Source organism: Rana temporaria, chromosome 1 (assembly GCF_905171775.1).
Source record: "Rana temporaria chromosome 1, aRanTem1.1, whole genome shotgun sequence".
NCBI lineage: Eukaryota > Metazoa > Chordata > Amphibia > Anura > Ranidae > Rana > Rana temporaria.
Window position 1 is genome coordinate 288351003 of NC_053489.1, and position 288358 is coordinate 288639360.

At 42.3% G+C, this 288358-nt stretch overlaps 3 protein-coding genes across 4 annotated transcripts; 1 reads left to right on the forward strand and 2 right to left on the reverse strand.

Moving 5' to 3' along the window:
* The first annotated feature begins 6177 nt into the window (after positions 1–6177).
* Positions 6178–9231, forward strand: TMEM252 (transmembrane protein 252). The gene is made up of 2 exons (XM_040356951.1): positions 6178–6493; positions 8142–9231. The coding sequence occupies exons 1-2, from the start codon at positions 6219–6221 to the stop codon at positions 8416–8418; spliced, it is 552 nt and encodes a 183-aa protein (XP_040212885.1). The 5' UTR covers positions 6178–6218; the 3' UTR covers positions 8419–9231.
* Positions 9232–12336: 3105 nt separating this feature from the next.
* Positions 12337–175832, reverse strand: PGM5 (phosphoglucomutase 5). 2 transcript variants are annotated; one of them, XM_040356962.1, is made up of 11 exons: positions 175124–175827; positions 143137–143299; positions 140531–140677; positions 139635–139760; positions 134333–134523; positions 132360–132514; positions 82344–82459; positions 69897–70032; positions 61350–61533; positions 31113–31247; positions 12337–13265 (listed from the first exon to the last, which is right to left on the reverse strand). In XM_040356962.1, the coding sequence occupies exons 1-11, from the start codon at positions 175379–175381 to the stop codon at positions 13176–13178; spliced, it is 1701 nt and encodes a 566-aa protein (XP_040212896.1). In that variant the 5' UTR covers positions 175382–175827; the 3' UTR covers positions 12337–13175. The 2 variants fall into 2 exon arrangements, with proteins under 2 accessions (XP_040212896.1, XP_040212902.1); XM_040356968.1 differs by lacking the exon at positions 61350–61533 and having other exon boundaries at positions 175124–175832.
* A 104208-nt stretch (positions 175833–280040) lies between these two features.
* LOC120924926 (forkhead box protein D5-A-like) lies at positions 280041–282454 on the reverse strand. The gene has a single exon (XM_040335883.1). It carries the CDS (start codon positions 281481–281483, stop codon positions 280452–280454), a length of 1032 nt encoding a protein of 343 aa, XP_040191817.1. The 5' UTR covers positions 281484–282454; the 3' UTR covers positions 280041–280451.
* Between the last annotated feature and the right edge of the window lie 5904 nt (positions 282455–288358).

Sequence of the window (288358 nt, forward strand, 5' to 3'; positions counted from 1 at the left end):
CACTGACTTCTTGGATTATTTCATCACTATATTTTTGGACTCCTTCAAACCTCTTGGCTTGCTCACATTCCATCTGTTTTATTACCATGGAGATATTCATGTCATTTTAACAGTCACTTATTATTTTTGTATTTCACAAGTATTGGTGTTTCTGTTATCACATTTAAATAGCGCGACTCCTTTGTTTACTATGTTTGTTTTGTGCTGTATGGCACACTTGAGACGCAGCTGATGTATGCACTATAGGTTGGGTGTGCGCAATATTTTTATTTTTGTTATAACCTTAAGTATACATATACAAAAAGGAACCAACCCCGTAATAAAAATGAAGGACCTAATCCACAAAAGGGATACGCCGTCGTATCCCTGTTTCTATCTATGGAACTGATCCACAGAATCATTTTTAAAAAGATAGACAGAAGATCCGACATGTGTAAGGGACTTACACTGTCGGATCTTAGGATGCAGTACCGCAGCCGCCGCTGGGGGCATTTCTCGTCGAAATGCTGCTTCGGGTATGCAAATTAGCACTTACGGAGATCCACAAAGCTTTTAAGCTTTGTTTTTTCTCCGTAAGTATTAGTTTGCCGTCGCAATATTAGGGCTGCTTTTACAAGGCCTAAACTGTTTACACCTTGTAAAAGTAGACCCTTCTATCCCGCGTCGCTGTCATTTTTTTTTTTAATTTTTTATTTTCCCGCCGCAACTCGTTTTTTTTTTTTTTATGCCCATCGCGATTCTCAAAACCCGGCGCAACGTAAAACCACGCAAAGCACGTCGGGAAAATGATGTCGGGAGCATGTGCAGTATGTCCCGCGCGGGAGCGCGCCTAATTTAAATGGGACTCGCCCCATTAAATTAGGAACGCCTTGCGCCGGACGGATTTAAGTTACACCGCTCAAAATTTCTAGGTAAGTGCTTTGTGGATCGGGCACTTAGGTAGAGATTTTGCGGCGGTGTAACTTAAATGGCAAAAGTTACGTTGCGCCGGGTTTTTGTGGATTAGGCCCGAAGTTTCTGAGTGGAAAAAAATGACTTAACTGACAAGTTTGTGGCTTGGTCTATAAAAAAATCTAAACTTTATTAAATGTAGAAGTACAAAAATTGCAATTCTGCAAGGTATCAAAAACACCTTAAAACAACAAAATAGTATACTCAATATACACAACCATGTTTCAAAAAGTATTAATATTGCTGATGGTACTGCATAAATCAGGTTAACATTCTAACAAAGGTCTGCACAACACAAGTTATATTCCAGATATTAAGAAAGAAAAATTCACAATGCAAATAATAGCCATTCATAAGCATGGAAAATAAAATAAAAACAGGTTTTTGCATGCAAAAATTGAATAATTAGAGTCAGCTTCAGCTAATTTACAATGATAAGAAAATTTGCACTTTGTAAAGTGAAGTTTTACTTAGCTCAGTGAATAAGATGATGTTGTGCAGACTTTAATCATCTAGTCATGCGTAAGCAAAAATCCTCTTCTTTTAAATTTCCCTGACCTTGATTGGTTATTCTTTACAAAGTGAATTTACATTCATTTTACAACATACAATTTACAACGATTTACATTGGCAAATTATTTATTAAATAACATTGCCTACAATTCCTGTTCATCCACATTTTTAAGGCAAGAAGGATAGACTTGCAACTCATGCACACTCTAATAACAGTCAGTATGGCGTGTCAGATGTAATTCTCAATACGTTATAGTCAGACCTATTAGCAGGCATGAGAAGGTGCACATTATTTACAGTAATTATCAGAACATAAAATGAAAGCTTTACACGGGAGTAGTCATTCAACAAAGAATGACTTCCAGTGTTTGTATTTTTTTAAAACCATAACCTTTGTCATATACATTAACTGCTATACTGTATAGAAGGTTTATGACCATGTACCAATGTACTGTAGAGCAGTTTCCTTTCCTGCTTACGCAATTTATGGAACATTCTAACACAACGGAGTGATGACTGAGCGTTTTGCACTGTCAAAGAGTAACTGTGATTATCATAATCTCATCTTTACAGACAAAAACAGGGTCAAATGAATCTAGCATAATCTTCTTGTTTGCAATAACAGATCATGTTAGAAAGACCTTGTGCTTTGTAGTAAATAGTTGTATATGCTTGTGCGAATATTTTTTTTTACATTAAACTCTTTTTTTCAGCTTGTATCAATAACAGTGCGTAAAATTTAAAGGTCCTCCCCAGTTAAAATTTCATTGTGAACTTCAGGATGCTTAAAGTGTTTAGAAACAATGGCCCATATTCTCAGTGAAGTTACGATGGAGTAACTCAGGATACTCCATCGTAACTCCCTTTTTTGGCCCGTGTATCTATGCTCCTGATTCTTAGAATCATTTTTGCATAGATACACTTAAGATCCGCCATCTGTAAGTCACTTACACTGGCGGATTTTAAATGCAATGACGCCGGCCGCCGCTAGATGGCATTTAAGTGAAGGAGTCATTTGCGTATGCAAATGATCCTTCTACGCCGATTCCCGAACGAGTTTGTGTCGCGTAACCGTCGCTAACGTCGTTTGCGTAAGCGGAAACTTACTCCTGCTATATGAGGGGTAAGTTTCCGCAAGTCTCGCGTAGGCCATGTTACGGATGGCGTCGGGTCCCCGTCGTGTTTTCCGGGTACGTCGTTTACGTAAGTCGTTCTTGAATACGACTTTACGTCAATGACGCACACGTCGGCGTCATTGACATTTTCCGCCGAGAACTGGAGCATGCGCACTGGGCTTTTTGAAGCCCGGCGCATGCCCAGTTCTTTCGCATCGGGGGCGCGCTTCATTTGAATAGAAGCCGCCCCCTTGGAGATCCGCCAGGCTACGCCGGGACACTTACACTCCGCTGTCCCAACTTATGGAGCAAGTGTTTGAGGAATACAACACCTGCTCCTGTAAGTTGGAACAGCGGAGTGTAAGTGCCTTAAGCGCAGCTGGCGGAAATTTACTCAGAATATGGGCCAATATTTTTTTTTTTAGGGGGGGGGGGTAACAAGCATGTTATACTTACCTGCTCTGTGCAATGATATTGTACAGAGCGGCCCCAAACCTCCTCATGTTGGGTCCCCCGCAGTGTACCACCAGGGCCGATCCACCCTATAGGCTCACTATGCAAGCCGCTTAGGGCCACGCAAAGCTGCGGAGGGCCCCCCCCAAATTGCTAGAGGCCCCACCTGGTGAGAAGTCATTTTCAGCCCCTCACCCTGCTTCTCAACTTGCTGGCTGCATGGGAGAAGAGGTAAGAAGTCAGCACCCCCCGCTTCTCAGTTTAATGTAAGATGTCATTTCCGACAGCAGAACACCCCCGTCGGCAGTGACATGTCATTTTTGGCAGCCCCCCCGCTTCTCAACTTTAATGTGACATGTCATTTTGCTTAGGGCCCCAGGGAGGTCAGGATCGGCACTGTGTACCACCATAACAAACTGCTTCCTATGGGGCGCACCTGCGGGCTGTGTGAGTTAGCCCTACTCCCTACTCTTTGCTCACAGGATTTTATTGACAACAGCAGGAGACAATGGCATGCGCTGCTGCCTTTGTGAGCAGAAAGAGGGAGCCTCTGTCGATAGGCACAGCGCTGGATTGAGATCGGGATAAGGTAAGTATAAGGGGGGTGAGGGGGCAATACAATTACTGGGATTCCTATTTACGCTACGCCTCCGCAACTTAGACGGGAAAGTGCAGTATTCTCAAAGCACTTGCTCCGTAAGTTGCAGCGGCGTAGCGTAAATAGGCCGGTGTAAGCCCGCCTAATTCAATTGTGGAACAGGGGGGCGTGTTTTATGTAAATAACTTGTGACCCCGACGTGATTGACGTTTTTCACGAACGGCGCATGCGCCGTCCGTGGAATATCCCAGTGTGCATTGCTCCAAAGTACGCCGCAAGGACGTATTGGTTTCGACGTGAACGTAAATTACGTCCAGCCCCATTCACGGACGACTTACGCAAACGATGTAAAATATTCAAAATTCGACGCGGGAACGACGTCCATACTTAACATTGGTACGCCGCATGTACGCCTCATATAGCAGGGGTAACTTTACGCCGGGAAAAGCCTAACGTAAATGGCGTATCTGTACTGCGTCGGCCGGGTGTACTGTACGTTCGTGAATTTGCGTATCTAGCTGATTTACATATTTCTAGGCGTAAATCAGCGTACACGCCCCTAGCGGCCAACGTAAATATGCAGTTAAGATCCGATGGCGTAAGAGACTTACGCCGGTCGGATCTAATACAAATCTATGCGTAACTGATTCTATGAATCAGGCGCATAGATACGACGGCTCAGACTCAGAGATACAACTGCGTATCTGGAGATACGCCGTCGTATCTCCTTTGAGAATCTGGGCCTTAGTACTTAAAGATACACTACCACCCCCTGTCCTTATATAGTTATGGTCTATTGTTAGCCTAGATAAATCAGAAGAATACTTATTTTTTTGCTTGATACCCCAACAGTTAGCACTCCCCAGCTAGCACAGCCGCAGAATATGGGCAGGTCCCCAATGTCCCCATGTACTTTGCAGTCTTGCTGGTCCTGCATTGTACTTGAAGGTGTTGGGGAGGAAGCACAACCATCGCTTTTGGTGGTGGATTTGTGGGACCAATCATCCATCCTGGAGCTGGTATTCAGACATAGCTGCATTACATTAGTCTATTCTGGTCCCATTTGTGTTGCCCTGTACACACGATCGGTTCATCCGATGGATTTTTTCATCAGATATCCGATGAAGCTGACTTTCATCAGTCTTGCCTACACACCATCAGTTAAAAAAACGATTGTGTCTGTTGGATCAAAAAAAACAAAAACAAAAAAAAAAAGATTGTGTCAGAACGCGGTGACGTAAAACACAATGACGTGCTGAGAAAAATGAAGTTCAATGCTTCCGAGCATGCGTGGACTTGATTCTGAGCATGCGTTGATTTTTAACCGATGGATTTCCCCACAGACGATCGTTTTTTTCTATCGTTTTATTAACCATCAGATAATTTTAAAACAAGTTCCTATTTTTTTCACTGATGGATAAAAAAACGATGGGGCCCACACACGATCGGTTCGTCTGATGAAAACGACCGTTTTCACCAGACGAACCGATCGTGTGTACGCGGCATCAGTAATCTATGGCTCCTGAGTCCTGATATGCGCCTGCATGTCATGTAGGGACACACACTAAAGGTTCCTTAGTACTTGCACAGATTTGATGGGAAAGCTCAAATTGAGAAGTTGTTCACCTTAAAAAAATGTATTCCTACTGCCTATCTACAGAACCTCTATGGAGCAGTGTCTCTTTGTTGATGCAGTGGATTTCCAAGAATTTGAGGTAAATAAACATTAAGGAAAAGTGAACATACTGTTTATAGCACAGCTGCTTTGTTTGCTGGGTGGTGTAGTTCGTGACTATTTTCATTTTTTGCCTGAAACTGCTCTATACATTGACCTTTTCTTATCTATTTTTTTATGATCTGTAACCATAAATACATACTGTTAGATAAGTATGCAGATCAACAATAAACAGTACTAAATAAGCGATTACATATATTCACATTACTTAATCAGTTCCGTCCAATCTGATAGCAGGTTATGCACCACCTAAACTCCCTTGCTAAATCCTTCAAGGATTTATTAGATGCATTTATGCAAATTATTATATAAATTATAATTATATGAATTATTATATAAATTATAAGGAAATGATGGGCAATTACCCACAGCAACCAGAAATTGACAATTGACAGCATTCACAAACCATTCATGGAGAAGGGCAATTTACTGTTTTTGCTGGTAGACTTTGCTATCAATTAAAAACAATTATGTGGGGTTACCTTTACTTACTAGACCTTTGTTTTCAAGCTGCCTATAGGATAAAAAACAAATAGCCTTACGGATTTGTAAACCAAATGGGTTAGTATAGTTGTGTTGCAGATTCAAAGTGTATGTTTATTCCAATTGAAATGCAAGTATGCTTGTGTCACTCTTCAAAACAAGTGCTTGTGTAATAGTTTAACACTGCTGGTAAATATGTTTTAGTGGTGTAGCCTCAGGAAGTATAACTTGGAATACCGCTTTCCCATGGTTAATGAATATCACACGTATGGCTTTCTTCAATCATTATCCAAAGGGCAGGTCTCCTTGTGCTATATAAAACTGCTGGATGAGAGGGAGCAGTAGACGCTTTCAGTATCCAATCACGAAGATGAAAACAAACGTGTACACAATACTCCGATTCTTGCTCCTTGTGTTGGGCTTCTGTCTTGTCTGCCTTGGAGCTTTTTTTGTATCCTCTAGCTACTCATGTAACTGTAGACATGAAACAGTTGTGGCATACACGCTCATGCCATTGGGCTTTTTGCTTCTTCTGATTGGGATTTTTTGGAGCACATATCATGAGGCCAACCACAAGAGTCTCTTCCAAAACATGATCAGACGAATTCATAGCCAGCAGGAAGTACATATTGAAACAGTAGACAGGTATAGTATTTAGTTTCACTTTTAAATCTAAATTTTTATGTCACCGGAGATTTTTTTTTTGCAATAGATAGCATATATTTAATGTAATGCATACATTTAAAAAATAGAAAATAAAACATTGAGGACATAGGGGTGGATTAAAGGTGAATATCTGTGCACTTTGCAAGAGTAGTTTCACCAGAGCTTATCAAATGAGCAGATGCTTTGCTTACTTCCATCATCCAATCGTGTGCAAGCAAAAAAATAGATTTTATTTTTTATTTTATTTTTCTTGCACGTGATTAGGTATTTTTTGCAAAGAGAAGCTTTACTTCATTTAATAAGCTCTGGAGCAACTGCCCTTGCACTTTTTAAATCAACCCAATAGTCCACCGCATTGTCAAAATAATGCATAGACCAAAAACAGCATTACGTAATTTATTTCTTTGCACCTGGAAGACTTAGTGGTGACTAAACTGGGGTGTGTTTTGGGTAATACCTAAAACATATGCCCCTACTTCTTTTGCTCTTCATATTTCGGCAGGATAATATTTATTTACAGTACCCAACTGAATGCAAAAGATAAAACTGAAATCACCAGATCTGTTTGAATATACCTGTACATATATGTTACTACAATTCTACTTGCACCAATGAACCACATTTTTTACCATGGGTCTGATGATTTTTATCAAAATGTATCAATGGTAATGCCTTAGCAAAATGAATAAATTGCACAATGTTTAATTTATGGAACTGTGAATGGATAATGTACAGTATGAACAGATTAGACTTGGATTGGACAAAGCTGTTGTAACTTAATCCAGTGATTCTTTGATCTACATCAGTCAAACAGTTGCATAGTAGCAGACTAGGATGTCAAGGCAAGCCGAAAAGTGATATTTTAAAGAGTTGCTTCCAATCACTGCAGTCTGTAATTGGAACATTGCTATATATGAGGCATGTGTCGTGAGCTCAAGTTTGCAGTTAGCACTATAAATGTTGATTATGTTATTAAGTAGGGCGGGCATTAAAGTGAACCTTTTAGGGTGGCTTTAATTTGCAAACTCCTGAAAGCAATGCTAGCCCATTAGATGCTGCAGAGGTGTGCTGTGCTGTGGAAATAGCATTACTGAAGCCTCGTACACACGACCAAGTTTCTCTGCAAAAAACAGCAAGAAACTTGCTGTTTTGTTTTTTTTGCCGAGGAAACCGGCCGTGTGTACATTTTTCGACGAGGAAACTGTCGAGGAACTCATCGAGCCAAAAAGAGAGCATGTTCTCGTTTTCCTCGACGGGAATGGAGAAAATTGGCTCGCCGAGTTCCTCGACAGCCTAACAAGGAACTCGACGAGCAAGACGATGTGTTTCGCCCGTCGAGTTCCTTGGTCATGTGTACGAGGCTTCAAAGGAGTTAATCAGTTGTGTGATAGGAACCAGAAATTTAACTAGTAACAACCAGACAGATTCCATATAATATATGCTGCTCAAATGTGTGAAATGCTTTGCTGGAATGAGGTAAAAAATAAGAGCTTCTTTTATTATTCTTCTCCTGCTAATTTTTTGTGATATATTCATGTACCAGTTTTAAATTTACTGATTTTATAAACCTATTTGTTTTACTTTTTATGAGTTTGTGTCACCAACTTGGCTTACTTTTGTTTTTCAGGCCAGATTTCTACCCACCATCATATGAAACAGCTCTTCATCATACTGTCCTGCATCCCAATGCAAGTTGTCATATCTATGTGGGTGAGCAAGGATTCAACATACCTCCTCCTCTGTACACGGAGACCACCATGGATGTTGTAGATGAAACCTTTCTGTGTGAAGACTCCCCACCCTCATATGAGATGTCAGTGCAGACACGTGCCCCTGATGCTGAAGTAAACACTGAGCGTGTACCAGAGACTGAAAATATCACTAGTTTGGAGACAAATGACTGAGTCGGAATATATGAAAGAGTGAAAGTGATTGATTTTGACTATGTACAATGGTACGAGTCAGCAATTATAGCAAGGCATTACAGAATGCATGAATCCAGAAGGTGAAGCTTGTGCTGGCAGTTTTCTATAGCTGTAGAGTGAGCTGTACTACAAGTTTGCAGAGAGTTCATTGAGTAACACCAATGGGAGCTAACACAGTCATCCACATACAGTACCATCCTCTGTAAAGCAGATTTTTACATATGTATCTGCATAGTTTATAGTTGGGTGGAATATCCACATATAGGCATATATTGTGTGATATACTGTATATTGCATGGTCTACTGGTCTGGACTGGAAATAGTCTGTGCTAATGTCCAGAGGGATAGGCAATGGGTATTTTGTTTGAAAAAGATATAGAAGCAATTTAAGTGCTGTGGTTTACCTGTATGTATTTTGTCATGGCCGTACAAGCAGGACTGCAAATGGTGTGCATTAGATCAATGCAAAGATGTCTACATTATATACATGTGTTTTTATGGCATGGCTGTAACAATAATGGAAGCACTATGCTTTATCTAATTCTGACAAACATTTTAAGACTATACACATGAGACAAGGTGTTTTTTGACAGTATTACATTTATTTTTCTTGTATCCCCAGTGCAACACAATACTTGGTATTTAATACTGTGTACTGTCATCCAACCAATGTGAAATTCTTGTGTGCTGCATGTTACATTGTTTACTTGTATGTTTTGACTGTCTTTTTTGTTGATATATGTATTATTTTATAAGGCATGTTTGGTAGAATAAATATTAAACTAAAGATTATTCAGTATCTTTCATTTATTTAAAAGATGGGTTATTACAAAGATCAATTGATAACACAAGACTGTTACTATCATGAAGTTCAAGCATATTTGCTCATTAGACAAATATTAGACTATAAAAAAAAGGCTTTACTCTCTCATTTACACTGCCGTATCCACGGTGGATCGATTTTTATAGGGAATTTGACAGGCAGTGAGGGAGCGTTATGTAACCTTTTCACTGCCTGTTTTAACTCCCAAAAAACTGCACCACTGCCTGGCCACATTCAGTTCAGTACTGTCTGCCAAACACGACAGAGGAGACGTCCATAAATGTAGTAGAGGGTTTACTACAGATATATTTATTATTGGTAAAACCTGAATATACATTTTTTTTATATTTATAGAATTCATATGGTTGATACATTTCTATGTAACTGTGCTGTTTTAGGTTCAGTGAACCCAAAAATGATGTTTCTGATTAAAGTGGTGCCTAATGGCATGATTCTGCACCTGGCATTCTATATGTCTTGGATACTCAAAGGCCTCGTACACACAACCGTTTTCCTTGGCAAAATCCATCAAGAAAAATGCTGGCAGAGCATTTTTGCCAAGAAAAACGGTCGTGTCTATGTTTTTCGTCGAGAAAACTGTTGTGGATCTCGACGAGAAAAAAAGAGAATGTGCTCTCTTTTTTCTCATCGAGCTGGTTTACGACGAGAAACACGTTCGTGTGTATGCTTAGAAACCTGCGCATGCTCAGAATGAAGTATGAGACGAGAGTGCACCTTCAATAAAAGTAGCGTTCGTAATGGATATAGCACATTCGTCACGCTGTAACAGACTGAAAAGCGCAAATCGTTTACACGCAGTAACATGAGATTAGCAAAAGCAGCCCCAAGGGTGGCGCCAGTGGAATCAAACTTCCCCTTTATAGTGCCATCAGACGTGTTGTAGGTCACCGCGTTTGAGAACGACAAGATTTTGTCTTGACAGTGTGTATGCAAGGAAAGCTTGACAAGATTCTCGTCAAGCCTTACAAGAACCTCGTCGAGGACAACAACGTTTCTTTTACGACGAGATTCTCGGTCGTGTGTACGAGGCCAAACAGTGTGATCTCATCGCCGCAATTCCTGCCTCTGACATCCACTCAGTGACATTTGACCTCATCCTTCCATTTTGCTTTTAAATGTCCTTATTTCTTTTGATAAATCCTCACTTCCTGTTCTTCTGTCTGTAACTACACACAGTAATGTGAGGCTTTCTCCCTGGTGTGGAGAAAGTCTCTCGAGAGGGGCGAGCAGGAGTGTCAGGACGCCCACTAACACACAGCTCCTTTCTCTATCTGCAAAGTAGAGAGTGCCCTGACACTCTTGCTCACCCCCTCAAGAGGCTTTCTCCACACCAGGGAGAAAGCCTTGCATTACTGTGTGGAGTTAAAGACAGAAGAACAGGAAGTGAGAATTTCTCAGAAGAAATAAAAACATTTAAAAGCAAAATCGAAGGATGAGGTAAGTGAAGGAAGACTGCACTAAGGTAAAGGAAGCTATTTAGGGAAAAAAATGTTTTCTTTCCCAGAGGAGATCTTTATTGATCTGGTCAGATGCCTAAACCTTGTTGTTTGCCCTGGGTATCCAGCTCTCAACTTTCTGACACCCTCTGTCCCACACTTCGTATGTTAAAATGCCTCCTCCACATTCAGAACATACCTCCTTACTTCACCCTAGGCACCTGGCAGGTCAATGTCACTTTCCCATCACCTGTTGCCTGCTTAAGAAACAGAGATACACATTCTGGAGAAAAGGCAGTCAATACAGGATGAGTGCACATACAGTGCATGACAAGAGGGGGCTGTAATGAGCTTATGTGAACTCACAGTGGATCTTCACCATGTGCCCAATTTTAATTTAAACCCCTACTTAACAGGTGGTGTGTTCTGCGAAATTCAGATACTCACCCACCCAGTGGATCCAGCATCTTTTGCTGAGATCCTCTTGTCTTCTGCCACCAAACGGGTCCCACGCTGCCATGTTCTGTAAGGGGGGGTGGGACCAAGCATTTTGGGCTATTTGTGTAGTAGAGGGGTGGAAAGGAGGGAACTTTGTTTAGAGGGTGAAGATTAACTTAAATAAACAAAGCAACAGACTTCCCTGTGTACATGTTGTCCCCTCCCCACCTTCCCAGTTCCACTTTTGGATTTCCAACACAAGGGAAAAATATTGCACTCGCCTCGCCTCTTTTCTGCTTCCCAGGGCACTAGCCCATTGGTGACAATATCTCATATATGACCCTGCACACAACTAGGGTGGTCACATCTACAACTCTATAGCAGAGATATAAAACAGCTACAAATCTCTCTAGATTTTTTTTCTATGGCAGTTTCTATCATGCTACAGAGTTGTTGCTATAGCTGGCTATAACACTTGTCTATAAAGCTCAGAAGTTTTAGCATGTATTGGTCAACAGTAACGTGGATAACGTGAGTGACTGCTAAACCTGAGAGGTCCATTGCTTGGTGAATTAGTTACATTTTGCTGAATTGACTGGAATTGACTGGAATTGACTACAAATCTATTTTCAGGCCTCGTAAACACGACCGAGTTTCTCTGCAAAAACCAGCAAGAAACTTGCTGGGATTTTTTTTTGACGAGGAAACCGGTCGTGTGTACATTTTTCGACGAGGAAACTGTCGAGGATCCCGTCGAGCCAAAAGGAGAGCATCGACAGCCTAACAAGGAACTCTTCGAGGAAAACGATGTGTTTCGCCTGTCGAGTTCCTCTGTCGTGTGTACGAGGCTTCACAAGCAACAAAAAAGCACAAGTAATTACATCATTATTCGTATGATATGGTCTTCATAATTTCATGTAGAAAAACACACGATTGTCATTCGTTGTAAGGAATTGTTTAGAAGATGCTGATTATCATTAGTGGTGACCATCAACTGAAGTTCACACCCTAAACCACTAAACCAAGTTTGTCAAGTCAGCTGGGTGGGGAATCGGCAGAGTCATTCATAGCTTGAATTTCAGCTGAGTCACAGGAATCAGGATGAAAAGCGAGCCATGTATGGCCAGCTTTTCTTGTACTAAGAAACTGCTGGGTAATAGGAATACAAGCCACGCTAGACAATTTCAAACATCATACTTTATTCAGATGATCAAATTAAAGTCCACCACCATTGAATGCTTTTTCTATATATATACAGCACACTACCATCCACTTGAGAAAGTATTGTTGGCAGGCAGAATTCTATTAGCTTTACAGATATGAACAGGTGCCTTTGTGCCTCTGAAGTTTCAAAGTGTCTTCATTTTTTTTGGTTTGGAAGAAAGAGGAATTGATCAGTTTAAAAAATAGTAAACACAGAGATTTATCACAGTGATACAAACATTAAATACAGTAATGTGCATATTTGTGGTGTGTATTTATTTCTCAGTCAATGGCTAGCGTGTCACAAAAAGTGTCATGTTTGTGTAAAGTTCAAAATGCTGATTCTGCATTGATCTTTCTTCATCAAAAGTGAAAAAGTGACTTAAACATTACAAGACCAATGGCTTCACGCAGTACTGATAAATGAATGTGTTCACCTTTATGTTAGCCACAATTGAACCCCATGTATTAAAAGTGTATGTGAGCACTGAGCAGTATGTTCATGCCAATGGGAACCAGTAGCATTTTCCTTTCCCCTGCTACTCTTCCTAAAAAAAAAAAAAACACAGCTCAAATTTGATTGGATGTTTGAATAACACTGACACTTCTTTATAAACAAGGCTCATTATTTCATGACTAAAGGGTACATGATTGCTTTTTACATAGTGTCTATGAGGAACATGAACCATTATTATAAATTCTTCTGGGACTAAACATTTACTGAAAAATATTGTAGGTTATGTAACAAAACAGTATTAATCTCTCCCAATCACACACACTTGTCTTTGGCCCTGGGTGATTTTTGTAGGAAGTGTTCAAGTGATAACAGTAGGTCCTTTTCGGCCAGTCCTCTCATGAATCTGGGAAAGCTTCAAAGCAATAGCTATAAGAGGACCCAGGACAGCCTATGGAAAGAAAAGATTAATGGTAATATTATCATGTTACACATGCATTGTTGTTTCTTTGTTTTTAATATTTTTGTCCCTGCCTTGCTCTTAGTTAGGAGATGCTCTGTATAGTTAGTCCCACCTCCTTCAGTGTGCCTGTAGCTTCTATTCTGAACACATGTATATTACTGGAGCTGGCACATGATTTGTTCACCTATCCAATGTTTACCTGTCAAGATCTGCACAAGTTTTCGATTAAAGCTTTCTACGATCTGCAAGATGTAGTTTGGATTGAGTCACTGTCCGTCAACTCCGCTGAGACTGTAAGTTATAGCTATCTCGCCACAACTGGATAAGTTATAGAGACCATTCATTTCTAAGACTGGGGAGGCAAAACAAATATTGGCACATCTATACCATAACTATCTACTGCTTCTTCATGTGTACCCACCAACTAAAAGTGAGCATGTGCTTTGCTGATGCCTTACCAACTGTACATATTTACCTTCTCTTTGCTTGCCTGTTTAGTCTTAATGATTGAAGAGAGTCCTGTCCAGTGGCAGCTGCTTCATACTGGGCACTGGGGAGCTGCCCCCTAATCTATGCGCACGGGCCCCTATTCTACATGCGGGGCACCGGACGCATGGATTCCAATGTTTTTCTTTTTTTGAAGCACATGATTAGAGCCTGAGGCTATAATTGGCTTCAAAAAGGGTGGGCTCAGGGCGCAGAGCACTGCACCCCAAGTTAACCCACTTGTGTGACAATAGCAAAATAATATTCGCTATTGTCTTCCTGCTTCTCCTCTCGGAACAATCAGGAATCTGGAGGAGCGCGATTGGTCGAGAGGATTAGCTATTGTATTGGCCAGTACCAGGGGCAAAGGGGATGTACAAGGAGATCTGGAAGATGGTCACCGTCATCGGCTTTGTATCCGTCATCTGCTCTGCATCGCTGCCAAGAGCCTGACCGCGTTTGCCACCCCTGGAGGGGGGGGGGTTGTTTGGTTTGCTGCCCCCCCCCCGCCACTGGTACTGTCTATAGTCAAATCTAGGAGCATACAAAAGGCTAAGGACCCTGTTACCTTACCTATGTTTCGGCACTGTTTGCCTGAGCAGCCAATAACCAGCAGCACCTTGAAGGAAAGGGAGTGAGTCACATGCTGCCCCTTACCTTGAGGTACTGGGTATTTTTTTTGTTACTCCTGAAGTATGATTGACAGAACAGAAAGGTTCACAGGGAAGATAAGTATATGCCATTAAAATGGACTTGGCTATGACTATTCTATCCAAAAGTAAAATAAATACTGCAGTCATTACAAAGCCAACAATTCATGTTCATTCCACACAATAACATCTTGATAACATCAAACAAACAAATAACTGAGATGTAAGCAAGCAATTTAATCCTCGTGTCCTTTTGGGATGGACAGAAACAAACTACTGAAAGAAAATCTCACAACGGTGTTATTTAAGAAGCCAGTGAGTGCTCCTTCTAACTAAAGCTGAACAACTGAACAAGCCAAATTTGATGAATAATTGCAGGTATCGATTCAAAACATCCTACTTGCTGACAGTTCTAATACAAAAAAATTATTTGAGTAAGGAATGGCCTTTTAACGCGCAGGCTGCCATGCAGACAGTTATTGAAATGTATTCACACATACTGTACATTACCAACAATTTGAACACAAGGTTTAATTTTTAATTATTGGCTTCTGTATATCTCCAATATCTCAGTATGGTTTATTTATGAATGTCATTAGGATTTTTTTTCTGGGTAGCTTTTTTTTCTCTGTACTTATGCAACACTTTTTTTTTTAAATTGAATTAGAGTTCCTCCTTACAAAGCTTATAACATTTGGCCTTTATACAAAGGATAATATCATATGTTGGTTACTTCTGCTGATGGGGGACAAAGCCGATGGATTAGGGAGCACCTGTTTGTAACATGGGCAGAGAGGCACACGTGGTGGCATGACTGGCAAGAGGCAAAATGTATTTTGTTGGTTGTCAAGCTGAAAGGTGTAGTCTCAAAAAACAGAAAAAAATATTAAAACAAGTACACTTTGGTCCTAAAAATGGCATAGCTGCAAAAAAGCATTGGGATATCCATCTCTCTTGCTACCTGCATGATTCAACGTAACACCACTCCACTGCAGAGTAATCCCTGGGTAAAGTCTCTTCCAAAACTGACACTTCCAGGAGTGTCAAAATGTTGTGTTCCCTGTGGCACTGAATGGTTCCTTCCATTCGCAGCTTTATATGGGATGTTTAGATACTCTTGCTTATTATTGCTGACACACATGTATATAGAATATAACGTCCTGCTATGCTTGGCCCACAGCTATCACATGGTACCTGGGCCAATCACAGTACCCTGTACCATGTGATTAGCTGTAGTCAACCACAGGTTCCAAGCTGTTATGAATGAAAGCCATGCATGATAGCTAAAACGATTGAAACAGTGGGAGCATGTAAGCAGCGAATCTTAGCAGTAAATCAAATTTAAAACTATAGGTGGAAAATTATTATGCTAAATTCTGGCCATTATCAAAGCTAATATGCAAGCTATTATTAAAAAAAGGGCATGGAAGCTGGGTAGTGCCATAAAGGCCATTTAGCAAAGCAAAAAAAAAAAAGCAGCATGAGGCATGGATGTTCCAATGGCTGGAGCTTACTGCAAAGTTGGTTTCAGCAATGAGGAAAGGGTAGATGAAGAGATGGCAGATCATCCATTGGTGTCACCAATTCGAGAGGAGAACAATTCTGGGGGTTGGGCAGAACAGCATTGTGTCCAGGGGCAGAAGTATTTTGCAGAGGACTGAGCTCTGCAGTATGGGACTTTTTTTTAACATATCTGCCGCCGACAGCACTTTTGTGATCTGCAGTTTTTGCCTCCATTGTTTCAACTATAGTAAAAGTACCAGCCGTTTGGGAACCGCATGCAAGAGGAAACTTATGACTCGTGGCAGCACTCTGTGACAGCTGAGCCTCAATGAGGCAAGTATGCTGCACAAGGCCTACATTCCTCGTTTTTTCTTACTCTCTGAATTCAGCTTGCCTCCACTACATTCTTCTGCTGCATCTGCTGCAACATCTTCAGCCTTTTGTGACACGGAGGGAAGTCTTACAAGGGGCTTTGGAGACTTAGGATATGCCATGTAAAGAAAGAAAGGGGGTCATGGGGTCCTGTTAAGGGTAGTTAAGACTTCTCCAACACCCACCCTACTGTCTCCAGCAGCATCTTTCCAAGGCAAGTGTCTCTTCTGTAGCTGCTGGAACAAAAAAAAATGTCTCAAATCACCTTTTTTTCTCAGGGTCCTAACACCAGTGGGTCAAATCGGGCTTTGCAGCTCCGCCCATTCTATCTCAGAATCAGGCCCCTTCTGTGAGTTTTTGGCCTTTGCTACATTACAGTGACAGGTACGTGTGGGCAGGGCTGACTCGCCTGGTACACAAGGCCTTTCACTCTCTCTCTCACTGTTCTTCCTCCTGACTCTCCGGTGTATGTGCTCCCTAATGCCCAGGACCAGGCAAGGCTATGTTCATGTGGCATCAGCATTTTGGTGGCATTCTGATGTGGAAGCGAGCTGTACACCCCTGTGTCCCTGTATCATAATCCTAAGCTGTCATACAGGTGCCTCCTGGTCCCACATTACATACACCTGCTTAAGATGCCTTTTGAAGGAGACACCACAGAGCAGTGTTCCATCCCACCTGTCCAGCTTTGCAACCTATATCCAACCTATCTACCCAACTGGGTTCCACTGGGCACCAGCACAGACCCCATGCGTGTGCATGACCCCATGCGGCTAGGTAAGTAGGGTCTCCTCCACTTGAGTCCAGTCCTGACTGCTGGATCCTGACCATTGAAACAGAAGGCTTCTGTTGAACAGACAGTGGTACACCTGTCGGATATTTTTTTTTCCGGTTAATGCATACTGGGCTTAAGCCCATTGTCAGTATGGCTGATATGATATCTCTCTTCTATAATGAGCTGACTAATTTATCTAAAAAAAACTTTATTGACCCTTATAGGCCAGCTAAACTAAGCTCAGAGGCCAGGCAGTGTATTATGGTTACAAAGAATTCTTGCATTCATTTGCAGGTACTGTGAACCTTGAACCCATGGTAGCAACAAGCCCAAATTCCAACCGCATTGAGCCTAATAAAGCATAGCTTTTATCTTCAATGCATACATTGTTTGCATTCACTTTTACCACAAGCAGCCTTCAAAGAAAATTGGATTAGGGTTTTTTTTTTTGCATTTTCATTGCAATTAAAGTGATTCTTAACCTTTAACTTTTCAAGGGTTATACTTACTGCTCCTTGCAATGTTTTTGTACACAGCAGCCCCAATCCTCCTGTTCTGGGGCCCCCCAATGGCGCTCCTGTAAACTCCTGCCTTCTGAGTAACTCCTCTAGCAAGCCACTTGCATGTGCTCACTCCAGAGCCATGCTGCCTACATCCATAGACACAGACAGCAGGACTTTGCCCCTCCCCCTTGTCAAGGGATTTGATCGACAGCAGCATGAGCCAATGCCTCCCGCTGCTATTAATATGTCCTGTGAGAAGGAAGAGAGAGAGAGAGAGAGAGAGGGGGGAGAGATGCACTACTCTCATGCACAGCACTCAGGTAATTATAATGCTGGCCATACACTCCACGAAAAATCGTCCGAACGAACTTTCGAAAAACAAAAGTTCGTGAGTGAGTGCAAACGATAGTAATGACCAATAAATCGTTCAGTGGACATAAAAAAAAAATGTTTTTTTTTTACATATACCTAGTGCAGAAAGTTCGGACGGGAAACACATTAACCTTCCGATTTATCGTTCGTTCGGCAGAAAATTTCCAAACTTGTCCTTCGTTTTTTTGGCTCAAAAACATTCAAACGATTATCGATTTTGTGCCCATTAACTGTTCGAAAAACGAAAGATCTTTCTTAACGACCAAATGTCGGACAAATTTTCGTATAGTGTATGGCCAGCATTAGGAAGTTGGCTGGGATTCTGGATATAGAGTTTTTTTTACCTTAATGCAAAATATGCATTAAGGTAAAAAAACTTAAAGCGGGGGTTCCGCGGTCCGTTGTGTTTTTTTTTTTCATGTTAATTTAAATGTTTTAATGTAGGCAAGCTTGTACTCACGTCTTTAAGCTTCCTACTCCTCCACAGTCTGAATCGGCAGCTACAAATAATTTATAAAAATTCCTGCAGGCATTTTTCATTTTGCTTGTGGGCAGCGTGAAGCCCACAAGCAAATACTTCCTGGAAGTGAGTAAAATCTCGCGAGATTTCGTCGTTGGGCAGTGTGATTTGTCTTCTGGGAAGCATGACACTGTGCTCCCAGGAGACATTGCGAACTAGTCCCAGCAAAGACACGCCCACTCCCGCGGGAGGCATACCCGGAAGTGTCTGCAATCAACTGCAGATGAAAGGTATTTAAATGTAAGAACAAAAAATGGATAGCGAAATGTCTATGTAGTTAATGAGCTGCTCTGGATAAGCTGAAGTTGAGATATAGGGTGAACCTCCGCTTTAAGGCTTTAGAACCACTTTAAGCAAATGTCTAAATGGTATTTGGACTGCAATGTATAAAACTGTTACAGACTCTAACAAGTAGGAAAACATACTAAAATTTAATTTTTTTTCTCTAATCTTTTAATCAGCATTCACAATCCACATCCCTTCAATAAAGGCTTTTAGCAATCCCATAATAAGATATAACAACATGAGACAGCTGTATCCTCTGCCGGATATTAAAGGACATTTAGTTTACCTGCCAACACTCATGATACTAGGCTTACCATTGTTGTAAGTCAGACAAGAGTGTAATTATATGTCTCAATGATGACATTTATTTCTGCTTAAAGTCTTTATCTGTTCTTATACTGCAGATGAGTTCAGACCTTGGTATATGACTCAATAATCCACATTTTGGCAAGTCTTTTATTCCACATTCATTTTGTAGGGCAACAGTATGTACTTATTGCTTTTATGAATACAGAATGTGTAATTAAAATATAATTGTCTCCAATGTTGTCAGCAACAGTATCTTGTTTTTGCACTTTTGCCTGTATTTCTGTAATATTTCACCCACCTCCAATTACATGTCTACAGAAGACTGATAATTCTAATTGCAAGATAGGGTTATTGTCTATGTATTTAGAGAGATTCCTACTCTTGGCACCAAATCACGCCAAATTAGTACATCATTTGACTTCAATTGTACAGGGGCGATGCCTGTAGCTGCAGACATCACCCCGGTACGGTTGATGATCCTCTCTCTTGTAAAAGCAATTGGAGCGGCTAACTAACTGCTCAATTGCTACAGCAGAGGCTACCCCCCTGCCACCGCTTTCCGTGACACTCTCGGCTCTCCCATCCTACCGGGAGACCTGAGCTACCAACTGGCACGTCAGCCGACTACTCAGTGACCCATACAAAGACGGGATTGGCTTTGAATCAGTTTCCGCTATAGTAACGTGGAGGCGATGACATGACATCACTTACAGTTTACCCAGATGTTAATGGCGCCTTTTTTTTTTAAATCGAAAGTATTCAAAAACACAGATCTTAGTGTTTTGAATGCTTTCAAGGGCAGAGGAGGTATTTAGGGTCTTATAGACGCCAGATCCCTTCATAAAAAGTGCCTGTCACATGCCTGACAGCAATAAAAGTGATAAAAAAAATGTGTAAAAATAAAAAATGAATAGTTAAAGTGGAGTTCCACCCGTTTTTTTTTTGCAAAAAAAAAAAAAATGATAAAAAATAATTTATACTCACCAAAAAGGGCTGTTTCTATGCGGAAGTAGCTGTTCTGCCTCTTCCTCCACCGCAGTCCTCTTCTTCTTCGTCCTCCGTCGCCGTGTCTTCTGGTCAATGGGGCGCGCTGCCTTCTGGGAACTGTCTGTGGGAACTGTGTGTATCCCAGGAGGCAGCCGCCCAATCACAAAGCGTTGTGCGAGTCGCGCATGCGCAGTAGGAAACGGGCAGTGAAGTCGTAAGGCTTCACTGCCTGTTTCCCTTAGTCAGGATGGAGGCGCCAGGACCGAGTGATCGCAGGTGCCTAGGACAGGTAAGTGTCCTTATTAAAAGTCAGCAGCTACACTGTTAGTAGCTGCTGACTTAAAAAAAAAAAAAATTGCGGGTGGAAAAAAATGCAAAAAAGTGCACCCATCTCACATGCTAGTGCGCAAAGGTGAAACGGGGCGTTGGTCCTGCCCACACGCAAACAGCGATTTTCCCACACATGTGAGGTATCACCACAAACGGTAGATCATGGGCAGTAATTCTAGCACTAGACCTCCTCTGTAAATCTAAAGTGGTAACCTGTAAAGGCTTTTAAAGTGCCGCCTATAAGTAGTGAAATGTATGCCGTTTGTCGCCAAGCATGACATGCTTGGTATCTGTTTACTCGGCGTAACATCATCTTTTATATTTAAAAAAAATAAATAAATTGGGTTATGTATTGTGTTTATTTGCATTAAAATTCAAAAAAGTGTATTTTTTCCCACATTGCCTTTAAAAAACCACTGCGCAAATACAGTGTAACATAAAAAATTGCAAAAGCACCAATTTATTTTGTAAAGCCTCTGCTTTAAAAAAAATACTGTATATTATGTTTGGGGTTTCTAAGTCATTTTCTAACAAAAAAATAAATAAAAAATTGTTACATGTAAACAAAAAGTGACAGAAAAGGCCCAGTCTTCAAGTGGCTAGTCTAGAACTTCTGTGTTGTAATACTGAATCCAGTGTGCCTCCACCAAAGAAGTAATAATGCCGCTTACCGGACCCCTAGAGCCCAATTCTATGGAAGTCTAATGCCCCGTACACACCATCACTTTATGTGATGAAAAAAAATGACGTTTTTAAAAACGTCACTTTAATTGACCGTGTGTGGGGGAAAACGTCGTTTTATGTCTTCTAAAAAACGACCAAAAAAAATTGAAGCATGCTTCAATTTTATGTGTCGTTTTTCAAAACGTCAACTTTTACTTCACAGAAATTGACCATGTGTAGCATGTTTAAAACGACGTTTTTTCACCCGCGCATGCCCAGAAGCTACTTATGAAGCGAGCTTCAATGGAAAAACGTGGTGGAACGTAACCTCACTTTGCTAGAACATTGTGAGAAAAACGATGGTGTGTAGGCAACTTCGTCTTTGAAAATTGAAGTTTCAAAAACGTAATTTTTTACTTCACAGAAAATGTCGTTTTTTTTCATCACATAAAGTGATGGTGTGTACGGGGCATAAGCAAGCTCAGCATTCTCCAGCCAACTCCAGGTGGACAAATGCAACACCTCCTCAGACAATGGTTTCCAGCATCAACAGAATCAGCAGCACTCAGTAAAGAAAGCACATAAAAAAAACTCCTTTAAATCACTGATCCCTTAAAAACAATCATTTTTTTGCATTGATATATGTCCCCCAGGGCAGTACCTGGGCCCCATACTCTTTTTTATGGCCAGTAACTTGCATATAAGCCTTCAAAATGATTTTTCCAGTTTGGATCCCATAGACTTCAATGGGTTTCAGAGTTTGACGCGGCTGCCCCCTATTCATGTGTCCGACCCCTTTCAGGGCACATGAATTACAGTGGCCAGTTTTTTTTAAGCACCTGATTAGAGCCAGATGCTCTAATAGGCTTCAAAATAGGGTGGGCTCCGGTCGCAGAGGATGCGACTGGAGCCCATCCAGGTGTGTCGCTGTTACAACACTGATCCTCCTCCCGGCTAATCGGGAAGCAGGTATGAAACCCGTTTCCCGATTGGCCAAAATGTCATGGGGCCTAGCGGCGGGAAGACCAGAGAGGACACCAGAGCAGCTTTCCCCGAGCCTGCCACACTTAAGGACAGGGCAGGAAGATGGCCCCATCAGCTCCAACCGCTGCTCTCACCGCCTGCATCCAGGGTAAGGACAGCAGGTGGTGGGGGTAGGGGCAGTTGTGCTAGTGCCACTCCACTGCCACCCCCCTAAAAAAAGAAAGGACCCAGCCGCCACTGGATACAGTCATAAAAGCATGTAAAAGACTGCATTTGGGATATGCTTCCCTAATTCACTAGGAATATATTGCCCCTTTAAATTTGAGAAACATTCCCGTTTACGGTTAGATGAAGTTAACCACCATAATAGGAAAATCTGTTCCCCTTAATCAGGGAAAATACAAGTTGTATGTTGGGAAAGATGTATATACTTACCTGATTTAAGGGTACCCCAGTCCAATTACGTTATTGGGTCCCAGCACCGGCTTCAGTGTAGAGGAGGGACAGTGACAACAGATGCCACATAGTAAGTCTAAGGGTGGCATCACTTCCCAGGCTCTGCAGTCATTGTCGTTGTTTTCTCCTTTTCACTAAAGTTGGTCGCTGGGAAGATCATGTGACCAGACCGGAGTTTTGTTAGATTGGGTAAATGTGCAGATCTTTCCTTTACAGGGTAGTTAGAATAGGGTTTAGAATGAGAGTGGGAACAGGTTTAAGCTTAGTTAGCTTTTTGACCAAAGGCTAAGTTTACTGTATCAACTGCCTCCCTGAAAAGCAATCAGCTGTAGATCGCTTTTCAGAGGGCAGTAGAGTAGTGGTTTGCAGCCATTCAGGAGGCAATACTACTGCTTGCTGAATGCTTTTTTTTTTTTTGCTGAACAGGAACTTTCAACGAGATTACAGCACCATAACTGTGAGCTGGTCCAGGCTCTGAAAAGATCCCGACCATATGGTCGGGATACACCCAGAAGCCTGGACCGAAACCTGGCTCAGCCTCTCAGGGAGCCGGACCCAGCCCCTCCCGCCCCCTATATAGCCCAGTGCTCCAGTGAAAGTTGGTGGGGCAGAGTAGAGAGTCAGTGATTGATAGTCATGGCTCTCTGCTCAGAGCAAAGGGGGAGAACCGAGCGTTTACCGGCTCTTGAACGCTCAGTTCTCACTACAGAGCCGGTGGGGACAGATGCAGCAACAAACTGAGGCTGCATCCACCTAAGTGAGTATAAATGTTTTTTTTTTTTTTGGTTAAGTGATTGTAAAATCATTTTTTTTTATTTAAAATCAACAAACATGTGTATACTTACCTGCTCTGTGCAGGGGTTTTGCACAGAGCAGCCCGAATCCTCCTGTTCGGTGGTCTTGGCCCCTCTCTCCTGTTGCATGGCCCCACATCAAGCAGGCTGCTATGGGGGCACCCGACCTGAGCCACAGCTCCCTATGTCCAATCAGACATGGAGCTGTAGCCTGGCCCTGCCCCTCTCTCTCCTGGTTGTCTGACTGACTTTGATTGACAGCAGCAGGAGCCAATGGCGTCTCAGCCAATGAGAAGGGGAGTCCCGGGAAGCCGAGACACTTCTGCAACATCACTGGATCTAGAGGGACCTCAGGTAAGTATTAGGGGGGCTGATGGGGGTTGCTGCACATAGAATGCATTAAGAAAAGAAAAAAACTTCTGCGTTTACAATCACTTTAAGTCCATACTTCTCTTTTAAATGCAGTACAGTTTACATAGACTTCAATGACAATAAAAATTGCGATAAACGTTTGCAATATTGGTATTTACTGACGCATGTAAGAGTGTAGTGAACATTCAGCCTTTCATAATTTGGCATTTTCAAGGATAGAAGTACATTGATGAAAAGTGCAGAGTATTTGCCCTTTATGTAGACAGAAATAGTGAAGGTGCTAAAAAAAGCAATTAACCAGTAGTCAGTCTTCAGTCATAACATGTAGCAGCAAATCAGGACTCTGATTGGATGTTTCAGACAACACCTACATGTTTTCCTCCCTCTACTTGCTATCAAAATGTGGGTATGGTTCATTAGTATGCTGAGAAGACGACGTCATATTTGTTGTTCACACAAGACACCACTATGAATTAATGTATTCATTGCACTGCTGCCGTGTTTCATAAGGTTATTTTTGTAACAAGAATTAAGATTTTACTGTTCCCACAGAAGGTCATACATCCCAGTTTCATGACTTCTAGAAATCATTGACTGAACAGGGCAGCTGGTAATAAATAACTCTATTTTCCTGATGTCTCCGTAAGTGGCGTCAGCTCGAACAATTACTCAAGGATGTTCCAGTGTCTGTATTGTGTTGATGTACAAACAATCTTCATGTGTTCACAGTTTCTTAGACTGTGCTCGCTTTACAGGTGGGAACATTCTGTCATGTCACATGTTCTTATCAAGTTGTGGCGTTGTTTTGTAGATGTATTAGCAGGTATGCATGAACATCATTAGAGTTTCAGCCAATTTTGGGCTCTTAAACCAGAACTTAAAGTGGTTGTTAAGCCACTATAGTATAAGCATGCTGGGCACAGGGACACATTATGTTATTTAACAGATGGGATGGCTTGCCTATACTATAGATATGGTAGCAGAAGGAGGGGAGGATTGTGGAGTGGGTCGGGGCTGACAGGCAGGAAGGGGAGGGAGGAGAAGGACACCGGAGAGCAGGGAGGAGAGCTGCGGATGATGGAGGCACGTAAACTGACCATGGTGTCAGGGTTCAGCAGCCATGATAAACCATCATTTGTCTATAGGCTGGGCAGGAACTGGTTAAAGGAGAGTTCAAAAGACATTTTTCAGTACTCAGGGATTCTCACCCATTACATATGCACTCACCAGAGCACAGTGGATCTAAAATAATAATAATCATGAAGTGCAAGTAGATTAGCCATGAACTGTCTCAGGCTGTAAACTTCTCTGATCTTACCCTGTATCACAGTGCTGCAAGGCATTGTTGCAATAGGACCAATGATAATTGAAGGTGTCAGTTCTGTTATGCTGATCTGGTTTAAAAAACAGAGATACTCCATTCTGTTCCGGATGAAGTTTGCCATAACAGTTTACACTCGTTGGCCCGGATTCACAAAGCACTTACGGCGACGTATCTGGATATATGCCGCGTAAGTGTAACTATGTGCCGTTGTATCTGTGCTCCGTGCCCATAGAACTAGATACGCCTGAAAATAGGCTTCTTCCGACCAACGTAACTTTCCTACGCCGGCGTATCTTGGGCGCATATTTACGCTGGATGCAAGTGGTACTCCCATTGATTTCCTAATCACCTATGCCAGGGGTAATGAACTAAAATTCAAGGAGGTCCGGTCACTAAATTTTTTTTACGGCCGAGGTCCGAATCACAAGTCTGCGCTATTAACGATTGTACATGTCTTTCTTCCCTTTTTTGGCGTAAGCCGCACTCTCTGGTGCTTTTCTTATGGTTTCCTCCACACGCTCTGATAATACTCTGTGAATGTAAATGTCCCCAATAGTGTTTCCCCTTACATCAAATACCCCTACCAGAATAATCATTACATTGGGTGTCCCCATCAAAACACCCCCATAAATCAGTCGCCACCGTCAGGGTACCCCCTTATATCAGGTATTTCCATCAGGTTTCTTCATCAGACGGCTCCCCTACATCTGGTGTCTCCCATCAGTGTGCCCCCTTACATCATTTGTCCCCATCAGAGTGTCCCCTTACAGTCGGTGCCATCATCAGAGTGCCCCTTTACATCAGGTGTCCCCATCCGATTGTTCCTTTACATTAGGTGTGCCCATCAGAGTGCCCCTTTACATCAGGGGTCGCCATCAGAGTGGCACTTTACATTGGGGTCCCCATCAGAGTGTCCCTTTATATCAGGTGTCCCCATCACAGTGCCCCCTTACATCAGGTGTCCCCATCACAGTGCCCCCTTACATCAGGTGTCCCCATCAGAGTGTCCCTTTACATCAGGTGTCCCCATCACAGCGCACTTTAAATCAGGTGTCCCCATCACAGAGCTCCTTTACATCAGGTGTCCCTATTACAGTGCCCCTTTACATCAGGTATTCCCGTCAGTGTGCCTCCTTATATCAGATGTCCCCATCAGAGTCCCCTTAACATAAAATAAGAGTCACGCTAATGGGCACATTTTATATTAAGGGGCACTCTGATGGGCACAACAAATACAACCTCCATCTACCCCCCCCTAAATCACAAACCTAATACCCACATAATACCGCCACAATCACCTAACTTCACTCTAAAACCCATTTCCATCGATGCCACTGAAAATATCATCAGGACTCTGCGAAATAGCACAGCGCCCAATGATATCATCCCCACCAAACTGCTGAAAGAATGTGCCGATATTTTGGCTCCAGCTATCATGCAGCTCATAAACCAGTCATTCAAGGAGGGCGTGGTGCCACCCTTGCTGAAACATTACTGTTTCAACCACCGGAATTTTTTTTAGTAGTAAGGCTCGAGAAAGCAACTCTGTTTTTTTTTTTGTTCCAGATGTAATGTAATGAGGAAATACAAAGGAGAAAATATGGGATTTATGCTATTCTAAGGGTGATTTTATATCAAAATAACTTGCCACAAACGACAAAGGTGTGTTTGGCATGCAGTTTCTTGACAGGCAGTCCCACCCATCAAACTCTACATGCTGGGTAAAATTGCCACAGAGCAAAATTAAGCATTAATTTGTGGCCAAAGCAATGTATATTCACCCCTCTGTCCACCATGTAAATTTGGAGGTAGACGAAAAAACACAAATAAACTGCCAGTCTTTTCCATCTATCCATGGCCAGTGTGAATAAAGCCTCTAATGCCGCGTACACACCATCACTTTATGTGATGAAAAAAAACGACACTTTCTGTGAAGTAAAAAATGACGTTTTTGAAACTTCAATTTTCAAAGACGAAGTTGCCTACACACCATCGTTTTCTCACAATGATCTTGCAAAGTGAGGTTACGTTCCACCACGTTTTACCATTGAAGCTTGCTTCATAAGTAGCTTCTGGGCATGCGTGGATGAAAAAACGTCTTAGAAAACGACGTTTTTTGCTACACACGGTCAATTTCTGTGAAGTAAAAAGTGCACTTTTGAAAAACGACACATAAAATTGAAGCATGCTTCAATTTTTTTTGGTCGTTTTTTAGAAGACATAAAACAACGTTTTCCCCCACACACAGTCAATTAAAGTGACGTTTTTAAAAACGTCATTTTTTTTCATCACATAAAGTGATGGTGTGTACGCGGCATAAGAGCTGGGAGTAACGTGACTGTCTTGAAAGTTGTGTTGCGCCTAGCACGCTCAACTTTGAGTATTTCCAGGTTCAGAGAACCATCAATTCCTGGCTACTCTGGCTAGTCTGTGCTTGATAAGCTTCAACAGAGTACATAAGTGACATTAGCGGTCTAATGGCACACCTGATGTTCCATTAAAGCAGTGTTTCTCAATTCCAGTCCTCAGGCCCCGCCAACAGGTCAGGTTTTCAGGATTTCCCTCAGATGAAAAGGCTGTGGTGATTACTAAGGCAGTGAAACTGATCAAATCACCTGTGCAAAATAATGGAAATCCTGAAAACCTGACCTGTTGGGGGGGCCTGAGGACTGGAATTGAGAAACACTGCATTAAAGGGAGCCTGTCACCTGCTATTATGCAGAGGGCAGAGGTGACATTATGAGTCTAATAGCACCCCTGATGTCTCGTTAAAAGGAACCAGTCACCTGATATCTGCTATTACATGGTATAAAGTACAAACATTTAAAAAAATTTAAATTTTTTTTTTTTTTTTAAATCTTGTTAATCTATCTGCCCCTATATACATGAACATACAAACAAACGCTTGTGTCAGGTTTTCACTCGTACATAAATGATGATGTCACCGATATTAGGTAGCATTGAACACACCAGAGTGAAAGTAATATTTCCAGGGCCAGTGTTCAATGTTAACTCTTTACCGATGAGCAGTAATATACATTTTGGGTTTCAAAGTTGTTCACTATTTCCCAGGCATGCACAATTTTAAGCCTTGACATATTTGGTATCTATTTACTCAACAATACCTCATCTTTTATATGTTACAAAAAATATATTTATATATTTTTTTTTTTTTTATCAATAAATTTTTATTGGGTTTATCAATTTACAACACTTGAGATAGTTGCAATAATATACAACTTGAGTAGTATAATCACCATGTACAGGCAAACATTTAACAGAAAAAGAATACGGTACTCAGCGACCTAGGCCAGTCTACCCCAATTGGGTACAAACTGTAGGACTGGGAAGTCACCAAGATGATCAGTGGTACACCTATACAGCTAAAGTAAAGACAAATAAAGGAGGGGGGGAAGGGATGGAGAAAACTGAAATAAAGGCTGCCGTTAGTCATTATCTATACCAAAGATTCAGTATTTTTACTGTTATTCTTCAGACTATAGGAAGATTATTAAAGTAAGGAATCTTTTAAATATTTGGAAGCTTTCGGGTGGGTTAACCACATTTTCCATTTTCTACGATAGGGGATTATAGAATCATTCTTATAGGCTAATAATAGTTCTAATTGAGCTTGGGTGTTTAATCTGGTGATGACCATTGGTAGGTTTGGGGCGTCTGCGGATTTCCATAGAGAGGCCACTGTAATTCTTGAGGCTATCAAAATATGTAAGACAATAGTCCTATACAAAGTGGGGTATTTGTCTAGATCTATACCTAATAATGCGTTAGTAGGAGTAAGCTTGGTAAGGTTGCCCGTAAGATTGGCGATAAAGGATGAGATAGAGTTCCAAAAACTTTTTAGAGTCTTGCAACTCCAAAGCGTGTGCAGGAGGTTTCCCGTTTGCTCGTTACATTTCCAACAGATGTCGGATGCTGTTGGATAAATTTTGGATAACTTGTATGGTGTTAAGTACCATCTATTAATTATTTTTGGGCATTATCCCAGTGTTCAATGCAAGAGGATGACTTACTTATTGTTTGAAATGCTTTAATCCACTGAGTCGGGGAAAAAATTTGGTCCAGATCCTTTTCCCACTTCAGCATATTTGTGTTTTTGATAAAGAGTTGGGAGGATAACACATCGTAGAAGAAAGATATACCTTTCTTTTTATCATTTTTCTGAGGAGAGAGGAACTCCCAAAGGTTCATAGGGATTTCGATCAAATTACTGGGAGAGAAATCTTTCAGTCGGGCACACTTACCAATCTTAGGCCCCATACACACGATAGAATCCATCCGCAGATAAATCCCAGCAAATGGGTTTCTGCGGATAGATCCTATGGTGTGTACACGCCAGCGGATCTGTTTCCGCGGAGAAATCTCCTCTGGGATGGATTCCAGCAGATCGGATATTTGCTGACATGCACAACAAATCCATCTGCTGGAATCCATTCCAACGGATGGATCCGCTCGTCTGTACAGACTTACCGGATCCATCCGTCCAAAGGGATTCCCCGCACGCGTCGTAATGATTTGACGCATGCGTGGAATTCCTTATATGACAGCGTCGCGCCGTCGCCGCGTCATAATAGCGGCGACGGCGCGACACGTCATCGCCAGAGGATTTCAGCACGGATTTCAATGCGATGGTGTGTACACGCCATCGCATAGAAATCTTCTGAAATCCTCGAGAGGATTTATCCGCGGATACGGTCCGCTGGACCGTATCTGCGGATAAATCCTCTCGTGTGTATGGGGCCTAATTCTCGATGATGTTCTTAACATTAGGGGGTAGGTTCTGGTATAGATTATATCCATTACTGATCCACTCGTTTACTGAGAATCTGATTCTGCAATAATTAATGACTTCTGTGGGAAGATGTAATTTAGCCTTTTTCTCTACATGTCTGGTTTTTGAGAGAATGTGTTTCCAAGCGAATAAAGTAGTTTTAATGCTTATTAGGTTGGGGATTGTTATCTTGGGGATAATGGCGCTAGCTATTGCGAGAGAAGGGAGGTCAAAATTGTGTGTGGCTAGACGTTCAATGTTTACCCATAATTTGTCATTTGTTGGGTTAAACCAATGTTTCATCTGATCTAAGATAGAAGCAAAATAATAATTTCTAATGTCTGGGAGGCCCATTCCACCGGAATTTTTTTTAGTAGTAAGGATCGAGAAAGCAACTCTGGTTTTTTTTTTGTTCCAGATAAATTGTCTAAGTTTGCTGTCTAGTTGTTTAAAGAACTTAGCAGGAATTGGTATGGGGAGGCATCTAAAGAGATATAGAATTTTAGGTAGAGTTTGCATCTTGAAAGCGGCTATTTTACCAACCCAGGATAAGTTGGTTTTTTGAATATGTGATAAGTCACGGGATATTTGGCCTAAAAGTGTGGGGAAATTGGCATCATACATTTTTGTTGGAGGAAATGTGAGTTGGATCCCTAGGTATGTTATCGATTTGTTGTCCCAATTGTATTTATGTGTTGTGCGTAGAGAGTTGATTGTCGAGTCTGGTATGTTCATAGGGAGGATAAAGCATTTTTCCTGATTGATTTTATAGTATGAGACATCTTTGAATTTTTCTAGTATTGCGTGTATTGTAGGCAGAGATATATCAGGTTCTGTCAGTGTCAATATGATATCGTCTGCGAATAGTCCTAGTTTGTGCACGTCTTGGCCAATCGTAACACCTCTGACGTTCGGGGATGATCGAATGTATTCTGCTTAGGGGTTCTATAGCTAAGGCAAAAATTATAGGGGATAGGGGGCAGCCCTGTCTGGTTCCGTTAGTTAATGGGAAGTTTATAGATAAGATACCTGAAGTGTAGACCTTTGCGTTGGGCTATATTTATATTTTGTCTGTGGGTGCTAAAATTATTTGAGTGTATTTTTTTTACTGGAAATAAATATTGCCACCATTTTATTCTACAGTGTCTTTGCTTTAAAAAATATATAATGTTTTTAGGTTTTAGGTAATCATCAGGTCTAAAATGTACATTATAGCATGTGTGCAAAAAGATGAAAAAATGGCTCTTGCAATGAAGGGTTGAAACCATACCTACTAAGTTTGCCCAATCAGCTATTTTTTGCAAATAAACAAAGAATATATGTTACAGTCTGATACAAAAGTAAAAACAATTGCCATTTACCTGTGGCTCCCTATTGTGCCTGCCTGGATCTTTCTCAAAGCTTTCAGCATAAATTCGCAGAGTGGTTCCCACATAGCCTGAGGCACTGAGTCTAAATATAATCCTTGATGCATCTGCAAATATAATTCTGAGTCCCTAGAAAGCAAGAGCACAGTATACATTACATTAGGTAGAATGATATTTGCTACCCATTGAGGTGTTGTAGTAGTACAATGTGCTTGGTAACAGGTAACGTTTATTTATTTGAATAAATAAAAAGTTATACATTTTCTAGATTTCAACCAATAACATCCAGTGGCCGAAACGTGTTGGAAAGAGTCTATTAACGCTGCCGGTGAAGCTGGCCATGCATGGCCATTTCCCCCATCTACAAATTTAAGGCGAATGGGAGAATCCTGCCCATTGTGCTATTGTATTCTGACAGTGGGGAGACTCCCCTGCTGACAGAATACACAGATAAGCACTGCAGCCATTGGCTTTCATCTGACAGGGTGGTTGAACAGAAGTCAATTGATAGATAGAGATAGAGGAGACACCCTATTGCAGGAACAATTTTTACTGGTGAAAATAAAGGGAAAAAAATGAAAACAAAAAACAAAACAACAAACAAATGTAGCCATGACAATAAACTGGTATACTCCAATATATAAATGTTTTGTTTTTTGGTTTAGATATGCTTTAACCACTTGCCGACCAGCCGCCATCATTTCGCTGTAGCTCTAAATCTTTAAGAGCCAATAGCAGGTGCTCGCCCACTGCACAACAGGGGACACAATGCGCATGGCTGGGGGCCGCAATGCCCGCCGGCCAAGCGGGATTGCGGACTCCAGAGCCAGAACGGGGATGTGATTGTGTAAACACACAAATCCCCATTCTGTCCGGAGATGAGAGTCACATCCCCATACAGTTAGAATACACCTAGCAGGGAACACAGATAACCCCTTGATCACCCCCTAGTGTTAACCCCTTCCCTACCAGTAACATTTACACAGTAATCAGTGCATTTTTATAGCAATGATCGCTGTATACATGTCAATAGTCCCACAAATGTGTCAAAAGTGTCCGATTCGTCTGCCACAATGTCACAGTCACGATAAAAATCGCAGCTCGTCGCCATTACTAGTAAAAAAAAGAAATAAAAGTGCCATAAATCTATTCCCTATTTTGTAGATGCTATAGCTTTTGCACAAACCACTCAATATACACTTATTGTGTTTTTTTTTTTTACCAAAAATATGTAGAAGAATATATATCGGCCTAAACGGAGGAAGAAATTTGTTTTTTCATATTTTTTGGGGGGATATTTATTATAACAAAAAGTAAAACATATAGCTTTTTTTTTTAAATTGTCAAAGATTGCTCTATTTGTGGGAAAAAAAATTACGTACATTTTGTTTGGGTACAGCGTCTCAGGACTGCACAATTGTCAGTTAAAGCGACGCCGTGCCGTATAGCAAAAAATAGCCTGATCATTAAGGGGGAAATTCTTCCGGTCCTTAAGTGGTTAAGCACTAGTTTATTGCCATAGCTATACATGAGAATTTTATTTCTGGCACAGGCAGTTCAAACTAACAAACACTAGATGGCAATGCATCATTTTGTAATAGACAAACACAGACACACTTGCTGGAAAGGAAAGTGAACACTAATTCTGAGTACGTAGAGTTACAGCACCCTACATTATACAAATGATATACCATAATTTGCAGCAAGAACGTGTCACTAAATTGAGGATGTGGTAATGGAAATATGGGAGTTTCTTCTTTTTAAATGTGCAGGCTCCAGGGCCTCCCTATCCTGGTTCCACAACCGTGGGAGTCACTGACTTGGAAAAAGCCTTCAGATGTTCAGACTTCACTGACTGCATTCCTGTTCCTACTCAGTACTCCAGTAGGTAGTAAAGCCAGGATCAAGATGACAGCCCTGCAGCCTGTACTATTAAAACCAATTTAGGAAAAACACCTCCCAAAAACAACTCATCAACGTTTAACGTAAACCAATCACAAACATAGGTTTTAAAACAACATATAATGAAAAATTTATAAACAGACATTTTTTTGTGAGATACAGGGAACATGCAAATACAAAAAGATGAGGTAGAATTGGATTTTGTTAGCCCACAACAGAAAATTAGAGGCTGATTAATCAACAGTGTTTTTCTGTACTTGCAGGGTCTTCAAGGGAATAAAACATGGAAAAAAATACATGGCCTAAAGAGATGTACTGCATGCATTTTTCTTAATGAAGACTACCTCCACACAGACTCCCCCCCCCCCAATCATAAATGCTGCCGCCAGACTTATCCAACTTACCAACCGCTCAGTGTCTACCACCCCTCTCCGCCAATCCCTACACTGGCCTCCAATCGCCCAGCGAACCAAATTCAAAATACTAACAACATACAAAACCAAACACAATTCTGTCTTTAGCTGCAACACTAATCTTGTCTGAAAATATCTCCCAAACCGCCCCTTATGCTCCTCCGAAGACCTCCTGCTTTATTGTCTCCTCTTTCGACGCTCATCTCCAGGACTTCTCCAGAACCTCTCCCATCCTCTGGAACTCTCTACCTCAATCTTCCTGGCTATCTCCTACTCTGGCTACCTTTAGGTGATCCCTGAAAACAAATCTCTTCAGGGAAGCCCATAAAGCCTACCACCAACAACTGAACTTTTAATTCTTCATCAGCTCCTCCTTTACAGTTATTACTTTTGTGCCACTTGGCCCACCTTATTAGATTGTAAGCTCTTATGAGCAGGGCCCTGGGCTCTCTTTTGTATTTTATTGTATTGTAACTATACTGTCTCACTTTATATTAAAAAGTGCTGCACAAACTGTAGATGCTATATATAAATCTTATATAGTATTAATCCTTTTTCCACAAACATACACTTTAAAGTGGAGGTTCACCCGAAAAGTTAATTTTTAACATTAGATTGAGGCTCATTTTGTCAAGGGGAATCGGTAGTTTTTTTAAAATCTAAGCAGTACTTACCGTTTTAGAGAGCGATCTTCTCCGCCGCTTCCGGGTATGGGCTGCGGGACTGGGCGTTCCTATTTTATTGACAGTCTTCCGACAGGCTTCCGACGGTCGCATACATCGCGTCACGATTTTCCAAAAGTAGCCGAACGTCGGTGCGCAGGCGCCGTATAGAGCCGCACCGACATTCGGCTTCTTTCGGCTACTCGTGTCGCGATGTATGAGACCGTCAGAAGCCTGTCGGAAGACTGTCAATTAAAATAGGAACGCTCAGTCCCGAAGACCCTTACCCGGAAGCGGCGGAGAAGATCGCTCTCTAAAACGGTAAGTACTGCTTAGATTTTAAAAAAACTACCCGATTCCCCTTGACAAAATGAGCATTAATCTAAGGTTTTGAAGTAATAAAACTGCCAAAACAAACAAACAAAAATGTTTGCACAAAAAAAACTTGAGCCATTTCCAATGCATATATGTCCTCCTGGGACACCACAGCTTTTATTTTTTTTATTTAATGCCTTGGCATCTGCGCCTCCCAACCCTTTAAGAGATTTTAGGTGCCAGGAGGCGGGTTGGGGTCTATGATCATGTGACCGGCATGACTGGCTGTCACGCTGGTCACATAATTGGAAAGTTCCCAATCGCAAGCAGAAATCAGGAGCTTTCCGATAGGTGACTGGTGACTGTGTCGGGGGTGCGCTCTCGGCACAGCTGTGTTTGAAATATGGTATGCAAATATGCAGCCACTCATAAACAAGGCCACCCCCTGAGAGGATGCATATTTGTGTGCCGTCGGCGACAAGAGGTTAATAAAGAGTTTCAATTCTTAAAGCAGTTGTGAACTGTACATTTTTGCCCCCATGCAGGTTTATGCCATAAGGGGCTAGTAAGCACTGCTGCATAGTGTTACTCTTGTGTGCCCCTATATTTCGAACTGCTACGTAGTGTTGCTCTTGTGCACCCCTGTATTTTCAGCTGCTGCATAGTGTTACTCTTACACTGTATCTCCAACTGCTATAAAGGGGGGAATTCACTAAAACTGTGTGCACTCAGAATCTGGTGCAGCTGTGCAGATAGCCAATCAACTTCTAACTTCAGCTTGTTTAATTAATCTTTGACAATGAGGCCGGGTTCACACTGGTATGACACGACTGTTGTGTGACTGTCATCCTACTTTGCCCTGCTACATCAGTCCTACAGCGGTCCTACATCCATCCGACTTGCATGAACAGGATAAGATTTTGCTCCGACTTTGAGATAGTCCGACTCAAAACCATCCCAGTGTGACATAAATTTCCTTTACTGCTGCTGTATTCTTCATGTCAGAGGTCACAAGTCAGATTGTTTGGAAGAGGATCTGACTTTGATCCGATTTCAATGATCAAAGTAGTGCAGGAACCTTTTCTAAAGTCAGACTGACTTGTGTCGGACTAGTTAAGATGGGTCTCATAGGGAACCATTGATTTGTACATGTCATGTGACATGTGTCCCCAAAGTCGGAGCATAGGTTGTACCAGTGAGAACCAGGCCTCAAACTCAGGGTACAATGCAGGTACTGCACAGATTCAGGTGAATCTGGATTCCTCAGAAATCAGTACTGAAGGTTTGAAGGTTGTTTAAAACAAATACCAATAAGTGGGCCGTGGCCATTTCAAATCCAAAAGTAAAGTGTGTGTGTTTTTTTTATTTAATAATAAAATTGTTTATAGGGGTATAAGTTCAGCCTACGGTCCCATGGTCATTACCTACCATGTGTTTTTGCATGAGGGTACTGGGTCTGATGATAGCCGCTTTCAAAGTGGTACCATATGTTAAGTTTCACTCCAAGAAGTTGCAGTCTGTCAGTGTGGGATAAATAGGTACACTCCCTAGATTGCCCAGTAAGGCTATTACCCCAGGCCAATTGGTGGATTCTCAGCTTGAAACTGGAGCAAGTCAGCCAGTCTATTGGATTCTAAATATGGATGCCAGTCTGATGGGCTAGGGTGCAGTTTAGAGGTCCCTGTTGATTTAGGGTATGTGCTAGGCAAGGGGGGCTCAGCTTCCAATCAACAGGCAGTTAGCTAACCCTTTCAGGTCATTCTGTTAGGATCCAATTGGACAATGCACCCCCCGTAGAATGCTGCAATCTTCAGCGAGGTACCAGTAGTCATGTGCCGAACAGCAAGACATTACACATTCTTTCTTTGGTGAAATGGTATGTTCTGGCACTCTCAGCAGTACACATTGAGAATTGGAAGGCAGAATTTTTAAGTCACCAGCAGCAAGGAAATGGTTCTTACACCCAGCACAAGTGATCCAATGGATTTTGCTGGGGGGCACTAGTAACCGCATGGGATTAGTAGTGTTTAATATACGTCTTCCCTCCAATTAGGTTACTGCTGTCATTACTGAGCTTACCAATCTGGTACTTGGACATAACCATATCAGTGGCAGAGCTCCATGGTCTCCTCTATCATTACCAGGCCTACTTTTACAGGGTCCCATATTTCATTCTACTTTACAGTCACTTTGATGGCCTGACTGTTGAGGCCAGGAAGTTGTCTTCTTGCAGGGTTTACCATCACCCATGGAAACCATATTTTGTATGGTGTGATTAGAAATGATTACATTCTAGAAAATATGCAGTGTTTCTCAAATCAGGACTGAATCATTCTTTGGCTCTGAGTACTATTAGAGGCCAGATTTTGGTTTTAGCTATACTTTTTTAGAATCCTTTGGCTTTGCATTTTCTGGTAAAGACATTTAGGCAGGGGGTGGGGAACTTGGCGTATTCTTGGCGTATTCTGTATGTAAACCTTTTGCACCATGGGATCTGAAACTAGTGTTGTCAGCTCTCCAACAATCTCCTTTTAACCTTTGGGTAGCATCTCTCTCTCTGATCCTACCAGGATTGTGGTCAGACATTTTTTTTGGCCTGAAGAGTATCGATATTGGCAGCTATGTCTTCTAAAGTGGCATTCTTGATTCTACACAAAGATAATGTTTTCCTAAGGTCTAGGCAGTATTTTTTGCCTAAGGTTCTTTTGTCATTTTATAGTAATCAAGATATTGTCTTATTTTCTTTTTGTCCTCACCCTAAACAACCAAAAGAAATGTCTTTATATTGTTTAGCCGTAGTTCGAGCTATAAAGGCATATCTCTCAGCAACTGTCTCTTGGGGTTGTACTCACTGTTTAAGTTACCAGATGGGTCGTGAAAGGCTCAAGCAGCCTTTTGCTCTACTATTGTTAGATGGATCAAACAGGTTATTATTTAAATTTTAAACCTTCAAGGGGAAGTTAATCCTTTTCCAATAAAAGCGCATTCTACAAGGGGCATAGGTCCTTTTTGGGTGTTTCAACATAAGAGTAGCCCCCTTTTCACTTTGCATGTCAGTGTCCATTCACCTGAAGGTGGCAGTATATAATCCAAAAGTAATGATTAGAAAGCCCCATGTCCTGCGATGTATTTTAAGAAAAGGATTTTATAGGTAAGTCAAAAATCTTTTGTTTTGTTCTGCTCTGTCCTGTAAAGTATACTAAGACAAGAAGAAATATGAGAATATAATTTTCTCCTTATCTACAGTAAGTACTTATTATATTAATTAGCTGTTCAGATAACAGGAATGCTATGCTTAAAATGGGAGTGAGTGTATTTAAACACAATAGTTTAAATCCTAGCAACAATGGGAGTGATGAGTTTCCACATCCTGATGTGCCAAGGAAAACAGTTACAGCTAGAAAGGGATAGACATTCTTTTTAAGAGATTTTTGATTAATTTTTTTTATTGTAAACAGGCTAAGAAGGCCTTTACATTAATAATTGATCCCCCATTGTTAGCATTAAAGTGATCACAAACAGTTAAAGGAACTCGGTATAAGATTAAGAATGCCCACCCCAGGTCCCCTTACCTTATTACCAGGAGACACTCTGCTCACTGCACACTAAACTACTGTATAGGTATAGAAACTTTGTGTGCTAAACCTACCTTCCAGCCAGGGATCCCTTTCAGTTTAAAGAACTTAAACATATAAAAGAAGCCCTTTTAAAATTTTCTGCGGCCTGCAATGGTTATTTCTCAAGTTATTGTAAGGATGAAGCAGCTGTCCAGCATCCCATTTTTCCAAGAGAGGGAGCACTGACCTATTCTATCGGGCTACACATGAACAGGATGACATTACCTCTCATGGCACTAGGAGCATTGGCCCCAATGGGGACTACCTTCTTTAAAATGAAAGGGAGCGCTGGCTGAACGATAGGTGAAAGATAGGTGCTATACTTATAGCATAGTGTGCTCTATGGAAAAGAAAAACGTATACTTTAAATATACCATTTATAATATAGCTTCATCAAAACAACATATATGTCTATTTGGTTTTCTCTAGAACAAAAAGTCATATTCTAAGTAGAAGAGCCTGTCCCCTGCCAGCAGGTTGTAGAAAAGCACCCTTGTTGTCTGTGTGGAAGCAAAGGTTTCTCTGTAGAGGTTCAATATGCCCCCTGCTGAGTCAGATCTTTATAGATTCAAACTGAATGTTCAGTTGAACTTAAAGAAACCCTCTTTCTAATGACCAGCGGGGATGGCCTGTCTCCAAGGATGATATTGCAGGTCAAGTGAATGGCATATTTGCCTTTCGCATAGTTGGAATGGTTGATTTGTGGCACGTCTCCAAACCTGCCATATGCCCTTAAGGTGAACCTGTTATCTATTCTGAAACTTAACACGCAACATCATATGATCTATCTCTATCTACCATAAAGTAAACTTGTTATAATAGAACCTGAGATTATTAGTTGTCATAACTGGAATATATAGGCAGCTCAGTGGTATCAGAAAAAAGTCAGAGGTTAGTATCTTTATACTTTGTACCCATGGGCCAGAATCTCGTCAGGAAAAAAACGTTGTTTTTCCTGACGAGATTCTTGGCAAGAATCTCTTGTCACCCGAGTGTACAGACACTCCATTCAAAAGAACCGGGGTTCTTTTGAATGGCAAGAATGCAGTGACGTCATTGCGTACGACGAGCATGCGCTCGTCACATTCGATGCCGTCGCCGCCATCTTGCTGCACCCTACCTATGCCTAGGAAGCTATCGCGCATGTGCCAAAGTAATTTTGAGCATGTGCAGGTTTCCACGGCAACTGGTAAGTTTACACACTCTTGTGTTTCTCGGCTTGAAAACACTGCCGAGAATCACAACGAGAAAATAGAGAGCAGGTTCTCTATTTTTCTCGTCGAGATTTTGGGCAGTTTTCTTGACGAGAAACCTGAAAGCCTCGTACACACGCACGGTATACTCGGCAAGAAAGCTCTGCCAGCAGTTTTCTTGCTGGTTTTTGCAAAGTAAACCGAGCGTGTGTACAAGGCTTAAGTCCAAGTTAGTGACTTACAGTATTGAAACCAGAGGGTTAGCATTACAGCCTGGAAACCAATATTTTCATAAGGAAAGATAAACAAGTGATGGTAGCCTCCATTGTGTCTCCCATATCAGGTTTCCTCTTTTGCAGGGAATTATAGCTAATTAAAGCTAACGACATATTCAGGTACTTATGCAAAAAAATAATTCTTTACCTGCCTGGACATCAGTTTAAATCACAAAGTTATGAAAAAATTCACACACATGAAAAAGAATCTCATTTCTTTGTAGCACCATCCTAGCGTAGGATGCTAGGTACATTTCGTTTTGGGTTCTGTAATCAAGGGAGCAGTGATTGTTGGTCTTGATTTGTCCTGGGTTTCACAGACTGGGAATTTGATTCCTTCCCCCTGTGTCTAGAAGAAGCTTCCAGAACTTAGGGCGGGAGATTCAACTAGCCAGCTTGAATATTTATCCTTCGTCAGCCAATCCCTGGAGAAGAGTGTTCAGTAGGGTATTGGAAAGGTGATAAATAGTCTAAAGCACTAGAAAGCTGGGTTCCTTCACTCAAGGAGGGTTCCAGAGCTTGAGGGTCTGCTGCCCATAGGCAGTCCATGGACTGTGTAGCTGTTCTAGAGGTCTCAGCTGTGTCAGGGCTGAGGGTCTGGATGGATCTTCTTAGAAGCTAATGGCAGGACCTCACCACAAAGGTTTTGGTCTGGAGAAGGACTATTTTACTCACTGGACCGAGTCCAGGGGAAGCTGGAAGGTCGCAGCTGTCCTGAGGACTTGTGAGTAAAGACCTTCAATTAATCCCTGAGACTTGCAGTGTTCTGGAAATCAAACTGATTACCAGTAGTTGTGCAATGGAGCATCTGGATGTAGCTAGATGTCAAAAAGACTCACCTTATGGTCCCCAGCTGTGAGACCTTATAATGTTCAGAAAGTTGCCAAATTTTCTACAGCTGTGAGGCCGTAGACTGTTCAGTATTCATAGTTACTTAAAGAGAAGACAGTCCTCTCAATGTTACTTAGCGTTTTGGGTATCCTGTGCCCTAACCCCTCTCCTGTTAAACTTTCTCTAAGCAACAAATCCCTAAAAAAAGGCTGTTACTGAAGCTTGTGTAAATGGACTGGGTATTGTGGTGATGGGCAGCCTCTGTACTTTAAGTGAAGAACCAGTTATTACCAGTAGCACTTTTGGGTGTAGCGCTAAATTTTTTTCAAATTCCCCAGCACATAAATGGATGTTTTGAAGTGAGCGCATTTTCATTTCACCTCATTTCAAACGAGTTTTTTTTTATTGTATTTTTTGGTGTATTACATATTTCTTTTGTGCTAAAATTGAAGTGTATGGCCTGCCATTGCTTTAACAGTGGTCTATACTTTATTAGCAGAGACATCACTAAGAAGATATGAGCATTTTATAACAGGCATGACCTTTTTGACAAGTAATGTATTTATAGTGTTGCCCACACACAGACCAGCTCTTTACCAAAGGGATGTGACATCCGATATTTTGCTACAGGACTTGAAAGCTTACAAAGACCACAACTTAGTATACATGAAGCAGACACCTAAAGGCCTGTTAGATTCTACTGCTAAACACAGACCAGAATGGCAATCAGAAACCGTTTAAAAATTGTAGGTAATAAATAAGCACCACTTGTTTTCTAGGAGCAATTTTAGAAACAGTTAAAGTGATACTAAACACACACTGTTTAATTTACATTATCCTTTCTATTTCTGTAGGTGGATGATGGCACTGTAATCATTTTAATTAAAAGTACATTTTTCCTAATATATATTTAGCTGTCACATGACCCAGATCTTTCCCAGCCTGTCTGAAGGAAAACATAGGCAGGAGAAGCTTCCAGTCCTCTGCTGCTGGTAACATGTTAAAAAAAAATCTCCTTTGGAATACAGATTAACCACTTTCCGACCGCCGCACGACTATGTACGCCGAAAAACATGGCGCGGGCAGGCAGATTGGCGTACAGGTACGTCCCTTTAAATTTGTCGCCTGTGATCGTGAACAGTCATCAGTGCGTGTCACGTGAAGCCACGTCCCCTAACAGTAAGAATCACTCGCTAGGGAACACTTAACCCCTGCAGCATCACCTAGTGGTTAACCCCTTCACTGCAAGTGTCATTGCACTGATCGCTGTAAATATGATAAAGGTCCCAAAATGGTGTCAAAAGTGTCCGATATGCCTGCCAAAATGTCGCAGTCACGATAAAAATCGCTGATCGCTGCCATAACTAGTAAAAAAAAAAAAAAAAAAAAAAATGCAATAAAACTTAAAACAGTCCCCTATTTTGTAGAAGCTATAACTTTTGTTTGGGAGCCACGTCGCACGGCCGCAAAATTGTCAGTTAAAGCGACGCAGTGCCGAATCGCAAAAAGTGGCCTGGTCTTTGAGCACCAAAATTGTCCGGGGCTGAAGCGGTTAAAAATAAATAAATAATATCAATAAATTCAATTTAGAATACAAACATATATTTTAAAATAAATCTTTATTATTTTATGGAAATAACATGGTTTGGGCGAATTTCTGACAGTCACGCCCCTCTAACCTGTCTCTTAGAATAAGAAGGAGGTGAAGCCTCCATTAATCTACCTGTAATATCCCACCCTCATTGTCTTTAGGTGGTTAGTGGACATGGAGAGGGAGGGAGGGAGTGGGCTGTCATTTACCACTGTGTATACACCCACGGTGTATAGTGATGTGATAGGAAGGAAATGGCCAGCGTAGAAACTCACTAAAATCTGAGCATGTGTAGAGTTGCCACTACAGCTGCAGAAACCCTAGCTGAAATGGGGACATGAACAGACAGAGAGGGAGACAGAGAACAGCAGGATCAACCAGATTTATTTTTGCAGAATACCGAAAACGAATCTGATAGTGACTGAGTGAGTATGAACAGCATGTAATACACCATTTATTGATAGTTTTTTTTTTATGATGTGGGTTTAATGACACTTTAAGACCTATCTGGACTGCAGCTGAGGGTCATGCTGGAGTGCTGAAACTTTGCCTCTGAGCAGGAGCTTCCTGGAAACAAAGATTGGTCACTGCTGCTGTTTCTCCTTGTGCAAAGTGGCTGATTTGTATCTGACTCCTCCTCTGATATTCTGTAGACAGCCTGTAGTGGGTGGGCCTGTTGGGTTCCTCCCACAGAGATCTGCTCACTTTACAGGCTATATACAGTACAGTGATGACTTTTATATAATAATAACTGGGTTCGCAAAGGCATTTGATGCACTCAAAGTGGATTTATATTCTTTGTGGCTTTTAGTAAATAATTTAAATAAAAGTATGGTGCCCTGGTTCAGCTTTAAGCCAGAGCCATGGCAGAACTCTAGGGGGCTTAATTTACTAAGATAAGTAGACTGTACATTTTGCAAGGGAATTATCACTTTGCAAGGGAATTTCCCTTAGCTGATTGAATGTGGCGTAAATTCACTTTGCAGAGAAAACTCAAATGTATTTTTGCTTCCACATAATTGTATAAGAAAGGAAAATTTCTTTGCTAAGTGAAAATTACACCCTGTTCACCATCAACTCAATTTACAAATTAGTCAGTAGGGTTGATTCAGTAAAGGAGAAAAAAGTTCATTTAATGCCATGAAGCTCTATGCACTTTAAATACATTTACTTGTTGTAAGTGACTTGAAATGTATAGCAGTTGGCACCAGGCTATCCAAGGTCCTGCTCTGCTACTTCTTAGCATAGCGTAACATAGCATGCAAGGAGCAAATGGAGATCCCTTGCCACCCCTGACCTTAAACTTCAGGTCTGTGGTTCAATGCAGGAAGGCATTGTGGCCTAGGACTGAGGATCTCTATGGTGAGCTAAACCATCTTGGTGCGTCTTACGAAAAGATGTCTAAAACCTGTTAACTAATGTTCTGCACTGACTTGGAACTACCTGTACTGTCATAATGTGTTTCATGCTACAAGTTTTCTGCACTGCAAGACTCTGTCAGTAATCTGGATGTGATGTATTGCTGTGCTGAAGATGTGTATAACAAGGGTTGAACCGATTAAGTAACATGTTAAAATGCTATTGGAGTGGAGATTTCTTTATTTCGAGTGATTGGCCTCAGGCCAGGAATGTAGAGTGTGGCCTCTGGCAGGGAGAATGGGGACATAAGGTGACTTTCATCAGTCTTGCCTACACACCATCAGTTAACAAACCGATCGTGTCAGAACACGGTGATGTAAAACACAACGTCGTGCTGAGAAAAATGAAGTTCAATGCTTCCGAGCATGCGTCGACTTGATTCTGAGCATGCATGGATTTTTAACCGATGGATGTGCCCACAGACGATCATTTTTTTCTATCGTTTTTTTAACCATCAGATAATTTTAAAACAAGTTCCTAGTTTTTTCACCGATGGATAAAAAAACGATGGGGCCCACACGCGATCGGTTCGTCTGATGAAAACGGTCGATCAGACCGTTTTCATCAGACGAGCCGATCGTGTGTACGCGGCATTATTCTTTGCTCCAAGATGCATGGTGCTGTACTGGGGTGACCTGTTCCCATACTCCACTCTCATAGGGCCCCACCCACATCTGGCATAAATAGGGGCACAACTTTCACCCACTATACATCATTATAGGTGGGCAAAACTAAAAGAGGCAGGAACACCTACCAGCATACAGGGGAAAAACAACTTGATCAGATGAATGAAGTAATCTACACTCTACAGAAATAAGGCAACATTTTTCTTCTCTAGTTTATTAACCCTCTATAAATCAATATCACAGTGCAACTAGCATATTTGTTAAGAGATATCAATAATAACAGACCATTTACTGCTCTTATTACTAATTTCCTTTGAAAAAGCTAATAGTTAGAATTTAAATATGAAGACTGAAATATGTGTCCCTCTTTCCTCCTCATTTGTTCCTCATTTTAATCAGATCTATATAGTTGTATATAAAATGCATGTTTTATCTTTTAAAAAGTGTTTCCCAGTGCTAAACCTTTCATTACATTTCCAAATTGATGCATTTGTACATTTCAAAAAACAGTTTAAAGGAATAGTATTGGTAAAAAAAAGCACTCGTGGGTTTAACTAATAATTATTTTGGTATATTTATCCTTTATGCCTATATACTTTTGCAAATAGTTGTCCCTCATTCCCATCTCAAAAATCTGGGAGGTATGGTAAAATTATTGCTCACATATGCACATCATGGGCGTGATTGGCTAAAGTCAATAAACATGAGCAGGGATAAATCCCTTTGGTATACTTGTATTGAAGGCTCACATAAATGTATGAATGAACTCACATTTTTGTAAATATTTTATTCTATCTTTTCATGTGACAACACTGAAGAAATTACACTTTATTGCAATGACCAAAGAAGTTGAGTGCACATGCTCAGCGTCATATCCAGATATTGTATTTGGGAAAAAGATGTATGAGTGCTGCCAGCATTGCTGCAGAGGTTGAAGGGGTGGGGGTCAGTCTGTCAGTGCTCAGACCATATGCTGCACATTGCATCAAATTGGTCTGCATGGCTGTCGTCCCAGAAGGAAGCCTATTCTAAAGATGGTCCACAAGAAAGCCTGCAAACAGCTTGCTTAAGACAAGCAGACTAAGGACATGGATTATTGGAACCATGTCCTGTGGTCTGATGAGACCAAGATAAACGTATTTGGCTCAGATGGTGTCAAGTGTGTGTGACGGCAACCAGATGAGGAGTACAAAGACAAGTGTGTCTTGCCTGCAGTCAAGAATGGTGGTTGGAGTGTCATGGACTGGGGCTGCATGGGTGCTGTTGGCACTCAGGGAGCTACAGTTCATTGAAGGAACCTTGAATGCCAACATGTACTGTGCCATACTGAAGCAGAGCATGATCCTCTCCCTTCGGAGACTGGGTCACAGTGCAGTATTCCAACATAATGACCCCAAACACACCTCCAGGACGACCACTGCCTTGCTAAAGAAGGGGAAAAGGTGATGAACTTGCCAAGCATGTCTCCAGACCTAAACCCTATTGAGCATCTGTGGGGCATCCTTAAATGGAAGAAGGAGGAGAGCAAGGTCTCTAACATCCACCAGCTCTGTGATGTCATCATGGAGGAGTGGAAGAGGACTCCAGTGGCAACCTGTGAATCTCTGGTGAACTCCATGCCCAAGAGGGTTAAGGCAGTGCTGGAAAATGATGGTGGCCACAAAAAATATTAACACTTTGGGCCCAATTTGGAAATTTTTAATAAGGGTGTACTTACATGAAAAGATAGAATACAATATTTACAAAAATTTGAGGGGTGTACCCATTTTTGTGAGATACTGTACATGCTTATATCAATCATGATCCCTGAAACGATCCAGCCAATGTTTAATGTAAATGGTGTGGTCCTGGTTTGCAGTGTGTTTTGAACATAAATATAATGTTGCTTTTGTGCCTACTGCCCAGATAAAGGTTTGTAAGCATCAACATTTTACCTGAAAATGTTTTTAAAAAAAAGTAGTTGGCTCACTAAGCACCAAAAAGACCCATTTGTTGCCCTATCAAACAAAAAAAAACAAAAATGAAGTGCATGTGTGATAGACGTGAAACTAAAATGAATATTTTTGTGTTATGATTAGAACCACTGAAATGGAGTGTATATTTTCCTTGAAATGATTCTTCAGATTTTGTCAGATATGTTCTTAAAGTATATTTTAACTTGGATGGACATACAGAGAGAGCTGTTGAAATCAAAAAGCCACTCCATCCACTCACTCACTCTGTGTCCCCCCTCCCTCCTGGATTCCTCAGTTGTAACAGGAAAAGCCTTCCCATCCCCCACATCCTGTCTTTTACAGACCCCAGAAGGAGCCTGTGTGACTTTTGGAAGAACATGAAATGGACTTGTGAGGAGAAACCACCCTTCTATATGAATTGACCAATAAAAGACTCACAAGGGTGATGGGGAGGGATTGATGGGTGTGTATTTTGTGACATCATGAAGTCAATAAATCTAAGAGGAGAAGGCCGCCTCCCTCTCTCCTTTTTCATTCTTTTACTACATTCTCTGTGTGTGCATCTGTCTGTTCTGCTCTTCTCTCATCTTCCTGCTGTGCACTTCAGCTCCAGACCACAAGAATCTGTGTGTGTGTGTGTGTTCGTTTGTCTTTGCTTATTTCCACAGATTATACCAGTGAATCATTACAAATCTAAATCAATTGACGCGCCAACGTGGTTTTTGGACTTCAAGGACAGACTTTGTGGACGCACAAGAAACTGGCTGAGAATTGAGGGACCGTCTACCATTGAAAGGGGCGTCATGAACCCCTAAACACGGTAAGTGCGAGTTTTTTTTGGCTCCCTTACACCGTGTTACAGGCTAGACGGCCTCTATTCCTATCTAGTTTGTCTGCAAATTCCGAGCCTTTGAAACAGACGGTATAATTCTGGTCCAGAAGCGAACCCCGGCTTGTGCTGATTCACTGCTATTAATTTTTTTGGTTCTTGCCTGTTTGTATGCTGTGTATGGTTCTGTAAGGGTGTGAGCTGTTTGTGTGGTTCTGTACTGTAAGGGGTGTGTGAAATCGGCCTACTAAGTTAGGTACTAGCCGTGCATCGTCTCGGATTAAGCCGATGTGATAAAGGTGGTGTGCACGGGGAGTGCATGCTGGCTTGGCTGAGTCTGGGCAGCTCTAAGGAAGTTAGCTGCGATATATGGGCTTTTGTTATATTTAGGCTTGTGATAAATATTTCAAAACCCCTTTTAGATAAATTGGGGTATTATTTGAGTATGTCTGTGGTGAGATATTGAGTCAGCTTTTCCACATTTTGTCCTTGCTTTGAATAACGCGGGGGTTTTGTTTACTGAACTTCCCTGTGCTAGGAAAGGTGGGGGCTGAGCTGGAGGAGGTCGTTTTTGTGTGGCTTCTGCTAGCTGGCTATCTGTGTATATTTTTGTGTCTTAAATTGCTTTTTCCCTTACACTTCTGCCTTTTGTCAACAGCTACATACTAATTAAGGGTTTTCTAACCAGCATACTTAACTCTTTCGTCTCTGGCTTTCTGCTAATGTGTGCCTGAAACCTTTTGCCTTTTGTCACAGCTGCATACTAATTAAGGGTTTTCTAACCAGCATACTTAACTCTTTCGTCTCTGGCTTTCTGCTAATGTGTGCCTAAAAATTTCTGCCTTTTGTCAAGGCTGGACAGCAACTAACTCTAGGGTTTTTATAAACTATTATCTTTATCCCTTTGCTGTCTAACCAGAAAACCATTTTCATTTTTGTGCGTTCCATTTCTTAGTTAATTTTATATATATATATATGCTTATGGGGTTTTTGCTGGAAAGCACTGTGTTGGTACAGGAATAGAACGAACCCTTTCCTTGCCAGTCTGAAAGGACCGCATGGTTAAGCAATTACTTGTTTCTGATAAGTATAGATATATCTGGATTTCTTGTCATATATATATCAACTGCTGTTGACATTGATTTCTGTTTTTAATATCTGGCTGAAGGTTGAATTTTTTTTATTTTCTTCTCTCCTTGCTTTGTCTTTACTTTTTCCTTGATTCCTGATTTCCCCCCCCCTCTGCCATCTTCTTCTTAGCTCCTCCCTTTCTTCTCCAAATCCTTGCCGCTCTTTTTTTTCATAGCTCCTCCCCCCTCTGCCATCTTTTTCTTAGCTCCTCCCTTTCTTCTCCAAATCCTTGCCGCTTTTTTTTCATAGCTCCTCCCCCCTCTGCCATCTTTTTCATAGCTCCTCTCTTTCTTCTCCCTTTTTCATAGCCCTTCCTTCCTTCCTTCTTTCTCTCTCTCTCTCTCTCTCTCTCTCTCTTCTGTTGTAGCTTGCCTTGCCAACCCTTTCCATTGCTGGTTACTACGTAGCCCCTCTAACTTCCTCTCCCTCTATGTAGCATGCCAATTGTACTGACTGTGCAAGAATTGATTTGATTGTGTCTAATGGTACATTGTGTCTGTAATTGATTGTGCTTCCATTCTGTGTGCTCTAAAACTTCTGGTGTCTACCTTTATATCCTGCACTTTTCGTTTGGGTTCTCAACTCTGTTCTGGAATCGAACTCTTTCTTTCTTATTTCTTTCTCCTTTCTTCAACCCTTTTTTTCTTCTTCCCATTGAAATTCATTGATCCCTTTTCCCAATTCCTTGTTGGCAAGTGGTGAATGAATTCTTCTTATTATTATTATTTTTGCTGTTTTTTTTTATATTTCTGGGATGCCTCCCTGATATAATATATACTCCTGCCCCCTCCCTGGTGGGGGGATAGAACTGGGTGTGTGAGGAATGTGGGCGGTCCAGACCCCTGCATCCTGCCCGCCCTGAGCTCTGCCACATTTGCAAGTTGGAGGATAGCCCCCTCTTCCCCCCCCCCCAGGGACGACAACCTAGGAGACAGTTTTTTTTGTAACACAGAGTTTTTTTAACAAAAGGTTGACTTGGGATATTGCACTGTCTATGTCTGTTAGAGTCTACGATTTCAGTTGCTTTGTCGCAATTAATAAACGGTAATCAGTAAATAATGGGATATTTCTCCTGAGGTTTAAAAAATATGGAACAGACATCTGATGCACATAATAAGCAATTGTTAAGTCTTTATTTTACAGTTAAAATCTTCTACAGAGAATTAATTTAGGTGAATTATTTCGTCCCGTTTTTTTATCCTTTTAATCGGATAGATTGAATGCGTGTTCTGTGGGGACCTGTCCCATCTGGGTTGCCCACTTACACTTACACTGACGATGCCATGCACTGTATTTTGACTTGATACATAGAGGGCTTTTTGCCAGTTTGGTTGTTGTAATGTGATACCCAGGGCCTGTTATTGTCTTACTTTCCCTCATGTTCTGCCCACGATGCCTGCTGGAAGCATGGGCCCCGCCCGACTGCTTGAGGCCGTGCCCCTTCCTTCCCCTTACGTTCTGCCCAACTGTATGCCCGGCTGGAGGAAGCATGGGCCTGCCTGGATGCTCTTCCCTACTGAAGGCTTTGCCTCGTTCTGAACGCATATGGTGTCGCCTCCTGCCCGCTGCCCATACTGGATTCTGTGCCCTCCGGCCCACGGGCCTTCTTCTTCATGCCCTCCTTAGTCTGTCCAGGGGGGGGTAACTACAATGCCACTTCGCTGGACAGACACGTAAGGGAGGAGAATGATGTAGATGGGAGTGGCAGACCTACCTGAAGGTAGAATCCGCTCATATTCTGTCCTGTGTGCCCCGACCTCAATGCCTTGACCTCATGGGGTGCCCAAAAGCAGTAGAGAGAGTGTGTAAATCCTGGCGTTCATGACTACAGAAGCTGTGTTCACAAGTCACAAATGAGGGATGAGGAGATTCTGGGTATCACATTGGAACAGTAGAACATTTTACATAGTACATTTAAATGGTTTTATTCCACATGCTGTGCCATGCCATCCTCAGGGTTAAGTGGGTAAGTGGCCCCAAGGGGGGAGCATTCAATACATTATCCCTTTCTGAAATCTTGTTTGAGACAGTCTCTAGATTAGATTGTTATGAGCTATGATTATGTGACCGCTTTTGAAAATAGGTAACTAATATTCGTGTACGAGTTTTTTCTCGCATTCCTGATGTAGGTACCGATAATTACCAATATCCCCTGGGTGATGATTAAGAGGTTCCTTCGAAAATATTCTCTGGAAGATGAGTGATATTATGGATTGTGCCGCCCAAATCTGAATGAAATTATATATCTTTTTTCAAATACATGGGATTGTGACCACTGGGGTTTGTGGGTTGGAATATCTCAAAGGGGGGTCCCGGTTACATGGGGTAATTAGTTAAATAATGTCAGAGTGTAAAGAAGTTCTCTAATGAGATAATTAAGTTTAATTCTGCCTGTAAATGTTTATGAATATGTTTACCCCAACAACTGAAAATGTATTATGACATGTCAAAACATGCATGGGATTAGAACAAAGGTTTAATGGGAAAATTGTTGATTGAGATTGTGTGAAGAATTGTATACAATTCAGTAAATGGTAAACAACATGGTATTTTATGTTTAACTGAAATCCTACAGATCTGGTTGTAAGAATTAATAAGTTGAGGTTTGAGCAATGTTTACAACAGATTCTAAACTTGGGTTTGGTTTATTATAAGGTTCCCCAGAGAAAAATATTAAAATATGAAAGTTATGTTCAATCTAAAAAACTTTATAAAAAATATTATTATAAAAATTGTAAAAAATAAAATTAAAAAATAAACAAGTGTTAAAAGTTATTATAAAATGACATTTCTGATAAAATATAGATTGTGAGTAATTATGAGTGACTTTATCAGTAGAAAACAATGGTCGGTTCATGCGCAGGGACTGGTCAGTGGATTTCATGAGATTTGTCCTCTAAGCGATCTTTTGTCGCTATTGGAAGTTAAGGAATGTCATGTTATAATGTGGTGTACATGATTTTTGGCAGATGTACAAACCAAATATGTTTTAAAATTTTTGAAAAAGAGTTAAAAATGAGAAAAACGATGCAATTCGATTGGATTGTATATGGTCTAAAACTTGTACAATCTGCTCCAAGCATGGGGGGGGGACAGATGTTTTCCCTTAGAGGTCATTAACAGCAGATCAGGTTACAGGCTGTGGTGGTTTACAGGAGTGAGTGCTAGCTTGAAATCCGACTCCCAGTGTAAACATCCTCAACTTTGCCTAGTTTGAAGGGAAAAATAAATAAATATCAGAGTTTATGTTAAGTAAACTATGGAAGCGTATTATGAGGGTAAATCTTTCTTTAATAATAAAAGGTAATTTGTACACAATCATTAGAAGATCTGAAAGAAAGCCCTTATTAATAAAGTATTATTTTTCTCTTTCTTTTCCTTTCTTTCTTTTTCTCTCTCTCTCTCTTTCTTTTGCTCTCTCTTTCTTTCTTTCTTTCTTTCTTTCTTTCTCTCTCATTCTTTCTTTCTCTCATATGTTACTAAACTGTGGGTTTTTGCACCATTTGGTTTGAATGATACCTTACTTTGAGGGTGTCATTTTAAAGAGAATGATAATGGTGTTAATCTGCATAGCTTAAGAAAGTCAGTTAAAATAGTTTAAAAATAAAAATACAATGTGGATAGATGATGCAGATGATGATGATTTATGGATTAAAATGTCACTTTCTAGGCTTCAGATTGACGAATGTATTAATGGAAGGATAATTGATCTCTTATATTTGGATCCATGTAGGGGAACAATGAAACTTCTGTATGTTCGTTTATGCTGAAGGCTGCTATGTTTGTTTAAACAGACATGCGACAAGAATATTCATGCTGCATGATCAGTCCTGAAAACTAGTGTAATGTAATAAATAAAGTTTCTTTAGGAAATAAAATATTTAGGACAGAGCCCAATATAAAATTAAAATGCTAATGAAGGGAAATATAGTAATTTGGTGGGAACGGATGCTTTTCTGAAATTTAACTTAGTAATGTAAATGTAGATTGGATAAATTATGGTTGCAATGGTCAATAGAGGTTTGTTAATTGTAAACAAGGATGCATTCCAGTATATTACTGAACACCTAGAGGCTACTTCACAAATGACTTTGTATAAAATTATGGCCTTATACATGATACTAGTAAACAAAGGGGGGTGCATTTAGAATTTCACCTGCGGACAATATTTTGGGTGATAACACATTTGTGCTCAGGTATAGCAATTTTGTTTCTGTTTATATTGGTTATGATAATGTTTTGTTATATTGACCATGTCCTCCATTACTGTCCTTGTCTGTTAAGAAATAACAAAGAGAATGAACTGATGAAATATTCATTTCAAGGGGGGGCTGTGATAGACGTGAAACTAAAATGAATATTTTTGTGTTATGATTAGAACCACTGAAATGGAGTGTATATTTTCCTTGAAATGATTCTTCAGATTTTGTCAGATATGTTCTTAAAGTATATTTTAACTTGGATGGACATACAGAGAGAGCTGTTGAAATCAAAAAGCCACTCCATCCACTCACTCACTCTGTGTCCCCCCTCCCTCCTGGATTCCTCAGTTGTAACAGGAAAAGCCTTCCCATCCCCCACATCCTGTCTTTTACAGACCCCAGAAGGAGCCTGTGTGACTTTTGGAAGAACATGAAATGGACTTGTGAGGAGAAACCACCCTTCTATATGAATTGACCAATAAAAGACTCACAAGGGTGATGGGAAGGGATTGATGGGTGTGTATTTTGTGACATCATGAAGTCAATAAATCTAAGAGGAGAAGGCCGCCTCCCTCTCTCCTTTTTCATTCTTTTACTACATTCTCTGTGTGTGCATCTGTCTGTTCTGCTCTTCTCTCATCTTCCTGCTGTGCACTTCAGCTCCAGACCACAAGAAGCTGTGTGTGTGTGTGTGTGTGTGTGTGTGTGTGTTCGTTTGTCTTTGCTTATTTCCACAGATTATACCAGTGAATCATTACAAATCTAAATCACATGTGCAAGTGTTTATGACTGGAAACCTAGGCAGAGGCAACAGTGTATGAAATGATGTACACGCATTGACCGTGACTACAACGTAGTCAGTTCATGTGTACCATGATATCCAGAGTACAGTGTGTACTTTGTTTTCTTTTACATTTAGGCCCCATTCACACTTAGGAATGTGGTCATTTTTGATTACTCCCAGTGGGGAGGTGACAGCACCTCTCATGTAACAACTCATGCAAAAATGTACCTGCGGATGATCAGCCCCGGATGCTGAGTACCATGAGGACCGTGGGTTCAGGAGATACACCTTAAAATAATTTAACATGGCTTCTTGGACATATTTCCCTTAACCTGTTCCTTGCCCCTTGCTGCCAATTCCCTGTTACTATTAGTAAGGTAAAATATATTTAGCATCCTCCTAGATAGGTGCTAGGATTAGTTAGATTTAATGCTGGCTCACTGTGTTCAGCGGAGCTATATTTCTATTTGCTAGGTAAATTTGGCTTGTCTCACTGTAACCCGTGTGGCTGTAATTGCTTTGTTAGGTAAATTTAATTGTGCTCACTGTAATCAGTGCAGCTGCATTTGATTAAATGGGTCTGCTCAGTGTTTCAACTGCTTGAGTGTTTCCCTGGTTTTCCAGAGAAATGGGGAACTCTCTGGAACATGGGTGTGAAGCAATGTAAATTGCAGCATGACTATTTATACAGCCCTGGCCAATCCCAGAGAGGATGCCCTCTAAGGCTGCTGGGAGTCTGTGTAAATACTCTGAGACACAGAGCAGACAGGTCCTTTCTTTCAGGAGATGAACACAGCCTGCTGCCCTCCAGGGAAAGGCTGCCATGTGCTTGCTGTTCGTGAGGCCTCGGGTGGGTAACCTGGGGGCCTGGATGCTGAAGCTACAAAGAACCGACTGAGGTGCTGTCTTCTGAGGATCTAGTCTGGTATCACAGGAGAAAGGTGTCACACAGATGTTGGAAGGAGGCAACCGACTTTCCCTGGACATTTGTGAGTACAGACTGCTGTGAGAGATCTTGGAGACTTTTGGGCTGCTGCCACCCCACTTGTGCTAAAGAGTCAGCTGTGTATTTTACCAAAGGGGACATTGGCTTATGTCTATCTTAGTGTAGCGCAACCCCCTGAGAGCCGCTGGAAGATGACTGACCCCAAAGGTTGCCCTGACCTTGCAAGCCTCTCAATACCCTGGGTTTGGACATATTTCAAAGTGATAATGCAATTACACAGACACCCGACTGGGGCAAAGTAAACACATATTTTGACTTAAGTTTCTTGAAGCAAACAAGAACAAAAGGCAGATTGGGCATGGCAGATATATTTTGGTGTTAAACTCTTTCTTTTGGTAAATATGAAAAGGGTATACAATGCAAAGAAAATCACAATAAGTCCAACAGTATTAACCAGTAGGTCCTGAGCAAACCTTTGATCCTAGGTATAAAAAGAAAGATTGACCTATTAGGTCAAACTGCTCCCTTCAAATCCTGATGCCACTGGCCTAACACATTTGTGGCACAATTAATAAACAACAAGTTACAAGTAATGCAATAATTCATCTCCGAGTAAAGTTCCCCTTATAGCGGACCTTCAGTCATTTTTCTGTTCTATGAAATCTTCTGCTCTTGTTATTTTAACTTTGCAAAGTAAAACATTTTTTTTTCTGACAGCAAATACCTCATACAGCCCACTTCCTGTTTCTTGTCTGGTAAAAAGCCTAGGCTTATGACATCATGCACAGCTCTCATTCTCACTCTTGTGAGAGTTTTCCAGGAAGGGAAGGGGATGAGTCATAAGGGGGGCAATGAAAGCTGCAGAGCTGGGGGTGTGCCTCTATGTGTGTGTGTAAATCCAGGAAGTGAACAGGCAGCAAATTTAACTGCCCACAATTAAAATATCTGCAGCCAGACTCAGTGAAGGAGATTTCTGCAGAATATTTGGCAAGTACAGAATCACAGTATATATAAAATAATATGCAAAGTGGCTGGAGGGAAGCTTCAGAATGGCAAAGATGTTTTTTATTACAAATTATGTGAGCAAGATATCTTTAACGTGTGCAGATATTGTGCACAGAGTCCTTTTAAGTGGGGGAGGAGTCCTTGTGATGTAGGTATTCAGTGTCTTCACCTAGCTCAACAAGTGCCCAGAAGGATTGCTGTGCAATGGCGACCAGCAACAGAAAATAGCATGTGCAAAGTTTATCAGTTTAGAAGCTTTAATGTAAAATAAAATGGGATAAAGGTGTCTGCATGCAATGTCTTTGTTTTTGTAGGGTGTACACAAGGTGGGCTTCCACCAGCTCACCAATCCTAATAATCACTTGGTTCTCAGTCTGAGCCTCAGTTCACACATCAAAATCACAATCTGTTCATGCGAACCAATTGTGCAGTGTATATTAAGTTACCGACACCCCGCTATTGGTTTGCAAAACGCAGCGCAACTTGCAGAATCGAATCACATACAAATCCATAGCTCAAATTGCACTTTTTTTTTTTTTTACAATTAATTATTGTAAACCCAGGCTTAGAGCTGGGGGGGGACAGATGCAGCATCAGACCGATGCTGCATCCACCTAGGTTTGTATGATTCTTTCAAAAAAATTAAAAATTCCCGAACTTATCTTGTAATATATGGAAATAAATTAGTGCTGCATCATGATGGCTGATCCATAGATTTGTATATTAGTATTAACTAACAAATCTAACTCTTTTATTCAACAGGAAATGGCTTATTTTTTTTTAACTTTCTGTTATATCTAAGTAGTTAAAACATTGTGGATGTTAATAGCAGTCACCACACCCTCTAGCGTGCTAGGTTTGGGACTCTGTATGCAGTCCTGAATAACTGTTTTCCAACTTTACATTCTTCTCATATCTTTTAACAGAAGGGGGGCTTTGGTTACTGCTAGGCACACATTCAATGTTTTCCCAGTAAAAAAATCTGTTCATTTCTCAAGGGATACTGTGGAAAATGGTATCTCCATTATCAACTTCCTGAATAAAGCTTTCCCTACTTATGTTTGTAAATGGGCAATTTTGTCTATTTGATTTTAATAGAAGTTAGTGCTAATATTGTATTGTATTTTATAAAGGGGTACAATTTCCAAATAAACTGTTTTAGATGTTTGAAGCCCGGAATGGTTAGGATGACTTCTTGGAAGTAGAGATGTGCATTGCTGAGTGCCTGATAGTCCTGGCACCTGGCGTATGTAGCAGGTGATTATATAAAGGGTAATTGGCCCTGAACGAATGAGCCCCTTGTTGGCGTCCTGGTGCACGATTCCCGGGGTATTTTGGTTGGGCGGAAGTAACGTGATGATGCGATATTACCTCGACGTTTCGGATAACATAGAAGCCATCATCAGGAAGTAGTCGGAAGTAGCCGGGAATCGTGCACCAGGACGCCAACAAGGGGCTCATCCATTCAGGGCCGATTACCCTTTATATAATCGCCTGCTACATACGCCGGATGCCAGGACTATCAGGCACTCAGCAATGCACATCTCTACTTCCAAGAAGTAACCATTCCGGGTATCCCCACATACGCATAAGACCATACTAGAGATAGGTGGTCCATATCCAGTAGTGAGTGTACAATTATGTGGAGCACCCAGTCTGAGCACCAATCTGTAGGAGACATCTTTTGAGCACTGAGCACCATATGGGATTACCTGATGTCATTATTTTAATGATGCATTTTCATTAATATATATATATTTTTTTTGTCCAATGATTTGTCCACTACTTATATCTAACTATTTCTAGCGCAATTTTTTGTTTTCTTATACATGTTCTGATCTTGCCATATTAGTGTTAACGTATCTAAAAAAAATGTCTTTGGATTTATTTTACTCTCCTTCACTAATGGCGGTGATCTGCAATTTTTTTGCGGGACTGTGACATTTTGGCGGACAGAACGGACACTTTTGATACTTTTTTGGGACCATTGACATTTATACAGTGATCAGTGCTATAAATAGCCACTGATTACTGTGTAAATGTCACTGGCAGGGAAGGAGTTAACACTAGGAGGCGATCAAGGGGTTAAATGTGTTCCCTAGATGTGTTCTAGGGAGGATGGGCTGCCAGGGACATGACAGAGATCACTGTTACCGATCACTGGGAATAGTAGATATCTGTCATGTCATCTGTCAGAACGGGAAATAGCCTTTTTCACAAAGGCAGTTCCCTGTTCTGCTGAAGGATATCGAGTCCGCCCAAACCACAAAGCTACGACGATTTGTGCAGGAGAGCTGACCTGCCGCCGGATAACGATGGTGTCTGGTAAGCAAGCGGTATAATACTATATTGGTACATAGGGGAGCTGGAATTTAGAAGAAAAAAGGTAAACTAAGGTTAACTTAGCCTTTAAGCAGAGGGGAGAGCAGGAAACCTCACATTGTAGCCAAATACCTCTGACTTTTATCATCAGACAGTATTCAGCGCCTAATCATATACAGGGATGAATGTACTGTTAGAGCGGGTTCACACTGGGGCGACTCGTCAGGCGACTCAGCCGCCTGACAAGTCGCGTCCCATTCTATTTAATAGAACCGTTCTAATAGGAGCGACGCAAGTCGCTCCGACTTAGAAAAAGGTTCTTGTACGACTTTGGGGGCGACTTGGGGCGACTTGCATTGACTTCTATACGTCATTTTGCAAGTCGCCTCTGAAGTCGTGTTCAGGACGCCTTGCCGAGTCGCCCCCAAAGTCGTGCCGCCCCAGTGTGAACCGGCTCTAACTGCAAAAGTAATATAAGTTGATTATAAACAGTCAGATTTTAGGTCTAAATACCGTTAGGGTGTAACGGATCGTCACCGATCCGTGATCCGAACGGGCCACCCCGTTCGGATCGGCACACCCCGCGATCCGCGGAGCGCTCCGGAGCCTAGGCCTAGGAAAGTCCCCAGCTTCGGCCTAGCTCCGGAGCGGCGGCCAGTCTGCTTGCCAGAGCCCAGCGTGACACGCCTCCCCGGGGAGGCGTGTCACGCTGTGCACTGGGCTCTAGCAAGCTGAATGGGAATGTTAGCAGTGAAGCACTGGTGTGAGAGGAGGGGGGGGAAAGGGGGAAAAAAGAGCACAATAGCAATTCACAGGGGTGGATTAAAGAGGAAGCAGGTGAGGCTGTTTGGGACTTAAAGTACAATCTTGATGTTTTTACAGCAAAAAAAAAAAAATATATATATATATATATATATATATATATATATTTTGCTGTAAAAACTTTAAGATTGTACTTTAAGTGCCAAACAGCCTCACCTGCTTCCTCTTTAATCCACCCCTGTGAATTGCTATTGTGCTCTTTTTTCGGATCAGCAAAAAAAAAAAAAAAAAAAAAGGTTCCTTTTTTTAATTGGTCCAAAAAAAAAAATATATTATTTTATTATATATATATATATATATATATATATATATATATATATATATATATATATATATACTTTTTTTTTTTTTGGACCAATGAAAAAACGGACCCTTTTTTTTTTTTTTGCTGATCCGAAAATGATCCGATCCGTGACTCCTGATCCGAGGATCGATCCGATCCGTGAGTTTTTTGATCCGTTGCACCCCTATGTACAACACAAAACAGTTACTTGTGTTGTGATACCGTAACACATGGTAAAATGTATGTTCTACTGTAACCTACCAATGTGAAGGGGGCCACAATTAACCACTTGCCTACCGCTCCATAGTAGATTTACTGCTACAGGGCGGACATGCTGTGCAAAATCACATACATATATGTAATTCTGCACTTTGGGTTTTGGGCGCGAGTGCGCGCTGCCAGCGGCTCGCTCCCGCTTTGATTTTACACCCGATGTCTGCCGGCACCCACTGATCATTTGGTATACTGACGGATCGGAAGTCTACCTATGTAAACAAGGCAGACTGTCATTTTCTTTCAGTACAGAAGGCATGGATTCTGTGTTCCTGTAAAGTGGAAACACCGATCTATGTCTTCCAGTGCTTCCACTAACAAAAGCACCTCCCCACTCCACTGAAACATTAGCTAGGCACAGAGTTAACCCTTTGATCACCCCTGATGATAACCTCTTCCCCACCAGTGTCATTAGTACAGTGACAGTGCATATTTTTTTAGCACTGATTAATGTAATAATGTCACTGGTCCCCAAAAAAGTAACAAAAGTGTTAGTTAGGTGTCCAATTTGTCTGCCACAATATCACAGTCCTGCTATAAATCACAGATCACTGCCATTACTAGTAAAAATAAAAAAATGATATAAAATAAATAAAAATATCCCATAGTTTGTAGACGCTATAACTTTTTGCGCAAACCAATCAATATACACTTATTACAAAAAATATGTAACAGAATACGTATTGGTTTAAATTGATGAAGAAATTCAATTTTTTTTTATTATTCGATGTGTTTTAGAGCAAAAAGTAAAAAATATTGTTTTTAAAATTGTCAGTCGTTCTTTGTTTATAGCGTAAAAAAAATTAAAACACAGAGGTGATCAAATACCACCAAAAGAAAGCTCTATTTGTGGGAAAAAAGGACATAAATTGTCAGTTAAAATAATGCAGTGCTGTATGACCTGGTCAGGAAGGAAGGTAAATCTTCCGGGGGTGAAGTGGTTAAATGCTCCACTCTTGTACTTTATAGACCAGTTTTTCATAAGTTTTGTAATATTCCTCGGCCATAATCAACAGGAAAACTTGTTTGGTAATTTTGCAGATATGTACAGTAATATGTACATACAGTGGGTATAGACATGTTGGTGTTATATCTTTCACTTGGATGTTATAAGCTGTACTGAGTAAATAAAGCTGGATAAAACAAAACCCATGTCTGTCTTCATTTCAGGCTGCAAAGCAAAATGTTATTCTTCTAAAGGGGTCATTCTTTTCTATACCCACTGTATCTATATCTATATAGATATCTATATATATCTATAGATATCTATCTATATCTGCACTTTTCTCCTCTGCGGAGCTGCTGACAGAGCACAGCTGTGTTGTTAGGCCAGAAGCCTAGGCCTAAATCCACCGAGAGACCAGCCGTCTGGAAGGAAACAAGACCCCAGCATCCAGCCCGTGTACCCAGGGATCGTAGAGGCAATCCAGCTGTCAACTGAACCAGTGGAGCACCCTCGTCCGGGATCCTTGTGCTGCGGAGCGGTGATATACCAGCGACCCCGATCGGCCTGCCGGGTGAGAGAGCACTTGCTCAACTCCTGACTCTCCGTTTACACAGACACCTAAAGCCACCTCACAGACCGGAGACACGCTTTCGGCCTCCAATCGAAAACTCAGAGGCCCAGTTAACTGTTTTGAAGTGTTCATGGTAGTGACTGACACTGACGAGTGTTAGTTCACCAACGTTGCTGTCCCAGACATTCTGTTTTTTAAGTTCCCTCATTGATTGCCACCTTGGATTACAATTTCTCACGTGCACCAACCGGCTGCGACGCGGACATTAACTGTTCTGCAGAACTGCCCGCTAGAGGGCACTCACGAGTATAGACTATCTACCTTGGTTTAAATGAGTGGTACCATTTATTGGTTAAGTCTTTCTTACTATCATTAATTGCTGATTCCTGCAAGGGCATTTGCGGATCATAGTGAGTCATTGCTTACCTTTGTGTTCATGATTCAAACCTATGCTTGTTCCCTTAAGTTTCCATAAAGTAAACTTTCCCTTTTCATATAAATATATATTCACTGTGTGGAGTGTATTTTCTTGCCTGGAGGAACCATCCTTAACAGCAGGTAATTCTATCGTTATACTGTTACTGCTATTGTGACCCCAGCCTAACAGAGGTTACAATATTTCAACCACCAGGTTTCTGATGTGTCAAGGGAGGGTCGAGCTAGTTAATAGGGGTGAGCTGAGCAAACAGAGAGTAGATCCCAAAACAATCAGCGGCTCCTTCGGGGGTAGCGCTACATATATATATATATATATATATATATATATATATATATATACACACAGTGGTACCTTGGATTGCGAGTAATGCGGTTAATGAGCGTTTTGCAATACGAGCTTAAAAATCGTAACTCGGTTTGCGAGTGTTGTCTTGCAAAATGAACATGATTCAGGCCAAAGCGGTGTGCAGTACCGCATTTGGCCTGAGGTGGGGGGCGCCAGAGCCAAACTGCGTCGATCGCAGCCAATGGCCGTCATTAGGAAATGCTCGGAAAGGCCCAAGGACAGCTCGGCTGACCTGGGCAAACCTCGGGAATGGTGTCCTCGGGCCTTTCCGGCCGTTTCTGAGTCTCTCCGGCACCCCCCACCTCTGGCCGCATGCGGTATTGCATTCCATTGAAGTCAATGCGGAACAAATTATTTTCGTTTCCATTGACTTCATGCCAGTACTTTGGATTATGAGCATTCTCCTGGAACGGATTATGCTCGTAATCCGAGGTTTCATTGTGTGTGTGTATATATATATATATAAATATATATTTTTTTTTAATATAAAAAAAAACACGTATTAATGTTTGTATGTTAAAGAATTGGACCCACCTGTTTCTTTGCTACAGTTCCATCCACTGGGTCCACATATTCAAAGCTGTCAGTTTTCTCTACACTGTACACATTGCTCCCCACAGCAAACTGCTGACTGGCAAAAGACTTCTCTGTTATTGTGTTCTCCATGTCCTTCATGATAAAAAATGCTGTTCTGGGTTCTAGACCATCATAGTCAAATCTGTTACAGTATAAAAGGTCTATCAATATACATTATAGGGAAAATACCATTAGCATTTTAGATTTGTCATTATTCATGATACTGCATATCACATTTGGTCTCATGAATCAAAGAAAACTATTTGTGCTTCCCAGTGCATTAGATTGCAGTTCTCCTGTTCACATTTTCCACATTTCAATGTTTATGAGGACGGGTTTAGCAGGGGGTCTGGTGCGCCCCTGTTCACCATTTCAGGGGCAAATCAGGTCTGAATTGCATGAATTTGGACCTGAAATGGAGCCAAAGATGCACCGCGCCGTGGCCACCCCAAAAGTGTGAGAACTGGCTTCATTGCAAGCCGGGTACACTCTCATGTCATGCAAATTGGATGGGGGGGAACCAGTGTGAACTCGGCCTTAATCATATGAACACTTCAGATCCAATCTTAAATGAGGCTATATTGTATTATTGTTAAAAGGCAAAAAGAAATGTGCACAGATAAAAACAGTTGACATACATGTAATATATTGTTTTATCTACCAAAGTTTTTGTTATGCATTTCAGCCAGTTGTAATATGCAATCATCATTTCTAGACAGTATAGCCCAGTGATGGCGAACCTTGGCACCCCAGATGTTTTGGAACTACATTTCCCATGATGCTCAACTACACTGCAGAGTACATGAGCATCATGGGAAAAACATCCAAAACATCTGGAGTGCCAAGGTTCGCCATCACTGGTATAGCCAATCCAAGGCCACCACTGCAATAGTAACTTGGTCAAGAACACACGACATGCTTGCTGACTGTACAGCATAACAGCAGGAGATTATTGGGAGAATACCAATGCCCTCTTTGCACTCTTTTTTTGTCAGCATGTTGCCTAAAAGCATATGTGAACTGTAGAAGAGCTACTTGTGCTGCCCCCCCCCCCTTCTTCAAGTCTAATTATAAAGCTCATAACAATAAAAGCAGTGCAGCGCAACCTCATACGCTGGCTTGCAACCATTATTTACTGTTACAAATTTTTCAGCGCTGAATTATTTTTCCTATTTACTAACTATAAAGCTCAATACACCATTAAGGTACATACACTAGTTATGAATTGTAATTGCAGCTGTGCGACTGCCTTTCCATACCCAGCAGCTTCGGAAGATCTCCTTATCCCATTGGGTTGTAGCACCTTACCATCACTTTATTTTACATACACTAGTTACATTTGAAACATTTGTACATACAGAATCTACTAGAACATATTCTATTTAGGGTCAGAACCTTGTCAGTTTATTTTTTGCCATCTGTGTCCCATTGGAGAGATTTCCTCTACTTCCTGTCCCTTAACCAAAGCAGGCAGTAAGAGGAAATCCCATCAAAATAAAGGGAATCCCTTGGGGACCCCTAGGTCACCAGAACTAGGGTCCCCATTGCAAGATTTCCCCTCTATTATTTTTCTGGGGTCAACCCAGAATGTGGGATCTTCATATACTTTCACTTTCAATGATAATGGTAAATATGACAAATAGAGAGGGTTAATCTCTCCAATGGGGACACAGACAGCAATACAAACTGACAACCATTCTTTATGAAATTATTGGGTATTCCTATATAAACTTTTTTTCAAAAATGTGCATCTGGCCTTAATTTAAGGTCCATCTCATTTGTGAGTCTTTCTGAAGATGGTGGTGGTGGATAACACATTTGGAGCACATTTGATGCAGAGTTCAGGACACATGCAATGCTTTTGATATGTGGTTATAGGCTTGTTCACACATTATTGCTGCTCCTTGGAAAAGTGATGGGGAGATCTCTCTATGGGGAGATCGAATGAAAACAAACAGCCTGTCCGTTTTCATTCAATCCCATCCTATCCGACCTGCTGGCGCCACCCGTCTGTCTTCAGTGGATTTTGTTCGATCGGATGTCAGCGGACACATATCCGCTAACATCAGCCTCCCCATAGAGGACAATGGCTGGCCCGATCAGGTCCGCCTGAAAACCAGACAGACCCAATCAGTCCAATCGTGTGAAAGAGGCCTTACACAGAGAAAATGTGGACTTGGCAACATTGTATTTATTATTTGTAGTATATATTTGAATTTTAGCATGTGGATATAATAATTTATTAATTTAATCACAGCTGCTTTTGACATCATAAGGGTGGTTTATAATAAGTTTTGATTTGTTACATAGTGCAGTTGTGGTGATTCTATTACTCCCACTATCCACCCCTCTGCTCTATACTATAGTAGCAGGCAGGCCCACTAAGGCCAGGCCTTGGGGCGGCAGGGCTCCAAGGGGCGGCAGTGGCATGTAGTCCCCCGACGCCCGGAACAAACAGTTAAGGGCGGTAAGTTATGGGGGAATCCGCTCGCTCGTTAACAAGTGATTGCGGCGATGTCGCCGAAATCACTTGTTAAACATGTGCTCCCGTCTGTCCCCCCACCCCACATACCTCTCTCTGCTGGCTCTGTCTTCGGGACTCTGTCTTCCCTCTGGCCACCGAGTCTGTCTCCTGTCCCTGCTGCCGATGTACACAGTGAGAGGGGAGAGCTGTGCTCTTCCCATCTCAGCTGTGACAGGAGTTCTAGCACAGTGCTAGGACTCCTGTTTTGGAGGTGACAGGGTCAATAAAGAGAACATGTCACCTCCAATTGCTATCACACAGGAAATAATTTTCTCCTGTGTGATAGCAAAAAAGTTAAGTGAATTTTTTTTATAATAAATAAATAAATAAATAAGAAATAATAATTAAATTAATAAAATAAAAAAGTAAAGAATAAGAAAAATAATAAGAAAATGATACAAAAATTTCAAAAAGCAAGCGACAAGCTACAAATAAATAAAAATAGAAAAAGTGATAAAAAAGTAAAAAAACAAACAAACCATATTTGAACTAACCGTGCCGCACATTCTCCATTGATTTGGGGGGGTTTGGTTGGTGAGGAGGGGTGCATTGTGTAACCTGGCCTTGGGGCTGCAGGGAGAGCAAATCTGGCCCTGGTAGCAGGGACCCAGTTTCAGTGACTACCTCCATGAATTGGTTTCTCACAAGGTTGAAATTTAAATTGGTTCCTTCTACCAGGTTGAAAAAAACTTCTTCAGCAGCTTTGGGAGGGCAAACCCCTCCTCCATGGAGGGGGGCTTTAGGGGCTGGGTCACACTGGTGCGGATTTACACTGCTTTAGACTAGTAGAGTACCCAAACTGCACCTTGCTCTACCACCGTACAAAGGGTGAGCACGATCATCGGATCCAGCACCATATCTTCATATAGTGGGGTCTGGGTACAGTCCCCAAGCCTGCTGCTGAGGGACACCAATCCAGAAGCTTCAGAAGGTAGCTGGATGGCTGTAGGTACAACTGGGTTGTATCAACTGGGTAACATTAGTATTGATTCAGTAGACAGAGGTCATCCACCATCTAAAGACGCTATAAAGAAACCTGAGAATTGCTGGGAGTGGTAGGGTTTATATGGGTTGTCCCACAATTCTGTTTGCCAGTTGGCTGTAAATAATCCTGGGTTTATGGGTAAAAGAGTACTTTTACGATTAAGAACATATTTTACTTTGCACATTACTTTAGATAATTACCTAAAACAATTATCTAAACAATACAATCTCCCTGTCATTGATAGGCAAATGCAGATGACATTAATGCTAGGCATATTTTAGAAATCAATCACTGCATAGGGGCTCAATCACACAAAATGCATATAGTATAAAATAAAAATATATATGTGTGGCCACCATTATTTTCCAGCACTGCCTTAACCCTCTTGGGCATGGATTTCCCCAGAGCTTCACAGGTTGCCACTGGATTCCTCTTCCACTTCTCCATGATGACATCACAGAGCTGGTGGATGTTAGAGATCTTGCGCTCTTCCACCTTCCATTTCAGGATGCCCCACAGATAGGTTTAGGTCTGGAGACATGCTTCATCACCTTTACCCTCAGCTTCTTTAGCAAGGCAGTGGTCATCTTGGAGGTGTGCTTGGGGTCTTTATCATGTTGGAATTTTGCCCTGGTGCCTAGTCTCTGAAGGGATGGGATCATGATCTGCTTCAGTATGTCACAGTACATGTTGGCATACACTGTAACCTCAATGAACTGTAGCTCCCCAGCACGTATGCAGCCCCAGGCTGTAGGCAAGACACATTTGTCTTTGTACTCTTCACCTGGTTGCCGCTACATACACTTGACACCATCTGAACTAAATAAGTTTATCTTGGTCTCAGCAGACCAAAGTACATGTTTCCAGTAATCCATGTCCTTAGTCTTCTTGTCTTCAGTAAACTGCAGGCTTTCTTGTGCATCATATTTAGAAGAGGTTTCCTTCTGGGACAACAGCCATGCAGACCAATTTGATGCAGTGTGCGACATATGGTCTGAGCACTGACAGACTGACCTCCAACCCATTCAACTTGTGCAGCAATGCTGGCAGCACTCATATGTCTATTTTCGAAAGACAACCTCTGGATATGTAGCTAAACACGTGCACTCAACTTCTTTGGTCGACCATGGCGAGGCCTGTTCTGAGTGGAACCTGTCCTATTAAACTGCTGTATGGTCTTGGCCACCATGCTGCAGCTCAGTTTCAGGGTCTTGGCAATCTTCTTATTGCCTAGGAGATCTTTATGTAGAGCAAAAATAATTTTTTTTGATCCTCAGAGAGTTCTTTGCCATGAGGTGCCATGTTGAACTTCCAGTGTCCAGTATGAGAGAGTAAGAGAGTGAGAGAGATAACGTCAAATTTAACACACCTGCTCCCCATTCACAGAGAATGAGACCTTGTAACACTAACGAGTCACATGACACTGGGAAGGCAAAAAGGCTAATTGGGCCCAATTTGGACATTTGCACTTAGGGGTGTACTCACTTTTTTTGCCAGTGGTTTAGACATTAATGGCTGTGTGTTGAGTTATTTTGAGGGGACAGAAAATGTACACTTTTATACAAGCTGTACACTCACTACTTTACATTGTAGCAAAGTGTAATTTCTTCAGTGTTGTCACATGAAAAAGATGTAATAAAATATTTATAAAAATGTGAGGGGTGTACTCAGTTTTGTGAGATACTGTGTGTGTGTGTATGTATATATATATATATATATATATATATATATATATATATATATATATATATATATATATATATATAATTATCCAATGCACATAGCTGTGTCTACATGCGAAAACATGCACCATGTTTCGTCACTCACAAAAAAGTAAGGCACAGCTCCACCCTGAACCGCACATATCTGCACATTTTTTGCTTGTACGTACAGTAACATATGAAACTGCTGGTAACCGCGCACACACACACATACATGCATAAGATATTAAAAGCATTGTATGCTTTTAAACACGAGCACTTAAGGCATGTCGTTTATCCAGGATATTCTGCTAGCTCTGCCAACATGAACCCGCATTCCATGCAGAAAATACACATAGTCCCGTGTGATTGAAGCCTTAGGCATTGTCAGGTACATAATGTCAATGTAACAAACAGTTTAACACAGTAACATTCAGCACCTTCCATAAATAGATCTGACCTGGAACATAATTCTCTTAAGAGCTAAAAGCTACAAAACATCCCTGTAATTTTGTCTTGTATTATAAAAACATCTGACTTTTGATACTATGTCAGCTGTAAAACCAATTTATGGTGAAACACCACTTTATTAGTGCTTTAGTTTACAAGAACAGTATTGCCAAATGTATTGTTAGATACAGAGCTTTTTTTCTCAGAAAATAGGTACAGGAACTCAACCACGACCCTGTTCATATTTCACAAACAGTAGGAGGGTCTTAAAGGGGCATTAAATACCATAACTGCATTACATACAGAATGCAGAGTTCAGGGGGGTTACACACAGAGTGCAGAGCTGTCACTTGTAAACACAGAAACCAGACTTCTGTGTTTACAAGTAATTGTGGTGAGCGGGCACCAAAGGGTCTGAGCAAGAGGTGGTGGAAACGAGTTCCCCCAAGTTCCCCCTGAAAAAAAGCCCTGGTTAGATATAATAGTTCTCATGGCTCTACTTATATAATACCACTGGCATATTATAGTGAATCATATTATAGTTATCATTATATTATATTATAATTTGACAAAAAATGTATACACGTGCAATTCCTATATATGAGAGTGGTGCAGCTTTTATCTATAGAGTTTCTTTTGAGAGGTGTTATATTAATAAGGCTCCAATGTTCAGAACACTTTACAGTCTGCAAAGCAACACCTTAGTTTACCCATTGTAGAGATGTCTGGACTGCTGCAGTGACAACTTTTAAGGATCTGTTATGTCTGTCATCACAGAGGGTTGCTATATAAGCTTGTAGCAGCTGCCATGCACAGGTCACACTCAGGGATTTTTTGTCACACTCAGGGATTTTCTTTAGCTCTAACTAAAGTTGAATACAGGGACCTAACAATCTAAAAGCAAAAAAACAAAAAAGGTGGCTGATGAACAGAAATAGATTTTCCAAAAAGTGCTGTTGAATTAAAAGTCAGTAGAAAGATCACAGAACATTTCTTTTGACCAAATGCTATAGCCTTATCAATGTCAAATTCATTCTCGATTATTAAATAATAATTAAAAAAAGCTGTCAGGACTTATACACTGTAATTTTAAAATATCATAATGAATGGGTAGGAATATAAACATATTAGATGAATTGTCTCTTGTGCATTCTAAGGCATTCAACACCTCTTGAAATAAATGAAAGTGGATAAATCATATGGACCATTCAATGAATTGCTGCTTCAACGCATTCCAGGAGCTGCAGAAGAATTACCGTATTTATCGCGGTATAACGCGCTCTGGCGTATACCGCGCATCCCCAAAGTGGCCCCCAATCCTGTGGGAAAAAAAGTTTTTTTGTTTTTTTGTACTTACAGTTTTGGTGTCTTGCGCGGCGTCCATCTGCGGCCTCGTCGGGTCCGGCGTCCTTCTGCGGCTTCGGGTGTCCTCTTCGGCGGGTCCGGCGTCCGTCTTCGGCGGGTCGGGCGTCCATCTTCGGCAGGTCGGGCGTCCTTCTGCGGCGTCCTCCCGCTTGTTTCCCGCCACGACTTTGAATACTGCGCCCGCATATAGCGAGCGCAGTACACTCGTGAATCTTCGGGCAGGCTCGGGCGCCTCTCGCACTGACGTCCTGTACGCTCAGGACGTCAGTACGAGAGGCGCCGAGACTACCCGAAGATTCACGAGTGTACTGCGCTCGCTATATGCGGGCGCAGTATTCAAACTCGTGGCGGGAAAGCGGGTATCGGCGTATATCGCGCACCCACGATTTTGCCCTGATTTTCAGGGCAAAATAGTGCGCGGTATACGCTGATAAATACGGTAAGCCCTGTACACGCGATCGATCCTTTGTCCGACCAAAATAACTTTGGAATTCCAAAGGAATTCCATTGGAGTAAAAGAGAACATGTTCTCTATCTATCTAAACTCGATGGAATTCATCGTAATTTCCGATGGAATTACTCCGATGGGGCATACACACGGTCGGAATTTCAAATGAAAAAAGTTTGTCTGACTTTTTCCATCGGAAATTCCGATTGTGTGTACGGGGCTTTATAGTTGAATTAAAGGGATTAGCGATCACATACTGTATTCATGTTTGCCCATTGGTTTCACTGTAGTACAGTTTCCAAAACTAAATTAAAATGTGGTCAACTTTTTTTCTGGATATACTGAGCAATATGAAATGGTTATGGTATAACTATTATGACTGTGGAATAAGTAGCACACCGGTAAAACTGGTCTGCATACCAGTCTTAGTCTGATATAATGCTGTACATTAAAGTGAAAACAGGAGATAAATATTAGCGAATAATCAACATCAAAATTGTTGCCTTTCTATACACTGTATTCTCTATATTCTCAGGGCCTAATAATAGACAGAGCGATTCTTAGGTTGGAAAGGAATATGAATATGGGGTTGATTTTCCAAGGTAAATAAGCTGTTCACTTTGTAAGGGAATGTGCCCAAGAATTAGTGAATGTAGTGAAGTTTTTCTTTGCAAAGAACACCAAATCGAGCAAAGTAAAAAAAAAAACAAAAAAAACATTTTTGTTGGTTGGATGATGGCAGTTAGCGGAGACATTAGTATATAAACCCCCTCTTTTTTTTTATAGTGAACAATTATTCTTTCTATATTTTCACATTCATCTCTGTTTTTTTTTTCATTTGTTTTGGGGGGTAAGGGAGTGGTGGGAGGCGGGGGTTTGGAGAAGATTGCTAGATAAAAGGTTCTATTTTTGTCAAAATTCTGAAATATTCATATTAAAGTCCTATTTTTGTCAAAATTCTGAAATATTCATATTAAGAAAAACTTTTTTTTTTTTTTTTTTTACTAGGGGTACAATGAAGCAAATTTTTTACCTGCAGTAATAATGGCGCCCAAACTTTGTCCAGTGTTCTTTTACAATTTCTTCCACACCTTGTTTTCGAGCTGCCATAATCGAGAGCCATACTAATACAGCCCAGAGTCCATCCTTTTCTCGAAGGTGATCCGAACCTGAATGAGAAAAAAAAAACATGACAAACCCATTGTAATGGGAGTCACTTTTGGGCACAGATTGAGCCAGAAAATAATGGAAATGCAGAATATGTCTTGGACTGCAGCCCACCCTGTCTGTCTGTTGTGATGTAAATGAATCTAGGATGGCTTCTAAGGATCTTTCATTGTGGCTTGTGCTAAATGACCCTGTATTGTGTGAAGGAGTCCTGTGATAATGTGTATTGCAAGTTAACAGACAGCCTAAAGGTCAGGTGTATGAGTCATCAGCTGTAGTTAATTAGCTCATGTAAATTAGGTCAGGAGCCGGAGTCAGGATGTCTGTTAAAAGATGTATTGAGAAGGATGTGTATTGGGGCTCATTAGGTAAACATTGTGTGATGTTGTGGGTGGAGTTGTGTCATTGTTCATTTGGTTACTGCAGTATTCTTTTTGTGTATATAAGAGCCTTCTTTCTCAATAAAGATGGTCATTCCTGTTGAACCTCAAACTGAGCTGTGTGTCTCATTAATGGGGGAATTATTAAGGGTTGTGTTCACCGGATTGTGGCGTGTCGGTAGCTGCCTTGTGTTCAGGAATGGAATATCCTAAACGGCTTTAACCCCTTTCCCATTTGGGGTGCCGTTACAATTGTTGGCAAGCAGTGGTATGATTCCCACCGCCAGAAGAACAGCTACAAGAGGACACAGGACAATGGAGGCACAGTAGGAACAGCTAAAGCTCTCTTCCCTCAAGGACTTATACTGGAGAACCGGAGCAGAGTGGCCAACACCCGTAAGAAGAGGGACATTATCGCAGAACGATTTGAAATGGATAGAGCTGAAAGACCCAACATAACGGAAAGGCCCAGCGTAACAGACAGGACACCCGAGGAGGCAAGTTTTGATCGGGCTGTCAAACTAAGACTGGCACATTATGGTCCTAACCCTCCACCGGAGATCATAGACCGAGTTATAGCGGCTGTGGATGCAAATTGGCTACAGAAAAGAGGTTCTGCAGCAGCAGAAGTCACAGCAGAACCAACTGAAAGGAGAAAGATACATTTTGCTGCTTTTAAAAATGTAATTGAAACTGAAGGGGAGATTGATGGGTACCTTGCCGATTTTGAACGGCAATGTGCCCTACACCGGGTGCCCATAGAGGAATGGGTTGCCATTTTGTCTGGGAAATTGTCCGGCCGGGCCAGTGCTTCACGGCCATCCCAGACGAGGATATTATGAACTATGGACTGGTAAAAGAAGCACTTTTGGCCAGGTATGCCGTCACACCGGAGGCGGTTCCGAGTGACGAGCAAGCAGACTGGAGACTAATATACCGAGTGGGCATGGTGCCTACACCGCACGGCATCTCACTGGGTCGATGGATGCCAAGCAGAATCCGGGGAAAAGAGCTGCTGCAGGTGTTCCTGCTGGAGCACCTCTTTGACAAACTGTCCCTGGAAGTCAGAGAGTGGGTCCGGGACAGAAAACCTTTCTCCTTGTCTGAAGCAGCTCGCCTGGTGGACGAATACACAGACGCCCGCAAACTGGATAACCCTATGGTCAAGACAACAGCTTGGGTGGAGTATCGATCAGCGGCACACCCTCCGGCTATCACCTACCAACCATAGTCGTACCGTCCTACAGCACCACCTCCAGCGGCCCCTTATTCTCAGCAGCCCAGGTTCAACTCCCAGGGCTACTCACAACCCATCAGGTGTTTTGGGTGTAAACAACTAGGGCACACAAAGCTAGACTGTCTGTTGAATTCAGCCAGGCAGTCACAGTCATGGAGACAGCCAGCAAGGGGGAACCCCCGCACATCCATGCCTGCGGCTCACTGCGTTGAGGAGGAAGAACATTGGGGTGTCCTGCATGAGGCAGATCCAATACAAGCAGCTAACCAGGACAACAGGCAGCAACACAGGAAGACTATCTGGGTCAATGGAAAGGTAGCCAATGGGCTATGTGATACTGGCGCCACCATGACCCTACTACAGAAGAGCCTTATCCCAGAGAGCCAACACACAGGAGACACTGTAGCCGTAAGAGTAGCGGGAGGCACCGTCTTCCGGCTAGTCGTTGCCCGTGTTCACCTGGATTGGGGGGTTGGTTCGGGACATGTGAATGTGGGGGTGATAAAGGATTTGCCAGCCGATGTACTACTGGGGAATGATTTGGCCCCCCTCGTTTCTGCTTATGCCCCGATGGGCCCCGCTGAAGCCAACCCAGTGACTACCTGTGCCCAGACCCGTGCTGCTGGAACCAACCCGCTTGCTGCTGAGACCCGGGTAAGACTATCTTCCCCGACATGTACCTTAGATCAGGCACAATATCACAGTCTAAAATTGGAATGTGACAAGTTGGCCAGTGAGAAATCGGAGATGTAACGACACTACGTCATGTATTATGAGATGTCCCGTGGCTTGAACATTGAAATGCACAAACAGGCTGAAATTGTCAAAAGGTTAAATGGAATTTGGGAGCCATTGAGAGAGCAAAGCAAGTGACTGTTTCAGAACTGAATTCCATCATTCACCCTGCAACCTTACAACTTCACCATCAGCTACCGACCTTGTAAGCAAAATGGCAATGCTGATGGGTTGTCCAAGCATTAGAGGAATGGAACTATGGACTAACTTCGGAGTCAACCCGTCTCGGGTCTCCTCCTGTGTTAGTATCCTGCCGAAAGGGGAGAGATGTAACAGGAGTCACTTTTGGGCACAGATTGAGCCAGAAAATAATGGACATGCAGAATATGTCTTGGACTGCAGCTCGCCTGTCTGTCCGTGGTGATGTAAATGAATCTAGGATGGCTTCTAAGGATCTTTCATTGTGGCTTGTGCTAATTGACCCTGTAATGTGTGAAGGAGTCCTGTGATAATGTGTATTGCAAGTTAACAGACAGCCTAGAGGTCAGGTGTATAAGTCATCAGCTGTAGTTAATTAGCTCATGTAAATTAGGTCAGGAGCCGGAGTCAGGATGTCTGTTAAAAGATGTATATAGAAGGATGTGTATTGGGGCTCATTGGGTAAACATTGTGTGATGTTCTGGGTGGAGTTGGGTCATTGTTCATTTGGTTACTGCAGTATTCTTTTTGTGTATATAAGAGCCTGCTTTCTCAATAAAGATTGTCATTCCTGTTGAACCTCAAACAGAGCTGTGTGTCTCGTTAATGGGGGAATTCTTAAGGGTCGTGTTCGCCGGATTGTGGGGTGTCGGTAGCTGCCTTGTGTTCGGGAATGGAATATCCTAAACGGCTTTAACCCCTTTCCCATTTGGGGTGCCGTTACACCCATTTATGACACACCCCGGCAGGGGTACTAACCCTCCCCCACCACATCCAAACCTAAAAAAAGTTTGGCCTTGGCATATACTTTACACAGTTAGGAAGAGTTATCACAATAACTAATCTTCTAGTGGCAAAAGCAAAAAATCCACCCTAACACTTATATTCCTGCATCTACAGACATCCATAATCTAACACTAACCTAGCTAGCCTTATACCTTACCTTTTTTGAAGCTGATTGCCAAGACCCTCAAACTGAGCTGCAGCACGGTGGACAAGACCATATAGTGGTTTAACAGGACAGGTTCCTATCAGAACAAGCTTTGCCATGGTCGACCAAAGAAGTTAAGTGCACGTGCTTAGCGTCATATCCAGAGGTTGTCTTTGGTAAATAGACATATGAGTGCTGCCAGCCTTGTTGCAGAGGTTGAAGGGGTGGAGGGTCAGCCTGCCAGTGCTCAGACCATAAGCCGCACATTACATCAAATTGGTCTGCATGGCTGTCTTTCCAGAAGGAAGCTTCTTCTAAAGATGATGCACAAGAAAGCTCACAAACAGTTTGCTGAAGACAAGCAGACTATAGACACAGATTACTGGAATCATGTCCTGTGGTCTGAAGAGACCAAGATTAACTTATTTGCTTTAGATTGAGTCAAGCGTGTGTGGCGGAAACCAGGTGAGGAGTACAAAGAAAAGTGTGCTTTGTCTACAGTCAAGCATGGTGGTGGGAGTGTCATGGTCTGGGGCTGCATGAGTGCTAATGAGTCGCTGTAACGGTGATCCGTTAGAATTAGTAATGGAAGTGACGTTCCATCGCCATGATCTTACTACACCCCGACACTCACCCACAGAAAGGATAGAGTGGGAAGGGGGCAAGCGGACATCTTGTTACACCCACCGTAATTTTGCATTTTACACACATTTTTAACAGAAAACTGAGGTTATATAGTAAAACATAGCACTTAGAACTCCGTCTGACTGTTTAGATGTTGAATTGTAAAAGCAGCGGCAAGCCTGCTGATCTCATAGGTTTGCTAATCTGACAGAAGTTTGCTGCTTTTAAAATTCAACATCTATACATTCAGACAAAGTTCTAAGTACTGTGTTTCACTATATAACCTCACTTTACTGTTAAAAATAAGTGTACAATGCAAAACTCTGGTGGGTGTAACAATATGCCTGCTTGCCCCCTTCTCACTGTATCCTTACTGTGGACGAGTGCGGTGTGCATTAAGATGGCCACGACGAAACGTCACTTCCGTTACATATTCTGACGGGTTGCCTAACCTGAAGAAACACAGGCACTGGGGAGCGACAATTCATTGAGGGAACCATGAATTCCAACATGTACTGTGTCAGGTCACCTGAGGCCAAGTGACAGGTGCACCAATAAGGTAGTGGACCCTATGGCTGACTGCAGCGGGTGGAATACCAACATGGATCCCACTGGGAGCTAGAGCATAGGATTCCCCAGGGCTCGGAGTCTAAGAGCCAGCAGGTGTTTACCAGAGCCTCTAGTGGTGAGGATGGACTGCGCTGCAACTGGCTCCAGACCGCAGCCCCGTGGGGTCACCCAGCTCACGCTCATAGAAGGCTACTGAAGAACAGAGAAGAAGCAGCAGTCCAGGACAACAAGGTATAGTCAGGAGATAAGCCAAAGGTCGGGGCAACTAGCAGACAAGGAAAGACAGAGAACACGCCAAAGGTCAGGGTATCAAGCAGGCAGGGATAGTCAAAGAACAAGCCAAGATCGGTAAACAGAAATAGACGTAGAGCACATGGCAAGAAGCACACAGGAACCCAAACACACAATATTGCTCGGCAAGGCAGGCTTGGAGAACACAGTTAAATAGTGGTTCCTGTTGAGGCTAGGGTGGAGTAACACTGAGGGAAGATTACTAAACCATGCAGGTGTGAGAGTACAGGCCCTAAGGCTGATACACAGACCAGAGGTAAGCAGACAGACAGGGCATGAAAGTATTACTGCAGATTAATGACATACTGTGACATACTGAAGCGGAGCAGGGCAGTATTCCAACATGATAACGACCCCAAACACACCTCCAAGACAACCACTGCCTTGCTGAAGGAGCTGAGGGTAAAGGTGATGGACTAGCCAAGCATGTATCCAGACCTAAACCCTATTGAGCATCTGTGGGGCATCCTCAAATGGAAGGTGGAGGAGCGCAAGGTCTCTAACATCCACCAGCTCTGTCATGTCATCATGGAGGAGTGGAAGAAGACTCCAGTGGGAACCTGTGAAGCTCTGGTGAACTCCATGCCCATGAGGGTTAAGGCAGTGCTGGAAAATAGCTATTTTCCCCTCTGTTTGCTGAGTGTATGCTGTGCATTTTTTCCATTAACCTCCCTGGCGGTCTTCCCGTGTCTGACACGGGGTTAGATTTTCCTGCTACGATCGGTAACCCCGTGTCAGCCACGGGCTTGCCTCGCTAGATCCACAGGCACAAGTTACTTACCTTGTCCCTGGATCCAGCGATGCCACCGCGCTGTGTGAGCGAGCGGGACCTCGCTCGATTCACACAGTGCCTCCGTGTGACGCCGATCTCCGTTCCCTGCGACGTTACGACGCACGGGGACGGAGAACGGCGCCAAATTCAAAAAAGTAAACAAACACCTTACATACAGTATACTGTAATCTTATAGATTACAGTACTGTATGTAAAAAAAACACACCCCCCCTGTCCCTAGTGGTCTGTCCTGTGTCATGCATGTCATTTTATATAATAAAAACGTTTCTTTCTCCCTGCAAACTGTAGATTGTCCATAGCAACCAAAAGTGTCCCTTTATGTCAAAAATAGTTTTAGATCAGCTAAAAAACAGCGATAATAAATTATAATCACTTGCAGAATTGTGCGATAGCGATTTGTGGGGAAATTTGTCATAAAAAAAAAAAAATAATGACAGCAACAATTCTGCAACTGAGCAAATTTCAGTGATTTTGATTTGATTACATTATTGAATAATTTTTATTATAATTATATTATTATTTGTTATAATTATTTATAATTATTTATTATATTATAATTTATAATTTTGTTTTTAAAAAAATGTCATACCCGGGATGCCTATTAGAAGCTTGTTTGGTCAGATTTAAGTGAGTTATTTCTAAAAATTACAGACCTACAATATAAAACGCCAAATTTCCTTGCAAATAATGGTACCGCTTTTAGCATGTTTTTTCTGACAGAATCATACCGCCAGGGAGGTTAATAAAGAGCACGTCTTTTTTCAAGACTTTTTGGAGTGCGGCTGTCCATCTTTTTCTCTATCCGCAGTGCTGGAAAATAATGGTGGCCACACAAAATATTGACACTTTGGGCCCAATTTGGAATTTTTCACTTGTACTTACTTTTGTTGCCAGTGGTTTAGACATTAATGGCTGTGTGTTGAGTTATTTTGAGGGGAAAGCAAATTTACACTGTTATACAAGCTGTACACTCACTACTTTACATTGTAGCAACGTGTTGTTACATAAAAAGATATAATAAAATATTTACAAAAATGTGAGGGGTGTATTCACTTTTGTGAGATACTGTTTATATGGCAGGTCTTGTGATCTCTCTCTTTACATGGCTTAACGTGGTCCTAGAGGACATCCTGCATGTTGATGGGGGAAGCGGTGTCAAGATCGAGACCCAGGAGCAGGATCTTGCTGAAGAAAGCTAAGATGGAGGCTGAGTTTTCCACAGGAGCCTGGTGTCTCTTGGATTCATGGAAGCCTAGGAAATTTTACAGAGGGCATAGGAACCAGCACTGAGAGAGAGTCTGTTACCAGCTTAAGAAGTTATCTAAAGTGTTGCCGGTGTTCCGTACAGAATCGGTGACCCATCCGATTAGGTACTGTAACTAAAGTGATATTCCATCAGCTGCACATGCGTTCCACCGCTACCAGGTTTGCAGAACACCTGCAATCAGAAGAAGGCCATCAGTGGACATCTTACTACACCGAGCTACGTCTTGAATCTCACAGTAATTTTAGCAATACAGTGAGCGTATATATAAAAAAAAAATAGTCTGTTGACATCTGTGATGCTGTTTTCATGTCACATTTTAAAGGAAACAAAGGAGGTGGTGGAGGTCATGTTGGCACTGCTCAGCGCTAAACTTTTAGCCTTTCAAAATTAAACATCCAAACAGCATCACAGATGTCAATATACTATATTTGTTTATATATGCTTACTTTATTGCTAAAATTACTGGGAAATTCAAGGTGTAGCTGGGTGTAGTAAGATGTCTGCTGTCTTCTTCTGACTGCAGGTGTTCTGTCAGATTAGCAAACCTGGTAGAAAACCTGGCAGCTGACAGAACGTCACTTCCATTAATCTGACGGGTCGCTGATTCTGACGGAACACTGGATTGACATTGTGTAGCTCTAAATGGATCTGGAGAAGTCTGTAAGCATTACTCTGGGTATCTGGTAATACAACTTCTAAAAAAGTAATAAAGTGACTGATGCCCAATGTTCTTTCAGTCCCCAATTTTAGCTATGGACTAAGCCCTGGGCTAAAAAGCTGGCCCTACCTATCTCTGGATGTACTCCACCTGCTCCTGGACAGGGGCGTCCCTAGGGGGGGGCCAGAGGGGGCCCTGACCCCCCCAACATCATGCTGTGCCCCACCATGTGCCCCCCCCAAAAAAAAAAAATTTTTTTTTTTTTTTTTTTTTTTTGCAATTTTTGTATTTTGCTCCCCGAGAGGGAGAGCGTCCCCAGTCAGCTCTGCGGGGGATTCCTCCCCCTCCCTCTGCTCGCCATCACTGCATAATGCGAGCGCTCACACAACCAGATATTCTAGCCTGGACCGTGTTTAAGTGTGTGCACTGCAGACTGCAGTACACTGTAATCACTGAACTACATTATCTCCATCCCTTCTCTCTCCCCCCATCTGTCTCCTTCCCCCTCTCCTGTTCTTTCAAAACATTCACAATTTACTTTCACTTTCAGTTAGGCAGATAATATACGGTGCAAATTTCTTTCCTGCATCCACAGATTGCAGGAAATAAACTTGCATGATTCCCCCATCAACACAGACACTGCTGACGGGAATATCCCTCCTGCCCAGCAATTGTATTCTCCCGACAAACAGTGATTATCACCAGTGGCTATACAGCAACCACTAGTGATAATTATAAGAGAATCTGCTCATTAATGGTTCAAATCTCAGCCAGTTTCTGCTGAACCAGCTGAGATTTAAACTGTCTATGGCTGGTCTTAGCTCTTAGGCAGCCCATACATTGATTAGCACTGTGGAGTGTCGGCTTCCTGGCGTGATCGGGCATGTGGGATTTCAAACACACCCGAGCCCATCTCTATTGGTTGTAGACAGTTGAGCTCCCTGCAGGTTGCTTAGCAGCAGTGGACCCTTCTCTGACATGCTGATCGGGATGCAATCCAGGTGATGCTCTTAGTCAAATCCTAGTCATAATATTCAGTGATTGTATTGATAAAAGCCCACACTTTACAGGCATAGAGCCCACATGGCTGCTGATCATACGGTTGATTATATTTATGTGGTTGTACTCTTGAAGCTAATAAATACTGTGTTTATTAGATCTGACTGGGAGCATCACCTGGATCACATGCCGATCAGCATGTCAACAGAGAAGGTTATACAGCATTACTGCTGCTAGGTGACCAGCTGGGGGCTCGGCTCTCTATAACCAATAGTGCCAGCCTTCCCCTGCATGCACCCATAATGTCACCAGCACTAGGTCCTAATAGACTGCCGCTGCTGCCAAGGAGACAGACGCCAGACCAGCGCTGTAAATAGCAGGGACAGGACAGCTGGGGATCCCCACTGTGGCAGAACACCAGGGCCCGGTGGCAAGACAACCTTTGCAACAATGATAGTTCTCCCACTGCTTTGGACCCTTATATTTTCTTGGTGTGCTGGTGACATATATCTCTTGTTTTCTGCCACCCTGGGGGGCTCCAGTATAGTAGGAAGGGAGCTCACTGCAGAACATATGAAAGGGCCCATAGTGGGATCGTATTAAAGGGCCCCAGGATATATATATATATATATATATATATAATTGCATTTTATAGTTGGCCCCCCTACTTTTGTCCCTGTCCCCCCATGTGCCCCCCTAAATATGAAAGCTGGAGACGCCACTGCTCCTGGAGTATACATACCATATATATACATACCGTATGAAAATACAGTATGCTTTTATCTTTAGGCTTCATTTCCATGGACGTTTTCACAGCCACTTTCTTTAGCCTTTTTTACAGCTTAAAAAACGCCTGTCCATGTTATTTTTTTTTGGAGCTCAAAAACGCCGGGGTAGCGTTTTTGAGCGTTTTTGCGTGTTTTTGAGCGTTTTTTAACGTCTGGCGTTTTTACAGCTCTACTCTGGAGCTTCAGAACACACTGGTCCTGGTTTTTTTTTTGCAGCTTAAAAACGGCTCAGCCATCTACAGCTCAAAAACATCATGGTGGGCATGAGGCCATAGACTAACATGGAGAGCTGTTTTTAAGCTGCAAAAAATGCTCAGAAAAGTGGCTGTAGAAACGTCCATGGAAATGAAGCCTTAATGTTTCTTCTTTCCTGACCAGCACAAAAAAAGCTCTTTCTCTTATATTATTGAATGTGTGCATTCAATGTATTCAAATAATGTCTGGAACTTGTCTGGAATGCTCTGAAACAATTGTATGGGATGAGCACATTGTAGATGATATCATTAATGCTCCCAGACCTTTCTCTGCTCTAAAGTTGGCACTATGCATCACAAATAGCACATCTCAGACATTCTCCATGTGCTTCTACAGAAATGGAAGAGTATCTGAAAATATGAATTCAGCTCCAAGACACGCTGCCAAAATGCTGTTCTGGGAAATTCAGTTTCAAGCCTATCTGGCCTTTTATAGCAGAAGAATTGCTTTTATTTACAGGCCAAAGCAAAAATGTGATGCTGTAAAAAACGGTCTTGTTCTGTAGGCATGCAGCTGGTTTAGATAAGTTCTCAGAATAAAGTGAAAGTTTTGTTTGTATACACATAGATATGCATATCTAATATACTCACAAAGCAATTTGCATTTACTTTATAAGGACATTAATGATAGCCTGGATTATAATGACTTCAATGTTTTCCATCTGAACATAATTTGATCTAACACATGGCTTTGTTTACACTGATTGCTTACATTGGCATTTGATCCCACTTACCTCATGAGAAAAATGAGACTCGTGTTCATTAAAAAAAAAACAAAAAAAAAAACTACCACATTAAGCCTGTTTTGTTGGTACATTGTTTTAAGACTAAAGAATGCTGTAGAACTTTCATATATATCCCTTTCCCTAATTTATTGGCACAGTCTTCCTCCACCAAGGGCGGGGCTTAGTAGATTGTATTTTGTTTATCATGACTAGGCAGGGTGTGGAATTAAATCTCATATTTTCCTATAAATTTGGGAAAATGTTTGGAATTATTGTTTCACTGACTAAACACAGACTTGGGTTCGAAAAATTGCTTTTAAAATAAGAATACTTTAGATTTTGCTTCTCATTATTATAAGGCCTTTAACGGACATAATCAAAATTGTGTCAGATAATATGTCCAAACACTCCAAGTAGATCTTAATCTTAGAAAAAAGAAGTAGGAAAGTCCAACATTTTGTAATCATTTATGAGAGTGGTACATCAATTTTAGATGTATATATTTTCTGATTCATATAGAATGTTCAAGCAAAGAAGTCAGTAGTACATGATTGAAGCAAGACAAGATTGAAGCAGACCAAAATGCATCTTGGGATGAACAACTTAGGGCCTTGGGCCTCTATGAAAGAATAGAATATACCCAGTAAAACTAAGATTGCCTGAAAGAATCTGATTTGTCTTTAAATGCAGCATTTAAATGCGCATTATGTAATTTACAACAGCAAAAAAGTGGACCAGGGTAGGGGGGAAGGTGTGTTTTCATGTGCACGGAATTCAGGCTTTAGGAATATGCACCAAAAGAGATTTGTTGTATCTAGCTTCTGGTATTGGGGTGAGGTGAAGAAAGCATACTGCAGGGTTTAAACCAAGGCCAATGTCTTGGTTTAAAGCTTATGCATTATTTAAGAGTACCTCTGGCCCCACTTTATTTCTAATACCTATCCGTGGCACTGTGAAAGATATGGGGGAGAACCAACAGGGCTTTGTATCGCTTTATGAGTTTAAAATGTATTTCTTTATATGTTTGCCTATGGAGGCGCCATTTGAAAAATGTATATTATGGTCAATCTACTTTGGGGTGAAGAAGATGTTATAGTTTACTAAAAACAATTAGTGGGGTGTAGAGGGAGTTCTCTTGAGTGGGTCCAGTTTCAAACAGTTCTCCCCAAAGGGGTAAGAGACTGAGTGAAAGTCATGTGTTTGAAGTCAATGGAGAAAATTCTGTACTGTGCTTGAAGAAGAGGTGAAACTGTGCGCATTAAAACAATTATGCCTTAACCATAGTTCAAAGGTTTTCTCGTGGTCACTGGGTGTCACTGGGTGACATTTGATGGGATTAGTGTGAAATCTGTGAAATCCACTTGCAGGAAATATTGTAAAACACCTTCACAAGGCATTTACCAGTAGGTGATTCAGTAAAGTGGAGAGTGCTGATTCTCCATGCCCAGGGTGCACCTAGTAGAGGGAATGGTGCCACCTCTTACCGCCCCCCCCACATCCTTGCTGCCCTAAAACCTAAACCACTGCTCAAAACACTATGATACTTGCCTTTCCACAACTCTGGGTTCCCCTACAGGTTTTTATATCAAGACAGAAGGGTGACAGGGAGCGTGACTGATTGTCCCTCACCGTCTAAGGAGTCGATATACAGATCTATCTGCCTGCAGATATGGCCTTTTGCCACAGCTCTGTTGCTGCAGCACTAGAATCCTGAGGAGGTTCAAAACTGTTCATAGTTAATGTAACAAGGATGTTGTATGGCAATGGCAATTTAAAAATAGATTTGGTAATGTTGCTTATGTTTATAATATTTGTAGTCACAAATGGCATGCTGCTTAGCTTCTCTAAAATAAAATACTTTACCTGTGCCAAAACTCTCTTCTCCACAAAGTGAACACCGCCCAGTGTCCATTAAATTTGCAAAATATTTCCAGCCGGTTGGCGTTTCATACACTGGGACTTTCATTAGTTTTGCAACTCTGTAACAGAAAGTCAGATAATCAATGAATATGTTTAGAAAATATAATTATAAACTTATGTTTGGTGCGATAATTTATTTGTATTACTTAATGGTCCAGGCTTCAGATCCACAGAGAACTGCTTTTACCATTTTAATATACGTAGTAAACAAATAGAAGTACCGTAGCTCCCAGAAGAGGATGATTGATCCCTGCAGATCATAATTGGTGTGAATTTTCCTTATTAGTGCTGTTTATAAATATCTTTGCTTTAAAATGTTCTATAAAATTTTAAAATCATCAATTTAAGAAACATTTGAATACAACAGGTTCTTTTAAGACTTGGGTGCCCTTTCCCTTACTGGAAGTCCAGAGCTGGGGATTACTATCTATTATTCACCAAGTACACTGTTGTGCAGTAAACCTAAAACCTATTTATGTTTTTACATTAATTTTACTGCAGCTTTGAAATGCATGTTAAAATAAAGTCATGTTTATAAGTTTTTTGGTTTTAATTTTCTACCTTATGTTGGACTTTTGCGGCATTTCCTTGCATTAAAAGATTTCTGGTTTTGCGTATATAAAACCTATTGCATATGCGTGCTAAAAAAAAATCATTCATAAAATTCCAATGGATGGATAGACAGATAAATGAAATAGGTACAGTATATGAAAGTAAACCACAATCAGCATATATGGCTGCTGTGGCTCTATATAAAAAGGAGCCTAATACTACAGCTGTCCCTGCTCTTTCCAACCACTTGCCTTCCCTACTATTTCTCCCTGGGAATAATACATGTAACAACAGAAAAAAGACCATTGGAAACATCTTAAAAAATAAAAATAATATATCTGAACAATTTAATAAATTTGCCTCCGAAATATCATAAGGGATGTTGTGCTTAGATTCTAACACGTTCACACTGTAGTGTGAGCAACTATATATACCTGGTGGTTAATTTCTCCTGTCTGCCTGCCTGCCTCTGGAAAAAAATTCCAGAAATAGAATAGGAGGGTTAACCACTGGGATATGAATATTTATTTGACCCCAGCCAATCCCTGGGAAGTAGGCCCAGAAGGTGTGGCTGGGTAGAAGATAAACGTTTAGGAGAGTTTGTTCAGCTCTCACTGTCCTTGGACCTCTGCTCCCTGGAAGGCTGCCTGTATTACTAAAGAGCTTTTGTTAGCAGGCTTCAGCATGTGCTTGGCTGAAGACATAGATGGTGTGATTTTGTTTCCTTAACCAGAGGCCTTGTTCCTCTCATCTGAGCTTCCAGGTGGGCAAAGTCTCTGGTTATTTGGCATTACAGCTAATAAAGAAAAGTAATAGAGATTAAAAAACAAGCATACACCTAATGCTTAATGAAGAAGTAAGGGCAAAGCTTTTTTGGCCCTACATCTCCCATGAATCACAGAAGTGCAGTTCGTTCTGTCCATTTTTAGTTAACAGCAGGCTAAAGTCAGCCGGTCCAGGTGCTGGATTGATCCCAAATTTACACTGGGGATACACCTAGAAGCCTGTACCAGCAGCTGGCTCAGAGCGCTGAAGGGGCAGAGCAGAGAGCTGTGACTGACAATCACTGCTCTCTGCTCAGATCAAAGAGAAGAACTGAGCGATCAGCATTCACCAAGGTGAGTATATATTACATTTTTTTGTGTAAACCCGAACTTCTCTTTAATTTTAGTAACATGTGAAACAAAAAAATACTACATTATAGATAACAAATAATATATATATATAAATTATTCCTAATAGAAAGATACCTTTAAAAGTATGTCTATGCAATGCTAATACCTTTACACAAGCCCTGTATTTGCACCTGTTGTCTATGCAGACACTATATATGTTTGTATTTTCTTGGAAATTCAATAAGCACTATTTAATCAAATTATTGGTGATATACTTTATCTCTGTTGTGGATTAGTAAAAGCTAAAGTCAACCTTGCCAACTATTTTGAATCCCTTGGGGCATTTCCATTATTTTGATGTCCCTCAGGCTGCGCTGCAGGATCTAGGACACTTTCTAGGGTGGTAGCAAAGTGCTGAGTGCTTGAACGCTCTGCACACCAGTACCTGGATCTGCAAATTATGCTGGTACTGTCGGCCAAAGTAAAATCCTGTTTCACAGTGAGAGTACATTTCCAATTGGAGGGAAGAAGAGAGAAAAAACAGTGACACAGGAACGTGTAATGAGGTAAGTAACCACTGAACTCCAGGGAAAACATAGGCTTTATTCTTGCTTCCATTGGCACTAACAAAAAGTTTTGTTTTTTTTAGCTCTAACAGATATACTGACACCAGTCAGTGATATGAGGTTTATTTTCCTTACCCTGATAACAAATTTCGATTTATTTTAACTTTCACTGACATTAACAATAAGGGGCTTATTTCATCTCATTACCATGAATTAAATGGGGCTTTTTTCTTTCCGCTGATAATAAAGATGGGGCTTGTTTTAACATTCTCCAACATCAATGATAAGGGGTTTATTTTATGCCCCTGATACCAATGGTGTGTGTTTTCTTTTCCTTTCGCTGACAGGGCTTATTTTAACATTTACTGACACCAATGAAGCTTTTTTTATTTTGAACCCCTTAAGGTGTTCCTCCCAATTATTTTCAAACGTCTGAAACTATGTAAAACAATTTGAGGATTTGAGAAAGGGGCATGCCCCAAAACATGTCATCCTGGTAAACGGCTTAGGCCCCGTACACACGACAGAGGAACTCGACGTGCTTGGCACGTCGAGTTCCTCGTCGAGTTTTGGGATGAAGCCGCCGAGGAGCTCGGCGGGCCGGCTTCTCCCATAGAAGAACGAGGACAACGAGAAAATAGAGAACATGTTCTCTATTTTCTCGTCGAGTTCCTCGGCGGCTCCATCGAGCCAAAACTGTACAGACGACAGAGTTTCTCGGCAGAATCCGGGTTTTGACCGAGTTTCTCGGTGAATTCTGCCGAGAAACTCTGTCGTGTGTACGAGGCCTGAGTGTACTGTTCCTTCAGTTTGGTCAGTGGCTGAGGACTTCTGGGTTTTTGGTGACATCACTTCCTGGAGCTTCCCTATTGTGGGTGGCAGCCATCTATCTCCCTGTCCTTGAGGGATTTTTGCTTGGAGATCAGCACACAACATCCACTCTCAGCCTGATAACTTACTTCAATAAACTTGGCATTGTTTTTTGTGGAACTTCCTTTAGCCCAAGACTATGCATAAGCTATTGCATTTCCCATATATACAACAGTTTTCTGGGCTTTTTACACTGGATCGTCTGTTTAGTGTTCTTTCTTGCCATTCCTCTGTTCTACTACTATAGTGGCCTCTTTCAAGGCTGCCCGAAGCAACCCATGCACCTGGCTTTACACCTGGCTGTGGTTACAGTTTACATGCTTGTCTTGGGCTTCAGCGTACAGGCTTTCTTTGTATTTATTTTAGGCTTGAATAAAACATGAAGTTGTTTTTAAAAAAAAATTACAGACATTCCTAAGATCTGAACCTTTTTACGGTGATAAATTAAGTGTTATTATCACATGTGATACTGCAGCTTCATGCCCCATGTGTTGAGGGACCTTGGCCAAACTGTTTACTCCTCTGGACAAAGTAATGGGTTTCTGCTAAGAAGATGGATAAGAAAAGGCTAGTGCATAAAAATAATGGAAACCTAGCTAATGCGAATATACAGCATTATGAATGAATGTGATTTTGAGTTCTCTAGAGATTTACATCTGGATACACCATTTGTTTTGCCAGCGGCTTTCACATGCTGGGATAACAATTACACATTCAGCAGAGCTAATCTTTTTCTTCCAATAGTTCTCTGACAAACAAGAAATCATTTGGTGGCATTTTCTGTTTTGATTAAGCTTGGCTTGTACAAGTAAGGACAGTTGTACTTTGCTATACCTTTTTGAAATATCATGTTATTTTACCAGCACGTCGCACACCATGAACCTTATTCAAGCAAGAATATTACAATAAATAAAGCCACATGTGGAAATAAAAGATGATTTCCTCTCATTTTAAAACTTCCTTCCCATTTGCTGGTCTGTTTCACTCAGATTAAGTACAAGATCTTTGATGAATAAATAAAACCATGTATGAGTAATTGAAAGCACTTAGATACACTTACTGGTTTAATGACTTTGAGGAAACCTTGACATAACTTTTTTTTTTTTTTTAAGAAAGAACTTTAGTTCTATACTGCATCCATTCAAATTTGTCAGTTTTTATGTGTGTTTAGTGCCTCACTGCATAGACTTGCAGAACCAATGAATAATTATACTGATTACTATTATTACTATTACGACAACTATCACTGCCACTACTGCAACACATTTGCTACATCTTCTACTGCTAGTAGTACTGCTCTTTTATAATTACTACTTGTAATAATACAAATATTTGCTATTGCGTCTGCATCTGCCCCGAGCTGTTTGCAGCCAGCCTATAGAGGTGGATGCAGAAGCAGCAACTGCATGGACACAGCCACATGTCAAAATTTGGCATGCATGCAGGAGCGGGTACACAGGCACATTAGCAAACCTGCACTTCGCAGAACAGGTGTTAACACCAATTTGAATGAAGCTTAATTTATAACAAAAGAATATATGTTTAAAAAAATATATATATATATATTTACATTTTTATTTCATATGCTTGACCTTAATAAAGAAATAAAATAAATGCAAAACTACTATACATTTATAAATGTACTCAATACACTCAAGGCAGACCAGTAAAAAATGTATTCTGACAAGTTTCTGTGGGTGTATTAGTACTAAAATAGTCTTTCTCATCTGCTGAAATGTAAAGTGCAGCTACCTATGCAGGTAGGCGTCAATGCAGTAGCCTCTCAAACCTTGCCTTTGTGGGTGAATCTCAAGCTGTTGAGGAAAATCTTTGGGACTTCCTGGCAAAGTGGCAAAACATACCAGCCCCTTTCTACTTCTAGTGTAATTGGCCAGTAAGGCCACCTATCATAGTGGTGAGCCAATAGGAATGTTGGAACTTTGCCTATCAAAACCACGACGGGAAGGTTTGGGAGGCTGCAGCAGGTGTTTCAACTCAACTTCTCTTTATAAGCATTTTTATCTAAAAATAATTAGCAGTTATAACAATACAGTAATCATTGCTTTTGTTGCTTTCAAACCCCAACCCACGTATAATGGCAACATTATGTAGAACAATGATGCAGGGCTCACAGACAGGCGGTTGTGTGATTCCTTAATTTGACCATAGATGGGTGGAATTTCAAATTATAATTCTTAGGAAAAGAATGTTCCAAGAAAATTTGTCCAATTTTCTAATCCTTAGTGGGTCAAAACGGCATTTGATTTTGACCACAGTGACAAAAAATGTAGAAGGAGCAGGATAGAAAATATTTATTGATTAAATGAACTTCTAACAGTTACCTGTATGTGGTTTTCATTTGGTAAAGTCTTTTCATTTTAAAATTACATGTTAAAAGCAAACTAAATCTTTGCTATTTAATAGCACTCTGCTTTAACGCAGGTGCCTACTTTTTGGATGCACTCTACCTAATGTTTTAGTGAGTTCTAGTCTTTTAGGCTGCTAGGAAGGGGTTAAGGCTGCAAACTCCTGGGTGTTCATGGCTCTGCCCCCTTGTTGTGGGCTATAAGTACAAGAGGAGGCAACCCAGGCAGACTCACTGCCGAGCCACTGCTCTGCATGTCCATTTATACACAGAGTTGCTGCTTGGCCCCGCCCATCTCTCGCTTCATTGGCTCACTGGCTGTGGTTGACATTGGCTACTGCTGCTGTTTCAGCTAATAAGGACGGAGAGTTACCGGAGAGCTGAGGCTATTGTGCATAGCGCTGAAGAAAGATCAGGCTCAAATGAGTAATAGGGGGCATGGGGGACTTCTGCACAGAGAAGATTTTTTACCTTCATGCATACAATGCATGAAGGTAAAAAACATTGAGCCTTTAGAATCACTTTAATGGTTCACACCCTCTGGTAAGATGCTTTTTTTGGTGACACACAGTGGTGGAAACACTGTTTTTACACCAGAAACGCAGCAACTTACGGAGCAAGTGCTTTGAGAATACAGCACTTGCCCGTCTAAGTTGCGGAGGCGTAACGTAAATCAGATACGTTACGCACGCACAAAGATACGCGATCGTACATGAATCTGGCCCATAGTGTAAATATGGGCATATCTGTTCTGCAGTGGTTACTGGGCTGCTTTCAAACTGAGCTGTAGCCGGTGCACTGCAGAACACCTGTGGTTTAACTACACTTTGCCATAGACTTCTATTATTATGGGTTTGGTGCACTTCAGAGAGTGCACTACACCTGCAGGATATAATAGAAGTCTATGGCAAAGTGCAGCTAACCAACAGAAAAGCCACAGGTGCACTACGCTGGGTAAACCACAGTGCATCAGTGTAAAAGCAGCCTTAGGCCTCTTTGACACAATCAGTCTGACCCAATCAGACCACCTGGTCACCTCTTTTGAGCCACAAATGTAAACAGACTTGTGGCCATATACCCGCCTACCTCCAATTCAATCAAAAAGAAAAAAACAGAAGGGGGATCCGTCCCCTTTCATCTGGGTAGATCGGAGCAGAGGGCCCATAGAGTAGAGTGGGCTGTGTCCATGTCCACTCTGCATATGCAGAGTGGACACGGACCTGTCATCTGTCCGCTCCTCTCATTGTGGCCTGTGACCGGTAACCAAGTCGCTTAAGTGGCCCTCACTCCTCAAAAGGTTGGGTACCCCTGCCATAAGCCTTCAATGACAGATTCGACCTTAATTATTTAGTGTCAAATGTACGCAAGTTTCACACAATGTAGGTTTGCAGTTGTGCCATGCCCTTTCCTTTTTTAGATGATGGATTGAACAGTGCTCTGTGAGATGTTCAAAGCTTGGGATATTTTTTTATAACCTAACCCTGCTTTAAACTTCTCCACAACTTTATACCTGACCTGTCTGGTGTGTTCCTTGGCCTTCATGATGCTGTTTGTTCACTAAGGTTCTCTAACAAACCTCTAAGAGCTTCACAGAACCGCTGTAATTACACAGAGATGGACTCTATTTACTAATTTGGTGACTTCTAGAGGCAACTGGTTCCACTAGATTTTAGTTAGGGGTATCAGAGTTAAGGGGGCTGAATACAAAAGGAACGCCACACATTTTTACTTATATAAAAAAAATGAAAACCATTTATCATTTTCCTTCCACTTCACAATTATGTGCCACTTTGTGTTGGTCAATCACATAAAATCCCAATAAAATACATTTACGTTTTTGGTTGTAACGTGAGAAAATTTGGAAAACAGGCATCTGTATTTGCAAATTATTTGCACATCCTCCCTTGGTATGGTTCACGTTTCTCACACATGGAAATAGCAAGACAACTATTAGCACAATAACACCAATATGGCCTCTCTTCCTCCAGCTCCACTGCATGTTAATCCTCTGTAATGCCACTTCCTCTTCATCCCTATTATAAGCCCTGTTCTTTTATATGCCTTGCATTCACCCCTCTCCAGGGAACTTCAGACCAGGCACGTTAGAACTTTAAAACTTTTACTTTAAAACTCTTATAACTACAGAGCCATATTAAACACTGTCATATTAAATTAAATGTTCTTTTGCAAAAATAATCACTTCTTACACATATTGTAGTCTTGTAAACTAAATGAACTATTAGGATCCAATAGTCACAAATGTATGCACGTTTCACACAATGTATAAGTACTATACTAATTAATCATTTTTCATGTAGTGAGACGAATACATTTTTATGTTTGTAGTGCACATGAACAGGCACTTGTATTTGAAAATTATTTGAACATCCTCCCTTGTATGGTTCACTTCCCATTGTCTTTGTTACTAAAGTTGGCTGGGGTTTCATAGTTAACATGCCTAGTCTGAGAATGAGTGCATTATTTCTCTGTTTTTGTTGTTGCTGTTCCATCACTTAGCAACCCTTAACTAATTTACAATGAGTAGCACTTAATAAAGGGCAGGCTACTGTACCATATTGTTTTCTCATAGCATGTGCTATTTAAGATGTGATCCCCAGGTGCAGAGTTGTTACTGTTAATAAAACAATGACATCTGCAACTAGGCCTGGATAGGACACATTCTGGTGAGTGTTTGTGACTAGTAATATTCTATTGTGTTCTATTAAGACAAAGGACAAGATGTTACAATATTTTGGCAACATAAGAAGGAATATATATAGCTGTGTCATTAATGTTAGTTGAGCACCTGCATCATTAGTTACCAAACAAAACAAAGCTAGCAAAGTTCTTTTACAATTAAAACTTTATTTATGGCCTTAAACAAATTAAATAAAAGCTTAACTACATAAAGATATTAAAGCTTATTTTGTAATCCTAATAAATAGTCAGAGAAAAAAAACCTTAAAGGACAGTGGGGAAATGCAGGTTGACATTGTGTATCAAGGTTCCCAGGGATTATACTGATCCAGTAGCTTTAAAGTTTTTTTTTTCGAACAAACCAAACTGCTCCCCTAATCGCTCCCAACCAGTCTCAGATATACAAAATAACAAAAAAACAAAAAAATCCCAAAACAACTATTACTTGCCTAATTATGCCTTAACATGACCCTCTGCGCCATCTTTTCTGCTTGTGAAGATCAGTGACCCAGTATCGCAATCTAGTTTTGTTGCCTCCTCTTGTCATGACAAGAGTCTGCCGGAGTCTGTGAGGACACCACCAATGGACAGACACTAGGACAGACACACAAGTCACCTAAGTAGTGGCATGGGCACCTAAAGAAGGACCTCCCACTCCGCAGTCCAGAAGAAATTAGACTCAGGACCCAACTTATTAAATATGACCATTAAATTACCGTATATACTCGAGTATAGGCCGACCCCAGTATAAGCTGAGGTACCTAATTTTACCCCAAAAAACTGGGAACACTTATTGACTTGAGTATAAGCCTAGGGTGAGAATGCAGCAGCCACTGTAAGCAGAAAAGAGGATCAACAATTCCCATTTGCACGCCTCACTGTGGCCATTGCAGCTTCATTGTGCCCAACCTCACTGTGCCCGTTGCAACCTCACTGTGCCCATTGCCAAATCACTGTGCCCAACCTCACTGTGCCCATTGCCACCTCACTGTGCCCATTGCTACTGTGCCCATTGCCACCTCACTGTGCCCATTGCCACTGTGCCCATTGCCACCTTACTGTGCCCATTGCCACTGTGCCCATTGCCGCCTCACTGTGCCCATTGCAGCCTCCCTGTGCTAGAGTCAGTGTACCTGAAATTTTTACAGGCTGGCGTCCACTCATTGTTTAAAAGTCGCGGTCTCCTCCTGGTCCTGTTTCGTGATAGGCGTTTCCCATTAGCCTATCACGGACGTCTTCTCATCCTCGGACTCGGTTTCCCAGCAGACACTGTGTTCAGTGTTCCGCCTATCACGGACGTTCTCTTGTCCGTGATTGGCGGAAAACACTGAACACAGTTTCTGCTGGGAAACCGAGTCCGAGAATGAGAGGACATCCGTGATAGGCGGAACACTGAACACAGGGGCCCGAATTCAGATACAATTGTGTATCTATCGGCGGGCGTAATGTATCTCAGATACGTTACGCCTCCGTAACTTAGGGCGCAAGCTCCGTATTCATAAAGAACTTGCGCCCTAAGTTACGGCGGCGTAGCGTATGTGGTCCAGCATAAGCCCATCTAATTCAAATGTGGATGATGTGGGCGTGTTTTATTTAAATTAATTGTGACCCCGCGTATTTGACGTTTTTTACGAACGGCGCATGGACCCATAAGGACCCATAACAATAAAGCGCGGGGGTGTACGGACTACCGACAGAGATATACCAAAAATGTTATCAGATTTTGCTACCAGAACTATTAGAGGTACTAAACGATGCATATGAAAAACAAAAACTTCCAGAATCAATGCAGGAAACGATAGTAATAGTGATTCCAAAACAAAAGTTGCCTGAATGATGAATCCTATCGCCCTATATCTCTCCTCACCTCAGATGTCAATATTTTGGCAAGGGTCCTCGCAAACAGGCTATCAAATTATATTCACAGCTTAATACATGAGGATCAAATGGGTTTTATACCAAAGAGAACCGCCACAACAAACATTCACAGGCTATTTTTAAATTTGCAATTGCCTATGGAAAATATGGGATCTAGAGCAATATTATGCATTACAAGCCCAAAAAGCCTTCGATATGGTGGAGTGGGAATACTTATGGGCTGTACTGGAGGCTTTTGGAATAGGACAGGGATTTTTAAATGGGTTAAAATATTATATAGTGACCCTAAAGCAAGGGTAAGAATTAATAATACATTATCCAGCCCGTTTACCTTATCTAGAGGGACAAGGCAGGGCTGCCCCCTGTCATCATTACTGTTCGCTATAGCAGTGGAGCCTCTTGCCCTTGCCATTAGACAATCAACAAAAATAGTCGGGTTTCGACGGGCAGGCAGAGAGGATAAAGTGGCCCTGTCTGCAGATGACGCTCTTATTTCCCTGGGGGATACCTCGAATTCATTAACAAAACTTATGAGCCTTATTTCCATATTTTCGGGCTTCCAAATTAACTGTAATAAATCCATATTATTACCATTAGATGAGTTAAAAACCCCCTTATTAAATCAAGCCTCTAAAATTCAAAATTAAGGATAAAGTGAAATATTTGGGGATAGAGAGCTCTCGAGATGTAAAAGACTATATTAATCTAAATTTGAAACCTCTATTAGCAACATTTAAGGATAAATGCCAAAGTTGGTGTAAGTTACCTCTGACGGTTATAGGAAGAACAAATCTTATCAAAATGATTTGGGCCCCGCAATTACTTTATGTGTTTAATAACTCACCCAAATGGATTTTCAGCATTTTGGTTTAGAAAAATAGAGTCTCTTTTTAGAGACTTGATCTGGAGGAAAAAACAACCACGTATAAAGTTAACAACATTAATGCTACCCAAAGAAGAGGGAGGTCTGGAGATCCCCCATCTCAAACACTTCTTAGCTTCACAATCACAACACTTTAGTGGCTGGACAATAGTAGTGGACTCTGACCCTATACAGAGTCTGCTACTATCAGTTTATGAAGTATGTCCATTGGTTTCTTTATTAGAGTTGAGAAATCAACTGCGCGATAAAGGATACCTTACGGGTAAATTGTTTGACAAGGTATGGCAGGAAGTGAGGAAAAAGATAAATAGATATACGTCATATACCCCAATCTGGAATAATAGCAGCTATGAGGAACTGATGAAATTGGAAGGGTTTGAGATCTGGAGGCAGAAGGGACTAAGGTATATAGAACAGCTATTTCAGGAAGCTGTGATGAAAACCTTTAGTGAATTAAGTAAAGAATATAATATTCAAAATCAAAGATTTTTTCAATTTCTACAAATTAGACATGCATTAAAAATACAGGGTCGATCTCATGAATTGAAGTTTAATAATTTAGTGGTAATAGCCTTGTTGGACAAGAAAAAAAAGGGTTTGATATCACAATTATATGATATATTATTTGATAAATTTAAAGGTACTGTGGATATACCAGCAAGATTAGCCTGGCCGGGCAACATAGGGTCAATTTCAGATGAACAGTGGGCACGGGCACTATCGGCAATACCTCAGGCCTCGTTATCTTCTACATAAAATTTAACACAATTATTCATCTTACACAGGGCACATTACACACCAGAGAAATTATTTAAATGGAAATGCAGAGATACAGACCAATGTCCTAGATGTAAACGGAGAGCAGCCAATCTAATACACATGCTATGGAGATGCCCTAAACTCCACCACTATTGGTCTGGGGTGGTATCTACGATTAATAATGTATTTGAGAGTGGGATGCCTATGGAGCCAGGGGGATGCCTTCTAGGTATACTGGATGAATCAAGAATTACAGGGGGAATTAATTGTTTCAATAAATAGAAGTCTATTCCAGGCTTGTAAACTCATAGCACAAAAATTATCACCATTTCCACCTACTGTAGCGGAATGGTAAAGATACAAGTAAGGGAAACTTTAATTAAGGAAAAGTTTACTTTCTTACATAGAGGCTGTTTAGGGAAATTTAAAAAATATGGAGAAGGTGGTTTGGTATCTTGGAGGTATAACGAGAGAGGAGAGGATTAATGTGTGAGCAGTGGGGGGGAGGGGGGGTGTGCAGCATGGGGGCCAAGGGTGTGGATTTATTTATTTTATTATTATTTTTTTTCCCCCTCTCAATACGGGCTATGTTGTTTTGTTGTTTTTTCTGTTGTGCCTCTTTTTGGTTGTCTGTATATAAAATGAATAAAAAGATGATTTGATTTAAAAAAAAAAATTGAAAAGGGTGGGATGAAATGTTTTGGAGTGGAGGTAGGGGTGCTAAAGCTGGAGTTCTGTTTTAAGTAAATAAACAAACATCTGAAAGAGTAAGTTTAGCTTATAGCTTCAAAACAAATTTCCACTGCTATTTGCCTTAGAAACTGAAAGTATATGTTTGAATTATTATCACAAGCAACATGTTCCGTGTCATAAGCAACAAAGCATACAGTAGAAAGGAAAAAAACATTGTCCTACGTCGAATACAAAAAGGCCAAAGGGCACAGGACCCTAAGAAATATGCAGAGGTCAATGCATAAAGGTTAAATTTTCATAAAGTGAGAACATTACAGCTGGCACCTAGCTCAAAAGTAAGAGATTATCTGCTTCAAAGATAAAATATGGTAGAAATGGTAGATTTGAAAGGGAGTAACATAAATCAAGAGACAACAGGAATTAGAAGGATGAAAGCTAACGAAAAAAGCTTAGAAGGAGGAGAAGGTGGGAAAGAAAGGTGACTGGGAACAGAAGAACACAGGGAGAAGTGGGGAACTCCAAGGAAGTAGCCCAAGCTATGAGCCAAGGTCTGAGTTAGTCCTAATAGCAGTTATAGAGCTGTGAGTGTAGTTGGATCTATAGAAATGAGTTTGTAAATAGGCCAGGGGGCCAAATCTTAGAAATTGTATCATGGGTATATGACAGAATGCTCCATTAGATAAGTTCTCATTTATCATAAAACCATAGAGATGGGTTTTGGCCTCATGGGGAAAAAAACATTGCGATTTCTCTGCTAAAGCCATAGTTTGTTTTGCAGCTAGTAGGGTAAATATTGTGAATTTGTGCTGGTAATTATCCGATCTGATCATGCATCAGAGCTATCCATGGGTTGCATTGTATTCTCACATGGAATAAGGTATGTATGAGTAAAAATAATTTAGACCAGAATGTGGTGATGAAGACACATATCCACCATACAGTATATACTTCACATTGTTAACTTCTTTGAAACCCCTTAAGCACTTATTTGAAGCAGCAGGATACAAATGGGCTACCCTAGATAAGATCAAATACCAATGTATTAGCATTTTACAGTATATGGCAACTCCTGAGAACTTATGTTAAAGGAGTTGAATAAAAATGTGCTATACTAGAAGGGACAAGTTACCAAGGTGTTAGCACCTTACATGCCGACTCCTGAGAAGTATGGTTAAAGCAGTTGGATAAAAAAAATAGCTACTTTGGATGGGATCAGATGCCAATATGTCAGCACTTTCTTTGCTGACTTTTAAGATGCGATACTACAATTAGCACCTTATATGAAAACTCCTGAGAGATGTTCAGCCACAACTGTGACCGGTTCTCATTGGTTTGGAGGCGGAGAAATCCAAAAATCATTTATTAACATAAAGCGAAGAAGTAATGAGAGCAGTAAGCTGGGCATTTAAAGTAATAATTTATTTGGTGGTGCAGAGATCATCAAAACAAATAGGCACACCCAATGGTTTTCATTTCATCAATTTTTTGAAAATACACATATCCCTCACTATTTACCAAAGTGCCACCTTTGGGTTAATCTCATTATACACTAATTGCATTCCGATCCTTGATCTTCTGTTTCTTCACCTTTTCTTCCCTTTCTTTTTCTATTCTCCTGCTTAGCATTGTTTCACCTCTTTCCTTCTGTGTCTCATTACCCACTTGCTCTTTTCTCCACATAACGTGTTTTAGTGTTCCCTGTTTGCCTACATCCCAGTCTGGTGGTGCATTGTGGCTGTTCGTGTTCATCCAGGTCTGACTTTTCCCACCACCACGATTTTTGGACTATTTTTTTCCAACTTGAGAGCCCTTCTCTGTGGGGGGCCTAACCACCGTCTCTACCTCGGGGGAGACAGCTTATCAGGGGCCATCAGTCTATTCCCAGTGTGGGACCTTTGGCATATTCACCTTTGGCTTTGCCACTGGTAATATAATACAATACTTTAAACGCCAAGAAACGCATTGAGTCCATACTCAGGGATGCCAAGTCAAATTTGTCCAACAATGAATTTTTTATCAATCGTATTGTATTTATTTTTCCACAGGATATGTATGTTTACCATATCTGTATGTCCATTTATTGATTGTGACTGCTTTATTAATCATGTACATCCAAGATGAATAATTAAACATGTTAATGTAACCACTATGATTTCAATTATGCCTTTGTTTGCATGATCTGTGTACCATTTAATATGATACACATTACACATATTTCATGTTTACTACTGTTATTTCATGTATTGGTTTGATTACCCAGCAGTCTCATATGGTTACAGAGATCTCCTTGTGAGGATCATGACATATAGTTAGAGTTGAGCGGACACCTGGATGTTCGGGTTCAGACCCGAACCCGAACTTTAAAAAAAAAGTTCGGGTTCGGTAACCCGAACCCGAACTCCGAACCCCATTGAAGTCAATGGGACACAGACTTTTAGTAAAAAAAAAAAATGCCCAAAAAAATGCCCAAATTCAATAATCAGACCCTTTAGGTCTGGTATGGATATTAAGGGGAACCCCGCCGTCAATTTAAAAAAAAATGACGTGGGGTTCCCCCTAAATACCCATAACCAGACCCTTCAGGTCTGGTGTGGATTTTAAGGGGAACTCCACCCCAAATTTAAAAAAAAAATGGCGTGGAGTTCCCCTTAAAATCCACACCAGACCCCTTATCCGAGCACGTTGACCTGACCAGCCGCAGAAAAGAGGGGGGGACAGAGTGCGCCCCCCCCTTTCCTGAACCGCACCAGGCCACATGCCCTCAACATTGGGAGGGTGCTTTGGGGTGCCCCCCAAAGCACCTTGTCCCCATGTTGATGGGGATAAGGGTCTCATCCCCACAACCCTTGCCCGGTGGTTGTGGGGGTATGCGGGCAGGGGGCTTATCAGAATCTGGAAGACCCCTTTAACAAAGGGGACCCCCAGATCCTGCCCCCCCCTGTGTGAAATGGTAATGGGGTACACTGTACCCCTACCATTTCACAAAGGAAGTGTAAATAGTAGTTTTCAGAAAAAAAAAACACACACACCGTTGAACAAATTACTTTATTAATTAAACCAAATACAAATCCAGCAGTGAAAATAGATGATCCCTGCTCCAACGTTGTCTCTATCCAGTGTCGGGTGATGTCTCCAGCCCCGGGTGATGTCTCCAGCGACGGACGATTGGTCCAGCGATGAGAACATCCATCCATTCAGAGCACAGCTCAGCGAATGACGCGCCGATGCTTTGACGTTTCTTTTTTGTGGAGGCGGGCCACGCGTCACGTGACCCCGTCCCCCTCTGACGCACACTCTGCTACGTCACTGGGACAGCCCAGACATGCCCCTTGTCTGGGCTGTCCCAGTGACGTAGCAGAGTGTGCGTCAGAGGGGGACGGGTTCACGTGGCGCGTGGCCCGCCTCCCCTATAAAAGAAACGTCAAAGCATCGGTGCATCATTCGCTGAGCTGTGCTCTGAATGGATGGATGTTCTCATCGCTGGACCAATCGTCCGTCGCTGGAGACATCACCCGGCGCTGGATAGAGACAACGTTGGAGCAGGGAACAGCACCGATCGTCTTTTTTCACCGCTGGATTTTTATTTGGTTTAATTAATAAAGTAATTTGTTCTACGGTGTGTGTGTGTTTTTTTTCTGAAAACTACTATTTACACTTCCTTTGTGAAATGGTAGGGGTGCAGTGTACCCCATTACCATTTCACACAGGGGGGGTCAGGATCTGGGGGTCCCCTTTGTTAAAGGGGTCTTCCAGATTCTGATAAGCCCCCTGCCCGCATACCCCCACAACCACCGGGCAAGGGTTGTGGGGATGAGACCCTTGTCCCCATCAACATGGGGACAAGGTGCTTTGGGGGGCACCTCAAAGCACCCTCCCAATGTTGAGGGCATGTGGCCTGGTGCGGTTCAGGAGAGGGGGGGCGCACTCTGTCCCCCCCACTTTTCTGCGGCCAGCTAGGTCAACGTGCTCGGATAAGGGGTCTGGTGTGGATTTTAGGGGGAACTCCAAGCCATTTTTTTTTTAAATTTGGGGTGGAGTTCCCCTTAAAATCCACACCAGACCTGACGGGTCTGGTTATGGATATTTAGGGGGAACCCCACGTCATTTTTTTTTAAATTGACGGCGGGGTTCCCTTAATATCCATACCAGACCTAAAGGGTCTGGTTATTGAATTTGGGGGGACCTCCGCGCATTTTTTTTTTCCCGAACTCCGAACCCGGACCTGAACTTTCAGCAATTATTCGGGTTCGGGTCCGGGAAAAAACACAAAGTCCGTACCGAACCCGAACTTTACAGTTCGGGTTCGCTCAACTCTACATATAATCCATGTTTTGACTTCCTAATTTTTTCAAACAACACACCCTCGCCTCATATAAAGTCCCATAACCCCTTCTTTTTGTTATCAAAACAAATGTGTTCAAACTGGTGAGGAGTTCCTGGTGAGAGGTCATTTTTATGTGCATGTAATGGAAAATATCCCAGAGGGGGTTTGGTTGTGGTCTCTTAACCTCCTTGGCTGTTTGATTATGTCAGATTTTTGATGCTGAAAGCGGTACAATGTTTCGCATAAAAATTTGCTGTTTTATATTGTAGACCTGTAATTCTTAGGAATAACTCACTTACATCTGTCCAAACAAGAGTCTAGTAGACGGTATAATATAAAAAATAACTATAAATAATTATAGCAAATACCGTAATAATAATAATAAAATGTATTCAATAATGTAATCAAATCAAAAACACTGAAATTTGCTCAGTTGCTGTCGTCACTTTCAGTGTTTGATGACTAATATCCCCGCAAATCACTATCGCTCAATTCTGCAAGTAATTCTAATTTATTATCTAGCTGGTCTAAAACCACTTTTGGTGTAAAGGTACACTTTTTGGTTGCCATGGACAATCTCAAGTTTCCAGGCAGAAAGAACAGTATATATGATATAAAACTGCATGCAGGGCACTGGACAAAGCATTAGGGACAAAAGGGATGTGAAATAATTTGATACAGTAATGTAATCTGTAAGATTACAGTGTACTGTATGTGTTATGTACCGTATTTAATCGGCGTATAACGCGCACTTTTTTCCTCTGAAAACAGAGGGTAAACAGTGCCTGCACGTTATACGCCGATATCATGTTTTACCAGCAGGGGGTGGGGATCGGGGACCTGGCCCTGGAACAGCGCTCTCTGCATAGTCTGAAGTTGAAAAAGAAAAAAGTCACTTGCCAGCCCCTTGTACACCGCTCTTCCTCTGACAGTGTCATTGTAAAACGAAGCTTGTAAATGTCTCTATAGCTCCGTTTTTTTTCAGGCTGCTCTCCTCCTCCTCTGAGTGTAGCTTTGATTGGAGGAGAGCAGACGCATGCCCATCAGAGGAGGGCAGTCATGTGACCAGGTCAGTGAAAAAAACGGAGCTATTGAGGTAAATGGAAGCTTTGTTTTGCAATAGGAGACACAGGAGGAGCAGTGTGGAAGGGGCTGGCAGTGATTTTTTGTTTTACTTAACTGTAGAGAATGCTGGCAGCACTGTCCCAGGAGACTGGGGGTCTCCTGGGAGTGCAGGGGGGCTGTGTACTGGATGGGGGGATGTATAATGGATGGGGGCTGTATACTAGGGAGGGGGGAATGTATAATGGATGGGGGGCTGTGTACTGGATGGGGGATGGATAATGGATGGGGGGATGTGTACTGGATGGGAGGGGGTCTGTATAATGGATGTGGGGCTGTGTACTGGATGGGGGGATGTATAATGGATGGGGGCTGTATACTGGGGAGGGGGATGTATAATGTATGGGGGGGCTGTGTACTGGATGGGGGATGTATAATGGGAGGGGGCTGTATACTGGATGGGGGGATGTAATATGTATGGGGGGGCTGTGTACTGGATGGGGGGATGTATAATGGAGGGGGGATGTATACTGAATGGGGGATGTATAATGTATGGGGGGGCTGTGTACTGGATGGGGGATGTATAATGGATGGGGGGGATGTGTACTGGATGGGGGAGGCAGTGTACTGTAAAGGGTGCTGAGATTTTTTTCCCTTAAACTCCCCTCTTAAAATTAGGGTGCGTGTTATACTCTGGCGCGTTTTATACGCCGATAAATACAGTATTTTTCACTTTTTGAAATTGGTGCCGGGCTCCGTCCCCATGCGTTGCGATGCTCGCAGAGAACAAAGCTCGGCACTGTGATAGATCGCACAGAGGAGACAGCCTGCACACACAGTGGGAGACATTGCAGGATCCTGGGGACAAGGTAAGTAAGCTGTACATGGATCCTGCGATGCAATCCCGAAGGTGGCTCTAGGTCACCACTTGGGGTGAATTTTCATTACCAAGAGCCACACTCGGGAATACTGCCAGGGAGGTTAAGGTCTCCAAGGGTATAAAATCTGAGGACCAAATTAAATGGTGCAGAGCAGGTCAGGTAAACTATTGTTTCTAACTATTGTTAGACCACCATTGGAAGGCCATGAGGCTTGGATTTCACAACAAAGTAGATAGAGGAAGATTATTTGAGATTAAGGAGAGAAAAACTTTAATTGGTCCCAAACACGTAAGATTTGACACAGGATGGGGCTAAGGGAGGGGGGTGAAGAAAAGAGGTGAAATAATGCTCTGCAATTGGAAAATAATTTGGGACTCCCAGTAGCACCCACACACAGAGGATGTTTAGTTCTTTGGGGCTGCAATGTGGGCTACATGGGCCAACATTTTCCATTTTAATTTTTCCCTCTAGATAAAATAATCTGCCCTCTTAAATTACTGTAGTAATTAAATAATTCTGCAGAAAATAAAGAGTACCGTATGTTCCCTGCTCACAGAAACCAATCTGATTCTAGAACAGATTTGTAGAACAGTAAATTAGAGAAACTATATGGTAACTTGTGTCTGTCCTAGGCGAGGTGTTGGCTAAACATACTACAGCACTAAATGAGTGAAGTAAGACAGAAAGCGACTTTGAGACCAGCTTATTACTGTAATACAATTAGAAAGTTGAACATTCACTTAAAATCAAACTTAAATCAACTTAAAATCTTATTGTTCACTACACATCATAGAGTGAAGATATATTGAGGAACCGAAAGGGTTATTTTTATAAAGATTTACTGCATTGGTTTTAGTTTGACATTGGTTTTTTTTAAATGCTTTTCAGTGGAAACAGTTATATAAAATACTGACTGTTCAAGAATACCAGGTGTGAGATCTCCCAACTACTTCTGTAAAAGTCCCTTGACTAATACTCTATGTTTGACTATAAATTTACAATTCATCTGTAATGTATCTATTCCATATTTTATCTATTGCATTCAATAGATCAATGTCATCTAATGTAATGGAAAATATATTTATGGCTCTCAGAGGATGTGTTCCTTTTCCAGAAAACGAAAAGTTACCATATTGTTTCATTTTTTTTAAATTCTTACAAAATCTGACATAAGTCATCTTTGGAAGTTCTTCCCATAAAGCTGTCATACCTATATTTATGTGTTCTCATTAAAGAGGAGTAAACCAATTTGTGCAAATGAATAATTGGGGAGTTCTGCAAAATTTTGTTGGTTACCCTAAGCATGTTTGCTTAAATTTTAAAACTTGGTGTTCGTACAAATACTGTAAAAAGATAGATAAAATAATTAAAGTTTATCTAAAAAAAAAAAAAACATGTAATGTATTATTAGTGTAACGCAATTAGCCAACTTTAACCAAACATTCACTGCAGGTGAATTTTCAAGGTGGATGCATCTTCAATTAAAATAATTTTCCCACCACCATTAAATGTTTGGGAAATTAAATGCTTGATAAATATTCCCTTATACTTTTTTGGGTGGATATTTTTACATAAATCCCTATCCCCCTTCTACCAGCATGGGAAAATCCCTTTGATGACTCTTCTCTTTTGCTTTCGGTAAGGACTGCTTGTTCCACAAGAATATGAGGTGAACAAAAGGAAGAATTTTGAAATGGTCCATGTAACAGGAGTGACTTTTGGGCACAGATTGAGCCAGGAGATGGGGGACACATATTGGATTGTTTTGGCGTGGACAGTGATCTACAGTATATTCCTTAATGCCTGCAAAGAATATTCTATGACTCATCTCTCTGTGAAGACTGTTAACATGTTAAAAAAGGCTGGCTCTTGAAAGGCCTCTAATTGAGTGATAACACTGTCTAAAGCCTATTGATGCTCAGAGGTGTGAATAGGTGTCAAGCTGTATGCGGAGACGGAACGTCTGCCTAGGGAACTCAGTATGTGATGGTGTTTTGTTTGTTATGCTGTTAATGAAGGAATGTGCAGTGATTAGTCATGATAATTATAGGCCGGCGCCGACGCGTCTAGAATGTTTAGTAATTAGCCTTGATGTGTGATTAGGGGGGTGGAGATCTCATTGTCCCTTAGAATACTGTCACATGATTGTAACTGCATAAAAAGCTGAGAAGAAACCATTAAAGGATCATTACATTTGAAACCAGAAGCTCAGAGCTATGTGTCTCGTGTCTGGGGGGAATTCTTGTGGATCGGGTCCTGTTGGTTGGAGTGTCGATAAGCTGTCTTGGATGGGATGGAAGGTCGTAAACGGTGGTGACCGTTACAGTCCAAGTCTCATATCTTATTTGACTCTCTGCTACAGCTAAACACAATTAGTTAAAAAGGCAAAGTCCAAATACAAACAACAAAAGAACACCGCTCTAGGCAGACATCTAATAATGCATCACACCTGCTGATGGAAACATGTGCTGGCTCTGCATGTAGGAATGAATCGAAGAAAAGTCTGGATAACCATACTCTGTTAACACCTTTATTGAAGACAGTTTTAAAACTTGGTTTGTGGGATACAATGCGGGAGACTTACTAAAACGAATGCACACAGAATCTGGTGCACCTGTACATAGATTTGCATATTTTTTATTGTTCATGAAAATATGTGTATGATATTTTATCATACATATAAAAAGTTGAGATTTTTAGCTGTAAAGCTTAGTACGGCTGTTGGCAGCTGATAATATTCTAGAATTTTCTTGCTTTAGTGATTGTGAAAGGAAAAAATGCTAACTAGAAAAAGCTTTTCCATATACTGTTACATCTCAAAATGATACTTAACAAGTATTCTATAGGTTTCAAATCCTCTTTTACCCACGTTAAAATGTAACTAGAAAACATTCAACAGCTGGCATTATTTTATAATGTCAGAAAAAGTATGTGATCAAAGCTACATGTCCCATGTTGGTTGGCTTCTTCATTAATTTAGCAAAACTTGGAGGCTAAATACTTTCCTGGTATACAGTGCATCCAGAAAGAATTCATAGTGTTTTGGACGAGCCATTTGGGGGACACAGAAAACGTAGAAGAAGGTGCTCTGGTCAGATGAGATCAAAATTTACCTTTTTGGCCTAAAAGCAAAATGATATGTGTGGTGGAAAACTAACACTGCACATCACCCTGAACACACTATCCCCACCGTAAAACATGGGGGTGGCAGCATCATGTTGTTGGGGTTGCTTTTCTTTAGCAGGGACAGGGAAGCTGGTCAGAGTTGATGGAAAGATGGATGGAGCCAAATACAGAGAAAACCTGTTAGGCCGCGTACACACGATCAGTCCATCCAATGAGAACGGTCCGAAGGACCGTTCTCATCAGTTAACAGATGAAGCTGACTGATGGTCTGATGTGCCTACACACCATCAGTTAAAAAACCGATCGAGTCCAACGCGGTGACGTAAAACACAACGACCTGCAGAGAAAAATGAAGTCCAATGCTTCCAAGACTTGATTCTGAGCATGCGTGGGTTTTTAACCAATGCTTTTGCATACTAACCATTGGTTTTGACCTATCGGTTATGCGTCCATCGGTTCAATTTTAAAGCAAGTTCTAAAATTTTTGACCGAAGGATAACTGACCGTTGGGGCCCACACACGATCGGTTTGGACCGATGAAAAGGTCCTTCAGTCCGTTTTCATCGGTTTGGACCGACCGTGTGTACGCGGCCTTAGAGTCTGCAAAAGGTTTGAGACTGGGATGGAGGTTCCAGCAGAAAAAACAACCCTAAACATACAGCCAGAGCTACAATTGAATGGTTTAGATCAAAGCATATTCGTGTGTTAGAATGGTCCAGACCTAAATTCAATTGAGAATCTGTGGCAAGACTTGAAAATTGTTGTTCACAGACGCTCTCCATTAAATATGACAGAGCTTGAGATATTTTGCAAAAATGTCACTCTCTAGATGTGCAAAGCTGGTAAAGACATCCCTAAAAAGACTTGCAGCTGTAATTGCAGTGAAAGGTGGTTCTATAAAGTATTAAGCAACTCTATAGAAATCCGCGCTGAGGTGTCGGGTGTGGGCTGCTGCCCCCCTGGAGTACCCCAATAAGAGGTCTAATATATTGTAATATGTATGGAAGGGGTAAATGGCGCTGCCAACTGCTTGAGTGTAGATGGGGGGCTGGGATCAATTCTACTAGTCCTGTATATTCAGAGAGTGCGGCCCTCCGAAACTGCGGCCCTCCGAGAGCAACCCAGAGAAGAAGAGGGTTTTGCAGCGCTCATCTCAAGCAAGCTCCATAATCTGGAGAGGGGCCAGCGTGTGCGCTGTGAAACCCTCATCTTTAAGGCTCTAAACATGGCCATGTTTGGGCAGCTCGATGACGACACCGACATTGTGCGGATTGCTCCTTCTGTCCTTGCTGCTTCTCCTGCGTCTAGTCCTGCTCCTGCTCCTCTTCCTGAGCCTGCTCTGGGTCCTGCTCCTGGCACATCCTCCCCTCCAAGAACCCAGCCTCCGAGGACTCGGTCTGCAGGGAAGACTGCAGGGAAGAAGACAAGCAAGTCAAAGAGATGAGAGATGTGATGCCCCTAATGGTCGAAATTTTTGTGATCACATCCTTGTTTGTTTGCTGTGGGGATCTGCGGCTTTACAAAGGCAAGCAGGCTCTCCAGTGCTGCCTTCCCGGCTTCTTTGTATTTATTAATGGAGCTTTTTGTTTGCCATCAGTCTTTAATTTATATTACTTTTTTTACACCAGAATAAATTGATTTTTTGTTTGCTGACAAAATTTGACCATGTGTTTTTATTAAAAATAGAGAGATCGGTAGTGAGTAGGCAGGGACATTTAAAAAAATAAAATGTTCTAATTAACAAGGGACACTAACCTCCTTGTGGGTAAATTATACTAAATAATAATGTTGTTGTGGTAACTTGACACACTCCCAAAAAAAAATAAAAAATGGAAAGCAGTCTAAAATATTATCCAATTAACCACTTAAGACCCAGACTTTTAGGCAGCTAAAGAACCTGGCCAGTTTTTGCGATTCAGCACTGCGTCGCTTTAACTGACAATTGCACGGTCGTGCGACGTGGCTCCCAAACAAAATTGGCGTCCTTTTTTTCCCACAAATAGAGCTTTCTTTTGATCACCTCTGCGGTTTTTTATTTTTAAACAAAAATAGAGCGACAATTTTGAAAAACATGCAATATTTTTTACTTTTTTCTATAATAAATATCCCCCAAAAATATATAAAACATTATTTTTTTCCTCAGTTTAGGCCGATACGTATTCTTCTACCTATTTTTGGTAAAAAAAAATGCAATAAGCGTTTATCGATTGGTTTGCGCAAAATTTATAGCATTTACAAAAAAGGGGATAGTTTTATTGCATTTTTATTAATTTTTTTTTTTTTTACTACTAATGGCGGCGATCATTTTTCGGCATGAAAAAAAACGTTGTTTTTAAAAACCTCATTTAAAATGATCGTGTGTGGGCTGCACATCGTTTTTCAGTTTCTGAAAAACGTAAAAAAAAAAAATTGAATATGCTGCATTTTTTAGCGTTGTTTTAAAAAATTTCGTTTTTCGGGTAGTAAAAAATTATCGTGTGTGGGCTAAAACGACGTTTTAAACCCGCTCATGCTCAGAAGCAAGTTATGAGATGGGAGCACTCGTTCTGGTAAAACTACCGTTCATAATGGAGTAAGCACATTCATCACGCTGTAACAGACAAAGAAGCGCAAATCGTCTTTTACTAACAAGGAATAGAACTTCCCCTTTAGAGTGCCGTTGTACGTGTTGTACGTCACCGTGCTTTGTTCATAATTTTTTTAAAAATATGGTATGTGGGCAACGTCGTTTTTAATGATGAAGTTGGAAAAACTTCGTTTTTTGGACATGCTTAAAAACGACGTTTTCTTTAATGCCGAAAAATGATCGTGTGTACGCGGCATAAGAGTAAATAAATGTTGAACCCAGGAAATTGTATTATATTAAATGTCGGGTAGCCAGTAGGAGGGCGGACTCACATGTAATTGTGAGCGCCCTTCACTTCTTCAGTTACGCCGTAAGGGGTGCTGGTTAACCCTTCAGGCGGTGGATTACCCTGTTGCTGGAAAGCGATAAGTAAATGAATCCTTGTTCCGTGGTATATATTCTCAATGGTTAACACTCTGTAGATGAGTAGAGTATTTGTGACCCATCTAATGGGGATAATAAGTGATGGTGTGAAGTGTCCACTAATTTATGTGGTAAAATACTGTGACAGAATCCTGTGCAGACAAACTGGCTGAAACTCTAATGCCGCATTATGGACCATTTTCATCAGACTAACCGATCGTGTGTGGGCCCCATCGTTTTTTTTATCCATCGGTTAAAAAACGAGGAACTTGTTTTAAAATTATCTGATGGTTAACTAACCGATAGGAAAAAAAAAATCGTCTGTAGGCACGTCCATCGGTTAAAAATCCACGCATGCTCAGACTAAGTTAGGGGACGGGAGCGCTTGTTCTGGTAAAACGAGCGTTTGTTATGGAGACAGCACATTCACGCTGTAACAGACAGAAAAGCGCGAAACGTCTTTTACTAACACAAAATCAGCTAAAGCAGCCCCAAGGGTGGCGCCATTGGATTTGAACTTCCCCTTTATAGTGCCATCGTACCTGGTTTACGTGACCGCGTTCTGACACGATCGGTTTTTTAACCGATGGTGTGTAGGCACGACTGATCATCAGTCAGCTTCATCGGATAACTGATGAAAAAATCCATCAGTCCGTTTTCATCGGATGGACCGATCGTGTGTACAGGGCATTAGTCTCCTGGGTGGAGAGGAACATAGGGCAAGGTCTCCAAACCTGCTGTGCAGTGTAAGTGCAGTGCACAAGTTAATTAAACCCTGTGATCTATAAAGGATATAATGAGTGACCTCTCATATTACTTATTACTAAAAACAAAAACAATAAAATCACAATAACGGTCATGTGACTTTTTCAAAGGTGATGTCATCACATCATGTCTAACATCCTTTTGTATTCAACTGCATTTATTGACTTAGGGTGGCTGAATATAAATGCACGCCACACTTACATATTTACTTGTAAAAAATGTTCAAAACCATTTATAATTTTTCTCCCACTTCACAATGATGTGCTACTCTGTGTTGGTCTAGCACATAAAATCCCAATAAAATGAATTTACGTTTTTGGTTGTAACATGACAAAATGTGGAAAATTTCAAGGGGTATAAATACTTTTTCAAGACACTGAATATATACTTTTCAACAGTATTAACAGTCAAGTTATGGAAACATGGACCAAAAAAAAAAAAATTACAGTACAAAGTAGGGTTGTCCCGATACCACTTTTTTAAGTACCGATACTTTTTTTCAAGTACACGTCGATACCGATTACCAATACTTTTTTTAAATCTCATGTGACAGTGGCACATGTTTCAGTATTTTTTTTTACATTTTTTTTTTCAAAAATGTATTAATTTTTTACTTTTTTTTTTACGTTTTATTTTTTTAAGGGAGGGGGGTGGACAGTTTCAGTGGGTTTTTATTTAATTTTTTATTGTTTTTTAACAATATTTTTTTTTATTATTTATTGCAATTCTTTTTTTTTTATCAACCCTGTTGGGGGGCTTTGGTGAGATATCAGGGGTCTTAACAGACCCCTGACATCTCCCCTTTGAGACAGGGAAAGAGACTAGGGACACAGATTCCCCAGTCCCTTTCTCAGCAGCCTCAGCTGCGCTGAAAATTAATGGAGAGAAGACAGCGGCTCCTCTCCATTCATAAATTGAAACATCGTAAACACAATTTACGATGTTTCAGTTATGTGAATGGACAAAGTCAGTGATCACTGACTCTGTTAATTCGGAAAAGGTATGAGTCGGAGAAGAGAGGGGGACAGCAGCACAGAGGGGAGAAGAGAGTGGGACAGCAGCATGGAGGAGAAGCGAGGGGGACAGCAGTACGGAGGAGAAGAAAGGGGGACACGGAGGAGAAGAGAGGGGGACAGCGGCATGAATAGGGACATGGAGCAGCACGGAGAGGGACACGGAGCAGCACGGAGGGCGACACGGATCAGCATGGAGGGTGACATGGAACAGCATGGAGGGGGACATAGAGGGGGACAGCAGCAGAGCAGCAGAACGGAGGGGGACTGGAGGAGGATGCAGAGACAGTCAGCGGTGATCGTGTGTGGGAGAGTTACAAGCACCGATCACCGCTGATTTCACTAAAGCAGCTGAAAGCTGGACTTTAAAACCTATACAGGGTGATCAGTGCTTGCAACTTCCCCACGGCACTGATCACCCTGACTGCCCAGGTATTGGGTGAAGCATCGGAGCATTTGCCAGAGTACAAGTACTCTGGCAAATGCTCGGTATCGGTACTGATAACAATACTGGTATCTGTATCAGGGACAACCCTAGTACAAAGCACAGTAGAGCCTTTTTGAATTCTTATTGTTTGAAAGTTTAATTTCAGTGAGCCATATAAAAACTTTTTGTTTTGAGAAGGCTCTACTGTGCTTTGCACTGGTACATAGATTTTGTACGATGATGGAAAAATGTATACATATACATTTGTCCCAGGAGCATAAATGGGTGATCTGTATGGCTGCTCCCACTATGCCAAAAAAAGAATTACCTTCTTGTTCAGGGATTTAAAATGGAGATAAGACATGCTGACACCTTCTCTTTTAAATAGGCCCTAATTTACTTTGTACTGGTATAGTGGTGGCTTTTTGTCACTCCTTAGTGGTACATTTATGCTTTCTTGTTGGTAACCAAGAGCTAATCTATAGAAGCCAATGTTTCCATGCTACACATTCTGGTTGAAAAGTTGGCCCAAGGGCAAATAGGGGAGATTCCACCCACTATACTAGCCAACATTCCGACAACAATTGTCCGATGGAGCATACAGACGGTCGGTCGGATTATCCAACAAAACACGTATATATTGGACAATTGTTGTCAGAATATCCGATCGAGTGTATGGGCCTTAAGAGGAACAGCAAACAAGTAAGAAAAACCTGCCCTGATCATTGTTCTCCCCTAAGATAAGCAGCTGTGGCAACGCCTGCCTGCCTGCGCTGTTCTTCTGTTTGCCCTTTTTCCTTTATTTTAAAATACACATGCAAACCTGGCAAAGCAGATCTTGCAAGTTCATTGAGTACTCAACAGTTCTTGAAAAATGTGTTGTTCTTTAAATGATTGGATGACAGCCACCCATTCCATCTGTTTCTAATCAGATAAAGCTGCTATCACAGGGGTTAAGCAGGTTAGAAAATCGTCCTCCTTTGCTACTGTTCCATCAGCAGCCAGAGCCACACATTTCCTTTCTATTTACATGAACAGGTATAGTTTGCTAAAAAGAGTGAGCTGTTCATTAAACCTTCAGCCAAATTTTATGCCGCGTACACACGGTCGTTTTTTGTCTTGAAAAAAAACTTTGTTTTTTCTCATGAAAAAAAAACAAAGTTTTTCAAACTTCATTTTAAAAAACGGCGTTGCCTACACACCATCGTTTTTTCAAAATGCTCTAGCAAAGCGCGGTTACGTTCAGCACGTACGGCGGCACTCTGTTCCATTCAAGCTCGCATCATAACTTGCTTCTGAGCATGCGCGGGTTTAAAAACGTTGTTTTAAACGTCGTTTTAGCTACACACGGTCATTTTTTATGACACAAAAAACGATGTTTTGAAAAACGACATAAAAAATTGAAGCATGCTCGAATATTTTTTGGTCGTTTTTCAGAAGACATAAAACAACGTTATCCCCACACACGGTCATTTTAAATGACGTTTTCATCACAAAAAACGACCGTGTGTACGCGGCGTTAGGCCTGAGGATGGTTGAACTCAATATAAATGTCTAACTGCCCACTAAGATCTATGTTAACGTTATGTTTTTATTTATTCAAAATAATAAAGGGTGATTGTCCCCTTCTTTCGAGTAAACAAAGTCTGCTCTGATTCTGGGAATTCGCATTGTCAGTGTGGGGTTGTTCCCATGATCCAAATGAAGGTCCTCAGCTTTCATCAGCTGTGTGGATGTTGGAGCAAGTAGAAGCAGATGTTTCCTGTCAGCAGCTGATTTATCCTCAACATGCGTGTAAGGGCATTCAGCATATTTCAGGCACCCAATATTTCATTAGCTGACCTTTGAAACATCTTATCGAAATCATCCTTTAATCCCACGCTGCATTTGTTAGCACACTAATCTCCTCAACCATCCTAGTTTACTGAAACTGCAGATTGTGAGTCCTTACACCATGCAAACAGGCTGTCCATTGAAAAAACAATTTGCAATTTTGAAACAGAATTAATTTATATAAAACTTTCCATGTAACAGATTAGTACTGCAGATAGCGTTTGTGGAACTGTAATTCTTTTGGCCAATTTCTTGCATGTTTCACAAAGGGGCCACCCAGATCCCACCCCTATGTAAATGAGTATAAAAAAACAAAAAAACTGAAAAACTCCACCTCCATGGGAGGCGTCCCGCCGAATGCCAACTTTTTGCTTTGACAGCTCTTATATAGTCAAGCGTGGGGCCACCCTGTGACGTAAACGGGTGACCCCAGCCCCCTCTGACATCACATGATGTCAGAGGGGGTGGGGTCACTTGGTTGAATCAGCAGCTGGCCACGCCCCTTGACGATATAAGAGCTGTCAAAGCAAAAAGATGGCAGTCAGAGTTTTTCTATTTTTTTATTTCTTTTTCAGGACCGTCAGAGCCATGATTGAAGATGGATGGACATTGCGGAACACTTTTTATACATTTTTTTAATAAAGAAATTGTCCACAACTGTCGCCTGGCATTTTTATCACTTTTTTTACACTTTTTTTGGTGAATGGGTAGGGGTACAATGTACCCCATACCCATTCACATAGGGAGAGGGCCATGATCTGGGGGCCCCCTTGTTAAATGGGGCTTCCAGATTTTGATAAGCCTCCCGCCCGCAGACCCCCACAACCACAGGGCAAGGGTTGTGGGGATGAGGCCCTTTTCCCCATCAACATGGGGACAAGGTACTTTGGGGGGACCCCAAAGCACCCTTCCGTGTTGAGGGCATGTGGCCTGGCATGGTTCAGGAGGGGGGCACTCTCTTGTCCCCCCTCCTTTCCTGTGGTCTGCCAGGTTGCATGCTCAGATAAGGATCTGGTATGGATTTTGGGGGGACCCCCCCACACCATTTTGTTTTGTTTTTGTGTGGGGTTCCCTTTAAAATCCACACCAGACCTGAAGCATCTGGTAATGGACTGGGGGAAACCACACCATTTTTTATGTATATTGACGGGATCCGGAAATACATTACAGCGGTAATACATTTTAAATGAAATTTTTCCTTTAGAAATGTAATTTTGCTGTGGTACTGTTATGAACATGGCAAAATGCGCTACTTGACAGGCAGACTAAGGGGACCCCCCCAGGCACGATATTTAAAGGAATATTTCATTTTTATTGTTTCATTTTAAGCATTATTAAAATCCCTGCTCCTGAAAAAGTGCAGTTTTAAAACTTTTATTTGCATTGATACATGTCCCCTGGGGCAGCAGGACCCAGGTCCCCATAAACTTTTTTTGGCAATAACTTGCATATAAGCCTTTAAAATTAGCATATTTTTCACGTTTGTGTCCCATATACTTTAACGGTGTTCGCATGTTCTGTTGTGAACCGAACCGGGGGGGGGGGGGGTGTCGGCTCATCCCTAATATATATGTATGTGATGTTGCACTTCTGGGTATCGGGTACCAGTGTGTGCTACCAATGGTTCCCTCCCGCTGTGATTCTAAACAGTGGGAGCTGATCAGCGGGTCCCCCCGACCCAATGTCCACTGGCACCCGCTGATCATTGTGTACACTGAGAGAACGGCAGTATGCCTATGTAAACTAGGCAGATTGCCGTTCTGTCGGTAGAGAAGGCATGGATCCTGTGTTTCTGTAAAGCAGGAACACCGATCCATGCTTTCCACTAGTAAAAGCACCTCCACCACAGTTCAAAAACACATTTTAGGCAGTTAAAGTGATTGTAAAGGTTTGTTTCTTTAAAAAAAAAATAACAAACATGTTTTACTTACCTGCTCTTCGCAAGGATTTTGCACAGATCTGCCCTGATCCTCCTCTTTTGGGGTGCCCCAGCAGCGCTCCTGTGCTTTTCATCGGGTGCCTCCCACGGAGAGCCGCTTTCCGTACTCTCCCAAGTTGTGCTGCTGCATCCATTGACACAGACAGCAGGACTTGACCCTGCACACGCTTTTGTGTCACTGGATTTGATTGACAGCATCGGAAGCCAATGGCTCCCGCTGCTATCAATCTATCCAATGAGGACAGAGACAGCAGCAGGAGCTGCTGGGCTCATGTGCATCGCTGGAAAGATCGGGTTCAGGTAAGAAAAGGGGAGGGGAGGAGTCTGGGGGCAGCTGCAGCACAGAAGGTTTTTCCCCTTAATGCAATAAGATGCAATAAGGTGAAAAACCTTGAGACTTTACAACCCCTTTAACCCTTTGATTGCCCCTGATGTTAACCCCTTCCCAGCCAGTATCATTAGTACAGTGACAGCGAATATTTTAGCACTGATCACTGTATTAGTGTCCCCAGTTCCCAAAAAAGGTGTCAAAAGTGTCAGTGTTTGATTTGTCCGCCCCAATATCGCAGCCCTGCATTATGTCACTGATCGCCAATATTACTAGTAAAAAATTAAAATAAATAAAAATTCCATAAATATATCCCATAGTTTGTAGACGTTATAACTTTTGTGCAAACCAATCAATAAACGCTTATTGGGATGAATTTTACTGAAAATGTGTAGCAGAATACATATTGGCCTAAACAGATGAAGAAATTCGATTTTTTTTTAAAAAAATGATTGGATATGTTTTGGAGCAGAAAGTAAAAATATATATTTTTTTTTTCAAAATTGTCTGTCTTTTTTTGTTTATAGAGCAAAAAAATACAAAAAACATAGAGGTGATCAAATGCCACCAAAATAAAGCTCTATTTTTTGGGGGGGAAAAATACATACATTTTGTTTGGGTATAGTGTGGGACGACTACGCAATTGTCAGTTGAAATAATGCAGTGCCGTATTGCAAAAAATGGCCTGGTCAGGAAGGGAGGTAAATCTTCCGGAGGTGAAGTGGATATTCAAGTTTCAAGTGATGTGTAAAAAGAAAAATACATTATCAATAAAAAAAACATGTCAGCATCCTTTGTAATGGTGTCATTGTTTCTGTCATGAGAGATTGCAGTTCTAAGACACTACATGTGTGACATGTTATCTAAAGTGTGATAACGCATGATAACAGGGGTTATGGTAGAGTCAAAACAAGTAAATGGAAAAGTGCCCCTTACATTGAGTGTCGGTGAAGTGCCTACTTGCACTGGTAGTCAGTGGGAGAAGGTCTCTCTTATACTAATGGTCTGGGAAGAATTCCCTACATTTGCAGTCAGTGGGAAAAATACCTACCTTACCTTACATTTAAGATGAATCGAAAATGTAACACTGGCTTACCATAGTAGAAAATACTAAAGAATGCCTAGGTGAATTTTCATAAATGTATTTGGCCCAATTGGTTACCAAAGACACTGCAATGCTATCATCATTGCAAAATGTTATGGCTAGGGATGAGCTGAACACCCCCTGGGTTCGGTTTGCACCAGAACATGCGAACAGACAAAAAATGTATGCAAACATGCGAACACCGTTAAAGTCTATAGGACACAAACGTGAAAAATCAAAAGTGCTAATTTTAAAGACTCAGGCCCCGTACACACGACCAGTTTCCTCGGCAGAATTCAGCTTCCGACCGAGTTTCTGGCTGAATTCTGCCGAGAAACCCGGCCGTGTGTACACTTTCGTCCGAGGAAGCCGACGATGAGCTCGACGAGGAAATAGAGAACATGTTCTCTATTTCCTCGTTGTTCTATGGGAGCTCTCGGCCCGCCGAGCTCCTCGGCGGCTTCAGGGCTGAACTGGCCGAGGAACTCGATGTGTTTGGCACGTCGAGTTCCTCGGCCGCGTGTACGGGGCCTCATATGCAAGTTATTGCCATAAAATTGTTTGGGGACCCGGATACTGCCCCAGGGGACATGTATCAATGCAAAAAAAGTTTTTAAAACAGCTATTTTTTCAGAAAAAGTGATTTTAATAATGCACCAGAACTGAAGGGTCTGGTATGGATTTTGTGCGGGAACCCCATGCCCTTTTTTAAATGTTGGCATGGAGTTTCCCTTAAAAGGACCTGGGGCGGTGGGGGGTGGGACCCATGCCGTTTTTTTTCTTAATTCTGTCATAGGGTTCCCCTTAGCCACTTCAATACACTATATTATATACTGTACACTGCACTATATACCCTGCACTGTATTATATATATACACTACACTGACTGCACTATATACTCTGAACTGCAGTATATATACTATACCTTTGGTTTTGGTGGTGCCAGAACACTGTAACCCCTCACAGTTACTCTTGTTGGGCGCAGGAATGGGCCCTGCTGTTAAATGTTATTTAAAAAATTGTAATTACAAAACAGGTGCAGAATAATTGGGCCTATGGTTTTGGTGGTGCCAGAACACTGTAACCCCTCACAATTACTCTTGTCAGGTGCAGGAACAGGCCCTGCTGTTGAATATTGTTTAAAACAAATAATTATATGCCCCTGGTGGTGGTGGTGCCCTAAACCAAAAATATTGTTGGAAGCTAGCATCATCATGATTGAGGAGGAATAGGATAGGCAGTCTTTAAGGGATCCCAGATTCATAGGCACACTCTTTGATCCATTACAAACCCTCCAGCAGCACTGAATGTGCGTTCAGAAAGCACGCTGGATGCAGGACAGGCCAGTAGCTCGATTGCATATTAAGCAAGTTCTGACCAGTGGTCCATCCTCAAGACCCAGTAACCCAGTGGATCCTCTGTTGGGTCTCCAAGTCTGCTCTTGCCCCTAGATATTCCTGCACCATATAATGCAGACGCTAGTGATGGTTGCTAAAACCTTGGCACTGAGGACTGAAAAATTGTTTAAAGTCATCAGTCAGCCGGCTACCTTCTCCACCGCTCTTCCTCTTCCCCCATCCAACCAACTGATATGGGATGCCTTTACTCCTCGGCCCAGGAGGTACGTTTGTAAATTAATTTTTCCACAGCTGAGGAGGTGGTGGGGGGTGAATGTAGCACCCTCTAATGTAGGTAGGTGATAGCATAGGATTTTTGCTAGGGAAATTGTCAGCGCAGGTAAATTTAGGTAGGCCTATGCTTCAGGTTAGGCCTGCTTGTTTTGATCTGGGAGCTTCCAGGGAGATTGTTCTGGAAGAGAGGCAGGGCCTGGGACTGGAGTGGCAGGGAGCTCATGTGAGGATCCCTGACCAATCCGCACTTGGGATTGGCAGGGGGCAGGCCTCCCATATAAGCTGAGGTCACATGCCACAGGGGAGGAGTTGTCGGCCAGGAGAAGTGGAGAATTAAGTACTAGACAATGGCAGGGGGCGGCCCCCATCTGGGGGGTACGCAGAGCATGGAGGAGCCCGGGAAAGCTGTGAGGGAACTTCTAATATATGAGAAGTCCTGGAGCAGAGATGCTGAAGGCTGTTGGAACGTATGTCTAGATAAAGTTCTCCATCATGGACTCGGGCCAGGAAAAGGTCAGTGAGTGTACCACAGTGGAGTGCTGGAAGTTGAGGCATGCCAGAAAGTCTGGGAGGGAACTTTATCCTTACACGGTCTTGGATAAGGTCCTCATCTTTACACGGTCATTGATGAGGAGTCTTGGAACAGAGGAGATACTGTGGGGAGTTGTGTCAAATCGATGCGGCCTGAGGACGCAGGATTTGCAATTCGGGCTAGCTGGGATCAGTAGTCTACCAACCAACATGTGTTACTACATTACTAGGCCGCCGGGGAGAGGTACTGCAGACCTCTGGTCTAGTAACAGCACCTTAATACAGCCAGCAAGTTGGGATTATTCAGAGTGATTACTTTTTGTCACCATGAAGATGATGGGATGGGATCTAATAGCTTTACCGTGATATAGTAGTTCTACAGTGATATAGTAGTTCTGCAGTGATATAGTAGTTTTACAGTGGAAGTTCTGTGCAGGAGGAGAGAAGCCCTGGGAGCAACAGTCTGCAGGAGTTAATGCAAGTTATATCCCCCAATAAACAAGAACAAAACAACGCAAATGACTGTTCATTGTCTCTGAGGTGATAGATGGAGGTCTAGTAGCAGGGTGATATGGTGGATGTTAGTTACTGGTAGCAACCAAGCGGTAAATTAACCACTTGCTTACTGGGCACATAAACCCCCTTCGTGCCCAGGCGAAATTTCAGCTTCCGGCACTGCGTCGCTTTAACTGACAATTGCGCGGTCGTGCGACGTGGCTCCCAAACAAAATTGGCGTCCTTTTTTCCCCACAAATAGAGCTTTATTTTGGTGGTATTTGATCACCTCTGTGGTTTTTATTTTTTGCGCTATAAACAAAAAAAGAGCGACAATTTAAAAAAATAATATATAATAAATATCCCAATTTTTTTTTAAAAAAACTACGATACGTATTTTGACGTATTTTTGTAAAAAAAAAAAAAATCGCAATAAGCGACTGGTTTGCGCAAAAATTATAGCGCCTACAAAATGGGGGATAGATTTATGTTTTTTTTTTTTAAAACTTGTAATGGCGGCGATTTGCGTTTTTTTTTTTTTTTTTTTGTCAGGGCTGCGATATTGCGGCGGACGTATCGGACACTTTTGACACAATTTTGGGACCATTCACATTTATACAGCGATCAGTGCTATAAAAATGCACTAATTACTGTATAAATGTGACTGGCAGTGAAGGGGTTAACACTAGGGGGTGAGGAAGGGGTTAAATGTATTCCCTCATTGTGTTCTTACTGTGTGGGGGAAGGGGACTGACTGGGGGAGGTGACCGATGCTGTGTCCCTATGTAAAGGGACACAGATCAGGCTCCTCTCTCCCTCACAGCACGTGGAGCTCTGTGTTTACACACAGAGCTCCACGTCCTGCTATGTTACCGACGATCGCGAGTGTCTGGCGGACATCGCGGCCGCCAGGCACTCGCATCGGCTCCCGAGCGATGCGCTGGGCACGTTGTTTCCCCGCTGCGCGCCCCCAGCGGTGCGCACAGGGAACAACAACAGCAGGACGTCCAGGGACGTCCACCCAGCACTTGAGAGCCGCGCTGTGGACGTCTTTCGACCATAGCGCGGATCTCAAGTGGTTAACATCAAGCCTGTTTGACCCCTTGTAACAAAGGGTTCGGGCTCTTTGGTAAGAGTGCATTTTATATTTTGGTGGAAGTATACTCACCTGGTGGAGGGAATCTGGACCCAATTTTATGCACAACATTGTTATGGAACTGGATATTTGAATTTATTATCTATCTGTATGATTGATCACTGTGTACTATACTATATATTTTGTTACCCTTTTTTTCATATGGTGGTATAACATTCTCATTGCTATTGGACATTTATTGTGAAAATATCTCACATTGGTGCTGATTTTTGTTTCACACTTAATTTTGTTTACAATTTTGCACAAGCGCAATATTATTTTGAATTTCATGTACAGTATAGTATGCACTTTACCAATACTTGGTCGGGGTTCTTTTGCATAAATCACTGCATTGATGCGGCGTGGCATTGAGGTGATCAGCCTGGTGCACTGTTGAGGTGTTATGGAAGCCCAGGTTTCTTTGATAGTGGGTTTCAGCTCATCTGCATTGTTGCTTCTAGTATCTCTCATCTTCCTCTTGACAATATCCCACAGATTCTCTATGGGGTTTAGGTCAGGCAAGTTTTCTGGCCAATCAAGCACAGCGATACCATCATCATTAAACCAGGTATTGGTACTTTTGGCAGTGTGGGCAGGTGCCAAGTCCTGCTGGAAAATGAAATCAGCATCTCCATAAAGCTTGTCAGCAGAGGGAAGCATGGCGTGCTCTAGAATTTCCTAGCAGAGTGCTGCGCTGACATTGGACTTGATAAAACTCAGTGGACCAACACCACCAGATGACATGGCTCCCCAAATCATCACTAACTGTGGAAACTTCACACTGGACCTCATGTTGTGCTGATAAATAGTGCTGATAAATAGTGCTGATAAATAGGTTGCAACCAGGCTACCCATGTTAGCCGCACCAGAAATCTGGTGCAAATACAATAATGTTCTTACTTATACGTTTCTTTTATGAATATGGCCTGCTGCCAAATTCTTTTCCTGTTTTTAAGGCAAGATCCTACACATGAACTATAGAAATTGTTATTGGTAATGCTGAAAATTGCAATTCCATGTAAACCAATGTACAATTTTGGTTTGACTTCTACAGTGATAGCTTATTGATTTTAATATCTACTGTAGTTAGTGCCGAATTTTGAATATGGCCTGCTGCCAAATTCCTTTCCAGTTTTTAACCACTTCCCGCCCAGTCAATAGACAATTGACGTCCGGGAAGTGGTTCTGTAATCCTGACTGGACGTCTATTGACGTCCAGCAGGATAACATGCCGGCGCGCGGCGATCGGTGGTGCGGGGTGTCAGTCTGACACCCTGCATCTCCAATCTCGGTAAAGAGCCTTCGGCGGAGGCTCTTTACCATGTGATCAGCCGTGTCCAATCACGGCTGATCACGATGTAAACAGGAAGAGCCGTTGATTGGCTCTTGCTAACTCACGTCTGACAGACGCGAGTAGAGGAGAGCCGATCGGCGGCTCTCCTCACAGGGTGGTATACGCTGATTGTTTATCAGCGTAGCCCCCCGCTGATGCCCACACTGGACCACCAGGGAAGCCACCAGGACCACCAGGGAAGGGGGCAATGTGGATGGCCACATAGGAAACATTTAAAAAAGTGCCCAGCAATGCCACCATCAGTGCCACCCTCAGTGTCCATCAGTGCCACCCCTCAGTGACCATCCATGCCCATCAGTGTCCACCTATCACTGCCCAGCTGTGCCACCTATCAGTACCACCCATAAGTACCCATCAGTAAAGCCTATGAGTGCCCATCAGTGCCGCCTATGAGTGCCCATCAGTGCCGCATACCAGCACCGCCTATGAGTGCCCATCAGTGCCGCCTATCAGAGCCCATCAGTGCCGCCTATCAGTGACCATCTTCAGTGCCCATCAGTGCCACCTTTATCAGTGCCACCTCATTGGTGCCACCTTATCAGTGCCCAAATCGCAGAGGTGATCATATACCACCAAAAGAAAGCTCTATTTGTGGGAACAAAATGATAAAAAAATGTTTGGGTACAGTGTAGCATGACCGGGCAATTGTCATTCAAATTGCGACAGCGCTGAAAGCTGAAAATTGGCTTGGGCAGGAAGGTGTGTAAGTGCCTGGTATGGAAGTGGTTAAGGTAACCTTACATATGAACTATAGAGATTGTTATTAGTAATACTGGAAACTAAAATTCCATGTAAACCCATTTACAATTTTGGTTTGACTTCTACAGTGATAGCTTATTATATTTTTAAAATCTACTGTAATTAATGCAGAATTTTATTTCACATATGCATCTATACATGTTGTTTAATATGATAGTTGCATGTATTATCATGCTGTACTAACCATGCTGTACTAACCATGTTTCACTATTATAAGAATTAATTATTTATATGCTTTATGGCAGTGGATTAGTTTATATGTAGGGTGTGTACACAAAAATAAATAGTCACTGGCCATGAAAAATAGTCTTAAGATCAGTTTGTTTTGTATTAACAAGCATAAGCTTTTAAATATAACATACAGTATGTAAAGAAACATTAACCTTCATAAGACTGAAAACTGAATGGGACAAGAATCTGACTATATTGTACCTGTATATAATGCTGATATGAATAATTCTACATCATTGTATTAGAAATAATTATAGCAGTGCTGCCTAATTTGGGCAATATCCTTTCTGATTCACACCATATTTCTACTAAGGAAAAATAATACAATATAATATCTATTTTGGAAATTTGTATTTCTAATACAATTCAGGTGGTGTATGAATATATATATATATACATATATATATATATATATATATTAGTGCTGTCAGTTAAACGCGCTATTAACGGCGTTAACGCAAACCCATGTTAACGCCGTAAATTTTTTTATCGCGCGATTAACGAGGCGGCGTTCGGGGGTTATACCGGGATGATGCCTGCAGCCGCAGGCATCATCCCGGTACCGTTGTTTAGAGCGGGCGATCGGCTATCCAAACATAACAACCGAAGCGGCTAAAAGCCGCTCGGTTGTTATGCCGGAGGAGCGGGAGGGGACATCCCCCCATCCTGCTCATCCTCCGTCACCCAGGCTCATAGTAATTTGCCTTCCAACGTGGCTGCCAAAGTGGCCTATTCCACCGGCTCCTTGTCCACAGTTACTCCTTCCGTACCCCCACCATCATGCACGGGGGAGTCACCAGAATTATTAGACCCTGTGTCAGTTACATGCTGCTGGAGGATGCACAGAAATTTGAAGGCTCCTATGTTGGTTTCCAGTTGAGGAAGGGAGTAACATGAGCCTAGAGAGAGGGGGTGCCACAGAAGGACAAGAAACTGCAACATACTGCAACATACTGCAAGGTTTGCTACAGTGACAAGGAGGGAGGGGATGATGAGGTCACTGACCTTGGGTGCCTGAGGAGAAGGAGAGACAACTTCGACGAGGCAGGATGTCCTCCAGGAGCCACACTGGGGCAGAGATTCTGTCAGCTCTGCAGGGGCAGGCTCAGAGGTAGATGACGCCATGCCAGCTTGAGCAAGGAATGGTTGTATGTGACAATGGCACTAACCTTCTCTCCGCCCTCTGACAGGGACACTTGACCCATGTTCCATGTTTGCCAGATGTCCTGAATTTGGTGGTGCAGCATTTCTTGACCAGGTACCCAGGCTTACAAGATCTCCTGATTCAGGCCAGAAAATGTTGTGGTAATTTCCAGTGCCCAGAACTAAAGGCCCAATTTTTCTGCCCCTGTTTAACAGTTTTTTTAATAATATTTAACAGCAGGGCCTGTTCCTGCGCCCAACAAGAATTACTGCAAGGGGTTACAGTGTTGTGGCACCATCAAAACCAAAGGCCCAATTTTTCTGCCCCTGTTAACAGGGGCATGTAATTACAATTTTTTAAATAATATTTAACAGCATGGCCCGTTCCTGCACCCAACAAGAGTAACTGTGAGGGGTTACAGCAGTGTTTCTCAATTCCAGTCCTCAGGCCCCCCCAACAGGTCAGGTTTTCAGGATTTCCCTCAGATGAAAAGGCTGTGGTAATTACTAAGGCAGTGAAACTGATCAAATCACCTGTGCAAAATAATGGAAATCCTGAAAACCTGACCTGTTGGGGGGGGCCTGAGGAATGGAATTGAGAAACACTGGGTTACAGTGTTCTAATACCAACACCTAAGGCCCAATTTTTCTGCAGAGTCTATAGTGCAGACCGTATAGTATATATACTGCAGTTCAGAGTATAAAGGGCCAGATTCTCGTACATTTGCGGCGGCGCAACGTAACCCGTTTACGTTACACTGCCGCAAGTTTTCAGTGTAAGTGCCTGATCCACAAAGCACTTACCTGTAAACTTGCGGCGATGTATCGTAAACACGTCCGGCGCAAGCCCGCCCAATTCAAATGGGGCGTCTACCATTTAAATTAGACACGCTCCCGTGCCGGACGTACTGCGCATGCTCAGTTTAGAAATTCCCGCCGTGCTTTGCGCGGTGTGACGTCATTTTTTAGAACGGCGACGTGCGTAGCGTCCATTCATATTCCCGGACGTCTTACGCCAAAACAAATAAAATTTGAAATTCGACCCGGGAACGACGGCCATACTTTAACATGGCTCGACTAAAGTTAAGCCATGTTAAAGCAGGTGTAAATTTGGGACGGGAAAAAATTACTAGCGACGACGTAACGAACGCGAAAACCGTTGTGGATCGCGGTAAATGCTCATTAGCATACCCGACGCAGGAAAACGATGCGAACTCCACCCAGCGGCAGCCAAAGTATTGCATCCTAAGATCCGACAGTGTAAGTCAATTACACCTGTCGGATCTTAGGGCTATCTATGCGAAACTGATTCTATGAATCAGCCGCATAGATAGGACAAGAGATACGACGGTGTATCAGGAGATACGCCGTCGTATCTGTTCTGTGAATCTGGCCCATAGTGCCTGGGGGACCTCACAACATTTTTTTTTTTTTTTTAGATTTTGGTGCAGGTTTCCTCTTAATATCACTACCATACCTGATTTTGGGGGGGAGCCCACACCATTTTTGTTTTTAATTTTGGCACCGAGCTCCCCTTATTATCCATACCAGACCCGGAGTGCCTGGTAAAGGTCTGGGAAGAACCCACAGCATTTTTTGAATGATTGTTTAAAGGGATCCGGCAATGCGTTACAGCCGCAAGCAATTTTAAATTACATTTTTTTCTTTAGAAATGTCATTTTGCTGTGCGACTGTTAAGAACATGGGAAAGATGCGCTACTTTACAGGCACAATATTGAAAGGAATATTTCATTTTTTGTGTTTTTCTTTAAGCATTATTAAAATCATTGCTCTTAAAAAACAGCCCCATAAACTTTTTATGACAATAACTTTTATATAAGCATTTAAAATGAGCACTTTTGATTTTTCATGTTCGTGTCCCATAGACTTTAACGGTTTTCGCACAAATATTTTGCCTGTTCGCATGTTCTGCTGTGAACCGACTCGGGGGTGTTTGGCTCATCTCTAGTGGGGAGTATCGGAAGGGTTGACAGCTTAAGAAGTCTGATTCCCTGTCATGATCTGTGTCATGACTCTGGTCACCTGCTGGTGGCACTGTTCTCTTCAGTAACAGGGGTGCAGTTCTGGTGGCCTCCAGCAGGTGTCGCCCAATACAGATTTGCACAGGTATTTAAGCCCGCCCTAAACTGGAGTTCAGGGCTTCAGTATTTTGCTTGTCAGCCTGTTCCCTGCCTGACCTGTTAGCTGTTGCCCATCTGTTCCTGCTTCGCTCCCTGCCCTGGACCCTGTCGCTTATTGACCCCGGCTTGTATTTTTGGACTTTGCTGCTCTCTCCTATCCTTGACCCCTGGCTTGGACCTCGGACTTGCTTATATCTTATCCCTGCATTACCTGCTTAGTGGTTTTTGGTTGCTGTGTCACACTTGCTTTCATTGATTGTTTTTCACGTGTGCTTTAACTTAATAAACATATATATATTTTTTCACTATCTTGGTGCCTGTTTCCGTTAGTGCAGCCCATTGACCTGTACCCAGTACTCGGATGCCTGCGTGGGCATCCCCTGACATAATACTGAAGCCATATAAACAGGTCGGCTGCACTTGGGAAATTGGCTCTGGGCATTTGCTTTTATAAAAATGCATCTAGAAGATATTGTGTACCTGTCACTCTTGGCAACAGATGACCGAGATTTCTGCTATCAGGAATTAAGTGAATACACTAGTGAGCAGTTGTTGGAATGTATCCGTATGGCTCATGTTTTTATTGATCATGGCAGTGTTTTGTTTGATGATGTGCAGCCATTGATTCGGATCTGCACAGAGTTGGCTCAGTCTGATGCTGCTAATGGACGTGATGATTACACACCTCCTTTTAGTGCAGCTCAGGTAGAGTCTTTGGTGTGGCTGTTGGAGTATGATTCAGCCTTCTTTCATGAGCAGTACTCAGCTTGTCCTCAACAGGTGCTTGCAGCATGCATTAATTCTGTGCAGTCTCTGGTCAGACAAGCCGTGTGCAAATTTGATTTTGTACAGCCATTATTACAAGCCTGGTCCAGTTTGTTGTACTCAGCCCCTGCCAGCTTCCAACCATCCATTTCTAGTTACCAACCTGCTGGGATGTCTTTTTATTTCCCCCCAATTCCCACTTTTGCTGAACAATACACCCTGCTAACAACAAAGTACCAGTCCTCTGTTTCCTCATGCTGCACCTACCCTGCCTTTAACCCTTCTGCTGCTTCTCAACTGCCTCCATTTGTTCCACCAAAATCCTCTTCAAGGTCAGAACCTTCTGTTTCACCACCCCTCCGCTCTTCACCCCTACCAACTGTATCCATTACCTCCAACCCTATACCCATATGCAAACCCTCAGTGGTGAAACCAAAGAAGAAGAAAAAGTTTTTTCCAACCCACTCGATCCTGCCACTAACCCAATCTGCATCCACTTCAGCCAACCTGCTTCAGTCTGTTCCAGTGCCACCTGTTCAGCCTGTTTCTGTGCCATCTGCTCAGCCTGTTCCAGTACCAGCTGCCCAGCCTGTTCCAGTACCAGCTGCCCAGCCTGTTCCAGTGCCATCTGCCCAGCCTGTTCCAGTGCCATCTGCCCAGCCTGTTCCAGTGCCGTCTGCCCAGCCTGTTCCAGTGCCGTCTGCTCAGCCTGTTCCAGTGCCGTCTGCTCAGCCTGTTCCAGTGCCGTCTGCTCAGCCTGTTCCAGTGCCGTCTGCTCAGCCTGTTCCAGTGCCGTCTGCTCAGCCTGTTCCAGTGCCGTCTGCTCAGCCTGTTCCAGTGCCGTCTGCTCAGCCTGTTCCAGTGCCGTCTGCTCAGCCTGTTCCAGTACCGTCTGCCCAGCCTGTTTCAGTACCAGCTGCCCAGCCTGTTGTTCCAGTGCCAGCGGTCCAGCCTGTTGTTCCAGTGCCAGTTGCCCAGCCTGATGTGCCAGTTGCCCAGCCTGTTGTGCCAGTTGCCCAGTTTGTTTTGCCAGTTGCCCAGCCTGATGTGCCAGTTGCCCAGCCTGACGTGCCAGTTGCCCAGCCTGACGTGCCAGTTGCCCAGCCTGACGTGCCAGTTGCCCAGCCTGACGTGCCAGTTGCCCAGCCTGACGTGCCAGTTGCCCAGCCTGACGTTGCAATGCCAACATACCAACTTGTTGAGCCCCTGTCTGCAGCCCAGCCGGAGGTGTTCCTGTCTGCTGCCCAGCCGGAGGTGTTCCTGTCTGCTGCCCAGCCGGAGGTGTTCCTGTCTGCTGCCCAGCCGGAGGTGTTCCTGTCTGCTGCCCAGCCGGAGGTGTTCCTGTCTGCTGCCCAGCCGGAGGTGTTCCTGTCTGCTGCCCAGCCGGAGGTGTTCCTGTCTGCTGCCCAGCCGGAGGTGTTCCTGTCTTCTGCCCAGCCGGAGGTGTTCCTGTTTTCTGCCCAGCCGGAGGTGTTCCTGTCTGCTGATCTGCCACCATCTGCGGCCCAGTCTGGCGGCCTGGTTCCTGTTGTCTACCCCGACGTCCTGGGTACAGGCTCCCAGCCTGACGTGCCTGACTTTCAGTTCGATGTGTCACTTTCCCAGCCTAATGACCCTAAATTCGCTGCCTGGCCTGTTTCCACCTCTAGATACCAACTTCCAGACCCTGGTGGTGGTAGGATGCAGGTTCCGTTTCCGGACTTGGGGGGCTGGTCTCCCAATGGGTTAAAAGGCTGGGACCGAAGGACTGTTTGGGACTCTTCTGCATCCACATGCACTACCAGGGCAAGGGCAGAATGGGGTGTCCAGAGGCCACCCCTGGGGGGGGGGAACTGTCATGATCTGTGTCATGACTCTGGTCACCTGCTGGTGGCACTGTTCTCTTCAGTAACAGGGGTGCAGTTCTGGTGGCCTCCAGCAGGTGTCGCCCAATACAAATTTGCACAGGTATTTAAGCCCGCCCTAAACTGGAGTTCAGGGCTTCAGTATTTTGCTTGTCAGCCTGTTCCCTGCCTGACCTGTTAGCTGTTGCCCATCTGTTCCTGCTTCGCTCCCTGCCCTGGACCCTGTCGCTTATTGACCCCGGCTTGTATTTTTGGACTTTGCTGCTCTCTCCTATCCTTGACCCCTGGCTTGGACCTCGGACTTGCTTATGTCTTATCCCTGCATTACCTGCTTAGTGGTTTTTGGTTGCTGTGTCACACTTGCTTTCATTGATTGTTTTTCACGTGTGCTTTAACTTAATAAACATATATATATTTTTTCACTATCTTGGTGCCTGTTTCCGTTAGTGCAGCCCATTGACCTGTACCCAGTACTCGGATGCCTGCGTGGGCATCCCCTGACATTCCCATAGGGGAGTAATCTCAATTTAGGAGTAGGTCAAATATTCATCTGAGAAATAGAACAAGTCCCAGTACAGCCAACAATAGTATTCTAATGGTAAGTTGTTTATAGATTTGAGAATGCACTGATCCCCCAATAATAGTATATAACAAGACAAAATCCCTCTGTGACTGTGAGTGACAATTACGGGCATAAATGTATAGAAATAGTTCAACAAGGGGGCCCTCAGATCCTGTGCCCCTCCCCATGTAAATGAGTGCCCTGAAATAAATCCAGCATCAATCACGATTAGCTCCACACCTGTCTCTTGCCTTGTTACATCTGACATCTTCAGTTCCCACCGACAGTAAAAAAAAAAAAAGGGGTGGAGTCATAGTATGGATTAGGTGGACCCCTATGCTGTTTTTATATTTATTTTTAATGCTGGCAATTGTTTATTTACAATGAGTCAGGAGTCGTGGTTGTTAAGAATGCGACAGCTGGTAGGTCGCATTCCTTAACAACCAGCTATTCTTCACAATGAATTACAATGGATTTGGTATTTTCAATTCAAATCGAATCCATTGAAAAAAAATGTAATCCAATTGAAAATGAATAAATGAAACTAAACTAAAAAACATTTTGCCAAGAATGCAACAAAGCTAAATTAGTAGCTTAATGAATCAATTGGAAACAAAGCAAATTTTTCTTTCTGCACATACAATAATGAACAGATCAATCAGGCCTACGTACAGAAAAATTCCTTCAACTGGTGCATTTTGGATCTCACAGAACAAGGCCAAGCAAAATGGACCTCTGCTATGCTATGCAAATCCCTATATGCATACATAATATGCACCTATACAGACACTCCAAGATATTGAGTGAAATAGCCACACATAGACATGGAAAACGTACATCAAAGTCCAGTATCACTCCTTGTGCAGCACGTATATATTAGAAAATGAACCCAAATGGATCAGCACTTAAACCTCCACATGGAGTTAAATCTATACATTAAAGATGTTAAATGATAAACAGCAATCAACTTGTTGTAGTATTAAAAGAACACACATGTCCTGCATAATTATTAGAACAACAATATGCAGGTCAAAGAGCTAAGAGAGATATTGAGATGCAAAATGTGGATATAGCATATATGTATATATGTATAAAGGCGGTAATCCAACACAACTTTGTATTTAATACAATTAAAGCCATGTGATCAAAGTCAGTTGATAAAGTCAAGGTGATTTATCTAGTTTTTGGAGATTTTGGGCCAGATTCACAAAAGGGATACGACGGCGTTTCTCCTGATACGCCTTCGTATCCCTGTTTCTATCTATGCGACTGATTCATAGAATCAGTTACGCATAGATATCCCTAAGATCCGACAGGTGTAATAGTTTTACACTGTCGGATCTTAGGATGCAGTACCGCGGCCGCCGCTGGGGGGAGTTCGCGTCGTAAACCAGCGTCGGGTATGCAAATTAGGAGTTACGGCCGATCCACGGCGGTTTTTCGCGTTCGCTACGTCGTCCGTAGTCAAGTTTCCCGTCGCAAAGTTAGTCGTTTTTTTTGGTCCCCTAACTTTAGTCAGCAAGTGTATTGCTGTCTAAAGTATGGCTGTCGTTCCCGCGTCGAAATTCAAAATTTAACGTCGTTTGCGTAAGCCGTCCAGGAATACGGAAGTACGCTACGCGCGTTGCCGTTCAAAAAAATTACGTCACGGCGCGCAAAGCACGGCGGGAGTTCGGAAACAGAGCATGCGCGGTAGGTCCGGCGCGGGAGCGCGCCTAATTTAAATGGCACACGCCCATTTAAATTGGCCGCCTTACGCCGGAGGCCACGGGCGTAGTTTTCATCGCAAGTGCTTGGTGAATCAGGCACTTGCGATGAAAAATAGCGGCGGTGTAACTTATCTAGGATAAGTTACGCCGCCGCGATTCTACGTGAATCTGGCCCTTTGTCCCCTTGAGGGGATTTCTTTAAAACTGGGAATTGGTTCTCCTGGAAACTCGTTACCTGGGGTTTGATTTACTAAAACTGGAGAGTGCAAAATCTGTGCATAGTACCCAATCAGCTTCTAACTTCAGCTTGTTCAATTAAGCTTTGCAAAAAAAAAACGTGAATCTGATTGGTTTCTATGCACAGCTGCACCAGATTTTCCACTCTCAAGTTTCAGTAAATCATCCCCAATGTGTCAGCAGACAGAGATTGAAAACATTAGAGGAAATTATAGACAGAGACTGCAGATATGCTAAGGCAGGGGTCTTCAAACTACGGCCCTCCAGCTGTTCAGGAACTACAATTCCCATCATTCCTAGTCATGTCAGTGTTTTACAATGCCTCATGGGACGTGTAGTTCCGCAACAGCTGGAGGGCCGTACTTTGAGGATCCCTGTGCTAAGGGTTAGAGACTGGATAGATGCTGCAGAGGATTGTGGGAGACTGGGGGTATTGTGCGAGGCTAGTAGAGATCGCTATTAGTACTCCATTATAATTCAACTGTCTGTGTCCAGCTCTTTGATCAAATGATGCTGGTGGACAGCTGGTGCAGAGCAGAAAGGGAAATGCTGCAGCTTTCAATATGTGCTGTTTGTACACTACTACTTATTAATAATAATAATAATAATAATAAAACTATTAATTATACTTTTACAGCAAACCCTTTATAAAGGCAATTTTACCCTAAATAATAATTTCTGTTGCTAGGATTCTAATGATTTGTATTTTGTTTTTAGCTTAACATTTTGTCTGAAAGAAACCTGTAACAAACAAAAAAACTGGCAACACCCCAATAACATCAGCCTTCACAAAACGTTATTGTTCCAGGACAAAATTATAAGAAGTCTGCCTAGATTAAACCTTGATCTGACATGTTTCACTCAGAAAGGGCTTAATCATACAGATTAAGGGGTTGATTTACTAAAGACAAATAGACTGTGTACTTTGCAAGTGCAGTTGCTTCAAAGCTTAGTAAATGAGGTAATGCTTTACTTTGCAAAGAATATCCAATTACATGCAAGGGGAAAATTTCCTTGCACATGATTGGAGGATGGAAGTCATCTCATCTGCTCATTTACTAAAACGAAGTCGACACACGTTTGCGAAACGTGTTGACGTCACGCAGTTCCATGACACCGTCAGAGCGATTCTCCTGCTAAGCGGGAGAAACAAAGAGGGTCTGCCTATACGCTACACTGCACGGAAATACCCGCCCGGCACACGGGAGGAAGAACCTCAACCAAACAGAATAGCGCAATTGACTACACAGTGCTCTTGAATCCACCTACCCTCCAGTAGAGGTGCATTAAGACACCATGGAACCCGGTGAAGGGGTCATTTCCAACTCTTGATGCAGAGGAGGAGATCGTACGGCACGACTCTATGACATGTGGAGGTGGTAAGGTGGAATGTTGTTTCCGTAACCTGGCTGTTGCTCAATTGCACATGCACTGTTTAGCGTATCGCTGCAAGGATCTTTAATGGACACCAGTATCCAATAGACAAATGGACTGACCCGGAGGGTATTTGCCTTTAGCAGCGACACTCAACAGCACACAGTACAGCAACTAAGCCATGATAAGAATTCCTATATAGGATTGCTGTTTGCCAATCAGCGAATCATTGCCAAAATGCATGCCAGGTGTTGGAGTACTTGGAGCTAAATGTATAGAGGGACACTCCTGACCATTGTACTAACTTATATTTCAATCCATCCAACTGTGGTCAGGCAAACTTTGTCACTTTTCCCTCCTTTCATTATCACTATCCAACAGCTCTGGTTTCATCCTATCAGGACTGCAGATATCTATTATTGATAAGCATCTTCATGCATAATTGGCCAATCTACGAGACTATTATCAGTACTATCGTACTAGGACAGCCATAAGTTTGCTTCTCTTATCTATACCTGTTGAGCGTTTTATTAGTCAGAAATTGGGCATTTGATTCTAGCCCCACCATTATACAACTGTTAATCCTCACTATCCCCTGCAGGGATGCACAGGCTGGGTTCTCTTTCTATAATTATTGTGATTATTTAATTTACTCACACGGTGAATTACCGCCGGGGAGCCCAGCAAGTGCAACACTTGCCGGCAATAAGCAGCTAGTCTTTGTGATTTGTCATTTACAGCGTTATTTTGTATTTTGTTACCTAAATATTTGATATAATAAACTGCTATATTTTATATAGATGCCCTGATCATTGTCCTTTACAGCCTATAGTAGCCCTCTATATCCCTGGGGACTCTCTGTTTTTTAGAGTTTCCCCGAGTGATACAACCCACTTTTTTGACTGCACTTTAGTAAATCAACCCCTAAGTGTGCATAGCTCTCTCATTGCAGGTATACTTTAATAATCTAGATGATACATATGCACCGAGACAAATGTTTGCATTTCTGCAATTGTTCCAAAAGAAGAACCTTATACTATATGAATAAACTATTTATATAATCAATTACAAAGATAAGAACTAGTAATATAAAGATACCCACATTAGTATTAGTATACACGTTAAAAACATAGGGCCTGATCCACAAAAGGGATACGCCGTCGTATCCCTGTTTCTATCTATGGAACTGATCCACAGAATCAGTTTCTCATAGATAGGCAGAAGATCCGACATGTGTAAGGGACTTACACTGTCGGATCTTAGGATGCAGTACCGCGGCCGCCACTGGGGGAATTTCTTGTCGAAATCCAGCGTCGGGTATGCAAATTAGCACTTACGGAGATCCACAAAGCTTTTTCGCTTCGTTTTTTCTACGTAAGTATTAGTTTGCCGTCGCAAAATTAGGGCTGCTTTTACAAAGTGTAAACTGTTTACACCTTGTAAAAGTATACCCTTCTATCCCGCGTCGCTGTAATTTTTTTTTTTTTTCCCGCCGCAACTCTTTTTTTTACGCCCGTCGCGATTCTCAAAACCCGGCGCAACGTAAATCCGCGCAAAGCCCGTCGGGAAAATAATATCGGGAGCATGCGCAGTACGTCCGGCGTGGGAGCGCGCTTAATTTAAATGGGACTCGCCCCATTAGATTAGGCACGCCTTGCGCCGGACGGATTTAAGTTACACCGCTGAAAATTTCTAGGTAAGTGCTTTGTGGATCAGGCACTTAGGTAGAGATTTTGCGGCGGTGTAACTTAAATGGCAAAAGCTACGTTACGGACGTTTTTTGTGGATCAGGCCCATAATGCATAGAGTGCAACTTTTTTTTAACCATAAAGATAATTGCAATTTTAATACAATAAGTATTTTCTGTCACCTCTGTTACAATATACACTGGGTACCAACCTGTCAATGGCTGTACTTGTTGGCATACTTCTCCCAAAACCTCGAACTCCCATTTGCCGAAAGTAGGGTACACAGGAGAGGTTGGCAGCAATTATTGCTAAGGAATCAGAAGGGTTCAGGAAGAATCCATTTTGTCCTAAAATCATGTATCTGTCCTGAAACATATGTATAAATGAATCTCTTTAAAACAAATTATTATTACTTTGTTAGCTAACCAGCATTGCATCAGCTTTCAAATAAATATATTACCAATTGACATGCATACAGTACTTAAATAAAGGCTACTTTTACCTCTACCCACTATCTGTTCTATTAGCCTGAAACTAAACATAATCTTAATCCTACTGATAACACAGGCTAGAATTCTTGTTGCCTCTTATCCTGCTTTATAATCCCTAACATCCATTTTTGGTATTTCTTTCTTGGATGATAAAAAAGCTTGTATGGATAGAGTAGACTAAATAGTTTTGGTCACTCAAGCCACTCTCTTATATTTAACTTCATAGACTAGTATATCAGGGTTAAGGTTAATGCATGAAAATGTATAGGACCAATTCCCACTACTGCCTTAATTTCCTCGCAAAATGTTTTTTCCTAGGCAACATTCCCTTCATCTTATAAAAAAGTTAAGGCTATACCTAAATATAAAATAGCATCTTAAATAGTTGGATAATTCTGAGTTGAGCTAATTGTTCACCCCAAAAATCTTTTTAATGCAAACAACATATGAAAATTTGATTTGTAGAGCTGGGATTTTTTTGCGGTTTTGTGTTAAATCCAATATCTCTTTCGTTGTCATTAGATAATGAAATGATTGTACACAAAACACAAGCACAATTCCTGTACCTAGAAGCACCCCTCTTGATATTTTAAAGAACCATCACATCACAAAAAAATGTGTTACCATTTACAGAACAATCATTTATAGAAATGATGGTTCTATAGTCTATATAGAATTTTGTACTATAGTCCAACTAACATTGTCTTTTGCCACATGAGTAGTCTAAATCTATATAGAGATGACTGCCTAGCAACTTGGTGGTCAAACTGTGTCCCCTAGACACTATGAGGCCAAATCAAAATGTGAGTTACATTTTAGTGGGTTGTACAAGCCCAGCACCACCCTCCAGGGTTAGGGTCACGATGCAAGTGATATATAAGAGACCTGTGGGTTGATTTACTAAAGGCAAATATCTGTATACTTACCTATTTTCAGGCCACTTAGGTCTGGTCACATGATCCGAAGCTGTGTCTGCAGGGGACCAGAGGCTGCAGGGAAGAGGAGGGGGCACCGGAAATGAATGGGCCATTGTAAGCCTATTGCCAATCTCACCACTGCCAGGCATTGCTAGCCATTGTTCAGTGTGCCTTCATTTCCCTGCTGCTTACACTGGCTGGCACACGGGAGATCATGTGACTGAACTAGAGTGACAAAAGAAAAGTATACAGATTTTACTTAACAGGTTAGTCAGAATAGTTGTTAGGAGTTGGGAGGGATCATTTTTAAGATTAGTTAGGTTTATCATAGAGTTATCATAGAGTTCTACTTTTATGTGCCTCAAATTCCAGAATTGGGTGCATGTAAGAAATGAGTGGTCACGAGCTTTGGAGCATCTGTGTTTTCAAAGCTAGATGGGGCACCATGAATACAAGATTAATCCTTTAAGAGTACACAGAGTACAAGCACCTACATACTATATAAGTTACATTTATTCATAGCTGATGAATAGATAGATAGATAGATAGATAGATAGATAGATAGATAGATAGATAGATAGATAGATAGATAGATAGATAGATTTAAAATTTTAATATGGGCATGAAGGATGCTTTTCAATTTAGGAAGTTCCCCCAGACTATGCAATTACTATGTATCCCAGAATAGTTTAGTGATGTCAGTAACTAACTGTGCTCCCAGCAACACAAAATGCTGGCTGAGATAGCAGCAATCTCTGAATGCATGAAATACTTACTCCGTCAGCATCAAATGCAGCTCCAAATCCATGTTCCCCTCCCTTCATAGCCTCCAGAAGCCCAGTGGCATATGTTAAGTTAGGGTCAGGATTCTGCCCACCAAAATCTTCAAGAGGGACACAGTTGACTGCAGAGTTGGCAGGTGCTCCTAATTCATCACACAAAATTCGTCGGACATATGGACCCATTACTGGAAGAAAGATGACACAATGTGCATTCTTGACTAAGACAGTGCTTAGCGGCTGGTGGCACAGTTCAACACACAGGCTTAATACCCATAACGTGTCGGAATTAAATTCCATTGAGCTAACAAGATCTGTTATTTTTGTATATGGACACCTAGGAGCCAAGCTCTAATAGCCAAGGGCTTTGAACAGAATACCATTCTCTAGGCATTCACTGGGTAGGGTCAAATTCATCTCATTTCCTTCCCTTTAAATTTTAAATCTTTTTTGGAAATGCTGCTGATGTGCTCACAGCAACTTTGATCCATTAAAGATAACATAATATGTTCAAGCAAATTATCAAGAAACAGAATGAAGTAATTATTTACTTAAATATATAATCTAAATATGTTATTGCTATTTGTTAAGATTACATTTTACAATGATTAAGGAAGTGATATATTCCATTTATAATAAATATGACCTATGTTCATATATACCATATGCTAGTATAAAGTACTATATATCTTTTGTTTGTAGAATAGTGAAACAGTTGTATTTAGAGAATAGTGATGTTATCCTTGTTCAAATTTGGCTTGTAGATGGAAGACAATGGCTACTGTTATACTCAGGGCTTTTTTTCTCAGACAATAGGTGCAGGAACTTACCTTTTCCGAGTCACTTGTTTTCTCTGCCCCTACTTACCTCCGAGCAACGTCCCTTGGTCCCATTCCCTACCCACCTCGCAGTTCCACCCCTTTTAGACAATACAGTACCAAGAATAATTTTGTTGTGCTAAGTCAATTGTATGGAATTTGGTTTCCCCTTCAGCCAGCAACATTAGATCCCCCTAACATCGTACCAGCCACAACAAAATTCCCCCCAGCAACAGTAGACTCCCAGCAGCATCAACAGATCTCCGCACAGCCAGCATTAATAGAATCTCTGGCAGCCATCAACAATAGACCCCTCCCCCAACAGTAGATCTCCTTCAGAAACAACTGACCCCCCAGCAACAATAGTTCCCCCAGCAGCAACACTAGACCTCCTCAGCAACAATAGACCCCCTGCAAAAATAGATGCCCTCCAGCTAGAAAATATCCACCAGCAGTGAGCATCAATACCCTGCAGCACACCCCAGCACCCCTTGACATTACATACAGTCAGTCCAGGAGGTGCCAGAACTGCGTTCCCGCTGAAAAGAAAGCCCTGGTTATACTAGATAGCATTTTCTGGTAAGAATATTTGTGACAGCAATGTAAGGATGTATACAAGGACAGCAGTGTGGATGTTATGCAAAGATCATTAAACACAAAGTGCAAGTTGATGTGTGCACTGTTTCACCCTGTAGTTGAGCTGGATACATTAATGTTATGCAACATGATTGTATGCGATGCTACTGAAAAAAGTTGTGCCCCCAACTTTTATTTTAACCATTATCTCCCATATCTATACATTGTAATCTAATGTCAGTGTACCTAAAATGTTGCCATTGTCATATTTGTTGGCTTTGGTTGACTCTTAATTGAACTTGTCTTGAATCTCTGAAAAGCCTTTTGCAAAAGAAAAAAAAACTGCCTGTACCAACCTATGACTTTTTGTCAGGAAATGCCCTTTGCTCACTCTTATCTCAAGGAAATTATAGTTTATTGTTTTTTAAAGATTACAGTTAGACCAAAACGTTTTTGTACCAACAGCAATTTCCAGAGCCTCTGGTATCCATAAGTATCCCAGATTATTCCTAATCACAAACATCCCAGTAAAAAAAAGTCGGGTAATAATGCAAACATTTACTGCAAATTATAGATATCATAGGTGGACAACTTTTGTCTGAAGTTCTACTTTAACTGTAGTCATCAAAAGGAAAACATTGCTGTTTATATAAAGAGCAGAGGCTGTTCACCTAGCAAAGTGAATGTTTACTGTGCAAAGTGTATGTTCGCTTTGCAAAATTAATGCTGGCAAATAAGGTGGAGCTGTTTTTACTTTTAATATCCAATCATGTGCTAGAAACGTTTTTTTTTTTATTTCCCCGGATCATGGGAACTGTAGTTCTTAAAGGAGTGCTGCACAACACAAGTGAGTGGCTGGGGACCTGGAGCAGTGCAGACAAAACACTGAAGTGTCTGTGCCCATACCAGGGACCATTTAACTGAGTAACTGAAAGTTAATCAGCTGCACCAAAAGCCAAAGTGTGCCCAAATTCTGGGAGAGCCATTGAAGATCCGATCATGAGGACTGAGATATCTGAGACAGCTAACTGCCAGGTGCTTGAGACCAGACCTGCTGCCTGCCAGGAGTACTGAGTTGAACTACACATCCTAAACTCTTGCCATACACAGTTGCTATGACGGCGCCGGCGGAGATGAGCGAGGCTGCCCACATCACTGGACCATGGGACAGGTAAGTGTCTGTTTATTAATATTCAGCAGCTACACTTTTTGTAGCTGCTGACTTTTAATAAACCAAAACATTTGTGTAATTCCCCTTTAACCTCCCTGCCGGTATGATTCTTTCTGGTTTTAGGTGCTGAAAGAGGTACAATTATTTTGCATGGAAATTTGGCGTTTTATACTGTAGGCCTGTAATTCTTAGGAATAACTCACTTAAATCTGTCCAAACTAGAGTCTCATAGACATCCCGGGTATGATAAAGTTTGAAACACAAAATCATAAATTATAATATAATAAATAACTATAACAAATAATAATGTAATTATAATAAAAATTATTTAATAATGTAATCAAATCAAAAACCCTGAAATTTGTTCAGTTGCAGAATTGTCGCTGTCATTACTTTTATTTTTTGATGACAAATTTCCCCACAAGTCACTATCGCCCAATTCTGCAAGTGATTGCGAGGTAGTAAGTAGTGGAACCTTATTCTAGCAGCTGTTTGTATTCAAGTGGCTAGAATGCCAGTGCAGGCACCAGATACTGGAATGAGAGTTTCAGCACATGGTGCTGGAACACAGGCTGGATTTATAGGACACTGGGATTTAAACTAAAGACCAGGACAGTTGGAAGGTATGACTAATAGTAGTTAGATGTGTTAAGTAAAGGTAAGAACAAAAAGTCAAGTACTGTCTGTCTGTAGGTGAGGTACAGCTGACTGTGATGTTAGAACTCGTGTGCCCAATAGCAGAGGCTGCCGGAGTCAAAAGGAAAGTCCTTAAGGAGTGACATACACCTGTGGCACTACAAGCTTCAGAAAACCAGTATGCAGTCAGATAGTCAGCAGGTAGATGATAGGCAGGCTGAAGAAAGGCATGCTGTGGACAAGCAGGCTGATGAAGGGTGGCTGAAGACAATCCAGACAGCATGTTCAGTAACAAGAAGTCATGTCAGGCTGCGATCCAAGTAGCGTGGTCAATTGCAAGCAGAAATTGGGTTAGGTGGCAATTCAAATATTGTGGTCAGTGAGGCCTCGTACACACGACCGAGTAACTCGTCGGGCGAAACACATAATTTTCCTCGTCGAGTTCCTTGTTAAGCTTGTCGAGGAACTCGACAAGCTTGCTTTGCGTACACACTGTCAAGACAAAATCTCCTTGTTCTCAAACGCGGTGACCTACAACACATACAACGGCAGGGGAAGTTCGATTCCACTGGCACAACTCTTGGGGCTGGTATTGCTAATTTCATGTGTTTGCGTGTTAAATAAAAGTTTGGTAAGAGACGATTTGCACTTTTCAGTCTGTTTCAGCTTTAAAAATGTGTTATCTCCATTACGAATGCTACTTTTACTCCCGTCTCATACTTTAATCTGAGCAAGCGCGGGTTTCTTAGCATACAGACTTTCGAGTTTCTCGTCGGAAACCAGCCCGACGAGGAACTCGACGAGCCAATTTGAGACTCCCGTCGAGGAAATAGAGAACTTGCTCTCTTTTTTGCTCGTCGAGTTCCTTGACAGTTTCCTCGATGAAAAACGTACACACGACCAGTTTCCTCTGAAAAAAAGCTCTCCCAGCAAGTTTCTTGATAGATTCTGCCGAGGAAACTGGTCGTGTGTACGAGGCCTAACAAGTAGATATCAGTGTGAGCAGGCAGGTGCAAGAGAAGAGAATGCCAGTGTAGAAACTCTATCACAAGCTCAGAGTACTGGGCTTGTGAGGTTTAAATAGTGCACCACCCTTGTCTAATACCAGGCAGCTGAAGAACCAGTACAAGCTCAACTGCACCTGTTGCTTGATGTAGTTTTGTTAGTACAGTGAGTGGCTGGGAGCTGCTCAATGTGGAGAAGAATAGGGATGGAGCAGGAATTTTCCAGCGCATAGACTGACTGGTGCTACTGACAAGGTGGATATAATATAAATCTAAATATGTAGCGATTTAATTTGTCTTTATATTGTAATTATGCATGCAATGATTTTTTTGTAATGAAGTATTCATTTTTAATGATTGCACTGGACCTGGTATAAGATGGTGGCAACATCAGATATTTAAAATGTATTTTGTGAATCCTTCACATAATACAAGGCTTTCTGTGAAAGCACAAGGGGAGAGGAGGGATGGATAAAAGACAATAAATAATAAACAAACAACAGCAATTCTGGTGGCATACATCCTATGGGAGTTAACTATTGATTACATAGCACATTTTGATAAAGGTTTGCCTGAACATCTAGGTAAGGTAAACATCCACTTTCCTAAATGAACACCCTCTGCTCTGCCAACTCTAAAGATATCGTAATTAATGTGCCATGAATATCATCTGATTATGCTTGTTTTAAGGTACTCGGGTAACAACTGTTATGTCAGTGGGGCACTTAAAATGTTAACATATACCCCTCACTGATAAAACCTAAAGGAATTGTCCACAAGCCAAGCTGGATTTTCCTGCATGATAGCATATTTTTCTCCTGCAATAACAGTGAATTGCCTCTGGTTAACATTTACACAAATTCCAACAAATATGTTAGAATATGAACATGTACTATCATACATCTGTCAGGCTGTTAAAACTGTTTGGAGGTTGGATCCAAAAACAATTACCTACTTTTTATTATTTTGTTTCTGGTTTCACATCAGTTTTAATACAATGAAAGCTGGCTAGTAGTACATTTGACACTGTATTATTTGTTACATCATTTATATACTAATGTATTTTATACAGCATCAGAGAGCATTATCCTTACCTCCATTCATGGCATCAATTCTTATTTTCAGTTGGTTGGGTCCAGTAAGCAAGCTTTTGATAGCATTAAAGTCAAAAAGTGTTCTGAGTAAATTGAGATATACCTCCACTGAATCCACTACTTCAACTAGGAACATAAGAACATTACATAGAATAAAACAATTTGTAAATACAAATTAATTAAAGCCGCACGAATAACAATGTCTATATGTAAAATATGGTAAGCCATAGAGACCACAATATGTATTGTTGTCATATCAATGTTTTTTTTTGGGCTGGGTGCTATTGGTTAATGGACATTGGCCATTAATTAAGCACCATACATTCTTCTTTGACTAATTGCATATTTCCTCATTCCTCAGGGACTACTAATATGTCACGTGTTTTCAGACTTCCAAGGAATTCACTGAGCTGTGTGAATCATTAACATTCCAGGAAACCTCCACAAATTATTTCTCATGGAAATCTGTAAATATAGCTGGAAAACCTACTGATAATGAGAATTAGTTACAGAAACATTGGACTGCAGAGTTTTTACTCTGGCGAACATGCTGGGAAGAACAGTCAACCTGCCGCAGGCTTTGAAAGTATTTCAAAGAACTGTCTATGAAAATGCACTTTCAAGCTTTTTTGAGAATTTGGAAATGTATGTGTGCAGTACAGCTTTATATGGAACCCATTTGTTTATTTATGGAAAACATGATAGATGTACATTATTGTAGAATGCTACATTTTGCATTGAATGCCCTAAAAGAAAATAATATGATCTCACTTCTCGATGTTTAAAATGTCAGAAAGACAAAAAAACTATATTAAATACCTACAATCATGGTGTATAGTAATTATTAAACTTTATAACGCTCATAATGGTACAACCAGGTCAAAGAATGTCTGTACCTCTAAATGGCTTAAATTTATTTTCCAGGTCAAACTCTTGTCTTCCTACCCTTGAGAGGTCAATTTGCAGGTCAGGACAAATAGCATACTCCTCTATAGTTTTACTGATTTGAAAAATTTTGTCTGTTACAGCATCTGGAGCAGGACCTGAAATATATAAAAGAAAGTTAAACAAAACATTTTAACAATATAGCATACATGTCCCTAGATCAAATCAGAACAGAGACCACATTTATTGTTGTTTAGCAGATGTATTTTGTGATTTAACTGCTACTGTAATTACAGACATTAAGGACCTAATCGCAGGAGGAAATGCAAACCACTAGGACATATGTACAACATCTGCATCAAGAAACATCTGTTTGGGGCAATAATTGCCTGATTTAGTGGATTGCCAATATACTGCTACATACAATTTCAAAATGTATTTTAAAAAACAGCAGTTGTAAAAATAATATAGAAAATTCTCTTCCAGGAAAATCCTTAGCACATGTATGTTTTTTCTTGCACTGCAATATTATGAAAAGCCCACCTGCTTTCTCTCTAATGCCGCGTACACATGATCGGTCAAGCCGATGAGAACGGTCTGATGGACCGTTTTCATCTGACCAAACCGATCGTGTGTAGGCCCCATCGGTTATTTATCCATAGGTTAAAAAAAAGCAATCTTGTTTTAAATCTAACCGATGGATACCTAACCGATAGAAAAAAACGATCGTTAGTAGGCACGACCATCAGTTAAAAATCCACGCATGCTCAGAATCAAGTCGACGCATGCTTGGAAGCATTGAACTTCGTTTTTTTCAGCAGGTCGTTGTGTTTTACGTCACCGCGTTCTGACACGATCGTTTTTTTAACCGATGGTGTGTAGGCACGACTGATCATTAGTCAGCTTCATCGGTTAACCAATGAAAACAGTCCATCAGACCGTTCTCATCGGATGGACCGATCGTGACTACGCGGCATAAGAGTATTCACAGATGCTCTCTAGTGGTAATTTTTTTTATGTAAAATCTAGTCATTAAGAGAGATCAACAACAGATTACAAAAACACGAAAATGTTACTTATGGTATATCATGAGCCTGAGACCTGACACTTTTAAGGCCCCTTATGTACCATTTCTGTCACAAGCACAAAAGAACCTGTCAGAATAAATTCCTACTTTTCAAGTGTATGTTGTCATCATTCCTGAAACCTTTCACTTTAGTAAAGACCTCTCAAGAAAAATGGAAAATTCTGTGTCTGGCAGGATTTCTATTTCAATCATGCTCTTTTTTTTTTTTTTACTTTTCCATCCATGCTGTTCTGTGTTTTATTAGCACTCATCACACACACTGTGGTCCTCATCTTCCATTTTGCATTAGGAAAATCATGAATGCCTGAGAATGTGAACTCACACTAATGAATCATAATACCGTAAGTGGCTCTTGGTAAATAAAAGCATTGTTATAGGCTTTGTTCACACAAATAACCCCAATTTTGTATATTTAGTGAAGGCTGTAGACTCTTAAAAGCATAAAGTGTTAGTCCATCCAAAACTGATAATTTACAACTAATACTGTTGTGCAGCATTATGTCACATACTGTCTTCTCATATCTTGCGATCCCTACAATAGTTTCTGGTTTGTTTCGCTCTTGTTTTGGAGTTTTAAGCATTTACCCACCTTTGGGTGTTCCCATCAAACATATGCATTTTCCATACTGTATGTAACAGATGCAATAGAAAAGCAGTGGGCATATGTAAGAACTCTTGTCGCTTTGTCCTGTTAGAGCCAGACAGGCTAAAAACAGTTTTCTTGTGTTAAGTTTTCTTTGTTGTGGGCAAGCAGCATGTGGTGTACCTGACACATGATGTGCATTATAGTTTGCTACGACAGGTTTAGAAAAATAACCAATTAATTTTAATTCTTTATGTCGTATTTCAAGGATGGCAGGTAAGATTTTATGTTTTTCATGAACGGTGGAACTCCACTAAGACTCATCAGTGACCTGATCACTAGTTCCACCAGCTACCTGTAAAAAAATAAGCTGTATTCTTATTTGTCCAGTGGGCGACTACTAGTATTAAACACTGCTAGGTTTATTTTTTTCAATAAGGGGTGTACTCACTTTTGTTGCCAGCGGTTTAGACATTAATGGGGGACCGCAAATTTACACTGTTATACAAGCTGTACACTCACTACTTTACATTGTAGCAAAGTGTAATTTCTTCAATGTTGTCACATGAAAAGATATAATAAAATATTTACAAAAATGTGAGGGGTGTACTCACTTTTGTGAAATACTGTATATTCACGGTTATTATTTTGCAATATGAACTCATGCATTTTATCTGTACATCTATAAAGTGTGCCTTGTTACAAGATTTTGGTGAAACGCCAATACCTTTATATCATTTTTAGCAAATTTAGGAAGTGTCACACACAATATCGCTTTTTTAAGCGGCAGCTATTCACTATATATGACCAATTAGGGCATCATCACATGTTTTTATTTGTTAACAAAATGTACTAAGCTTTGGGGAAAATTCCCTTTTAAAGTGAACAGCCTATTTGCCTTTAGTAAACAAACTCCACTATGTAAGATGTGAAAATGAATTTAATACCTCCGTTAGCAACATTAAACTTGATTCCAAAGTCTCCACCAGGCCCTCCAGGATTGTGGCTAGCTGTCAGAACAATTCCACCAGTTGCCTTGATTTTCCGAATTATGCAGGACACAGCAGGAGTAGACAACAATCCATTCAGACCAATGACTAATCGTCCAATCTAAATTCAACAAGAAAAAAACAGAGAAAGGGGTAATTTACCAGCTGCACTGGAAAAAGTTACACATCTGATAACTGCAGTAAGTCTTAACACCTCATCTGACCCTTTGGATTTAGTTCTTGCAGAGTATCAGTATGTCTCCTTTCCACATGTAAGCTAAATCCAAAGTTAGCTTCCTAATTTTCTAGATAATGTGGGTACTTTTAAACAAATATTTGTGAACATTGTGAATGTATCTCATTTACATAAAGCCACACTTATTTTATTAAATTATTAGTGACCATGGTAGTGACAACAAAGGATTTCCGCATATGGGGGAAATCTAAGGCCAACTAGCTGGTAACCATGGAAAGTGGCATGGCTCTTTATTTGTTAATACATTAATTACCAATATTACATTTCAGAGATTATTGCATTTGTAGCCATGCATTTGAGCCCTTTTATATATATATATATATATATATATATATATATATATATATATATATATATATATATATATATATATATATATACATACACACACACACACACACACACACATATATAAAAGGTGAAAATTGTTCAAATTTTCAAAAAGGGAGGGTAAATCAAAATGTTATGAAGCTACGCTCTGCACCTAGTTTTTGACAAATTTTACCAAGTGCTGTAATTCATAACTCGTCATACATATCTATTGTGTGCCATTATAGCAAACAGTAGGGTGTCTACTTGTAAATGTTTCCACACATTTTTTTTCACAACTTTAACTCAAGATTCACACATTTTCTAATTGCATTCATTATTGAAAACATTTTGAATCCTGTGTGAAATTTGTGTAAAAACATTAAAAAAAAGACCCATAGTATTAATGGGTTAAAGATTTAATGGGGAACAATAATAACAAATAATTTTAAATATCTTACTGTAGCGCTACCCTGGCAAGGGCCGCTGATTTAAGTCCCAGGTTCTTCTCCCACTAAAAGCAACATTCACTCCTCTGGCTCAGAAAAACTAGAGGTTGCCTTTTTTTTTTTAAGTTTATTGCAGATTAACTTGAATGGGATATAGGGAAGCTGTGGACACAGCGTCAGGACTACTTTTTAACACAGTCCTTTGAGCAGTAGGACGTAAAATGGACAGTACTGGGACACCATTAGCAATGTTCCAGGCCAGGTAAGCCCTAAATTTAGTGCAGCAGAGGTTAACAGAAGCAACAGTCACTAGGATCCCTCTTTGCAGGTCTGTACTAACAGACTTGGATGGACTTGGATGTTTCCTTCCAGACTCAAACAGTCTCCTCTGTGAAGCTTCCGGATCCCCAGTAGAACCTCTCTCTCTTAGCTCCAAACTAAATTTGCAGTAGGATAGACCCCTAGCTACGCATAACTGGCTTGCACTCTCCCAGACACCATCTGGACACCCTCGCCCAAGGATTGACTTAGACTGCAAAATAATTTAGACTGCTCATCTGCTTCTCCGACCCACTATATTTTGGAAGCCTCTAGAAGACACGATGAAGCAATCATACTTGCAGTCTGTAGAGTCCTGAGCAGACCAAATCAATTGCATGCTGATTACAGAAGAGCTACAGAAACTAACAATTAGTTTACTTTCACTTTCAACTGCAATACTGATGTTATGCTGCACCATTGGCCAGAAGGAGGAGTGCTAAAGCCTAGCAAGCCCATTAACTTCTATGCAGAGGACTGAGAATTCTGGAAGTTGTAGTTTGGGACAGCAGCCATAAAATGGGACCCATAGACTCTTTGACTACAGATCCCAATAGACACTGTGCAGTAGAAGGAGTGGAGAGAGGATTTTTTAATAAACTGCCTGAAAAAGTTCCATCTTTTGCCACACCTCTGTCTGAGTATTCACCTGCCAGTGGGGATGTGAGCCAGAGAGTAAGGACAGCCGGGGCAGCGCAGAGCCACCCACTCACCCTCTGCTTCCTACTGCTGATCATCTGAGGCTTTCAGAGAGAAACTAAGGGGGCCCCCACTTCTACATTGAGTGTCCACAGCAGCATCCTGGGATCCTTGTGGGAGGGCTTTCTGCCCATTATTGACACTGCTAGCAGAGACTGAGCCACTGAGAGCAGGACATCAAGTGCCTCCAACCCATACCGCATCTATACCATCCCTATACCACATTTCTGTCAAACCTTTACTGCACCCATACCAAACCTATACTTTACTTATACTGAACTGTCACTACATTTGCACAACCTCTTCATAAAGGGCCCCAACTATAGCTGACAGAAAAGCAACACAGGGGTTTGCCCCTCCAAGAAACTACCCTGCGAGTCTTTTTTTATCCCTTTTTTTTTTTACTGATAGTGCTCATCCAGTCGATCTAGGCCTAACATAGTCACTATTAATGTACTTCAGCAGTGTAGTCTCTTGTATTCATTAAATCAAGCTTTATTACTGCCCACTGCTGCACTTTATGTGACCTTGCTATTGTTTATGCTGATCTGCATGCTAAGTGTCATCTTATGACTAGTCCTTATAATTAATCTCTTTGTATGCTAAATTGTGTTATTGCATTTGTTAATCAATTTTCATTCTTGCCTCTTTACCCACCATATTGAGTGACAATATATTAATTTTGTCTTACTAACTGGTTCAGTGCCTGTTTTTTTGGACATGGTAGTGATAATAGTAACCAGAGATTTCCAGTGATTATCTGTGGTATTGCATGCTTTGTACACTCAACCTAGTGTGTCAGAGGGGCTGAAGTTCTTATAAAGGTGGAGGTAGAGAACAGAGGAAACATTTTAACCAGCGACTTCTACAGGGATAGCACTACACTATCAAAGTAAAACGTCTATTGTATGTGTAGCGCCTATGTACATATTGTGGGTCATTCTGCTGTATTGGGGTGTTCTTCTGACCCCGGTACTGCAGGTGGCAGCAGTGGAGTCGAGGTTTGGGTGCTTTTCCCAGCAGCCAATCACGAGGGTTTGTCCTCGCTGTGCATGCTGGGGAGAGGTATTTATGGGACAGACACCATTGGTTCTGGGTTCTTCTTCGTCCAGTGTGGAACCCACCTTTAGGGTGGCCACATCACAGCGCCCCGGCGATATGGCCTACCTGGCCGGGGCGTACGTGCCACGCGGTGTTCCTGGTTCTGGGACCATGTTGGCGACTGGGTTCCCTCTTTTGAAGATCCCCAGCTGGGTGCTGTTCGGTGGGGAGTCGGTCTGAGGAGCGCCATTGAGAGGCTGGCGGTCCAATAGGGCTTGGACGAAACCACTGGGGATCACAGGAAGCTGGACACTGCGGGACTGATCACCTGTCAGTCGGTACCTGGGCGACAAGTTGAAGGAGATCCAGACATAACTCAACCAAAGAGGCTTATCTCCAAGAATTTTACCCAGAGGGGACCTGTGGCAGAGGTATCTTCTGAGGTTCTTTGAGAAGGGTCTGTGGCAGAGACTTTCTCCCAAGTTCAAGTTCACCAAGGAGGGTCTGTGGCAGAGACTTATTCCTATAATTGTCCGAGTGATACTCCGGCTGCCAGGTCAGTGAGAGAGGCCTGTACACTGAACCCTCTCCGGCGGGAGTGGCGCAGAGAAGTGTTACGTCTGGGAGCAGGACTGTTTCCTATCATTACGCCTGAATCTGCTATCCTTCCTCCTTTCAACTTTACTTTCCTCACCACAAGTTTTATTGTTTTTACCCGGCTGGGTAATAAAGAGCACAGCAAAAGAGCACCTGCCGTGGACATTCCTTCACATTCCTTCACTTCTGTTTAAGCACATACGCATCATTCACCCCTAGAGAATTCGGAGGAGCCACAAGGTAACACGCCACCCAAAAATCCAGCAGCTCCAATGGGGGTAATGCTACATATGTTTAAAAAGAAAAGGTAGTGAGTGGTAGAGGGGCACTGGATATGGATTGTCACAGGTTATCAAAATGTAGACAAAGTCACTATTTCAGCTCAATTGGCCTGTATTCGGCAGCATTTTACAAGGACTAGCCCCCACCCCTCTGGAGAGGACATTCACCCAGGTTGAGAAATCAAGGTGTAATAGGTCAAAGAGAGCTCCAAATCAAAAATCCTTATGCCGTGACCGTTTTTAATGTCCTAGAAAAAATGAAGTTTTTCTCAATGTGATTCTTGTCAAGCCTGCCTTGCATACACACAATCGTGAAAAAAAAATGCTCGAGCAAAGCGCGGTGACGTACAACACGTCTGACAACACTATAAAGAGGAAGTTCCATTCAGATGGCACCACCCTTTGGGCTGCTTCAGTCTGTTACAGCGTGATGAATGTGCTATCTCCAATACAAACGCTAGTTTTACCAGAACGAGTGCTCCCATCTCATAACTAGCTTCTGAGCATGCGCGTTTTTTTCCCGACGTTAAAGCCTACACATGACCATTTTTCACGACGTGAAAAACGACAATGTGAAAAACGACGAGAAAAATTAGAGCATGTTCTAAATTTTTAATGCCCATTTTTCACGTCGAGAAAAATGCTCTGGAGCCTACACACGATCGTTTTTAATGACCAATTTAAAAAATTGCATTTTTCACGTCATGAAAAACGGTCGTGTGTATGCGGCATAAGTCCAAAGTTTTTATTGATCAGCTGATTAAAACAAGCAGGGCAAAGGACATCCAATGCTTTATGGGGTCACACAATCCCTCTTCATAAAGGGTTGAGTGAAATGGTAGAATGTTAAATGGACACAGCGATACTTCTAAGCAGGCTGATCTGCAATCAGGGAATGTTATAGACAACAATCAGTGCTGGTATTGACAGTGAAAGTAGCAAAGGCTTATGTTTATGTAAAACCTTGTTTGCTAAAATACAGCATAACTAAAGCTGCTAATACTGTTATAGCTAGATTCAGAGAGAGTTAGGCCGGCGTATCAGTAGATACGCCGACCTAACTCAGAATCTGCGCCGTCCTAAGTTTAAGTGTATTCTCAAACTGAGGTACACTTAAACCTAGCTAAGATACGACAGCCTGCGCCGTCGAATCTTAGGGTGCAATATTTAGGCTGGCCACTAGGTGGCGCTTCCGTTGAGTTGGACATAGAATATGTAAATGACTAGATATGCCTATTCACGAACGTACGTGCGCCCGTCGCAGTAAAGATACGCCGTTTACGTAAGGCATTTTCAGGCGTAAAGTTATTCAATCAAATAGCTGGACTAGTCAATGTTAAGTATGGCCGTCGTTCCCGCGTTGAAATTTGAAAATTGTACGTCGTTTGCGTAAGTCGTCCCTGAATACGGCTGGACCTAATTTACGTTCACGTCGAAACCAATTAGTCCTTGCGGCGTACTTTGGAGCAATGCACACTGGGATATGTACACGGACGGCGCATCACGTCAATCACGTCGGGTCACAGTTAATATACATAAAACACGCCCCCACATTTGAATTAGGCGCGCTTACGCCGACCAATTTACGCTACGCCACCGTAACTTAGGAGGCAAGTGCTTTGTGAATACAGCACTTGCCTATCTAACTTATGGCGGCGTAGTGTAAATGCCATACGCTACGCCTGCCTAACATTGCACGCCCCTACCTGAATCTAGCTAATAGTCTTTTTTGGACAGGTGTTGTCATAATACACTGATTAGTGGCTGCAGCTGCTGATCGAGAAAAACATTCCAGCATTTCCCTTTGACAGTAGTCAATCAAATAATCAACTTCTGTTGAGCAGGGATGCCCACACAATGGTATCTGCTGAACCAGCAAAATTTAAATCATTGTATGGCAAGCTTAGGAGTATGACTTAAATGTACTGATTTTCAGTTGTTTTTTTTCCATTAGTAGTGGAAAGAACTCAAAACCCAAAAATAAATACATAAAATTAAGTCCCATCAAGTTGTTAACACAAACATGCATCTCAGACTGGAATACTCACCTTCAATCCAGAGCTGTCCCCCATAGAACCTCTTCTTAGATACAAGAGGCCAGATTCATGTATATTTGCGGCGGCGGCGTAACGTATAGCATTTACGTTACACCGCCGCAAGTTTTACGGGCAAGTGCTTGATTCACAAAGCACTTGCCTGTAAAGTTGTGGCGGCGTAGCATAAATCCCTCTGGCGCAAGCCCGCCTAATTCAAATGGGGCGTTGATCATTTAAATTAGGCGCGTACCCGCTCCGAACCGACAGCGCATGCTCCGTTTTGAAATTTCCCGCCGTGCTTAGCGCGATATGACGTCGCACAGACGTGATTTTTTGAACGTCGACGTGAGTTACGCCTTTTCCTATTCACAGACGACTTACGCAAAAAAAAAAATGAAAATTCGACGCGGGAGCGACGCCCATACTTTAACATGGCAAGTCCAAAGATAGGCCAAGAAATAGCAGCTTTAACTATACGTCGGGAAAAGCCGACTAGCGACGACGTAAGAGAATGCGAAGGCCGCGCGTACCTTCGTGAATCGCCGTAAACAGCTAATTAGCATACACGATGCGGAAAACGACGCAAACTCCACCCAGCGGGCGCCGAAGTATTACACCTACGATCCGAAGGCGTACGAAGCTGTACGCCTGTCGGATCAAAGCCAGAAACCGTCGTATCTTGGTTTGAGGATTCAAACTAAAGATACGACGCGGCAAATTTGAAAATACGCCGGAGTATCAGTAGATACTTCGGCGTATTTTTTCTGTGAATCTGGCCCACGGTGTCTTCATCCCTCTTGGATAAATAGTGCCCAGCTAAGGAAGCAGAGAATGGTGCTAACATTATCATTTCAGTGTCATTCTCTGCATTATCAAGGACTACCTACTGCCAGTAGAAGACTGAACAAGACCCAGCAGGTCACATGACTGTCCTGAGGGCTTTGGAAAAAGGGAAAGTATAAAAAAAAAAGCATAACACAAATGCTGACCTTAGGGCCTATGTTTTGAGGGAGCAGGGGAAAAATGTAACATATTGTCCTAAGGTGGATTTTTAAGAGTTGAGACTCTCAAGGGTTACTTTATCTGTAAAAAGAAACATAGTTATGGTGTCTTAGTTTACTTTTCTCTTGTGTACCTAATAAATCGAGCAAAGCTATGTAAGGCAAATATGCAACCTCTAATACACAACTGTCAAACAAACTTACAGTACCTTTTTTTAGATTGGCCTGGATAATGAAATGTAACACAGCCTAGGCAGATATAAGTAAACACATGACAAAAGGCAGCCCTGTCCAGCTTCATTCTTTATGACTTATTACGTTTTATAGCAAAAGTAATAATAATGACTGAATTGGTTTTAAAAACAGGCATACTGCAATTTTCTTCTCCTTTAAATGTGCATGTAGATTTGGCCAATCTGTAGAAAATCATATAATACATAAATCATAATTACCTGGGTTCCCGGTTTGGTCATGTGTACATACGACATATCTTACAGATCTACATGCACATATTTATAATAATCAAAAAGTGATTATGCGTCCATCACAAATGAGCGAGTTGGCTCTGGATTCACAGTGGTTCTTTTTGACGGGGTGTCTATCTAATAACTTTTTATTCCAGTTAAATTTAAAACTTTTATGGAAGCACTGTCAAGGTGAGAGGTGTACTGGGTAATTAAGCCACAGATATCAGGATGCTTCCTATATTCTTCTGCCTAGCTGCCCACACCTTAAATCACTGCAAACCAAATATACTGCATTCTTTTATTCCTGATTGTGAACTACATATATACCATGAACATAGACCCAGATATAATACTAACTGCACACCAAAACATGTAACACATCAAACTTTAAACTGTTGTCTATACACATCTTGCCTATACAGTCTATAAGCTATGTTGGTGACTTATGCCCTGTACACACAATCGGTTCATCCGATGAAAACGGACCGATGGATTTTTTCATCAGATATCCGATGAAGCTGACTTTCATCAGTCTTGCCTACACACCATCGGTAAAAAAAACGATCGTGTCATAACGCGGTGACGTAAAACACAACGACGTGCTGAGAAAAATTAAGTTTAATGCTTCCGAGCATGTGTCGACTTGATTCTGAGCATGCATTTTTAACCGATGGACGTGCCCACAGACGATTTTTTTTTTTCAATCGGTTAGTTAACCATCAGATAATTTTAAAACAAGTTCCCAGTTTTTTAACAGATGGATAAAAAACCGATGGGGCCCACACACGATCGGTTAGTCTGATGAAAACGGTCCATCAGACAGTTTTCATCAGACAAACCGATCGTGTGTACGCGGCATCAGTCTTAGCTCCTATAATTAATCTAATGCTGTGCAATTGTTTAGGTCCTGCCAGACTCAACGGAAGAACTCTATTTTGTCCAGACTCAGTTGCTATAACATAGAAATGAAACCCATTTTATTCCTTGACTTAGTGCTGTGTAGGATTGGAGAGACAGAATGATGCAACTGCAGGCACATCTAGGAATTTTGCCATACTCATTGCCAATATATAGTGTATGACACAGCTAATTACACCAAGCAAGAATCCAATGGTATCACCTTTTGTACAAACTGGGATGGTTGATGCAAATGTAATAATGCATGCTGTTCACAGTCTAACCTATAAGTAAGTAAGGACATTTCCCGTGTGCTTCTCTTTGCCAGCACAAATTGGCCTTCTTTAGTTTTGCAGATACCTAGGCACAGGAGCAGTGAATGGTCTCATGGAACATCAACAGTTTTACTGAAATACTGGCCATGACAAGTAATTCAGAAGAGGAAACCATTAAAATTAAGACTAATTTGCAGGAGACTTATGCTGATAAATCATGAATAAGGACTTGGGCAGTGATTTAGGCAAAATTGTTTTCAAATCTATGAATGCCCTAAAAATAAAATATTGATAATACTTACCTTTACTAACCCTAGTGCTCACAATCATGATTACAGGACAATTTTTTATCAACAAAGCCATTTGCTCACCCTGCCAAAGTTGATCTTTGTTAATATTGAGGAACAGATGGGGACAAGGGCCTCATCCCCACAACCCTTGCCCGGTGGTTGTGGGGGTCTGCGGGCGGGGGGCTTATCAGAATCTGGAAGACCCCTTTAATAAAGGGGACCCCCAGATCCTGCCCCCCCTATGTGAATTGGTAATGGGGTACATTGTACCCCTACCATTTCACGAAGGAAGTGTAAATAGTTAAAAAAAAACACACACACACACACACCGTAGGTATTTACACTACCTTTGTGAAATGGTAGGGGTATAATGTACCCCATTACCAATTCACATGGGGGGGCCAGGAACTGGGGGTCCCCTTTGTTAAAGGGGTCTTCCAGATTCTGATAAGCCCCCCGCCCGCAGACCCCCTCTTTTCTGTGGCCGGCCAGGTTAATGTGCTCGGATAAGGGGTCTGGTGTGGATTTTTGGGGGAACTCCACGCCATTTTTTTTTTAAATTGACGGCGGGGTTCCCCTTAATATCCAGACCTGAAGAGCCTGGTAATTGAATTTGGGGGAACCCAACGCTATTTTTTTTTTTTATGAATGAATTCGCTCTGAATTGCCAGAGCCGACAATTCATTATAGCCGCAAGTCAGTTTTAAATGTCTTTTTTTCTTTCAGAAACATGCAAACTTTACACCCCCCCTAGGTACGAAATTTAAAGGAATATTTCACTTTTATTGTTTCACTTTTAGCATTAATAAAATCACTGCTCCCTAAAAAACAGCCGTTTTTAAAACTTTTTTTTGCATTGATACATGTCCCCTGGGACAGGACCCAGGTCCCCACACACTTTTTAGGACAATAACTTGCATATTAGCCTTTAAAATTAGCACTTAAGATTTCTCCCATAGACTTTAACAGGGTGTTCCGCGGCTTTTCGAATTTGCCGCAAACACCCCAAATTGTTCGTTGTTCGCCGAGCAGGCGAACAGGCAATGTTCGAGTCGAACATGAGTTCGACTCAAACTCAAAGCTCATCCCTATTCCCTATATCAGGGAACAGGCGATCACTGACATTGCCACAATGAAGAACGGGGAAGGTGTGTTTAAACACACCTCTCCCCGTTCTTCAGCTCCTGTGACCGATCACGGGACACTGGCGGCGATCGGGTCCGAACCCAAGGCTGGGCTCTTAAAGAGGACGTACAGGTACGTGCTTGTGCCCAGCCGTGCCATTCTGCAGACGTATATCGGCGTGAAGGGGTCCTTAATTGGTTAACAAATTTTTCTAAATATTCGTAAATTCGAATATTCGAAAATGTTAAAATTTATACATTTCAAAAATTCTAAAAAATATGTATTCATAAATTCAAATATTTAAAAAGAATGAACATTCAAAAGAAAGAAAATACGAAAATAAGATCGAAAATACGAAAATTCTAAATAATAACTAACTAATAATAACTTAAATATTACTATTAAATTATAGGTATTGGAATTTCCTTTCAAATGTGTCTGTTAGTGAAAGCAACGAATATGAATTAATCCGAAGTTATGACTTATCCGAAATAACAAATGCTGTATCTAAACGAATAAAACGTAACAAATTAATAATAATGAATAATAATAAAAAACTTTTTTATCATTATTATTTATTAATTTGTTCTGTTTTAATTCGTTTAGATGCGGAATTCGATATTTCAGACAATTCGTAACTTTGGAAAAATTGTTATTCGTTAAGTCGACTAATGAAAGGAAAATTCCAATACCTGTAATTTCATAGTTCTTATTTTGGATTTTCGTTCTTTCGAATTTTTGGATTTTCTTTCTTATTTCCGATTTAGAAATTTCTGGATTTTCGGATTTTTGGATTTTCAAATTTACGAATTTACACATTTTTGAATTTACAAATTGTCAAATTTACATTTAGTAAATCTATGAATTTAGTTAGTTATTTATGAATTTTCAAATTAATTAATTAGTTGTTAAGAATTTACAAAATTTTGATCATAAGGAATGACCCGAAAAACAAAACAAAAAAACTGAATGAATAGAAAACGAAAACAAAAAAAACTTTTGGCAGTGCACATGTTTAGTATATATATATATATATATATATATATATATATATATATATATATATATATATATATATATATATATATATATGCTCCCTCCCCACTGGCTGTGATCGACATTGATTTTTTTATGCCACAATGTTTTTTTTAACCCTTTAGTTAATCCTACTCAACTCTAATAACTCCTCCCTTCTTCTCTCCCTAGCTATTTATTTTCTAATGACATTTTGGGCCAGATTCTCAGAAGAGTTACGACGGTGTATCTTAGGAAACACTGTTGTATCTCTGTTTCTGAGCCCGGGTATCTATGCGAGTGATTCCTAGAATAATTTTCGCATAGATACGGCCAAGATCCGACAGGTGTAAGTCACTTACGCCGTCGGATCTTAGATGTAATGCAACGCCGGCCGCTAGGTGGCGTTTACGTTCAGTTCTCATTTGACTATGCAAATGAGCCTGATACGCCGATTCCCGAACGAATTTGCGTCGCGTACTCGTCGCTTACGTCATTTCCATAAGCGTAAGGTTACCCCTGCTATATGAGGGGTAACCTTACGCCAGTCCGTCGTATGCCATGTTAAGTATGGCGTCGGGTCCGCGTAGTTTTTTTCCGTCGGTTACGTCGTTTTCCTAAGTCGTTCTTGAATACGACTTTACGTCAATGACGCTCACGTCGGCGTCATTGACGTTTTCCGTTGTGAGCTGGAGCATGCGCACTGGGCTATTTTTCAGCCCGGCGCATGCGAAGTTCCATCGGCGCGGGGGCGCACTTAATTTGAATACAAGCCGCCCCCTTCGAATTACGCGGCCATACGCTGGGCCTTTTACACTACGCCGCCGCAAATTACGGAGCAAGTGTTTGGGGAATACAGCACTTGCTCCTGTAAGTTGCGGTGGCGTAGTGTAAATGGCTTACACTACGCCAACGCAGATTCTTAGAGAATCTGGCCCTTTATTTCTATTGTTTAAATCATTAATATTGTAACTTTTTAATTACTTTGTAATTTTTTTAATGTGGCAGATTAGAACAATGCATAAAATTAAAATAGCAAAAAAAATAAAAATTGTTCTGGTCCGTAAGGGGCATAAAGGTGCGAGAGCTAAAGTCGCTAAAGTCAACCTTATTGAGCTTTAAACTTTTAAAAATTAACATCCTTACTCCTGAGTCCTGACCAAGGCAGAGGGCACAATATTTCTCTTCTTTAAGTCAGAAAGGCTTTTCTTTTCCACTTTGTAACAGGGGTCTCTTTTCCTTTTCTTCGTTCAGTTTAATGCAGATTAAGAGTCTGGAGTATAGAAGGGAAAGGGGAGACATGATCGAAACCTTTAAATACATCAAGGGGGTGAATAAGGTTCAGGAGGGCAGATTTTTCAATATGAAACCAAAATCAAGAACACGGGGGGGGGCTAACTGGAGGAAAGTTCAACACAAATCTTAGAAAGTATTATTTTACTGAAAGGGTAGTTGATGATTGGAATAAACTACCAACAGAGGTACTGAGACAGTCCACAGTAAATGACTTACATGCTTGGGATAAACATAGATCTTTAGTCAGACAACAAGCTTAATTGAAGAAAAAAAAAACAACCCCTAAAAAAATAACTAATCAGTCTTACTCTGCTGTCACTTTTCTATGTTTCTATTTTTATAGACCATATAACAAAGTCAGTAAGAGGGCAGTAAGTGGATCTGAATTGTATGCTAGAAGCAGCTAGGTGGGTGTTCTAGCACAGGGCTGGCAAACCGATGGCCCATACCCGAATAGCAAGGATAACTTGCCAAACATTTGTGGCAGTGTTGAATTGTAAGTCTGATAACTTGCTGCACATTTTCACTGGCAAGTTGTACACTTGCAGAGCACTTAAAAGTTCTAGTTGACACTTTTCTAATTTGTAGAAAATGTGTGTGGCAAGTCTCTGGCAAGAGCAAAGTTGCAGTGGTGAGTCTACAGCAAGAGCTCTGCAAGTCTACAGTATGAAAAATCAGCCACAGTGGTGGGATGACTATTGAACAACAGAACTGAACCAGAACTTGCAGCAGATTTGCAGAATGTTTGCAGAGAAAGCTGATCTGGAGTCATGCAATGTGGACTTGTGAAAACATGTAAAGCCCGGCAAGTCTAGCAATACCTTAGCAAGTCATTTTCAAACTTGTAGCACAACTGCTTGCTATCTGGCTAGGACCTTCTTTTGCAGCACTTGAAGTGGCAGTATGTTCGTGCTCTGCTTTTCAGCACCCAATACTGCAGATTATTTCAGAACTTTCTGGTAGAGTGATCTCCTGCTTGATGTTGAGAACAGACGTTTTAGCCACAATTACAAAGGCAAAGCACCAGTCCAGGAGCGAGGAGTATTCAGGTAAGTAAACACTGAACACCAATGTTTTCAAAGGACTTCATTTTACTCCCACTGTCATCAGCTATATTAGACTTATTCCTGCTCCCACTTTCACCAATGATATTGGGCTTATACTTGCTTCCACTGACACAAACAGCATTGGGCTTATTCTTGCTCTTACCAGCACCAACTTTATGGGGCTTATTTTACTTCTGCTGAAACTAATTATATGGGGCTTTTTTATTTCCGCTTATACTAAAGATACTCCCTCTGAAACCAGTGGTATGGTCCCAGAAAGCAAGGATAACTTGTCACAAATTTGTGGCAGTGTTGAATTGTAATGCCTCGTACACACAACCGTTTTTCCGTTGGATAAAAAAACTACGGTTTTCCTGACGGAATTCCTCTCAAGTCTGCATTGCATACACACGGTCACACAAAAGTCCGGTGAACTTTTGACTGCCAAGAACGCGGTAAAGTAAAAGACTACGATGAGCCTACAAAATGAAGTTCTATGCTTCCCAGCATGCGTCGAATTGTTTCCGAGCATGCATGTTTTTTCCTGTCGGAAAAGCAGACAGACGAACGGTTTTCCCATCAGGAATTTTTCCTGATGGGAAAAAAGAGATACTGTTCTCTTTTTTTGTCCAGCAGTTTTCCCGTTGGCAAAACTGCGATGGAGCATACACGGCCGGTATTCCAGGCCAAAAGCTCTAATCGCAGGTTTTCCGACGGGAAAACCGGTCGTGTGTACGAGGCATTAGTCTGTTAACTTACTGCACATTTTAACTGGCAATTTTTACACTTGCAGAGCACTTGAAGCACAAGTTCTAGTTGACACTTTTGCAATTTGTACCAAGTCTCTAGCAAGAGCAAAGTTGCAGTGGTGAGTCTACAGCAAGAGCTCTGCAAGTTTACAGCCTGAAAATTCAGCCACAGTGACCCGTGTGGTGGGATGACTATTGCACAGCATAACTGAACCAGAGCTTGCAGAAAACTTGCAGAATCTTTGCAAAGGAAGTTGATCTGGAGTCATGCAAAGCAGACTTGCTGCAATTGTGCAAAAAACTTGTGAAGCCTGGTAAGTCTAGCAATAGCTTAGCGAGTCATTTTCAAACTTGCTGCACAATTGCTTTCTATTATTTTTAATCCTACTGATACTAATGATAGCGTGGATAAGAATAGGAATTATTTTACTCCTACTGACACCAACAATGGCACTTATTTTATCCCATTGACACCAATAATGTGACCTATTTTATAATTTTATCCCACTGACATCAACAATGAGACTTATTTTATCCCACTGGCACCAACAATGGGACTTATATTGTCCCACTGATGCCAATAATGTGAATTATTTTATCCCACTGACACCAATGATAGGACTTATTTTATCCCACTGACAACAATAATGTGGCATACTATACTCCTCCTGATCTCTAAAACCAAATATAGAGCTTATTTTACCTCCACTGACCCTAACAATGCAACTTATCTTACTTCCACTGAAACCAGCAATGCTACTTAAAATTTCCTGTTAACAATATCAGATTATCCTTTTGGTTGGAGCTTGTGCATATCTACAGAGACAGAGAATAGTGAAGAAATGCTTCTCATGAAGCCCAAGTAAGCCTACTTCTCTCTGATTTTTACCTACTGTACCCTCATATTGAATTCAGTACATTCTGTAAGTCTCCTCATTTGCTTTTATGCATTTTTTTCTTGCCTGTTAATACAATTCTACCAGTTGGCAAACATTCATATTTAGCTTTAGATAACATGGAAAAGGTTTATTTTTTTTATGGCTGTCAATGTACAGGCGTCCCCTATTTACAAACATCCGACTTACAAATGGAGCGAGAAAACAGGAAGTGAGAGGAAATTTCCCCCTAGGAAGGGAAATTCACTCCTGTAAGAGTTATAATGGGGAAAACGTATCTCCACTGATGCTTTATCACCAATCCATGTTTCCACAGGAACCCAAATTGTTCTAAATCCATTTGTCATTGGGACAGAAAGTGAGGTGAAATCTTCTGAACAGTGGCACAGACACCAAACAAATGTTACAGGGGTGCTAACCCTTCCCTATGCTATCCGAAAAGCTTAAAAATAGTTTTTTTGGCTGGAGCTTAGAACATACCTACAGACCCTATCTTGTTTGTAACTCAGGGACCACCTGTAATCATTGGGGAGACCCCCCCCCCAGTTTTTGTTTTGATGATACCCAGTCACCTTTATTGAGCCTGTCATAACAGGTAGAAAAGGGTAATAAACCCAGTTGATGGATGGACTTGGGTACAATCAGCCTGCCCATACATGAATTGAAATTTGTCCAGTCCCTACTGAACTGGTAGAAATTTGATGCATGTTTGGCTTTACACTTACACTCTTCATTTTATTTCCTATTCTGGAAATAGTGGTCAGAAAATTAGGAGAAACTCCCTTAGCAGGAATAAAAACAGTAATATTACCTTACAGACCGACTCTGAGCCAATATCTTAATTTTTTTTTAAAAATAGTTCTGCAGGTAGATTCGATTGACTGTAGGGTATCATCATAGGCATAGGGGGTGTGCCAGATGTGCCTGGGCACACCCTAATCATTACTTGTAATTTCCATTCCCTCTACGTACTGCCCAGGCTTCCCCCTGTGTTGGTCCCCACCCCCCCCCCCCACCCCAAAGTGCTGCCGACTTCTCTCCTCTCCCCCCAGTTGCTGCGGGGAATGTTTCAGGGTGGAGAGTGGGGGAAGGAGCTAGTAAATACGCCATTTACCAGTGCCTTTCTTTTCTAAATTAACACAGTGAATCCACACTTACTCACTATGTTCATTCACAACTGAAGCAAGCTGCATTTACTATGCTTCAGTTTGTGAATGAACAGCAAGCTTCTCAGCACAGATCACTTCCCATTTATACATTGTTCAGGGCAGCTGAGGCTGCAGAGAAAGACATGTGTTTTTGAGCTTTGGGGTGCACACACCAATGGGTATCATGGACCCACCTCTTTAGAAGGCCTCACCATATCGCTCTTCACTTACAGTATAATGACACAGAGAGTGGCACTGATCTCATTATGATGTCCCATTGAGGACCTTCCACCCCAGAAGAGTTAAAAAAGCATACCATACAGCCAGGAGATGGGTGGATGGGGAGGGGGTGATTGGTAGTGATGACCTTCGTGTTCGAGTCGAACACGTGTTCGACTCAAACATCGTATGTTCGACCGTTCGTCGAATTACGAACGTTATGGGCCCAGTACGGCATCGCAGTACATTGCTGGCTGATGATTGGCCAAGCATGCACTATGACCCGCATGCTTTGGCCAATAACAGCGCGCAAAAAACGGAGAGCCATAATTGGCCAAAACCAGGGTGGCTTTGGCCAATTATGGCTCAGGGGGTTTAGTACATGCCCCACACTATATAAGGCCACCTCCGTGGTGGCCTTGTGTAGTGTGTTGCGGTGGTTAAGACAGAGAGACAGAGAGAGACAGTGTCATTTTTTTTAGTTAGATAGAGCAGGCAGGCTAGTCAGTTACAGTTACAGTGTGTAGTGGATATATATGCATCCCAGGTGTTGTGTATATATTTATACACTGTATTAAGTTTAGCTAGATCCGCTCTTCCTAATAACAGGCAGGCAGGTGATTGTGCTAGCTGCAGTATTTTCACTTGGTATACTGTGTCCTCTGCACAGTGTGCACCTAAAGCTACGTGAATACAATTGCTGTTGTTCTCATATTAATACCACAGGCAGTGGCTGATCAGCAAGTATTCTCACTTGGTGTACTGTGTCCTCTGCATAGTGTGCACTCAAAGCCACGTGAATACAATTGCTGTTGTTCTCATATTAATACCACAGGCAGTGGCTGATCAGCAAGTATTCTCACTTGGTGTACTGTGTCCTCTGCACAGTGTGCACCTAAAGCCACATGAATACAATTACTGTTGTTCTCATATTAATACCACAGGCAGTGGCTGATCAGCAAGTATTCTCACTTGGTGTACTGTGTCCTCTGCACAGTGTGCACCTAAAGCTACGTGAATACAATTGCTGTTGTTCTTACATTAATACCACAGGCAGTGGCTGATCAGCAAGTATTTTCACTTGGTGTACTGTGTCCTCTGCACAGTGTGCACCTAAATTCACGCGAATAAAATTGCTGTTGTTGTCATATTAATACCACAGGCAGTGACTGATCAGCAAGTATTTTCACTTGGTGTACTGTGTCCTCTGCACAGTGTGCACCTAAAGCTACGCAAATGCAATTGCTGTTGTTCTCATATTAATATCACAGGCAGTGGCTGATCAGCAAGTATTCTCACTTGGTGTACTGTGTCCTCTGCACAGTGTGCACCTAAAGCCACGTGAATACAATTGTTGTTGTTCTCATATTAATACCACAGGCAGTGGCTGATCAGCAAGTATTCTCACTTGGTGTACTGTGTCCTCTGCACAGTGTGCACCTAAAGCTACGTGAATACAATTGCTGTTGTTCTCATATTAATACCACAGGCAGTGGCTGATCAGCAAGTATTCTCACTTGGAGTACTGTGTCCTCTGCACAGTGTGCACCTAAAACCATGTGAATACAATTGCTGTTGTTCTCATATTGTAACAGGCGCTCCTAGCGCTGTAATGTATTCCACGCTGGAACGCATTATGCCGACCGCACGATGACGTCATCGCCTGGCGCCGCATGTGTTCCAGCTTGGAACGCGGAAGTGCGCAGTGAATTACGGCTGTTTCTCCCTGCACCTGCCTCTCACCTATAAAGAGAGCGGTGTGCAGACTCCACATGGGTGCCTGATAGGAGAGAGGAGGAGGAGACACATCTCCAATGAGGCAGGATGCCCTCCAGGGGCCAGCTTAAGGGCAGCACACCGACTGCAGCACAACGCAGAGCTCCGCATGTGCGGGAAGCTGCTGTCTCTCTGCGTTATTCCAAAAGTTCTTTGGTGTGGGCCCTTTTTGAGATGAGTGCATCAGATCGCACTGCTGCTATTTATAACATATGTCGCAAGCGTATCTCCCGTGGCCAAAACATCACCCGCTTGGGCACCACATGCTTGACCAGACATATGTCGAACTGCCATGCAGTTCGTTGGTAAGCGTACCTCAAAGACCCACACCAAAGAACAAAGCGGACCTCTCCTTGCTCCTCATCTGCTGGGACCTCCAACCTCACTATACGTTCAGTCCTCTCTGAAGCCTGCACTGATAGGACTGAAGGTGTAGAATTAGGTGTGTCACAGCCAAGTACTTGCGGGCAATCTTCTATCGGTACACCGATGTCAGATTGTACCAGGCAAATTTCCCTGCCCCAAAATAAGTTTTCTCCCAGCCATCCACATGCCCAGCAGTTGAATGCTAGCTTAGCTAAATTGCTAGCACTTCAACTGCTGCCTTTTCAGTTGGTAGATTCTGCCCCCTTCCGTGAGTTTGTGGAATGTGCGGTACCTCAGTGGCAGGTTCCCAAACGCCACTTTTTCTCACGGAAGGCGATTCCGGCTCTCTACCGGCATGTGAAAGGCAATGTCCATGCCTCGCACCACCAGTGCCTAAGGCCCAATTTTTTTGCCCCTGTTTAACAGGGGCGTGTAATTACAATTTTTGATGCAATACTTTGCAGTAGGGCTTATTCCTGCGCTCCAACTAGAGTATCTGTGAGGCACCAGCACCAGTGCCTAAGACCCAATTTTTCTTCCCCTGTTTAACAAGGGCATGTAATTACAATTTTTGATGCAATAGTTTGCAGCAGGGCTCATTAGTTCGCTCCAACTAAAGTATCTGTGAGGGGTTGCTGTGTTGTGCTGCGACAACCAAGAGTAACTGTGAGGATTTACAGGGCTAGATTCACAGTAGACTTACAACGGCGTATCTCCACTTACGCCGTCGTAAGTCTGAATGTGAGCCGTCGTATCTATGCGCCTGATTCTTAGAATCAGTTATGCATAGATTTGGCCAAGATACGAGCGGCGTAAGTCTCCTACGCCGGCGTATCTTGGGTGCATATTTACGCTGGCCGCAACGGGCGCTTCCGTAGATTTACACGTTGAATATGTAAATTAGGTAGATACGCCAATTCACGAACGTACTTGCGCCCGCTACGCCGTTTACATTAGGCTTACGTCTGGCGTAAAGTTACCCCTGCTATATGAGGTGCAGCCAATGCAAAGTATGGACGTCGGCAAGCGTATCTTTTTACATTGTTTACGTAAGTCGTACGTGAATGGGGCTGTGCGTAGGTTACGTTCATATCACAGGCATTGGGCCTGGCGTATCTTATGGAGTAAATTCGACGTGATAATGAGCATGCGCGAGCATGCGCCGTACGATCGGCGCTTCATTTGCATGGGGTCACGGCTCATTTTAATAAAACACGCCCACCTCTTCCACATTTGAATTAGGCGGGCTTACGCCGGCCGATTTACGCTACGCCAGCGCAACTTACAGAGCAAGTGCTTTGTGAATACTGCACTTGCCTGTCTAAGTTGCGGCGGCGTAGCGTAAATAGGATACGCTACGCCCAACTAAAGATACGCTCTCCTACGTGAATCTGGCCCACAGTGTTTTGGCACCAGCGCCACCAACAAAGGCCCAATTTTTCTACCACTGTTCAACAATGGCATGTAATTACAATTCTTGATATAATGGTTCACAGCAGGGCGTTCCAGCACCCACCAAGACTAACTGTGAGGGCTTACAGTGTTGTGGCAACACCAACACCTAGGGCCCAAATTTATGCAGAGTATATACGGCAGGCCCTTACTTTCAAACATCCAACTTACAAACGACTTCTACTTGCAAACGGAAGGAGACAACAGGAAGTCAGAGGAAATCTACCCCTAGGAAGGGAAATTCTCTTCTGTAAGAGGTGTCTCCTGTCCACTGATGCTTTATCACCGATCCTTGTTTCACAGAAAAAGAAAAAAAAATCAAAAAAACATTTGTCATTGGGACAGAAAGTGAGGTGCAATCTCATGAGTAAGCACTGATTGTAGTGCGAAGCGTCATCTGTATGCCCCTGTCTTTGCTGTGATGTGTGGTGTTTGAAAACTTTTATCAATAAAAGGCAACCAAGAAGGTTTTTCCAGAGTGCGGCTGTCCAAAAATTTCTTTCTACCACTGAAATGAATGCATGAAATGAAAGTGCATGCAAAGCGCTTTGGCAGCGCTGCAACACAGACACTTAACCCTTTCTTTGGCTGCTAGTGGGGGTTAAAAGCTACCCACTAGCAGCCGAAAAGCACTGGTAAAGCACAGCTAAAACTAGCGGCGCTACTAACTGACCCCCGCCCTAGTGTGAAAGCAGCCTTAATGAATGAGCTTACATTTTGATCTGGTTCCCTTTGGCTCTTATTTACTTCCATTACCAGACCATTAGCATGGTATGTTTCCTTTAGCTGAGCTACTAGGTAGGTACAGTATAAAGTCTTGCCAGTCATTAAATAATCATTGGGAAAGCTTTGTCATTTAAACCAAAGTATTTTTAAAATAAACTACCATTCACATATACTATTGTTATAGATATGTGCACTTAAAGCCACTTTAGAAAGCATACAGGAATTCCACTTCCAATCAGAATTTCAAAGTAAGTAGAAGTGTGTTAATGGGAAAGTCACGAAAAGAACAGCATGGATAAGAATAAAGAATAAACTTTGTGTTATTCTCTGCCATTATAAGTTTCTTTGACATTTTATGAACAGATTCAGTAGGACACAAAGGTGTACTATGCCAGAGCTGTAAATCTAAAAACCAGGTTACAATTAGTGTTGATTATGCTACCTAATGTGAAAAAAGGTATCAAATGTGATATTAAGCAGCGCTCAATAAAATAAATAAAACAACACATATAATATTGATAGAGTGCAACCGTGAAAAATAGTGAATAATCCACCCTCCAAGTGAAACAATATATAAGTGTCCAAAATAGGTGCCAATATTACACCAAAAATAACAGGTTGGCAAAAAAAGTCCATAAACTGATTATGTGAACGTAGATAAAGTTCATAGATGGAGAACAAAATAAATCCCTTCACGATCTTCAGAAAGTGCTTTCACCACACCACAGTGCTGCGTGACTCCACCACCCATCAGGAATGCAAACTCACCACATCAACTGGCCTGACACTCTCGTGTTTAGGCACACAGGCTTTTTAACTGAACCACTCAGTTTAATTGATGGAACTCCCTCTTTAGAAACTGGAGCACTCAGTTAAATGGATGGAGATCCGTTGGAAAAGGAAAAACTCCAAGATAACAGCCACATGTATAATGAAGAGAGAGAGCACAATAGTGTGATATTGCAACACAACTTTTAATAACACACTAAAAATCTCCCAATAGATGCACTCACAAAAATAACTCTTGTCATAAGCAGTGAATAAATCCAAAAATCACACGGTGTAAACACAAACGAAGATTTCCTCCAGGTGAACCAGTGGTCACGGCGGACCAACGAATAGCCCAGGTTTACTCACAGCCCTATAAAGGTGTACTGGAGTCGCTGCTCAGGTGACTATGTTGGTAACAAATAGACCGTTCCACGTCCGACTAGTTCAATTTAAGGTATACGGTTGTAACCTAGTACTCACGCCCCGACATGTTTCATCATACTGATTTAATCAGTAATCCCCATGAGGTACACATTCTCTATTTATACAAATGTACCTATTGGACATGTTGAGCAACTTTATTGCAGGCTTTCCATGCTCACGGTTTGAGCGTTATCTATTCTTATTGGATGGTCTTCTATGTTTATGATTTTTCATTTGTGTATAATAAAAAATCTATTTTTTTACTACTTGTCTGTGTACTACTAGTCAATGTATTGACACTGTTTAAAGTCCCAGGGTTTAGTTTGCCCAAGTCCTTATTCTTTTCTAAAATTTATAAAAACATTAAAATATTTCAGAAAAATCAATACATAACACTGGACTACATCTTAGTTTCTTTTTTTTTTATTAGGGTGAACATTTAACAAAACATAAAAAAGAACATTTATAATATGAAAAAGAACAGTCTCAAAAACAATAAAAATGATACAATAAATAAAAAAATAAAAACACAAAACAAAAATTGCAGTAATATGCGATAATATGCAATACTATGTGAAACAGTGATAAACTGCACTAATTCAAGAAGCTAAACAGCAAAAAGAAAAACATGCACAAATGAATCTCTAATAAAAAAAAAAATACAATAATATGCGAAACTGCGATAAAAGTGCTTGAATCAAAAGCAAGTATTCATCTGGTTTTACATAAAAAAACTATAAAAAAAATCCCAAATAATAAAGTGCAACTTTATATATTTTTCTCAATAAAGTGCATGTGCATCAAAAAGTAATGAGATGTGAAGATCACATGCTCAAAAATCAGTCTTTGAAAGTTGTGAACACAATTGCTCCCACCATCCAGGCATCCACCAGGAGTGTGCCCTAGCCGTTTTACCTTAAACGAAGACCACAACAGGTCTATTAGCGCTTTGGTATACAAATCCTTAATGGCAGTTCACATTCCACTCACCTGCATCGAAATCCACAACTGCTCTGACAAGGCTTTAATATATGGAAAATCACATTCCAATCCACTTTCCTCTCCTAAAAAGCACCACTAGACCTGTTGTGGTCTTTGTTTAAGGTGAGCTGCTAGCATATGAACAAGGAAAAATAAAACTTTCCAAATTGTGCTCCACCAATGGGATATTAGGGTTAGACACCTTTCTGAACTCCATATCAGATCTCATGGCTACTCATACCTCTCAACTTTTGAACTTCATAATGAGGGACACTGGAGGAGTAAAAAGATGTGCTACGTCACGGCAAATTGTGGGCCTGATCAAGCGCCTAGCAGTGGGAGGGATGTGGTTAAACAAATCCTGTTCTCCCTTGTACCTATAAAATATTCTTTGATTGCTTTGTCTGAGCCTAACTTAAAGAACTTAATTAAAACTGTCAGGGACTGCATAGCAGAGGTATGGACATAATACAGAAGATGGTCAGAGACTGCAGACACAGTACAGGAGATGATCAGAGACTGCAGACATACTATAGGAGATGGTCAGAGACTGCAGACATGATACAATAGGTGGTCAGAGACTGCAGACACAATACAAGAGACATGATTCAGGAGATGGTCAGAGACTGCAGACATGATACAAGAGGCTGTCAGAGACTGCAGACATAATACAAGAGACTGTCAGAGACTGCAGACATGATACAAGAGCCTTTAGAGACCATGGACATGATACAAGAGACTGTCAGAGACTGCGGACATGATACAAGAGACTGTTAGAGACTGCAGACATGATACAAGAGACTGTTAGAGACTGCAGACATGATACAAGAGACTGTCAGAGACTATTATATGGGACTTAATCATGTTAAGAAGCAGATAATTGGTTACTAGACAGCGGGGTGGTCCCAGCAATCAATCACCTACCTTTAACATGAAAAGTCCTGCCCTTTGTCCTGACCTGTCAATTGGATGCAAACCCCATTCATGAAATCTGACCTTGGTACATTTATCTGTATTGTTTACTTATCTCTCTATAAAGCCCTAAGTCCCATGTCTTTCTGCTGCCCCGTTCCTCTGTTATCAGCATGATAACTTCTGACAAGCTCTCCCATACAGGAGATAAAAGCAGCTGGGAATTTGTGTTGGGGACGTAACTTAGAGACAGCTAAGCAGAGAGCTTGTCTATTCACAGCACAGCTCTGCAAGTTTCTTGGTTCCTCTGTCTATGTGGAGGGGGGGCGTGCCTTTCCTCCAATTAGCTCACACACAGTGTATGCCCAGACTCCCCTCCCACTGCTGAAACAGAAAGAAACATTTGTAACACAATGTACACTTTCAAAAGAATGTAGAATGCTGAAGACAGCAGATATACATGTAAAACTTATGTAGAGAAATTTGTTTCATTCCTGTGTATCATCTGAGGCTGTTCACTTTCCTCTGTGTATGTGAGGGTTTACAGCCACTTCAAGGTTTCATGCAAGGTCTGTTTTAAACGTGTTAAGCTATATCCAGGTTCGTACTCCTATGCCAAAACACAATTTAAGTCCAATGATATAAATGAATACAGTAGAGGTTCTAGCTAGACCTTTCTAGAGTAGATATGTCGATTTTAGTCTGTGTAGAGGGCTATATAATGTCCCCTCTTCAAATAATGTCTCTGATACTGGTGGGTATAGTAAACATGGTTATGTAATGGCATCATCTGCCCAGTTACATTGAAACAGTTGAATTTATCTCACTTGATCAAACGGTTTATTTCAGGAGTAGAATAATAAAATGACAGGTCTAGTTATAAATAAGTTTGCCCATCTTTATATTTCCTAGTGAATGTCTACAGTTTGCACTTCCAGCAATTCTGCTCTTGTTAGGGTGACTTGGGTAATGTAATACTATGGCCATCCTAGAAACTTGGTGCATTAGCAGCCATAGCAACATATTGCGCTGATGACACTTGACTGTTACAGACAGGCACAATGTAGCTTCACAGTGACTGATAACATTAACAGTATGTAGATGACATATTTCCAAGTGCTATGATGGTGTTGACTGTAGTAAGCAATTTAAAAACAAGGATTTTTCTTTACTGAATGGGATATGTGGTCTATAATAATAATGTTTTACCCCTGTTTTCAATCAATTTAACTGACTGGTCCCTGTAGAAAATACATAATGCACATACCTGCATAACATGTATAATATTATCCTACTATTACATGAGCTCTGGATACAGAAGAACATCCATGTTTTTTAGGTTTTGTTAGCCATGCACTCTCAGTGCTCTCCCAGCAGGACCCAAAATGTGATATTTAAAAAAAAAAAGTGTGTATAGAGCCATTTGACTTAGTACGTCCTTTAAGACCTTGAGTTGGGTGCCTGGTAGGTGATGCAAGTAGATAACTATTCCCTAATTCTGAGGCATATGTAATAGTAGCTAAAATATTAAAGGGGTTGTAAAGCTTTGCGCTTTTTTATCTTAATGCATCCTATGCATTAAGGTGAAAAAACATCTGATGCTTACAAGCCCCCCAGCCCCACAGTTTACTTACCTGACCCCTCGAAAGTCCAGCGTCATGAACGCGCTGGCTACTCCCCCTGTCTTCAGGCTGTTCTCGGCTCTTCATTGGAGATTGATAGCAGTGCAGCCATTGCTGCCCGCTGCTGTAAATCTAATCAATGACTCGGCGCGCCGGGGGGGCGGGGCCGAGTAATACAGCCGCCAGCTGTATCACGAGAGAGCGCTCCCGCAAGCTAAGCCCCTTGGAAGAGAGCTTCCCGTGAAGGGGGTTAGCTCTTGAGGGGAGGAGCTGAGACAGCCGCCGGGGGACCCCAGAAGACCAGGATCGGGGCCACTCTGTGCAAAACAAGCTGCACAGTGGGGGTAAGTATGACATGTTTGTTATTTAAAAAAATATATATTTAAACCTTTACAACCCCTTTAAGCTGCTTTATAAGGTCAAAGTGCAAAGCCCCTCACCTAAAGCTAAATAGACAAGCATCCGTATACTACAGATATAGAGACTGTTTTGCCGGCTCAATTTTGTGCAATTCTTTGTAGCCAGTGTTTTTGATCCAGACACCTATGCTATTCTGAAAAAAACCCTAGGCCTCCACTGAAACAGCAGTGTAGCTTGTTTAAAAACACCAGTCAAAACTCCTTGAAGCCTGCTTATTGGACAATGAAGAAGAGCAGCAGCATGTTGATGAGGTCACCTCTTGGCTCCCACTGCTTTCTCCTCCTGTCAGCACATATTTACTCCAAGCACACCTTCATTCATTTCAAGTGCTCACTCTCCCTCTCCCAATCTCATAAGTGAACATGCAAGCAATTTTTAGCATTACCACTCTACATATTGACAGAATGAATCCCCCATATAACACAGTAATTCCACAGAAATAAAATGCTTAAATTTACCTTTTTAAAATTCTTCAATTACAGGCGATTCTCTATTTACATACATCCAACTTACATTAGACTCATACATAAAAACAAAGGGAGACAACAGGAGGTGGGAGGAAATCTACCCCTAGGAAGTAAAATTCACACCTGTCAGGCCTGGTACACATGATAGGATTGATCCGCGGATACGGTCCGCCGGACCGTATCCGCGGATAAATCCTCTGAGGATTTTAATCCGATGGAGTGTACACACCATCGGATCAAAATCCGCGCCGAATTCCCATCGCGGTGACGTGTCGCGCCGTCGCCGCGATGATGACGCGACGACGTGCGCGACGCTGTCATATAAGGATATCCACGCATGCGTCGAATCATTACGACGCATGCGAGGGATGGGTTCGGACGGATCGATCCGGTGAGTCTGTACAGACCACCGGATCGATCCGCTGGAGCCGATTCCAGCGGATAGATTTGTAAGCATGTCTTCAAATTTTTATCTGCTGGAAATCGGAAATATCCGCGGATAAATATCCGCTGGAACGTACACACCAGGGGATCTATCCGCTGAAACCGATCCGCTGAGATTTTTCAGTGGATGGATCCTCTCGTGTGTACGGGGCCTCAGAGTTATTATGGGAAAAAGTTGTCTCAAATTTTATCATTAATCCTTTTTTCCACAACAACCCAAAATCTTACAGTTACACTTAAAAAATGTACCTGTTCCAACTTGCATACAAATTTAACTTAAGAACAAACCCACAGAACCTATTTTGTTTGTAGCCCGGGGACTGATTATTTAATACTTTCAGAACAAATCAAGATGTGCAAAATGTAGTAACTCATAACCATGATTTCATCACTGTAGCCAGACCATTGAAAGTTGTTGGGTTACTAAAAAAACTTTCATTTGTCTTTAAGTAGGCCAAAATGTGCGCCATAGATATGACTTGCTGTGCATATTAATGAAATGAAATTGAATCAATATCCAAATCACAAACCTTTCTTTAATTCTTACACTATACAGTAAATTATATCTTTGTTACATTTTATCTTCTAAATACCATTAACCTTATCTATATTCGTTATCAACTTTTTACTTGTCTTCACTTCAATTCAGCATGCCCAAAGATGGCTCCGGGAATGGCATAAACAATCATATCAGACAAGAACAAGATCGGTACAACATTCAAAGGTTTTATTCCCTTGTTCCATCTTTTATAAGGTTCACAGTATCGGATGACATGAGGGTGTCACCCACTTATGGTATATTCTTAAATAAGGACAAGCTCACTCTTTGTGTGGTGTGTCTAGCATCCCCCAATACTATTAATACACTCCTACAATATCTAAAAAAAAAGTGAGTACACCCCTCACAATTTTGTAAATATTTTATTAAATCTTTTCATGTGACAACACTGAATAAATGACACTTTGCTCAATGTAAAGTAGTGAGTGTACAGCTTGGATAACAGTGTAAATTTGTTGTCCCCTCGGAAATAACTTAACACATGGCCATTAATGTCTAAAACCGCTGGCAACAAAAGTGAGTACATCCCTAAGTGAAAATGTCCAAATTGGGCCCAAAGTGTCAATATTTTGTGTGGCCACCATTATTTTCCAGAACTACCTTAATCCTCTTGGGCATGGAGTTCACCAGAGCTTCACAGGTTGCCACTGGAGTTCCCTTCCACTCCTCCATGATGACATCATGGAGCTGACAGATGTAGGAGACCTTGCGCTCCTCCACTTTCCATTTGAGGATATCCCACAGTTGCTCATAAGGGTTTAGGTCTGGAGACATGCTTGGAAAGTTCATCACATTTACTCTCAACCTCTTTAGCAAGGCAGTGGTCATCTTGGAGGTGTGTTTGGGATCATTATCATGTTTGAATACTGCCTGTGACCCAGTCTCCAAAGGGAGGGGATCATGCTCTGCTTCAGTATGTCACAGAACATGATGGCATTCATGGTTCCCTCTATGAACTGTAGCTCCCCAGTGCCAGCAGCACTCATGTAGCCCCAGACCATGACACTCCCACCATCATGCTTGACTATAGGCAAGACACACTTTGTACTCCTCACCCGGTTGCCCCCACACACCCTTGACACCATCTGAACCAAATAAGTTTATCTTGGTCTCATCAGACCACAGGTAATGGTTCCAGTAATCCATGTCCTTAGTCTGCTTGTCTTCAGCAAAATGTTAGCAAGCTTTCTTGTGCATCATCTTTGGAAGAGGCTTCCATCTGGGATGACAGCCGTGCAGACCAATTTGATGCAGTGTGCGGCATATGGTCTGAGCCTTGACAGGCTGATCCCCCATCCCTTCAACCTCTGCAGCAATGCTGACAGCACTCATATGTCTATCTCCCAAAGACAACCCCTGCATATGATGCTGATCACGTGCACTCAACTTCTTTGGTTGACCATGGCGAGGCCTGTTCTGAGTGGAACCTGTCCTGTTAAACAGCTGTATGGTCTTGGCCACAGTGCTGCAGCTCAGTTTCAGGGTATTGGCAATCTTCTTATAGCCCTAGCCCATCTTTATGTAGAGCAACATTTCTATTTTGAGATCCTCAAAGAGTTCTTTCCCATGAGGTGCCATGTTGAACATCCAGTGACCAGTATGATAGAGTGAGAGCGAAAACACCAAATTTAACATACCTGCTCCCCATTCATACCTGAGACCTTGTAACACTAACGAGTCACATGACATCAGGAAGGGAAAATGGCTAATTGGGCCCAATTTTGACATTTGCACTTAGGGGTGTACTCACTTTTGTTGTCAGCGGTTTAGACATTAATGGCTGTGTGTTGAGTTATTTTGAGGGGACAGCAAATTTACACTGTTATACAAGCTGTACACTCACTACTTTACATTGTAGCAAAGTGTCATTTCTTCAGTGTTGTCACATGAAAAGATATAATAAAATATTTACAAAAATGTGAGGAGTGTACTTATTTTTGTGAGATACTGTATATATTAAATCCTATGTATACTTATATTTCTTATAAGAGCGTCCTTGTTTTGTATATATGCTTGTGAAAATGTTCTGTATGCGATTTAGTTAGGAGCAACTTTCCTTTTTCTCTATGCAAGCCATTTCCTGAGTACAGAATGTAACATATTATATTCAAGCTTAAAGAAGTCTCCCAGCCTCAGTTTCTTAAAGCATTGCAAATAAGTAAATGATTAATATTTTCAGATGATCAATAAACTAGGAGGACCAATATTCCATCATAAAAATTCAACTATTTTACAAAAAGAGTAATACTGTTCTCCATCTGCCAGGGGAGCAGAGGATCAGGTAAGTAAATGCGCCCCACTACAAGGGAGAATTTTCATATTTACTGGAGTTAGGCTTTAACAGTTATAAAAGTTAGCAAATCTATTACTTTTTACAGGCACAACATGTGGGCATATGTAACGTTACAACAGCTGACAAGCTGTTGATGCTCTAATGGTCACCATACCATCGTCAATCTTATTATCTGATCATATTGAACGACTCAGCAAATAACCAAATAGACATAAATTCCATTCCAATTGATTTAGACATAAAATAAAGTGGTTCTAAAGCCTCATGCTTTTTTTTAACTTTAATACAATCTATGCATTAAGGTAAAAAACCTTCAGTGCTGCAGGATCCTCCCTGCCCCCCCCCCCCCTTATTCTTACCTGAATCCAATCCAGCGATGTGAACGCCGCTGTCCTCCTCCTCCCTCAAATGCTGTGACGAGGGAGCGGGGGGTGGGGCCGAGTTGCCTGCTCTGTGTCAATAGATGCAGTCAGGGTGGTTTAGGAGCAATCTAGCACAGGTGCCCCCATGGAAAGCCACTCACCGAAGAGGAGGGGCCTGGAGCGACAGCGAGGGCCCCTAGAAAAGGAGGATCAGGGCTGCTCTGAGCAAAACCCTTGCACAGAGCAAGTACGTATAACATGTTTGTTATTTTAATAAAAAAAAAAAAGGTTTAATGGTACTTGGTTGCCGACCAGCCGCCGCAGTTCTACGGCGGTAGGTCGGCTCTCCTGCGTGAGAGCCCGTAGCTCTACGTCGGCAGGGTAAGTGGCCACTTTGGGTGCGCGATCCCCCCGCTCGCTCCTGACTCCCGTGCGTGTGCCCGGCGATCGCTCGTTACAGAGTGGGGACCGGGAGCTGTGTGTGTAAACACACAGCTCCCGGTCCTGTCAGGAGGGAAATGCCTGACCATCTGTTCCTACAATGTATGAACAGCGATCAGTCATTTCCCCTAGTGAGTCCACCCCCCCTACAGTTAGAACACACCCAGGGAACATACTTAACCCCTTCCCCGCCCCTAGTGTTAACCCCTTCCCTGCCAGTGGCATTTTTATAGTAATCAATGCATTTTTATAGCACTGATCGCTATAAAAATGCCAATGGTCCCAAAAATGTGTCAAAAGTGTCCGAAGTGTCCGCCATAATGTCGCAGTACCGAAAAAAAAATCGCTGATCGCCGCCATTACTAGTAAAAAAAAAAATATTAATAAAAATGTCATAAAACTACCCCCTATTTTGTAACTTTTGCGCAAACCAATCAATAAATGCTTATTGCGATTTTTTTTATGAAAAATATGTAGAAGAATACGTATCGGCCTAAACTGAGGAAAAAAATATTTTTTTATATATTTTTGGGGGATGTTTATTATAGTAAAAAGTAAAAAATATAATTTTTTTTCAAAATTGTCGCTCTATTTTTGTTTATAGCGCAAAAACTAAAAACCGCAGAGGTGATCAAATACCACCAAAAGAAAGCTCTATTTGTGGGAAAAAAAGGACTCCAATTTTGTTTGGGAGCCACGTTGCACGACCGCGCAATTGTCAGTTAAAGCGACGCAGTGCCGAATCGCAAAAAGTGCTCTGGTCTTTGACCAGCAATATGGTCCGGCGGTTAAGTGGTTAAATCTGAGTCACTCAAATTGAGTTTATCAGCCAGGCTGGTAAATTATTAATCACTTTGCATTAATCGGTAGCACTTGGATTTGGTCAAGAATTTGATTGTATTTCAATAAGATTATGAGATGTTAAAAACAGAGATGGGATCAATAACTTACGATCATATCTTTCAATTATTGAAGTAGAATCACTTCCCAGTGTAAGGCATATCAATTGAATGGGTTGTCAACTATAGATTGCTTATTCCTATTGGGAGAGAGTGGTGGGAAAATAAATCGATCGTTTATAGACGTGTGTATAGCCACCATAAGGGCTCAGGTAGGTGGGATTTGCTTCTAGACACTGATTTTTGCACTCCAACGCACCTCTTTAGCACACATAAGCATTTGTTCTAAATATAGTACAGTACATGCATTTTGAATCACAGAACCCTCCTGGTGAAGGTGCAAGCACAGTGGCAGTGTTTGGTCTGTTTTGCCTGTGACCAATGATATCTTGAAGCAGCAGCAAAATAAATATCAAAAACGTCTTGGTTGCATCCTACAAAATGCCAAACAATGCAAGTAAAATGTGGTCATCTCCACTTCACATGGTGAATTGAAATCTACAGTGAATAAAGCACACATCAAAGTCAAGTGCAGACAAATAAAGCACATCTACACCGGCCTGAACATTGTTGTACTAAAAAGAAAATTGCTATTGATCACAGCAAACATACTCTATCTTACCCCATTGGCTGCTGCCATCTGTACAATGACCTCTGTGGCAGTCTTACTGAAGTACCTGCCATCACTGCCCACCACCATGGTGCAGCCTTGGCGGTCCCGAAGATCTATAGAGGACAGCACACTTTGGATGAAGTTCTGCAGATAGTTCCTTTTACTTTCAAACACTGCTGTTGGCTTTCTAAACCCATTGCTCCCTGGCTTCTGGTCATCATAGGGGACTGTCTGGACTGTAATTACAGGAATAGGATTTACTTCCATGATCTCCTTTTCAGTGTATCCTTGTCTTTTTCTCCACTCTTGTACAAAAGAAATAACAAGCCAACTGTCAAAAAAATAAAGGGGATCCCGAGAGAGAAGGACAAATTCAGCTCCTCCCTGCCTAAGCTTCCACTGCAGCAAATTGTTTCCTCTGAACTCCTGACAGTCCTGGAAATCTCACTCCTCGAGTTTGCCAAGTGTTTCCTCTTGTCACTGTCTATCAGAGCAGTAAAAATCCAGTAGTGAACACTTTGTTTAGGTTATAGAAGCATAAGATCCAGTTTGTCTTCTAAGTTCTTTCTGAACTTTAGAGAAGTCTTCTTTAAGTGTGTCAGACTGTAGATCACTGAGTGATGATGAGCTTCCAAACTTTAGTGCAAGCCCTCTACAGTTACTGTCTACCTCCTCCCTAGCCTTATCCCTCACATTACCCTCCCTCTCCTGAATCATGAGCCTGTACAATGCATAACAAATGTAAGTCTTTGAACAAGGACAAGGCTTTGCCAAAAAAACTGGGAGGGCTAAACCTTTGCAATCAACAGAAGCCTGTGCCAAAAATAGCCCCGTAAAAAACCAAGCTGAGAATTTTGTGTAACTGGATGCTGTTTTGTGTGCTCAAACATTTGTTCAAGGGGATCAAACCCTGTCAGTCTTCGCGCTGAACACATTATATACGCTGTAGTGCTGGGAGTTTGCGTACGATACATGTTCAGCTACATTAAACAAATCAAACATGCGAATACGATAACTGTATAAACTGATCATAAATCATTTTCTCTTCAGCTTGCTCGCAAATTGTTTGCTAATTGAAGTTATTAATCCCAGGATCTTTTAAATTTGGGAGGTGCGCATTAAATCAACTATATACTTTGCGCATGATTTACTAATACACTCTATACACTGTCTGTGTTGCTTGAAGCTAGCCATTAAAACAAATCTGCAAGCGGTAGAAAAAGTAGCAAAAACATTTTGTAACAATTTTTCTTTTTATAAAAATTTAGTAAAAATGTTTATAAAAAAAAGCTGAAATCCTGTCAGATTTTTTAAAAATAACATGTGTCTCCCCTTTCACCTTCGTGTATTTAGATCTAATTCAAGTTTTATCTAGGGGAGATGTAATAGAAATAAATATTTACCCTATTCCTTGGTCCTGCAAGCTTCCTTCCCACCAGTTCCAGTATGGACAATCAGTCTCATAAGGCTGTTCCTCTTCTCCAGTCATGTTGCCTACATTCTAGCCACTGGTCTTGCATTGTGGGTGATGATGTTATGTGCCCAGCCACATTCTAGGGCAGGGGTGAAAAAGCCTAGAGTGCTGCCTGCTGTGACATCAGGGAATAACACAAGTTGTTCTCCCTATTACATGGCCACTAGACTAAACGAGCAGTAGAACCTGAAAATATGATGGGAAGGAGGGGTAAGATGTTTGGGGGGCCACATTTTTTTAAGTGAATAGAGTCCTGATTGAATTTTTCATTTTAAAACTGGTTGTTATATATTTTTTACACTTTATATGAAATATTTGACAAAAATTGTGGAATAGAGAAAAGTGGTAATGTATATATTGTCTTTCCTTATTATGGCCAGGACTAAAAAAAACAATAAAACTATTTTTTAAATGTTTTTCTTACATTTTTTTTAACCAGGTTACATGTTAAGTATGAATGTTTTACATTTTCATATCCAGACCACAGGTGGAGCCCTTGGCTCTGTCTTAAGGTGTTGTGTTGCATAATGCCTATTATTTACAGCGCTAAATAACTCAAACTTAGATTTGCACATATAACTGAAAGAGTCTAATGAGCAACTTATCCCCTCGCCCTGCTCTGTTTCAATCACGTGCAGTGAGTCTGAAAGCAAACAGCTTCTGCCGTGCTCTCTATTTAAAAAACAAAACAAATTGCTCTGTGAATCCTGTGCCAAGGATGCATAATTAGGTGTGCTTAATGGGTTGTGAGTGGACCCAAAAACCTGTCTGTATGGAGATGAGCTTCCTGGCCGTGCTTTATGCAAAAGGTATATGAAGTATTAAACTTTTCTGACCAGGATTGCGAACCATTCAGCTTGCCAAACAGTTTCTATATGCATAATTAAATGGTATATTATGTTGTCTGCTCAGAGTTCAGTTGTAAACTACCCACAAGTACTTGCATATACAGTGGGATATGCTTTTCCTTCTTTAAATGCTTCTTTTGTTTACATAGTTATAGGGTTGAAAAAACATTTTAAATCCAACCTCTTACAACTCCTGCACCTTTGGTTCAGAGAAACAAACAAAGCAATTGGTACCAATTTTTCTACACAGCGAGAAGAAAAATAGCCTTTAGCTCTAGATATTATTTGTTGCAAGATATGATTGTGTTTGCCATTGCAATCTAATATGATAACGCATTCGACAGGTTACCCACTCCTACTTCTAACAAATGTTACCTTATCCTTTCTATAGATTTACACATTCATTTGCCATATCTTCATATTGGCCTTAAATACTACTTTCAAAGGAGTCGTTAAATTGTTTTGTGATTTCTCTGCACACTTGAAGATGACACAACTTGCTCACCCAGCACTTACCAAGACACTTTGAGGTATTTCAAAGAATTTATTAGGCCAATCATAGGCTAAAATAAGAGAGGATTACTAAGTGTACTTATACAACAATCAAAAAGACTAAAATGTTACATTGAGGGATATGGCTAAACACCTACAGTATTCTGACTAACAGTAATTAATAGAACTGAACTGCATTTACCTAGCAACAGTAAATAAAGAAAGTCATAACTTGCTATAATGCCACGTACACGCGATTATTTTTCGGCATGTAAAAAACGACGTTTTAAAAAAATTTAATTTAAAACGATCGTGTGGGGGCTTCACATCATTTTTCGGGTTCTGAAAAACGACAAAAAAAAAAAAATTTGAACATGCTGCATTTTTTAACGACGTTTTAAACTATGTGTTTTTTTGGGTTGTAAAAAATTATCGTTTGTGGGCTTTAACGACGTGAAAAATCCGTGCATGCTCAGAAGCAAGTTATGAGATGGGAGCGCTCGTTCTGGTAAAACTACCGTTCGTAATGGAGTAAGCACATTCATCACGCTGTAACAGACAGAAAAGCATGAATCGTCTTTTACTAACACAAAATCAGCTAAAGCAGCCCAAAGGGTGGCGTCATCCGAATGGAACTTCCCCTTTATAGTGCTGTCGTACGTGTTGTATGTCACCGCACTTTGCTAGAGCATTTTTTTTCACGATCGTGTGTAGGCAAGGCCGTTTTAATGATCAAGTTGAAAAAAACATAGTTTTTTCTAGAGCCTGAAAAACTTTGTTTTTTACAACCCGAAAACATTTCGTGTGTACGTGGCATTAGTCTGAAAGGGATAGAAGATACTGTGTTTCTTTCTTTCAATCCTGCTCAGACAGTCCCTATTTTTCTTCTTCTCAGCAGCCCACAGTCCAGTCTTTTTCCACACATGTCCTCTCTCCTCTCCGCCTGCAGACCCACTTCTCGTTGCAATCGTATCAGACTCAGCCAAGATGGTCGTCCCCTGCACTGGAGACACTTTATAGGTGATCTGTCAGGAAGGCACTGGCACTAGTACAGCTGAAGCTTCTAGACTTTCATGGGTGCGCAGGCACAGATTTGCTGGTCCCCGTTTGCCTGTGCATAACCGTGTATGACTGCGCATTTGCGAACACACGCCTGGCGTTAATGTTGGTGCTATTTAAACTGCAGCAGTACTATCAGTCACTGCTTCTAATGTGTAGCTATTATCTGTGTTCCTGCATCTTTTCCTTCATTGACTCCTGTTATTGACCCTGCTTGAATGCTTCCTGCCTTGGCCTATCTCTGGATTTGCTCTGACTCCTGTTTATCTGCCTGATTCAACTTTGCCTATACCCCGATGAGCAGGGCCGATCCTAGGGTCACATGCGCCTGGGTGCAGAAATATTTCTGGCGCCCATACAAGGGCGTGGTCACCTTACTAACTCCTCCCCCTTTACAAATGTTTATATGGCAACGATTCAAACACAGAGATGCTCCCCCTAAGGAGTTATCGTTACCCTGGGATCCTCCCATGAACTCTTAACAATAAACAAAATACAGGAAGAGAAGCAGAGTACTCTAATTGGACCTGGAGGAGGGTCTCTCTAATGGACACAGAAAGGGCCTCTGTTAGAGAGTCTGTTTATAAAGAGCCCCCAAAGGAGATGGTCAGAGACTGCAGACATGGTACAAGAGATCAATGCAGCCTCACCAGTGCCCATCAAATGCAGCCTTACCAGTGCCCACCAATTGTAGTCTTACCAGTGCCCACCAAATGCAGCCTTACCAGTGGTCAGCAATTGTAGCCTTACCAGTGCCCACCAAATGCAGCCTTACCAGTGTTCACCAATTGTAGCCTTACCAGTGCCCACCAAATGCAGCCTTACCAGTGGTCACCAATTGTAGCCTTACCAGTGCCCACAAAATGCAGCCTTATTAGTGCCCACAAAATGCAGCCTTATTAGTGCCCAAAAAATGCAGCCTTATTAGTGCCCAAAAAATGCAGCCTTATTAGTGCCCTCCCCTGTGGCGCCTGGGTGCAGTGCACCCTGCCTCGGACCGGCCCTGCCGATGAGTCTCTGCCTTCCGCCTATGCTTGTATCTGTCTGCCTGTTGCTGACTTGGCTTGTCTGACCTTGCATCCAGTTATTCTCAAGCTCTGCTCTGCATGCTATCTGGTCACTGCTGATTGTTTTACATGCTGAGCGTTACCAATCCTGCTGCACCAGCCATTTGGTAGCCGCCCATCAAGCATCTGCCACCTGCTATCTGCTGCCATACACTGTTCCAGTGGTATGACCTGCTCCTGGCGACGCACCTGCTGACTGCTGCTGACGGAACATCTTACAGGCACTCATACCTCACTGCACTCTCTTAGCCACTGTCACAACATCAGGGGTTTCAGAGCTGGGGCTGTACGAGCAGCCTTCCTCTACACGTCAGGCTCTGTCACAAGGTACGTGACATGAGCATTGCAAATTGGTCTCTTTAAAGTTGATTGATGCACTTCTGCATTAATGAATATTTAGTTCAACCCAGTCCACACTGCAGAAGAAAGAAGATCCATAGCAGCTACAGCTTAGGTTACACAAGTAAACTTACCAAATTTTTCCAATATTTAACTGCAAGTTACATTTTACATTCCTTTTATTATTATTTATTATTACTGTATTTTTCAAATTTTGGGCCTCTGTTCCAGCCATGGCTGTACTGTGAGTGACCACTATTGTTGTCTGGGGTGCCGTTACCACCCCAGGCCAAGGGTGGCAACAGTCAAGGTGTTTTGTGTGTTCCCTTCAGCAGCCAATCAGTGGGGGTTGATCGTCCCGCTGTGCATTCTGGGGAGGAGTATTTAAGGGACAGACAGCATTGGACCGGGGTCGTCGATCGCTGGTCTGTCGTCCCACCACCCCCCCTGTGAGTGGCCCTCCTGGCCGGGGGTGCATGTTCATGTGTTCCTGGCTCTGGGACCACGTTGGTCCGGGGTTGTGATCTACTAAGTAGGCCCAGTAGTCAGACTGGGTCTACGTTTGCAGAGTGGTCCTGTGTTGTCCGTCTTGGAGGGAGGAAGCCACTCGATGAAGAACCTATCTTGGAGAGCACCGAGCACAAGGCTGGTATCTCAGGAGAGGCCTTGAACTTCATCGAAGGATGCACCATTACTGAAAGGCTGAATGATGGTCGCCTGTCAGTTCTAAGTTTGCAAGAAGTTAATCAGGAGAGATCCGGGTGCTTAATCCTGTGTTGAGAGGATTTTGGACCGAACATACCTCCATCTTTGGGAAGGTCTGTGGCAGAGACTTTACTCATTTCCGTGCGCCATACTGGCTGCTAGGCTAGTGAGAGAGGCCTATCCGGGTGCACAATACCCACTCTGGCTAGAGTGGCGACGAAAGCTACATTGCTGGAAGCAGGAGTGTTTCCGGACAGAAATGTTCACCTGAACCTATTACCTGTTACCCTTCTACCTCTTCAACTACTTATTTTATTCTTTTACCAAGTTCAGCAAATAAATCAAAGAAAAAGAAGTGTAAAGTGTGGACATTAAACTTTTTCTCCACTTTAATCTGATACCCTAGACGGCGAGGAAATAGAGGTAACATGCCGCCCAAAACAAACCAGCAGCTCCTTCGGGGGTAGTGCTACACGTGGGGGCTCGTCCGCGATTTGAACCCGGGACCTCTCGCAACGGAAACAAGAGTTTATTTCACCATTAAGAGTCTGAATTTGTTGAGGTGTTGGACTGTGCTCACAAAGAAGGGTTAAGGTCAGGTTGCTTGGCTAAAGGTGTTGGCTGCACGTGCAACAGAGTAAGGTTGCGTGAGGCGACGTGCCAAGAAAACAACTGAAAGTGGGAGGAGTTACCCACCCCTGCGTGAAACGTGAGTGTGTCTGGCGCTAAAGAAAGTAAAGATTGCCCGATCGTGGAGAGAGGATCGTGTGAAGTTATGTTGATGTATCCAACGCCATCGGAGAAACTGAGGCCTGCGGTGTCTTTGGCTGAAGTCGGTACAAGTTCTGCCCCAATGGGAGCTTTGTTGATGGATACAGGGATCCGGATGAAGCCGTGGGGGCGTTTTGTGCTTTACACGAGCGGCAGCGTGGAGGCACTCGGTGTGTCCTGCCCAAAGTGCGAGGGGCTGGCAGTCCAGATTCAACCCTTCGGCCGATGTCGACAGTGTGGAGAGTATCTTTTCGAAGTGGACCAGTCTACTGGGTTACCCCATGCTTATCGATTGGACTGGATCACAGGGGCCATTACTGTGGAGGAAGCTACTCCTTGGCCTGTTACGGCTACTACTTCGGCCGCTACGCCCGCTGTGTCCGCTACAGTAAGTGACTTTGCTAGAAGTCCTTACTGAAAGGCTGAATGATGGTCGCCTGCCAGTTCTAAGTTTGCAAGAAGTTAATTGTGAGAGATCGGGTGCTTAATCCTGTGTTGAGAGGATTTTGGACCGAACATACCTCCATCTTTGGGAAGGTCTGTGGCAGAGACTTTACTAATTTCCGTGCGCCATACTGGCTGCTAGGCTAGTGAGAGAGGCCTATCCAGGTGCGCAATACCCACTCTGGCTAGAGTGGCAACGAAAGCTGCGTTGCTGGAAGCAGGAGTGTTTCCGGACAGAAATGTGCACCTGAACCTATTACCGGTGACCCTTCTACCTCTTCAACTACTTATTTTATCCTTTTACCAAGTTCAGCAAATAAATCAAAGAAAAGGAAGTCCAAAGTGTGGACATTGAGCTTTTTCTCAACTCTCATCTGATACCTAAACGGCGAGGAAATAGAGGTAACATGCCGCCCAAAACAAACCAGCAGCTCCTTCGGGGGTAGTGCTACATATTGTTTTTGCAGATCTTTTTTTTTTTTTAAATACAGCACTGACATGTATTCTGCCGTTTTTAACTGTAAACAATCCACATCAGCCACAACAGCATTTACAATCTATGCTTTATTGTTGTTTATTATTATGTCTTATGCCATGGTATATTCTACTATTTTTCCTCCTGTTATGAAATAGAAGGAGCAGCCCTAGATCACTGGTTCACCATGTAGTGTTTATTCCTATGGTGTAAAAAGGTTTTCAGAAAGAATTGCCTTTCCACCACTGAGGCCCATTGCATACTAGCCATCTGGTTACTCACAAGAATTTGCCAGTTACAGGATCACTTCAAAATGTAGAAAGGATATATACCTGCTTTGTATGTGTCACTCCCTTAGCAGTGAGGCTTTGTTCCCTTGTTGCTAAAATTGCTACAAAACCCGAGAGAGCACAACCTTGCTTCTCCAGCTGGTGGGGGAGCGACAAATGCAAGAAGGTGAGTGTTTTCACTTCCTTCAGTGTCTTTTGGAGAGATCCTGCACTGGCAAGTTCATAACCTTTATGCCGCATACACACCATCACTTTATGTGATGAAAAAAAACGACACTTTCTGTGAAGTAAAAAATGACGTTTTTGAAACTTCAATTTTCAAAGACGAAGTTGCCTACACACCATCGTTTTTCTCACAATGTTCTTGCAAAGTGAGGTTACGTTCTCACCACTTTTTCCATTGAAGCTTGCTTCATAAGTAGCTTCTGGGCATGCGTGGATGAAAAAACTTCTTAGAAAACGACGTTTTTTGCTACACACGGTCAATTTCTGTGAAGTAAAAAGTGCACTTTTGAAAAACGACACATAAAATTGAAGCATGCTTCAATTTTTTTTGGTCGTTTTTTACAAGACATAAAACAAAGTTTTCCCCCACACACAGTCAATTAAAGTGACGTTTTTAAAAACGTCATTTTTTTTCATCACATAAAGTGATGGTGTGTACGGCCTCTAAGAATAGAATGTCTGTGGATGTTGTCAAGTCAGCAAGATAACACATTTTCTATATAGACTTGGTCTCAGGAGGTATGCCTTTTGCACAACGCGGCATTTGAAATAGGACAATCTACAATGTTTCTGCCTCCTTAAAGCTTAACTCGTTGCTGATCACCTACCTTCACCGACTATGCAATCCATTTTCCTCTGAGCTCTGTAGTTCCTCTGCAATAGCCTGCTGATTCTGAAGAAAAAACATTTCTGCCCAGTGATATCCGGTTTGTAAGACCGCTGGCTACTATTCCTCCTGTACTCCCAGCTAGAGGTCTTGTCACTGCCCATTTGTAGTTCTCCACGGTCGAGCAGAGACTTCTATTTTCGTATAGTGGGCGGAGGAGTCTGTACTGCCCATGGAGGTGGTTTCCTCTCCTCCTCCCTCCTCCTCCTCCTCTGCTCCATGTCAGCACTGCCCACACCTGCCACCACCACGCGCCCGCCTGTCATCTCTCACTGCAGAGCGGGGATTGTTACTAAACATCAGCCGGGTGACAGAGTGGGGGGATCTCGGGCTGTAACAGATCTTGTATCTTGTATTTGAAGCACTGATCGCCCTACAACCCCGCCACCTGGGCCGGTATTAGACCAGTGTGCTGTCAATCACAAAGCCGGCCCAGGAGGCAGGACGTTATGGTGATTGGTGTTTAATATACAAGATAAAAGATCTGTCAGAGCCCGAGATCCCCCCACTCTGTCACCCGGCCGGTGTCTTATGATGAACCCCACTCTGCACTTATGGGCATAGACAGGACTGCACTTATGGGCACAGATGAGACCTCACTTATGGACACAGATGAAACCACACTTATGGGCACAGATGAGACCACACATATGCGCACAGATGAGACCGCACATATGGGCACAGATGAGACTGCACATATGGGCACAGATGAGACCACACCTATCGGTATAGATGAGACCACACCTATGGGCATAGATGAGACCACATTTATGGGCTCTGATGAGACCGCACTGATGGACTCTGATGAGACCGCACTTATGGGCACAGATGAGACCACACTTATGGGCACAGATGAGACTGCATTTACGGCCCTGATGAGACCGCACTTATGGGCACAGATGAGACTGCACTTATAGTATCTAATGAGACCGCACTTATGGGCACAGATGGTTCCGGACTTAAGGGCTCTGATAAGACCGCACTTATGGGTTCTGATGAGACTGCACTGATATTGAACTTTATTGAGATTTCCATACATTAGAGGGTTCCACCATTATTGTGGTAATGATTAATAAGTTAGTGCTACACTTTTTTGTTTTTTTCTCATGCCGACATTTACTTGTGCGACATGCTGATGTAAAGCAGCATGTCCCTTAGGATGTTCTTCCTGGGTGTTAGTCTTCAGCCATCTTGATTGGCATATGCGAAATTGCAGTCATTCCGATATGCATGTACATTCCACAAAAAGACTGTGAGCAGGTAGGTAGATTCATTTTATTGCAGAAGAGACAATGCATGTCTCTTCTGCAATGAGGAGCCTGCCTGCTCCCAGTTTTTTGTATCTTAACCACTTGACCTCTGGAAGGTTTTAACCCCTACATTATCAGCATTTTTTTGCTATTCAGCACTGCGCTGCATTAACTGGTAATTGCGTGGTCATGCAACACTGTACTCAAAAAAAGTGTATATATTTTTTTTCAAACAAATAGAGCTTTCTTTTGGTGGTAATTGATAACGACTGGGCTTTTTGTTTTTATTATATAACTGAGAAAAGACAGAAACTGAAAAAAATATATATATATTTTCTACTTTCTGTTATAAAACATATTCAATAAAAAAAATCAGAACATCTAATTTCTTCATAGATTTAGGCCAAAATGTATTTTGCTACTTCGTCTTTGGTAAAAAAAAAAAATTATCCCAATAAGTGTATATTAACTGGTTTGTGCAAAAGTTATAGCATCTACAAACTATGGTATATACAGTATACTGGAATTGACGCAACTATGATGCTATACTGGTATTGGCGGGTATCAGAGACTTATAGTGGGCCCGTTATCTGCAATCTGGCGCTTACAGACACTATATGGGAGGGTCACTTACTGACATCTCTAGTGACACTAATGCAGTGATCAGTGATAATAATACTGTACACTGTCACTGTACTAATGACACTGGTTGGGAAGGGGTTAACAACAAGGGGGTTAACTGTGTGCCTAACAATGTGTAATGTGTGCTGCTTTTAATTTGCTATCTGGCTGTTGGTGATCATGCCAGTATCTGCTGCCCGCGCACAGTATATTCACCGTGAGCGATTGACAGGTAGTTACATTTTAGTTTTGCTTTAAGAAACATTTGTGCTATCAGGTGCAGTTTTCGTTGGTATAAATTTGTATATAGAAAAAATGTATATAACATATTAGCAAATATTTTGAATTAAATTGAAAGTAAAAAACGTCCAAAATCCCTTTTTCATCAGTGCGCTATGTAGCTGGCCAGCTAGAACCTGTCCTAGGTAGCTAATATAACCTACACGTATATACAGCTAAACCTGCTAAGAACCTAAATGTAATGCACATGTTTATATGTGAGAGACAAAGCAAAGTTATTCACTGTGATTTTATGCTTGAATGTCATATAATAGTTCTATGTTGTGTTCACAGAGGCAAAAGAAAAAATATGCCTTTAGGAGTGGTTTATTTATATGACAGTGAAGGTAAGCTCAAATTACACAGTAGAATTCATACCAGAAAGCATAGAGTTAAGCTCTTGTGACTCATCAGTAGCCTTGGACAATCACAGCTAATCTCACATTGAGCAGAGTCTTGACCTATCACAGACACCTTTGCATCCATTCTGTCTGGGAGGTTCCTAATACTGTACATGTGCATTCATTCCACATGAAGAAAGAGAGCAGAGCAGACATACAGAGTTCAGAAGCAAGGGCCTAAATAGGTACATTACACAAGTTATATATATTCTTATTGTAAATAGTGTGATCAGAAACTGAATACTGATCTAGTTGTGTGTTCACTTGTAGTTCCACCGAATTAAGCCATCAAACAAAGTCATCTAACCGCCCTAACTGCATTCAGTCATTCGTTCCACCGAACTAAGTCACATCCATCCATCCACTTTAACAAGCTAACCGAACTAAAGCAACCCTGCAAACCAAGGGCCAGATTCTCAAACGAGATACGCCATCGTATCTCTGAGTCTGGCCGGTCGTATCTATGCGCCTGATTCTTAGAATCAGTTACGCATAGATTTCCCTTAGATCCGACTGGCGTAAGTCTCTTACGCCGTCGGATCGTAACTGCATATTTACGCTGGCCGCTAGGGGCGTGTATGCTAATTTATGCTTAGAAATATGTAAATCAGCTAGATACGCGAATTCACGAACGTACGCCCGGCCGACGCAGTACAGATACGCCGTTTACATTAGGCTTTTCCCGGCGTAAAGTTACCCCTGCTATATGGTGGCGTAAGTGCGGCATTCCAATGTTAAGTATGGCCGTCGTTCCCGCGTCGAATTTTGAATTTTTTACGTTGTTTGCGTAACTGGTCCGTGAATGGGGCTGGACGTAGTTTACGTTCACGTCAAAACCAATATTAGTATTAGGAGAAATGCACACTGAGGGATTTCCACGGACGGCGCATGCGCCGTTCGTGAAAAACGTCAATCACGACGGGTCACAAGTTATTAACATAAAACACGCCTCCCTGTTCCAAATTTGAATTAGGCGGGCTTGCACCGGCCTTTTTACGCTACGCCGCCGCAACTTACGGAGCAAGTGCTTTGAGAATACAGCACTTGCCCTTCTAAGTTGCGGAGGCGTAACGTAAATCGGATACGTTACGCATTTGGTGTGCTCTTTAAACCTTAGGCCTCGTACACACGACTGGATCTCCTCCGGATACGTTACGCATTTGGTGTGCTCTTTAAACCTTAGGCCTCGTACACACGACTGGATCTCCTCCTCCTCTAGATTCCTCCTCCGGATTTGGATCCGATGGCGTGTACACACCATCGGATCAAAATCCGTGCGGTATTCCTCCGCGGTGACGTGTCGCGCGGTCGCCGCGACGATGACGCAGCGACGTGCGCGACGCTGGAAGGTAAGTACTTCCACGCATGCGTCTAATCATTACGAGGGAGGGGAGCGGACGGATTGATCCGGTGAGTCTGTACAGACCACCGGATCAATCCGCTGGTCCCGATTCAAGCGGATAGATTTCTTAGCATGCTAAGAAATTTTTATCCGCTGGAAATGGACCGGCCGGACGAATCTCCGGGGATATATATCCGCTAGGCCGTACAGACGACCGGATTTGTCCGCTGAAACTGATCCGCGGATCAATCCCAGCGCATAGATCCGGTCGTGTGTACGGGGCCTTACTGCTTCCATAGAACGGCAATAGTGGAATTTTCAGAGTAAAAGACAGTCTTGTCTGAGATATCACAATTCTTCTAATGCCACAGCACGTGAGGCACTTTATAGTGTTGCGCCTGCCACACGCTATGCCTACATTTGTAATCTGCTTAGTGCATTTGTATTTCTATGCATTTGATGCACACTGCTAAGTCCATAGTTTCACTCTTTTTCTCTCTCCATTTATTAAAATAAACATACAAATTCACTGTTTAGGAAATGTAGACCTATGTAATTAAAAGGGTTATTTATGGTTCCTCAGAGCCTCTGGGGAAAAAACACACTGTGGTATGCATTAGTACGAAGATCAGTGCATTATAAGTTATACACAGTTAAACAGAGGACAGGGTTTTTAATCTCTTGAATCTTTGCAGCTCATTTTTATTAAACACAAACACCGTTGACTGGAAATACTGGTGTGAATGTAGAGCTATCATTTAACATAACTCCCTGCATGTCATTGAATCTGGGTTATTTCAGCCGTCTCTTAATTCTCTGCAACACAGGCAAAGAAATTCAGAGACCAATGCTTCTGTATTTTCACTACAATTAGCACACCACATGCTTAGTATACGGGCTGTGCCAGAGAATGGTTTGCAGAATAACTGGCATATCTAATAACCAAATGATTTCAGACTGCAGGCACTCAGGAGTTTGCCAGTGTGAATGCGCATGCGCCTGCGGGCACGAACGGTGGCAAACATTGATGCGCCACTGCACATTCAATGCGTGACAGATCCTGGCACCCAGTGGCCTATTTAAAGTCAGCAATCTGATCCACACGCTGCTGGTTGATTGTCAGCTCCCCTGTGTGTTCCTCTGTTCCTATTTCTGCTATTATTGGATATTTTGTTACTGACCCAGCTTACCTTTGACCTGTGTTGTCTCCATTCCTGGCTTTGACCCTCAGCTTGCTCCATTGACTCTGCTCCTGCCTGCTGACCTGTGTATGACCTTTCATGATGGGAGTCACTTTGGGCAGGGGGCCCAAGGAACCCAGAATACCTTGGGGAGCTCATCATGCACCTCCTATGTCTAAGTCACCATGTGTCTCTAATAGGGGCACATGGTGACTGAGAACCCCAGTCTGATCTGTACTAATTAGACTCACTGTACAACCACACTGAAATGTTGTGTGTGTGTATATATATATATATATATATATATATATATTGTATATTGTCTCATACTATGGTGTGCTCTGTGTTGGGTCATTTGGGGTGTGGCTGTATTCCATTGTTCTATCGTGTCTGTCTGCCTTGAATATTATGGGATGTGTATGTAGATTAGTTGTGAGAGGGCGAATTCCTCCAACAGCTCTCTCTCTGCTGATTGGACAGTCTACTGTCTAATGTTGTAGTTTTGTAACTGAGCTAGTCTCGCCTGGTTCTTACAATATATGGGCTGTAATATCTGATATCTGAAGTTCCAGACTGGAGGAAGGAGTGTGATGACGGAAGCACTCAAGCGGAGTGTGGGACCTTCCATTACACCTTGGCTCGCTCTTCTAGCTCTGCTGTTGCCTGATTCCCAGTGTATGAACCCGGCTTGCTCCTGACTCTGCTTCCTGTCTTTGCTCCTGGCTGATATCCTGTCTATGACTACTGGCCTGGCTCCGGACCCTGCTTCTGGCTCTCCCTTCTGCCAAGTCTCATCTGGTACACCTGAGGGACTCCTGCCTTGCAATGCATTCTGTTTGTCCAGCCAGTGAACATCTCCTCTGCATTTTAGCCTGTCACAGCTGGCAACCCCTGCTTCTTTGGGCATAGCACTCCCTGTTGCCATCTTTAGAGGTGCCCTGCACTCAGCCTCAAGGGAAACCCTCTCCACACTCTGGCCTCTGACCAGGTATGTGACAGGCTGAAAGAATAACTGTGTGGGTTGCTTGAAGCAGTCATTCTAAACATACTTGGAGTAGAAGTGTATGTTGCTGTATTTTAAGGAATTGAGTTAATGTTTCATTTTATAGGAGCAAAAATATGCATTGGTGTGAACATGACCTATTGGAAAAAATGGCGTTTGGGTTGTCATATGCACCCGTAAATGGGCCCTTGATGATATTTGAATATTATGTTGTATTAGTTTTCTTGAGCTGTGGTGTCATTTGCAAACCTATGTTAGCTTATCACTGGTGTAAGTAAATGTATGACACAGTGTACTCTTCAGCTATGAAATGTTTAGTGGTGATGAGAATATAGTTTATAAATAGAGATGATTAGTCTGCAATGTTTGAGGTTCAGCCTGGACCAAGTCACTTAATTTGAGGCAGGAATAAGTTCACTTAACAGCATTGCAGAAACATGTGTTCCCAGTGTCTCCTTGGACAAAGAACAGATCCCAGCTCAGCTCAGAGACTTGACCACACTGCTTACTCAGACCTCAGTATATCAGCATTCCTGCTTAGAACATGACAATGCTTTTTAAAAAAAGACTATCAGGAGAATATTAGGAAGGTTGCCTCGCTTTTTATTTATTATTATTATCAGTCTCTTCCCTCAAAGAGCTTACAATGTAAGCATCCCTAACTCACATTCATACAGTCACACAGCAGGGCCAAATATAGACAGGAGCCAATTAACCTACAAGCATGTCTTTTGAGTGTGGGAGGAAACCAAATTACCTGGAGGAATCCCACGCAAGCACAGGAGGAACATGCTAACTGCACTGGTGGCTAGACTCTTTGGGCTGAGCTTGGGCTTTAAAGAGTCAGCTCCTATTCCCAAACTCTCTTTATAGTGAATCTGTGGCAAGGCTTGGGACATTTAAAGTGGAACTTTACTCATAAAGCCCTGTACACACAATCAGTCCATCCGATGAGAACGATCCGAAGGACCGTTGTCATCGGTTAACCAATGAAGCTGACTGATGGTCTGATGTGCCTACACACCATCAGTTAAAAAAACGATCAAGTCCAACGCGGTGACGTAAAACACAACGACGTGCAGAGAAAAATTAAGTTCAATGCTTCCAAGCATGCGTCGACTTGATTCTGAGCATGCGCGGGTTTTTAACCGATGCTTTTGCGTACTAACCATCGGTTTTGACCTATCGGTTAGGCGTCCATCGGTTCAATTTTAAAGCAAGTTCTAAAATTTTTGACCGAAGGATAACTGACCGATGGGGCCCACACATGATCGGTTTGGACCGATGAAAAGGTCCTTTGGTCCGTTTTCATCGGTTTGGACCGCCCGTGGGTTCGTGGGCTAACAGTTTGATAACAATTAATATTCTTTAACAAAAGAACATATATTCCACATTCCATTAATAATTATGCTATCAAAATAAATGTGCATTGTAAATTTCTTCCAGCATTGCATTGTTTCTTCTTGCTGAAATCCATTATTTTGTTGAAGCCCACAGCAGTCACTTCCTTATTGAAAGCTTTCCCCCTCTCCTAGATCCTAAAAACTATATGTCACTTTCTGTAATTAAAATGTGTGCATTTCTAGCCTTGATTGTATGTCTTGTCTCAGCTAGAGAGGAAGGCTGACAGAAGCTTTATGCCGCGTCAACACGATCATTTTTCGGGTTCTAAAAAATTCAGGCTCTAGAAAAAACAACGTTTTTTTCAACTTCATCATTAAAACGGCCTTGCCTACACACGATCGTGAAAAAAAAAATGCTCTAGCAAAGTGCGGTGACGTACAACATGTACGACGCCACAAAAAAGGGGAAGTTTCATGCGGATGACGCCACCCTTGGGGCTGCTTTAGCTGATTTTGTGTTAGTAAAAGACGATTCGCGCTTTTCTGTCTGTTACAGCTTGATGAATGTGCTTACTCCATTACGAATGGTAGTTTTACCAGAACGAGCGCTCCCGTCTCATAACTTGCTTCTGAGCATGTGCAAATTTTCGTTAAGGCCCACACACGACCATTTTTTACAACCCCAAAAACAACAGCGTTAAAAACGTTGTAAAAACATAGAGCATGTTCGAAAAAAAATTTGCCCATTTTTTAGAACCCGAAAAATGCTCTGAAGCCCACACACGATCGTTTTTAATGACATTAAAAAAAACATCATTTTTTACAACCCAAAAAATGATCGTGTGTACGATGAAGTTCACAGTCTGCACCTGATAAGGTAGACAAGAGACAATAACAGGGAGATACGATAAGACATTACCTTTGTAAATGTACCTCTTTTGCATCTCCCTGGCAGCAGAGTTTGTCCTGTCACCTCTCCTGCTTGTTAGTTATTCCTCCCTAATCTGTCCTTCCTTAGCACAGTCTGTGTTATTCCTGATGCTTCCTGTCCCCACAGCAGAAGTAAATCGTTAGCTTGTTAGCAGTTCAACATCTAGTGACTCACTTATTAATGGCACAGTGTTAAGATAACAGGACAACTGAGGCTTTGAAGAGTAGTATGAGACAGCAGATATTAAACAGTATAAGCACTTATTTTTGTTACGTTACCTGCAAAAGGAGCCAGGCATGAAGTAATCTATCAGGACTTAATTTTCTGACTAAAGTTCCACTGTAAGTATTTACTAGACATGTGTGATTTGTTTCATTGTGAATCCAAAATTCGGACAAAATTTATATTACTCAGAGATTCGGATGTATTCGGTTCACAATAGTAACGGATTTCAACTAATCCAAAACAAATTATAACTAAAACGAAGTATTAATTTGTATTCATTCATTTGATTCAGATGAAATGATACAATAGTGTGGGCCTTTTGCTAATGTTTATATCATCTGAAATAAAGTAATAACATAATGAACAACCCAAATTTATTCAGATCCATTCACTTTTATTCTAGTGAGCATAGGGTGAATATTCTAATAAGATTCAATTTGTATTGGGGTTCAACTTGAGAGACCATTCATTTAATTTGTATGTGTGTGGCCCAATAAACAAAATCAGTTGGTAATAAGGAAGTGAATTCAACTTGATAACATAACAAATTAATATTTATGTTTCAGATGAGAGCGGCTCGGTAGTCTTTGATTCTTGGATAATCTGCTGATTCTTTTTGCATTAGCATTTTTCATTATTATAAAAAAAATGCACTACGTATGAAACGGAAACATATTGCAATAAATACAGTAAGGGAAGGTATACATGTAAAATAATTTGATTCCTACTTATTGTGTTTGAGCTGGATGGAGGTGGATCCATCAGAATCTCCAAACCATAACATAACGAATTTTGTTCCATCTGGTACTTTCAAATGCATGCAGCTCAAGTTGACATCGTTCAATCAGCTCATTCCAAAATTCCAAAAATATTTACTTAACAAATGAATCTGAAATGTAACTAAACACATTTTTCATTCATGGAAATTTCCTTCTATTTACATTTATATACAATATCATATTTGTACAAGCAAAAACTACCAGCTTCAAAAAGAGCCCCTTTGCAGCTACAGGCAAGGTGGAGCAATTAATGCTCGAAACTTTTAGCAGAATCCTTAAAGGGGTTGTAAAGGTTCGTCTTTTATTTTCTAAATAGGTTTCTTTAAGCCAGTGTTTCTCAATTCCAGTCCTCAGGCCCCCCCAACAGGTCAGGTTTTCAGGATTTCCATTATTTTGCACAGGTGATTTGATCAGTTTCACTGCCTTAGTAATCACCACAGCCTTTTCATCTGAGGGAAATCCTGAAAACCTGACCTGTTGGGGGGGCCTGAGGACTGGAATTGAGAAACACTGCTTTAAGCTAATGCATTGTTGGTTCACTAACATTTTCTTTCGATTTCCCTTCTAAATGTTTTTTTTCTTTGTTTGAATTTCTCACTTGCTGTTTGTCCTCAGTAAGCTTTCCACCATCATCCGAGCGGTGGAAAATCATTTAGAACAGCTTACTAAACAGCTTACTAAGGAGGAACAGGAAGTGAGAAATTCAGACAAAGAAAACAAAAACAAAAAAACATTTAGAAGGGAAATTTAAGGAAAAGGTAAGTGAACCAACAATGCACTAGCTTTAAGAAACCTATTTAGAAAATAAAAAACGAACCTTTACAACCCCTTTAACTTTTTGTCACAAAAGCACAAGTAATTCCGCACCACCGTTAAAGTAATGACCTGACAGCCTTGTAATTTCTAATGTAAAGGAGGAGATATAGCTGCTCAGAGACCTGACTAAAGCCTAGTACACACTACTCAGATCTGAGCCGCTGTACTAACAATCCGATGTTAGAACATCGATCTTCCCTGCTGAGCTATTGTGTTCTGACCATAAAATTGGTACTATAGGAGATAAAAGTAGTTCTAGTGTCCAAACAGCCATGCCATTGAGATTCAGCTATATAAAGTTCACAAGTACTGGTCTGCAGATGACCAGGAAGTACTAAAAACCAAGAAATGTATACTTATCAATATTTACAGTTGATTGGCTTTCTGTCCTTTATACTGTATGAATATTGTTTCTTGCATTACCAGTGGTGGAAAAGGCAGAAACAAAATCTGCGTAATAAATAATTTGCAGGAAAATTTGCCAGACATGAAGCTTGGGATTTGTTTCAGTTCTCTGAGGTTGTAATAAGTCCTCGCTTTATGACTTTAGACTGTGTTATAAAATGACAAATGGCTTTCTGTTTCTTGGTGACTGCATAAATAGTCAACTCAGTAACTAGGAAAACGATTTTCTATCATGATCCTACAGATCATTTTTTTAACATAGTGGATCAGGTTTTAGGGCTAATAAAGTATAATTATTCAGTTAAATCTACATTGAAAACAGCAAGCTTTGCTTGAGTGTACATTTTATCAACACCACACCATTACCTCTTACACACGATAGAATCCATCCGCAGATAAATCCCAGCAAATGGGTTTCAGCGGATAGATCCTATGGTGTGTACACGCCAGTGGATCTGTTTCCGCATATATCTCTCCCCTGGGATGGATTCCAGCAGATCGAATATTTGCTGACATGCAGAACAAATCCATCTGCTGGAGTCCATCCCAACGGATGGATCCGCTGGTCTGTACAGACTCACCGGGTCCATCCGTCCGAAGGGATCCCCCGCATGCGTCGTATTGATTCGACGCATGTGCGGAATTCCTTATATGACAGCGTCGCGCACGTCGCCGCGTCATAATCGCGGCGACGGCGCGACACATCATCGCCAGAGGATTTCGGCGCGGATTTCAATGCGATGGTGTGTACACTCCATCGCATGAAAATCCGCCGAAATCCACGAGAGGATTTATCCGCGGAAACGGTCCGCTGGACCGTATTCGCAGATAAATCCTCTCGTGTGTATGGGGCCTTACAGTTAACAATCTAGGCTATGGTTAGGAATGAGCTTCAGGTTCTTGTCGAAGTTGAGTTTGTGACAAACCCAACCCGTTGGCAGTTCGTGGACATTGCGAACTAATGCAGATTGCCACCAGACCAGCCAACTCAGTAATGCCTTTTCTGGCCTCTACATTTTGGTCAATGGCTTAGAATGAGCAAAAAGGAGGGTCATGTGCCAACCCACTTATTTGTCAGTGACTGTTGGGGTAGCTGACTTACTGCTTGGATCCACAGGAGATCTCCCCACATTGGAGCCTGCTGTACCCTCTTTTTATAAGCAAGTGTCATTTTCCTGAGGTTCCCATGGGGCTATATGTGTAGGCTACACTCCTGAGGCTTTAAGATCTTAGAACTTTCCGCATCCTATTTCCTTCTTTACTTTACCACGTGTAGCCATACTCAGTGACCTGTAGGGGGATCCTTGTGTGAAGCATTTGGAGCCCTGACCATCCCTCCAGGAACATCTGTGACGCCTCTACCTATGGCAGAGTGAAACTTCTTGTCTTTGCTTTTTTTCTGGGATATTCTACACATGCTACACCTATAAAGGATGAATCCTATATTTGCCACCTGAAGAAAGGATTGAACAGGATTGAAACACGTCGGCAATTTAGAGGAGAGTGTCAGTTTTGTACTCAGTTCATGCAATCAACAAACGCACTGTTGATTTTTTACATTGATGTTGTATTATAACATTTTTTACAATGTATTGATAAAGCTTTATGTTTTTATAAAAAATACCTCTCTTATCTTTGTTGTCCTAAAAGTCCCATCAGTACCTTTTGGGGGTTACTCATATTGTTGTTGACAAAGTGTGATTAGGGTGAGATAACTGTACTATACAATGCTATGTGCAGTGCTCTGCAGTGTTTTACACTGGGCTGTTATGTGCTACATTGCTGTGAAGTACAGTGTGCTGAGCTAATTTTATGTAACCAAGACCAAAATCCTTTCATTGGACTAACTTTTCATCCTTTTTATCCCACATAGTTATAATTACAAAAAATGATACAGTTCCATTCAGTCAAAATTATGTGTGTTTGTAGTTGTGTGATTTTATTTCACTAACAATTCTCATCCCCTTGTATATTCTGCTTCCTGAAGAAGACATTACATTTTTTTTAAGGCCCTGTACACACGATCAGTCCAAACCGATGAAAACGGACTGAAGTTCAGTTTCATCGGTCCAAACCGACTGTGTGTGGGCCCCATCGGTCAATTGTCCTTTGTCCAAAAACAGAGAACTTGCTTTAAAATTGGAACGATGGATGCCTGACCGATAGGTCAAAACCGATGGTTAGTATGCAAAAGCATCGGTTCCAAACCCGCGCATGCTCAGAATCAAGTCGACGCATGCTTGGAAGCATTGAACTTAATTTTTCTCTGCACGTCGTTGTGTTTTACATCACCACGTTGGACTCGATCGTTTTTTGAACTGATGGCGTGTAGGCACATCAGACCATCAGTCAGCTTCATTGGTTAACCAATGAAACTGAACTGCAGTCCGTTTTCATCGGTTTGGACTGATCGTGTGTACAGGGCCTAAGTTGTTAACATTCTCAGCTAGTAACACTTCCTGGGGAAGGGAGTTCCACTTTTTAACTGCTTTAACAGTAAATAACCCTTTCTGTAGTCTAAAATTAAAGTGGAATATCAGGCACATCTAATTTTAAAATGGTCCCCCCCCCCCATCCTAATGCCTATTTTGACTAACCTCTGCAAAAAAAGATCTGTGTACTTACCTATTTTATGGTCTGGTCATGCAATTTGGCTCCCCTATGTCAGCCAGCGTAGCTGCAGGGGAGTGGAGGGAGTGCTGAAAACAGATGGCCCATAGGAGCCTATGGGTGACGTCACCACTTCCAGGCATTACCAGTCATTGTCAGGGTGCTGTCCCCTCTCTCTGCAGCCAGTGCTGCCTGGCACAGGGGAGATAATGTGGACGCCCTGGCATGGCCTGAAAATAGGTAAGTATATACATGTTTCTTACACAGGTTAGACAGAATAGGTGTTAGGCTAGGGCGGGGACAGCACTGTCAGATTAGTTAGGTGGTGCCTGGAATTTAACTTTAAAATTTCTTCAAACCCCAAAGCATGGCCTGTGTATTTTTCTAGAATTTAAAGCCAGCCATAGATGGTGCTGGGGAAATCCCTCCCGCAGAGCTATTGTGTTCTTCACGGGGTGGTGATTGCTAGCAGCTATATCCACTGGCAATAGTCACAAGAAAAGTCCAACATGCTTATTGTATCCAAATTCATTGATCAATCAACTTGGGTTCAATCAGCCGCCCCCACACAGTACATGGGTTGAACCTAGGCCAGTGTCTGCTGAACCAGCCTAGATTCAGCAAGAAATAGACCCTACACTGAAGAAGTCCCACCCACAGACGTAACGCATACGGGGGGAGGAGCTACGTCTGACCTCACCCGCGGCCATCATTCCGGTTGGAAATCACTACACGCTGTGTTTTGCTCGCACTCGCTCAAGAGTGCTGTTAAATGTGAGTCTATTTCTTGCCATTGTATTACTTTATTAAATTGTCCTATACATAGAGCACTAGACTGTTTCTTTTGTATTCCATATGTGGTGAACTCATCAAGAGGTGCAGGATCTCGATCATTACCCTGAGTGTGGGTTTACTGCCTTTTAACCCAACGATGTATCCTGGCCTAGGCCAACAAGGCCCAGGCCTAGGACAACACTTTGCAGGGGGGCAGCACGGAAAGAGTCCCCACCGGCTTGCTTATGGGGCGGACTGGGCAAAGAGGCAAATTTGTCTAGCACCCCATAAAGTGGAGCGCACTGCTTCGGGTATGTGGGCAGCTGGCATTCTGCAACTGTGAGGGGGTTGCTTCTAATTTTGACTTCCCTATCATTCTGGACCACAAACCTTCCTCACTGTGCTATATGTTTTCTGCTGCACCATTGGCACAGTTATATCTTCTTAGTCCTCTCCATAAAATTATCCGAAATTGGTACTTAAAGTAGAACTATAGGCAACAAGGTTATAGCCCTGGTCAGTTTATTTTATACCATCTCTGTCCCATTGCAGAGATTTCCCCTCACTTCCTGCCCCATAGCCAAACAGGAAGTGAGAGGAAATCTATGCAAATTAAGAGACTCCATTGCCTCCCCCCCCAGGCCCTCAGAACTAGTGTCCCCACTTGAACTTTTCAGGGCAGGTCTTAAACAGCAAGGGGTGTGGCCTTGACAGGAAGGGGTGGGTCAAATTTAAATTAGGGGGTGCATGAGTTTAGTCAGGCCTAGGGCAGCACAAAACCTAAATACACTACTGTTGTGACCTATTATAGGTCGAGCGGATGAGGTGAGAGGCCAGTCTGTCTGAGGTGGAGGTTTCACTGTCACCAGTTAAAGGGGTTGTAAAGGTTCGTCTTTTATTTTCTAAATAGGTTAGATGCATGTTTTTTTTAGCACCTGCCTCCTGGGCCGGGCCTTTTGACTAGGACCGGAGGAATTTTTTATTCCTGGCCGGAGGGCCTGGTCATTGTTTCACCACAATGGCCACTTCTTTCACTCTCCTCTCCACTATCCCTTCCCCCACTTTATTTTATTTAAGCCTGTGTTTGTCACTTTTTTGTCTTTTTTTGTTGTGCATGTTTTGTCACTGTGGGCCATATTCTGAGTAAATCTCCGCCAGCTTCGCTTAGGGCACTTACACTCCGCTGTCCCAACTTACTGGAGCAGGTGTTGTATTCCCCAACCACTTGCTCCATAAGTTGGGACAGCGGAGTGTAAGTGTCCCGGCGTAGCCTGGCGGATCTCCAAGGGGGCGGCTTCTATTCAAATGAAGCGCGCCCCCGATACAAAAGAACTGGGCATGCGCCGGGCTGCAAAAAGCCCAGTGCGCATGCTCCAGTTCTCGGCGGAAAACGTCAATGACGCCGACGTGTGCGTCATTGACGTAAAGTCGTATTCAAGAACGACTTACGTAAACGACGTATCCGACGAAAAAACACGACGGGGACCCGACGCCATCCGTAACATGGCCTACGCGAGACTTGCGGAAACTTACCCCTCATATAGCAGGGGTAAGTTTCCGCTTACGCAAACGACGTTAGCGACGGTTACGCGACGCGAACTCGTTCGTGAATCGGCGTAGAAGGATCATTTGCATACGCAAATGACTCCTTCACTTAAATGCCATCTAGCGGCGGCCGGCGTCATTGCATTTAAGATCCGCCAGTGTAAGTGACTTACAGATGGCGGATCTTAAGTGTATCTATGCAAAACTGATTCTGAGAATCAGGAGCATAGATACACGGGTCAAAAAAGGGAGTTACGATGGAGTATCCTGAGTTACTCCATCGTAACTTTACTCAGAATATGGCCCAGAGTGATTAGTAGGGTGCGGGTCCTCGGGCCAGCCCTGAACGTCTTGGGAGTGGGTGGACATGGCCTTCTGGCTTAGTTCGCCTGCTCTCATGGGGTCTCCCTTCGGGGAAGCCCCACCTAGTACTGGGAGGGTTCTGTTTCGGCAGTCCCTCCGAGGACGTTGGGTCCGTGTCGGCTTCGGTTGCTCGGACCACAGTACCTCAGTCCCCGTCTGGAGCCTAACGCCCCGGGGGATCAGGGTTTGGGTCCCTCTTCACAGGAGGACCACTTGACGTTGCACCCGTCTGCACGTTTTTGTGAACACTCTTTATGTGTGTGCACATTTTTTCTGCACCGGGTGGAGTTTTTTGGGTGTGTTCACACGCCATAGGCTTTTCAAAAAAAAATAAAAAATTTCTAAATAGGTTCCTTTAAGCTAGTGCATTGTTGTTTCACTTACCTTTTCCTTCGATTTCCCTTCTAAATGTTTTTTTTCTTTGAATTTCTCACTTCCTGTTTCTCCTCAGTAAGCTTTCCACCATCATCCGAGCGGTGGAAAGTAATTTAGAACAGCTTACTGGCAGTTTTGGAGGCACTGAAGCAGAGGAAGACATACATCAAACAGCAAGAGATGGTTTTTCATCCGCAGAACTCCGCAGAGCAGTACGTGGCTGGAAGGAGGCAGCTGATGATCCACTGGCTTACTGGGTCATGAGAATAGACCACTAGCCAGAACTTGCCCAGTATCCAGCATGCTTTCTGAATGGGCATTCAGTGCTGCTGGAGGTTTTGTTACTGAAAATAGAATGTGTCTGTCCACAGACTTGGTGAACAGTCTGACATTTATCAAAATGAATGAGTCCTGGATTACCACAGCTATGAAGCCCCTAATGTCAATGTTGGTGTAGATTTCATGGGCACAATTAACACCCAAAGAAAGACCAATTTTTCCGCACCTGTTTGACAGGTGCATATCATTTACATTTTAGACAGCAAGGCTAATTCTTGCTTTCATCAAGAGCACCTCAATAGGGTTGCTGGGTGAAGGCTAACAAATAATATAAATCACTGAGCCAGTGAAAGTGGTGGATATAACATAAATAAGTTCTCCTCAACAGGTGAATAAAAACAATTAAATAAATAGATTAGTTGACAGTGTAGGTAATGATAAAAAAGTAAATTTGGTGAAAAGAATACAATTCATAAGTAGTTCATTTACAAATGCAAGGTGTTTTTTTTTTTTTGGGGCTCTGTGGGTCTAACCACCTTGCATTTGTAAATTAACTACTTATGAATTGTATTCTTTTCACCAAATTTACTTTTTTATCATTACCTACACTGTCAACTAATCTATTTATTTAATTGTTTTTATTCACCTGTTGAGGAAAACTTATTTATGTTATATCCACCACTTTCACTGGCTCAGTGATTTATATTCTTTGTTCACCAGCGCCCCTTACCACCTTACCATTCACTAAATAGGAGGTATACACTCCATTTCCAGGGGAGCAGCTTTAATTCAATCACAATTGTTTGTGGTCACCACACTATATAATTATATTTTGTCTTTTGGCGCGAAAATGAGATTTTTTTGGGCTTTATAAATGCAAAAATGTCTGCAGCAGCTTCTGTACTCAGTAGAGATGTGCCATTTTACAGGGAGACTTAAGGGACCCCCCTAGGCACTATATTGAAAGTAATTTTTCATTTTTATGCTTTCAATTTAAGCATCAAAAAATCACTGCTCATTTAAAAATTATGTTTTTTTAAAAAGTCTGACGTCACTTCCTGTTGCCGATAGCCGCTTGCGCTCCAGGCTGCAACGCATTCCTCTACGGGGTTAGTTCCGGCTCTGCTGACATCCATTGAGCTCCACCACGCTCCCCCATCACGGCAAGGACAGTTCCACACCGGAGGAGGCAATACTGCACCGATCCACGGCCGACAGTGTGATTTCTATAGAGCGACCCCATAACTTCATTCTACATGCGTACATTTACCACTGTTTTGTGAGTAGCCATTTGGCTGTCTTTTACCAATAAATCCATCATTGTTTGACATACTGCACTTAGTAGGCGCATTTTTCTCATCTTTTCTTGCCATTTCAGAGTTTTGCTTCACTTCTAAAGTGCTGCCAATGGTGCCTATGTTACTTTGAACTCCATTACATATATGGACTTTTTTCCCATACAAAATAGGGACATCTACCATCATTGTCAGTATTATTTTCATTGCTATTTCCATTATGTGTCAGCCACACATTTTAACCTTATTTAGTTTACATTATTAATATCGTATAGGTGTTTCTGGCCTTCCTCTCACACCGTCATTCTGTCTGTAAAGAATTTTTTTTAAACATGTCCTCCAGGGTAGTACCTGGCCCCCATAACCATTGTATGCCCAATTACTTGCATATAAGCCTTCAAAATGGGCAATTTTTCACGCTCGGGTCCCATAGACTTCCAAAAAAGTTCTGGTGCTAACTGAACTGGGGGTTGTTCAACCCATACCTAGGCAGGGCATTGTCTCTCTTTTTTTCTGACAGTAGGCATGTTATACAGCCACATGCTGCAAATGCTGTATCAAAGTCTCCTTTTTTTTTCCAGGCACAGAGAAGCCACTGAGGATTGTGGGGCCATTTTAGTTTGTTAAATTCACTCAAATTAACTTTTTTCTGAAAATTTGGGTTTGATAAACTGTTGCACTAATATTGTTGAACCACCACAATTTATTTCTTAAGGGTCTCTGCTTTCACATATTATGTTTGGGGGTTTTAAATAATCAGGGCTTTTTTTCTGGTGGAAATGCTTTCTCTTTGCTGGATTGGGCTGTCTCTTTGTTATATGGGAATGCCTCTTTGCTAGATTGGGAAGTCTCTTTGCTGGATTGGGCCATCTCTTTGCTGGATTGGGATGTCTCTTTGCTATATGGGTGATGTCTCTTTGCTGGATTGGGCTGTCTCTTTGCTATATGGATATGCCTCTTTGCTGGATTGGGCAGTTTCTTTGCTGGAATGGGATGTCTCTTTGCTATATGGGTGATGTATTTTTTTCTGGCTTTGGATGTCTCTTTGCTTTATTGTGCTGTCTCTTTGCTGGATTGGGATTTCTCTTTTCTGGATTGGGCTGTCTCTTTGCTATATGGATATGTCTTTTTGCTGGATTGGGCTGTTTCTTTGCTGGAATGGATGGTCTCTTTGCTGGATTGAGCCATCTCTTCGCTGGACTGGGTTGTCTCTTTGCTGGACTGGGCTGTCACTTTGCTAGATTGGCCTGCCTCTTTTCTTTATGAGGACATCCTTTGTCTCTTTGCTGAATATTTGGAGATGTGTCTTTTCTGGATTGGGCTGTCTCTTTGCTGGATCGGGCCGTCTCTTTGCTGTATATATCAGTGGCGGCTGGTGCTCAAAATGTTTGGGGGGCGCAAACGAAAAAAAAGAAAAAAATTGCAGCCTCACTGTGCCCATCAAATGCAGCCACTGTGCCATCAATTGTCACCACTGTTCCATGCCATCAAATGCAGTCACTGTGCCATCAAACGCAGCCACTGTGCCATCAATTCACACCACTGTGCCATGCCATCAAACGCAGCCACTGTGCCATGCCATCAAACGCAGCCACTGTGCCATGCCATCAAACGCAGCCACTGTGCCATCAATTGTCACCACTTTTCCATGCCATCAAATGCAGTCACTATGCCATGCCATCAAACGCAGCCACTGTGCCACCAATTCGCAGTCACTGTGCCATGCCATCAAACGCAGTCACTGTGCCATGCCATCAAACGCAGCCACTGTGCCATGCCATCAAACGCAGCCACTGTGCCATCAATTGTCACCACTGTGCCATGCCATCAAACGCAGTCACTGTGCCATGCCATCAAACACAGACACTGTGCCATCAATTGTCACCACTGTGCCATGCCATCAAACGCTGCCACTGTGCCCATCAATTGTCGCCACTGTGCCAATTGTCACCACTGTGCCCTTTAATTGTTGCCACTGTGCCCATTGATGTCACTGTGCCCTTTAATTTTCACCACTGTGCCCATTGATGTCACTGTGCCAATTGTCGCCACTGTGCCCTTTAATTGTCACCACTGTATCCATTTTCGCCACTGTGCCATGCCATCAAACGCAGCCACTGTGCCAATTGTCACCACTGTGCCAATTATCACCACTGTGCCCTTTATGTGCCATTGATGTCACTGTGCCCTTTAATTTTCACCACTGTGCCCATTGATGTCACTGTGCCAATTGTCGTCACTGTGCCCTTTAATTGTCGCCAATCGCCACTGTACCCATTGTCGCCGCTTTTCCCTGTAAAATGTATTTTTGCTATATGGGGATGTCTCTTTGTTGCATTGGGATATCTTTGCTGAAAATTTGGGGATGTCTCTTTGCTTGATTTGGGCAATTCCTTTTCTGAATATATGGGGCTGCCTCTCAAGCCCCAGCTGACAATTGGACATTCCCAGACATGATGCTCAGGTCCCAGACAGACCCGTTGGCTATATTCTACCATCTGTACTTCAAATAAACAGTTTATTTCACAACTACTGCATTTCAGGCGCTCCTTTACATTCACCTCCTTTAATCTCTATGGGAGCGACCACCTGGCCACTCCCTAAGGCCCATACCTATAACAGGTTTTACCATTTTCACAAAACAGTCGGGGATCAAACTCTGGAAAGGAACCTTTCTTACCTTGCCCTTTGGACCTTCTATCTAAAACCAGTGACCAACCAAGTCAGTCCAGCGCGATCTTTACCCTTCAAGAATATAAATCTTTTCTATATGGGGATGTCTCTTTGCTGGATTGGGCTTTATTTTTGCTGAATATATAGGGATGTCTCTTTGCTGGACTGGGCCATATATTAGCTTGATTGGGCTGTATCTTTGCTTCTTTGCTAAATATTTGGGGACGTCTCTTTGCTGGATTGGGTAATCACTTTGTTGAATATATGGGGCTGTTTCTTTACTGAATATCTGGGATGTCTCTTTACTGGATTGGGCCATCTCTTTGCTAAATATATAGGAATGTCTCTTTGCTGCCTATATGGGGGTTTCTCTTTGCTGGATTGGACTACCTCTTAATTTTACTGCATTGATTTTTATTAACATATTCCATATACAGTAAATTACTGTATAGCCCCCAAAATTATACAATTATACTTGGTTATCTGTTCTCTAAAGGGAGCGATTCTAGAGGTGGTTCTAACGGTGGGAAGGGGGCGGAGACAAACATGACCTATAGATGGGGGGTGAGTTCCTGCACCTTTCCTCTGAGAAAAAAAAGGTCTATAAAATGTACATTCTAATATTTGTGCAAAGAAATGCAAAAACAGCTCTGGGGGCAAAGGGGTTAAGTAGATTTGATTTTTCAAAACATGACGGTCCATTTTTTTTTTTTTAAATGACAGGCCTAAAAGCTGAGGTAAAGGTTCTGCCATATAGAGGTAGTAGGTGCCAAGCTAAGAATTCCCAATGTGACCTGTGAAGTTTTTCACCCTGCCAGTGTCTCATTGCCTCAGATGCCTTCATCATTTTGACCCCCTTTGAAAAGGGGACAAAAATATTGAGCATTGATGAGGCATAGATTTGTGATACAATCCCTGTATTTCTCCTAGAGCAGGGGTCTCCAAACTGTGGCCCGGGGGCCAGATGTGGCCCTTTGGTTGGTTTTATCTGGCCCTTGGGGCACTATTTTTATCCACTAACACCAACCATGGGGCATAATTCCCCCCACTGATACCAATTAAGGAGCAGAATTCCTCTCAATGACACCAAACATGGGACACTTTTCCTTCCCAATGACACTAACAATGCTGGGTTGTTGACGTCACAAGGAGTGGGTTCACCAGATGACATCATCGGGTGACTCTGCCCCTTAGTTATTTAAGAAATGTCAGATGGACGAGAAGGCAGACGGCGTGAGCCTTCCATGAGAACAGAGGTTTTTTTTTTTCTTTTTTGGGTCCGGTAGTGCGGCAGGCTTCGTGATTCAGGATGGATCTACATTTTTTATTGTTTATTAAAGGAATTGTCAAAGAAACTAAGTTAAACACATTTTAATTAAATGTGTTACTATTTAATTTGGAGGTTCAGATACATCCAAATCTCCAAATCACCAAAAAATTGGCACTAGGCAACTGCTCTCATACCAGTTAATAAAAGCAGCCCCCTTCCTATACTTCATGGCCTGAGCTGTCCCACATTAACAATTTTCCAACCTGCTATCACAATTTGTTTGGGGTGTTGAGGCAGGGTTGTACACATACACCCCATGTTGCATTTGACAGTAGCACCGCTGAATGCAACCAATTAAAGGGATTTGGACTATGATACAATTACCCTGGAGCAAGGTCATACAGCATTTGGAGGGTTAAAACAGGCAGTAAGGAGACAACATATCACCTCCTCACCACCTGTCAAATAGCTCTGAAAAGCAATTCACCATGGATCGCTGACCCCTACACTTGTGTCCTGTTGTGACATAAGGGGTCACTGGAAAGAACCAGTGAGTGCAGCAAGAGAGTAACTATAACACTGTAGCACTTATACATGCAGAGAGGTAATATGCTGATGAACTCCTTTTCCATACTCTCACAACTTACAGAAGAAGTTTCCATAAATCTGGAAAGAAGCTTTAACATAACAGTTTTTATAGCAATTTCCCAGTAGTTCTGGGTACATTTTTGTAAAAGAGCCCCAGATAGACATAGGCAGTCTTTAAAGAGCATTCTTTAAAAATCGGTGAACCAAGTTACTTCCTAAACTTTTTTTCTGCCTCTTTTCAGTTCCCCAGTCTTCAATCGTCATTGTATATATCTCAAAAGAATGTGACAAACACTTATCCTGTTGGAGAGAACATCAGCTGCTGCCAAGAAATCAGCGTGCCTGCAATTGCTGATATATTAGAGGAAGACACACAGTGTAATGTGAAATGGCTTACACTTCCCTATATGGCTTCAAACTTTTACAGCACACTGAAACATTTTTTCTAATAGTATTCATTACAATCCATAAATGACAACATACCATAAAGATTCAACTATTATGGGCAACTTAACTCACTCTCACCCTAATAATACTAGATTAAAAGAAAACACAATCTGGACAGTTCAATTTACCAACAAAGCCATCCACTCCTAAATAAAAATATCAATAGGGTTTCTTTTGTATTTGAACTTACACGATATTCTGTTTAAACTTGGCAAGGGCCTGTGGCTTTTGCTCCAGGTTGGCAGAAAGCTTAAATGCCAAATGGGAGGGGACGCACGCTATTGCTGTATGAGTCAGAGGTTCCAAATGCAACGATTAAGACCATTGCAAGATATTTAAAGTGCAAATTCCTATTTGTAAATTAGGTGCTAGTACCTGTACACACATGGGCCATAACAGGGAGTGCACATCACCAATTCCCTATGCCCACTGAGATGCATGGGCTCAAAGGGTGTTTAGAACGAAATGGCTTAAAGTGACAATGAACTCTGGTTTTAATAAAAGTTTTCAAACTCTCAAGTCTCCTTTAGATCTCCGAATGCCTTTTTTATGCTGCTGTTATCTGAATTCATGATAGAGGGTGGCTATGTTTTTTCTCCATGATTCCACTGTATGTAGAAACATAGGGGGTAATCCACAAAGATCCGGCGTAACTTAATTTTTTCCATTTAAGTTACACTGCCTTAAAATTTCAACCTAAGTGCCCGATCCAAAAAGCACTTACCTAGAAATTTTGGGCTGTGTAACTTAAATTCCGCCGGCGCAAGGCGTTCCTATTTTCATGGGGGCGATTCCCATTTAAATTAGGCGCGCTCCCGCGCCGGCCGTACTGCGCATGCTCGTGACGTCATTTTCCCGACGTGCATAGCGCGAAATTACGTTACGCCGAGCTTTGTGGATTGCGACGGGTCAATAAAGTTGCGTCGGGAAAAAAAAAAGATACGGCGCGAAAAAAAAAATTCAAATTAAAAAAAAAATCGCGTCGATGGACAGAAAGGTCTGTTTTTACAAGGTGTAAACAGTTTACACTTTGTAAAAGCAGCCCTAATTTTGCGTTTGCAAACTAAAACTTACAGAGAAAAAACGAAGCTGAAAAGCTTTGTGGATCTCCGTAAGTGCTAATTTGCATACCCGAGGCGGATGCGGTACTGCATCCTAAGATCCGGCAGTGTAAGTCCCTTACAGATGCCGGATCTTCTGCCTAACTATGGAAAACTGATTCTGTGGATCAGTTCCATAGTTAGGACCAGGGATACGACGGCGTAACAGCAGTTACGCCGTCGTATCCCTTTTGTGGATTTGGCCCATAGTCACCCTCTCTTGCTCACTCACAAGATAGGCTAGAGCAGGGGTAGGCAACCTCGGCACTCCAGTTGTGGTGAAACTACAAATCCCATCATGCCTCTAGGAGTCATGCCTGTGATTGTCAGGGTCTTGCAATGTCTCATGTTTCAAAACAGCTGGAGGTCTGAGGTTGCCTACTCCTGGGCTACAGACTAAGGACTATGGGGATTGCAGTGTGCATAGAGCGGTGCCCATATCTGAAACTAAAGTGCACTGCTCATTCTAAACATATGGGGGCAGATCCACAAAGGAAGTACGCCAGCGTATCTACTGATACGCCGGCGTACTTTCAAATTTCCCGCGTCGTATCTTTGTTTTGAATCCTCAAAACACGATACGACGGCATCTGGGTCAGATGCGACAGGCGTACGTCTTCGTACGCCTTCGGATCTTAGATGCAATTCTTCGGCGTCCGCTGGGTGGCGTTCCCGTCGTATTCCGCGTCAAGTATTCAAATTAGCTATTTCGGACGATCCACGAACGTACGAGCGGCCGTCGCATTCTTTTACGTTGTTTCCGTTCGGCTTTTTTCGGCGTATAGTTAAAGCTGCTATTTGGTGGCGTACGCAATGTTAAGTATGGCCTTCGTTCCCGCGTCGAATTTGAAAATATATTTTTTTGTTTGCGGAAGTCGTCCGTGAATGGGGCTGGACGTAATTTTCGTCTACGTCAAAACAATGACGTCCTTGCGACGTCATTTAGCGCAATGCACGGCGGGAACTTTAGGGACGGCGCATGCGCAGTTCGTTTGGCGCGGAGACGCGCTTCATTTAAATGAAACACGCCCCCTACTCGCCGATTTGAATTACGCGCCGTTACGCTGCAAGAGATACACTACGCCGCTGTAACTTACGGCGCAAATTCTTTGTGGATTCAACGATTAAAAAAGTAAGTTACAGCGGCGTAGCGTATCTCACATACGCTGCGCCCATGCAATTGTACGAGGAGCTGCCCCATGGAATTGAGGCTGTAAGGGTAGGTGGGTGGTTATCGTCACATCCTACATGTTCTCACATGAGAGGCCTACCCTAGGGTGGGTTCTTCTGGGCTACGCTAGGCACTTTTTACAGGATCACTACACATACGATACCTTTACTTGAGCCATGCTCATGACTCGAACGGATAACTAAACATGAATGAACTCTAGTAAACTCCTCTCAATGTAATAAGCGTCACCTCTGTTACTTGTACATTTAGGAGGAACACACAGAGCCAATGCCCTCTCTACCTGTCCTACGCATCATCACTACCTCACTCCCAGTAACAGTATAGGGTCCCGCTGTGCACCTAGCATGGGCTTCATGTGTGTACTGCACTTAACCCTTTCTCTTCTGTACCTGCATACAGAATGAGGGCCCCAGCGGTGCAGATCTGCTTCTATGGATATGGGAGACAGATCACGGCTGAGGCTGCCTCACCTGCCACATGTACACGCTTAACAACAGACTGCTAGAGAAACCTTTGTTACCCCTGGTAAACACTTGTATCTTCACACTATTAACTCTGGTACTGAAGTCTTCATACCTCAATGTGTTTATTGACCCAAGCTGTAAACTACATTTGTGCAGGTTACACCCCTTCTAATAGCTTCAGACCAGGCAAAGGCAAAGTTAAAAACATTTTACTTGAATAAATTACCATGATGACAACAACAATCGACAGTCCAAGATAAAGTGCAAACATTCCGTAGCATCCCTAGTCCCAGGGCCGTTGCAAGGATTTTTGCCAACTCAGGCGAAGGTGCCATTTGCCGCCCCCCCGGCACGCACACACGCACGCACACATGCGCACACACATACCAGAGAAGAGATTGCCCTGATTACGGAAGCGGACCAGAGTGCGGGGAGAAGTGTGAGTACAGAGGCTGGCCTGGAGTGAACAGATTTTAAATGCTGGTGCGCCTGGCGGGATGTGCTATACACGTGACTCGCCTCACCAGTAAAGCCTGTGAGATCCGCCCACCCCCACCGGCCGCATACAGGATTTGCTCGGCTCGGCATTCGGCAAGTTCCGGAACTGCACATGCGCAGTTCCAAGCCAGACCCGGTCATGGCGACGACCCAGTGAATTTTCCGCCCTGGTTCACGGCCGGCGCCGTAAGGCAAGTGCCCATGTTGCCTTGTGCTAACGCCGGCCCTGCCTAGTCCCTAACTACAGTCTTGTAACTGCCCCAGCATACCTGCTTAGGGTAATTTCATAATCGGATGAGTCCATAGTGGGTTTAACTCAGATTTGGGGAATTCTCTGGTCCTCCAGGCTCCGATAGCAGTATAGCAGAGTTCCTGTCCCCACATTCCCAGGTTCCATCCAACTTCGGCAGTTCTATACCAAAGCACACACAGTTCACTCCACAGTATCCATGCTACTAGTGAGATCTACAGTTTAGCATGCACAGTTCATTCACAAGTATGCATGCCACCAGTGAGATCTGCACCCCAGTGCACACGTCTATCTTCCAAGAATCCCTATTACCAGTAACATCTGCACTCTAGCTAGCTTTCCAGTGTGCCTGTCACTACTGACCTCTGCATTTCCACACCCACAAGTTTCCACACAAGTTATTGCACATCAATCAAGCACACATAACTAGACAGAACACAAAACTTCTATGCGATCTGCACTTTATGACACATAGCTCATTCTCAAGTACCAATGTCATCATTGAGATCTGTACTCCAGCACACACTGTTCAATACCTATTGTCCATATCACCAGTGAGGTCTGCACTGCAGCACATACTGCTCACTCTCCAGTGTTCATGCCAAAGGGGGGGGGGGGGGGCACAGGGACAAAAGCAGGGGACCAACTATAAAACGCAATTATATATATATCCTGGGGCCCTTTACTTATGTTGCAGGGCCCTTCATTACGATCCCGCAATGGCAGCCTTTCACATGTGCTGCAGTGAGCCCCCTTCTTACTGTATTGGGTTTCCCCAGGGTGAAAGAAAACAAGAGATATGTCACCAGCACACCAGGAAAACATAAGGGTCAAAAGCAGTGGGAAAACTACCAGGGTTGTAAAGGTTGCACTTGCGACCAGGCCCTAGCGTTCTGCCACTGTGGGGTTCCCCAGACTCCTCTTGCTGTTTTGCTCCTGCTATTGACAGTTCTGGTCTGGCATCTGTCTCCTTGACAGTGGTGGCAGTCTACTAGAATCTAGTGCTGGTGACATTGTGGGTGCATGCACTATTGGTTGTAGAGAGCTGTGTCCCCAGCTGGTCACCTAGCAGCAGTAATGCTGTATAACCTTCTCTGTTGACATGCCGATCGGACTGTGATCCAGGTGATGTTCCCAGTCAGATCTAATAAACACAGTGGGCCAGATTCTCAAAGGACTTACGACGGCGTATCTCCACGTACGCCATCGTAAGTCCGAATGCTAGCCGTCGTATCTATGCGCCTGATTCTTAGAATCAGTTACGCATGAAGTTGGCCAAGATACGAGCGGCGTAAGTCTCCTACGCCGTCGTATCTTGGGTGCATATTTACGCTGGCCGCAAGGGGCGCTTCCGTAGAGTTACGCGATGAATATGTAAATTAGCTAGATACGCCGATTCACGAACGTACTTGCGCCCGCTACGCCGTTTACGTTAGGCTTATGTCCAGCGTAAAGTTACCCCTGCTATATGAGGCGCAGCCAATGCAAAGTATGGACATCGGAACAAGCGTATCTTTTTACGTTGTTTACGTAAGTCGTACGTGAATGGGGATGTGCGTAGGTTACGTTCACGTCACAGGCATTGAGCCGGCATATCTTAGGGAGTAAATTTGACGTGATACTGACGTGATATTGTGCATAAATACAGTATACCGGTCAGTCCTCCTCACATCAGGTCCATCCTATGTATAAGGGATCAGTTCATGTTGCTTAATCCATGCTGCCACTGGCCTTGTCTGTCTATTCTCCCATGTGACAGCAGTGTGATGTATGTAGAGTGCCTCAGCGCCACAACCTCCAGTACTTTTACACTTCAGACCCTGTGGAAGTAGTAGGAGGCGTGATGGTAGACATCAGATGCACATGAGCATGACACCAACGTCCTTCACCAGGAAACACCAGCTTCATCAGGACCATGCAGCCAGCAGGACACCCAGGTACACAAACCCCCACCAAAAAAACTTTGGTCCCCAAAGGAGGGACTGAGTTCAGTAACAAGTAATTGCCCATAACCGGGTGCAAAACTTGAATAAATAGCAGGAGGCAAAGTTGGGTTATCAGTTACACAAAATCAAACAACTGACATTGAAACAGAGCTTGACAAGGGAACCTCCCGCTATTTGTTAGAAGGAGAGGGGTTACCTTGACCATAGATCACTGACATTGGTATGGGCAATTGAGATAGTTCAGGGGGTGAACTAGAGTCACCCTCTACTAAAATTGCAGTGGGAGGGATTGGCGTTTCTTGAGTTCTTTGGGTGGTAAAGATGGCTCACACAATATGTCATAGGTCAGTCTCTTGGGTGGCCAACTTGCCATTTTTTCTCTTTGCTCTTTTGGCTCTGATGGCCCTTTTTCTGGGGAATCTTCACCCAGTTCTTGTATTATATTCTTTTTCAGATGATCTACATAACCCCTATGGGCTATTACAGATCTTTGATCTACAGATGATCTGCAGATCTACAGATGTGCCAAATACTAGACCAATTGGTAACTGAGCCTCTTTCCCAAACATGAGCATGTAGAGGGAATACCCTGTGGCATTGTTTTCTGTGCTATATAAGGCTTGTATAACTGCTGACATATGTCTGCAGTGTTGCTTCTTTTTGCCAGTGAGAGTCCTAAATATATACAAAAAGGTACGTGGAACCTTTCAAGCTGTGGGTCATCTTGTGGGGGGTATGGGGTTGTTCTGGATAACAAATTCTCAACAAATCTAGCAGTTTCTTAGGGAGTCTGCTTTCAACGTCTCTACCTTGATCAGAAAGTATTCTTTGAGGCAGTTTATAATGAACAAGGAAATTCTCCACCAAGACCTTGGCTATTGTGAATGCTCATTGGTCTTTTGTCAGGAATGCCTGGGCATAACGGGTGAAATGATCTGTTACCACCAGGACATTTTCCTGTCCATTTGTGTCAGGTTCTAAACATAAGAAGTCATGGCACGCCAACTCTATATGCCCTTGGCTTTGATTGTGGCTTATTAGGCAGCTCTGGATGGAAGAGTCTTTTTTTGTATGCAGTGTAGGCAGGAATGACAGTAGCTTTCAACTTCACCCTGCATTGAAAAAACTTTCAGGCCCTAATTAGCCTTGATCATCATGGTAGGCAGTCAACACTGTTTCTCTATGCTTCTCTGGCAGGAACAGTTGCCACTTGTCTTTGGGTTCACCTGAAGGGCCTCTTCAGTAGTTCACCCATCATGTAACTGTAACAGACCCCACTCTAAGTGGACCAAATGTCTCTTTTGAAAGGGCTTTTGGGGTCAAACTGCAGAGAGGTCTTCCATCTGGTCCTTTTTCAAGTCCTTTTTGGGGAGTTTGGGTAGGCCTCCATCTTTAATTTGTTTGAGGTTGCAGTAGAGCTTAGGAACACCTGCAGCAGAGACTCCAATAGATTGGGCCTATGTTGCTCCCTTACTCCAATACTTAGATCTTTGACACATAGCTTGTACCCCTCATGATGTCATAGACATTACGTGTTCTGGAACCACAGGGTCTGGATTCATCATGCTCTTCAACTGCAGAATCTAGATATAGCAAGCTCTGGTCTGCAATAGCAAGAGTTTTCAATGCAGCAGTCTTTGAACTATGCCCAGTCCCTGGGTGCAGTGGGTGGGGCTTCCATTTTTTTCTGCAAGCTGGCACTTTGTAACTCCTGGTGCCCCATGCTTTAGGCCCCTGGTGCCAATCAGTACTCTATGTGTGACTCATGGTGTCTTGGGCTGAGCCAGCCACCTGGAGTGCTAGCAGAATCTAAAGCATCAGGCAGCAGGAATCATAACATGTTTCCAGCATCACCAGCTGTTTCCAGTATAGCCCAGAATACATGGCTGCCAGGTTATTATTTGACTCTGAGGGGGCTAAGACTAAGGCCGCGTACACACGATCAGTCCATCTGATGAGAACGGTCCGAAGGACCATTCTCATCGGTTAACCGATGAAGCTGACTGATGGTCTGATGTGCCTACACACCATCAGTTAAAAAAACGATCGAGTCAAACGCGGTGACGTAAAACACAACGACGTGCTGAGAAAAATTAAGTTCAATGCTTCCAAGCATGCGTCGACTTGATTCTGAGCATGCGCAGGCTTTTGCATACTAACCGTCGGGTTTGACCTATCAGTTACAGTAGGCATCCATCGGTTCAATTTTAAAGCAAGTTCTACAGTAGGTGAAGCCGATTTTGTGTCAATCTCGCTCTCTTTCTCAGCGAGATTGAGCACCTACGAGCCCCATCGCGGGAGCCAGCGCCGAGCTGGCTTGCCGCGATGGAGACAGAGCCGTCATAGAAGCGACGGGAGATCCGACTTGGATTCCCGCCAATTCTACACGTGTGCGGCGTTTGTTATGAATCCTGAGGGGGAAGTCCCCGCCGGATTTTAAATAAAAATCCGGCATGGGTCCCCCCCCTCAGGAGCATACCGGGCCCTTAGGTCTGTTATGGGTTGTAAGGAGAGCCCCCCTACGCCGAAAAAAACGGCGTAGGGGGTCCCCCTACAATCCATACCAGACCCGTATCCAAAGCACGCTACCCGGCCAGCCAGGAAGGGAGTGGGGACGAGCGAGCGCCCCCCCCCCTCCTGAGCCGTACCAGGCTGCATGCCCTCAACATGGGGGGGTTGGGTGCTCTGGGGCAGGGGGGCGCACTGCGGCCCCCCCACCTCAGAGCACCCTGTCCCCATGTTGATGAGGACAGGGCCCCTTCCCGACAACCCTGGCCGTTGGTTGTCGGGGTATGCGGGCGGGAGGCTTATCGGAATCTGGGAGCCCCCTTTAATAAGGGGGCCCCCAGATACCGGCCCCCCACCCTAAGTGAATGAGTATGGGGTACATCGTACCCCTACCCATTCACCTGCAAGAAAAGTGGTAAAAACACAAATAAACCACACAGTGTATTAAAATATTTTATTTTTCTGCTCCGGAGGCCGCCCCCTGTCTTCTTTATTAGCTCTTTTACCAGGGGGGGCTTCTTCTTTGACGTCTTCGGGTGGGTGGGGGCCGCCGTCTGGTTCTCTTCCACCGCCGGGGGGGGTGGCTTTTAAAAAAGCCCCCACCCCCCCGGCGGGTTTCCTCCGGCGTCTTCGGCGGGGCTCTTCTTCTTCCGCTATCCCGACGGGTCTTCTCAACTCTCCGGGGTTCTCCTTCTGTCTTCGCCGCTCTCCGTTGTTGACTCGTCGCACCCCGGTTCTTCGTCTCGCTGTCCGGTCCCTTCTTCCGTGCTGTACGTCTTCTTCTGTGCTGTGAGTTCTTCTTCCGCGCTGTGACGTCATGTTCTTCACTTCTCTTCTTCTCCCCATGTTGACTCGCCGGTCCTCCTCGCTGAAATGACGGATGCGCGCCTTGCATCGGACCTATATAGGCCTCACAATCCCATCATGCTCTGGTACCTACCCATGTGATACCTACCCACGTGGGTAGGTATCACATGGGTAGGTACAGAGCATGATGGGACTGCGAGGCCTATATAGGTCCGATGCAAGGCGCGCATCCGTCATTTCAGCGAGGAGGACCGGCGTGTCAACATCGGGAGAAGGAGAGAAGTGAAGAACATGACGTCACAGCGCGGAAGAAGAACTCACAGCACAGAAGAAGACGTACAGCACGGAAGAAGGGACCGGACAGCGAGACGAAGAACCGGGGTGCGACGAGTCAACAACGGAGAGCGGCGAAGACAGAAGGAGAACCCCGGAGAGTTGAGAAGACCCGTCGGGATAGCGGAAGAAGAAGAGCCCCGCCGAAGACGCCGGAGGAAACCCGCCGGGGGGGTGGGGGCTTTTTTAAAAGCCACCCCCCCCCGGCGGTGGAAGAGAACCAGACGGCGGCCCCCACCCACCCGAAGACGTCAAAGAAGAAGCCCCCCCTGGTAAAAGAGCTAATAAAGAAGACAGGGGGCGGCCTCCGGAGCAGAAAAATAAAATATTTTAATACACTGTGTGGTTTATTTGTGTTTTTACCACTTTTCTTGCAGGTGAATGGGTAGGGGTACGATGTACCCCATACTCATTCACTTAGGGTGGGGGGCCGGTATCTGGGGGCCCCCTTATTAAAGGGGGCTCCCAGATTCCGATAAGCCTCCCGCCCGCATACCCCGACAACCAACGGCCAGGGTTGTCGGGAAGGGGCCCTGTCCTCATCAACATGGGGACAGGGTGCTCTGAGGTGGGGGGGCCGCAGTGCGCCCCCCTGCCCCAGAGCACCCAACCCCCCCATGTTGAGGGCATGCAGCCTGGTACGGCTCAGGAGGGGGGGGGGCGCTCGCTCGTCCCCACTCCCTTCCTGGCTGGCCGGGTAGCGTGCTTTGGATACGGGTCTGGTATGGATTGTAGGGGGACCCCCTACGCCGTTTTTTTCGGCGTAGGGGGGCTCTCCTTACAACCCATAACAGACCTAAGGGTCCGGTATGCTCCTGAGGGGGGGACCCATGCCGGATTTTTATTTAAAATCCGGCGGGGACTTCCCCCTCAGGATTCATAACACGCCGCACACGTGTAGAATTGGCGGGAATCCAAGTCGGATCTCCCGTCGCTTCTATGACGCGCTTGCTGGGATGTGCTGTCACTATTCCAGTGAGTGTGAGATGCCGGCGAGATCTCGGCACCCTGTCGCCGAGAATCAGCGCGACGCTGTCGTGCTAAAAGCACAATATCACAAACACCTACTGTAAAATTTTTGCCCGAAGGATAACTGACCGATGGGGCCCACACACCATCGGTTTGGACCGATGAAACGGTCCTTCAGTCCATTTCCATCGGTTTTGACCGACCGTGTATACGCTGCCTGAGGCTGTCAGTCCCACGCTGTAAAAGAAGAGAGCTGAAGAGTGGAAAGAAAATATAGGGATTTAAACAAATACAACATTGTGAGTTGATTTTAAGTTAGTCTTATATAAATAAACATTTGTTAATTTATTTACATGGTACTCTTACTGGAATTAGGAAAAATACAGAGCAAAAACAAGTAAAATATGAACGGGAAAGAAAGAAATACATCAGGCTGGGTTCACAGTTTTCCTGGGGAGGTGCACTGAGTTAACACAAACTGGGGCTGATTTACTAAAAACAATGCGCTGCGCCGGTTCATGGCTTAATTGGCACACCGGATGAATCCTTAATTAGGAGCATGAACCGGCACAGCACAGGGCTTAATGCAATTAATGTGTAAAGCTGCCAAACTCGCTTTAGAATTCTATGGTAGAAATCAAAAGTGTTAATTTTTAAGGTTAATATGCTAGTTTTTGTCCTAAAAAGTGTTTGGGGACCTGAGTCCTGCCCCAGGGGACATGTATCAATTTTTTAAAATGGCCGTTTTTTCGGGAGCAGTGAATTTAATAATGCTTAAAGTGCAACGATAAAAGTGAAATATTCCTTTTAATTTCGTACCTGGGGGGGGGGTGTATAATATGCATGTAAATGAGCGCGTGTTTCGTGTGGTTAGAACTGTCTCTGCACAAAATGACATTCTGACGGAAAAAAGGCATTTAAAATCACTTGCGGCTATAATGAATTGTTGGCTCCCGGCAATTCAGAGCAAATTCATTCATAAAAAAAAAAAGTGGGGTCCCCCCAAATATCCATACCAGGCCCTTCAGGTCTAGTATGGATTTTAAGGGGAACTCCACCCCAAATGTAAAAAAAATGGCGTGGAGTTCCCCCAAAAATCCACACCAGATCCCTTATCCGAGCACATAACCTGGCCGGCCGCAGAAAACAGGGGGGGATGAGAGAGCGCCCCCCCTCTCCTGAACCGTACCAGGCCACATGCCTTCAACATGGGGAGGGTGCTTTGGGGTCCCCACCAAAGCACCTTGACCCCATGTTGATGGGGACAAGGGCCTCATCCCCACAACCCTGGCCGGTGGTTGTGGGGGTCTGCGGGCGGGGGGCTTATCGGAATCTGGAAGACCCCTTTAACAAAGGGGACCCCCAGATCCCGCCCCCCCACTGTGTGAAATGGTAATGGGGTACATTGTACCTCTACTGTTTCACCCAAAAAAAGTGTCAAAAATTGAAAAAAAGTCAATAGCCAGTTTTTGACAATTCCTTTATTAATGTCTTCTTTCCGCGCTTCTTCTTCCATCTTCTTCTTTTCTGCTTTCATTCGGGTTTCTTCCTCCATCTTCTTCTTCCTCTGCTTCTTTCTTGGGTCTTCTCGTCCGCATCTTGCACCGGCTTCTTCCTCCATCTTCTTCTCCTTCCTTTGGTCTTCTTGTCCGCATCTTGCACGGCTTCTTCTTCCCCAGACGATCCGATTCCAATTAAAGTTCCCGCTGTGTGATGCTCCTGTGACCCTCTGACGCACATGTACCACACGGGTACTTTCTTATGGCTTTCCCCGTGACGTCAGAGGGGGGCAGGGTCACCGGATGACGCCGCATCCTCGGTGATAAAAGTACTGTCTGAAGAACGGGAGCGTCACATGGCAGGAACTTCAATTGGAAGCGGATTGTCTGAGGAAGAAGAAGCTAATGCAAGATGCGGACGAGAAGACCCAAGAAAGAAGCAGAGGAAGAAGAAGATGGAGGAAGAAACCCGAATTGTCAAAAACCGGCTATTGTCTTTTTTTACATTTTTGACACTTTTTTGGGGTGAAATGGTAGAGGTACAATGTACCCCATTACCATTTCACACAGGGGGGGGCAAGATCTGGGGGTCCCCTTTGTCAAAGGGGTCTTCCAGATTCCGATAAGCCCCCCCGCCTGCAGACCCCGACAACCAAGGCCAGGGTTGTGGGGATGAGGCCCTTGTCCCTATCGACATGGGGACAAGAGTGCTTTGGGGTGGGGGCGCAGTGCCCCTCTGCCCCAAAGCACACACTCCCCCATGTTGAGGGCATGCGGTCTGGTACGGCTCAGGAGGGGGGGGGCGCTTGCTCGTCTCCACCCCTATTCCTGTCCAGCCAGGCGGCATGCTCGGATAAGGGTTTGGTATGGATCTTGGGGGAACCCCCACGTCGTTTTTTCAGCGTAGGTGTTCCCCCTTACATTCCATACCAAACCTAAGGGCCTGGTATGCTCCTAAAGGGGAACACACGCCGTTTTTTTTTTAATTTGGCGCGGAGTTCCCCTTCATGGTCAGCGTAAGCTGAAAACGATTCGGACATTCACGCGCGCCGCTTCAAGCCACGCAAACGCTTGATTTTTACCAATATTTTGCCGGCGTAGTGAAGCGGCGTGCTTAAGTGTCCGAATTTGCTGCTCACGCATGCGCAGTACACAAATAAACCTCCCACAGGTTTAAATGTACTTGCGGGCGCAGCGGCTAGTTTTTACAAAAGTCACTTTCACTTTCAATTCGGCCCGTAAATGTTACACAAACACATGCCACTACACTTCCCCACATCACCCCACACCCCCCCCCAAACACATTTAATTTACATTTCTAGATGCCGTGCGCCAGGTCCATAGGGGCGCACTCTGCATTATAGTAAATAAGGAATTGTGCCACATTGCCAGCGCATTCCTTTAGTAAATGCCAAAACGGCTGTTGCATTGTCTTAGTACACTGGGCTGCCATTTAAAATTAATAGTACTGCAACATGGTAAAACATGTGACGCGCTGGGGTACCCCTTGCATTACTGCAATGCAGGACAGTGGAAAAGTGTAAACCTAGCCTCAATGGCCCATTTTCATCAGAATGCACATATTTCAGTGTGTTGAGGCACATTGCAGAATGCTGTATTAGGCAGCCCCAAGTTCAGAGTGAATGGAGATGCAGAAAATGCATTAAGGTAACAAACCAATTTTGCCTTTAGAATCAGTTTAAAGAACAGATATTATTGTACAGAACTTCTGACATGTTGGGGGCTGCAATATTTACCAAGTTAACTACCACTGCTTCAGGCTCTACTAGTAGTCCAAGTGCCTGGCTCAGTTCAAGACGCCACGGGCCACGCATAGAGCACTAGAGGGCCATGTGTTCAGCACCAGGGCTGTAATGACTGGTGCCAACTGAACTAACTTGCTACTTGGTGGGTAGTGTCAAGGGTTGGTGTATAGTAGAAATTTGGCATTGATTTTTGGGTGGTTTATAAGTGTCTCTCACTTCTACACATGTTAACTAACCTAATGTCAGCAAATGCAACATTCATAGAAATAGCTGACATATCTAAAGGAACATGGAATAGGTTGCAGTTGGCACCAGTGTTAGTGATACAGGCAGTCAGCTAATGCTAGAGCTTAGTGAGGATGAGTCATAAATGACAGCCTTCAAAGCTTGGCACATCTATCAATCTGCGGTTTTTAGCATACAAGTCCTTAATTTAGCATGGCTAAAGCTGGATGTGAGAAAATAGTGTATCTAAAACCTTAATAAGACTGAATATGCCATTGCTAAAAAAAAAAAGATATAAATAGAGTTCTAAAAATTCTCAGTATATTAAAAAAAAAACGTTAAGGTATAAAAAGTGTGGGTAGTTAATTTCTTAATTGCAGATATACTTCAATAAAAATGCAGCTACAAATCATTTAAAACAGACCTTTTTTGTTTGATTCTGCTATATCTATTGTAGAATTACAGTATATGGCCAGTATGAGTACTTTAGACTTCATAGCCAATCATTTGAGGATGTTTTGCCACGTATAAGAGGCTTAATGCTTACTAGATATTTTAAATGAGTTAAATCCTTTGTATGGACTTAGAATTTAATGGATTCAACATGAGTACAACCAATTTAAAAAACGAATTAGGAACCTTTAACGTAGTCATTAACATAAAATGATATAGGCACTTTCTTATACCGGTGTAACTATTCAGGCACCATAACTGCTTTTGCATAGTTTCAGAAAAAATCCATCTTATCTTTTTTACAAGGTTAAAAAGTTCACTTATGAGAGCATGTGTAAAGAAAGTATAAAAATAGACACCCCTTAAAATTAAAGTTTATATTATATCATAGTTGTCAACATTGTAAAAAAACGTAGAGGGACACTTTTTTGTCTGTAGGCAGAATCTTGTTATAATTAGGGTGCGGGGCAGTCATTTTCTGGCGTGGTGTAAAGGGGAAAGGAAAATGTGTTCCGGAAAGCGCTATGAAAAATGGGCATGGTTTAACCGCTTGCCGCCTGCAACACGCAGATATACATCTGCAGCATGGCATGGGCAGGCAAAAGGACGTGACTCCGACCGTGGGTCACGCGGACTTGATGTCCGTGGGCATACCCGCGATCATGTCATGGTGAGGAAGAACGGGGAAATGCTGATGTAAACAAGCATTTCCCCAGTCTTCCTAGTGACAGAACAGTGATCACAGCTTCCTGTAACCCGGAAGCGGTGATCACTGTCTTGTTACACACAGCCCACCCCCCCTACAGTTAGAAGCACTCCCTAGGGCACACTTAACCCCTTCAGCACCACCTAGTGGTTAATCCCTTCACTGCTAGTGTCATTTTCACAGTAATCAGTGCATTTTTATAGCACTGATCGCTGTAAAAATGACAATGGTGCAAAAAATGTGTCAAAAGTGTCCAATGTGTCTGCCATAATGTCGCAGTCACAGTAAAAATCGCAGATCGCCGCCATTACTAGTAAAAAAAGAATAATAATAAAAATGCCATAATTCTATCCCCTATTTTGTAGACGCTATTACTTTTGTGCAAACCAATGAATATTTGCTTATTGCGATTTTTTTTACCAAAAATATGTAGAAGAATACGTATCGGCCTGAACAGAGGAAATAAAACGTTTTTTATAGATTTTTTGGGGGATATTTATTATAGCAACAAGTAAAAAATATTGGATTTTTTTTCAAAATTGTTTATAGCGCAAAAAATAAAAAAATGCATAAGTGATCAAATACCACCAAAAGAAAGCCCTATTTGTGAGGAAAAAAAAAAAAGGATGTCAATGTTGTTTGGTAGCCAACTCGCACGACCGCGTAATTGTCAGTTTAAGCGACGCAGTGCCGAATCGCAAAAAGTGGCCTGGTCTTTGGCCAGCAAAATGGTCTGAGGCTTAAGTGGTTAAACTAAATAGTGGGTTTAGCTTAAATGGGGCATGGCTCAAAGGGTGTGTGATCTGAGTCTGAGATGAACAAGGGATGGAGGGAGAAAGAAAGAAATAGGTAGGGAAGGAGAGAGAAGGAAGCAAAGAAAGAGGGATGGAGAGAGAGCAGGCCCAGATCCTACACCACAATAGAAATATGTGTATTCCATAAAGTTTAACAATCAGCAGATAAAGATACTCCAAACACCTGGGGTTAGCACTTCAATCATCCTAGCACATTGGTTGTTATGGTGTAAGGATGATTGAAGCACATTGGGCCAGATTCATGTAGAAATCCGGCGGCGTAACGTATCCCATTTACGTTACACCGCCGCAAGTTTTCAGCGTAAGTGCTTGATTCACAAAGCACTTGCCTGTAAACTTGCGGCAGCGTAGCGTAAAGCCGTCCGGCGCAAGCCCGCCTAATTCAAATGGGGCGTGTATCATTTAAATTAGGTGAGTTCCCGCGCGGAACGTACTGCGCATGCTCCGTTATGAAATTTCCCGCCGTGCTTTGCGCGAAATGACGTTGCCCCGACGTAATGTTTTGAACGCCGACGTGCGTTACGTACTTTCGTATTACCGGACAACTTACGCAAAAAAAAAAATTTAAATTCGACGCAGGAACGACGGCCATTCTTTAACATGGGCTGTCTAATTTTACACCACCTAAATAGCAATCGCAACTTTACGACGGGAAAAGCCGACTAGCGAAGACGTAAGAGAATGCGACGAACACACGTACCTTCGTGGATCTGCCGTAAACAGCTAATTAGCATACCCGACGCGGAAAACGATGCAAACTCCACCCAGCGGGCGCCGAAGTATTGCATCCTAAGATCCGAAGGCGTACGAAGCCGTACGCCTGTCGGATCTTAGCCAAATGCCGTCGTACCTTTGTTTGTGAATTCAAAATAAAGATACGACGCAGCAAATTTGAAAGTACGCCGGAGTATCAGCAGATACTCCGGCGTACTTTTTCTGTGAATCTGGCCCATTATTTCTATTATTACATTGTAATATAAAACTAAATAGTTTAACTCAGTAGAATCAGTAGGATCACTGACCGTGTCACTTGCCACTTCGCCTGCCACCAGAATCCCTCCTTACATGAGGCATTTCCAGCAAAATCCCTACGTATATCAAGTATCCTTAGCAGAATCCCTCCTTACATCAGGTATCTCCAGCGGAGTCCCTCCTTACATCAGGTGTCCCCAGCAAAGTCCCTCCTTACACCAGGCATTCCCACCAGAGTGTATTCACAAAAGAAGACTATACTGCGCTAAAGATAATTGGAGTGAAACATATTAGTGAAAAACAAAGCTGTGACATCTAGAAACACACAATACTCATGTATAAAAAATATGTATAAAAAGGGGGAAAAGAAAATCGCGCTAAACAAACAATCTAGTGAAACAAATATATGATAATAAATACACAATCAGTTAATTGATGTACGAAATAATTAAATAATTAAATAAATATATGTAAAAAGTGTGAATAATTGTGTGATTGGAAAGTCCCAATAATAAAGATGAAAGTCCACAAAATAGTGAAAAGTGAAAACAATCAGGCGTGAAAATGACGTTGAAGTAGATATATCCGCCACCACCAGGATGATAGAAGGAAGCCGCTCCTGGGAGGATGCACCAGGAACAAGAGTAAGTAAAGACACCCTTACCAGACGAGTTGGACCTCCTTTAATGGCAAGGTCATATGGGCCTGCAGAAATAACCCTCTGCTGGGTCTCCGTAGATCACAAAAATATGCACCGCTCGGCTCCTGTCGATTCCTAGCCGCTGCCTTCCTTCCGTCCGCTATGTCCCTTAGAAAGGATCTCTCCCTCTGATGGAGTGAAAATCTGCTCACAGACTCAGACTCAGCATGCTAGAAAAAAATAAAGAAGACTCGAGATTCAAGTGCATTGACTTAACCACTTATTCGGTTTAATGTATAAAAAAGTTGTAACATAAAAAAAGCACAAGTTCAATTCCCACCAGAGTCCCTCCTTACATCAGAGGTCCCCAGCGCAGCCCCTTCTTACATCAGGTGTTCCCAGTGGAGTGCCTCCTTATGGCCCGTACACATGATCCGAATATCGTACGACGGATCGTACGACTTTTTTCGCTTAATAGTCGCAAGTAAAATGAAATGAAAGGTTATTAAAGTCACGAAAATTCTCGTCCGACCGAAAAAATTATCGGAAGTGATGTCATGTGTTGTAATGTATTTGTATTGTATTTTCGGATGACAACTGTACTGACTAAACAAAAATTGTACGATCAGACATTAAGGTGTTGTCTGTGTTGATTTGGGGAGCCATGTCATCTCCTGGTGATGGGTCTACTGTGCTTCATTAAAGGGTTTGTCTTAATACCTTACCTTAATGCAGTGCTGTTTTCATGTCCTCATTTTGATCTCAAGTTGCTGTAATTCTTCTCTGATCTCCACACTTCCTGGTTGTCTGTTTTCTGATAACCACAGTACTGGGAGCTTTCTCTCTGTGGTCACTAATCAAGGAGGTGTGATTACTATGGGCTGGATTCAGATACATAGGCGTATCTGTCCGCCCAGCGTAACGTATCTGAGATACGTTACGCCGCTCCAACTTTGGGCGCGAGTTCTTTATTCAGAAAGAACTTGCGCCCTTAGTTAGAGCGGCATAGCGTATGTGTTGCGGCGTAAGGCCGCGTAATTCAAATGGGGATGTAGGGGGCGTGTTTTATTTAAATTTCCCTTGACCCCGCGTTTTTTACGTTTTACTTGAACGGCGCATGCGCCGTCCGTAAAATCTCCCAGTGTGCATTGCTCTAAATGACGTCGCAAGGACATCATTGCTTTCGACATGAACGTAAATTACGTCCAGCCATATTCGCGAACGACTTACGCAAACGACATAAAATTTCAAAACTCGGCGCGGGAGCGACGGCCATACTTAACATTAGCTACCCCTCATATAGCAGGGGTAACTATACGCCGGAAAAAGCTGAACGCAAACGGCGGAAAAAAAAAGCGCCGGGCGGTCATTCGTTTCTGAATCGGTGTAACTCCTCATTTGCATATTCCTTGCGTAAACAAACGGAAGCGCCACCTAGCGGCCAGCGTGAGATTTCAGCCTAAGATCCGACGGTGTAAGTCACTTACACCTGTCGGATCTAAGGGATATCTATGCGTAACCTGATTCTATGAATCAGGCGCATAGATACGACCGTCGGAACTCAGAGATACGCCGTCGTATCTCTTCCTGAATCTGGCCCTATGTGTCTAAAACCCCTTAGCACCAATCAGTTTCGTTTTACAAACCATCACTGCCCTGTATTGGCTCTGTTTCTCTGCTTTGCATGTAATGAGTCTCTCTCATATATTAGTTTTACCTTTTAAGTTGCATTAGTGAAATAAATGAACTTTTGCATGATATTCTAATTTTTCGAGTTTCACCTGTATAAAAGTATATCTTAGTGATAATGGACCATTTTATAAGATTTTTCCAGGCATATGGTTGAACTGGATGGACTTGTGTCTTTTTTCAACCTGACTAACTATGTAACTATGTAAAAAACTGTTGCAGATAGACTGTTTGATGATTTTGTCTTGAAGCTTATGAAGTTGCTACTGAAATAATACCTGGAAGTAAAGTTCTTGTACGAAACCTTACCAAAAGAGGAGGCCCTGGAAAATTTAGATCCTATTAGGAAGATACCATATATGTCGTTCTTAAACGGTAGTGTGAAGATAGTCCAGTGTCGGAAGTCAAACCAAAGACTGGGACAGGAAGAACAAGAATCCTACACTGCAATTCGTTATTGACATGTGTGATTACATATCTATAGGTTACGTTCAGATAATGCCAGAAAGACCCAGTACAAGAAGAATTTTGAAGTACCACAAGACAGTTCACACAGATCTCTGATGATGACTCAGAAAAAGAATCTGCCAATGAACAAGAGCATTGGAAAGCTTTCATTCCTGTAACTAAAATGGACCACACAAATGCAAGCACAACAGATTTGAATACAGAAGCTGAAGTTCTATCCCTGTCACTTAGAAACAAGTGAGGATGCTACAGAGGAAGCTGCAGAAGACAATCCTGTAAGTGAAATTGAACAAACTGAATGTTCATCAAGAAACATGGGAGATGAAATTTTACACCATAAAACTCAGTAGAGAGTGTTGTAAGTGTAATGCCTAGTACACACAATCGTTTTTTCCCGTTGGGAAAACTGCTGTGTTTTCCTTTGGCCGGGAAAACCGGACATGTGTATGCTCCTTAGCAGTTCCCCTTTCATTCCCCTTTCAGATTCTCAGAGCATGCCACAAGTCAGACTAGTTAAAACGGCTCTCATAGGGAACCATTCATTTTGACATGCCATGTGACTTGTGCTCTCAAAGTCGGAGCAGTGTTAACCGGCCCTAAGACTACATTCACAACCAGAGTGTATTCTTGTTGATTTTTTTTTTTTTTCAGTTGTTTTACAAGCATTTTTGCACCTGTATCAAGCTTCAGGCACTTGATTCCTGGGCTGGGCAAGAGGAAGAAAACAGCCCTAGCAAAGGAGAAGAGTCCTTCACAAGCAAAGAAATGCTCATTCACAGATGCTCCCAATGAAGTCGATTGGACCAAAAAATGCCTTATTAAAGCGGGGGTTCACCCTATAAAAACATTTTTCTTCTACCATAAAATCAGGCATTGTAGCGCGAGCTACAGTATGCCTGTCCCGATTTTTTTATCCCCGTACTCACCGTGTACTCGTACATCGAAGATACCGACTCCCCTCGGGGAATGGGCGTGCCTATGGAGACAGAGGATGATTGACGGCCGGCTCTGGCGCGTCACGCTTCTCCGGAAATAGCCGAAATAGGCTTGGCTCTTCACGGCGCCTGCGCATAGCCTGTGCGCAGGCGCCGTGAAGAGCCGAGACCTACTCCGGCTGTCTTCGGGGAGAGTGACGTGCCAGGGCCGGCCGTCAATCATCCTCCCTCTCCATAGGCACGCCCATTCCCCGCGGGAGCCGAAATCTATAATGTACGAGTACACAGTGAGTACGGGGGTAAAAAAATCGGGACAGGCATACTGTAGCTCGCGCTACAATGCCTGTCTCGATGGTAAAATCGTGTCACTGAGGGTGAACCACCGCTTTAAGCTAAAAAAATAATAATAAGCCCATGTAGTTTTTTTGAGCATAAGGTGTGAAGTGTAGGGCGAAAGTGTCAGGGGTGCAATTAGAGGTAGTCATGCATAGAGGAAACAGGCTGATAAATTTTCCAGTGTAAAAGGGGTTAAATCTTTCATAAACTGAACAAATATGTAGTAAACAATGTTAACTGAGGTAAAACAAAGAAATAATTTGACAATCTGAGTATCTAAGTATCTAAGATTTATGTAAGTGAATAACCCAAGACGAACTTCCACCGTTGTGTACTGGCTGTGTACAGTAATTTCTTAGGGTTCAAATAAGTACAGAGAGGGGCTGGGTTACTCGAGGTAAATATGATTCCTATGTCAGTTCCTAGCTGACAGTCTCCTGATGTCTCATCTTTCTTTAGATAATTACAGAAACAAATGATGCTCTAAGGAAAGGATGCATAGGGCTCAATTCACAAACCAGAATAAGGCCTCGTACACACGACCAGACATGTCCGATGAAAACGATCCGCGGACCGTTTTCATCGGACATGTCTGCTGGGTGATTTTGGTCTGATGTGTGTACACACCATCAGACCAAATTCCCCGTGGACAGAATACGCAGTGACGTGGCGGCGACGTGGCGGTGACGATGACGCGGCGACGTGCACGAACCCGGAAGTTCAATGCTTCCACGCATGCGTCGAATCACTTCGATGCATGCACGGGATTTCGGGCCAGTGGACATGTCCGATGAGTCGTACTTACCATCGGACATGTCCGACGGACAGGCTTCCATCGGACAAGTTTCTTAGCATGCTAAGAAACTTTTGTCCGCTGGAAACCTGTCCGCTAGGCCGGAATACTGTCCGGTAGGCCCTACACACGGTCGGACATGACCGCGGAAACTGGTCCGACGGACCAGTTTCAGCGGACATGTTCGGTCGTGTGTACAAGGCCTAAGGATTCTTGTTTTCAAAAGTCCAATGAGACTTGAAAATTAAAATCACATGGCTAAAATACAGATCCTTAGTCTAAAGATTTGTGAACAGGGCCTTTTTTGAAGAAAACACCATTGTTACAAAAAAAATGTATTTTATAACAACATATATGCCTGGGCTCACAGGAGAGGAAGAGAGGACAGTGCTGGTGGGAGACTCAAGAAGACAAGGTAAGGGACAGCTCTGTGTAATACCATTGCACAGAGCAGGTAAGTATTGCATTTTTGTATTTACATTTTTAAAGAATATGCCTTTATAATCACCTTTTACAAATGACTAATTCAACCTTTTTTTAAAAACGTATGTTTTAGTGTGCATGATGGAATAGACTATAATTTAATATGTGTTGTGCTGCAGGACATTTTTGAAAATAGGCCAGGTCAAGGGTACATGTATGATGCATTTTTCATGCAGTTCATGCATTTTCAGTTTCGGGACCAAGCTGCTCCCTTGGATACCGGCCATGTACACACATACAACCTCAGAGCAAGATGGCTACAGGGGAGAGAATGTTTGATGCTGAAATGCTGTAGTTTGCAGTATGCAGTAGTTGTCTTCAATATCTCCACCTCATCTTCTTCAAGTCCCCTTCTTTGAGCCAAACTGCAACAGTTGCTGCCGCTGATAGAGGAATTGCAGGAAGAGTACACATCTTGCTGATTGATTTGATGATTGATTTGATGTGCACCAATACACATGATATTTTTTATTTTGTTTATTTTTTTATGGTTGAACTTGAACTAGATAGTTGGGTTTTTTCAACCTAACTATGTAACATTATAAATAATCTAGGAAGCAGAAATCAAAAGTTGACAATGAATGATGTCACAGCGTAAATATATTTTTTCTTGGTCAACAAAAACACATGACGCATAGGGAGTCATTTACTATAGTGCCAAGGCGCCAATTACCGCAAATTAGTGCTAAATGAAATTCCCTATAATGCTGGTATTTTTTTTCCCCCTAAATCGAATTTACTATAGTTCCCTGAATTCAAATAGCGCCCAAACAAACCCTTAGGCCCCTTTCACACTGGGGCGTTTTTGATCACCTCTGCGGTTTTTATTTTTTGCGCTATAAACAAAAATAGAGCGACATTTTTGAAAGAAAAACAATATTTTTTACTATAATAAATCTCCCCAAAAAATATATAACATTTTTTTTCTTCCTCAGTTTAGGCCGATTCTTCTACCTATTTTTGGTAAAAAAAATCGCAATAAGCGTTTAACGATTGGTTTGCACAAAATTTATAGCGTTTACAAAATAGGGGATAGTTTTATGGCATTTTTATTAATATTTTTTTTTTTACTACTAATGACGGCGATCAGTGAATTTTTTCGTGACTGCGACATTATGGTGGACACATCGGACAATTTTGACACATTTTTGGGACCATTGTCATTTTCACAGCAAAAAGTGCTATAAAAATGCATTGATTATTGTGAAAATGACAATTGCAGTTTAGGATTTAACCACTAGGCACTGTAGGGGTTAAGTGTGACCTCATGTGTGTTTCTAACTGTAGGGGGGCGGGGCCAGACTTGTGACATCACTGATCGTCTTTCCCTATATCAGGGAACAGATCAGGGAGTGACACTGCCACTGTGAAGAACGGGGAAGGTGTGTTTACACTCACCTCTCCCCGTTCTTCAGCTCCTGTGACCGATTGCAGGACTCCGGCGGCGATCGGTGCCCACGGCTTGGCACTTAAAGAGGACGTACAGGTACGTGCTTGTGCCCAGCCATGCCATTCTGCCGACGTATATCGGCGTTAGGCGGTCCTTAAGTGGTTAATCGTGTACACAGAAATGTAGCTTCCAGCAGAACATGGTCACCAATGTATGTATGTGTAGATTTTGGGGTGGTGGTGGGTGTTCTATTTTGATTTTTTGTTTTATATTATGTTGGAATGCTTTGTAAGAATAAGGACTGTTAAGTATGTTCCTATAATCTTGCAAATAAAAATGTGATGTGTTGCCCGATATACACTGAAAGTAAAGCTGTGTCCATTCTAAGGTTTTGACAAATTTTATATTGTAATCTCCTATGAACAGGGCCCTTAAAATCCAATCGCTAAGGCCCCGTACACACGACCAGTTTCCTCGGCAGAATTCAGCTTCCGACCGAGTTTCTGGCTGAATTCTGCCGAGGAAACTGGTCGTGTGTACACTTTCGGCCTCGTACACACGGCCGAGGAACTTGACGTGCCAAACACATCGAGTTCCTCGGCCAGTTCAGCCCTGAAGCCGCCGAGGAGCTCGGCGGGACGAGAGCTCCCATAGAACAACGAGGAAATAGAGAACATGTTCTCTATTTCCTCGCCGAGGTCCTCGTCGGCTTCCTCGGCCGAAAGTGTACACACGACCAGTTTCCTCGGCAGAATTCAGCCAGAAACTCGGTCGGAAGCTGAATTCTGCCGAGGAAACTGGTCGTGTGTACGGGGACTTACTGTTTTGCTAAATGTAGCACCATCCTGTAGAAATTTTTTTGAAGCTAGTAAATTAATGTACATCATTTTGTTTCTGCTGGCAAAATAAAAATACATTATTGAGCTTATTTGTTGTGTGTGTGGTTTTTTTTTGTCTTTGTATTTTTTTTTCTGTTTTCTTTCTTCCTTTTAATTTGTTTTGGGGAAGTGCCATATCTTTTAGATCTTACAATTTCTGTATGTATTTATGCACCAAAAAAACAAATCTCTTCAGCACACCTGCAAGTAAATGATAAAGGTGGAATCTTTATATATAACAGCTGTGGAGGATTGTAGGTAATGAATTCAGCTGGGAGATAGGCAGTGTTGTATATGTCAGCCCTGGTTCACATTGGTGCGATTTGACATGTCAAATCGGAGGCAATTGCACTGTTGCGCCGTCCTATCTTAGATTGCAATGTTTTGGCTGACCGCTAGGTGGCGCTTCCATTGCGGCCGCCGTAGATTATGTAAATGAGCATTTACGACGATTCCTGAACGAACACGAGCCCGCCGCAGTCGATTAACGTCGTTTCCGTAAGGCCTTAGGGGGCCTAAAGTTATTCCACCTATGAGGCGGAATAACAATGTTAAAGTATGGCCGCCGTTCCCGCCGCGAGGTTCGAATTTTTTACGTCGTTTGCGTAAGTCGTCCGCGAATCGGGAGTTACGTCATTTACGTCCGCGTCGAAATCAATAGGCCCGTACGGCCTACTTAGCCGCAATGCGCACTGGGAAATGTAGTCGTCCGGCGCATGCGCAGTGTCCAAAAACGTCAAAAACGTGAGGCCAAGCCTCATTTCCATACAACACGCCCCCTCCAAGTCATTTGAATTAGGCGCCCTTACGCCCGCTTGTTTTAGGCTACACCGCCGTAGATTAGCAGGTAAGTAGATTGTGAATTACTACTAGCCTAACTAATTTACAGCGGTGTAGCCTAAAAAGGCTAGGCTAGGCCGCCCTAAAGTTAGGCCAATCTACGTGAATCTACCTAATAGGGTGTAATATTACACAGGAATTCCCAGAAGTTGGGGCCAAGCAGCAAAGTGGCAGCAAAAAAATGTGACTTTCAGATTGCAGCAGTGTGAATGAGATTCATGGATAATACCTTTGAATTAGGCATTATTCTTACTTGTGCATCCTGCAAGTGGGTCAAATTCGTCTCTGCACTACTGGTTTGCCTTGAGGTCCAGATACGGCAAGATTACACAGGCATTGGTCGCACAAGTTCAAATGGGGCCTAATTCAAAGGTGTTATCAATGAATCTTATTAGGTTCCTTTCACACTTGGCTTACTTTTTGATACAACTCAAGATCGCTAATAAACAATAAAAGTGAAATATTCCTTTAAATTTCATGCCTGAAATCGCTGTGGCGTAACCGACAAGAAATACCCATTATGTATGATTGCTGTTTACCCAATCCTCACATGTTACCGATTACCTGGCAGGCTGCAGGAAGAGGGGGGGAAGAGAGCCCCCCCCTCCTGAACCGTAGCAGGCCCCTGATGGGCCAGTATTTGGCGCATTATAAATCCATTAAATCAATCAATCAATCACATGCCCTAAACATGGGGAGGATGTTCCAATGTTGATGGGGACAAGGGCCTCATCCCCACAACCCTTGCCCGGTGGTTGTGATGGTCTGTGGGCGGGGGGCGTATCGGAATATGGAAGCCCCCTTTAACAAAGGGGACCCCCAAATCCTACCCCCCTATGTGAATTGGTAACAGGATACATTGTACCCCTACCATTTCACAAAAAAGTGTCAAAATGTGATTTTAATAATGCTTAAATTGAAACAATAAAAGTGAAATATTCCTTTAAATTTCGTACCTGGGGGGTGTCTATAGTACGCCTGTAAGGTAGAGCATGTTCCTGTGTTTAGAACAGTCTGTGCATAAAAGGACATAAAAGTCATTGAAAAATTTGAATAAATGTGTGGGGGTCCCCCCAAACGCCATTACCAGGCCCTTCAGGTCTGGTATGGATATTAAGGTGAACCCTGCGCCAAATTTAAAAAGAAAATGGCATGGGGTTCCCTTCAGGCCTGGTATGGATTTTAAGGGGAACTCCGCGCCAAAATTTAAAAAAAATTATGTGGGGTTCCCCCCAAAAATCCATACTAGACACTTATCCGAGCATGCAACCTGGCAGGCCGCAGGAAAAGGGGGGGACGAGAGAGCGCCCCCCTCCTGAACTGTACCAGGCCACATGTCCTCAACATGGGGAGGATGTCCCCATATTGATGGGGACAAGGGCCTCATCCCCATAACCCTTGCCCCGTGGTTGTGGGGGTCTGCGGGCGGGGTGCTTATGGGAATCTGGAAGTCCCCTTTAACAAAGGGGATCCCCAGATCCCAGCCCCCCCCCTATGTGAATTGGTAACACTACCATTTCACAAAAAAATGTGTCAAAATGTAAAAAAAACAAGTTGGGACAAGTCCTATAATAAAAAAAACTCCATCGCCGTAATCCTTCTACGATCCCGGTCCCGGACCCCGCCCCCTATGACACGTCCGCCTCCTCTGACCCCCTTTGCGTATTGGCGGTATCGTTCGTAGCGGCGGGTCCGGGATCGTAGAAGGATTACATGGATCAAAATTCAGCTTGTTCAACAGGGCAAGGCCAAATTTTAATCCATATGTCGCCACTGGTTGAACAGAAGTTGATGCACTGTTCGACTTCTATTCAACCGCCCTGTAGGGATAATTTTGCTCAATTAGTGCCACAGGCAATAGGCTGCAGCACTGATCAGTAGGGATGAGTTCCTGCGTGTTCGCACAGTCCACGTGCAGAGCCCGCCAGGAAGTCTGCGCTAATCACAGGCAGGGAGACATATTCCCGATGCTTGGCTGCAGAGATCGAGAAATGTCTCCCTGCCTGTGGTTAGCGCAGCTCCGTGCAGACTTCCCGGCGGGCTCTGCCGGTGGACTGTGCGAAGCACGCCAGAGCTCATCCCTACTGATCAGTGTATTCTGATGTTGGGGGAATCTGATAGCTGTCAGAATACAATGACGCAGCAGGGATGATTCCTGCATCCACATCAAATGTGGAGGTGGGGGAATCTAGTCAATTTTTTCAACCCACTGGCTGAACTCTTTTAATGGTGGGGGCAAGCATAGCTCCCAAATGTCCCTCATTTGTCCCTCATTTTAGTATGATCTATATATGTATATGAAATGCTCTTTTTATCTGTCAAATAGTGTTTCCCAGTGCTAACCCTTTCATCCAATACCTATATTGCTGCAGTTGTAAATTTCGAAAGCCAGTATAAAGGAATAGAAGTGGTAAAAAAGCACTTGTGGGTTTAACCAATTTTTTTTTTTTTTTATAAATCCCTTTTTTAAGTGCTCTGATGATCCCGAGTATATCACACATGGCTTATTGATATTTTTTTTATATTTCTACGTTTTTTACAGGTACTTATATAGCGCTGCCAATTTATGCAGTGCTTTACATATATATTATACATTCACATCAGTCCCTAACCTCAAGGAGCTTACAATCCAAGGTCCCTTACTACATTCATACATACTAGGGCCAAGACAGGAGCCAATTTACCTACCAACATGTCTGTGTGGAGTGTGGGAGGAAACTTACACAGGCACAGGGTGAAATTGCAAACTCCAGACAGGTAGTGTCGTGGTTGGGATTCAAACTCATGAAATCCAAATTACATCTTGCAGATCGTAGAAATCTTTGATCCAAAACAAGTGTAGATCATAATAGAAGATCAACAGATAGGTGAAAAATGTATAGTGAAACACTGACGAGCTCAAGCAGAATGCGCGTGTGAATACATGTGAATAATGGAGGCAAAAGCATGAAGAAGAACAGTGGGAAGAATTAGTGGGAGAGCCATTCACGGATGACTTACGCAAACAACGTAAAATTTTCAAATTGCAATGCGGGAACGATGGCCATACTTAACATTGAGTACGCCACCTAGGGGGCATGTTTATCTTTACACCGCGTATCTCTTATGGAAACGACGTAAAATCACTACGACGGGCAAGCGTACGTTCGTGAATCGGCGTAACTAGTCATTTGCATATTCTACGCCGACCGCAATGGAAGCGCCACCTAGCGGTCAGCATAGATATTGCACCCTAAGATACAACGGCGCTGGCCGTCGTATCTTAGGCATGTTTAAGTGTATCTCAGTTTGAGAATACACTCAGGCCCCGTACACACGGCCGAGGAACTCGACGTGCCAAACACATCGAGTTCCTCGGCCAGTTCAGCCCTGAAGCCGCCGAGGAGCTCGGCGGGACGAGAGCTCCCATAGAACAACGAGGAAATAGAGAACATGTTCTCTTCCTCGCCGAGGTCCTCGTCGGCTTCCTCGGCCGAAAGTGTACACACGGCCGGGTTTCTCGGCAGAATTCAGCCAGAAACTCAGTCGGAAGCTGAATTCTGCCGAGGAAACTGGTCGTGTGTACGGGGCCTCTAACATACGACGGCCTTAGATTCGGACTTACGTCGGAGTATCTGCTGATACGCCGGCGTAATTCTATGTGAATCTGGCCCTATGTACTCAGGGTGATCCACCCTATAGGCTCACGATAGGAAAGAGGAGAGAGGTTCCCCCAGGGTGGGGCTTTAACGGTAACAATGATACAAAGTATAAGGTAAAGTAAAATTTATTATGAAGAATACAAAACAAAAATTATGATAAGCAACACATTATTGTAAAAACAAGGTACGTCACTAAGTGGTGCATGTGTCCGCAGGGACAAGTTCAGCCCCTACGCGTTTCGAGATTTCAGTCCCTTCTTCAGGGGCCGGTGTCCATGCAACAGTTATACTGTATGCAGTAAAAGAATATGGTAAAGCAAATTAACAATTTGTATCGTAAAGCAGATTAACATGTATTCATATATCGGAAGGGAGGGCAAAAATTAAAAATCTACACATTACATTAAACACGTACCCATCACCACTTGTGTAGACCAAAAAGGACCGAAGAGCACCGAGGCACCAAATCCCTAAGGTGGATAGGGAGCCAACCAGGGGGACACAGGATCGTGTCCCAGAACTCCTGAAGACAAACCCTGAGCAAACAGGAGGAGATGTGGAGCAAAGCCACAAGGCTCCTGCGGAGTAAAAGAGAAAGGGGAATATGGTGTAATAAACTACTGTCGATGTAGAAAAAATATATCAATTGTATAAAAGGCGATGAGAGAGGAGCGGGAATATATACCTGTAGCGAGACCAGGGTGCTTAAAGTAGAGCAGGAAAGCAGCCAAGGGGCAACAAGTGTGGTCCCAGTGTTTGAAGCTTGACCAAACACTCAAGTAAGGAGAGATCCAAATTAGAGTATAATAGTGTTAGTAGGGCTCCTAAAGGCATCAAGAAAGAAAGGGATGGTAAAAAATGATGAAAATCATGGGTTAATTACCGTGCGGAAAAAATAATGCTGCACGTAAATATATTTAACATTAAAGACCCATGATAATAGCATACCTGCAGAAAAACACGAGCTATCCCCGTGGGAATTATTAGTATTGGTGGGACTCCTGGGAAAGTTAAGGGAGAAACAAGTAAATATAAATTGGAAATGAATGGTTAGTATAGCTTGTAAAAGAAACCACTGAAGGTGGCTGATACTAAGAGAACACAGATTACTGCATACCTGCAAATAAGGCAAGGGGTAAGCCAAGGGCGATCCCAGGGGTTCAGGAGGTCAGTGGTGTAATAGTACAGACAATCCAATTCTAGGAAGAACACATGATGATAAAAATAAATGGGGGCAAAGTCTGGGAGGTAAGAGCCCAACAAGTAAATATAGTAAGAGCTTGAAAAAGAACAGCAAAGGGAATATTAGCCGTCTTACCAAGAGGATCGTGTAGTTGTGCGATCGGCAGTCAGCGCTGTAATAGTATAGCTGCCTGTGTGAATAAGTAGCTGTCCAGTAATAGGGGAGGGACAGGGGAAAGCACACCTCCCTCTGCCTCTGGTTGGTGCCAGGTGCATTAAGCGCCGTATAGGCACGCAGGTGGGCGGGCTCAGACCAGGGTGGTTCCCGGCGTATGACGTCACCGCGGAGGTTCCCGGCGTGTGACGCCGCCGAAGGATCCCCGCAAGTGACGCGCCCCTTCGAGCAGCTGATCGCCCGCCAGGTTTCCGACGTGTGACGTCACCATGATCGTTCCCGACATGTGACGCGCCCCTCCGAACAGCTGATCACCCAACAAGGGCGGGGAGACAGTACGGAGGCCAGGGGCTCACGATGCAAGCTGCTTAGGGCCCCGCAAAGCTGCAGGGGGCCCCCCCAAATTACTAGAGGCCTCGCCTGGTGAGAAGTCATTTTTGGCCCCTCACCCTGCTTCTTAACTCGCTGGCTGCACGGGAGAAGAGGTAAGAAGTCGGCACCCCCGCCTTCTCATTTTAATGTAAGATGTCAGTTCCGATAGCAGAACACCCCCTCCCCCTGCTTCTCAACTTTTATATTTAATGTGACATGTCACTGTTGGCAGTGCCCCCCCCCCCCACTTCTCAACTTTAATGTGACATGTAATTTTGCTTAGGGCCCCAGGGAGGTCAGGATCGGCACTGTATGTACTCCATACTCATTCACATGGGAGTGGCGGAATCTGTGGGCCCCCTTCTGAAAGGGGAATTTCAGATTCCAAAAAGCTACCCCGGCACTCCCCAAGCACCGGGCTAGGGTTGTGGGAAAGAGGCCTTTGTCCTTATCATCATGGGGACAAGGTACTTTACCAGGCCGGGTCCCCCCCGGTAAAGTGCCACCCACATGTTGAGGATATGTGGCCTGTTATGGTTCTCACTTGTCCCCTCCTGTTCCTTGCCTGCTGGGCCGCATGCTCTGATAATGGTCTGTTATGGATTTTGGGGGGACCATACACCATTATTATTAACAGGAAGTTCCCCTTAAAATCCATTCCAGACCTAATGGCCTGGTATGGATTTTGGGGGGCACCCCATACATCTTTTTTTGTTTTGTTTTTTGGCATGGGGTCCCTTAAAATCCTACCAGGAACAGCAGTGATCAGTTACTAGTTGTTAGGACACCAGTGAATGCCAGCTCCTAACAACCAGCACAAATCATATTGCAAAACGGGTCAAAAAAGAGCATAAGTTAGATTTTGATGCATGTCTATTGAAGTCTATGGACCACAAAATCGCATTGCATTACACTAAACTCGCACAGGACCCTTTTCAAAACTGCATCGCAGCTGCACTTGCATATATGTAAACAACAGGCTCCACAGAAACTCATGTTATTTCACTTGTCATGTAATTCCATGCGTTCTGGAACACATCAGAAGTAGCATCAGTGTGAACCAGGGATTAGGCTTTATTCAGAGGGAGGTTGATACCCCGTTTGTTATTGCGCCTGAATCTGCCCTAAGCTGCATGCAGGCAGCTTATAGAGGTGGATGCAGAGGCAGTGGATCCAAACACACACTATCTGCAACCCAACAAACTGTAAATCTATATATGACCACTAGGTGGCATCATAAGACTACATATTGTTATACAGTACTGTATAAGGTTATACGAAATGCAGACCTTAAACAAATACAATTTAGGATAACAAAATGTGTTAAAAAGAGTAAGGCAGGGTCATTCATTCATCGGTGGAAGAGACCACAGCCTAGCTTCTGGATTGAGCCCTGCACTCATTAACCTCTTCAGCCCTGCAAGATTTGGCTGCTCAATGACCAGGCCATTTTTTGCGATTCGGCACTGCATTGCTTTAACTGACAATTTCGCTGTCGTGCGACGCTGTACCCAAACAAAATTTAAAAACTTTTTTTCCCACACAAATAGAGCTTTCTTTCGGTGGTATTTGATCACCTCTACGATTTTAATTTTTTGCAATATAAACAAAAGAAGAGCGTCAATTTTGAAAAAAACACAATGGGGGTTATTTACGAAAGGCAAATCCACTTAGCACTACAAGTGAAAACTACAAGTGCAAATTGCCCTTGAAATTGCACTGAAAGTGCAGGTGATGTAAATCTGAGGGGGAAGATCTGAAATGAGGAGAAGATCTGCTGAATTTATTTTCCAATCATGTGTAAGCTAAAATTCTGTTTTTTATTTTCCTTGCATGTCCCCCTCGGATCTACAGCGACTTTTAGTGCAATTTCAAGTGCACTTTAGACTTGTAGTGCAAAGTGGATTTGCCTTTAGTAAATAACCCCCAATATCTTTTACTTTTTGCTATAATAAATATCCCAATTTATTTAAAAAAAAATAAAAATTTCCTCAGTTTAGGCCTATATGTATTCTTCTACATATTTTTGGTAAAAAAAAATGGCAATAAGTGTATATTGATTGCTTTGCGCAAAAACTATAACATCTACAAAATATGGGATACATTTATGGCATTTTTATTAATATTTTTTTTTACTAGTAATGGCGGCGATCAGCGATTTTTATCGGGACTGCGATATTGCGGCGGACAGATCGGACCCTTTTGACACATTTTTGGGACCAGTGAAAATTATACAGTGATTAGTGCTATAAAAATGCACTGATTACTGTATAAATGTCACTGGCAGTGAAGGGGGCGATCAAGGGGTTAAATGTGTTCCCTAGTGTGTGTTCTAACTGTAGGGGGGATAGGACTGACTAGGAGAGATGACAGATCGGTGTTCATAATCAGTATGAACACACGATGTGTCTCCTCTCCCCTGAGAGAACCAGGATCTGTGTGTTTAACCGGACCATTTTGCTGGTCAAAGACCGTGCCACTTTTTGCAATTCGGCACTGCCTCGCTTTAACTGACAATTGTGCGGTCGTGTGACGTGGCTCCCAAACAATATTGACATCCTTTTTTCCCCACAAATAGAGCTTTCTTTGGTGGTATATGATCACCTCTGCAGTTTTTATTTTTTGCACTTTAACCACTTGCCGCCCGCCAATGACAAATTGACGTCGGCAAAGTGGTTGTAGAATCCTGACTGGACGTCATATGACGTCCTCAGGATTCTTAGCCGCTGCGCGCCCCCGGGGGGCGCATCGCGGCGATCGTTGTTGCGGGGTGTCAGTCTGACACCCCGCAACACCGATCTCGGTAAAGAGTCTCTCACGGAGACTCTTTACCACGTGATCAGCCGTGTCCAACCACGGCTGATCACGATGTAAACAGAAAGAGCCGTTGATGGCTCTTCCTCACTCGCGTCTGACAGACACGAGAAGAGGAGAGCCGATCGGCGGCACTCCTGACAGGGGGGGTTCGCGCTGATTGTTTATCAGCGCAGCCCCCCCTCGGATCACCACATGGACCACCAGGGATGCCCACTAGGGAAGGGCAAAACTTAAAAAAAGGGGCAAAAAAAAAGTCCAAAAAAAAGTCTAAAAAAAAAAAAAAAAAAAGATGCCAATCAGTGCCCACAAATGGGCACTGACTGGCAACAAGTAAACAAGTAAATAATGCCGCCCCACAGTGTCCATCAGTGCCGCCCCACAGTGTCCATCAGTGCCACCCCACAGTGCCCATCTGTGCCACCCCACAGTGCCCATCTGTGCCACCCCACAGTGCCCATCTGTGCCACCCATAAGTGCCACCCCACAGTGCCCATCTGTGCCGCCCATGAGTGCCCATCTGTGCCGCCCATGAGTGCCCAGTGCCGCCCATGAGTGCCCATCAGTGCTGCCCATGAGTGCCCATCAGTGCTGCCCATCAGTGCCGCCTATGTGTGCCCATGAGTGCCGCCTATGTGTGCCCATCAGTGCCGCCTATGTGTGCCCATCAGTGCCGCATACCAGCGCCGCCAATCAGTGCCACCTCATCTGTGCCCGTCAGTACTACCTCGTCGATGTCCATCAGTGCCATCTCATCTGTGCCCATCAGTGCCACCATATCAGTGTCCGTAATTGAAAGAGAAAACGTACTTATTTACAAAAAAATTACAGAAAAAAATAAAAACGTAATTTTTTAAAAAAAAATCTGTCTTTTTTTAGTTGTTGCGAAAAAAAAAAAATCGCAGAGGTGATCAAATACCACCAAAAGAAAGCTCTATTTGTGGGTAAAAAAGGACGCCAATTTTGTTTGGGTACAGTGTAGCATGACCGCGCAATTGCCATTCAAAGTGCGACAGTGCTGAAAGCTGAAAATTGGCTTGGGCGGGAAGGTGTATACGTGCCCTGTATGGAAGTGGTTAAACATAAATAGAGCGACAATTTTGAAAAAAATCTATACTGTATTTTTAACTTTTTATATAAGTATCCCCAAAAAACATATAAAAAAATTGGTAAAAAATTGGTAAAAAAATTGGTTTGCGCAAAAGTTATAGCGTCTACAAAATAGGGGATAGTTTTATGCCATTTTTATTAATAAATATTATTAATTTGGTCCGACATTATGGCGGACACTTTTGACACATTTTTGGGACCATTGTCATTTTTACAGCGATCAGTGCTATACAAATGCACTTATTACTGTGAAAATGCCATTGGCAGTGAAGGGGTTAACCACTAGGTGGCACTGTAGGGGCTAAGTGTACCCTAGGGAGTGCTTCTTAGTATAGGGGGGATGGGCTGTGTGTGACAAGACAGTGATCTCCGCTTCCGATTACAAGAAGCTGTGATCACTGTCATTGTCACTAGGCAGAGCAGGGTTGTAAAAAATGCTTGTTTACAACAGCATCTCCCTTTTATTCCTCACTGTGAGACCATCGCGGGTATCCCCGTGGTGATCGAGTCTGCGGGACCCGCGGCTCGCGAGCGTCCACAATGCCGCTTCCTTAAAGGGGACGTACAGGTACGTCCTTTAGCCCAGGAGTGCCATTTTGTCGACGTATAAGTGCGTACGGCGGTCGGCAAGTGGTTAAACACACAGATCTCGGTTCTCGCTCTGTCACAAGCGATCGTAGGTGCCCAGTGGTCATTGCACATTCCGGGCACTCGTATCAGCTCTGGCGATGAGCCACGGGTGTGCGTGCGTGGCTCCAGTGGTGCATGTGCCCCCTAATGGCCAAAAGGTGAAGCAACGTAAGGTAATGTCGCTTTGCCCAGGGGAATCAACCTGCCGCAGTAAAACTGTGGCGGCTGATCCTAAAATGGTTAAAGTGGCAATAAAAATTATAAGAATTACATGTAAGCACAAAGGCATGGTCAGCCTAACACTGCCCCCTGGTAGCCAGGCCTGGAATTTTCCTACACTAACAGAAAACCTAATCACTACCACTTCTAGCACACTAGAGAGGGCTACAGCTAGTTTTCTGTCTTCAGTACTTTTCTGTTCATATAAAGTAGTTGCAACAAGTATGCAGCAAATGAAGGCACAACCCTGGCAGGATATGCCCAGCACCTCAAGCTTACTCCCTTCAAAGGCTTGCAGATTCCTTCCAGCCCCCTGGACCTGCTAGCTGTCTGAGCTTTCTCAGGCCTCGTACACACGACCGAGTTTCTCTGCAAAAACCAGCAAGAAACTTGCTGGGAGATATTTTTTTGCCAAAGAAAACCGGTCGTGTGTACATTTTCGCAGAGGAAACTGTCGAGAAACTTGACGAGCCAAAAAGAGAGCAAGTTCTCTAGTTTCTTGACAAGCCTAACAAGAACTCGACGAGGAAAACGATGTGTTTCGCCTGTCGAGTTTCTCGGTCGTGTGTACGAGGCTTCAGCCTCCCAGATCCGCATAGCTGTCCCGACTTTAGCAGTCCTTGGGCAAGAAAAGCCCCTTACAAGGGATGCAGTCTCCAATAGGAACTCCCAGCTCTCCTGACAGGGCTCTGTCTCCACATGGCAGAAACTGCCACTTCCTCTGTTCTGAGCTACTCTCTGACCTGGTTTAACCCCTTCCTGTCCAGTCTATAGCCAAAAGACGCCTTCAGAGCGGGCTTAAAAAGGAGCGTCCTCCCGTGCTCATGCTGCCCGTGTGTCCCCTGCAGGGCTTCGGACTCTGCAGATCACAAATTGGGGTAAAGGACCAATCTTAGCAGTCCTTTACCACGTGATCAGCTGTCAGCCAATGACAGCTGATCACAGAAGTAAACAGAAGCAGGTTATCTGCTTTTTTTCCCCCTCAAGTTGACAGCGTGAGGGGAAAAAAAGAAAGCTGTTACGGACTTCTGTTAAAGGGACATTAGTCCCAACATAGTCTGACAATTGCTGCTAATCAATGCCCTCTAGTGCCACCTATCAGTGCCCAGCAATACTGCTAATCAGTGCCCATCAGTGCTGCCTCATCAGTGCCCATTAGTGCCGCCTCATCAGTTCCTACCAGTGCCCATCCGTGAAGGGGAAAAATTACCTGTTTGCAAATTTTTATAGCAACAAAAATGTTTTTTTTTTTGGTGATTAAATACCACCAAAGGAAAGCTCTATTTGTGTGAACATTTTATAAAAATGTCATATGTGTACAGTGTTGCATGACCACACAATTGTCATTCAAAGTGTGACAGCACTGAAAGCTGAAAAAAATTGGCCTGAGCAGGAAGGGGGTAAAAATGCCCAGTAGGCAAGTGTTTAAAACAACCCTGCACACCTGTGTACTCACCCATGATGCAGGCACCTAGCAGAGCCTTGACACAGGATTGAAGGCTCCTTCGTACCCATGGCTCTCTGGAACTAGGGATGAGCCGAACACCCCCCGGGTTTGGTACGCAGCAGAACATGCAAAAATGCAAAAAATTTGTTCGAACGCGCGAACATCATTAAAGTCTATGGGACACGAACATGAAAAATCAAAAGTGATAATTTTAAAGGCTAATATGCAAGTTATTGTCATAAAAACTGTTTGCCCCAGGGGACATGTATCAATTCATAACATAAGTTTTTTCAGGAGCAGTGATTTTAATAATGCTAACAGTGAAACAATAAAAGTGAAATATACCTTTAAATTGCGTACCTGGGGGGTGTCTATAGTTTGCCTGTAAAGTAGCGCATGTTTCCCATGCTTACAAAAGTCCCTGCACAAAATGACATTTCTAAAGGAAAAAAAGTCATATAATGAATTGTCGAGTCCCAGCAATACAGAAAAAAAGTAATTGAAAAAAAACAGCATGGGTTCCCCGAACCAATTATTTTTTTTAAAAAGCGTGGGAGTCCCCCCAAAATCCATATTAGGCCCTTCAGGTCTGGTATGGATTTTATGGGGAACCCCGCACCAAAATGTTAAAAAATGGTGTGGGGTTACCCCCAAAAATCCATACCAGACCCTTATGCGAGCAAGCAACCTGACAGGCCACAGGAAAAGAGGGGGGGGGGACGAGAGAGCGGCCCCCCTTCCTGAAACGTACCAGGCCACATGCCCTCAACATGTGGAGGATGTCCACATGTTGATGGGGACAAAAGCCTCATCCCCACAACCCTTTCCCAACCCTTAACAAAGGGGACCCCAGATCCTGCCCTCCCCATGTGAATTGGTAAGGGGTACATTGTACTCCTACCATTTGACAAAGAAAAAGTGTGAACATTTTAAAAATTACAGAAGACGGCTTGGGACAAGTCCTTTATTAAAAAAAAAAAAAAAAACATTCCAGCAATGTAATCCAGTCTGTCCAGTGTTGTAATCCATTCTCGATGTCCCGCGGTGATCCATTCTCCAGCGATGCTCTCCAGCGAGGAACGAAGCAGGATCTTACCTGCACCGGAGGCACCCGCCTAATGAAGCGCAAGCTGTTTGACAGTTCTTTTATAACCGAGGGCAGGGCCACCTGTGACGTGTGACCCTGCCCCCTCTGACGCGTTATGGGAAACCCCTGTGACGCGTTAGAGGTGGCGGGGTCACCCGTTCACATCACAGCTGGCCCCACCCTCGGTTATAAATGAACTGTCAAACAGCTTGTGCGTCATTTGGCCGGGTGCCTCCGGTGCAGGGAGGATCATGCTTTGTTCCTCGCTGGACAATGGATCACCTCAGTACATCGAGAATGGATTACAACGCTGGACAGACTGGATTACATCGCTGGAATGTTTTTTTTACTTTTAATAAAGGACTTGTCCCAAGCCGTCTTCTGTCATTTTTAACATTTTTCACATTTTTTTATTTTTCTTTGTGAAATGGTAGGGTTACAATGTACCCCTTACCAATTCACATAGGGAGGGCGGGATCTGGGGGTCTACTTTGTTAAAGGGGGCTTCCAGATTCCGATAAGCCCCCCGCCCACAGACCCCCACAACCACCGGGCAAGGGTTATTGGGATGAGGCCCTTGTCCCCATCAACATGGGGACATCCTCCCTATGTTGAGGGCATGTGGCCTGGTACACTCTTTCACCCCCCCCCCTCTTTTACAGCGGCCTGCCAGGTTGTGTGCTCGGATAAGGGTCTGGTATGGATTTTTGGGGGGAACCCCACACCATTTTTTTTTAAATGGCGTAGGGCTCCCCTTAATATCCATAACAGACCTGAAGGGCCTGATATGGAATTTGGAGGGGACCCCCATGCTTTTTTTTTTTGGTTAGGGGATCCCCTTAATATTCATACCAGACCCGAAGGGCCTGGTAATGGACTAAGGGGGAACCCATTCTGTATTTTTTCAATGACTTTTATCTGTATTGCTGGGACCCGACAATTCATTATAGCCGCGATCAGTTTTAAATGACTTTTTTCCTTTCGAAATGTCATTTTGTGCAGGGACTTTTCTGAGCACAGGAAACATGCACTACTTTACAGGCATACTATTTACACCCCCCCAGGTACGAAATATTTCACTTTTATTGTCTCACTTTGAGCATTATTAAAATCACTGCTCCCGGAAAAACTGCAGTTTTTAAAACTTTTTTTTGCATTGATACATGTCCCCTGGGGCAGGACCCAGGTCCCAAAACACTTTTTATGACAATAACTTGCATATTAGCCTTTAAAATTAGCACTTTTGATTTCTCCCATAGACTTTTAAAGGGTGTTCCGCGGCTTTTTGAATTTTCTGCGAACACCCCAAATTGTTCGCTGTTCGGCAAACGGGCGAACAGGCAATGTTTGAGTCTAACTCATGTTCGACTTGAACAGATGGCCCATCCCTATTTGGAACCTTCAAACTCCCGGCCCCCGAGCCAGGATTACAAAACCCAGAGAAAACCTACTGAGTTTTCTACGCTCACAATAAACAAGCTGCAACCTCTCGAATCGCAACTTTGAGAATCCTGTGTCCTTTCTACCTAAATTTACATAGTGGCAGGGCCTCACAATGGGCTCCAAACACAAAGCGGTATCTTACCACATCCAAGTATGCGGTAAGATACTGCATAGCATTTTCAAAAAGTTTTTTAGCTTAAATTAAAAATTGTTACTAAAATACCATTATGTTATTTTATGAAGCCATGCAGTACTTTAATAGTAAAAACCTGCCGTAATTTACCACCCGCGGACTGTTTTCATCATATGAACCGATCGTGTGTGGGCCCCATCGTTTTTTTTCCCATCGGTGAAAAAACGTAGAACCTGTTTTAAAATTATCTGATGGTTAAAAAACCGATAGAAAAAAACGATCGTCTGTGGGGAAATACATTGTTTAAAAATCAACGCATGCTCAGAATCAAGTCGACGCATGCTCGGAAGCATTGAACTTAATTTTTCTCAGCACGTCGTGTTTTTTAACAGATGGTGTGTAGGCATGACTGATGAAAGTCAGCTTCATCGGATATCTAATGAAAAAATCCATCAGACTGTTTTCATCGGATGAACCGATCGTGTGTACAGGGCATTAGGATATACATGCCTCCTGCATGTATCCTTACCGGTCAAATGTTTACTCTCTGTCTGTTATAAGAACTGAAAAACTGCAGATTCTGTGGGTGGATCTGTTGTCTGGAGCTCGGTGGGTGGATTCGTGATGTCAGTAGACTCCCCGCCTACCTCTACACTCCCCTTACACTAAATTTTGCTATGATCACTAACATCCAGTCAAAATCCAGAAAAGTAACCACATGACTTCAGAAAAGGAGTGGGGGTGGGAATTAAAAAACAATGCCTGTCTCTATGCTAGGGCATGAGATATATAAATAACCTGTCACTTACAGCAAGGGGCGGAACGGACTAAGGTTTTTCTCTATAAGTTCGTTTTATTTCACTGAACAATAAAAAGAGGATTGCTCAGATTAACTCGTGCAAGACTGGGCACGTATGATAGGAAATCTTATACTGTACATTGTGACAGCAAAGAATTTTTTTTTTTTTCGGGTTTACATCCACTTTAACAACCAGTAACTGTCATGGTTGCTGATTTCTAGTCTGTACTCAATAGGTTTTCCCCTAAGCTCAGTGTTGCTGTGGTTTATGCTTTCTGCCAGTAGGTGTCACTGGTACCTTTGGCAATAGAGTGAGGGGCCACAGTAATATTAGGTTATGACTATTTATGTTCCCTCTGGCCAACCACTATGAGGTTCAGGGCCGGCCTTTGGGGTGTGCGGCCACACAGGGCGCCATGGGCAACAGGGGCGCCGTGCGGCCATCACAGCTCGCAGAATGTGAATTGCCGCCCGCCATCCTGTTCCGCCCGCTCCACTGACCTGCCAAATTGACGCCAGTGTTGCCAACCGTCTGTGAATCGGGGTGTCCGTGAAAGTCTGTAAAAAGATGGCTGCAAGCCGACCATGCAACCCCGGCCGGGCTGCGCTTGCGCAGTAACGTAATGGCGCCACCCGGTGCCATTTTTAAATAGACGATCGGGACAGTGTCTTGTGTAGTGCACTTGCCATAGGAGGACTCGGCCGAGCAGGGGTGTGGAGGAGGAGGAGGGGAGTAAAACTGGGAGGGATATGAAGTGAGAGGAGGACTGCGCTGGGACTGGGAGCCTGGAGGGTGAAGCGGCCATGGCATGCAGGGGAAGGACAGAGACTGATGTGCTCTGTCCAAAGTCCACCATCATATGACTTCTCCTCCACATCATCAGTATGCTGTGTCCTCCTCCTATGCCCCTTTCACCTCTCCACAGGTCAGAGCTGCCCTGATGGTGGACAGAGGAGGAGGCCACTGTATATCCGCAGCCTCTATCTGGATGTTAGGGCATTTTGGTGGGCGTGATTTTTTTTTGGGAGGGGCAGCATTTCATTCTTGGTACCAGGCAGCACAATGTCTTGGGGGCGAGGGGTGAAGATGGGGGGGGCGCCACAGGATTAGCTCGCGCAGGGCGCCTGAACACCTAAGGCCGGCCCTGATGAGGTTCATTGCCACTGGTGCATTCTGGGTGACGGCATAAATATTTGAGGTAGACTTTCTTTTCCCCTTGGGCTTTGTACTAAGAAGTGCTGAGTTATTTGACCTGTATTTAGGCCTGTAGCCTGTGTGGGGCTTAGCATGTGTTCTGTGCTGAGAGCTGGAAGGAGACCTTAAGTGATCCTGCCTGGTTAAAGAGGAAGCTGAACCAGGATTGAAAACCAGGAGAAGAACCCTGCTGGAGAAAATAGTTGAGAAGAGGCTAGTTTTTTGCATTAACCTGATTACTCTTTTGGGAGGATTCATAGAGGTACGAGAGAATACAGAGGTGCTATATACAGTGTTGCCGGTGCCAGCTTACATGTACAAGCTGGATTTCGGATATGGAGTCTGTAGGTGTTGCTTTGGGTACCTGCAGCCCTTATCCCTCTCTCACTGTGTGTTGGGCGATAACATTTCTAAAAAGACACTTAAAGTGACTGGCACCTATTGTTTCTCATTCCTCAACATATAGCCATGGACTTGGTCCTGGGTTAAATGTCAGCAGTTCTTGACACTGGGGGTCTCTCACATGTCTCCAATGGTTGGGGGGTGCTATAAAAATTAAGGCCCTGTCCACACTGGGAGTTTGGTCCTGGTGCATGAGGCTCTGCTGCAGGCATAGAGTACAGTTGCACCATCAAGCCCCGTTGTCAGTAGCCTGTCAAACTTTGAGAGGCTGACAGCTGCTGCAGCTGGATGGTGCACCTAGCAGTACTAATGTTTAAGGAAGTATGTGCCCAGGGACATATGCCTGGAATGCAAGCATCTGCTTCCTCAGTATTCATCCCTGGGTGCATACTGCCCTTGACGTTAGCACCACTAGGTACACCGTCCAGATGCAGCAGTTCACCTCTCATAGACTTTGCTAGTCTGCCAGCAGCACAGCTGGCCGGGGCACATGTGCCCTCCACCAGCAACTAAACACTTGAGCCACATGCACTAAAGTTTGTATGGGATGTAAGTGTATGCTGGAAATCAAGTTAGAGTATATATTACAATGTAAAGACAAGAGCATATTCCATGACTGGCCATATAATAGAAATATATTAGTGTAGCTCCAGCCAAATGTTTTTAATGTTTTGGATATTGGACAGAAAGATCACAATCTCTGCCAGGTTTTTATTACTGGCTATTATTACACAGCGCTGTCACTTCATATACTCAAAATATCCAATAAATTATTCAAACCTCTAAAAAAAATTGTAGTTAGACTTATTAAACTCAAAAAGAGTGCTCAAAATAATATAATACAGTTCTCTAGTGTATAACCACTCCAATCATCCAATGCACAGTGCTCTTGCCAAAATAGTTAATAAGTGCTGTGTAAACAGTGGCCCAGATTCTCAAAGGACTTGTGACGGCGCAGCGCCATGTACATCGTCGTAAGTCTTAATCTGGCCCGTCGTATCTATGTGACTGATTCTTAGAATCAGTTACGCACAGATATCCATTAGATCCGACAGGAGTAAGTCTCTTACGCCGTCGGATCTAAACTGCAATTTTTTTTTTGCCCGCTAGGTGGCACTTCCATCGATTTCCGCGTCGAGTATGCAAATTAGCTAGATACGCAAATTCCCAAACGTACGCGCGGCCAACGCAGTAAATTTACGACGTTTACATTAGGCTTTTCCCGGGGTAAAGCTGCCCCTGCTATATGAGGCGCAGCCAATGTTAAGTATGGCCGTCGTTCCCGCGTCAAAATTTTAAAAAGTTACGTCGTTTGCGTAAGTCGTCCGTGAATGGGGCTGGACTTCATTTACGTTCACATCGAAACCAATGACGTCCTTGCGACGTCATTTGGAGCAATGCACACTGGGATATTTTACGGACGGTGCATGCGCAGTTCGTTCGGCGCGGGGACGCGCTTCATTTAAATGTTACACGCCCCCTACCCGCCGAATTTGAATTCCGCCGGGTGATTTACGCTACGCTGCCGCAACTTTACAGGCAAGTGCTTTGTGAACAAAGCACTTGCCTGAAAAACTTGCGGCGGCGTAACGTTAATCAGATATGTTACGCCGACGCTAAGATACGCCCAAGGTACCTGAATCTGGCAAACTATGTGCTTTTCTCCACACTCACCAGAGAGCAATTGACCCTATGCTGTACAGCAGGGGTGCTCAACCAGTGGCCCGGGGGCCACATGTGGCCCGCAACCTTCTGCTCTGGGATAGAATAAAATAGAATATAATACTGTTATTAAAGGTAAGTTTATTACTAAAATGACAGTGTGTATATGGGCATATATGCATATCTACAGTGGTTACTGGGCTGCTTTCAAACTTATCTACAGGTGCAGAGCAGTGCACCTGCTGGTTATTTGCACTGAGCCATAGACTTCTATTACCTGTGAGTAATAGAGCTATAGAGCCAAGTGGGCTGCCATCCACCCGCTCCGCTCATTGTGGCCCGTGACCGGTTACCAAGTCGCTTAAGTGGCCCTTGCTCTTCAAAATGTTGAGCACCCCTGCCGTACAGCAACGAGTCAAACTGCGCTTGTGGAATTCACCCTCCTGGGTAATGATCTGTGTTGGTCACCAGATGTCACTCTCTCTCCACTCCTCTCCTCCAGCCACCACAGTATATTCGATCCTCCCAAGGACTTTATGCCTCTCAAATAGATAATAGGGGAACAAAGGGGGTCATAGCAGTGGAAAGAAGTCACTGACACATATTGGGTATATTTAAAATACCGTAGCGAGGTAAAAATGTACACACAGGTATTTATTACTGTCTGTGTCTCCATTGGGAGATTCTACCCTGATTCCCCGCCTGTTAATTAGATAAGGAGTGAAGGAAATCTCTTTAACAATAACCCAGAGAATTTTTTTTTTTCTCCGACCTTTTATAATGGATCTTGATAAGATCAAATGTGGTACCTGTCATTTGTGAAAGCGGAGATCCAGTCATTTTTGTGTTTATTAAAAGTCAGCAGCTACAAAAAGTGTAGCTGCTGACTTTTAATAAACACACACTCACCTGTCCCATGATCCAACGATGCGACCGCCCAAACCCTCAGTTCTCTCCCTCACCCTACCTGTCGCTGGCATCAGAAGTGTGGGCATCTGGCTGTAACAGCTTGCGGCTTCACAGCCGAGTCACACTGCGCCTCCTCAATGGCCGGGCAATTTTCTGAGACCTGTGACATGTCCCAGAAGATTGCAGGGAGGAAGGGGGAGAGGAGAACCTCCGCTCGAGTCACCTAGGCTGCTCGAATAGAAGTGGAAGCTGGGTACCCGTCAAAACTACCCCCCCCCCAAAAAAAAAACAAGACAGAGAGGAGTCTTTAAAGCGGAACTTCCACTTTTGGGTGGAACTCTGCTTTAAGGGGTCTGTAAGGAGTGCTGACTTATAAAAGAACTGTAATAGCAGAGATTTCTAACACGCTTTTTTTAAAACGTAGTCTTTGACAGTCTCCTGCAGCAGAGCCCTTGGTCTTCAAGCATGCCTCTAATATGTCCATAGTCTATAAAAGATCTCCCATAGCATGCCCACAACAATGTTCATAGTCTGATCGCTTTCTGTAGCATTAACCCTTTCACTGCCAAGTCCGTACGCCATATGGACCTGCAGAAATGCCCGCAGGTGGCCAAGTCAGTACAGCGTACGGACCTCCTTTCTCTCCTTTAATCTCTTGGTTACTTCAATGACCATAAGCTTATATCAGAATTGTTCGGAAGACTTTGCTGAACAATTCTATAACTCTGATCAGTGTATTACAACCCGCCGATCAGAGTTATTAAACCCTAATGTGACCACCCCACCCATGCCACCACTATGCTGTCCCCTGCCTTTCAACCCCCGCACCCTTACATCTAAAACTGCCCCCCCCCACTCTCCTCATCTATCCCCTTCATCCCCCTTTCCCCCCAGCACTGATTAACCCTCCACCCGATCCGACCCCCCCTGCAAAACCGCTCCCCACAGCTACCATCATTAGCCAGCATCCCTCCTCTTCCACTCCCGTCGGCTTCGGGTGAAGGCATGGGGCTTGGGGGGGTCCAGATGTATCCCAAATAGATCACCCCCCAAATGCCCCTGCACCCCCGCTCTGAGCGACATCTTGCCTTCCCCTTCCTCCACCTGCAGCTTCTCCCTGCACTGATCTCCCGATCTGTAAGGCTGGAGAGCACTGCGGGGGGAGGGGGGAGTGGTGCGGGTGAAGTAGGGACTGTAGGGGGTTAGTAAACCTGTGTTTACTAAACTCTCCCCTGTACAAGAGATAGCACATGCAGCGATCACCACTGATCACTGCTATGTGCCCACTTACACTGACAGCTGATATATTGCAACCGCGAGTGTTGCAATGTATCAAACTGTCATTTTCTGAATGAATGGAATTTCTATACAGATTTTTCATTCATTCAAGTAAGGTGATACAGAGAAATGGGACTATCTTCAGTTCCTTTCTCTGTCTAAAATAAAGAGATATGGAAAACAGATATGTCTGTTTAGACCTCTGATATCTCACCAAAGCCCCCCCCTCCAAAAAAAAAGATAAAGATAAAGAAATGACTGGTACATAAAGACCAGACCAGATATGTCCAAGTAGGAGAAACATGCAAAAACACGATAAAAACATTCTTACTTATGGGCCATGCCCAAACAGCTAAAATACCAGCATGCCTTCTCTCAGTTGACGCAGAGAAGGCTTTCGAATGGGTTGGGTGACCTTTTCTTTAGTACTCTTTAAGGCAAATAGGGATGGGCCCAAATTTACTTAATAAGATCTTAGCACTATATACTAAACCAAAGGCCAGAATAAGGATCAATGGAGCATTGACTACAAGTTTTCCTATACAAAAATGGTACCCGCCAGGGTTCCCCTTTATCCCCTTTGCTTTATGTTCTAGTGATGGAACATTTAGCGATAGCAATTAGACAGAACCCTTCTATCACCAGCATAAGGTTAGATCGACAAGAAATAAAACTTGCCTTGTTTGCTAATAATCTGTTACTTTATGTCACCAATCCTCATATGTCTATGCCTTCTATCCTATTTGAATTTAAGTGCTTTGGAGCCTTGAGTAAATTCAAAGTAAATGTTTCAAAATTGGAAAGTCCTAATGTGTCTCTTTCACCACACAAAGTGACGATGCTGAAGAATAACTTTTCATTTAGATTCTGCTCCTTTACACTAAAATAACTAGGAATTAATATACCCTCAGATCCGACTCATTTATATTCGGCTAACTATATCCTTTTATTTTTTTGTTTACAAAAGTTTATTGTAAATATAAATGTGAATAAGCATACATACATTATATACGGATAGACAGTACAAGTATCTACGTACTTTCACCGATATACAAATACCTATAGTAATGTAAGATAATATTGAAGTAACTATGGAAGAAATCTTACACAGTCATTTCATTTTTCCTATGACTCAAAAAAGAGGGGAAATCATAGCCAAGGATCAATAAATTGTGAGGGGTATAGGATTTAAATGAAGAATGAAGCAATCTGGGGTTTCATTATTGGGAGGTGGGCCAACTAGACCATTAGAGTTATATGTTTTTAAGCTATCGTTGAGGGTGTGGTAAACTCTTTCCGAAAGTTTGAGAATCTCTAACCGATCCAACACCTGTTGCCAGGATAGATTGTTGGATCTCCAATTCAATGCAACCATCCACTGTATTGAACTACATAGGGAGTGTAGTAATCTGACCTGTGGGGTGGGAATATCTGGAATCCCAGCATAGAGAATGCAAATTTGAGGGGAAAAGGAGACTTTGTGGCCTGAAGTCGCCTCAAACCATGTTGCTGCAGTTTTCCATATTTGCTCAAGGAATGGGCAGCTCCAGAATGTGTGTAGCATAGTACCTTGTTCAGAACACCCCCTAAAACAGTTCGGTGAGACTGATAAGTAGAAGGAGTGGAGTTTAGAGGGTGTAAAGTACCACCTAGAGAATATTTTAATTGGTGTTTCTCTGAAAGATATAGCTTTATTGCATTTTCTGAGATTTTCAGCCATAACATACCAAGATTCAGTGGGGATTGTGACTCCTAGTTCTACTTCCCAGTGTAGCATTTGGGAAGATTTCTCCTCCATCTGAAGGTTATTGAGGTAGCTATATATAAGAGATATCATCCCTCTGTCCCGTGAAGAGGAGAGGCATATCTTCTCAAACAATGTCATGGTTGGGAGGGTGGATAGTGAAAAATGGTTTGCAAAAAATGATCTTATAAGCCTGTAGTTTTCTATCTCCGAATAGGGGAGGCCATGAACTCTCTGTATCATCTCAAAAGTTTTAAACTCCCATTTAGATTGGAGTGAGGATAATGTGTGTAAGTTTTTATCTATCCATAATGAAAAATGCTGCCTATTGGTATATGCTAGGTTGAATCTGATGTCGCCCAGGAATGAGGTCAGAGGAGATATAGTGGAGGAGAGAAGGTGGGTGTCCTTTATTTTAACCCATAATTGGAAGAGGTGAGCCACTACCTGGTTGAGTTTGGATAGCTTTCTGTATAGAACATTTTTGGACCATAATATGCCCTGAAGGTGATAAGGAAGGATAGATGTAATTTCAAACCTCTTCCATGGTATATTATGCACAGGAGAAGACCATTGTGACAATTGGGAGAGTTTTGTGGCCAGATAATAGTGCCAAAGGTTTGGTAAACCCAGGCCGCCCTTTGCTTGAGGTCTGTGTAGGAGAGCGTAACTATATCTGGGTTTTTTACCTTCCCAGATAAATTTGTTGATAGTTCTTTGGATACCCTCAATCTTAGTTTTAGGAACCAGAATAGGAAGGGAGCGGAAGTAGTACAATAATTTGGGGATAATGCTCATTTTGACAGCACAGACTCTGCCTAGAAATGAGATGTGAAAAGAGGACCAGGAGTTCATAAGATAGCCAATGCGTGCGATGATAGGGGGATAGTTAGCTTTATATAGTTGAGTATATGAAGAGGAGATATTGACCCCCAGATATCTGAAGGAGTCCGGGCACCAATGAAGGGAAATTATTTCCCAGTCTAGTCTGTAAGTCAGAGGGTAAGTTAAGTGATAGGGCTGAGCATTTAGCTGGGTTAATTTTTAGGCCTGAGACAGCATGGAAAGTGTTCAGTGTATCTAATAGCACTGGGATGGAAAGAAGGGGTTCCGTAAGGAACACCAGTGCATCGTCAGCATATAAACTAATCTTGAACTCCGAGTCCCCACCGGGATACCCACGAATGTCAGTGTTGTGCCTGATGGCCTGAGCGAGAGGCTCTATGGCGAGCGCAAAAAGGAGAGGGGACAGGGGGCAGCCCTGCCTAGTTCCTCTGCCAAGGGGGAAGAACTCTGAATTATTACCAGGGATTTTGATACGGGTCTGTGGGGCATGGTAAAGGGCATTAAATCCCTGTAAGAAATTGCCTGTGATTCCGAATTTAGGGAGAAGTTTATTCAGATAGGACCAACTCACACTATCAAAAGCTTTGTGTATGTCCAAACTCAGGAGGCAGGCCTGTTTAGATTTTAAATTAGCATCCTGAATGATATTAGTCACAAGTCTTATGTTGTCCACTATCTGTCTACCTGGTATGAAGCCTGATTGGTCGTGGTGGATTAAGGGGGAAATAACTGTGGCTAGTCTGTCTGCAAGGATTCTGCCGAATATTTTAAGATCATTATTTAATACTGATATGGGGCGAAAATTTTGAGGGAGAGTATGGTCCTTATCTGGTTTAGGGATCAGGGAGAGGTTTGCTAAAAGCATCTCTTCAGGGAATTGATTACCCTCCAGGACATAATTAAAGAGTTTCATGAGATTAGGGGTTAACAGGGGGGAAATTTTTTTATAGTAGGAGGTTGTGAAACCATCCGGGCCTGGGGCCGTGGATACTTTAAGGGACTTGATTACCTGGGAGATTTCCTCTGTAGTACAGGGCCTGTTTAGGTGTTCCGTTTGATGGGAATCTAGAGAGGGGAGTCTCAAGTCATTCAACCATGAGTTGGCAGTTGAGTCTGGGTCTACACCCGGGTCGGACAGCAGCTTCTTGTAAAAGTCAGTGAAAATATTGAGAACTCCACGTGGATGTGTGATCAGGTTTCCATGAGTGTCGCGTAACTTATAAATATGAGTAGGGTTAACATCTTGATTTAACTTCCTGGCAAACATTGCTGAGGGTGAGTTACTGTGTATCAGAAATTTGGCTTTTGAGAACCTCATTGCCCTTTCTGTGTTTGCTGATAGGATAAGATCAAGGGCTTTGCGTTTGGATTGGATCTGATGTGTAATTTCTTGTGAGGTTGAGTGTTGTAGTTTGTAGTATAGCTGATTTAAATCATTTGTCAGACATTTAATATCAGCCAGTCTTTCTCTATTTTTAGCTGCTGCTAATTTGATGATATGGCCCCTAAGAACTGCCTTATGGGCTACCCAAATAGAGGAAGGGGGAGTGTCTTCATTTATGTTATCTTCAAAATAGTTGCCTATATGGGTTGCAATAGAATCCTTGTCTGCCGAGTCTGTCAGTAGGGCATCATTGAGTCGCCAATTGTATGTTGAAGGGGAGAGGCCTATATGTGATGTATCGAAAGATATGATGTCATGGTCAGACCATGGGCAGGGGTGTATATGAGCTTGTGAAGAGTTGGCCAACAAAACAGGGGTGCAATAAATGTAGTCCAACCTAGCATAACAGTCGTGTGGGTGAGAGTAGTGTGAAAAGGCTTTGATTCCTACATTGTGAGCCCTCCAGGAGTCTATTAGTTGATTTTTATTAATAAGTCTGTTAATTGTTTTAGAGAACAATTTCGAGGAGGGTGAGATTTTGCTTCTATCTAGGGCTGGATGAGCTGTTAGGTTAAAGTCTCCACCCAGGATCATATGTGGGGAGTGATATCTATCCAGTATATTAAAAAAAATTGAAAAGAAAGTTGTTTGAGATTCATTTGGGGCGTATATAGATGCGATAGTGATCCCTTTGTTATTGATTGTACCCTTTATAATTATAAAGCGGCTGTCTGGGTCTTTGAAAATATGTTGACTATCTAAAATGATTGAGTTACGTATAAAAATTGCAACCCCGCGGGTTTTGTTAGAGAATATGGTATAGTGATGCTGACTATATGTTCTGTTAAAGAAGGTGGGGTGGTTATCTGTGGCAAAATGAGTCTCTTGGAGTAAAATAATGTCTGCTCCAATTCTCTTGTAGTGTTGGAATGCTTTTTTTGCGCTTATGAGGTGAGTTGAATCCCTGTGTATTATGGGAGACTATTCTAAGACCCATGGTTAAGCAAAAGGGAGACTATCAACAGATTAAGTCTTATTATCAGGATGCAGAACCGCACGCCTTGGATCATGCGATAATACAAAAACACAATTTTAAAAACCGTCAGTATAAACCTGGGCAATGCTGAGGAGTGTGAAAGAGTCAGGTATATATAATCTATGTACTTCAATGAAATCGTGAAAAATACAATGTATGCGTAGTAAACCAGCTTAAAGGAAGTAATTAAGTGATTGTCACTGGATGTGCTTATCCAAACAAAAAAAAGGGCTCCAATGGCCCACAATGAGAACCACAAAGATGTCAAAATTACAGAACATATTTTGGGGACAGGAGAGGACCTGTCAAACATTTTACAACAACGAGTTGTAAGAAGTGGGACATGAATGTCCCTACACCACAAACCGCTCAGGTGCCGCCCCATCCGTGAACGGAGCAGCAGTCGAGAACAGTCGCGGAGGTGGGGTCAATCTAGCGACGACGGATGTTCCAGGCATCTTGAAAAAAAAACAAAATTAGATAATACAACCGGTAATACAAATATATATCAAAGTAAGCAAAAAAAAGATTATTCTTAAGGTGGGAATTCCCACACATATGCTTTGAGCTATGAAGCGGAAAATCTGCACCAGGGCGCACAAAGCAGAGTCATACGGGGTTGAGGCAGAGGTGTGGATTGATGGAGCTTTAAAGATTTGGTAAGCTCTCTTTAGTTAGTAGTGGGACAATGATGTTTGCCCATAGACTCATAGTGAACAAGTTGACCTAACACTGTTAGGTCTCAGCTAGCAAGCATTCAGCAATTGTCAGAAGAATGAGTTCTAGGTGAGCATCTGAGGAGTAGATCAATGAAATGTCCCGTATTAGAGCCCCTCACTGGAGATGGGAGTGTGATTGTAGGGGGAGAGATAAAAATTAAAATAACAGTGAGAGAAAAAAAAATAATAATCAGGTTGAGCAAAAAAAAGACAAAAAAAACCCCAGGAAGAGACAATGATTATGAGCCTAAAAGATCATCCAGAATCCAAAGGGGTCAATTTTGGAACGATTGGAGTAGTCTTCTTTGGTTTCTTTGGTTGCGTCTGTTGGACGGGGTTGACCAAATTGGGGATGGTCTGGGTGTAGCAGGGGGACGAATAAAAGGATCTTGGGTTAATAAGCCCAGTTTCACCAGGAGTTCTTTTCCTTCGATGACATTGTAGACCGTGTATGTTGATCCATTGTGTGGGATCGTTAGCTTAAAGGGGAAACCCCAGCGGTAACTGATCCTAGCAGCCTGCAATACAGTGGTGACTTCTTTCATCCTGCGCCTCCTATCCAGGGTTGCAGGGGATATATCCGGATATATTTGGATCCTTTTGCCATCCATGTTTAGGTTAGGGGAATTTCTGGATGCACGCATTATATCTTCCTTTATTAGAAAGTCCCTCATGCACATCACTATGTCCCTGGGTGGGCCCTCAGGGGGGGGTTTGGGACGCAGCGCTCTGTGAATCCTGTCACAGATAAATGCAGAGGGGGGCTTATCTGGTAAGAGGCCTTGAAAAAATTTTGATACTGCAGGCATCAGGTCAGTGACAGTCTCAGGGACCCCCCTCAGCCTAATATTATGGCGGCGATTTCTGTTGTCGAGGTCCTCAACTTGTGCCTGCATGAAGGCAAAGTTATCAGCTAGGTTTTCAAAATCTTTCCTAAGATCATTGTGAGCCAAAGAGAGCTCATCGTGTTTTGTTTCAAGGAGGTCCGTGCGGTTGCCAATACTGGCAATCTCTTGGGACAGAGCCGCCGTGGATTTATGCACTTCATGCTCAATTTTGTCCACCAATTTATTAAATATAGCTGTCAAGCTATCATCCAAGTCCGCTTTTGATAAAGGGGGGTTGTACTCACTGTTGTGGGGCTGTGAAGGAGCGGTCACAGATGAGTGACCGTCCGTGCAGGCCTGTGTCCACACGTGCTGGTCGGCGCCATCTTGGGAAGCCTTCTTTTGCCTCTGCTCCATGGTAAGGAGAAAGTTCGTCAGGGTATGCCCGGTGCTCCGATTCCGCTTCTTCCTAGCGGATGGCATACACTAAGTGTTCCCACAGGGGTGCTGGGTGAAATCGCCACTTAGAGTGCTAAATTGCCCTGGGAAATCCGCCTAGAAGGTCCGGGTCTCGTGGAGCGCGGCTCAGGCGAGTCCGGTCAGCATCGCGTCGCGCATGCGCCCCCAACTATATCCTTTTAATGCAACGTACCTTACTAGATCTTAAAAAATATGACTCAAATTTGTATTCCTGGTTCCGGAGGATTAACATACTGAAAATGGACACAATACAGCGTTTTCTATATCTTTTTCAAACTATCCCTGTTTCTATCTGTTTCTATCCCCAGAGTTTTTTTCCTCTATTTTACAATCTGCCTTTGTCAAGTTTATCAGGGGGAACAAGAGATCTAGATTAAATTGGAAAACGTTAACATTACCCAAAACGAAAGGAGGAGCGGGTGCACTGGATATTTATTATTATTATGTTGCGGCAGTCCTGACTAGATTAGTGATATGTTCCATCACTCGGATACTAAACAATGGGTATCAATAGAACAGGGGCTGAATCAGTTTGACCTTCAGGCACTTCCTTGGTTAGATCTATCTTCCCAGGTATTTATCGAGATATGCCCTCCTCTCTACCCTTTCTCATTTACTGAGCATTTGGCATAAAATTATTTTGCGTTTAGGGCTCTCCTCACAAATAGGACCAATGACACCTTTTTTGGCAACCCACAAATTCCACCTGCAGTAGACTGGATACATTTCCTTAAGTGGAATAAGGACGTACTGCGCATGCTCCCGACGCAAATTTCCCGACATGCTTTGCGCGAAATTACGACGCGCCAATCGCGACGTGAAAAAAAGACTTGCGCCGGGAAAAAAAAATGTAAAAAAAATTCAAAAGCGACGCGGGAAAGACGGGTATACTTTTACATGGTGTAGTAATTTTACACTTTGTAAAAGGTGCCCTATCTTTGCGACGGCAAACTAACACTTGCGGCGACGTAACGATGGGAAAAAGTTTCGTGGATCGCCGTAACTGCTAATTTGCATACCCGACGCTGGTTTACGACGCAAACTCCCCCCAGCGGCGGCCACGGTACTGCATCCTAAGATCTGACAGTGTAAAACTATTACACCTGTCGGATCTTAGGGATATCTATGCGTAACTGATTCTATGAATCAGTCGCATAGATAGAAACAGGGATACAACGGCGTATCAGCAGATACGTCGTCGTATCCCTTTTGTGAATTTGGCCCTTAGTGCCTACACAACAGCCTTCATTTAGGCAATGGATGGAATATCAGCAACTATTATCTTTTTTGTTCTCTATTCCCTTAAAAAAATTGACAAAAATTTTAATCTGTTTGAGTCCATCTTGGTGCAAAGCACTAGACCAAAACACGTTCTATTAGCAATATATAAGATTCTTTTGTAAAAAATCATCCTGAGCTCCCAGAATTTACAAATAAATGGGCACATGATCTTAATGTTCAAATTGGAGCAGAAGAGTGGGAGAAGTCTTTTACCCTCACACATTGTTTGTCACTGGCAACTAAAGCCCAAGATACAAGCTATAAGCTTGTTTCTCGCTGGTATAGATGCCCAACATCTTTACAGCGTATATTTCCAGACGTATCGGATAAATGTTGGCGATGTCATTCTGCCAAGGGATCGTTGTTACACAAATGGTGGGAATGCCCTCAAATGTGTAAATTCTGGGACAGGATCTTGCAGTTGTATACTGCAGGTACAGGTGAGGTAATCCCCAACACACCTCAAATTACCCTGTTGTCCATCTTACCATGCTCATATAAAAATATCAAAAAGGGTCTGCTTAGACATTGAGTGATAGCTGCGAGATTGGTTGTTCTGCGCCATTGGCGAACCCAGGAAGTCAGCACAGCACAGGGATGGTGGGAGCCCCTCATAATGAGCACAGCAGGGGTACAGCCCCAGGAGGAAGTCAGCAGGCAGTCCCATTGATGCCATTTGGGATGTAGCAACTGCACAAACAGAGCCGTTGCTCCCAATTTTACATCCTTGTAGGTCTGCATGCAAGTCCCTGAGCTCACACTTTCTGCATTCGGGGTCATGTACCCACACGGATGTCAGGTTGGGAACAGTAGCTATGCCTATGCAGCCGTTGCATCCCAATTGACATAAACACCTGTGCATTCCTGTGCAGGTAAACATGGCCCCCCATTAGTGTACACTTTAGTATGCCACATGTAAACAATGCTTTAATACTAATTTAGCAGGAAATGTGTAAGTTACGTTGTGTTTAACCACTTAAGACCCGGACCTTTAGGCAGCTAAAGGACCTGGCCAGTTTTTGCGATTCGGCACTGCGTCGCTTTAACTGACAATTGCGCCATCGTGCGACGTGGCTCCCAAACAAAATTGGCGTCCTTTTTTTCCCCTACAAATAGAGCTTGGTATTTGATCACCTCTGCGTTTTTTATTTTTTGCGCTATAAACAAAAATAGAGCGACAATTTTGAAAAAAATGCAATATTTTTTACTTTCTGCTATAATAAATATACGCCCCAAAAATATATATATTTTTTTTATTTTTCCTCAGTTTAGTCCGATACGTATTCTTCTACCTATTTTTGGTAAAAAAAATCGCAATAAGCGTTTATCGGTTGGTTTTCGTGAAATTTATAGCGTTTACAAAATAGGGGATAGTTTTATTGCATTTTTATAAAAAAAAATGTTTTACTACTAATGGCGGCGATGAGCGATTTTTTTCGTGACTGCGACATTATGGCGGACACTTCGGACAATTTTGACACATTTTTGGGACCATTGTCATTTTCACAGCAAAAAATGCATTAAAAATGCATTGTTTACTGTGAAAATGACAATTGCAGTTTGGGAGTTAACCACAAGGGGGTGCTGAAGGGGTTAAGTGTGACCTCATTTGTGTTTCTAACTGTAGTGGGGTGTGGCTGTAGGTGTGACGTCATTAATTGTGTTTCCCTATAAAAGGGAACACACGATCAATGACGGCGCCACAGTGAAGAACTGGAGAAGCTGTGTTTACACACAGCTCTCCCCGTTCGTTCTTCAGCTCCGGGGACAGATCGCGGACTCCAGCGGCGATCGGGTCACGGAGCTTCGGACCAGGTCGCGGTCGTGCGCCCGCGACCCACGGCTGGGCACTTAAAGAGGACGTACCTGTAAGTGCTTGTGCCCAGCCGTGCCATTCTGCCGACGTATATGTGCAGGAGGCGGTCCTTAAGTGGTTATGTGCAATATTAATGATTTTCGTGTACTTTTAGTGAATATAGTGATGTGATGAACATTTGCGCAATTATTGCAGGGCCCATAAAATATGTAGCACCTTTTTTTTTATTCTACAGGTCATGTGCTTTTAGAAAATGTCTAGTTTGAAGGGTATTTTCAAATTCTGAAAGCTGTAAGTGAAAAATGAAAACTTTTTGGGTACTTTTAATTTTCACAATTTTTCACATTTACAAATATTTGTTATTTATTAACTTCATGCAGGTTAAGCTTTTATTTTTAGTAGGGATTTAGCAGGAATTTTGTAAAATGTGTGGTGTATTTATCTGCCAATAATTGTTTTAGTGTATTTTTTGAGAATATATTGGTTTGATCAACATTTGCGCAAATACCGCGGGTCTAAAAAGTCAGTAGCACCTTCTTTTTTATTTTACAGGTCATATGCTTTCAGAAAATGTATGGTTTTGGGGGTCTTTCACAAATTCTGAAAGCTGTAAGGGAAAAATGAAAACCTTCAGATTTTTTGAGAAATTTGGATATTTATATTTTTGCGTACGTTAGATTTTCTAAATTTTTGCAAAAAGGTGCAATTGAAAAGTTACAAATATTTGTTATTTATTAACTCAATACAGGTTAAGCTTAGTAGGAAGTTTGTAAAATGTGATGTGTTTCTTTCTGCTAATAATGGTTTTAGTGTATTTTTTGCAAATATATTGATTTGATAAACATTTGCACAAATACCGTGTGGTCTGAAAAAACAGTAGCTTAGGGCCAGATTCACATAGAACTGCGGCGGCGTAACGTATCGTAGATACGTTACACCGCCGCAAGTTTTCATCGCAAGTGCCTGATTCACAAAGCACTTGCGATGAAAACTACGCCGGCGGCCTCCGGCGCAAGGCGTGCCAATTCAAATGGGCGTGTGCCATTTAAATTAGGCACGCTCCCGCGCCGGACCTACTGCGCATGCTCCGTTTCCTAACTCCCGCCGTGCTTTGCGCGCCGTGACGTCATTTTTTCTAACGGCGACGCGCGTAGCATACTTCCGTATTCCCGGACGTGTTACGCAAAGGACGTTAAATTTTTAATTTCGACGCGTACTTTCTTTGTGGATCTACCCCAATATGTGCTGCCCTTTCTATATCAAGTTTTCAACTACTGATTTAGATAGAGTATGATAACATACCTCTAGTCAAATGAAATAAAAATATATACATACTGTAATATAAAACATAAATTGTATTTTATATAAAAAATCCTAACCCATAAAAATACCTAAAACCATGAAATTATCCACTGCCCTCAATAATCCCCGCACCCCCCAAAATAAAAACAATTTCCTAGAGGGAACAGGAAGTCTTTAAGTAATGAGCACAACTAGTTCTCACATTGGGATTGATTTACTTGTAGGATTAGAGACTGTTCACACTTCAGCATGATTGTTTATTCTTTGCTAATAAATAAGGTGAAGTGTTCACTTAATTACCCATTTATGTGTAAGGGAATTGATTTTTATCTTGCATAAAATTGGATCATTGACATAGACACAGCTTTACCTTACTTGCTATGTAAATGTTCACTTGCAAAGTGAAAATTCAGCAACACTTAATACATTGACAGGTACACTAGACACACAATCTACATATTTATCTGCTTATAAAAAAAAAATGTGTCAAGTGAATGTGAAAGGTAAAAGCGTCCGACAGCCAGAGTTTTTAAAAGTTACGAATAGTCAAATAGTAACAGTGCCCTGCACCGAATGAGAAAGTGATATACAGAACAAAAGATCACACTGACCTTTGAGTAAAGGGCATATGAAAATATCCACACGTTCCACATCCCCATCATTCTTTGAAAATTAAATCCACAAAGTATATTAGTAAATAAATGTTAAAGGACCGGTGTGTAGGGAGGTGCAACGTGGTGTGGCGAAAGTAAACACACAGTCCAGTTGCAGAAACAGAGGGCCAGATTCACAGATGAAATACGCCGGCGTATTTTCAAATTTCGTGCGTCGTATCTTTAGTTTGAATCCTCAAACCAAGATACGACGGCATTTGGGTAAGATCCGACAGGCGTATGGCTTCGTACGCCTTCGGATCCTAGGATGTAATACTTCGGCGCCCGCTGGGTGGAGTTCATGTCGTTTTCCGCGTCGGGTATGCTAATTAGCTGTTTACGGCAATCCACGAAGGTACGCGCGGTCGTCGCATTCTCTTACGTCGTCGCTAGTCGGCTTTTCCCGGCGTAAAGTTACGGATGCTATTTCAATGGCTTATATTTAGACTAGCCATGTTAAAGTATGGCCGTCATTACCGCGTCGAATTTCAATATTTTTTTTTTTGCATAAGTCGTCCGTGAATAGGAAAGGACGTAACGCACGTCGCCGTTCAAAAAATTACGTCGGTGCGACAGCATTTCGCGCAAAGCACGGCGGGAAATTTCAAAACGGAGCATGCGCAGTATGTTCGGCGTGGTAACACGCCTAATTTAAATGATACACGCCCCATTTGAATTAGGCGGGCTTGCGCCGGACGCATTTACGCTACGCCGCCGCAAGTTTACAGGCAAGTGCTTTGTGAATCAAGCACTTGCGCTTAAAACTTGCGGCGGTGTAACGTAAATGGGATACGTTACGCCGCCGGAATTCTACCTGAATCTGGCCCAGAACTTGTATTAAAGTTAGAGTTCGGCAATTCACAACAAGCCCAGAGGGAAGGCAGCTGACTCACAGAATACAACAACTGTGTATAGCAGAGCAGGTCTCGGGAGTACCGACAATGTCTGTCTTAAAGTGCAGAATGCGTCCTGGCTGGTCCATGCCCAAATTGGGAGATCTCCAGAAAGAATGGGGTGTCCCTGTCTTTTCCCTACTCATCTGGAACCTCTCCCTGATGCTAATCACTGCCCCTGTGAGATGGGTCCTTACACTATCCACGTGCAAAATGTGCACCAAGCCTGGAAGCCAGGGCCTTAAAAATAGGCTCTGCCTGACCCAAAATGGTTGTCAGAGTCACATGGGTCGGTAGCATCCAATTGGATAGCTTCCTCAGTGACCCAGGAAACCATAGAGGAATCATGTTCCTCTTGAATTCTCCTTTTACTGTAATGCCACTGTGGTCGAGCACCACCTACAGTGGAGAAAATAGACTGCACCTGCCTACAGATGTCTCCCTAAGTAGTAGCTGGGTGGAGTTAGAGAAGACAGGCATTTCTTAATAATGTTATTAGAGTAAGTAGATTCCAATAATTTTTTTAAAGCTTCCCTAAGGCTGTTGAGTGTTTGGAATAGGTGTGATGTGGTACATTACATAGTTACATAGTTAGTCAGGTTGAAAAAAGACACAAGTCCATTTAGTTCAACCCAAAAAAAAAAAAAATTTTTTTTAAATCATACAATCCCATATGCACATTCCTTCCCCCACAGTTGATCCAGAGGAAGGTGAAAAACCCCAGCAGAGCACGATCCAATTTTCTCCAGCAGGGGAAAAAATCCTTCCCGATCCCCCCGAGAGGCAATAGGATTTTCCCTAGATCAACTTTACCTAAAAATGTCAGTACCCAGTTATGTTATATACATTAAGGATAGAATCCAGGCCTTTTTTATAGCAATCTACTGAGCTGGCCAGAACCACCTCTGGAGGGAGTCTATTCCACATTTCCACAGCTCTTACTGTGAAGAAACCTTTCCGCATTTGGAGGTGAAATGTTTTTTCCTCTACATTAGTGACAGCTTGGTGCTGTATGTTTTCAGCATAGAGCTATGGAGATTTGTAAATCTTTACCTGTACACTCCCTATCAGTCTGCAAGAAAGGAGTCATTGGGCCAAATCCTCAAAGGAGATACGCAGGCGGAACTGCTGTTCAGCCTGCGTATCCCTGTGGCTATCTTTGGATCTGATCCTCAAAAGGATTTTTCCAAAGATAGGCAGCAGATCTGACATCTGTAAGACACTTACACTGTCAGATCTTAAGATGCAGTACCGCATCCGCCGCTGGGGGCATTTCGAGTCGAAATGCCGCTTTGCGTATGCAAATGAGTACTTAGGCAGATCCACAAAGCTTTTCAGCTTTGTGTTTTCTGCATAAGTTACGTTTTGCATGCGTAAAATTAGGGATGCTTTTACAAGGTGTAAACTAGTAACACCTTGTAAAAACATACCCTTTTTTCGATCGCCACTATTTTTTTTAAATTTCAAATTTTATTTTTCGCCGCGTAACTTTTTTTTTTCCCGACACAACTTTATTGTCCCGTCGCAATACACAAAGCCCGACGTAACGTAATTTCGTGCGCTGCCTGTCGGGAAAAATGACGTCACACGCATGTGCAGAACGTCCGGCGCGGGAGCGCGCCTCATTTAAATTGTCATCGCCCCCTGGATGAGAAGACCGCCTTGCGACGGAGGCACTTAAGTTACACAGCCGAAAATTTCTAGGTAAGTGCTTTGTGGATCGGGCACTTAGGTAGAAATTTTCCGCCAGTGTAACTTAACTGCTGAAAGTTAAGTTAGGCAGGTTTTTTGTGGATTTGCCCCATTATTCTCACCTCTCCAATGGCCTGTTTTTCTTACCTTCTCCTCCATTCCAAAGCTGCAGCTACCATAAGACCCTTTGACATTCACCATTTCCGAAAGTGTTTGATTATGTGTCCCCTGCTACACACAATAGTTCCATCCGCCATCCTCTATGCCACTACCAGACCCAGCAGTGCTAGGAGTCTGAGGAAGGAGCCATAGCCTGCTATGGTAAATGTACAGTATATATGACAAATCTAATTGAAGTGGGGTTTTGATTGATTTTCTGTATACTTACATATCCATAAAGATTAGGGCCCGGATTCAGAAAGACTTACGACGGGCATATCAGTAGATACACCGTCGTAAGTCCGAATCCGCGCTGTCGCAACTTTAAGTGTATGCTCAAACTGAGATACGCTTAAATGTTGCTAAGATACAACCGGCGTAAGTCTCTTACGCCATCGTATCTTAACTGCATATTTACGCTGGCCGCTAGGGGCGTGTACGCTGATTTACGCCTAGAATATGTAAATCAGCGAGATACGCCTATTCACGAACGTACGCCCGGTCGTCGCAGTACAGATACGCCGTTTACGTAAGTCTTTTTCCGCCGTAAAGTTACCCCTGCTATATGAGGCGCAGCCAATGTTAAGTATGGACGTCGGGACCGCGTCAAATTTTCCGTCGATTACGTTGTTTGCGTAAGTCGTTCACGAATAGGGCTGTGCGTAATTTACGTTCACGTCGAAAGCATTGACTTTTTGCGGGTTAATTTGGAGCATGCGCACTTGGATACATTCACGGACGGCGCATGCACCATTCGTAAAAAGCGTCATTTACGTGGGGTCACAATTCATTTACATAAAACACGCCCACCTCTTCCGGATTTGAATTAGGCGGGCTTACGCTGGCCAATTTACGCTACGCCGCCGCAACTTACGGAGCAAGTGCTTTGTGAATACTGCACATGCCTGTCAAAGTTGCGGAGGCGTAGCGTAAATAGCATACGCTACGCCCGCACACAAATACGCGCTCACTACCTGAATCTAGCCCTAAATCTATATCCTTCGCCATAAATGCGCACAATAACTTCCCTTCTATTCATATTTACTGCTTCATTTGGGCAGAAATTTGCCCTTTTTGCCAAGTTTGTGTATTTAGGAAGGCTATCAGGTATCTCTATTTATAATTAAAGGCTGGATTAAAGTTTATGGTTAGAGGTTAGGTTTGCAGCCCCTCAATCCCTAGTACACAGTGGGAAACCTGCATCCAATTCGCATAAGTGTGAACCCAGCCTTTAAATGTTTGTTCCTGTCCTCCATCCATCTGTCAACTGAGAGTACATTACTAAGAGGACAGGATATGGTTTAGAGCTGGACTCTAGGCAGATATAAAAGGCATGCAATAATTAAGCTACGTAATCATTAATATACCATGAAATTTATTTTTTATTTGCAAACAGTGTAAGTACCTGAATGTGACCTGGTATCAGTCTCTTGCAGTTTCTGTACAGCAGAACTGGAGTGCAAGCAGAAGAGAAAGCACAAGGAGACAATCAGATTATGTGCTGACAAGAAGCATGCTGATAGGAGGAGAGATAAATGACCGCTCCACGTACATTTACTGCAGCAGGACGACCACTCTGTGCCAAATCACTTCCCTAGCACATGATCTGACACCTCCGGGGCCGGGGCAAGTGTGCGCACCAGCGGCAACCTGCTCTCGCTGTGATTATACACAGCAGGAGCCCAGAGGTAGGTACAGCAGGTCTGCTGGCGCCCGCCGATTAGACAGTATGGAGGCAGAACGACAATCTGTCTATCTAAACAAGGCAGATTGATGTTCTGTCAGGGGGGACGGTACTGATCCTGTGTTTCTGCTAAACAGGGACAGTACATATTTTTTTAGCACTGATCACTGTATTAATGTCTCTAGTCCCTAAAAAGTGTCAAAAGTGTCAGTTAGGTGTCTGATTTGTCCGCCACAATATCACAGTTCCGCTATAAGTCACGGATCGCTGCTATTACTAGTAAAAGAAAAAAAAATATCCCGTAGTATGTAGACTCTATAAATTTTGCGCAAACCAATCAATATACACTTTTTGTGACTTTTTTTTTTTTACTAAAAATATGTAGCAGAATACATATTGGCTTTTTTTTTTTTTTAAATTGTCAGTCTTTTTGTTTATAGCACAAAAAATTAAAACAGGTGATCAAATACTATCAAAAGAAAGCTCTATTTGTGTGAAAAAGGGACACAAAGTTTATTTGGGTACAGTGTCGCACGACCGCTTTATTGTCAGTTAAAGTAACGCAGTGCCGTATCGCAAAATTGGCTTGTCAGAAAGGGAGATAAGCCCTCCAGAGTTGAAGTGGTTAACAAACCTAGCACACATATCAAATCATCAGTATTAATGTTATAACCTAAATGATGACTGCTTACATCATCACTTACTCTCCTAGGGCCAGATCCACAGATAATTAGATGGGCGCAGCGTATCAGAGATACGCTACGCCGCCGTACCTTACCTGGCGGATCTTCGAATCCTCAAAGAATTTGCGCCTTAAGTTACGGCGGCGTAGTGTATTTCTGGCGGTGGAATTCAAATCGGCGGGTAGGGGGCGTAATTCATTTAAATATAGCGCGTCCCCGTGCCAAATGAACTGCGCATGCGTCGTTTCGAAAATTCCCGCCGTGCATTGCGTTAAATGCTGTCGCTAGGACGTCATTTTTTTAACTTAGACGTGAGTTACGTCCATCCCTATTCACGGACGACTTACGCAAAAAAAATAAAAAATTCAAATATCGACGCGGGAACGACGGCCATACTTAACATGGCAAGTCTACAGTATCTATACGCCGCAAAATACCAGCTTTAACTATACGCCGGAAAAAGCCGAATACAGACGACATTAGAAAATGCGACGGCCACACGTACGTTCGTGGATCGTCGTAAATCGCTAATTTGCATACCCGACGCGGAAAACAACGCAAACTCCACCCAGCGGGCGCCGAAGTATTGCATCTAAGACCTGAAGGCGTACGAAGCCGTACGCCTGTCGGATCTTACCCAGATGCCGTCGTATCTTGGTTTGAGGATTTGAGGAAATTTTAAAGCACGCCGGCGTATCAGTACTTGCTCTGTGGATCTGCCCCCTAAGCTCTAGAAGTCCCCCTTCTGCTCATTCTGTGCTCCTGGGAGTCAATGAAGAGATGGCAATGTGTGAGAAAGGAGCTCCAAACACAGCCTCCACAAATAGAGTTAGAGATAGGGGGCCGGATTCAGAAAGAAGATACGACGGCGTATCTCCTGATACGCCGTCGTATCTCTGAGTCCGGCCGTCGTATCTATGCAACTGATTCATAGAATCAGGTTACGCATAGATATGCCTAAGATCCGACAGTTGTAAGTGACTTACACCGTCGGATCTTAGGCTGCAATTCCAGGCCGGCCGATAGGTGGCGCTTCCGTATCTTTTACGCGTTGAATATGCAAATGAGCATTTACGCCGATTCAGAAATGAACGACCACCCCGCGCTTTTTTTTTACGTCGTTTGCGTTCGGCTTTTTCCGGCGGAAAGTTACCCCTGCTATAGGAGGGATATGTGCGGCGTATCCTATGTTAAGTATGGCCGTCGTTCCCGCGCCGAGTTTTGAATTTTTTACGTCGTTTGCGTAAGTCGTTCGCGAATACGGCCGGACGTAATTTACGTTAACGTCGAAACCAATGACGTCCTTGCGACGTCATTTGGAGCAATGCACGCTGGGAAAATTTGCGGACGGCGCATGCGCTGTTCGATCGGTGCGGGGACGCGCCTGATTTAAATTGTACACGCCCCCTAGCCGCGGAATTTGAATTCCGCCGGGGGATTTACGATAAGCTGCCGCAACTTTAGAGGCAAGTGCTTTCTGAATAAAGCACTTGCCTCAAAAAATTGCGGCGGCGTAACGTAAATCAGATAGGTTAGCGGATCTTTAGATCCGCGTAACCTATCTGAATCTAGCCCAGGGTTGCCACCTGTCCAGGATTCACCCGGACAGTCTGGGTTTTGAATCATGTGTCCAGGCGAAACTCGCACAATTTCAAACTGGCAACGCAGTCTGACTTCGGGGGTGATTTGACAGACATCTGTGTGAGTTCATGCACACATATGTATTCAAATCGCCCCGAATTTGCCAAAATTAGTACAGGAACTACTTTTAGGAATCGATGCAGCGCCGCACCAATTCGGGTGGTGCCGTTGCCAAATCACATGTCAAAACGGCCCAATGTGAATGTGGGCTTAGGGATACTTGTTAGTGCTGTGTTGTTTTAGCCTTATTAAAGCATACCTGTTTTAATGCACACCCTTTCTCTGATTGATTTCAGCAACAGAGACAAGTTAGGTAGATCATGGCAAAATCTTTGTTCATTTAAACAAAAATGATAGCATTTATATTGCTGATTTAATAAGTGTACTAGGTTTGCTATAATATGAATTTATTATGAAGTTGCCCTTTAAAACAGACGAGGATCAGGGCTCAGGTAATAAGTATTCAGGATCAGGGTGCTACTTGGCACCAAAAGAAAGTATACAGTATATGTCATGAGTATGGAAGCATAACATACAATGGGAAGTACGGTAAGCATAAATCCAACTGACATGTTTTGCTTATTGTTGAGACATGACAAAAATATATGAACTGTAAAGGGTGGTTAATAACACATCTCAAAACCTCAGATTCCCTGTTTAAAAACTGTAATATAACCTTGGCAGTATATTAATATTGATATTTTAGGTAGCAAATATTATTTTTGTCATAGTTTAAGGGAATGTCCGCTATTTTAATCCCTGTTGTATTCTTAGTGCAGTTGACAGGTTGCATTCTTTGTATGTAAGTAATGAGAAAAGACGCAAACAATTGGTTTCACCACATAACTGACAGTTGTTCCCCTCTTTACACTATGCGTGGTAACACTTGGGACAAATGTACACATTGCCCAAATTCAATAAGGATCTACAAGGTGTCAGTGTGGTCTTAAAGAACGTCTAATGCTTTTTTAATGCAAATAGCACATCAGAGGACAGGGATTTTTATCATTTATCCCTGTCATTAATAGAGAATAACGGTTCCATAAGCCATTACATATTATTTATGAAGTTCAAAGTTTATGAGCCAGAGTTATGATTTCTCTAAACTTTCACGGGAAGAGGGCAGTGGCGTCTCCAGCTTTCATATTTAGGGGGGGCACATGGGGGGACAGGGACAAAAGTAGGGGGGGGGGCAACTATAAAATGCAATTATATATATATATATATATATATATATATATATATATCCTGGGGCCCTTTACTACGATCCCACTATGGGCCCTTTCACATGTTCTGCAGTGAGCTCCCTTCCTACTATACTGGGGCCCCCCAGGGTGGCAGAAAACAAGAGATATATATCACCAGCACACCAAGAAAATATAAGGTTCCAAAGCAGTGGGAGAACTATCATTGTTGCAAAGGTTGTCTTGCCACCGGGCCCTGGTGTTCTGCCACAGTGGGGATCCCCAGCTGTCCTGTCCCTGCTATTTACAGAGCTGGTCTGGCATCTGTCTCCTTGGCAGGCTATTAGGACCTAGTGCTGGTGACATTATGGGTGCATGCAGGGGAAGGCTGGCACTATTGGTTATAGAGAGCCGAGCCCCCAGCTGGTCACCTAGCAGCAGTAATGCTGTATAACCTTCTCTGTTGACATGCTGATCGGGATGTGATCCAGGTGATGCTCCCAGTCAGATCTAATAAACACAGTATTTATTAGCATCAAGAGTACAACCACATATATATAATTAACCATATGATCAGCAGCCATGTGGGCTCTATGCCTGTAAAGTGTGGCTTTGATCAATAAAATCACTGATATTTATGACTAGGATTTGACTAAGAGCATCACCTGGATTGCATCCCGATCAGCATGTCAGAGAAGGGTCCACTGCTGCTAAGCAACCTGCTGGGAGCTCAACTGTCTACAACCAATAGAGATGGGCTCGGGTGTGTTTGAAATCCCACATGCCTGATCACGCCAGGAAGCCGACACTCCACAGTGCTAATCAATGTATGGGCTGCCTAAGAGCTAAGACCAGCCATAGACAGTTTAAATCTCAGCTGGTTCAGCAGAAACTGGCTGAGATTTGAACCATTAATGAGCAGATTCTCTTATAATTATCACTAGTGGTTGCTGTTTAGCCACTGGTGATAATCACTGTTTGTCGGGAGAATATAATTGCTGGGCAGGAGGGATATTCCCCTGTCACCACTGTCTGTTGATGGGGGAATCATGCAAGTTTCTTTCCTGCATTCTGTGGATGCAGGAAAGAAATTTGCACCGTATATTATCTGCCTAACTGAAAGTGAAAGTAAATTGTTAATGTTTTGAAAGAACAGGAGAGGGGGAGGGAGAATATCTGGTTGTGTGAGCGCTCGCATTATGCAGTGTTGGCGAGCAGGGGGAGGAATCCCCCGCAGAGCTTTTTTTTTTTTGGGGGGGGCACATGGTGGGGCACAGCATGATGTTGGGGGGGTCAGGGCCCCCTCTGGCCCCCCCCTAGGGACGCCTCTGGAAGAGGGGCATTTATTACTCCCACTGGCCATGTATATAGAAACATTTTAGACTTCCACTGATCACCGACCTTGGGGCATTGTTAAAGGAGAAGTATGGCCAAAGCTTTAGCACTGGTCATTAAGGCATGGGCACCTATAACTCTCATTAACCAACAACACAGGAGCATTTTATATTCTCACTGATATAAGGGCATCTTTTTCTCCCATTGAATACCAATCTAGGGTCATTGTTTACACCCACTGACCACAGTTCACATTGTTTTAGGGCCAGTGCACACCATATGCAGTCCAGTACATTTATTTTATGCATCAAAAATGCTTAGAAAGTACCTAGGTTATATGCAGTTCCAGTTCCAGAAAAAAAAGTAGAACGTGCTGCATTTTTCCTGCACTGGACTGTACTGGAACATTGTAAAAGGCATCAAAAACGCACTGGAACCTACCTAAACACACCAAAAACACACTGGAATACACATGTTTTTATTAAGGGCCAGTTCACACCAAACGCAGTTCCGTTCAGTTCCGTGTGCTTTGTTTCTGCACTAAAAATGCATGCACAGTGTTTTCCATGTATTCCAATGGCTCTAGTTCACACCATGCAGTCAGTTTCCGGTCAGTTTCTGCATGGTGTGAACTAGAGCCATTGGAATACATGGAAAACACTGTGCATGCATTTTGTGCTCAAAGCATTCGGAGAAAAATGCACTGTACTGCATCAAAAACGCACTGAAACGCATCAAAATGCACATGCAAAAGAGCATCTGGAATGCATCCGGACTGCGTTTCTATGGTGTGAACTAGCCCTTAAACTTTCTATAACCCTTTTACCACAGAGCTTAAAGCATTTTTAAACCCAGTCTAGAAAGTTTCTTTTAAATAAATCCATACAGCCTACAGTTTTGTGTGCTCTGTGTTTATGTCTTCCTACCTGCTTATCTGTGAAATTCGTAGTTTTCTTTCTAATGATGTCACCGGCTCATGCACTTTTAGTCACATTTTTCCATCAAGTTTTCGTGCTGGAAAAATGCTGTGTATAGGCCAGGGTTGCGTCATATACTTAGGTCGACGTCAGCCCCGATATCCCACAATATTCTTTCCCCATTTCTCATTCAGATGCTTGGCCTTGTGGAGACGAACACAGATGTGCATGGCCACGGAGACATAGTGAGGGTGGAAATACATTACTGCTGGGATGTGGAAGACAGGACTTATAATGGCGGTGGCAACATGCTTTGAGCACTGGAGCATAAAAGTTTATTCGAGCAAGTAAGAACCTTTTATTTGCATAATGTATGCGGCGCAATGATTATAAAGAGCAACATGAAGTTGCACATTGCTGATTTGGAGTTAGATTGTCTGAGTTTACTACCGCTTTAATCCTTAAAGCAGTGATAAAGCTATTCCCCTGCAAGGCAATGTGATAATGTGCTTGTATGCATTGCATACTTACACATTATGTGAAACTTACCTTAAAACTATGCCCTCTAATGGCATGCCGTCACTGCTCACAGGGCTTCCATCTTCACTAGTGTTGAGCAGAATACGCCATATTCGATTTCGCGATATATCACGAATATATAGCCGAATATTCGAGAAATATTCGCTAAATTCGAATATTCGTGATATTTTATCGAAATGAAATGATTGCGAAAATTCGCTATTGCGAATGCGAACATAATTGCGAAATTTCGGTAGGAGCACTCTGATTGGCTCAGAATATTCTTGATATTTTATCGAAATTTCGCAAAATGCGAATGCGATATTTATTGCGGAATTTCGACAATTGCTGTAGGAGCACTCTGATTGGCTCAGAATATTCGTGATATTTTATCGAAATTTCGCAAAATGCGAATGCGATATTTATTGCGGAATTTCGACAAATGCTGTAGGAGCACTCTGATTGGCTCTGATGCAAAAGAAGTGCGGAGAAAATTTATGCGCAATATTCCTATTGCCGAATATTCGCATTGCAAAAAATTTGATCGCTTCAGCTACTCGGCCCAAGGTCTCTAATCATACCAGCAATGCTTTTAGACGTCGATGGAGATCACTAGGATGTGATCTGTTTTAAAAATAAAATTTAAAAAATCGCTCTGATGCAGAAGAAGGGCGAAGAAAATAATCGCGCAATATTCCTATTGCCGAATAATCGCATTGCGATTTTTCGGCAATATAAAATGATCGCTTCAGCTACTTGGCCCAAGGTCACTAATCATACCAGCAATGCTTTTAGACATCGATGGAGATCTCTAGGATGTGATCTGTTCTAAAAATAAAATTGAAAAAATCCGAATATTCGGAATAGCGAATATTGACCGCGAAATTCAAAATATTCGCGAATACTCGAATATGCCATATTCGAGCCGAATATTCGCAATACGAATATTCGTGAGCAACACTGATCTTCACCCTGTCTTCCTTCCGGGTTTGTGGGTTCTAGTCCTTTGGGCAAGCCGAAATGACCTCAATCCCGCACATGTGTGCAGGAGTCACTGTTTGCAACACAGGGTTTTAAAGGAATGGTACAGGTATGTCGTTCCTTCAGAGCACATGTGGCTTCACAAGTAAATATCTCCTAAACGGCACACGTTTAGGAGATATTTACAGTACCTACAGGCAAGCCTTATTATAGCCTTGCTTGTAGGTTAAACATAACCAAAAGTCTTTACTTCCACTTAAAAAAAAAAACGAAATCTGCAATAATTTGCCTTTTGCAGCTGTGTTCCTTAATTAGATTTCTAAAATAATTCCCTATAATTAAAAAAAAAAAAAACTTTAAGAACTTTCATTTACAGTATCTTTTGTTGCCAGCGGTTTAGACATGTGTTGCGTTATTTTGAGGGGGCAACAAATTTACACTGTTATACAAGCTGTACACTCACTACTTTACATTGTAGCAAAGTGTCATTTCTTCATTGTTGTCACATGAAAAGTTATAATAAAACATTTACAAAAATGTGAGGGGTGTACTCACTTTTGTGAGATACTGTATATGATTTATCCCACTCCACTCTTATTTGAAACTAATAGTACTTGTAAAGTGTTCTAAAATGTCAACATTATGCTTTAAAGGAACACTAAAGGTTTGTTTTTTATTAGATCGATTGATTGCTGTAAGCTAGAGCATTTAAATATCACTTGCCTCGTTTTTCCTTTTGACCTCCAAAATACAGTAATCCAGGTTTGAAAATGCCATTTCCTGTCACTCCTCTTCTTGCTTTCCACCAGCATCTGAGCCGTTTTGCATGGTGGAAAGCAGAATGTGCTCACCCCCTCCCTATGACTACAGCCCTGCGTGAAGATGTTCTCTTATCCCTCACAGGCATGGAGGCTAAGCCTAATGGGAACTGTAGTTCCCATTAGGCCGTGATGTAGCAAGATTGAATGCGCACCACAAACCAGGAAGTCAGTGAGAATAATGAGTGACGGAGGTGAATAAAACAGCTCGATTTCAACACGTATCAAACTAGTTATAATGCAAAACATTACTTTTTACTTTATCAGCTACTGTCAGACTTTAATTTAAGAGGAAAATATTTTTGTCTTTACAACCCCTTTAAACTTATAAACATGTGCTGGATTTTAAATAGCAGCTATTTGGCTGAAGCAAAATCTATATTTCCTGCATATATGCGAGAAGTTGACAGTCCAAGAATATGTGTTTTAAATGATTTTTTATGTGCATACGCCTAGCGGTATTTTCTTTTTTAAGGACATAAAATTATATTTTTTTGGTATTGAGACGGGTTGATGTTAGCAAACAGGACCATAGTAGTCCCATTACCCAGCGCCTCATGTCTCCAGAATTTTACTGTATGTGAAATTGACTAGGGGTCCATTATACCTTCTGTTTACTCTAACTTCTCAATTCTTTTCAACTCTTTTTTATTGTATCGATCCAACAATTCCACCCAAAACTACATTTCTTTTACTTATAACCCCACCTTCAACTGAATCCCCAAAGTCCACCCTCAACTACCTAATGTATTTATACATGTTAATAAGGGTCTCAAATGTGTTGCTTGTTCAGAATTTTCTTCAGTGCAAACTTGAAACTGAGATCTAAAACAGTTGCTTGATTTTTTATTAAAATAGGTTGTTTTATTTTTGGGGAAGACTGATGTTAACTCATGTGAAACTTATTATGTTTGGACCATGAAAATTACAAAATATTTTTAAGGGATCTATTGTTTCAAAGCATTACATTAAAGGGGTTGTAAACCCTCATGGTTTTTCACCTTAATGCCTTCTATGCATGTATTAAACTAGGGTTTACAACCCCTTTAAACAACAAACTTTCTTCATTGATCAATGGCACTCTGCTACCATTATGAAGAATCTATGTAAAGTAGTTAGCAGAAAGTAATGGAAAGTACAGCTGGTGACCATGATATTGTCCCTAAACGGGACGTCGTGGGAGCCAGCGCCGCGCTATGTCGCTCCTCCCGCTCGTCGCCGCCAACAGACTCCTATGGATGCGCGGCATCTTGTGGGGGCGGCAAGCATGAGAAGCACAGCCTGAATCGCTGATTTCCAGCGTGATGGGATTGCGCTGGAAGTACAATATCGGCGGCAGGTACTGTACCTTCCCCTTCTAGTTATGTATTAGAAACACTGGACTTGATATTAAGTTTGGTAATATGACATACAGTGAAGTCCTGGAGACATGAAGCACACGTTTTATTCCTTATTACAGCAGAGGCATCCAGGGGATAGGAGTGTGCAAGGACTGTTCATGTATCAGCTCTACTGACTGTTCATGAAAATTCATGTGGATAAAGACAGAAGAAAAATCATTAAGAGCCCCTTAGAAAATCATTAAGAGCCCCTTCTCTCATGTCGGCCCTGGTGTGTAGCATTAACACACATTATATATCAGGTTAACATGTGTTTCTGTGGCCCAATAGAACAGATAAAAAAAAAGTACCTGTAACACATCACAATGACCAGTAATGCATCACTCTGGGGTTGACTTAATAACTGGTACTGGAGGGTGCAAAATATGGTTCAGCTGTACATGTTAGCCAGTTGGCTTCTACTGTAACTTCAGCTTGTTCAATGAACCCCAAAAAAAAAAACATTTTTGACCAAAAAAAGAATTAAGCTGATTGGCTGCTACGCAGAGCTGCACCAGATTTTCCACTCTCCAGTTTTAGTAAATCATGGCTGGCCATTCATACTCAATTTTCTTCTATAATTTTCTTTTAGATTTACCTTAAACTATGTAGTGCAAGGGCCTGCCTAATTGGATACAATTGAAAGTTGTTTGCTTTTGACCTCATATTATATGTTTTTTGGTAAATCTAAAGAAAAATTGTACCAGAGAATTGAACATGTATGGCCTGCCTAAGTTGCGTGGTGTACAGCAACACAGCTGCGTTTTGGAGGCGCACTTAAGTGAAATCACTAATAACTGGCAGTTTAATACACCAACATGCATAAAGTGTTTTACTGCAATGCATGTGTATAGCCAGAATGCTATACAGATTTCAAAACTATCAAGTCAAAAGAATAGAAACAATTTAATTCTCACCAGCATAGTCAGTCTGGGTAGCTTTTCAGTTATCTGCAATTTAATTTACAAGTAAAGAGTAATGCATTACATCATGTAGTGATATCAGTACCAAAGGAACATATCAAGTACTGTTTAACATTGTGTCGGGCACCAGTAATATTAATATGCTATGATTGTTACTGCTATTTTTGGCTGAGATAAAATATTTTCCAATGGTTTTATTTTTATAAATAAAAAAATCCTATTTTCCCCACTATAGGTTTCTTTGGAAGCAATTAAAGTACTAATTTTCTAAAGGAGTACATTTTACCCAGCTACGCTCCCATAGATGGGGGTAGAACTGACCCTTATTGACTATATATATACATATATACATACATATATATATATATATATATATATATATATATATATATATATATATATATATATATATATATATATAGTGATGGGATACTTATATATTTTACAAGAGGAACACAGCAACATATCAGCCAAGCACATGTGAGAACTGTAATCAGTGAATTAACAGTATGTGATATGTCCTGTGAACAAATAATAAAAGTGTATTTTTTTGTAAATCAAATTTTTTGTAAATGTACCATCTGGATCCACAATTGTTACAGTGGATCACCAGTTAATCAATAAATAGATATTATCAGCTCTTGTATAATTTTTGTTTAGCTCTAGTATAGTTTTGTTCGCAGTTTTGTGTATGAAATGATAAATACTAATGTTACCTGGTCTTAGCATTTCCAGCTATACGTTACACTGAAAACTCTTATAGTTTAAAATACAATTATAGACCTGTACTCTTATTTTGCAATGCATATTTATAAAACGGAAAGTAAATGATATAATTTTTCTGTTTTCTCAAATAAAAGAATACAAACATCTATTTTAAATTAGAAAGGACTAAATGAAACCACGCATTTTTATAATTATTAAAAGGTTTTATTGTATGGAATTACCACACATGTTATTATTCTCTGACAATAAATACTTTATAGCTATGTACATTTCAATAAGCAATGAAACATCAAATAAAACAGCCATGCAAACATTTAAATACAACATTGTACCCACAGAGAGTCAAAAAACAAAACAAAACAAAAATAAAAAAACACACAGCAACCACGAATATCCATCCCTTCCTCACCAACTGTGTATTTTAAGTCCTGAATATAGCAATGCAGTGAGGAAAAATATGGGGTTTTATATAGAACAGTACATTAATAAATAAGTATCTCTAAATCAGACATTGGTCCATTAAATACAAGCCAAAAGCAGCGCAGTAAGTGTGATTGCTCAGGTTTAGTTGCGGTTAATTCTAGGACTGTATATATATATATATATATACATCAGAAGTTAGTGGGGAACCTCATATGGCAGTACTGCCGGGCTCCATAGGATGATAGCAGAGGTCCAGCATTTATGTTAAGTATAGCTGGCAGCATGGAAGCTGACCTTTGCTGAAAATGACTATAGTTCCAGGACTGGTTGAGATCTGGGACAGAAATTTCTGGCTCCTTGGTTTTCTTCATAATGCTCTCTATGCTGAAGGAGCATTTGTTTGGAGGATGTTGGTTGCCCAAAGCCTGGGGTTTGAGCTGTATATTTAGTCCTTGGATGTTACTGGGGAGTTTCCCCTGAGGCATATCCTGGTAAGAGATCTGCTGGTGTGTAGGGATCACTAGTCTTTCAGTTATGGGCATCGGGGTTACGACATGAGGATGAACATATGTCTGTGGGTGAAGAGCCCTGTAAGGTCTGTAGTAATGAAAGGGAGGGTAGACCATCAAGCTATCTTTGATGAATTCGTTGTGGTGTCTTTTAAATCGTTTTCTCCTCCTGAGGAAACTTCCATTATCGAACATGTCTTCTGAAGCTGGGTCCAGAGTCCAATAGTTTCCTTTGCCTGGGTTGCCCGGTTCCCTGGGGATCTTGATAAAGCAGTCATTGAGAGACAAGTTGTGCCTTATAGAGTTTTGCCAGGCTGGGAATTTGTCCTTATAATAGGGAAATTTATTGCTGATGAAGTCACAGATTCCGCTGAGGGTCAGTTTTTTGTTTGGACTCTGTAGAATAGACATGGTGATCAAGGCGATGTATGAATATGGAGGTTTTACTAAGGTCCTTTTTGATTTACCTCCAGTGTTCATGGTCTGTTCTGTAGACTCACTCTCTCCAGAAGAGTCACTCTCTGATTCCCCACAGCTGGATTTGGTGGGAGACATCTTAGTATCCATGTCTGAAGATTGAGGCTTTAGGCAGAAATGTTGTTGGAAGCCACAACTGTCATCTTCTCCCAGAATATCAATTTCATCTTCCTCATCTGAAATCCTTGAGAAGAACTGCTCCTCTGAGATATTGGTCTGTTGGAAGAAGCTCATGGCCACAAGTGACCGTCCAAAACAGCTATGAGGAACTGTCTGGATTGTAATCTCTGCGTTGTCTTGTGGCTGACCAGGATCTCTGAAGGAATTCCCTCACAGCCTCCTCTTATAAGCAGAGCTGCACTGAATTCCTGGTCACTGGTCTCTTCCCTGAAGACACCCAGCTCTGTAAGGCAGTCATCTGCAATTGAATTGGAGATAATCTGCCAGATAAGCTTTTATGAGAGGGTCCTGCACCTGGGAAGGAGGGACTAGGTCAACAAGAGTGGTGGTCCAGAGGATGGGAATTAACACTTGCTGTGCACATCAATAGACTCTAGCAACTTTCATTATTTACAACACATGCAATGGTTTGTTAAGCTCACTATTGTGGATCAATGTTTGTCCAGGCTGTTTACACTTTTTGTGGCTAAAGAACTGAGCTTTCAATGATTTTCTATGCATTCATTTTATCCTCTTCATTGATTGATTGTCAGAAACTAGGCATGCATTTAGCAGGTATACATTACATTTATGTCACAATCCGGCTATATTACTTTCGACATTTAATGAAGATTAAAAAACAATATATTTTAATGATTACATTTATATACATAACCCACATTTTGCACACATTTAAAAATTATATGCAAGACACAACTGAAATATAAACCTCACTCTGTTACTATATACCCTGAAGAATGTTATAGTAATGGAAGGGCAAACAATTGTGTCTTTTATTTTATAGGCTTTTTTTATTTTAACAGATGCCATATCAAAATACATATTTCAATTGCATAATAATACATTATTTTATTGTAAAAAATTGTCCTAAACTATACAAATATATGGTATATTTGTTGTTATTTTTGTTTTTCTCTGTTATGTATACTACTTCTTGAGCTTTTTAAAATAACTGATGAAATATCCTGGTTAGCGGTGATCACAGTATTTTTCTATAATTCTAAGTGCGGTAACAATAATAATAATAATAATAATAATAATAATAATAATAAAAAGCTGATTTCTATGCCATGAAAAAAATGTGTACATTATGTTTATGTACCATAAAATACATCAAAATTAGACGAATAAAATACAAATATACATTTATTAAGACTATATACTTTATAATATATATATATATATATATATATATATATATATATATATATATATATATATATATATATATATATATATATATATAGTTATTTATTTATATTTATAAAATATCCTACTTGCTGAAGAATATATATATAAACCCTGAACCTAAAGAATGTTAAATCTAAATAAATAATGTTCTACCATAAATATCTGGAAAATCAGATATATACAAATCTATTGGTTTTGTTTTACAATTTTTGCTTTCAGTCTGAAGAAACATTAATAATAATGATAACACTAATTAGTTGTAGTTGTAGCATTAATAGAAGAAGTAGTAGTAGATATGAAATGCAACCTGTTTTCTGTAAGTTTAGGTTGGAGTGTGTGTGTAATAGGTCTGGATGTGATTGGAGCACTTACTTTGCATGTGAAGTGCCTAGACCATGCCTGCTATTTAATGATGTGTGTTTGTAGAGTTCTAAAGTCTTGCAGGTGGTTTGGAAATGATGGCGTGAATAAAAGGATCTGCAATGTGAAAGAAAAACATGCAATAGTGAACATTAGCCACCAAGCTCTGCATATGAAGACAGAGGAGGAAATGGTTTGGCAAGTAGGGTTTACTGATCACCACAGGGGGGCTTTCATGAGCAGATAGCAATAACAAGTAAAAAAGAGCTTCATTGCTCTACTGGTCAATCTGCATGTGGATCACACTGATGTCAGTTATAGCCTATCCTTTTGGGGTTGTTGTTGTTTTGTTTGCTTGTTTTTTTCTTAAAATACAGAAAACAGCTATAGTTAAACTGTATTAAAATGCTAAAGTGGCACCTTCTGGGGACTGATATCCATCTCACATTTATGGAGGAATAAAATAACCCCAAGTGGTCTGTTGTAAGAAGCCATTGGGCTCAGATGGATAACTAGAACAGTTATGATAAACTGCCTGTATGGTGATGTACATTATTTTGTGGCTGGACCAGGATCCCTGAAGGAGTTCCTTCACCCCCTCCTCTCATAGACAAAGCAGCACAGAACGCCTGGACACTTGTCTCTTCCTTGAAGACACCCAGCTCTGTCAGGTAGTCATTTGCAATGCAATTTAAGATAAATAATAGACTGATTAAAAGATAGATATGTGCTTCTGTATTATATTTAACTGGTAAATATGTGTTAAACATTTAATCCTCTCTTTATAATAACTTGGTGATGAACTGATCATGTGTGAGAGTTATCTATACAATTTGTGACCTATTAGTTTCACTAAATACCCTGAAAATGTTTACATTAGTGGAAGGCAAACCAATGTCTTTTCCTTTTTTTCTGTTTTCATTTTACAGATAAAAGATCCATTTCATATCAAGTTATCTGTTTCAACTGCAATTTATATTATTTTACGAAATTGTACAAATAATTTTTAAATCTATTATTGCATTTGTTCTTCATCGTTATGTATATACTTTTTCTGAGCTTACATTTTTCTTTTTCAGTTCAAATCATTGATTAAACATTAGCATGGGTAGCTTTAACATTTATATGTGTGAGTATATATATATATATATATATATATATATATATATACATATACACACACACACTAAAGAATGTTGTGATTATTTGTTCAATATTCTTTTCAACAATTAAATGCATTGAAGCAAGAAGATGTAGAGATGTTTGTAGTAGTTTTACATAGAATTTGTACTCGTAGTCTAAGGTTTTGTATACAGTAGTAATGATGACCTATCTGTAGCTTCTCTTTGTAGTCCTGCTTTGAGTTGATGTTGATGTTTTTGGTGTGCAAAGACCAGAAGTTAGGCTTGAGTGTATGTGTAATAGGTCTGGATTTGAATAGAACAGCTACTTTGCATGTGAAGTGTCCAGACCACGCCTGCTATTAAAATGATGTGTGTTTGTAAAGTTCTAAAGTCTTGCAGGTGGTTTTGGCAATGGAAATGATAGAAGGAATGAAAGGAGCTGCAATGTAAAAAAAAAACCTGCAATAAGAGAACACTAACCACAAGCTCTGCATATGAAGACAGAGGAGGAAATGGCTCAGCAACTAAGGTTTACTGATCACAACAGGAGGGGGCTTTCATGAGCAAATAGCTATACCAACTGAAAAGAACTTCAATCCTGTACCAGCCAATCTGCATGGGACTCACACCGTTCTTAATTAGAGCAGATCTCTGTTATTTTAGGACCCAGAGAACTACAATGCTGTAAAAGACATAACAAAAATATATCTGCTGCAAATTAATTGATCAACTAAAATATATGGTAAACAAAGGGTGCAATCAGCGCAAACAAATGTGATAAAATTAAATATAAATCAAACTTATCACACTATGTGATATAAGTGAGACACATAAATGGTTACTTTGAAAATAATCAAAATAATAAATAATGAACAGGAATGCGACCATCAAGTCGCTTATTTAGGAATGCTGGCTAGTACACCAAAACGGACGTTCACAAAGTCCCAAAAAAATGCAAGAAATATTATATATGAAATATATAAAACAGTGCAGCGCAAACCAATAAGTGTATAATGTGAAAAATATATATATCTGAAAAAAACTAAAATATATGTGAGTAAAAGTGTATCTATCATTTCATTGGCTTTTAACCTTTTAGATGCCAAACCATTACGGTTGGTTTTTCATAACATGCACAAAACATGCACTTTCCCCTTGCAAAATTTAACAAAAACACATAAAATATTAAAAAAAAAATTTGTAGGAAGCGGAGGACGTGTAGAATAAAAAGTTGTTAGTGGCAATTTTTAGGCTTCACAATATTTGCACTAATGTTTTTAAAATCTATATTTTCAGTAAAAATATATTCAAATTCATTTTAGTGCACAAAACACAATATATTGTTTTTGTATATATGAGTAAATAGATGCCAAATAGGTCAAAGTTTTATAGATGATATACAGTGCTATATTATACCCTCTATCTACCCATAAAACTTATCTGAATATTTGCACATTTGAGGACATTTATTTATATAATAAATTAGACACACATACATTATTCAGGGATAGATTGAGGAATTAATATAGCACTGTATTTATATTTAATATAAATATATTTAATCATAAATATATTTAATCATATATTAAATCTTAGTATATATTTTGTATACAGATAAAGCTGCTAAGTATTTATTTTTGTATTTATTTTATAGCATGCATAGAAATAGTTTTACCAAATATGTCAAACCTCAAAATTGCTTGCGTCTACAAAACAGCAAAAAAAAAAAATACAGTATCCAAAATTATCTATATGCAACACATCAAAAACCTTTACATCTTATTAATTTAGTGTCAACCATAAAAAAGTGATCCTAGCTTTATTCCTCTGAGCCTGTTGTGCACCGAAACACCCAATATGTGTTGAGAAATTAGTGTTTATAAATGCATGTGTGTCCTAGAAGCGCACATAATTAGATGTGTGGAATAGGGTTCTTTAATTTTTATTATTTTTTAAACAAGTTTTTGTGGCTTAATTTGTTTATAGTTTTTTCAAAGGGGCTAACAAGTTCCTTTTGAGATTGTATTGGGCAGTGACAGGTTATTTTTATGGGGACAATAAACCCCTAATGCCTCCCCTTCACAAAAAAAATGCCTGCTGGAGAGCAGTCACTACATGAAGTGAGCATGTGGCTTTATAGGTCTTTCCCAAATTTTTCTGTTTAGCCAAAAAATCACATATTGCCAGCCATGACATATGTTTTTTTTTATTATTCTTTATTTATAGAAAAAGCTTCATGACATATTTGCTTGGACAAATGAGTCCCTTTAATATCCCTTCGCACATAAACATATATTAGATAGTACTGTATAGGGAAATGGTAACACCCTGTCAGGCATTCATTGCTGTCTGGGTCCCCACTGGGTAGATTCACTATCTCCATTTGACCTGATGACCGTTTTTGCAGAGGCTGAAAATAAGAAAAAATTACATATTTTCTAATTTTGAGTTGTCAATTGGCCAGGAATACCTGTTCCATTGACAACTGTCTACAAAAAAGGATTTCCCTACTTTGGGGAGATTTCTGCTTACTTCCTGTTGTGTATTGAAAAAGAATTGAAGTGGAAATTTCCCCATTGGGAGAGACAGACAGAAAAAAGGGGTTTTATCATCTACTCTCACCAATAAAAAATGTTTTGGTTTAACATTCACTCTCATACAGTAATGCTAATATATACTTAGAATGTCATCAGATCTTGCAATCCCGTGCACAAATTTCTAATAACACTTGTGTATCTACCGACAGTGCATGGACATGTAGCTGTTCACCAAACAGATAAATGAGAAAGTTCACCAAAGCATAGCACATGCTGTATTTTCATCACAGTGTATTTGTGTTCATTTTTACAGGTAAACATGTATGGTATGGATCAGCTGAATTTAACAATATGCATATTTACTATTGTTATCAGTGTAAGAGTCTCTAAAACCTGCACACATACTTTTACTCCCTAAAACAACACCGGAAGCGGCAGCATGAATAAAAAAATAAAAAAAGATTTCCATTTTTTTTGTATATCTTTCTGCTATTTTTTTTTTGTGACATAATATTTCGAAACATTCAATCCATGGAGAAATCTATCAGAACACATCAGAAATATTTCCATATTAACCATGTTTAATGTTTATGTAAAGACAAAACTTTTTTTAGTCTTGATAAAGTAAGAAAGGGTTAAGCTGGCCATACATGATTTGTTTTTTTTTGTTGGGTTTTCGTGGGCTGAATAAAAAAAAAAACATATTCCTCCATCCACATTAGTGAGGTGGATAAAGGAATTTCCCCTGCTGGGACATTTTATTCTAATAGCAGAAATAAGATTTAACCTCAAATTTTTAAGAAAATACAGATATATAGGGGGTGTACCATCGTCCTAGTATTCAATAATTAGTTGAAGGGTTTCAAGGAATCCCCAAAGACCCTGGAACACCAACAGAAAAAAGTGGGCGGGGAGGACTATACCGGTACTGAGTAGGATGGTTATATTCGACCAAAATGATTCACATTGGATAAGTTTAGAAAAATGTATTCACATGATATACATAAAAGGGAATGAACCCCCATCTTCTCATTGAAGGGACTGCACGGCTGGTGACCTGATTGTGGTCAAGTGTATTTGTATTGAATTTTAAATGTTGTGTATTATTTTTTAATTCCCTTTTATGTATATCATGTGAATACATTTTTCTAAACTTATCCAATGTGAATAATTTTGGTTGAATATAACCATCCTACTTAGTACTGGTATAGCCCTCCCCACCCACTTGTTTCTGTTGGTGTTCCAGGGTCTTTGGGGATTCCTTGAAACCCTTCAACTAATTATATTCTAATAGCAGGACTCTGCTGTCAGAATACACTGATCAGTGGCAGCAGCTGAATGGCTGTTCGAGAAAAGTTTTTCAACAAGCCAGTTTGACAAAAGTCAATCTAACGATCAATTTTGCCGAACAGGCATGACCCCACATGGATCAAAATCCAGCCAGGCCTGGATTGGCCAAATTTCAATCCATATATGGCCAGCATTAGACTCTTTGTAAAGTTTTTATTGCTGTATGTCCTGGTGACCAAAGCCACGGAACAGAAAAGGATGGGAATTACAACATTTTGCATTTGTTGCCAGAACAGGAGTTGAAGGAAGATCTTCCAATGGAGACACCTGCTTTATTGACATTTGCCTGATAGGGTAATCACACTAAAGCCTCGTACACACGATCGGATTTCCATCAGACAAAGCGTAGGATTTTTTTCCGAAGGGC

Bases quoted from the DNA above. Each gene is read 5' to 3' on its own strand.
- TMEM252 (XM_040356951.1), top strand. From the start codon at position 6,219: ATGAAAACAAACGTGTACACAATACTCCGATTCTTGCTCCTTGTGTTG. The intron at 6,494-8,141 runs GTATAGTATTTA...TTTGTTTTTCAG, and splicing joins CATATTGAAACAGTAGACAG to GCCAGATTTCTACCCACCAT.
- PGM5 (XM_040356962.1), bottom strand. From the start codon at position 175,381: ATGGAAGTAAATCCTATTCCTGTAATTACAGTCCAGACAGTCCCCTAT. The intron at 134,524-139,634 runs GTAAGGATAATG...TCTTTCTTCCAG, and splicing joins AATTGATGCCATGAATGGAG to TAATGGGTCCATATGTCCGA. The intron at 61,534-69,896 runs GTAAAAAATTTG...ATACTGTAACAG, and splicing joins GGGCGCCATTATTACTGCAG to ATTTGACTATGATGGTCTAG.
- LOC120924926 (XM_040335883.1), bottom strand. From the start codon at position 281,483: ATGAGCTTCTTCCAACAGACCAATATCTCAGAGGAGCAGTTCTTCTCA.